The 203,102-nt window shown below is 41.5% G+C and overlaps 1 protein-coding gene and 1 long non-coding RNA gene across 2 annotated transcripts; one reads left to right on the forward strand and one right to left on the reverse strand.

Moving 5' to 3' along the window:
- Window positions 1–8,632: 8,632 nt before the first annotated feature.
- LOC122462409 lies at window positions 8,633–18,466 on the forward strand. The gene is made up of 2 exons (XR_006284937.1): window positions 8,633–10,660; window positions 17,883–18,466. It is a non-coding gene; the product is annotated as an uncharacterized LOC122462409 (long non-coding RNA).
- Window positions 17,960–173,075, reverse strand: TMEM163 (transmembrane protein 163). Its single transcript, XM_007060877.3, has 8 exons — window positions 172,456–173,075; window positions 165,379–165,498; window positions 84,535–84,578; window positions 83,292–83,383; window positions 60,736–60,832; window positions 40,914–41,025; window positions 21,452–21,593; window positions 17,960–19,176 (listed from the first exon to the last, which is right to left on the reverse strand). Exons 1-8 carry the CDS (start codon window positions 172,613–172,615, stop codon window positions 19,116–19,118), a joined length of 828 nt encoding a protein of 275 aa, XP_007060939.2. The 5' UTR covers window positions 172,616–173,075; the 3' UTR covers window positions 17,960–19,115.
- Window positions 173,076–203,102: the final 30,027 nt, after the last annotated feature.

Here is a 203,102-nt window from a genome sequence, read left to right on the forward strand (position 1 = left end):
AAGAAAATTTAAAAACTATAATGAAGTATTTTGAGTTTTGAAGGGCCTAATTCTGTTGTTTTTTCTCTCAGAAAATTTTGAAGTCAGTGGGAGATTTACATGTACACAAGAACTTCAGGGTCAGGCTCACATTATTTGTTTTTGTTTTTAACTATCTCTTGAAATTTAGTTCTTTGCTTTTCTGAATGGTTGTGTTCCACTATATTAGGTTCAAGCGGTTTGATTCACATAGTACAAGTTGCAATGGCTGGTAACATATTGTCAAATTATTGAATTTCATTAGGATGGGATTCTTTAAAAATATGTAAATGTCTGAATGTGTATTTTAATGGCATAGAACTACACTTTGGTTTTGGTGTTGTAGAGAGAACTAGGGAGAACTTTATTTTTCAATAAACTTTTTCTTGTGTGATTTGGATTTGTGATTGTATATGTGCTTAAATGGGAATTCCACCAGCTGCAGTTTTGCAAGGATCACAGCAATGTGATTTGCATTGCAATAGTTAGTGAGCTGCCCATATTTCTGTCATGAAACCCTCTATTCAAAGGTGATTAAACAACAGTAAATAATTCTGTCTAAATGGATCCTGGCAGATAAGACAGCTAGGGAACCAGTTCTTTACATGAGATATTTGTTGGGGTGCGGGGGTATAAAATCTGGTATTTTTAATTTACCAAAATTTAGCAAAACAAGCTAAAAATACAAATTGAAAAGATGAGATTTCATGTGAGGAAAGCACATCAGTAGCTGAATGTCCTCAGATTCTTGAAGGATTTTTATTACACAAATGTGGCAGTGGAGCAGTGTTCCCTCTAATTTTTGACAGGCCATGTGTGCAAAAAATTTCTTCTGTGCAAATTGTTGTGCTTCTGTGCAAATTTTTGTGCGTGCGGTGTTTCGCTGTGTGCATGGGGTTTAGGATCTTTGTGCGCGCACACAGCTTAGAGGGAACAGTGCAGTGGAGTTGCTATGGCTTTAAGAGACTAATATGGCAGGTATTCACTGGCACAATAAACCAAGTAGCTCCAGAAGAAGAGCTATGATCTCTTGGGTCAAATGCCACCTTATTTTAAGGAGACTTTCTATGTATTTACATTTCAGACCTTAAAGAGCTTGTGAGCATTCTACAAATTTTCTTTTGCAACTTTCTCACTCGTACCACTCCACGGAACAAGTGACCAAGCTTGAAACTTTAGGCGACATGCTCAGCTGGTTTAAACTAGCATATCTCCTTTTGATATCAGTGGAGTTAAATCAGTTTACACCAGATGGGGATCTAGCCCCTTCTGTCTAATTGCCTGCATAATGTTATGAGACATCACTAGTAGGCTGCTTGTTGTATGTTTAAAGAGATTTGGAGTGTGAATTTACCACAGATGGTAGGTGCCAGATTGAGCACTCTGGAGACTGAAGTCCTCCATCCAGAAACTGGCACAGCACCAAATCTCTACTGCACAAACTTCTTACGGTACCCTGTCAATGTACCTCAGCTGTTACCCTTCTGCTGAGAGGGTAGTTCACTCTCCATTCCCTTTCATTTCTTGGTGTCCCTGCTGAAGTCAGCAACAAGTTTTCCAATTAGGGTCAATTTCCATGATGGCTTCTGGGGGGTGCAGATGTTTGTCTTTCGGGACTGGAATGAGACTGCCAACTCCATTTCTTCTTAGCTCTTGTTGCATGGTCAAGGCCCTGTACAACTTAGTCTGTCCCTTCTTCTCTGCTCTCTTTTCGCTAGCCCTACTTTGTTCTCTTCACTCTGCCTGCTGAAACTGCACACCTGACCTTATGCTTTGCTTCCCTCTTTCACTCTTGTTCCCAGGCCACTTTCCATGAGGCCACAAGTACCTTCAAATCTGATCTGCCAAGCCTCTGCCTTTAATCTATCAAGGAGTTTATAATTATAGGCAAAATCCAACAACATGCACTGGGGGAGACCAAGAATAACTTTAAGTAGGTTGTAGACATGGGTATGCAGGAAGGTATGTTATCTGAACGTGTAGGCCTCAGAGGAGAGGTAGGTTTTGAGGAGGGATTTAATGTACTTTGGGGAGGCTGCGGGAGGTGCTTTCTAGATCTCTCTGTTGCTGTTCGTCCCTGTACATCTGGTGGAGACAATAGAATTCTCTTTGGGAGTGCTAACCTTTTTGGCAGTGCTAAAATGTGAAAGTAAAAGCTACTTACAAATACAATGAAGACCAGCTGTTTTGTCAATATTATGTTTACTATTGTAAAACTGCCCACATATATGATCAGTACTAATAAATTATAAACAACTGTAATTTGCTTCTTTTCAAGTAATATAAAAAAGAAATCTCTCATTTTATTACCATTAATTTTTATTTTTGAACTTTGATTTTTGTGTGTGTACAAAAATTAACTGGAAATCAAAATATCATAGAATCATAGACTTTAAGTGCCTTGTATAATGGTACTAACACCTCCTTATCTTTACTGGAAATACTTCGCCTGATGCATCCCAAGACCGTATTAGCTTTTTTCACGGCCATATCACATTGGCGGCTCCTAGTCATCCTGTGATCAACCAATACTCCGAGGTCATTCTCCTCCTCTGTTACTTCCAAGTGATGCATCCCCAGCTTATAACAAAAATTCTTGTTATTAATCCCTAAATGCATGACCTTGCACTTTTCACTATTAAATTTCATCCTATTACTATTACTCCAGTTTACAAGATCATCCAGATCTTCTTGTATGATATCCCGGTCCTCCTCTGTATTGGCAATGCCTCCCAGCTTTGTGTCATCTGCAAACTTTATTAGCACATTCCCTCTTTTTGTGCCAAAGTCAGTAATAAAAAGATTAAATAAGATTGGTCCCAAAACCGATCCCTGAGGAACTCCACTAGTAACCTCCTTCCAGCCTGACAGTTCACCTTTCAGTGTGACCCATTGTAGTCTCCCCTTTAACCAGTTCCTCATCCACCTTTCAGTTTTCATATTGATCCCCGTCTTTTCCAATTTAGCTAATCATTCCCCATGTGGAACCATATCAAATGCCTTACTGAAATCAAAGTAAATTAGATCCACTGCGTTCCCTTTGTCAAAAAAATCTGTTACCTTCTCAAAGAAGGAGATGGGGTTGGTTTGACACGATCTTCCTTTTGTAAAACCATGTTGTATTTTGTCCCAATTACCATTGACCTCAATGTCCTTATCTACTTTCTCCTTCAAAATTTTTTCTAAGACCTTGCATACTACAGATGTCAAACTAACAGGCCTGTAGTTACCCGGATCACTTTTTTTCCCTTTTTTTCCCTTTCTTAAAAATAGGAACTATGTTAGCAGTTCTCCAGTCATACAGTACAACCCCTGAGTTTACAGATTCATTAAAAATTTTTGCTAATGGGCTTGCAATTTCATGTGCCAGTTCCTTTAATATTCTTGGATGAAGAGTATCTGGGCCCCCTGATTTAGTCCCATTAAGCTGTTCAAGTTTGGCCTCGGATGTGGTAATATCTACCTCCATATCCTCCTTCCCATTTGTCGTCCTACCATTATCCCTAAGCTCCTCATTAGCCTCATTAAAGACTGAGGCAAAGGATTTGTTTAGATATTGGGCCATGTCTAGATTATCCTTAACCTCCACTCCATCCTCAGTGTTTAGCGGTCCCACTTCTTCTTTCTTTGTTTTCTTCTTATTTATATGTTTACAGAACCTTTTACTGTTGGTTTTAATTCCCTTTGCAAGGTCCAACTCTACATGGCTTTTGGCCTTTCTCATTTTATCCCTACATGTTCTGACCTCAATTAGGTAGCTTTCCTTGCTAATCCCTCTCATCTTCCACTCCTTGTAGGCTTTCTGCTTTTTCTTAATCACCTCTCTGAGATGCTTGCTCATCCAGCTTGGACTTCAACTCCTGCCTATGAATTATTTCCCCTTTCTTGGGATGCAGGCTTCTGATAGTTTCTGCAACTTTGACTTGAAGTAATTCCAGGCCTCCTCTGCCTTTAGATCCACAAGTTCTTCAGTCCAATTCACTTCCCTCACTAATTTCCTTAATTTTTTTAAGTTAGCTCTTTTGAAATCAAAAAGTAGTACAGAAATAAAAGGCAAATATGGATTCTTCTTCGAGTGATAGTCCCTTGATGTATTCAAAACGTGGGTGTGCATGCGCATCATGTGCCGGAGCTGGAAGATTTTAAACAGCAGTGTCCATTGACCCACATGATCATCTTATGTTGCTATGTGTTCCAGGGGAGGTTTTAAGAGGCCATGTGGGACGATGCACCCTCAGTTCCTTATCACATGGTCGGAGTCAGAATGATCTCTTCACGTGCTTGTAGTTTCTATGAAAACAACTGTCTGTTTATATATAGTTAGTTCTGCTTCTTTCAGTTCAGTCCTGTAAATAGAGTAATTAATTAGTGTACCTACTAGCCCCGTACAGGGCTTTCCCAAACCAACTTGGAGGCTTATGCCCCGCATTCTGGGGTTTAAAAACTGCCGCATGCCCTTATTCGTTCTCCATGAGCGACAAGCACACTCGTCTGTACTGCCTGGGCCCGCTGCGATATCTGCAAGATTTTTCCAACAAGGACCCGCAAAGCTCATCTCCTGTGCCTTGACAAGTTCCTCATGGCGGAGGCGCTCCAGCCTTATGCGGAGTCCGATCCTGGACTGTCGGTACTGACGGTGCACTGTCCTTTACCAGCTGTGAGTGCTCTGTCCTCAGCCTCCCGCCCAGATCCACCGGCACTGCTGAGACATGAGAAGGTAAACCAGGAGTGCTGCAAGCGCTCCCACGAACACTGGAGCAGGTCCCTGGGTCAGACTGCTGCAACACACTGCGTTCCCTCCCCGAGCTGGGCCCAGACAAGCAAGACCTTGTGCAATGACCCCGCTGTGCCACCCTCTAAGACAGGGGCCAAGGCTAAGTGGAAGAGACTCCCACCAGCACCACTGGTCCCAGTGATGATGGAGGGTTGAGATAGTGCTCTGGTGTGTGATCTTCAGCCATGGCAGGATTCTCCAGGCTCTGCTCTGCGTACCCATCGGTTTGGCGGGCAACTGGATGTGCCCTGGACACTGGGACAGACAGAACTGCTGGTCTCCCCCACCCACCTAGAACTGCTGTACCCTCCCTCGCCACTTCTCTCTGCTCCATGGCCTCCTACGCCAGTGGATGCATCACTCCTCCTCCCTTTCGACCTGCCTCCATCAGTCACGGTACCACCCGCACCAACAGCTCCACCACTTCCGGAGGCTTCTTCAGACTTGGAGGGTTTCTCGGCAGAAGAGCCATCCTTCTCCCAGGTCTCCCAGTGTAGCTCAGACTCCTGGGCATGCCCATCTCACCAAATGCACTATGCTCTGGTCCCAGCAGAGTGGTACGTATATCCTTGGGACCCAAAGTACCAACAGGACCTGGTCTCGTGGCACCAATGGCTCCTGTGGGACCCTTATCACCAGCTGTACCTGTTGGTGGCCTAACACCATCCCATCCAAGCCCCTCCACTGGGCCTGATTGACTTGGACCTAGAAGAGGACCCAGAACTCGAACCGGTACAGGCCATCATGCAACTCGCACAAACAGTGTGACACACGCGGGCATCCTGTGCCCTTACACCCAAGGGGGTGGTATGCAGGTACTTCGTGCCGGCTAACGGGGCTGACTTTGTTTTCCTGCCCCACCCCACCCTGGCCTCCCTGGCAGTGCATGCAGCCACGGAACAGTCACTCCAGCACTCCTCTACCTCCATTCCTCCGGATAAGGCAGTGAAGCATCTGGACCTCCTGGGCCGCAAACTGTACTCCTGCGCAGCCCTGCAATTCTGCATCTCTAACTACTAGGCTCTGCCGGTGAACTATTATTTTAATAATTAATTATGCCAAGCTGGCAGAGTTCTTGGAGGACATCCCACAGGACAAACAGCAGTTCCTAGCCCTGCTGGCCTGATGCTGTCTGATGGCCAAGGTCAGCCTCCAAGCTGCAGTAGGTGCTGCGGACACAACCTCCTGCGAGAGTGGTGTTGAGGCAGGAAGCATGGCCTCAATCGTCTGGGCTTCCCAGGGAGTCCAATCCACCATCCAGGACCTCCCCTTTGACAAGGACAAGTTATTCTCCACTAAAATGGACGACGTTCTACACTGCCTAGAAGACTTGAGGGCGACCCTCTGGTCCCTCGGGATTTACACTCTGGCCCCCTACCACCAGCAAACTCCTGCACTTGTACCCACCATACAAACCCAATCAACTGTTGGCGCCCCCGATCCCAGCACTCACGACCATCGCCTACCACCACGCCTCGGCACCAACAGAAGGCCCAATTTGACATGTCCCTGGCAAACGTCCCCTGGCACGAGAACTGCTGTGCAGCAACATAGCACTCCGTACACACTTTCACTACGCCATCAACCAGTGGGCAGCCATGGGATGTGCCATCCTGCAGCAGGCCTTACCCGTCACGTCCTTGCATCCACCTCCAAGCTGATCACTGCTCCGTAATCACCCACATTTGGAATACAAATAGGGACCATCACTCGAAGAAGAAGAAGAGGGAGGTTACTTACCTGTAGCTGGAGGTTCTTTGAGATGTATGGTCCCTATTTGTATTCCAGTACTTGCCCACCATCCCCTCTGCTGCAAACTGCCTAGTCAGTGGTAAGAGGCCGACTGAGGACGCGTTGTCCTGCACAGCCTCTTATAACCTGGCCTGGAGCACGTGGCAATGTAAGATGTCAGTGTGTTTCAACAGACACTGCTGCTGAATGCTTCCAGCTCCAGCACATGGCACGCGTGCATAGCCGTGTTTAGAATACAAATGGGGCCATGCATCTCTTAGAACCTCCAGTTACAGGTAAGTAACCTCCTCTTACTTGTACCTAACCCACTTCTCCTGTGTTTTGACGAGTCCTATATAACACTGTAAAAATCCTATAACTACTCATACCCAAGTTGTGATGTCAATTTCTGGGTGTCTGTTTCCCAATGTTTTTACACTGACTAGTAACATCACATTCAAACTTTCCCAAATACGTAGTATTTGTACTTAAAAAACAAATGTAAAGTGGTGAACACAAGAAGAAATTGCATGATGCCTGCCAGTTGTCATCTGGCTTCAGAATCTCAGCTGTATGTTTGATCCCTTAGTTACATTAAATAGTTTAGTTTGTCATGGCTATCTGAACACATGTGGTGATCTTTTTCTGCTGCAGATTCCTGGCCGTGCTCCTCAAAGGCCCTTTATTCCATGCCACAGAACTGTTTCCATTTCAGGGAAGTAAAGCATGTGTGTATTCATGCAGTTACCCCTCTTGTTTGATCTCCTTAGCATGCACCCCATCATTCTGGATTAAAACAGATGCAAAACTAATCTGTGGTCTTATTGCCCACCAATGTATCTAGGTGCCAAAGCACTAAAACGTCTGTTAGCATCAAATTGAATTGTTGTTAGTGTGCTGACAATAGGGCCTTATTTTGCCTGCTTGGGAACCATAAAAAGTAGGTCAAGTTGTTTTCAATAATGATGTTACAAGCAGGTGCAAGAGACCCAGGCAGAGAAATTGAATTAGTCCAAGCACAAAAGTCCTGCTTGATAAGGCTCAAGGACGATGTTGAGGTTGGATTTTATAAATAAGAAAATGTAGGAACAAAGTTACCTATGCTTTTGATACAGTGTCCCATGGTATTCTCGCCAGCAAGTTAAAGAAGTACAGATTGGATGAATGGACTATAAGGTGGATAGAAAGCTGGCTAGATTGTCGGGCTCAGGGGGTAGTGATCAACAGCTCAGTATCTAGTTGGCAACCGGTATCAAGTGGAGTACCCCAGAGGTCGGTCCTGGGGCCGATTTTGTATAACATCTTTATTAATGATCTGGATGATGGGATGGATTGCACCCTCAGCAAGTTCACAGATGACACTAAGCTGCGGGGAAAGGTAGATACACTGGAGGGTAGGGTTAGGATCCAGAGTGACCTAGACAAATTGGAAGATTGGGCCAAAAGAAATCTGATGAGGTTCGACAAGGAAAAGTACAGAGTCCTGCACTTAGGACGAAAGAATCCGTGCACAGCTACAGGCTGGGGACCAACTGGCTAAGCAGCAGTTCTGCAGAAAAGGACCTGGGGATTACAGTGGATGAGAAGCTGGATATGAGTCAACAGTGTGCCTTTGTTGCCAAGAAGGCTAAAGGCATATTGGGCTGCAATTAGTAGGAGCACTGCCAGCAGATCAAGGAAAGTGATTATTCCCCTCTATTCGGCACTGGTGAGGCCACATCTGGAGTATTGCATCCAGTTTTGGGCAACCCTCTACAGAAAGGATATGGACAAATTGGAGAGAGTCCAGAAGAGGGAGTGACAATGATCAGGGGGCTGGGGCACATGACTTACAAGGAGAGGCTGAGGGAACTGGGCTTGTTTAGTCTGCAGAAGAGAAGAGTGAGGGGGGATTTGATAGCAGCCTTCAACAACCTGAAGGGGGTTCCAAGAGGATGGAGCTTGGCTGTTGTCAGTCAGAACAAGGAGCAATGGTCTCAAGTTGCAGTGGGGTGCGGGGAGGTTTAGGTTGGGTATTAGGAACCACTATTTCATTAGGAGGGTGGTGAAGCACTGGTATGGGTTACCTAGGGAGGTGGTGAAATCTCCATCCTTAGAGGTTTTTAAGACCCAACTTAACAAAGCCCTGGCTGAGATGATTTAGATGGGGTTGGTCCTGCTTTGAGCAGGGGGTTGGACTAGATGACGTCCTGAGGTCTCTTCCAACCCTAATCTTCTATGATTCTATGCCCAGGTTGGCCTTACGGAAGTGAGTTTAATTGGTGAACAAAATGAGGAGGAGACAAACTATGCTGCACACTTTCCACCCCAAAGTCCCTTTTGGGGATTCATAAAAGGAGACTTGGGAAAAAAATTCTCATCTCACCTTCCCCGACCCCAGCACAGAAGGAGCAGACCAGACTGAAGGATTTTCTTTCCTCGGGGAAGCCATCTGGCCTTGCTCTTGTTAAAGGACCTTTGCTCTTCACCTGTGAGTCCTGAAAGTTATCATGACTTCCAGTCCTCAGCCATCAGTGGGGATACCTGATGTCAGCGCTGCAGAGGCTCCAGTCAGATGCATGTAAAATCCTGTTCTGTCTCCTTTCCTTTTTTGTGTTACTTTCTGCCTTCTCCCTCCTTTCCGTGTGCTCTCTCTCTCTCTCTCGGTTGTTCACTGGATCCTGAAATCAACTGTATTGCGTGCACCAGCCCAGTGAGATACAGGCCATCCAGTCCTGCCCTGTTTGAGGAAAACAGAGCTAACCAGGTGATATTCTGACCAAAATGTGAGCCAGAGTCCAGAGCAACTGGTAGTGTGACTGACCTGCCAGCCTAAAGCATCCATTCATGATTGACCAGCCGCCCAGTTTTCCAAGAACATCATTAACAAAAGCTGTATTCCCCCCCCCCCTTTTCTATCCTGTCTCTCCTCCACCTTGTGCCTGTGTGTTTGTAAAAAACAGGAAAAGTGAATACCCGTCACACATGAGGACTGGGAGTAAAGTTAATTTAACCCTTTCTTTTTCATCAAAGAAGGGTTGTTGGTAAGATGAGACTGATATTTTGCCTCCAAAAGGAGAGAGGCTTTAATATGTTTTGATTGTTATGCATAATTACTCAATTTCAGCTTTTTCTTGTTTTGATTTCTAGTTCTTTGTTGTGTTTTGATCAATAAACTTCCAACTTTAGAACTCTGGGTGTTTGCCAAGAAACCACACAAACCAGAAAAATCCTGAACCTTTATAATACTGTTTCAGTACTGGATAGTGAAAGGGTTTTATAAAACCGTTCACTCCTTTGGCCCTTGAGAGCAATAGAACAGTGTACACTGCTCATCCCTTGATTTGGCTAGATTGGGGACTGATTTTAACTCTTTCACACCTCATCCCCTAACTGTTCAGCTTTTCACATTATGGGAAGGCTTTTGTGAAATGGTGGGTGGTTTCAAACAGGATGTGATGTCAGTCAGATGGGCAGAGGTGCAACCACATAAGAAAAAATGTAAGGTGTAAGGTGGGACCTGGCGTGGAAAAACACATCTTGCTGCTGTACTGAAAATAATAGAGGGAGCAGAGATAGGACAGATCTCCTTCTCTGCCCCCTCCTGCACCAGTGGTTTCACCTATAGGCCTGGTTTCAGTAAGGTCTCTTCCAGCCAGGTGTAGATCCCCCCACCAAGTCCTCCCTGCCTGCAGCTCCCAAAAGCCTCACCGTGAACTCTGACATGGTTGTCCTTTCTGTGGGTCAGGACTGAAGAGGTGACTCTGAGCTCCATCCGTTCTCCTCCATGGGAGGACATTGCAATTCAGGCTGAGTCGTCCAAGTGCATTAAACCTCTAAGCCCATCATTGTTTTTCCTTATGTCGAATTCCTGAACTTGCTAATTTGGTTAGCCTTTGAGTTAAACAAGTTTTGTATTAAACTCTTGGGGCGGGGTTCAATATGCTACTGAAAATCACGTGCTAATTGCACTGATTTAAACAGGCATAGTTCAGCGGGCAGGCACTGTAGAGGCCTCATACGTATAGGCATGAACTACACCTCCTGTTTGTCCTACAAAGGCCTCCAATCCTGCTGAGCTGTGTGCTGTCTTTCTGCTGTGAAAAACCTGGGACTCGCTCGCTACTGGATACTAATTTGAGGCAGTTGCTGCAACAGGTAAAAATTAAAAATGATGGAGCTGCTGACACAATGTTCTGGAGAAGGGAGAGTTTGCAGCCTCCAGGCTGGGCTAGGAGTTGGTTGCTTCTGATGCTCTGACTGACCATACTGGTGGTGGTCTGCTCCCATCACTGAGATGCTTGGAGAGAGGCACAGTCCAGCTGCAGTCCGCTGCCTGCCATTACTGCATTTCAGCAGACAGTGCGTCTGTGCCAGAGAATCCTCGTGCTAAACAGAAATACACCAATGCAGTAAAAAGGGTCTCTCCAGATCCTGTAGGGAAGGAGTTTCTGTAGACTTCGGGGCTCCTCCGAGTAGCAGCCATTGCTGATTGTGGTATTAACAATTAATACTTCATATCATCAAAGCAATACCAGTACACATGCTCACAGCATCCCCTTGAATCATACCCATTCTACAGAGGGGAGAAACTGAAACATGTGAATTGATAACAGGTCATATACGGTGAAATTTGATTCAACCCCCCGGGAGCAGGGCAGTGCAAATGGCCTGTTTATGTCTTTAGGGGCAGCTGAGACAGAGGCAGGGAGGTCATCTACCAAGACCCTTTCTCGGGATAGTCAGCTTCAATTTCTAGTTTGGGCTCCACAGGAATTCCAATGGCAGAGGCTACCAAGGAGCCCTACTCCTACCCCTTCCTTTGCCAGTCCTGCACAGCCCAGCACGCTTGGAGCTTCCCAGGCTCGCTGAGTTGAGCAGAAGGTGAAGGCTGTTTCTACTTCTGTGTCCACCAAATACACACTCATGATGCTACCGAGACTCATGATATCTGGTATTTTGCAAAAAGCCTCAGTTCCTGGAGTCATGTGACTCTGAGATCCCAGCTTTCATTGTTTTGTTTTGTCTTAAGTGTCCAGTCCTCATGGTTGAGGAGAAAAACTTGGAAATATGAAACCTAAAGGTCTCAACAAGAGGACAAATAAATACCCCCAATTAATTTTTTTTTAAGTCTCATGGTTTTTTGGAGTCTGACTCATGATTTCTGAAGGTGTGGTGGGTTGGCTGAACTGTGGACTTTCTGCCAGTAGGGCTTGCAGCTGGGTTCTGATGACAGAATCAAGTCCAAATCAGTGTTAGCACTGTCTTACCTGGCTGCTAGCCAGGTGCTCACCACACAAGGCTATTGGCTGTCGTCCATAATAGTGTGCTCACTATCTCCCTCCTGACCCACTGTGTAATCCAGTTAAACTCAGGCTTCTGTGTGACACACACATGGCACTGACCCAGTAAATGCAGTTCATGTACTTGCTACCTATTTTGAATTGGCCTGGTGTATCCAGCATCTTGTTGTGGTGAGGCAAAGGGTTAATGACTTTCAATATAGACTTAAAACAATGAGTAGCATCCTTCTGATGTGGGAGACTTTTAATGCTGTAATGCCTGTGCCTTTAAGAAACAAGATCACAAAGCAATGACACTGATTTGGATAGCAGTCTCATTACCCCTGAAAAAGAAGCATTTTCTATTTACTGGCTAAACAGATTTAGAAAAGTGATAGGCCTTCAACAGAGGAATTACTTAAAACCTACCTCCTGGGGGCTCTGTGGACTTAATGTCATTGGTTGGTCTCTCAAGTCAGTTATGCCTGTGTTTGTCCATCACTAACCTGGTGGTGTCCTTGTGCGCCCCACAGTCCGTGGGTTGCCAGCTCTCAGTGAGGGTGCAGTGTTGATCACAGCAAGTGGCAGCATCTTGTGATTGAAGTTCAAGAAATAGCAAGTTTGTTTCCCAATCAATGCACTGTCCTAGGAGACTTGAAAACTGAAAGTGAAAACATTCCTTGGGAGAGGTGCTGGCCTGATAGCCTGGAGAGCGAGCGTCTATGGCAGGCCAAGCTTCCACACTTTGCCCATTGTCTCTCAACTCGTACCAGGAGGTCCATCCTCGTTCATTCCTTGGCCCCTCTGCTGCTACTGCCAACAAGAATAATGCCAAATGTAATAGTGCTTTTTATTCCAGGGGCATTAGGGATTGGACTGGATGATATTAGCTGTAGACCCAGGCTGAAATGCGCATCTGGATCCAGTCTGTTAAGGTTTATATGTGGGGTTTTGCTTCAAACCTGTTTTGAGAACAGAATGTTTTGTAGGGAACATTCTAGACTTATGACTTACAGATAAGCATGATGCTTCCTTTCATGCCATTGTTGAATAGAGGACAATGGGGGGCGGAGATGTGTGCGGGCAAATGAGCACAGGATGTTAGTGCACTTTGCCTAGCTGAAGAGCTGGGTTCAACAATCTGACTTTAGGTAAAAATGGAAGTGAATGTAATTTGTGATTCAGTTGCTCTGTCACTAAAATAGAGGATGGGTGGGCGGTAGTGCTTCCCTACCTCACAGGCCTGTCTAAGGGTATGTTGACAATTAAACACCCGCAGCTGGTCTGGGTCAGATGACTGGAGTTCGGGTTGCAGGGCCATAAAACTTCAGTGTAGACATTTGTGCTTGGGCACAAGCCTGGCTCTGGGACATTGCAAGTGGGAACAGAAAGGCCTACTGATGTAACTCAAGGACTTAAACAAGAAAAGTGTAAAGCACCGGAAATCAATGAACCAAAATTGGTGCGTGAGAAATTAGGCCCAATTCATGAACAAAAATGAGATTTATTCCATGCTGCCCTCCCTTTTGGGGTCCTTAAAGAGACTTTGGAGAGAAAAATTGGATACTAGAGCAAGCTTGAGCTTTACCATTATAGCTGCCACCACCACCATCTCCTGGGACCCCGAACCTACATCCTAATCCTGAGAGATGTCCTGACCAGACCAAAGAGAGAGGGACCCAGATGACACCATCACCTTTACTGGCTGAAATCTGAACACAAGGTGGGATGCTGAAACTCCCCCTCCCCCCCACCATCCAATCACACTTTCTCCTTGCCTAGCTTATTCCTATCCCTCTCCTTTCGCCTTCTGTGTAATGAGAGTCTGGCTTAGCCATATTTTGCAACAGCGCTGTAAGCCTAGAAGCAGCTAAATGCAATGCCCTGAATAGCCCAATGCTGGCGCAAGTTTACCAGGTCTCAGAGTAGCTGGTAAGACCATGTACCATGCCTGTGTTTTTCCAGCAGAGGCTGCAAGTGAAAGTCAACACCAGAGACAGAAGCTGGGTTTTCTATCTTTGTGATTCGTTTCTTGCCCCCTCTTTTCCCCGGCTTGTTTTGTCTTTTAGGAAACAGGATTGAACTTTAACAGCAGCAGCAATGACAGCTCCAGCCCATCTCTACTAACTACTTCTTCTTTCCCCAAAAGGACAGTTGTTACCATCTTGTATGCCATCCAAGAGACTGTCCAACAGGGTTCTCTACCCCCTCCCCTTCCCAAAAAAAACCCCCTGTCTCTGGCTAACGGGAACAAGGGATGTTGAAAGGAAAGCCTTGTTTCGTACTTTACATTTTAAATTATTTAATTGTTTTTCTTCTTGTCTCTGTCTCTAATAAAAGGTTCAAATGATTTTTAAAGGTGTGTTTTCCATGGTAATGAGCAGGCCAGGGTCTCTGTATATCCTACCATGAACCTTGTTTAAAACTGTCTGACTGTGTTATGTTAACACCTTTGATTCTTTGGGCCCTTTATTCCATCTAAATTAATACAATAGTGGGTATCGCATAACTGCTGCCTAGGATGGCATAATTTGCAGTCTCTGTTCAGGAGAATCGTATCATACCCAGAATATCAGCTATTAAGGTGTATTTGCAATCTGCAGTATGGCAGCATTTTTCCAGGGCCAGTCTGCACTTATGACTGGCTATAGCCAATGCTCTGAGATCCTTTTTCACATGAACACCGACCTTTCTCTCTCTGACGCACTTGTGTGCACACACACTTTCCCTAGGATCACCTTGAACTAGGGCCATTTTATATTAGCAACTTACTCCAGCAGCTATGATCAACAAATCATATTTTAAAAAAGAAATCTGGCCAATATCATTAAATTTAAGCATTAAGGGTGAGATTTTTCAAAAGCACTTAAATGACTGAGGAGCATAAGTCCCATGGAAGTCAATGGCACTTGTGCTCCCGAATTACTTAGGCTCTTTCGAAAATCCTGCCTTCTATTAACTTCTCTGGGAACAGGCTCAGGCTCTATGTTGTTTGTTTCCTGGACTCCAACCGAGTGTTTGATACATAATTTTTCTAAGATCCAGATAACAGATGTGTAATGAACAAAACAAAACAAACACTGATGATTTTGCTAGCTGTTTTACTAACATGGGATTCTTTTGTACATTAAATAAGCAATTATCTCTCTCACTACTGCAACATATCATAAAAATTACCCTTTAAGATGAAGTTCAATCTCTCTCAGAAGAATACACACAAACTGCGATAAGTTTAGCTTCACTTCTGAATACTAGAATGTCTCTCCATTGCTACTGTCTTGGCTTTTTCCTCTTAAGGATCAAAATGTCATCACAAGTGTTTCAGAGGGGTTTTTTGTATTTACATGCCAATGAATGTCTGGCTCCTGGATGATCACAGATGATCTTTAAAGCACCTATGACAATTCAAAATCTGCTGGAATTAGTTTAATTTAAACAATGCTAAATAGGAATTAATTCTACTTTCCTGAGGAGTCAGTCACAGCTCATGTTTGTGAACTACATAGCCAAGGACGTAATCCTGTTCGTATCTCCATATATCTTTTTATCAGAAGCATTTCAATTCAGTTCTAATTCAGAGACCTCTCAATTGTTCACCTTTTAACTTCTCTGCTTTCACAACAGCATGTCTCCAGTGCTATGCTCCTGTTTACTCCAAGCACTAGGCAACACTGACAAGCAAAACAACTTTCAAGGTAGTCCTTGACTGAAAGGGTTGATTTTCTTCACTGCATCCAAATGTTAGTGACTTCCATACCAGAGGCAGTCACGTTAGAAGCTAGGAAGTGTCTTGGCTAATCCTTCTCTTGCTCTAGCACCTTCCCCCATTGCTGGAGTCAGGAAATGACTAGATGGACCTCAAGTCTGATCCACTAGGGCCATTCCTATGAAAAGTAGTGAGGCTGAAGAGTGCAGGAGCACTGATGCCACTGAAGAGGCAGAAAAGGACCGTGCTAGCCATGACAAGTTCTCCAGCTGCATTCAGGCTGTGGTTCCACTGAAGAATATTCATGGGTAGGACACTTAAATAACCTGCTCTTCTCAATCAGTGAAAAAGCATCTGCTCCATCAATATCTACAAGGCGCTCCAAGTTACCAAAGAAAAAGGATGATGGAACAATAAGAGGGACTAAGCGAAAGCTTGATGAATGACTTCATTTAGTTTGTGCTTTGGAAAATAGTTTCTGGCACTACCCAAAATTAATGTATTATTAAAGGCTCTGCCTTATGCCAAGTGAGTCTTTCATTCTTGGCATATGTAGAGATCATAAAGGGCAAGACAGTGTTTTGCTGAGGTTTTGCTAAGCTTTTGTTAAAGTAATAAGTAAAAGTAACTATTATAATTATTGCCAGAGTGTTAAAACTAACTGGGTACAGATATCTAAAAATGTTGGACAACAGGGGCAAACTTCATGGGAAAGGAAAACTAGGGTTAATAAAGGAATTTGGAGATTTTCCTGACTATGGTAACAGACTATGGTGTGGGGGGGGTTGTGTATATATACATGTTTAGCAGCAAGTTAATATTTTTGGCACAGAATACGCTGAATCTGCATTCCTGCATTAGATAAATTAAGTAACAAATGCATCCTAACACTGGGGAACAGTACAAATTTGCATTGCTGTTTTAAAAAAAAAAAAAATCCAACCTATGGCAAATGCACTGCAATATGCTACTGTTTTTGTGGAGGTCCATCCATACTTTACCTGGTGCTTACTTTGTTAACGGTTGTGGTCTTGTCTCCCTGTGATGCTGAAAAGTACTGTATGTACTGCTGAATGGCATGTAATGATCTTTAGTATTATCCAGTGGCATTATGGATATTACAACTACTACTTAGCACTGAAAAAAACTTTGTTTACAAAGCACTGTACAAACTTGAACTAACCCAAATTAAATACAAAAGATCCAAATGCAAGAAAATGAAAATCCAGTTCACAGTGAAAGATGCATTTCCTGCCCCATGTTTCCTCCATACAGAACAATTGGGGGAAATAGAAGACTGTAAAGCCACTCCTGTAGTAGCAGAGCAATATTAATTGGGTATAGTAGTCTTCACTTCCTAGTCCTAAAGAACTAGTGGGGTGTTGTGCTGTTTAGCAGCACATGTCCCATCACAGAGGGAAGGGGTGAACTGATTATGTTTTCAGTAGTATGTGTGTACAGATCCGTCTAAATCCTAAGATCTTAATTATGAAAGGGGCAAGAGTGGACATGTCAGGGGCTCTTGCTACTCCCAGTGACTTCTTACAGATTTCCTAGGAAAGCATGGCCAGAGGCTACATTACTTGTCTGTATCTGTTCCCTAAAGAAGGGGACATTTTGGTGGGGGAAAGTAGTGCATCTGCTAAAGATTGCTGGGAGTGGGCAAAGTAACAGAGGGCTGAGAGATGCTGTGAAGGCCTCTGTGGAGATGGCCCTGTGCCCCCTTGCCAGAGATTCCCAAACTCTACATTTGTGGGCCTTCCCCCTCAATATTTTCTGGGGATGAGGGGGCCAGGCGCCACCATCCCTAAAGGAGGAATGCAGAAGAAACCGAGTGGAACTTCAGAAAAGTTTGACAGTGTTTAGGCTGATGGTGCATTGAGACCCACCCTGTCATGCTGACCACCAATTCTGTCTCATTGTTTCCTTGTATTCCTCCATCTGTTGGCTCTTAGATTATAAGCGCTTTGGGGTAGGGACTGTCTTTTTGTTGTGTGTTTGTACATCTCCTAGTACCACAGTATCCTGGTCCATGACTGAGGCTCCTCAACATTACATTAATACAGATCATAACCTTGTTGAGTATTTTGGCCTTTGTGATAATTCTATACCCAGATATAGTGGAACCATCAAGCTGCTGTTTTTACTCGGTTGCAGTTTGCCTGAGTAAGGATATCAGAATTTGGTCAACAGTTTGTAAGTGCTTTATGACTGGGAATCAAAGGTGCTATATAAACATAAAGTATTAAAAAGCAATCTATTATCAATTCCTCGACAATTTGATTGTAGGTCTGCTGTTGTATGGTCTCAACCAAATGAATGTGGATCTCCCTGCTTCTTGATGTATTATTCCGACCTCCATGATAGCATAGCTCCTTTTGTCACCCACAAGGGAACAAATGAAATGCCTCAACACTGATTCATTTCTGCACACTGTGAAGCCAACCTGAAATATACAAAGTATGGAGGAAATTGCAGTGACCAGAGAATCTAGTTTAATGGGTGCTGTACAGGAAGACTTTATTCTACAATACATTCTGGAAACAGCTGTCAAATGTTACGTACAGGTACTGTATAAAATAGAATAAGTTTTATTGTATACATCATGGTTCTTGGATATTATAAGTAGGATATTAAGAAATAGATAGGAATGTGTGATGGAGGGTGAACAGTTTTTTGTTTTTTGTTTTTTTACAGAATAACCTAAATCTAATGAATAGCTTTGTATTTCACTGCAGTTCAAAGCCGTCACTGCTGTACCTTCATCAGGCAACAGAGCAACCATGTAGTCACAAATACTGGCACATCTGTGTATGGTACAATAAAAGAGTGAGAATCATATTTCTCATACTGGTCCTTCTTGTGCTTCATTTTGGCTTTTATCTGTACAGTAATACTCTCTGTGCTTATTTGGTCCATGCAAAGCAGTGTACTGTGTGCGTTACTTGTTAAATAAAAATGAAATTCAAATTAGAAGAACACTTGTATTTTAGATAATTTAGGACTAATAAAATAGTATGAAATTAAACTCTGATCATAGCAATGAGTGGGTCTTGGGCTGTTTTTTCTGTGGAGTCCATCCTCCTAACTTGAGTCAAAAATATTATTTACTTCAGTGCCTTTTAAGCGATGGTTGTTAGCATCCATAATCTACGTACAGTACCTTTGTTGAGTTGTGAGCTGAAGAGGTTGGCAATGGCTGTAATTCAAAGTTACAGCACAAATTTGGAAAGTTTGAGCCAACAAAAAAGTAAAAACAAAAAAACAAAAAAAAGGCTCTGAAACTGGCACCTCTTATCTACAGACGTCTATTATATCAATAAAAACAATTTCACTCTAGAACACAGAACACTGCAGCTGGTTTGGAATGGCAAATTATGCATGTTTTCTACTGTCACTTACAGGATTCAATAGCTTACTTGAAAGGAAAATGCTGCTGTTTTGCTGCGTTGTAAGCAGTGCACATATTTGCCTGTTATACAGAGAGATTTCCCATTAAAATAAACTTTAAAAGAAAATATACCATGGGAAACAAACTGCATATTCAGTGAAATATCAGTGGCACCACTTGCCAAAACGTACGATGCTGCAGTTTCAGTCTATACAGAGGAGAGGGGATCTGTCTTCATTCAAACATTTCGTAATGACGCGTTTGCCTTACACGTGGGACCATATCAATAAGCAACCTGCAAATAAAAGCACAAGTGAGTTTAGGTCGAGCTGTAAGGGGAAAGCATACAGTTAGGGGAGTTGTGTTAGGCACTCTCATGAAGGAAGGTTTATCTCTTCACTGCTGATCAGAGTGAAACCAGGCCCAGAACCAGCCCTGCCCAACCTTTAAGAAGCTGTGGGGAGGCACAAGGTAGGGAGGTGGGTTCTCCCTCGGAAGCATTTGAAATACCAGGTGCGCTTCTCTGTACTTTAGAAGATGTAAACACAAGGGGCTAGGTTATGGCTTAAAGCCACAGCCCAGTGTGGGAGTGGTGGGGGTGAGGAGCAGGATAGTGCTGCAGTGAGAGTCCCCTGGAGGAATTCTGGCTGAATCAGGGTTGGCTCTGCCAGCCTGGGAGAGGATGTATCCCCCTGCTGACACCAAGACTGCTTTGGAAAAAAATGTTATGGTGGAGGAGAATGGCAGAGACTGCACCCTTAGTGCAATCTGCTCATTGGCCAGAACTCACAGCAAGGCTTATCCCTCAGTGGCATGAATTGCCCCAGAAGTGAGAATGACTGCGACCTGGCAAGGCAGTGCTGGCAAGCTGTACAGATGGAATCTGCTTGGAGTGCTGACTGGCCATGGCAGATCCTGGCCATCCAAAGCCGTAGTGTGGAAGTCAAGGGATATACTTGAAAGATTCTGGGTTCTGTCTGTCATGTTTGCATTTTTCCTACTGTAATGTCCCCGTCTCGCCTCTGCTGTAGAATATAGATTTCAATGATTTTACAAGAGCACGGTTCCTTCATTTATAGGAGTGGCATTCCTAATTAAAATGTTAACTTTTCAAAGTTGATTATAAACTAAAAACCATAGGTCTGGGCACTAGGTCTCTGCAAGGGAATCCAATAAAATAGCTTCTATCATTTTTATTATTATTATTTTCCTACGAAGTGGAGGAAAAAAACCTAAAGACATTTATCACCCAGAAGACCTGCAGTGAAATTCTGGCCCCAATGAAGTCAATGGCAAAACTCTCATGGATTTCAATGAGGCAAGGATTTCACCTCCAATTTTAGTGTCACCATTCAAGAATCCCTTATCCCATTCACTTCAAATCTAGTAGAAAAATTATTTGGGTCTAGGCAGACCTATCGGTTTCCAAGCCAATATATGGTGTATTTTGTCGTGTTCGAGAGGGAGGCCAACATCCAGTATATAATTTAAACTCAGATGCAGCATTCGCCATGGAGCAGCTAACCTCTCCCTATACTTCACACAGGAAAAAGAGGGCTTAGAAATGTGCCATAACAATATTTTAGAGGAATTCTGACCCCAAAATTATGCATCTATCCTTCAGAGGTAAATATCCCAAAGCCAAAATGTGGTGTTAAAAAAAAAAAAGAAAGAAAAGTACACACAAAAATAGATTAGATAAAACAAAGCAATACAAAAAGCCCTAAAATTATAATATGTTTTTGGCTTCTCTGTAACATAAACAAGCTTTTGTTTTTTAAATCCCACTGCCACCACACTGCACACTGTGCTAACAGCTACTGTACTAAATGCCAGAGATTTATTACACCAAAGATATATAAGCCTCTGTCAGCTGACACTTATTATATTTGAAACACCAACAATCCTTTTGTTAAAGGTGGTGTACTGGATAGCAAATACCTCTTAACAGAAGAGATGTGTTGAGTGAAATATAATTGTTATATGAATGGGCTCCATTTTGTTATATAACTATTCTGTTTTCATTGCAGGATTAATGGAATATTGTTTTGTTCCGAAAGAAATAACCATTCTAACTTTTTTTTTAAAGGAAATATTTTGAGAACAAATAAACCCTAAACATGCCCAAGGGACTAGACGCTCACGGGTGCAGAGATTTTTTTTTTCACCACAAGGTCACCTTTCAGTGACTAGAAACTTTGTTCTCCCATAGAGTGCTATAGAAACCACACCATGGCCCACCTAGAAATTAGCCTCTCTCCCATCCACTTGAGGAGAGCAGGTTCTCAAACAATTAATAAACAGCATTCTTTTCTTTCAGACACTGTTGCCTTCAATAACTAACAAGCTCTGTGGTAACGTGATATGAGCTGCCATGCTGCAAGGTCCCAGTGCAGGAGCTAGCTGCCAGAAATGTGCAGGTATGCACACGCTTTCCAAATGAAGACTCACATTCTAAATGAGGATTGCTCTTGTTCATTAACGGGCGGGACATTTAACACTGTAGATCATAATGAATCACATGAATGTGGTTGCTAATGCAAATTACAAAAATAAGAAGTTTAACTCACTTGACTCCATAGGCAAGTATTGTAAGTCCCATTAAAATTCCTATACTGCCATCCAGGTACCAGACAGAAGCATTGTGCTTAAAAACTTCTGCACTTAGAAGGATGGAAAATCCCATTACTCCACCTACAAGAGAGTTGAAACCTGGAAGAGAAAAAATAAGCCATACAAATCAAGGGGAAGCACTCAATCTCTTAGTTTCAGCTTAATGGCCTCAATTGTGAAGAGACTCTGTGGGGACAAAAGCCATTATACTGCACCTAATAGCACAGAGGGCAGAGAGTCTCTGCGACTGTAGAGTAGAGGCCATTTAATGCTGTGCTGCACTGAGAAAGAAGGCACAGGTCTCTAGCACGCGCTCAGCCACAGCTTACTATGAGGCTCTCATTTGGGGGGGGCGGAAATCAGAGCTGTAATGTTCAGTATCAGCCCTTTATATCCTAGGACCTGGTGGTGCTTTTCATTTCCAGTATGAATGAGGTAACGTCCATCTCTTGCCATCGTCTCTCTTGTGCAGTCATCAGCCACCACTTTACATTCCCCTTTTAGTTTCCATTCTAAATCCTATTCATTGAGTCTCTTTCCTTGAGCAGCTTCGCCACTTTCAAAATATCTATCAAAGGGTCATTCTTATCTGAAAAGTGATCCTTTCTTTTAAAGGCCCCCTTATGGGTCTATATAGTTATTGTTTGTTTCTCATCAGTGTCCAGATTACTACTGGAAAAATGAACACACACAAAATCTTCTTTCTAACTTCACAACTTGCAAGCTCAATGTTTCAGGCTGGCATCTGTCTTCCTTTCATAATACCATGGATAAAGGTTCTGTAGGCCAAATAATACTCTGACAACTGTCTAGGCCTGTTGCTAAACATAGATGCCCTTAAAAACACATGTACAATCTCAGTGTATTCAATAGGTGTGAGCCCGGGTTAACTGGTAAGACATTAGTAAGTAACTTAATCAATAACATGACTCCACCTCACTCTCCCATAGGGTGTGCTGTACTTCTGCGACTTAAAGGAAGCAGAGTTGTCTGTGAATACACACTTGGAGCAGATCTGATGAGTATGGAAGTTCCATTTTTACATCATAACTTCAGAGAACTGCACTTTAAGATTTGTTTTTCTTTTGATCCATCTATCCTGCTTTAATGTATATTGGCGCTTCGTCTTACAGCTGAATACATAGAGAGTGAGTCTGCTCAGACTATTCCCCATACACATCAAAAGACCTGCATACCTGTTACTCCCAGTCAGCAGCTTTCAGGCTTGATAATGTACTTTTCAATCCAAATTTTTTACTTTTCTTTCTTTTAATGTATCAGGTCAGCCCTTCAAAGACCTTTCCTCTTCTAGGGCATTTACTGTCACTCCTTAACATCCTGCTTTTTAAAAGAAAAAGTCCTTCCTCTTGCTGCATATTTGCAGTCACCTTTTTCCTCCCAGACTCACGCTTCACTGTTTCACCCTTTCACGGTCAGTGGTTTGTTTTCTGCTGAACAGTGGCCTTCCACCACCAGCCCTCAAAGGCCAACTCATCATTCTATAATTTCCCACTGTTAACAAGGATGTAACTGCGCTGGTGGTCAGAGTGTCTGTATAGATCAGATGGTGGCATCTGCCAGCACTTTAGATATCATTTTAGGCCTGCTTGGAGCAAGATTCGAAGATATATTGCTTTAAGTGCTCTAGTATTAGGAACAGTGGGAAACTGTAGAAAAATAATGTAGTTCAAACACAGCCAAAGGCTCTAACTCTCTGCCTGCTGAAGCTCTTAGCCTAGTCTCTACCTGTTTTATATTGCACTAACTGCTATGACATCTGGGTGCCAACAGACCATAGCATCTAATACTTCCTGTCTATGGTACTCATATGGGTCCCATCTGAGTGCCTCTGAATCTTTATTGTATTTATCCTCACAGCACCCCTGAGGAAGGGAAGAATTATTGTCTCTATTTTATAAATGAGGAACTGAAGCACTGGGGTCCTGATTTTCAAAGGTCTTTCGGCCTGAGAGACTAAGGGCATGTCTGCACTGCAATTAAAAAAAAACATAGAACTGAGTCTGAGCCTGCATCATCTGGCTTTGGCTTGGCTGTGGGGCTAAAAATATCAGTGTAAACACTTGGGCTTGGCTGTAGCCTGGGCTCTGAGACCCAAACCATTCATGAGGTCTCAGATCCTGGGCCACAGTCTGAGCCCAAATGTCTACGCTGCTCTTTTATAGCCCCACAGCCTGAACCCTGAGAGCCCTGAGTCAGCCAACCTGGGCCAGCCATATCTGGGCTTTTATTGCCGTATAGACAATACCCTAAGTGACCTGCCCAACATCACACAGGAATTCTCTGGCAGAGCAGTAAAGTCTCAGGCTTGTCCCTAACTGCTGGGGCATCCTTTCTCCCCATAATTTTTTGTTCATTCTCCTTGTTAATTTCCAAGGGCAAAAGGGAGCTCTGATTAAAATTCCATGGCATGAGATAGCCTTCCATTTGGAAATGCTGCTTCCCTCTCAATAGTAAATAAACCCCAGTGCCTTGTATCTATCACTCAAAGGAACCTGAGCAGAGTGGTTGTTAAGTGATGCTCTCTTATTATTAGGAATAATAAATGCTGTACAATGTAAAGGTTTTTTCATCACAGGATCTCTGAGCACTTTCAAACCACTGACTGAAGCCTCACAACACTCCTGTGGCTGAGGTAATTGTTATTATCCCCATTTTACATATGGATAAACTAAAACATAAAGGTACAACTTGCTCAATGGTCACACAACAAGTCTGTGACAGAACCAGGAACAGAACACAGGAGGGGCAAGCCCCATTCTCCAAACACTAGACTATCCTGTTTCTCTTAGTAATGGCCTTGCAATGGAAGACCAATGCTCTCAAAGAGAGGAACTAGGATCTGGGAGTGTTTTAGCTTTTGGACAAAGGGTTTAATTTTTCTTTTGAAGTTATCATTGCAGCCCTTTCCCAAGTAATGCAAGATTGTTCCCTACAAGCCATTTTCTAGTGTTTTGTCCGATCTATCTTTGAGTCCCAAGCAATTCAGCTTTCACTGGTTCCTTCTGGGAGACTGTGCCACAATCTAACACATCTCAGAGCCAGAGAGTTTTCCTTAAACATTCACTCTCTAAATTTCATCCCATCGCTCCGCAGTCTACTATCCTATGTTCCATTCTGTCCTTGTTTACAACCTTCAAGTATGGGCAAACTGTTAGGCTAATAGAAGACTGAAGAGAACATCACTACACATATTTAGCTCTTTAAGCTCTCCTACATCAGTCCTTCCTGCCACATAATCATTTTTGTTCTTTGAGCTTTCTCTTATTTCTCAGTGTCTCTCTGGTAATGTGTGGAGAGGGAGGTGAGATGGAATCAGTTCTGAACTCTAATGTTCCTGAGGTTTGAGTTCTCAGTAGAATACCATTTGGGCTAACTGTTGTTTATTTGTGTTCACACAGATTTCAGCAAGACTATGTGCTAGGTTTAAAAAAAAAATGTCATTTCCTAGTTCTGAATGTTCAGAGGTGGGATTTTCAAAAACACTTAAGTGATTTAGGAGCACATGTCCCACTGACTTTCTCCTTTGTGTCAGGTACTCTGAAGTCACTTAGGCACCTTTGAAAATGCCTCCCATTGTGTTTTTGAGAATATGCTTGATAATGCTGACCAGATCTAGTTTACCAACACTTGGGGTCCGGACAGGAAGAAGCAAGCTGGGAAAAAAATGATTGTTAGAGAACATCAGTGATTGTTCTTCATGACTGTAGCCCGCATTGGCTTAGTAGGATTTACAGTATGAACCTGGAGCTAAGGAACTTTTAGGCCACAATTCTGCCCTGAGATCTGTAAGCCTCCAAATGGAAGTTGTATGGATATTTGAGGGGACAACTGGCTCCTTGGAATGTAATTGCACTTCAGAATTAGTCTGCTCTCTCAACCACAATGGCAAGGACACTGGAAAAAATTCACCTAAATGAAGAGAAATATAATTTGGACAATTCAACCCATGGCTATACCCAGAAAATATTCTGAAACAAGGCGCAGGTCTACACTACAGCCAGGATCGACGCTCTGAGATTGATCCACCGGCAGTCAATTTAGCAGGTCTAGTGAAGACCCACCAAATCGACAGCAGATTGCTCTCCAGTCGACACCTGTACTCTACCTCCAACAAGAAAGTAAGGTAAGTCAATGGGAGAGTTTCTCCCGTCGACCCCCCACGGCAACTCAACCTAAGATACGTTAACTCCAGCTACATTATTCATAGGTCGACTCACCGCGGTAGTGTAGACATAGCCAAGGACACTTTTGCACAGACCTATATTGCCATGAACTCTATAGAGTGTACATGGAGTAAGAATTCTAATCAGAAACTCCCCTCTACTCACATCCTGACAGACTCATCTTACTGCAGAACACTGGTGCTCCTCCGTGTTGAATATACAGCAAACTTCCTATCCCACAGAGAGCTGTGAGGGTGAATACTCCAACCAGCTATGTGCCATTCTGTATGGCACACAATTTGCTCTGGGATGATGATGTTGCTGACTACAGTTCTTGTGTCTGGTGGTTCAAGCTTTGTCATCTAACAGAAATACATGGAGAAGGAACTTGCTTCTCAGCATAAGGGAGAAATAACGATCCAGGGGCAGGATTCAAAGAACTGAAGATGTAAATAATTGAAACCACATAATAGAGAAAGAGTTAGCCCTTCAAGAAAGTGAAGAAAACAAATTAACACAGACAGGGTTTTTTGTTCCCTCCACAGGTAGTAGCCTGAGTTTGAGTCTTATATTACAGACAGTTAAATACCTCTCTGAAGTACATTTAGTATTTAGTGAAGAGACTCTTCTGAGTCTTGAGAAGAACTCTGGAGTGTCCAATGATCAGCTGCCAGATCATGAAGGTTGTATTAAATACTTCCCTTGAAGCACATCACTAGTTCACAGCCTCCTCCTACTAATACCTCAGGCATTTGAAAAGTCAGGCCTTGAGCAAATTGGCTTGTTAAACCTGTTGAGAAATGGATTTTTTTTTCATGTAAAGCCCTTCAACACAAAGTTAGCCATAGGAATGAAATCTCTCTGTGCTCAGAACAAAGGTAGGTACTGTTACAGTTTAATCTGACATCCCTCGCATGGATTCTTTCAAAAAAAAAAAAAAAAGGAGGACTTGTGGCACCTTAGAGACTAACAAATTTATTTAAGCATAAGCTTTCGTGAGCTACAGCTCACTCTTGATAGAAACAGTTGACATGTCCCTCAGATAAATGATCTGCCTAACATTATGAAAGACTGACATGTCCAGCCTGTTCTCGGGGGGGAACCCAGTGTTTCTCGCCAGTGACTGCCATTCACTGTCAAACTCTCCCTTCCTGGGTAAGATTATTGTGTTACTGGTGGCAGAAGCACCAGATCACCACTGACCTCTGAGACAATTCTCAGTCTAGCTTCAGGCCAGGCCATAGCATAGAAACAGTGCCAGTCACACGCCTTACCAGCAGCAAAACAAAAACTGGTGAGGTAGGAGGAGAACCAGAAAGGAACAGACACACACAAGCCAAAGGAGGACAGGATTTTTGAAAATACCTTCTTACTGCCTGGAGTGGGGGGAGGGACTTTGACAGATAGCAGAGTAGGACAGAAGTCCAAAACACGTGTGGCAGGTAGGGGGCTCTTGCCCCTTCCAACTCCCTTTTAGTTCTCTGATTAGCTATTGGCTGGGAAAGGGGGATGGGGCTAGTTGATTGGCTGCTGTCTGCCTCTCCTTGCCTACTTAAGCTGAGCTAGGGCTTTTCAAAAGCCTCTTCGTGGATATTTACACTGCAGTAAAAGACCTGCTGCATGGCTACAGCTGGCCCAAGTCAGCTGACTCAGGCTCATGGGGCTCGGGCTGCAGGGCTAAAATTGCAGTGTAGCTATTTGGGCTTGGGCTGGGGTCCCAGAGTTCAGGCTCCAGCCCAACCCCAAACAGCTACACTGCAGTTTTTAGCCCAGCCCAACTCAGTTGACCCGGGCTCTGAGACTCTATACCAGGGGGTTTTCGTTGCTGTTCGGCCATGCCTGGAGCAAGCATACATGTGGGCAACATTGCAAGAATCATGGGACCAGAGCCAGCACATGGAATCTTTTAGGTCCCAGCTCCAGGATGCCAGGACAAGGAAGACTCGAGGTGGCTTCTACAGCCAGGCGATGCAGCACCCAGAGGAAAGGTAGGCACTGTGGGACCACCCCTTCCTGCTTCTGGGGGCGCACTCTGGTGGAGAGGTCTCTAGCCTGTCATGGGGGTCAGACACTTGGTTCCCTGACCTAGAGGCACAGCCTGCTCAAAGAGTAGGAGCCCTGCAGGGTGGGTGGGTGGGTATTGATTCACCTTGCTTCCAGAGCTGCAGAAAATTCAAAACAGAGGAAGCTGCAGGGGACTCAGCAGTGCACCATTGCCCCTCCCTGCTGCTGGGAGACGGGCAAGGATGTGTGGGGTGGCTGCTGCTGCCATAGGAACATCCTGCTGCCAGGACTGTCCATGGTGCTGCTGCCCTTGTCCTCACCCTGCTCATGGGGGAGGGGATTGGGGCACACGGGAGGCTGCTGATGGTGTGGCAGGGGGCATTTCAAGCACCATTCTAGGAGCCATTCAGCTGGGACCTGGCAAGATGCTAAGTCCCCTCCCACCCTTATCTCATGGGGGAGGGTGTTGAGGTCAGGGGACAGCACTGGGTCCTGCTCTCCACCCCCCACACCCTCCCCCCAAGGGGGGCAGCTCAGGACTGCAGAAATAAGGCATGGGAGGAGGATTGGGGCAGCTACTGCAGGGGGGAGGGGCATGGGAGTGGCCAGAGGCCTTAGAAGGGGTTTCCTCTCCTGTTCCCTTGGGGGTGGGGGCAAGTCCAGCCCTCATGGAGACACTGAATGGCGGCCTCAGAGATGGGCAAAGATTCCTTTCTGCCACTTTGTCAAGCAATCATGGACCTAAGGTCACTGCCCCATGGGGGAGACAGATTGTCAGTCCTGCAGGACTTCAGAGTGGATGGGGACCACTGGCAAGGGAACAGTGGTGAGGAGGGGAGCTGGAGGGGGACACTCTCTAGCCTGGATTGAGGATCAGAGTAGGACAGAGATTTCAGTGGACAGTACCCAGGACCTTGGCTGGGACCATTCACCTTGCAGCTGGCGGACAACAGATTCCAGGATTTTGCCCTGTTTGCCAACAGAGATCCACAGGTGATGCCCAAGCAACTGTGGACCCTTGGCTGCTGACAGTCACAGGAGTAGTCAGAAACGCAGTTGCCCCAACGACGGCCTGTGTGGTGTACCTTACCGAGTTCACAGAATCTAAAACTCAGGAAGGACTCCAGCATCTGTGACCCATCCCTTAGCATCAGGTGGTGAGAGACGCCATGTCCTTGGTGCACTACGGGTTAGCTCCCTCTACTATATCGGGTCAAATAGTAGGACTGTCCTATTGGTGTAAGCTAGGTTTCCCAGGCCCATGCAGAGATTTCCTAGCGTGGAAGCTTTTGGTCCAGAGACCAAGGGCAGAGGAGGGGTGACAGGATCTGCATAGCCACTGATATTCTTTCAGGGTTATTAAATGGTTTGCCCAGGATATGCAGTGCTGTGAGGGAGGCCATTACATTCAAGGCAGCATTTCTTGTGGCTGCCTTTGGTGCTTTCAGGGTAGCAGTGCCGCAGACAACGACAGACAGGTCCAGGTGGGCAGTTTAATTACCAAAGGTACAGTGTCACGTGTGCCGGGTTGCTGCATTTAAGGTTCTCTGAAGTAGATCAGGATGGGAGTGAGGCCTCAGTAGTGATATGGAAATGTGCAGATGAATGCCTGTGCTCTGTAAGGGCACTCAAAGCTTTCCCAGCCAGATGGAACCAAGAGCCAGGCCCACGGTTTATGCACGTGATGGTAGCTTCCTGACAAGACACCAGTTTGCTGCAGTAATAAAAAAAAGCTTTGGCCTGCTGCAGTCTCAATCCAGTTAACTTTAGCTCATATTCTTTCAGGACTGGGGCAGTAGCATCAGCGGGCTTTGACTTTTGTTAGGTTCAGGCTATAGGACGCTACGCTAGAAATCAAATTGTTACAGAACTTTTGTCCACCCCCGGGGAAAGGTTGCTGGGACTGGCATTAAGTGTAACTAACCCTGTCTGTTTCTGAACCGAGGAGATATCCAAAGCATAGTCAATGTTTGAATTTGCAGACACTCTATAGGGCAATGGGCCTGCAAGAAGGTAGCCAGGTCAGCAGATGGATCACTGCTGGGCTTCCAGGCTGAAGCGGTACATATGCAGTGGGTTCAACAGGACAGGCATGCTGTGGGAGCAAGCTACTTTTGGTATGGCAGATGGGACATGAGCTGGTCTTGGCACTCATTGATGCTGCTCGTTGATGATGGGTTGATTAAGCATTTGGGGCTGAATGTTGGCCAGGCAGCAGAGCAGGTGCATCATAATTGCACTGCAAGACTGAAGCCATTGGCCTTTGATGGTATGGCCAACAGGGCATGAGCTGGTCCCATCACTCGTTGATGCAGGTAGCTGATGTTGGATTAAGCAATTGTGGCTGGACATTGGCCAGGTCAGCAAGTGGATTGAAACTAAGCTGCAAGGCTGAAGTCGTTTGCCTTCAGTGGTGTGACAGATCATGAAGCATGAGCTGGTTTCAGCACTCGATAGCCAAGCTACAGCCACCTGATTATTCACCTGGGCAAAAATAGTCCGGGGGACTGCACAGGATTAAATTTAGGGACTAGGATACAGAGGGTTGTGGAGCTCTTCCTACAAGGCACTTAATTTGTCTGGTCAGGGATGCTTTCAAAATGAGTTTGGTGCGGGGTTATTGAGCCAGCTCATGTCAACACAGCAAGAAAAAATGTGAACTATGAGGTAGCTGCGATCATTTTGAGAGTTTGGAGGTGGTGGGGTGCTGTGGGGATAGCACCTAGTGATATCTGATACAATAGACCTGAGCTCTCTAGGAAGGGGATGGAGTTCATCTGTCAGATGCTGGGGCTGACATTTGGCTCCATGACCTCAGGGATTGGGTCAGGCAGGAGATGCGTACCAGGAAGGAATATACGTTCTGAGACACAGACGGGAAGAGGTTATTAGGGATCTTTGATAGAGTGATTTTTGTTGACAAAAGGAAGAATCCAAATTTGATAACATCAGTAGACTTTTATCCTCTACACAGGCAGCTACTCCAAAAAAGAAATGATTGCATAATGGTAATGTTAAGGTTGGCATATCAAACACTCAAGTCAGCAAACTACTCCAAATGCTAAGGTAGCTCTAGCACTGTATATTTCCTATTAATTAATATGATTAAGTATACAAGGTGTGTAAGGTGGATGAGTTAATATTGAGGATGAATCCCAACATTTGCCTTTTGAGTACTTGATCTCACCATGCTGAATTAATACCAGTTCTGCATTTAATAAAACAAATATGCGCAAACATTTTTGTACATGTTCAACTTCAAGGGCTCGGTCTTGCCCTCAGAAATATGAACATGACTCTCACTGTAGTTGATGAGAACTGTGTGTGAGAATTTGATTCAAAAAGTTTGCTTGGAGAGGTTCCTGGAATATCCTACTAGATAGTGTGTTGTGATGGCAGAATGCCCCCGCTGGTGCTACATTTTGCATTATAACGTAGAAAAAAACAATGCGTTCTTGACTGGTGATGCAGCATGATACATATTAAGTCTGAGACTACTGCTTTAGAAAAGTACCATCTATGTACCGTCCCACATGAAATATAGACCTCTGAGTTATTTTCCTGAGCTGGCCACAAGATGTCACCCTTATTCCACAAAAATCCTGTACAACTGCATTCGTTTGGTGGTTGCATATAATATTTACCTGTTGAAGAATGAAATTTGATCTTAAAATGTCTCATTGTTTTCATTCTGTATTTTGCTATGTAATTTATCTCTTAAAAGAAATGAATGAACTGTTTTAAATGTCTGCTGGTGTTTTGTTTGTTCTGTTCTAGTCTTTGGATTTAGGAGTTGTTATGGTGGGAGCATGGGGCTGTTTGTGTGGGCTGGGAAAGAAATGTTTTCAGTACATGTCACTGTTTCTTGGTTCTATGTTTTGTAGTTCAAAATCTTTAATAAATGCTAATGGAGAAAAAATTACAATTTGAGAATGAGTTCCCCTGAGCTCTGTAGTGGAAGTGTTATTTCCAAAGTCTCTGGGATGAAGACTTCACAAACTATATAGCACATACCATGTTTTCTCTATGCATCATTTGTATTCCACTGCATGGTAATAAGACATTCAATCCCCTGTCATTCATCACCACTGAAACATCCTATGACAGTTAGGAGCTGGTGATAATAACTTCCCTCATATTGCCAGTGCTGAAGATGTGGATAATTTGTAATAATACTCCTATCGTGTCTTATGGCATTTCTATCACATCCATCACCATAGGGTCTCTAGATGCTATATTTTTTACACTAATACAATCATGCTTTATATGGTGAGCTGCCCTCCTCTATACCTGTAACATGGGTGTTATCTTTGACCCAGCCCTCTCTGTAGATCATCATATCCAGGCTGTGTCTAAATCTTACAGGTTCTTTCTGCATAGCATCTCTAAAATTTGGGCTTTCCTATCCATCCATGTAGCTAAAACTCTTATCTAGGTCCCTCATCATTTTGCATCTTGGCTACTGCAACGTTTTCTTCTCTCACCTTGACGAATGCAACCTTGAGTCACTTATATCCATTCAAAATCTGCTATAAAGATCATTTTTCTGGCTCCTCATGTTGATCATGTCAACCCTTTCTTTGCATTTTCAGTTGGTTCCCCTTTCTCCACCACCTCAAACATAAGCTACTTGTCTTTACTTACAAGGCCCTTCTCAGCATATCCCCATCCTACCTAGCATCTCTCATACTTGTTCAATTTTCAAACAAGCACGTTAGTGTTTCCTACCATGCTCCCCCTCATGCTCGGGAAGGGCAAAGTTACCTTGCTGTCCTCCTCCAAATCTCTCCTTAAAACTCTCCTGTGCCATGATGCTAACAAAATCTTGATATTGCCTAGCAGGCTAGTATGCTGAGGCAATTGCCTGTCATACTGAGCGATATTGCCTCATTCTTTCCTTGTGCTCCCCCCGTCTGTCACATCCAGCTCTTGTCATGTACGTAGATTGTAAACTTTTGGGGGCAGCATTCATCTTTTTGTTCTGTGTTCATACAGCGCCTAGCACAGTGGGGCCCTGATCCATGCCTAGGGCTCATAGGCATTACTGCTATTCAAATAATAATTATAATATAGAATCATTCACCAGAGGATCCCAAAGCATTTTACAAACAATCATTTATACTCAAAAGAGTGACTCTAGAAATGGCATTGAGGGATTACATGTTTCTCAATGACTCAGTAGCCAATTACTGAGTTTACAATTGTAAAGCTGTCTATCAGCACTGCACACATGTTACTGAGATCTGAAAGTCAAACTTTGTTCTTTCTGGCTCACACATCTGCCTCGGTGATAAAGATTCTGCAATTTGTTAAAAATTCAGATGATATGCAAGCCAGACAAGAACACTCTCCCATCGTTATGCTGGCTAAGCAGTGTCAAGGGGAGTTTAAAAAGGGGGGGTGGGGGTGGGGGGCAGTAAAGAATTTATATTTGTAACTAATTTTAAACAGATGTAACTCTGGAAACAGAAGATCTGTGGATGAAAATGGGGTTATTTTTACCTAGTCACTTTTTTCTCACTATAATTGTTCATTAAGATTCATGGGATCTCTGTATTAAATGCATTTCACAGATAAGAAAACTAAATCACAAGAGGATATGTAACTTGCACACAGCATTTCAGTGGCAGAGCTGAGAATACAAACAAACTTATTGTTTCAGTCTACAAATAAGAGTCAAAGGACCATAGTTAATTACTTGTATGGAGGTAGAATCTGGAGGCCTCCATCTGCATCAGGCCCCCACTGTGCTACTTGCTATACAAATATAGAAGCAGAAATGCAGCTTACTCTGCTAAGCTTACAGTGGAAGAGCCTGTCTTGGCTACATGGGAAAGTTTCACCAGTTACACAGGTATAATTATACTGATATAGTTAAACCTCTATAGTTACATTGGTATAACTCCCCATGTGGGCACTCCTATTCCAGAATAAAAGTGGTTTTTTTCAGTTTAGTTTAAACTCCTTTCATGTGACAAGCTAAACTGAAAGAAACCACTCATACTAAGAGTGTCCACTGGTATACTGGTAAGTAATACTATATCAGTGTAAAGTCACACTTCTGCTTATATTGGTATAACTTCCCATGTAGAAAAGCCCTAATTTGAAACAAGATCCATCAACAGAATGTAAGACACAACAGGATGGAAATGGGTAGGGAGCAATGGGAAGACAGTACCTTGCAGTTAGTAGTTAGATGGTTCCAAATCTGAAAATGTTTAACTAAGTAAATGAAACCCTCTGCCCCTGACTATCATTCAACCAAAGCATCCTTCAGTGCCTGATTTCTACAGGCATCACTGCAGAAGTGGATGTTGCGGGTGAAAATGGTAGTGGCCTTGTATATTAATTCAGAAAGATCATTCCATGCAGCATGAGAGAGCGAGAGAGAGAGCGCCCAATCCTGAGAGGCCACAGGCTAGGATCATCTGGGTGTATATATCACCAAATCAATTCCCTGCCATTGCAGACCCTCAGGCACTGATGGCACCATAGTCCCTGCTGATCACTGCTTGTGGTACTCTACAGTGTAGTCTCTAGAGGGCTGTAGTGCTTTGGTCTAGTTACGATTGTTGGGCTTGTGCAGGGGTGTTTTGTGGCCTGTGATATATGGGAGGTTGGACTAGATGATCTAGTGGTCCCTTCTGGCCTTATACCAGTGGTTCTTAACCTGGGGTGCACGCATCCCTGGGGGTGCGAGATGCCCTTTCTGGGGGGGGTGAGACATGCCAGATTTTTTTAGAAGGTAAATCATCGAAAACACAAATTAAGCACAGGCACGTAAGTACAACTTCATCAGACCTATGTATTTATTAACATTATACATTTTTTAATGATTACTGTAATATACAAACAAAAATATATCTAGGTTTAAAGAACTGACGTACTTCAACAATTTTTGATAAGGGGTGCAAGAACATATTTTGATTTTTGATAAGGGGGGAGAGAACATATTTGAGAACCAAAGGGGTGCAGGCTGCAATCAAGGTTAAGAACCACTGCCTTATACTCTGACTCTATACAGTATCAGGCCACTGGAACTCACACAGAAATCAGCTGGAGCTACAGGTCTGCACTTCGTCTCTGAATTTGGCCCATGGCGTTTAAGCTCTTCAGAAAAGGCATCATGGCACCCAATCTGTTTTTATTCTGCAAAGGGCTTTGCACACCTACAATATTTTGCTGGGTAAATAGTAATCGTTTGTCTTGCTGGCATTGAATGAATTTAGATTTTAAAGAGCTATGATTATCAAATCTTACTGTAAATCAAAAGCTTCTGAACAATTAGCCTTAATAAGGAGCTACACCTCTAAGAGAGATTTTACTGTTCTGAAGAAAAAAAAACCATTTCAGAAAGAAAATGACAGGTTTCCTTTGCTCTAATAAAGATGCTTGTGGTTCTACAGCATGTCATAGCAGGAAGTAAATTAGTAGGAAACAGAAAACTGCTAACAACTGACAAGCAAGGAAAGTGCTAAATCAATGTCTCGACTGATGGCTAGCACTGTCTCCCCCTCATTATTTATAAATTAAAAATAAAGTCATCCTGCTGAAGATGCAATTTTACCATACCTGCAATATCAACCTGCTACATTTTCTAAAATCCCACTAAAAGAGACAGAGACTGGGGAAATTATAGTTTGGTCCCCAATTCTTCTAATCAAAAGGTGAGCAGGCTCCAAATCAGAAGCAATACAACTAACACAAGGATATAATTTGGGGTAAGAGAGACCTCTGTGCCATTTCTGCCACACAAAGGATTCATTCAAGACCAGGCTTCACAACAATTTGTCAGAAAATGACTATTAGTCAAAACCAGAAGTTATTGTGGGAAAGGGTCAGTTTCAATGAATTTCCTATTTTGAAATTTTTTTTAAAAAAAAACAAAAGTTTCCATATTGTCAAGACATCCATTTTCAAACCAAAATGTTCCATTTTTGGTTTGAAACAACTTTTCATCTTAGAAAACTAAGTTAATTTATGCCAAAAAAAATTTTTAAAATGAAGTCAAAATTTAAATGAAATGTTTCTAAATTATTGAAACAAAATGTTTTGATCCAATCCCCTAAATTGGAGGATTTCTGATTCATTAAATTTTTCGAGATTTTGACTGATTCAGAACAGGATATTTTCCCCTAAATCTCAAATTCTCACAGGACAGGAAGACCGATTCTAATGCAACTCTGTTCAGGACTCTAACTGTAAGGATCCAAATTAAAGAGAGAGAAAATGTCACCTTTATATATATGTGCAGGAAGTTCTGAGTTCCTGTAGCTCTGTGACTGATCCCAGAGACCATATGGAATGAATTCCATTGGCTTTAAGGGCTTTGAATATCTCCTTCCGTTTTAAAGTCTGTTCTATATCTGGGTGAGGCAGTTCAGGGAATGTCTACACTGCAAAAAAGAAAACCCGTGACAGTGAATCGATTGCTTTGGGCTTGTGGGCCTTGCACTACAGAGCTAAAAAATAACAGAGTAGATGTTCCCTCTCAGGCTCTGAAACCCACCGAGGGGAGTGGTTAAAAATAACCCTGCACCAAGTCCACACTAATGCTTCCACCATTGCTAGCATTACTGAGCCTCCACAATGCTAGGCCATTGATAGAATATTTTTTATATAGACTTTGTGTCATGGCCAGCTCATGGGCAGTCAAATCCAGTAGTGGGAGTCAAAGTCTGCAGTCATGAGAGAGGAGTCAAGAGTCTGCTGGGTCAGGATGCTGGAGGATCAAAGGCAGGAGACAAACTGGAGATCAGAACCACAAGCTGATAACCAGATTCAGGCCACATCAAGATATCAGGGGGTCAGAGGCAGGAGACAAACTGGAGGTTGGGAACCACAAGTCTGATGCCAGCAGTCAAGCCTGGTTAGAATGCCAAGAAATCAAGCCGTGGGAGAGGGAGCAGGAGCAAATGTAAGGGGGCACAAGGCACACACTCCAGAGCAGAGTGGAACCCAGTTGTTCAGAGAATTTCCTGTTCCTGTTGCCAGTTTAAGTGGGCTCAGCAGGCCAATCAGCTGCTCCAGGACTCTGCCAATTAGACCTAGGGATGGAGCTTCACACTGGAGCTGGGCTATTGCCAGCAGTCTGCCAGGTGGAGGGCTGGAGCATGGCCGCTCCCATGAATCCTGCAGACCCAGGTTTGAGAGCAGTGGGCCATGACACATTGTAGACACGGTTGCACCTGATACACCTTGGTAAACCCAGAGTAACATCATTTACTTCAAACCATTTACCTCCAAGCAACGAGTTTCAGTGGAGTTCCTCTGGGTTTGCACCAGTGTGAATGAGATTAGGATCTGGCCTGTTGAATGGAAAATATTTTTTTAAAAGACAATACAACTCTAAGTCCTCATTTTGAAAGACACGTAGATGTGAACATTCTGGGACAAGAGCCTTTTATCTTATTCATGTAAAACTCCCAGTGATCTGCCATCCATCTTTCATCTCACGTGCTTCCCAATGGGCATTTCGGATGAGTAAAGCAAACAGGATTTGGCCTTTCATGAATGAAAATCTCCTCAACATTAAGACAGATGAGAATTCTATTTGCATACTAAGAATAAGCACTCAGTGGCTGGGGAGCCCATATGCTATAAAATAGACCATTGTCAAGGCGGTAGTTCATACTTTTGTAAGAAATGTAACATGCAAGGGACACGTTGCCTGTCAAGCATACAATATCACTGAAATAACTTAATTTGTTTACTCATTATAGACAGAACAGTATCCAAATCCTGCGTCCCTCTCGTCTTTCAATTGCTTCCTATGCGCCTAAGTGCCTTTGTATGTCACTTAAAATTAAGGGAAAACAGAGACCGTTTGCTTAAGTATACAACCGACTGCATTGTGAAAGTTGTAACCTACGGCAACCCAAATAATTATTTGGTATAGCAGCCTGAAATTCAGATTCTAAAGACTCGTGTAGTAGTAGAAAATGAAATACTTGTTGAATCAACTTTGACCAGAGCCACCATAATGGTATGGTCTGGGGTCAGAAGATGTGGGTTCCATTCCCAGCTCTGACTCTAATTTGTATGATTTGGGGAAAATAACTTACTGGTAACGTGTCTCAGTATCATCACCTGTAAAATGAGGCTAACACACACCCAATCAGAGAGATTAAGGCTTATTTCTTTTTTGTTTATAAAGAGCTCAGAGATCCTCAGTGGAAGGTGCCATAACATTAATACTACAATGTGAAATCTATAAGGAGCAGAGACCTCAACAGATGATGCCTATAAGAACTTGTCTGAATGACGAAGGCACATAATGCTCCCCTCCCACTGACCCAGTAGCTCCTTCAACGCCTCCCAGCGATGTGGTTCCTTTAAGATTTTACATAGGAGAGACAGGTGGCCAGAAGCTGCTGAAAGCCACACCAGGGGGCATGACTTAATAACCTCAGCGGTCCCCATGACTTCATAGTTCTGGATTCAGTGAACAATCCTAAGGGATGTTAGGAGGGAGGTGTCTGTAGCAGGTCTGGGAGGTCAGAGACAGGTGGGAAAGGAAGTAGTTAAGGGGAAAAAACACTCACAAAAGTGAGACATGGGTTAGTTACCAGGGATGAATTGGAGATGGATGGGGAGAGCTAAAACCAGCCTCTAAATGGATAGGGGAGGGTTGTGGGGAAAACACAGAATGGAAATTAGCTGGCGGGAGTGGGATGTGGGGTGGAGGGGCGAGGGAATCCGTAAGACTAAAGTCTCCAGGGACAAGTGAGGCTCAACAGAAAGCTCCCGTACCCATTTAGGCCCACTAGTCTGTCAGTGACATTCAAGGTCAGTTTTTCCTAATATCTAAACTACATCTCCCTTGCTGAAGAGTAAGCCCCCTACTTCTTGTCCTACCTTCAGTGGACATGGAGAACAATTGATCACCACCCTCTTTACGACATCCCTTAGCATATTGGAAGGTTGTTATCAGGTCCTCTCTGTCTTTTTTCAAAACTTAACATGCTCAGTTTTTTTAACCTTTCCTCAGAGGTCAAAAGGAGTACTTGTGGCACCTTAGAGACTAACCAATTTATTTGAGCATAAGCTTTCGTGGGCTACAGCTCACTTCATTGGATGCATACTGTGGAAAGTATAGAAGATCTTTTTATACACACAAAGCATGAAAAAATGGGTGTTTACCACTACAAAAACGTTTTCTCTCCCCCCACCCCACTCTCCTGCTGGTAATAGCTTATCTAAAGTGATCACTCTCCTTACAATGTGTATGATAATCAAGGTGGGCCATTTCCAGCACAAATCCAGGGTTTAACAAGAACGTCTGAGGAGGGGGGGAGGGGTAGGAAAAAACAAGGGGAAATAGGTTACCTTGCATAATGACTTAGCCACTCCCAGTCTCTATTCAAGCCTAAGTTAATTGTATCCAATTTGCAAATGAATTCCAATTCAACAGTCTCTCGCTGGAGTCTGGTTTTGAAGTTTTTTTGTTGTAATATTGCAACTTTCATGTCTGTAATCGCGTGACCAGAGAGACTGAAGTGTTCTCCGACTGGTTTATGAATGTTATAATTCTTGACATCTGATTTGTGTCCATTTATTCTTTTACGTAGAGACTGTCCAGTTTGACCAATGTACATGGCAGAGGGGCATTGCTGGCACATGATGGCATATATCACATTGGTGGATGTGCAGGTGAACGAGCCTCTGATAGTGTGGCTTATGTTATTAGGCCCTGTGATGGTGTCCCCTGAATAGATATGTGGGCACAGTTGGCAACGGGCTTTGTTGCAAGGATAGGTTCCTGGGTTAGTGGTTCTGTTGTGGTCAGGTTTTCTAAACCTTTTATCATTTTTGTTGCTCTCCTCTGGACTCTCTCCAAGTTGTCCACATCTTTTCTAAAGTGTAGCACCCAGAACTCAACACAGTATTCCAATACTCCTCACCAGTGCCAAGTCAATGGAACAATTGCCCACTGTTACTCACATATGATGCTCCTGTTAATTCACCCCAGAATTATATTACAACTGCATGACATGTTGCCTCATATTCAATTTGTGATCCACTATTAACTCCCAGATCTTTTCAGCCTACCCAATCATTTCCTTTTTTGTATTTGTGCATTTGATTATTCTGTTCTAAGTGTAGTACTTTGCACTTGTCTTTATTGAATTTCATCTTGTTTTCAGACCAATTCCCTAATTTGTCAAAGAATTCTGAATTCTAATTCTATTAACCAAAGTGCTTGTAACACTTCCCATCTTCGTGTCAACTACAAATTTTACATGCATATGCTCCAGTTCATTATCCAAGTCATTCATGAAAATATTGAACGGCACTGGACCCAGGACAGACCCCTGCTAGACCCCATGAGATATATCTCACTTTGACAGTGAACCATTGACATTTCACAGAGAACTACTACTTGAGTATGGCGTTTCAACCAGTTTTTCACCCACCTTATAGTAATTTCATCCAGACCACATTTCCCTCATTTGCCTATGAGAATGTCTGTGTCCCCCTATGAGGGACTGTGTCAACTACAGCTTCCCTCCTATCCACCAGGCCAGTAACCCTCTCAAAGAAGGCATTTAGGATGATTTGGCATGATTTGTTCTTAACAAATCCATGCTGGCTATTATCCTCTAGCTCCACACAAATTGATTGTTTAATCATTTATTCCACTATCTTTTCAAGTATTGAAGTTAAACAGACTGGTCTATAATTCCTTGGTCCTCTTTGTTCCCCTCTTTTAATGATAGGTTCTATGTTTTGCCTTTCTCCGGTCCTCTGGGATCTCACCTGTCTTCCAGGAGTTCTTGAAGATAATTGCTAGTGATTCCAAAATTGCTTCAACTAGTTCCTTGAGTACCCTAGGATGATTTTCATCAGGCCTTGTTGACTTGAATATGTCTAACATATCTAAATATTCTTTAACCTGTTCTTTCCCTATTTTGGCTTGTGTTCCTTCACTACAATTGTTAAAATTAATTGTGTTAAGTACCTGGTCCCCATTAACCTTTTTAGCAAGACTGAAGCAAAACAGGCATTAAACACTTTAGCCTTCTTGAAGTCATCTGTTCCATATTGTGTAAGATACTAAATAATACCAGTAAATGGTGTTAGACTTCAGGTACGCCATTAGCCATGTGCTTTCATCTCAATATTTTGCCATGCACAGTTGCCCTTTGTTCCTGAATCTTCAGCCAGTTCTCAATCCACATGATATTATTTGAATGATTTTGTATGAGGAATGAGATATTTTCCTACTCACCATCAGTTACCAGTGCTCTGCTTGTAAGGACCTTTCCCAACATAAATTTGATCACTGCCAAGATAGAGCAAAGGATTCCACTTAGAATGGAGACACTAAACAGAAAGTCATCCTGCAAGAGAAGAGGGTAGATATTAGTATGTCTTCCACACCTAGTTGTCCTGTATATTAAATGCCAAATTCTATTTTGAAATAGCTGACTTATCCAACAACAAAAAAGACTTTCTGAGTTATGATTTCCATTCCACCCTTTGCTCGCTCTGGTGTGCCTAGTCGCTTCATCACACATGGTTAGTGATGGGCCCAAGCACAAACTTTTGGCTCTTGAGCCAAACTACTCAGAGTTAGGGGATATTTTGATCTGGGTTTGACTGGAGGCTACTACTCATGCAATGGTTAGACAAAGAAGCAATCTGTTAACTGAGTTACAAAGTCATACTGGCTTCCTTACTTTGGTTGATTTTGATCTGAATATTATTATTTTAACATCATTTCTGGGTGTACAATTTCCTATTAGTTAAAAAGGAGGGGGGCAGGGTGTACTAAGACCAAACGCTGGTGCCAATGAGGTCGATAGCAGTTTTGCTATCCATTATTGTTTTCTGCAGCTGAAGTCCTAGTCTCACAATCTGCCATTGACTTTGCTTTGGCACTTAGTTTAAGCTATTACGACCTCAATACAAATACATGAGAAACTTCTATTCCACACACAAACAACTGAAATCCTTCCAGTGACGTATGACTCCTGTAGCCCATTGATAACTGCAACACAGTGTTAACAGAACTGTCTTGAATCATGTGAGTCATCTCATCTCTGCAGCTTCTAGTAGTTCAATGTCAATGGGCCCCTGGTATTATGATATAAAATATTCTGGCACAAACCCTTATTGACAGCAACAGGATTTGGCATCAACTTGACGCATCTCACCCATGTTATCAGCAGAGGTAACTACCATGATGCAAGACATAAGGAATGGAAAAAGGGGCTTTGGAAGGTACAATGGGCATTGGGAACAGAGCATAACATCTTTAAATAACTCACTAAGTGTAGTTGGGAATCATATAAATTTCTATTCTATTTAGGGCTCTGAGATCGATCCACCGGCGGTCAATTTAACGGGTCTAGTAAAGACCCACCAAATTGACTGCAGATCGCTCTCCAGTCTACCCCATACTCTACCCCTGACAAGAAGAGTAAGGTAAGTCGATGGGAGATTTTTCTCCCGTCGACCTCCCGCAGTGTAGACCCTGTGGTAACTCAACCTAAGGTACGTCGACTCCAGCTACATTATTCACTGGAATAGACTCATAGACGTTAGTGCTAGAAGGGACCATTGTGATCATCAAGTGTGACCTTCTGCATGTTGCAAGCCACATTACTTCACCCACCCCATTCAGTAATAGACCCCTAACCTCTGGCTGAGTTACTGATGTCCTCAAATCATGATTTAAAACTGAGAATTCACCATTTACTCTAGTTTAAACCAGAAAGTGACCTGTGCCCCATGCCGCAGAGGAAGGTGAAAAACTCCCAGACATGTCTCCTGCTCCACCCCTAAGCTGGCCTGGGTGGCAGTGGTGGCTCCAACTCCCAGGACCACTTGCTGCTTTGTTACTGTAAATAAGGTATGCGTTTAACATCTGTCAAAGTATACACTGGACAGAGACTGGAGTGGAAATAACTGTTTTGTGATTTGTGCTGCACCGGTCAAAAAAGTCACAAGTCACCATTGCCTCCCAATGATTGATGTCAGTGGAAATCCTTGTAGCGCTTATATCATAAAATGGGTGGGGGGAGACTATGTGAGGGTGGTCTGACTATATGACCAGCAGCATATGATCAGCTCTCAAGTAGCACAGCTCCACCAGTGGGAGTGAGAGTGTAGATTGGCCACTGGTATTGTACCCACTAGGCTGACATCTGTCTTTTCTCAAAGTAAGATTACACAGGATGTAAAAATGCCAGCAGGTGTCTGCATGAGAACTCTCACTGTTGCCAGTGGTGGGAAAAGTGTAATGAGGACAAGGCCTGCCAGGGTTTCAGCACTTCTCCCTGGTCAGTATGATACAGGGGTCTTTTCTGTCAGAACTACATACGCTAGAGTCTACAGCATGGTTTGACTGGCATCGCTCTCCAGCTACCATCCCTATCCATGGCAGTCAGGGACGCATGTTTAAATAGTTCTGATCCCCATGTGGGCACAGCCTAATTAGTTCTAAAGGTAAATTTAATCAGAAATGTAATCAAATTAAAAGGGGGCTACCAGTGTGCTTATGGTATGCCTTGGATTTCTTTAGAGATGAAGGAAATTTTCCTTATATATTCCGGGAGGAAAAAAAAACCCTTCAGCTGCTGATCCTAAATATAGATTGATATTTTCACCTCTATATATGTGCATTAATTATCATTCATTCTTTGATGAATTTCATCAAATGTCCTGATGCTCAAGAAGAGAATAAACCAGATCTTATTTCTCCATTAAGGAATCTACATTCTTCAGAGCATGAAATGTGCCCTAGCTTTGTGAAACTTCATCTACAAATGCAAAGAAACAATTCACTAAGCACTCAGTGGAGCAAATGCCTGTCTCTCCTATATCACGCTCACCAAGGTAAGACCTAGGGCTGAGATAACACAAGCTTGCGTAACTGGAATTTTTTGAGGTGGGATTTAAGTTTAGTTGTTTGCTCAAGCCTAGGGCATCAAGGAGTTTTACGAAGCTAAATCAGGTGGGCATGGCTTTGGGATACAAGATAGAACTTTAACGGGTTAAGGAATGGAAGGTCTTTATTTTTCAGGGCTGGGGCTGAGGTATCCAAAGTCCAATAGTCCCACATAGTCATTTTTAAAATCTTCTCATAATTTTAAGAGCTCTTCCTCTGTGTAGCTCTAAAGCGTCTCTTTCTCTCACCACAGAAGTTGGTCCAATAAAAGATTACTTCACCCATCTTGTCTCTCTTATATCCTGGGACATGGCTGACAACAATGGACGATATAATTTTAAGGACAGTTACAACCTTTTCCCCCATAGGTGCATGTTCCACAAGTGATAGATTTACTTGAACTGTCAGGAAAATATTTCAGTTACATTGTGGATTTCATGATCACCAGCTGTGGTCCTTTCAAAGACGATATACTTCCCATTAAAGCTTTATTGTGGAAATTTGCTTCTGTAGGTTTCTGAGGTTTTAGTACGTGATACATTGTTTGCATGTCCTTGCTGCTTTTTCCAGCATTTGGGAGAACAGTGAACTTCAACAGTGCAGATCAACCACTTAGTACTTTATTTACAATTCAAATATATAATGTGTAATAATTTGCCACTGTATAGTCAATGACGTGCTATGGCATAGGGTGCTATATTTATACTGTTTCTGCCTTATTCTGCCAATTAGTGGGGAATATGATAAGAAGACATTTTTCTCACTTCAACCAGAATTCCTTCAATCTGGTAGCCAGATTTATTCAGTTTAGGAGTTTGTAGAAGTTATATCTGTCTATTGAGAAACCTGCATTACATTTATATGTTATCCATGGATTCCAATAAACTGGAATATTACCGTGGTTTGGTAATTTGACTCCAAAGGATTGTGGGATGTGACTGCAAAGAATGGTGGGATTAGGTTCACAATAAACAAGCGTGGCTCCTTTTAAGGATCTCAGGTGGCGAGAATCTGAGAATACTTGGTCCAGGAGATATTCAAGTCTAACTATTCATTCAGAATCTTGAAAAATGTGTGTCTGATTCCTTCTATTATAGTGTTTGTTTTGTTCCTTCTGTGTCAGACCTGTTTTGAGAGAGGCTATGATTTGATGCTATATGTGTTTTGCAACATAAGGATGTGTAGCATAGGTTTGTGTCCTGAATTTAATTTACTTTTTCTATGTTTTGTCATATCCCTGGTGCCTAAAATGTATTTTGCCATTTGTTATGACTGCCCTGTTGTGAGTTACTAATGTGACTGGAATTTGTCTAGCCAATTTATTGGAATCCATGGATAACACATAAGTGTAATGCAGGTTTCTCAGTGGACAGATATAACTTCTACAAACTCCTAAACTGAATACATGAATGTATTATTTCTAGGGGTTTCAGAAAAAATATTTCTACGTACTTTATTTTTGTTATTGAACTATAGTGACAATAGTTCACTATAGTTCAATAACAAACTTAGTTAACTAAGTACGGTTATAATTATTCACATAATGCAACAGGGGATCTGATGACTGAAAAGAATTGGGATGTGGATTGGGTGACCAGATATGTTCTTCCAGCTCTTATTTTTATGGCAGATGTACAAAGTGAAAAATAAAAAACAGAGTTCCTGTTCCAAAGAGCTTAGTTTAAACCCATAAGACACTAGGGACCAGATTTTCAAAAGAGCACAGTTTGCATATCAGTACCTAAATGAAATATGATAGTAGATGAAAGTTTTAAACAATATCCAGAGACTGGCATTAGGTACTGTGGCAACTGAGTACTTTATAGATTAGATAGGTAGACTACAGAGAGAGGGGGCAATTTTAAAAAGTAAAAGGGTTTCCAATTCTAAATCCACTTTCCTTAATCCCTTAAAATGCTCCCTGATTTTCCAGGTGCACAATACCTAGAAATAGGAAGAATGAGGCATCTCTTGGCTCAGAGCTAGCAGGAGCGTTTGGCAGGTGGAAGAGGAGTCCACTCAGGGCACCTATCTTGTAGATAAGACTGAGGAAGAGTTTGGCAGCTAGGATGGGAGATGAGAGTGCCAGTTTTGGGTCAGTAGGTGAGAAGGTAGCATGAGGGGAGTCAGCTCAAGTTGCTTGCTGGGAGATAGGTTGCAGTAACATTCAGAAGCTAAGATAAGGTGGGTTAAGATAGTTGACAGAGGATGGCAGGATGGTTATGCAGCTGCTTTATGGGTCAGGGAGATTGTGGTAAGGTTTGGCAGTTGGGAGAAGTCCAGTATTTGGGGGGGGGGGTTAAAATGTTTGGAGTTATTGCACAAGGAGGGATTCTTGCAGGTCAGTTGCTTTGGGGGTAGGGATATGAAACTGATGCATACTCTAATATGTAGCATCACAGGGACCTAAGAGTTAAATGTGTCACTCTGTGGCTGTGAAATAATTCTCTTGCTAAACTAACCTGTCCTTCTCAGAAATGACTAGAAGAGAGACAATAATGGAGATCTAAATTAATAAAATAAGTCTGACCATCTGGCACCATGTCCCTTGGGACCTTCTCTCATCCCCACCTTCTTTGTACCTCTTGCCTTAGCATCTGAAAATCACAAAGGGGGGTGCGTATCTATGCAGTCTCACTGTTCATTTTCTCTGTGTTATGTTAATTAAAGCAATAGCAGTGAATAGTAACAGATTAAATTTTAGATGCTGAACGTTCTCCATACAATGGAATCTTGTCATCCTGGTAAATAGAAGCTCTTTCCTTTTCCTCTCCCCTTGCTCCTATGTTGCTCTCCATTTTGTGTGTCTGTACCTACATCTCTTATATTTATTTAGAGAGAAAGTGAGTGAGCGCATATCATTTCATATTTAAAATATCAGTGCACACTTAGTCTGGTTCAGTGCTGGACGGCCATTCTCCAAACCACACAGGTGCAAGCCGCACTGAGCACATTATAACAATGAGAATCCTCCTGTACAAAACAACCTTGTGCTGATGTATAATTGGAGTGACCCAGTAGCTGACTTATAGGACATGGTTAGAACACTGATTCAAGGCTGGTTCATAAGGGAGGCTATCTGAGTGCCTTTCTTAGGGTACAGCCACACTGTAGCTGGGACCAAGCTTCCCAACACAGACACTTGCTACCTCTATTCAAGCGAGTGCACTAAAAATGTGGCTGTGCGGCCAGGAGTAATATGGACAGCAGCTCAGGCTAGCCACCAGAGTACATTCCCTAGGAGGCCAACCCAAACTATCATGCTACGCCCCCCTCCGTGGACACTACTATTTTTAGTGTGCTACTTGAGCATACATCTATCTGTCCACCCATGCGTGGGACGCATGATCCCAGCTGCAGTGTAGATGGACTGTAATTTCGGCATTTTAGAATTAATATTTAACTTCTTTTAAAACATTGTGCTCTTTAAGTTGTCAGAAATTATTTCTAGGAAAGGGGAGCACTCAAGTCTTGCCCCTTGATAAAGCCATCCAGCAGCCCCCTATACTTTAACCAAGTGCACTTTGACCACCGGAATAGGTGAGAACAGGATAATGACAGTTGTGTGTCCACGCTGCATTTAGTTAAACTCAAACCACCTTAACAGTGACCATCTGTTAATTAGCTTAGTCCCTGCAATTTAAGCAAGTTTGCCTGTTGGGGGATTAGCAGTATCTTTACTCATATGAGAAGGGAAGAGTCTGAAGGAGGGAATGGATATAGCCTCAAGATTTCATTTCATTGTTGTTTGTCACTACAGGGATTCCTTCCAAATGTTTTCAATGGGTCAGACCAATATGTCACCTCCGATGTTTCACTTCTGAGTAGCCTTTGGATTAGTAGTTGGAAGAAACTCCAATACAACCCCCCCAGCCCTGTTACTAAATTTAAGCTATTATTTATTTGTAATATTTATCTTTTCTGCTTCTCTCTAATTCCAGGTGTGACGAAGTGGGAATGTTCTTAATGTTTTCTCTGAATACTGTGTGGGTGTCTCAATTTCCCTAGGCATTTCTTAATTATCTAGGTGGTGGAATAAGGGGATGTGATTGTGGCAGAGCCCTAGAGGGCCAGTGTGATGCTGTCTGCACAGAGAATGGTCGACACCCTGTCTCCTGGCAACTGATGGCCTGGGCCCCACCTCTGTAAAGGTGCCAACTGAAGGTGTTGGAGAACAAAGAGATCAGGTGGCCTCCTGGCCCGGGAAAGAGACAAAGGCCAGAGGAGGGGCAGGAGAGTTTCAATTTGGAGCTGGCTGGGGAAATGGAGGGAGGCCCAGATGGGGCTCTGGGCTCCCTGCCCCCCAAGATGGACCTGACTGAGGCGTCCTGTTTCCGGTACCTACAAGCTCTGTTTTAGACCGTGTTCCTGTCGTCTAATAAACTTTCTGTTTTACTGGCTGTCTCAAAGTCACGTCTGACTGCGGAATTGGGGTGCAGGGCCCTCTGGCTTCCCCAGCAGCCCCGCCTGTGCGGACTCGCTGTGGGAAGTGCATGGTGTGGAAGGGGATGCTGAATGCTCCAAGGTCAGACTCAGGAAGATCGAATCTGTGTACGCTTCTTGCCCTGGAGACAGTATGCTCACAGAGAGGAGGCTTCCCCAGAGTCCTGACTGGCTGCTCGGTGACTCCGTGACACCAGGCTACAGAATTTCTACCGGTTGCTAGTCGCTCACGTCTGCACAATTGGAGTAAAACAGTGGCTGCCTTGCAGGGCAGAGGTTTCTCTCCCCACTTTACTTTCAGTCCCTCCCACTCATTCCTGTCTTTGGGGTGTGGTGAGGGACTTCCAAGATCCTCATTTCACTCTCTGCTTATTAGTGTTGGGCAAACACACCATTATTTGTATTTGGCTAATATTTATATTGGGGGGAAGGTGTTCCTCTTGTTTGGATGATGTACAGACTGTCTCCCTCTCACCTCCCCAAATAACATTACTGTCTGTATGGTGGAAGAACAGCTTCTTCCCTCTAGCCCCTCCAGCAGTTGGGTGTCTCATCATATAGAAGGGGTTCAGGAGTAGGACAATCTTCCCCAGCCCCCTGGGATGGGTCAGATACACTGGGGCTTGGATCACCTTTTGCCAGTTCCTCCTGCAGTTGGAGTGCCAAGACCAGAATTGTCTTTACTGTCCCTCCCCGCACATGTGTCTATATATACACACACACACACACACCAATGGGGCTATTGCTTCTTTCTCCTTCCCCATGAGGTATGGGTCTCACCTCCTTTCTCCTCCTCATGAGGAGGGAAAAAAGAAAAGATAAGATCGAGAGGCATCCTGGTGGCAGTAGACCAGGCACTAGGAGCACATCAGCTCTGCCAGCTAGGGGAATACAGATGCTGCTCTTGATCTTATTCTTCTGTTTTCTTTTTCCCTCATGAGGAGAGGAAAGGGTGTGAGACCCATCCCGGAACGGGCACTGGGAATACTGCTGGCTGAACTGAACTGAGCCGAATTTGTGGAATTTATTCATTCAAAATTCAGTTTGCCCATCGCCACTGCTTTACACACACACCCCTACTCCACCTGGTTGACCTTCCCTCACCTGAGGGGGGTTGGACATGGCTCCTTCAGGGGCCTGCCAATACAAGACAGCAGGACTGTTACAGATAGAGCAATTTCCTTATATGTTTATATTATTTTCGGCCTGAATGGTACATAAGCTCTCCAGCGGGGAGATGTGATAGATGTGAAACCTGGGAGTTCAAAAGACTGTATTGAAAATGTGCCAAACAAGTATGGACTTCTGGGACAATAAGTGTTAAGTGAATTTCCTGGGGAATTCCTAGGCAGAGATTATTAATGCAGATTTCCCCACCTCTCGTTATGCAAAAACCCAGCCTCTTGAAGCCTAAGGCAAGGGTGATTATCTGTTACAGAAAGCCAAAATCAAAGGACTGACCTGTATAAAGAAACAGCTGATCTACCCACTCTTCTTTCTGGTCTGAGATGGATATGAACTTGTAACCCCGGGGAAACCTGTAAACTTCCAGATGCTTGGTCAGAGTTGGAGTGATCTCTGGTAGCTTTTTAGCATGCATGTAGCTTCTTTTATTGTTTTAATGCTTTCCCCTTAAGAATAAATGTGCTTATTTAGAAGGAGTTATGTGGTAATTTATAACTATGGACAATACACCAGTCATAGCCCTTGGCAAGAAAGCAAATTGCAGGCACTGGCCTTTTTAGGCTGTCTGGTGATATCACAGTATAGATCAGGGAGCGGTGCAGCCTTAAAATCCCCAGTCAAGACAGAGTGAGAGACCAGTTGCTGCCCAGGAAAAGTGATGGCTGGGACCCAGAAGCCTAAAGTACATGCCCTTTGTGGACTATGGTGGGGGAATACAGGTGCAGTTGCACTGAAACTGTGACAAGGGTCACCAAACTGTTCCCCGCCCCATCCTTTCCCTTTGTCCCCATCTCCCTCCAGTTTTCTTTGCTAGCCCTAATCCCCTATTATCTGTAGATCTGACACCACTGCACAACTAATAACCACTCCATATAGAGTACCAAGAAATAAAAACACTACTGCTTCCATTTCAAAGACCTGTGGGTTTTTATGTATAAATAGTCATCAGTTTTCAATGTAAACATAAAACAAACCCCAAATCCCAATCAAATTTTCTCCCAAATAATAAATGGTTTCCACAAGCTTTCACTAATCAGTCTGGAGGGAGCTGCTGAGAATCCAGAGGGTCTGTCTCACAAGCTAACTTCAAAAGGAGAAGGAATTTTAATCACTTTCGTTGTCAGAAAACAATCTGACAGTCCAGTGTCTGATTCAAGGAGGAGATGTGCATTCTCTTCACACAGAGATAGAATAATCTATTATTAGTACAAATATTATCTTGAGGTTGTCTAGACTTGCATATGTACTGTTGAAGTGCTGAGATGGGGCAATTCCATAGAATCAGAATATTCATAAAAAATAATACAAACATAATGTTCTGAATGCTGCTTTCAAGAGATTCTGTGGCCCAAGCCATAAATTTAGGAGCTACAAAGTCCAAGAAAAACATTTTGAGAGTGAATTTAGGACTCATGAAAAGGGCCTGCTTAAAATACCTAGAGAACAAAATCTTCAGTTCATGAGACATGGCACTCCAAGCTTCCCCACTTTGCCAGGGTAACTCACCCATGGTCTATACCTTTTGACTTCAAATGGATATAAAATGCCATTTGAATTAATGTTTGTCTTTATATAAAGGGTCAACTAGTTGTCCAGCTGAAAGTGGATTGAGACCACCAATTCATTTCACACAAGCCACTAAACAGATGCTAACTTTTGTTTGCTATCAGCATGGTCAGATTAGATCTGAAGTGTAAGTCTCCATATGCTATTATCAATCACTTGAGCCATCCAGTAATCAACATCTAGGAGAAATCTAAACCAGTCATGATTATTTATCAATAATGTTCTCAGTGCTTGACAGACATGCAAGAAGTCATGGTCCTTGTCCCTAAGAGCTTAAAATCTACATAAAATACTTTCAGAAAGTTACTTGTGTCACAAAAAGGGGAAATTCAACCTAATAGGCCAGACTTCTCTGTCAATCAAGAAATTCCTTCCCTAGCTTCTATCCCAAACCTGGGGGAGAGAAAAAAAATCTGTGGTACTCTCTCAATGTACGTAGAGCTGTATAAATCTATCTCAATAGGCCTTTTCCTTCCTGGAAATCGGAATCCTTCTTCAACTTGTCTGATGGTCTTTAACCAGCTGGCTATCCCTGCCCATTGATCAAGCTACAATATTGCTGGCCTAGCACTTGTGATCTGTTGTTGAAGGATGCTGAGTCAAAGTAGTATCCCAATTTGTTGGAGTTTACTCTGGAGATGGAGCAATCCACCCATTAAAGCCTCTACCTCACTCCTATCTCTGTTTCCAGCCCTGTTTGAAAAGTTTAACTGCTTAAACGATAAGCCTGATCCTTATCCGTTTCTGTTAATGATTAAACTCTGCCCAGGGGCTCTGCTGCCACCCCATGCAGAGTCCCAGGGATGGGGCTAGAAGCTGGGACCTCCAGGTGCGGGGCCAGCAGTCAGGACCCCACCTAAAACATGGGGGTGCTGCAGCACCCACCGCACCTCTAATTTCCCAGTTAAACATTTAACCGTGTAACCGATAGAATTTTAATCAGTTACATGGTTATTGTTTTTACATGTTATTTACATCCCTAGCTTGAATCAGTTTCTGCACTGGTGACAAACAAGTAATAGGAAAAGGAATTTCTTGCCTCCACATTTTTTTGGTTGCATCTATGCCAATAACCACCCATCTTGCTATTGCTTAAATATGTCAACATCTCAATGTTCAGCACATGTTTAGGTTAATCTGTTATCAGGCTGTAGACACAGTTCATCTTATGGATTTTCTCAAGGAGAAAGTTAACTTGAGAGGGAAGTACTAAATGTTACAGGAGGCCAAAAATCCTCCATGATTATCATTTTCCTGAATGAAAATAGGGCACCAAATCAAGAGGCCACTCTGACGGAAACCAACTCACGGACTGCCTACAAAGAAGGATTTGTCATACGTCAGCTAGATGACTGGATAATTGGATCCTACTTCTTCCCAAGACTGCTTTGGAGTCTCAAAAAACACCCCCAAGATCACCCCATTCCCCCCCCCCCAAAAAAAACAACCAAAAAACCCACAGGTAGTTGATGACTTAAAAATTAACAGGGAACTGATGTGACTCTGTTCCAATGTGAGGATTTTAGTAATGATGTGTGATCCTAGTTATTATATACAAGTGGTCTGGACTTCGTCAGCCAAATAAAATGTATTTGTCAGATGCAAGAGCAGGAGAGGACACATTATTACCCCTTTTCAGAAAGCTACTTTGAGATCTATGGATGAAAAACAATATATAAAGGACAGGCAAACCAGTCCTGAAAAACATAAACCCAACCCTTCTGCTCAGATTGGTTACTATAAAAACCTTCTTCCCACTCCAAACTTAAACCACACACACACTTTCACCTCACCCCTCCAATACCTCTTGAATCTCTTCCACCCATCTCACCCTCCAACAGACTCCACCGTCTTTGCTCTCTCTCCGCTTCTCCATATTTCTGGAAGTGCTGAAATGCCACAAGAAACGCATTTATGTTTATCAGGATGGCAACTTAACTCACTCATTCTCTCTCTATTTAGACACTCTTATGACCAGCACCACAGTAGCTACATGCCTCCCAAACATTAACAACGTTGTCACAACACTCCCAAAGAACTGGGGAAGTATTATCATTGTACCACCTGGGCAACCTTTTGAGGTTCACCAGTCATTATTTTGAGAACTAGTCCCTGGGGACAGGTGTTAGGATTTTAGTTTTGTAACAATATTTGTTAGTTACTGTGATACAAAATATACTTTGAGCCTTTTATCATTTTCAAATGACAATAACAATCCACACTTTTATCTAGTGCAGTGCATTTTCCAAGCACGTTACAAATATTATCTAAGTCACCTTCGTACCAACCGTATGAGGAAGAGTAACTGTACTCTGGATTTTACAAATGGATAAACTTAGAAAGAGAGAATCAAATTCAGCCCTAGCATAAGGAGCTACAACTCTCATTAGCTCAGAAAACATTGCTTCAACTTCTGCAACAGCTGAATTCAACCCAGAGAGATTAAGTGAATTTCCCAAGGCCACACAGCAAATAAGTAGAAGAGTCAGAATTAGAACTCAGGAATTGCAGGTCTTTGGTCTATTACATTATACTACCTCCTGTTCCTCTTTCATTTTTTGTTCAGCGGTATAAAGCATAGTTAGGAGTTAACTACTCCTACAAATGAATATTCAATGAATATTCAAATACTAAAATACAGGGGAGGAAAACAATTCTGATATGACTTACATGCCTTTTGTGTACAAACTGGATTATTTCTCCAATGTGCTATAGCAAATGACAGAAATATGGACTGATAATTGCTTACTCCTGCAAGAAGTTGTCCTTTGCCATACTGATAAGGACATACACTAAACTTCATTGACACTACATGTGTTACACTATTATCTGGGAAAATGCAAACACTGACAAGTAGTAAATGTAAATTGATTCACAACCCCAGGTGAAATTAAAACAGGCTCTTCGCTAGTCCTTTTAGCCTTCTTAACAGACAAGAGTGTGTGGTATCAGGTCAAGTGATAACCCACTATTTTCCTTATTATTGCATTTTATTTAATTATATTATCCAATAGTATCTAATTATTAAAACAGGGTGACCCTCTCCCCCCAAAAAGATACGTAATTTGCATCAGAGAAGCTCCAAGGTTAAGTGCTAACACATTCAGAGACAGTGTTTCACAGCTCAGATCGAGCTGAGTTCTGATGTTTCTCATCTCATATTTTCAGTTCTAGTAGTTCAAGATCAAGAAATTGCTGCAAACTGAATAGGACTCCAGACACCATGACATCAAAAGAATGGAGTGTCAATATTTTTCCAAACACATAAATGAACACAGCTACTGAGTTTCCTTCTATTCTTTGGAGAGAAACATGGGCCACTGTGTAGGATCCTTCCTAAAGCTTTGAGATGTAATCCTCCAATCATTAATGACACACAGATGATCACACTTCTATAGTCGGACACAAAAGCTAAAAACTAAAGAACTAATACCAATAAAAGTTAAATGGGGAGTGAAAATCTTTAGGTCTAAACATACGTATTAATTAAGATGCTGTTGAGAGAGCATTATATTTATATAGATATATAACATGTCAAGGTGATATTCATGTGATAAATTACATAACTCCTCACGTGATATATGTGGAGGTGTTAGCACTGGATAAACTACAAAGCCATATGATAAATTACAGAACTATAATATGTTAGCACCTCCAGCAATGGTCAGATTTCAGTGTCCTAGGATGGATGTCACATGGACCACATTAGCACAGAACAAAATGTAGCGTTTCATATTGCGGTAACTCCAAAAATCAAAATACAGCAGGTCAGGACTAAAACGATGCACCAGTGAGCAGATTAAAAATAAGCAATACCTTTTAATAAGCAGCATAAACATATGTACTCTTGTACATATATATAGGCTTGGAAGGATTACATTTTTATCGGTAAATGTCAATTTCACTGTACTCACAACCCGACTGAAAAAACGTAATCAATTTACTAATAGGCAATGTAATAAAAATGCTGCTTGAGAACTTCAGAGTTTGATTTAAGTATATTTGCTTTGTGTATTTTGACATATGTTGACAATTTGTATTTTATCGGTGATAAAACTTTAACTTTTTAAATCTGTGTCTACTGGCATTTAAATAATCGTCTGACTCCCCCATGTAACTGTGAAAATTTAAACTGATAATCAAAAAAAGCTTAAAAATAAACATCTGTCAAAATTATAAAAAATCAAATTCTGCCAAGCCTCTGCGTGTGTGTATGCATGTGTGTGCGCGCACACGCGCGCACACACACACACACACACACACCAATCTCTAAATCTGCAAAAGTAACTCATGCCTTTTAGTTTGCGCTTACAGCTCTAAGAAGTGTTTTGAAGAGTGGATGAACAATATGTAGTAGGATCTGCTCTGGACAGGTCTCGTCAACTTACTGTGTCCTACAAGCAGGGGGAGAGACCCGAAGCACACTTTCTGCTGCACAGCAAATTTAATTCCCCTAATAGTAACAAAAAGAGCAAATCTCCATTTTGAGGCCATCTGTCACTCACAATTCTACAGTAGTGCTCTATTCATTGTGCCTAGGCCCACCACACACAAAACTTCCATTGACTGTGATGGGAGCTTCAGCTGCAGGTTTCTGTCCATTATTTATACCTCAATAACTGGAAAAAACATTCATTATGCTACTCACTACATATACTCTATAGCACAGTCCTTTCAAATAGCCCTGGAGTACAAGTGCTTATGTTTTCAGCACTTGAGACAAATTCATTTCTGAATCACTTTTAAACAAACTTCTGTTCCCCAGAATAGTAACAACTTATACATTATTAATTTACTACCCCCCTTTCCCAAAGGGCTATGTCATTGTTCAGTGCAGACTTTTTCGTATTATATACAGAACAACATACATTGCCAAGTATCTGAGACACACACACACAAAACCACACTCATTTACCACTTCAAATTCTGCCCTTCAGGCATTTCCTAAGTAATCAGCGCACAGTCCCAGGCGCATTAGGTAAGGGAACAAAAAAACAGAAATATAGCATATACCAAGGCTTTGAAATGTTAAAAGTATTGCAAAAAGCCATGACCTCCATGGAAAGCATTCCACTGCAAGCCACTTCATGGGGTTTGTTGTTGTTTATTTATCAGCTTTTGAAATCTCTAAATTTGCTTAGGAGCCTCAAAATACAAGTATAAAAATGGGGCAGATCATCCTCCACTGTAAATCAATCTAAATTGAGGATGTGGCACTCAGCACCTTACAAGATGGGATCCTGAAACAGTATATTTGCATTAGGTTATAAATCTGTCATTCTCCGAGGACTCATTTAATCTTGGTTGGAATTAGCAAAGAGATAACTGAACTCTACGGCAGAAATCCATCATGTAACATGGCTAAAAAAATCAAGATTACATTTCCATCTAATCCAAAGCAAAATGCCACGCACAAAACATTTCTGCATGCAGCTATGTCAAGCAACTGAGGGATGATTCCTTAGTCATTGATACTTTGAAATCCATTTGTTTTTCTTTTTACTTAAAGCGCACTATTAATTTTTCCCTTTCTGAAATCTATTTCAAGAACAGGTCAATCCTTCGATGAAGGATCTTGCACATTCGTTCTGAGGAAATGCCTTTTATCTTACTGGCACATTAAAAACTGATGAATGAAATGACCCATATTATACATGGCAGGAAATGCAATAAGGTTAGCATGATTATTTCAGAACAATTCAGAGGGGGCTGACTACCCTTTGAGGCATTTAACCAAGACAGCTTATAATTAACAAATTGATACATAATTATTTGATACATTTCTCATTCAAGACTTGTTCATATCTTCAATTATTTGTTCTAAAAATTATGCAAATTAGAGTTGAGCTCAAAGAAATTATATCTGCCCCCTCCACTTTGTATATATAATCCTGACAAAGTCTGTGTAATTTACCGTGTATATCAAAGATGAAAAATGAAGCTTTGTACTTCCGGCAATGGTTCAATCTATCATTTTGTTCCACACAAACAGCCGTGCAAATTGTGCCCAAAAGAAAAGTAGGGCTGCACATTCTGAACCTTCCCTGTCTTAAAACAGACTGACAATGCTAGTTTTGTGCTCAACATTTGAACATGAAGGGTTGCATTTTCCAGTGGCGATATGGGGGTTTTAGCCACCTGATTCCCCTTGAAATCAGAATCATGCTGCTAAAATTTCACACAACGTTTTAAAAAGTTACCCTCTGCTCTGTATGACCTCTGCTCCAGGCAAGGCAGATCTGAGTATAAATTACACACACACAAAAAGCCATGCAATATAGCTCCCCTGTGCAATTTGCATTGGATTATATAGTCTGGATCGAATTTGGACCTCGTTACACTGATGTAATGCCTCTGGTTTTTGTGGGGTTACTGGCCCTGCATGTTCTGCTCTCACATCACCACCGTAACTCCACTGACATCAATGGAACGCCAGTGCAAGATTAGAATCAGCCCCAGAGATTGTATTCACAGTCACCATCTTGACGTGGAATTGGATATTGTGCTGCTGTGCATGAAGGACAGGGGCAGATTATGCTGTACCACTCGATACCTTTGCCACTAGAGCTGAATGAATAATAGAACATTTTGGTGTGATGGCTGAACAGAAAAATCCAAAAAGAATTACATTTCAGGTCAACTCCAATTGGAAATTTTTCAGTTTTTCTTGCTGAAACTTAAAAAGGTAATTTCATTTTGGGTCAAACAAAACATTTAGCTTGAACCAAAATGCAATTATTTTGAAGGGTTTTTTTAGTTTCATTTCATTTTCAGGTGTGTTTTAACCTTCCCCCCACCCTTTGTTTTAAAACAAATTTAGTCATATTTCAAAGTGAAACATCATTTTGAAACAAAAAGTTGAAATATTGCATTTTTTAGAAGAATAAACAAAACATTTTGTCTTTTTAAAATAAGTCAATTTTTGACCGAAACTGTTTGCCAGATTTGACCCTAATTCTCTAATTGTATCAGGGAACCCAAAACGGCCTTTTCCAGCAAATAAATTTTGCCAAAAATTCACCCAGATCTAGTTGCCATGTAGATGCATATATTATAGCTATATGAGGTGATAATATATCCACAAAATATAATAATATTGATACTATAAATCAGTCATATAAACTACACGTTAGCTGGTGCTCCAAGGAAGAGCAAACAAAACCTCCTCCTCAGGCATCACTATAGAGATATCAATATAGAACAATCCTCATCATCAGGACATGCTGGTGGGGATAGTTCATTCCATTTAAGCAGGTTTTCCATTAATGGAAGACACTGTTTCATTGTTTTGTTTTGGGAGCTGCAGAGCTACAAAGAAAACATATTTGTCCCTTGAAAAGGTCCATGCAGTTGGGAGGAGGAACTGTCTGCACAGGGCCTGAGCAGCTAAAGCAGATCTATTAATACGAGCCAATGGACAGAATCAGTATTAGATTCAGGCACAGAAGAACTAAGCACCACTCGATCACCTGAAGGGGTCCCTATTAAAGAGGAGCAATTGCCACTAAATATTTAGAGTCCTGTAGCCTTTAGGCAAATCGCCCCACTGGAGATTATGGGCAGCAATATCTCTAGTGTAATGTTGTTCTCTCAGTCTCCACACTTTCCATTTTAATTCCTGGATTGCCCATATATTCACTTGACTCCTAGTGCCATGCAAATTCTCAGTGAATTGGTTGTACATGGAGAGCTTGAAATATGAAAAGACTTGCAAAGGAGAATTCCTGCCATATATTATAAATGGCCCTGAACAGTAAGAGAAATATCAACAGCATTGTATTTTTGCATTTTAACAGCAACAGCTTTGCAGGTAAAATTCTTTGGTCTCTCACATTCTGAAAACTCCTAAGTGTGTGTGTGTGTGTGGTGCTTGCCATATTATTAGGTGGCTGCACACTCGACCAGCCTAGCTACAGCCTCCCTGTTGTCACTCTTATCTGTGTGTGTATGTGAATGCAGCACTCATGAAAGGCATCAGACTAATATCGCTAAAGACTAGAATTCTTCAGTGAAACAATTTTGTTTTCAGAAAATGCTGATTCACTGAAATAGAGACAGACCATCTGATTCCCCACCGCCAACAGCTGGTGATCTGGGCGCTCGGCCTCAGGCACAGCAGGGACTTGAACCTGGATCTCCCAAATCTTAGGTGAGTGCCCTAACCAGGCTATTGGCTATTCTGGGGTAGGTGTGTGTCTAGTATTTTCACTCCAATGCAAAAAAAAATTCAAAAAATCACATCCCCAAATGTTGGGAGATTCATCCCTTTAGGGCACAAACATTTTACAACCCCACTTTCAAGATTCCTTATTTCTGATGTAAAGAAGTTTCAAAAATAAAAGCGAGGAGACACCAAATTTGTATGAATGTAAGGAACTTTGAGACTAATATAGGTGACATCCCTTGAACTGAGGCCCATTTGAGAGAGATGACCCTAATCTAAAAGCATTACTTCTAGTCTGTGTGATTTACATGCCAGTTCACTCTTTGGGCTCTCTTATCTAATTGGTTTTTATACTGTAGACATTTGCCTACAGAGAAATGTGCTAAACCTTCCAAATTCATTTGCCATAGACCACTATACTGCCATAAGATGGTTATTCTGCCTCTTACAGAAACCTCCCTGCATGGCTTGCTGCTGTTACGTACATCCAGGAGCATATATTTAGATGTGAATATTCTTTCTAATTAAAGGAAATATAATACTTAAGCCCACCAGCGCTTGCTCTACTCTTGATGAGCATGTAACTCCCAATAAAGTATTGCATGTAGACTTTTAATTTAGTGGTTTTTGTCTAACCACAAAGAAGTTTCCATAGAATAAAACCCCATGTAGACCACTTGTGTTTTTAAAAGTGTGGAGAATAGTTTGAGATTGTATTTTGTAGTTTCCAGGCCTGCCTCCATCTCCTAGTTAAAGCAGGTGGCCAGGGTGCTGATCTGATGATGTGGGGGGAGAGGAGAAGTTGGCAAAGAAACACCCCAGGGCAAATTTTTAGAGTAACATTGCACATGTCTATGTGCACACCCGCATTGCATGTGTGCGGGGTTGGAAGCACCCAAATCAGGTGTGTTCAGAGAGCTGTGTGTGCACCCAATCCTGACTTGAGCATGTGCACTGGGCTGCGGGCATGTTCAGCTGTAGATATTTGGGCCAGCAAAGACTAGGAAAGCTCTTGTGCTGATAGAAATGGTGCCCTCCGGCTCTCCCATTGAGCAGCCAGTTTGGACAGACAGGGATGTGGGGGACTGACTCTGAGCGCTGTTGGAAGGGAGGAAGCACTGAGCTGAAAGAGAGGGCTGCTGGCGAAGGTTGCTCTGATAGGCTGGGCGGGCTTCTGTAGCTGCACTGAAAGCAGGGAGGAGGAGAAAAGCCTTTGTGATGCCCATGGTGGGACAGCTAGAAGAGCCAGCTCTTTCTCCCAGCGGAAGCTAAAGCATGCTTCCCTCACCTGTTTCTCTCCTGCCACCTGCACGTGTCTCTGGATGTGGAGGCAGGAGCTGCAAAACAAAAAATGCAATCCCCAAATATTTTTCCACATTAAAAACAATACACCCAAGTTGGTCGGGTCTTGCACTGTGGAAACATTCTCCTCATTAAAAAATGTACCTAGGCTAGAGAGACCTCACTTGAATACCATCATTAAGGTCCAAACCTACTCACTTTACACCAGCTCCTACAGCCCTCAACAGGAGCTTTACATGATCAAAGTGAGCAGGATTTGGCCTGTAATGTTAATGTGGGTCATACTTGCACCTCAGCAGGAGATTATACCTTACAGTATGGAAAAAATATCACGTTAAGACCATGACCCTACAATGGTGTTTACACAGGCAGGCCCCTTCCCCTGCTGGAGCTCCACTAAATATAACAGGAATTCATGAGGGTGCAGGGTCTGCCGTCCTGCAGCCCATTGCAGGACTGGGAACTAGGAGAGCATCGTAAAGAAAAGAATGGTCTTACCACTTCTGGGAGCAACTTCATCGCAAGGTCATGGATGGCTTTGACCACTATACATACAGCTGAAAGAAGAAATATCACACCCAAGATGACACAGGCTCTGAAAAGAAAGAAAAGTTGAGAGCTTATTTGGAGCTTTCAGACCTTCTGATTAACAACACAGTGGACAACATTAATGATCATTGATATGGAGGAGCTAAAGAATGGGGGTTTGGATTAAAGGCTGGAACCAGAAGAGAATCCCAATTCCTTTTCACTTCTTAAATGCTGGACAATAGTTGGAAAAGATTTGGCAAGAATAGCTCTGACTCTGTGTGGACAGGCCTCTCCAGTCTAAATCCCCTTTCTTACTAGAGGATGATGGGAAGATATTTGGAGGATCTAGATGGTAACATCACAGGAACCTGACACCTGAGCTGCAATTGTCTCTTCCCCAACTTGAAGGAAGAGAAGATTACGAATCCCAACTGGTAACCAGAAGAGCTACGTTTCAGGTTTTATTATCTTACAGGATGTCCATGGATCTAGTAATGCCTAGAAGCCCCAAACAGGGATCAGAGCCCTATTGTGCTAGGTGATGCACAAAGTACAACGGCAGTCCCTACCCAAAAAAGATACAATCTTGTTGTATGCCAAAACGAAAGAGGTGAAGAAGGCAAACAAAGGGAGCTAGAGGGATGAAGAGAGAATGAGGCCACAGTGAAACAAGCACGTTTTGAACAGGAAGTAGTCGTAGTTCAGACTTACAATGCACACAATGGCCACTCCCAATTTCAAAGCAAGAGCAGAGACAAAACTCCTATTTCTGATCCAAAAACACAGGGCCCCACCTCTTTGAATTGGAAGAGACCCGCCTTCTGCAGTTAGTCGTATAGGGCATGGACACACAGCTGATTCCTTCCAGTAGAGGAAAGTGGTGCACCCAAATACTAATCCATCCATTACAGTATCAATACATTTATAGCAATACTCAGTTTGATTCTCTTGGTAAATCTACTTTATTAAAAGTATTCTGTAGTCGGTACCTAAGAAGTATATAAAATACAGCAACAGCAAATTTAAAACAGTACAATATTTAAAACGCTAAATATTTGTAGAAATCGGATTGCTACAAATATATTTTTCTTTAAACTTTGCTAAAAGAAAGTAGCAATTTTCTTTGTCCGGTATTCAGTGTCTTGGCACCTATCTGTTAGAACAATCTGAGGATGCTATAATTAGAACAGCACTGTGCTACTATTTTTAACAATTTAGACATCAGCCCATCTGGCAGTTTGGCAAAACATGTTACATTCACATCAAGCTCGGTTTAGGGACTGCAATGTGATTGCATTGCTCTGCTAAGGTCAAGAAATGCAGGTGCAGCAATGGGGTAGATGCAGCATTCCAGCACTTTGTTCACTAACGGAAGCAGAGGGCCAGATCCTGAAGTGCACTGAGGCCACTTTCCACCACCCCCTTGACAATCTCTGGCCACTGAAACTTTGAGTAAAGGATGCAGTGAGGATCATCTTTATGCCAGGATGCTCCTGCAGTGGTCCAGCGCCAACAAAGAGGCTCGTATGTCACGCATCCTTCTTGCTGATGGGGTAACAGGGACTTGGTTACTGGAAAGGAGGACACAACTTTGCTACACTAGTCCTGGAGTAGGTATTCGGCTTTTTGAGATGTTTGCAGCCTGGGGTAAGTTGAGCAGGCCCTCTTAGTGTGCTCTACCACAGTACATGGTGGAAAGTGTGCAACTGGGCGCTTTACCCCACCCTTGCACACCACTCCCAGACGTCTGCTTTGTGCATTTTAAGAGTACCCAAGATCTGCCAGTAACCTTTAGGTAGAGGAATAAGCAAGTAGAATGGATTCTATGCAGATCTGGAGCACTAGGTCATCATCAGCCTGCATGGTTTTACACTGACAAGTCTGATTTCCAGAGGAGATGTAATAATGAAAGCAAAGTAGATCATTTCCGAAGGGGAGTGAAGACTTGCAAAGGAGAAAATAGAGGGACAGTGAGACATCTCATCACGGGTTTTCTAAAAGCTCTTGGTTCAATAGTTGATTAACTCTCCTAGATTGATAATTTCACTTCATCAGAATGAATCAGTGAAAAGGAATATAATCAGGACCTTCTACACTCAGTATGAGGTGGAAAAGTTTTTTATTTTCAATATCACCTTCATGTGTAGTTTTAGGTATTTTATTTCATAATTTAGCATTGATATAGGGTGTCTCACATTAAATAAATCCAGGAGGTAGGTACCATAAGTGTGATTGTTCCCATTTCATGGATGAGGAAGCTGAGACCAGGGGCCAAATTCTACTCACATAGGTGTAAAGAAAGAGTTGTGTCATTTCTTGAGAGCAGATTTGGCCCACAGAGATTGAGCAACTTGCCTAAGGCCACCCACTGAGTCAGTGGCAGAGCCAGGATGGCACATCTTTATTTCATGCAGGACCATGCTGCTGACTTTTTATTTAAAACAAAAGTTAGGGGGAAACTTTTATTGTTATTCCTGACTGGTTAAACCCAGCCAATATAAATGCATGTGCTGGAATCAATTTGCCCCTGCTAGTCTAGACTGTAAATTACACTTCCCTGTATCAATAGGCACTGCTCCACCCCAAGGGGATTCTCCCTCAGGGAAGTGGATATATTGTTTCTACCATGCCTTCCCTTAGTAGTTCTGGGGAAGGCACTTTTAACTGACACCAAGGGCTCCACAGCACAGAGACTGCCTAGCGGGCTCACTGAATCAGTGCATACCTTGGCCACATTAGCTGCATCTTTTTCTTGGCCAGTGTTGCCCAGTTTGGGGTTGTTCTGACCACTGCAAGTACTCTCATCCCAACCCAGCAAACCCAACTCCCAGTGCCTTGTACCATTGGTTATACCAGGAGAAGCAAACACAATATAATCTATCCTTGAGCTGTTTGTCTTGCTCCCTGGAAAACCTGTGACCACTGGTAAGTGGTGCATGACTTGGGATCTTAACCAAACTGTTTTGAACACATATAAAGGTTCAATTGAAACTGTGTCTAAAGATTTGGGTTGGTTATGATTGTGTCATAAAAGATCCCCCTGCTTCTACTTAAATTGAAACAGTAAAAAAGAAAAGGAATACAAGGGAGAATAGTGGGACAAAATGGGTAAGAGATGTTAATGACATAATAATTAAAATGTCAGTAGCAGGGAGAAACGTAGTTATGTCTGTTGGTTTGAGTCAGCATTCAGTCATCTTATTTTGCAAAGATAGTATATCGGCTGTGAGACTCTGCAGCCATACAAAATTCATGAGTATCTTTACGTGTATAGTGCAATACTTAATGGCTAAAGTACACCTCTCTCTTCTTCCTGAGTACATTAATTTATCTGCAACAAAGCTATATCATCTTCTTTGAACTACCCATTTGCCAGGAAACAAAATCTTGTCTAGACTAGAAATCATACAAAATTCCACTTAAAGAAAAAAATGTGCAAAATGAAGAAGCCTTGAAAAATTAACACAAATTTTTAACTGTAATACAAAATAAAAGTACTGTAATTTTACTCGTTTACTTGCTTTATATCTATTTTCAAACCATCCAAACTATAAAAACTATAGTACAAGTATGTTAACTCCCATCTGCTAACAATTACTTGACTACTTTGCAACTAAATAAAATGTTTCCAGATACTAGTGCAGTCTGCTAGTACTAAGGTGCTAGGCAAATGCAATTTCATTGGTTCTCTATTATGAGTCTGGATGAGCCAGCTCACATTACTAAATAATTGCAAGCCAGATGGGAAGTTGTCCACAGAATTACATATAAAAAGGTACGTCTACGTGGCATTCTCTTCTTGGTGGTGTGCAGAGTACATATATGGCTAGCCCCACTAGCATGGATATAACTAGCAGTGTAGATGGTGATGTACCGCTTGGGTGAGTAAAGACACTGCTGAACCCTCTGGGTGTATGTACCCTACAGGATTCTCTACTCGCATAAGTACTGCCTGCCGCAACTACACTGATACGTTTAGCAGTGTAGTGGCACACTGCCTCCCCACTGCTGGAGTCTTTCCCCACCACAGGGAAAGACTCCAGCAGCTGGGAAAGACGCCATCACCAGGGAGACAGCAGGGAAGGACAGGCAGTGAACCTTTCCCTGCCACAGTGAAAGACTCTGTCAGAGGGGAAAGGTTCCAGAAGCTCCCTGCAGTGGGGAAAGTTACACACCACCCTGTGGACGAAGTCTGCATTTCACTGAAGCATGTAATTATCCACACCCTACACACTGCCGCAAGAGGCATGCAGTGTAGACATAGCCAAAATGTACAAAGGAAGATCACTGCAGTTCTGAGACTTGATTCAAAACCTACTGAAGACTTTTCATGGGAGTTTTTCCACTGACTACAATGGGAATTGGACTGGGCCCACAGCAAATAGTAGCGCTCTCTCTTTCTCTCTATGTGAATGCTCACAGAAATTAGTATACAGCGTAGTGATATTGCCCAATGAATCTCATCCATAGCTAGTGTACATATTCCCCAGCAAAACAACTTTACGAGTGGGCAGAAGTTCTGAAGAATTGTTGGTTACTTCAGAGAATCACCTCATTTAGAATGCTGAATTTAAAAAAAACCTTTTCAACTATTTGAAAGGCAGGAAACTCGGAATTAAAGTTCAAATAAAAAAAAATGTTGGAAAGTCAGAGCATTCAAGATCACCACCACACTGTGTGGCTGACATGGCTTTATCTGTATTACATCTGATTTTTGAATCTTTGAATTGTCTCCCCTTCTTCATGTGTGTTGAGCGAAATGCTTAACCATTCTCCGTGATATATAGGAACCATTTTCCACAGAACTGATCAGTGTAGTCACCTCTGGGGAAGGAGTGCAGCCCACACGTCACACCACTTGATGGAAGTGCAATGAACAAGCATACCATATCTAGCTGAATTGCCAGGAGAGTTGAAGAATTGAGGGTAATGAATTAGCCGTGCTGAAATTCTGCCCTGTTACTGGGATTAATGCTGCTACCTTTCTTGCTGACATTAATGCTGCTACTCTTCTCAAGAGTGTCATGGCATTTTTAAGGACCTTAGTTTTTTCTCTCTTCTGTAATAAACTACCAGCAGCATAGTGCCCTGCTCCCACACTCAGGCATTAGTTCTGAACAGTAGACACTCAGAGGAAAGAGTTCAATTTACTGAATTGCTAACATTACTTCTTGCAGCACCTATTTTCCCTCAGAAATCTTCCATCCAAATATTAACCAAACATGAATCTGCTTAGCTTGAGGTCTGACAAAAGGATTTTTAGAACATTGACATTTTTTAAAAGTAGCAAAAAAACATTGCTCTAACATTCTTCCACCTATCTACTACTCAAACCAATAGCTCTGTAGTGGGAAATGACTTGAGTGTAACAATGGCAGCAGCCTATTATGATATTTAAATATATCAGATGTGAATAGTGATTGAAAAGCATCTTCTTTCTTGTAAAAAGTCCTTTACCATATATTGATGAGTGAGATTCATGGAAGTCTAAGGAAACCATGAGGGTCATTTGAATCAATAAGATGCATTTTACAAATTCTTTAAGTATTTAGATTAAAAGTCAATGACGTATGGTTTTATTTGTTCCTTTTAAACAAATACGTAACAGAAATTCACACAAGGCAAATTAAGTTTAAAAATACATTCAACGCCAAAAAAAGCAGGGTGACTATTGTAAACTGTATCCATTAAAATATGGACACAAGCCATTTGTCTGTGCATGTTACACGGTGTGAAATATGTCACTGGCCCCACAAATGGGTACTTATGTTTACAATTCCCAGTTTAGGAACTGATCCTGCACGTTTTTTCTTGAGCAGAATTCCTATTGATGTCAACAGAGGACCAGTCCTTTCATAGGTGTTGCACAAGCATGGCTGCATTTTAAGAGGTCAGGTCTGATAACTGGACCCTAGAAGTCCTACTTAGCCGGATAAAAGTCTGGACATTCAAAGGTAAGTCTGGGAATTCTGTTTTTAATGTGCTGCATTATCCTTAAGTATTGCAGTTGTCTACAAACAAGAAGTGATGCTCATTACCATATGCAGGAGTTAGAATTCCAGGATATAATGGAATATATTAAGGATGGAATTTCATCCTTAACTCCTGATTGTATTTGGTGTTCTTAATTTGTTTCATAGAATCATAGAATATCAGGGTTGGAAGGTACCTCAGGAGATCATCTAGTCCAACCGCCTGCTCAAAGCAGGACCAATCCCCAACTAAATCATCCCAGCAAGGGCTTTGTCAAGCCTGACCTTAAAAACCTCTAAGGAAGGAGATTCCACCATTCCAGTGTTTCACCACCCTCCTAGTGACAAAGTTTTTCCTAATATCCAACCTAAACCTCCCCCACTGCAACTTAAGACCATAACTCCTTGTTCTGTCATCAGCTACCATTGAGAACAGTCTAGATCCATCCTCTTTGGAACCCCCTTTCAGGTAGTTGAAAGCAGCTATCAAATCCCCCCTCATTCTTCTCTTCCACAGACTAAATAATCCAAGTTCCCTCAGCCTCTCCTCATAAGTCATGTGTTCTAGTCCCCTAATCATTTTTGTTGCCCTCCGCTGGACTCTTTCCAATTTTTTCACATCCTTCTTGTAGTGTGGGGCCCAAAACTGGACACAGTACTCCAGATGAGGCCTCACCAATGTCGAATAGAGGGGAACGTTCATGTCCCTCGATCTGCTGGCAATGCCCCTACATATACATCCCAAAATGCCATTGGCCTTCTTGGCAACAAGGGCACACTGTTGACTTATATCCAGCTTCTCGCCACTGTAACCCCGAGGTCCTTTTCTGCAGAACTGCTGCCGAGCCATTCTGTCCCTAGTCTGTAGTGGTGCAAAGGATTCTTCCATCCTAAGTGCAGGACTCTGCACTTGTCCTTGTTGAACCTCATCAGATTTCTTTTGGCCCAATCCTCTAATTTGTCTAGGGCCCTCTGTATCCTATCCCTACCCTCCAGTGTATCTACCTCTCCTCCCAGTTTAGTGTCATCTGCAAACTTGCTGAGGGTGCAATCCACACCATCCTCCAGATCATTTATGAAGATATTGAACAAAACCGGCCCGAGGACTGACCCTTGGGGCACTCCACTTGATACCTGCTGCCAACTAGACATGGAGCCATTGATCACTACCCGTTGAGCCCGACAATCTAGCCAACTTTCTATCCACCTTATAGTCCATTCATCCAGCCCATACTTCTTTAACTTGCTGGCAAGAATACTGTGGGAGACCGTGTCAAAAGCTTTGCTAAAGTCAAGGAACAACATGTCCACTGCTTTCCCCTCATCCACAGAGCCAGTTATCTTGTCATAGAAGGCAATTATATTAGTCAGGCATGACTTGCCCTTGGTGAATCCATGCTGACTCTTCCTGATCACTTTCCTCTCCTCTAAGTGCTTCAGAATTGATTCCTTGAGGACCTGCTCCATGATTTTTCCAGGGACTGAGGTGAGGCTGACTGGCCTGTAGTTCCCATGAGCCTCCTTTTTCACTTTTTTAAAGATGGGCACTCCATTAGCCTTTCTCCAGTCGTCCGGGACTTCCCCCGATCACCATGAGTTTTCAAAGATAATGGCCAATGGCTCTGCAATCACATCCGCCAACTCCTTTAGCACTCTCGGATGCAGCGCATCCGGCCCCATGGACTTGTGCTCATCCAGCTTTTCTAAATCATCCCGAATCACTTCTTTCTCCACAGAGGGCTGGTCACCTCCTCCCCATGCTGTGCTGCCCAGTGGAGTAGTCTGGGAGCTGACCTTGTTCGTGAAGACAGAGGCAAGAAAAGCATTGCGTACATTAGCTTTTTCCACATCTTCTGTCACTAGGGTGCCTCCCTCATTCAGTAAGGGGTCCACACTTTCCTTGACTTTCTTCTTGTTGCTAACATACCTGAAGAAACCCTTCTTGTTACTCTTAACATCTCTTGCTAGCTGCAACTCCAGGTGTTGGCCTTCCTGATTTAGCCTTCCTGATTTCCCTCCTGCATACCTGAGCAATATTTTTATACTCCTCCCTGGTCATTTGTCCAATCTTCCACTTCTTGTAAGCTTCTTTTTTTTGTTTAAGATCAGGAAGGATTTCACTGTTAAGCCAAGCTGGTCGCCTGCCATATTTACTATTCTTTCTACACATCGGGATGGTTTGTCCCTGTAACCTCAATAAGGATTCTTTAAAATACAGCCAGCTCTCCTGGACTCCTTTCCCCCTCATGTTATTCTCCCAGGGGATCCTGCCCATCAGTTCCCTGAGGGAGTCAAAGTCTGCTTTTCTGAAGTCCAGGGTCCGTATTCTGCTGCTCTCCTTTCTTCCCTGCGTCAGGATCCTGAACTTGACCATCTCATGCTCACTGCCTCCCAGGTTCCCATCCACTTTAGCTTCCCCTACTAATTCTTCCCCGTTTGTGAGCAGCAGGTCAAGAAGAGCTCTGCCCCTAGTTGGTTCCTCCAGCACTTGCACCAGGAAAGTCATACTATTTGATGTAGGCTGGCAAAGTTACAATATTGCTCTATAATAACTGGATATATTTGCTCAGAAAGGCTGGAGTGCTAAATATTTCTCTTTCCCCTTATTTTTAAGTCTCTCGAAAAGAAATTAAAATCTAAATGCACCATATTAAATGGTGGAAAAAACAAACAAAAGTGCATTTCTTGTAAAGTATGGGAGTAAATCGTATTTCTTATTTGGTATGTTAAAATTTAAACTCTTCACTTCGTTTTACCCAAAAATAAAGGTGCTATCCCTTTGACACAGCCTAAGTAGAGAGACTGTGCTGTGTTTATTCTGCAGCCCCTTGTGTGAAAGTTAATATATGAGCAGCTCACTGAGCAGTCAACAAATCATTATAAGCCCAGGATAATTTATCACTGCAGCTGTGTCAGGTAACGGCAAAGATCTAATGAAAAACCCATGAAGCTGAGTTAGCTTCATGTGGTCTCTATGGCCTATAGAATGTAGAATTCTGAAAGGCTTGGATATGTTCTAAATTGGGGACACAGAGTGCAGGGACACAAAGAAACAGTTTAAAAGAAAATGCACATTCATAGTTTGCCAGGCTGGTTTGCTAAAATGACAGAAAGACAAGTTTGTTGGAGTCTTTTAGGAAACAAAACAGTTTACAAAATAATATAGTTCAGAAAGGACGAGCCAAGAACTACTCTCTGAAACGCCAATTTATGGTCAGCTTTTCTGCCAATTACAGCTCAAGAGAGGTTGAAGTTAGGGCTGTCAAGCGATTAAAAAAATTAATCGCAATTAATCGCACTGTTAAACAATAATAGAATACCATTTATTTAAATATTTAATTTAAATAAATGTAAATATTTAATTAAATATTTAAATTTAATTTAAATAAATATTTAAATAATCATTTAATCTTCAAGATAATATAGCAATTTTCCCTTCTAAAGTACCTCGTTATATTGTTGATCACTTACTCAAATGAGTAGTCTCATTAGAGCCAATGGGATTACTCACTCACATTAATAGTGTTCAGTGAGACCTGCAATGATTTGCTACAATTTTGTAAAGACTTGTACATACCCCCACAAGGAAACAGGCAAATCCTGCTATAAATTACACCAGAGTAAATTTGGAGTAACTATTCCAGTGTAAGTGAGAGCACAATTTATCTGATATAGTCTGACTGCTGTGAAACACCCATTGCAAGACTTTTCCCTACCTAAATATCATCCCACTGGCTTTTTGGCAAATTGAATGCACTGACACAGTGCCTAACAGGGTATATAATGAAGCCCTGGGTAATTACTATTCACAAAACATTTGCTTTGATAGCAGCAGAGGTGGTGCAACACAATTAAGGTTTCAGAAAAAACGTAGCGATGCATATGAATGCAATCTGTATAAATGTTTTACTTTAAACTCGCCAGTTTATGGATACTGTTTTGGTTTTTTTTCTCCTCATGTACTGAGTAAGATGTCTTTCATATACTGGAATCAATTTTATCAGCATTCTTCAGGTTCATTAGAATAGTCACTGAACCGCGATGACACCATGTGGAATAAAACAAGACTGTCAATATCAGTCAAATTACTCTCTGGCTTAGTTAAAATACAAAGTGCCTAAAATGCGATTTTAAAATCTGTCAGAAATACACAATTTTTTTCTACATTTATCAACTGTGTATATGTAAGAGTTACTGCTATAAACGGAAATGTAGTTCATACAAAACACAATAACTAAAATGCTCACAGGGATTTGTTCTGTTCTCTACCAGTTTCAGATATTTGTATTGTATCCTGAGCATTAAGGTAATTCACAGCCTTAAAGACATATCCTAGACAGTTCTGTAGAGCTTAATCCCGGAAATGCAATTTGTTGTGCTTATTACCAGGCTAAGTCTCATTGAAATTACTCCTGATAGTAAATAATGCTCGGTATTTTCTTTATTTCACACACAAAACCATAAAGGCTGCACATTCATCATATATAAGAAAGCAGTTGTGAAGACATAGCCACACTGGATGCATAACCTTGGCAATATCTGATCAATGTGATCACTACATGTTGACTGGTACTGTAGATGGTAAGTCTGCTTCTGCTCTGTACTGGGCACATTTGGAGTTCTGGTGTGATTTACCCTTAATTTTCCTGTCCTACAAGATCCAAAACTTGCTTGCCTTACTCAAGTAAGCAGTTCTATTAACTTCAATAGTACTACTCAAGTGGATATGACAAGCAGAATTTGACTCAAAGTAACTATGAACCACTAACGTTTCAGATAGTATTCTTTTTATATTGCAAGCCCCTCAGGATAGAGACTTTATCTGACATGTTTGCATGGTGCCTGGCACAATGGAGTCCAGTTCCCAGTTTAGGGCCTCCCCAATGACTGCTGTAATACAAACAAGAGAGAATCGTCTTAATTCCACAAGTGCTCGTTTTATTTTATTTTTTTTTTAACTTTCACCAGACTGATTTATTCTTACTTATTTTTAATTCTGTCTTTTAATTCTGTCTCTTGTTTGTAAGGATGTTCACATTTTGTACTTTCCAGAGAAAAAGTTGTATTTCTAAAACATTTTTCTTGCTTTTGCTCCTGCAGCACAGCCTCGCTATCTCTCCAGGTCACATCAAGAAGATCTTTCAGTAGTAAAGGTTCATAGCCCAAAGAAAGAAAACTGTTATGATCCTTGGGGTGCTGTTTGCATTGCTGGCAGTAAGGATATTGTGTTAAAACTATTACTTTGCAGGGAACTGAAACTCAGCAGTAAAAATGTGCTCCAAGCCAAAGCGGGGAATGGGAGGTCTATGCCCAAGAGAAATATGGGCTTTTTTTCAGCAAAGCTGACCAGATCATTTTTATGTTGAAGGAGTGCAAAAAGGTAAGATGTAGGATTTTAGCTCTCTTATAACCCATTAAAAGAGGCCATGGGTAGTAAGAAGAGGAAAAAATGAGAGTTAAATGATGGAACTAATTAATTTGGAAAACAACTAGTATGTATGTATGCTAACTCCCATTTCCATAAACGTTGCAAGGACTTCCATTTTATTTTTCAGATTGACTGAGGGAACATGTGCGTAAGCTACACTAACACAGCAGACTGCTGAAAAGTCGTCGCCAAAACAGATTTTCATTGGGTCGGTCATTATGAAGACCTTTCTTTTTTGTGTGTCTTCATTTCTGTACTCATTTCTCTTTCCAGTTCTGTATCTTTGTCTCTTTTTCTCATTTGTCTTTCATGGCTACCCTTTCTGCAGGAAAAGCAATCTGAACCTCAGGTATTCTGGCAGTGGGAAGTGTGTCAGGTTAAAATAACTCTGGTGACAGTGGGCCAAATTCTCTGCTGGCACAACTCCAAAGATGTCATTGGAATAAAGCCAGCAAGGTATTTGGTCCAATGTTGTCTCTATATCAGCTGCAACTAAGCCTGCAACACTGGGCAACTGATCTGAAGTGTTAGTAGACATCCGGGCTGGCTGTCAATTACCCACATGGAGCTGGAATAATATCTAGCCCCAGCTCAAACACCTTCCCAGCTACATGTGTTTTTCCTCTTCTCTCTTATCATTCCTACTAGATGATACATTGCAGCTCTTCACAGACCTTTTTTTAGCCCTTATGTTCATAAAGACTTTATTGTGCAAGAAGCTGAATTATCATTTGCAAGGTGTTAAGCTGCTTCAGCTTCCAATGAAGGCAATGGAAGTTGAGGATGCTCAAAATCTCAAAGCATCAGGCCCTATGTTTGTATCAGCTGCTCCATTGTTGGCCACTGTGTCCATTTGAACTATTACTGAATACTGTGTCTGTTTCTCCTTAATGTGCCATTGGTAGGTGCTGTTAATAAGATGAATCATTGTACCCAGCAAAAGACCAGTGAATTCAAGCAGCATATGTGTAGCATCAAATGTGAAGGTGCTTATAGATGAGTATTGTATATTGCCAGTTTGTAACACACACAGTGAAATTAAAAATGAATTATGTGAGAGGCAGCCAGCCAGTTTAAAAGACAATGAACCAGTCCTGCAGTTATTATTTAATATTAATATTACAATAGTGCCTAGAAGCTTCAGAAAAGATAGTAAGGTATGTAGTCCCTGCCATGAAGAACATGTATCAGGCTTTTGTAAACTGGTTATAGAACCACATGTGATTTTGCGAATTATTTTTTTAAAATAGACATGAAAACATGATGCAGCTGTTAATTAATAATCAGTCTTAGCTACTAGTTCTGTAATACTGCACATTGTCTCTATGCAGAGATGATCTATTGCTAGCTATACTCTCTTAGTATGGCTTTTGCAACTGTGAAGGCTGTGGAGTCAGTCTTTTAAGCCCAGCAACTCTACTAAAGACTAAATTACTGTGTAATGTTACACATTATGGCTGTGTGTGCACAAGATGATGAAATGTTTGCCTGACTCTGAGTTTCCCTGCTTTTTTCTAATTGTGTCAGTAAACCTTTATGTCCTTAACATGTTTTTGTCTGTTTAACTATACAAATACACTGCTTGGTTATGTCTGTGATTTATATTACATTACTGGATTTAGTTACCAATGATGGTTTGAAAACCAGCCTACGCAGAACCACAGCTGTTCAGAATTTTTGCACCTGCACAGGGAAGTGTTATTAGGGAATAATGTCATTTTAATGTGCATAGGAAATATGTGGGCTTACTGTTCATGGTATACGTTCCAGCGTCTAGCTCCAACTGTCAGCATCTGGATCAGCAGTGCTTCCAGTCATCACCACCACTCATTGAAAAATCAAAGTCATGAATCAACATGGACCCGCTTAAGTAATTTGAGAATTAATATTGAAAACATAGAGCTGAAGAGTGTCTTTTTAAAAAACACACCTTCCTTGATATAAAACAGACCGTCTAACTCGTATTATAAAATGGAGTCAGTATAATCTATGGTGCTGACAAAATGCTTTTACAGCATCCTTTAGAATGTGGAGAGGGGAATGGTATTAATATCTGGGGAATCCAATTTAGAGATTGGCCATGTTGGAAATGTTATAGGCTGTGTGTACTTGATTTTTTTATTGGCTCTGTGTTTCTAAATTCCTCATGAAAATGGAGATGAAATAGGGCCATCAGGGACCATAAATTATTAGACTTTTCAGCTATTTACTATCTGCTGATAAAAGCAGAGAAACATTTCTATAACTTAATAAATTTTGAAAAAATCTGTACCATATTTGCTCATGCCAGATTTGTACTCTGTATTGTTCTATCTATGGCTAGTCTGCCTTGCAATCAGCTGCGAGGCGTATGAACATCTGCTCATTGTGCCTAACCTTACTGCAGCTAAAAGGGGTAATAAAGGGTTCCTTACAGATCCAGTAAATTGAATATGAGCCTCATCAGAATTTTTGTAAGATTCTTTTTCACTGAAGGTTATCAAGGCCACACATATATATGAGAGAGCAAAGAAATAACAATAAAACAAATGCAGCAGACCCTGATCCAAACCCTGGTGAACTCAAAGGAAAGACTTCAGTGGGCTTTGGATCAGCTCCCAGTAAATTCCTAGCCAAGTCTACAAGATTTCTAATGCTTCACTTTTTTAAAAATAGAGTCTTACGATATATAAAATATTTAATGTGTGTTTGGACTTTGTAGCTGTATGTACAGGTGTGTGTGTGTATGTATGTATGTATTATATATGTATCTCTGTATATGAGAGTAATCACATGATGGCTTACAGGTTTTTATTGGCATGAGTAGGAAATAATAGATTAATGCATGAGTGATAAAACAGGTGATCCACAGAAATGCCAATAAAACCTGTGTATACTATTGTGCAGCATCATGTATTTTTATGGCACCTATTTAACAGAAAAGATAGACACTGTGAATAAGTTTTTAAAAAATTATATTGCTTAAGCTAGGTTGAATCCAACTGTCCAGGCTGAAGAGAAAGGAAAAAGTTATAACTAATATTGTTAAATATATCTTCTGTGAATCAAAGCTCGGTGATTGTAAAGCTCAATATGTTGCACCCCACTAGTGTTAATAATAGGTGCTCAGTATAGATAAAAAGCTCCCCAATTGAATAAGATGAGTCTCTAGTCCAACTATGCTGGGAAATATCCTGCTCTTAAGCTAACTATGACATTTGTCGAGAAACAAAAAAGGGAATAATGAAGAGTGGGTAGGTAGGAACTTCTGATTTTGTATTTGTGGGCTCTGATTCTTCAGTCTTTGGATATAAATTGGTCTGCATTACCAGGGCATGCCACCATGAGAAGCCCATTAACATCAACTGGTCTGTTCACAGTGGTAAGCACTATTCAGTGCTACTGTTTGCAGTTGTGGGTCATTAGATCTTAAGTCAAAGCCCCATTCATGGCAATTAAGAACTAGGCAAGAACTGAGGAGTCTAGCTGTCTCTTGTTAGCTATTCTGTTTTGTAGAAAATCTTCATAAATTTGATACTTTTCCAGGTGATCATTCAGCCAGTGTATTAGCTCATTACAAGGTGTTACTCTTCTACACACAGAGATGTGCCCTTAATCGTGGCTGGGTGTGGATTTTGCCATCTGTGCATCACTTGTTTGTCACATGCACAGCATAGCTAAAGTAACCCATATTTTCTGAGGATGAGACAGATATTGTAAATGTTATGATTGAATTTAAATGATTCCTTTCATACAATAATATACAAACATAACTGTTCATTTGTTAAGACTGAAATATGTATGATAGACCCAACTTGCAGCTCAAATATTACACACATTGCAGGATCACTGGAAACTTTAAAATATAGAGCTGGGCATTTTTTATCTCCTCCTAAGCAGAATATGATCCAAAAATTCTGAATGTGTCCCAACCTCTCCGATGTTTTGGGATATTTATTATTTGTGATTTGTTTCATCACATTATTTTAACCAGTTTTCAGTTCCCTGAACATTAAACTGAAAATATAATTAGATCATTTTTAACAACTTGTCTCCAATTATGTACTTGTCACAAACCTCTCCTTTACCTCATATAAAGTCCTAGTAGGCTGTCAGAATGATATCCACTTTTCTTCCTGGCACAATAAGCAGGAAGCCAATGGAAAGAAAAATCAGAGAAACAGAGAGCTATTTCTTTGCATATAGGTTGTAGCAGAGCGGGGCCATTGGGGAAAAGGTTCTCTCAAGATCAACCAGCGGTGGGCCCCAGGGATACTAGATTCTCATTGGTGACTGCAAATAGTAGACAGCTCTTTTGTGCAGCACAAAAAAAGCATAACAAAATCCAATGGTTGGAAGTTGAAGTTAGATAAAGTCAGACTAGAAATAAGGTGCAGATTTTTAACAGTGAGGGTAATTAATTATTGGAACAGCTTACCTAGGGATCCAGTGAATTCTCCATCTCTTGCAGTCTTAAAATCAAGACTGGACATCTTTCTAAACAATGTGCTATCACCCAAACAGAAGTTATGGGCTTGATTCAGAAATTACTGGGAGAGGATTTTTTGCCCTGTGTTATGTAGGAGATCAAAATAGATGAACATTAGTGGTTCCTTCTGGCCATAAAAACGATGACCCTACTTGTTCTCTAAAGAAAATCCCTGGGGTAAAGATTTGTTCCAGTGCTTAACTACCCTGAGAGTTAGGAAGTGTTTCCTAATGTCCAACCTAAATCTCCCTCACTGCAATTTAAGTCCATTGCTTCTTGTCCTGTCCTCAGTGATTAAAGAAAACAATTTATCACCCTCCTTTTTATAACAACTTTTCACATATTTGAAGACTATTATCATGTCCCCCCCTCACTCTTCTCCAGAGTAAACAAACCCAATTTTTTCACTCTCCTCACAGGTCATGTTTTCTAGACCTCTGATCATTTTTGTCACTCTCCTCTGGACTTTCTCCAAATTGTCCACATCCTTCCTGAAAGTTGCGCCCAGAACTGGACATAGTATGCCTGTTGGGATCTTATCAGTGCTGAGTAGAGTGGAAGAATTACTTCTTGTGGCTTGTTTACAGCAATCCTGCTAATATAGGACTTTATTATGTTTACTTACCCAAAAACACAACCATAAAAACTTTATAACGTGACAATGTCGTGACAATGCCAGGGAGTCATAGATTTTTACAACCGCAATGGATGATTATGCTCATCTAAGCTTACATCCTACATAACACGGGCCATAGAATGTTACCAAATGATTCCTGTATCAAGCCTATAACTTCTGGTTGAGCTACAGAATATATTTTAGAAAGATAGTCTTCTCCAGTCTTCCTTAAAGACTTCAAGTGACAGCAAAGCCACCACACATCCCTTGGAAAGGGTTTCCAGTGTTTAATTAACCTCACTTGACAAGAGATCTAGATCACTCTGTGGAACTGACATGTCATTATTTACCACTCCACCAATTTTTGTGTCCTCTGCAAATTTTACCACCAATGATTTTACATTTTCTTCCAGATCAGTGTTCGGGATATTATATAACAGAGAAAATGACTCCATTTGTTGACGGTTCCCCATTTACAATAACTTTTTTGAGATCTATCACTTAACCATCTTTTAATCTATTTAATATGAGCTACACTGATTTTGTATAGAACTGAATGCTAGGTGGTACAAAGGCAAATACCTTATATAAGTCTAATATGTATAAGTATATTATGGCAACACATTTAGCTTTTCCTATCTCTATCTGAAAAGATATGTCATTCAGTGTGACCTCAGTTGTTACAATCTGTCTCAAGAAAGAGGTTTTCATTTTGGGAAATAAGCTGGTATCATGCTCACAAATCTGAACCTGCCAAATTATTCTATCATCCACTCAGGTCTTATATACTGAGTGATCAGCATGCCAAGTAGTTGTATATATGCCTCTGAAACTATTTAGGAAATGAGATATTAAAGATCATTCAAATCGTGTTTTCTTTGTTTCATTGTCTCCTGAATCGCTCTGTCTCCTAGCTTTCCACTTTAAATATCCTCCTTTACATCCTGTGATCTCAAGCGCATTTCCATGTGGGAGCTGCTAACACCTTCTCTTGGCCTAACACTAAATAGCTTTTTTTAGCTTAGATCACGCTATATGGGAAACATTTTTGTTTTATGAAACTAAAGGGATTTTTCTGCCTGATCTTTCACAGCATCTCAGTCCGAGTCACTGAGGGTACTCCATTTCTCTGGACATTTATAGGAGTAGAGGGTGCTCAGCATTTCCCAGGATCAAGCCCATTATCCTGAGGTTAATTAATATGAATTGTTGAAGAAGTGGGACATATGTTGTATGAAAGGCATCATTTAGAGTGCTCCACGGGGAATACAAATAGGAGTGATGGACTGAAATTAAGAAAAGGGGAATTTAGAAAACTAAGAAAGGAAAAGGCTTCCCTTGTGGTGAGATCAAGACAGTAAAATGGTCTTGAGAGGAAATGGTGGAAGCTTCATCACCTGAATCATTTAAAGTTAGTACAGACACAACACTGGAAAATACATTGTACAAAGCAATCATAAACGGCCAGAGGATAGAGTAGATGACTTCTGGGTCTGTTCTCTCTCTTACATCTACAGTCCTTCAAAGGTTAATAACTGGGGATTGGTATGTTCTAAGTGACGGTCTATTCCCCTTCCTTTCCCTTTTTCCCTTCATGAGGAAAATGCAAGGAATTGCAAAGACCCTTCTTTATCAGTACTTTTAGTCTTCTTGTTTCTTTAGATTACCAATCTTTTCCCACTTAACCTAGTTATTTCAATCCTCTTTTTTTCTGTCTTTGACTTCCTGATCATTTGCTTTCTTGATGACTTTTTCAGCAGCTCTAATTTTCCTTGTACGTTTATATGCAGCCCAGCAGGTCATGCTAAGCAAATCAAGAGCTAATGAATCATATACTCAGAATAATTCTAAGACACTCTTCCCAGCTGTCTAGCCTTTCCTAGTGCTTGTATCTCTTCAAGATCTATCACTTCTTCAATTAAAGCCTATAAGGCTAGAGCCTAATTAACAAGCTATTTTATCTGACTGACAAACTGGAAAAATGATAAAATGATTAAACAGCAAAAATGTACCAATCGTGGACCTATCAGCTATGCATTTTTTCTCAGTGGTGTGCTGGACAGACTAAAACTCAGTGGCTGATATGGCTTAGAAGCTCATAAATTTAAATCTTTTTGGAAAGACCCAGTTTCTGAGGATACCCACCATATTTGCAAGGTCCCCTGATAGAATTAGAAAATAATTGTAATTTTTTCATTATAATTTACCAGACATACAATGTACCCATCCACCCTTTCCCATGATGATGAAAAAACAAAATAAACAAAGAAAAAAACACTAATGATATTTTATTAGAGGAGAATTTTGTGATGTTGATTACATGCTTCAATTTATCACGCCATCTCTATCACAGCATCTTTAGAAAAAGTAGAATCCAACAGGTAAGTTATACTGCAATAAGCAGCAACTCCACATGAATGATTGCAAAGATGTGCAGTATCCATTTCTGTTCACCTGTATACCTAATCATTGTTGCAAGAGGTTTTTCTTGTCTTCAGAGAGGAAGTGAACACTGTAGTGGAAAGTGTGAAATCTTCTGAACTAAACTCTGTAGGCCAAATTTTAACATCCGTTATAAAACTACAACCCCATTGAAATCAACAGGATTGCCTAAGTTTAACACAAAGCAGAGTTTGGCTCACTAAACAGAAGAAAAATGATAGCCTGCTATTGTTTTTGTTTTGTGCTCTGCTATGGAACGCTTTAAAATTTCAGTAGGCATTGCTTTTCATCTGTCTGTATTTCTGGATTCTTCGATTACACAGTTCTTTCATGTTTAATTGTTTTAGTACATTTATTGAATTCCTTCTGAATTATGGCTGGAAGCTGAAGACAGATAAATTCAAATCAGGCAAAAAAAAATTTTAACAGTGAGAGTGACTAACTTCTGGAACAAACTATCCAGGTAAGTGGTAGATTCTCCATCTCTTGATGTCTTCAGATAAAGACTGGAGGCCTTTCTAGAAGGCTTTAACGAAGTTACTGGACTCAGTACAGGAGTAACTGGATGAAATTTAATGGCCTGGGATATATATAGGCAGTCAGAATAGACAATTTAATGGTTCCTTATGGCTTCATAATCGATGAATCTATAAATATGTGCAGGGCTCTTTCCCTCACTATTTTTTTCTTATGCTTTTTAATCCTTTGTGTCTTTAATTTGTCTCTCACTAAACAAAAAGTCAGCAAGTTTGGACAGTTGGGACTGGATCTGCCAAACACTGACCACTTGGGTTTGATCCAATGCCTGTTGAAGTCAATGGGCTGATTTCAGTGGACCTTGGCTCAGCCAATTGGTACAAGGCTCAAAAACAGTATTTAGACCACATAGAACTGTTTGCTAGCTGCTGCTAAGAAATTCAAGTGAGTGAAGAAGAATCTTCGAAGAGGTCAATACACACACACACACATTCACCAATGTGTATTTAATTCAATTACTTACAAGAGTAGGCAGAGCTACAAATGGAGGCATGCCAATAAAGGGCTGAATCCTTCTCACTTTACTCAGGAAAATAGCTCAATTCCTTCAAAATATATGCATGAGTAAGGTGGTCAGAAATAGTGCAAAAAGAGTCAAAGAAGTTCTCTGTAGGCAAGTGCCACCCTGGTGAGACACACCTGTGGTTAAGCATACTTGAACATGAATAATACGCCATATAACTTGAGCGCTCACATGAGTTTCCAACTTTCCTCAGAGGGCGGGGGCATCAACTAGCAGAAGGACATACCTTACAAAACTCAGGAGTCAAATTTCCCTATTGGCACACGGACACACAGAAAAACAATTGCTACTGCTTTTCAGGATGGTAAAAGAACAAGAGCCATTATGAGCGTATGAGGCAAGGGCTATTTACAACAGCAATAAATAACCTGCAGGGCCCCCTTTCTCCCCAGCGTGGAGGAAAAATCATTTCATACATAATCTTTCAAGATTAAATACAACAGGAAATTAGAGATGTTCCTAGCAGGAAAACCTGACACCCGAGGAGTTGTCTTTGTAATATACAGCTGCAATTGACCCTCCTGCATGACTATAATATGATGATTCTCTGCCAGTTCTAGGAGCTACAGAGGGAAATCACAGAGATAACCAGATCACCCATCCAACAATAAAAATGTTAAAGCTATGGTAATGTTCTTTTGCTTAATATTGATGCCATCATGTAACATTAAATGTCTTGCTTTAGAAGGCATGACCAATAATCCCATCCCATTAGTTTGGTTTTAGTTAAAGCATGGGAGTTACCCAAAGGCAAATTAAAAATAAGTATTAAAAAAAGCAAAATATATTTGCCATTTTGCCTGTATACATCTCTAGCTTGAGGACATGTTGATTGTTGTTTCATATTGAGGCTTATTTATTTTACAAAGCATTTTATAAGGCATACTACACTCATACTAAAAAAGCCCAGCAGATGGGAATTTCTTAGATATGTGAACTAAATACTGAAGGGAATCTCTGAGGATTCCATAAAACCAAGGCATGCCGGAAATGTCTGGGCAATAAGTCCAGATGTATGCAGGAAGATTAATTTTAGTCACCTGTTTCTGAAGGTAACACCTCAAGAAAAAAAATTTATAAGGCTTTTCAACTGAAGAGCTCTGTTTAGATCTAGAGTCCTATGCTGTGCTGGGCTAAGGAGCTTCTGAGGCCCTTAAAAGCCCTCCAAAGAGGATAACTGAGATTTCTTTCTAAGGCCCACTGAAGCTGGGTTTAAATTTTCATTGCTTTTTACAGGCTGAGGCTTTTCCGAAAAGGGGAAGAAGAACCAAAATATACAAACACAAAAAATGCTCTGGCAAAAAAACCCAATAATTTTCTCCCATTTTCAAATCGTCATCTTTCTCTCTCCAGAATATTGTGTGTGAATAATGTTTTGTGTCGCTCTGTTGACACTAAGCAAAGTTCAATCCTGGTTTAAGTGGGTGTTGATTTTTATGAATAAGTACTGCAGCCCTTTGTGGCCTTTAGTTGCAAAAAGGGAATGCTGCCAGTGTAGACTTTACAGCTTCTTTTTGCTCTGGTAGCCTGTCACATAAACTAGAGTTTGTGTATTTAAAGAACACTGGTCAATACTTATTTAGATGCCAAAGTATGGAGTTAGGAGCCTAACTTTAGGCACCCATTTTTGAAAGAAATGTGCACTATAACTAGTCCATAGGGTGAAATTCTCGCTGATGTGCTGTGTCAAACCATAATTACTTTGTTAATCTTTACTGAATCTTCTGCAATTGTCACATGCATTGACAATGGGAACTCCACATTGTCAGCCAGTGCAGAAGACACAGTGGGAATCATCACTGTGACTGGGTACACTGCAGATTGGAAAAAGGAACTTTGTCCATACTGTTCATGCCAGAACCATTACATATACACACTTCAAATCCTTACAACTAGCTACTGCAAATATGCAGGTGCTAATTTTTTGTTAAAATTACATGTAGATGATGAAAAACGCTTAGCCGTCACATCAACAGTAGATGCTGCTAAAAACAATTTGCATGTGTGTTTGCATAGGGTACAGTAGTTAGATTACATAGTTATCCACCTATCATTTGGCTAACCCAGGCCCAATCTCATCAGGGGTTATGCAACCTCAACTCCTAATGATGTTAATGAGAGTTGAGGGTGCTCAACTCCTGAAAGATCAGACCCCAGTTTTGTTATGGTGAAAAACAAGTATAACACAAGCATCAAATACTAGAAACTCATCCTAGTGTGAATAATGAGTTGAGTGGGAAACAAAAGATTTGCAAATTCAATGCTGGTTGCAATTACAGATCATCTCACGTGATCCTTCAAAGAGAAACAAATAGAGCCCTTAGCATCTTAAATGAAATGATGACGTGGAACCATTTTCATGGTGGGAGGTTGGTTTGAGTTCGGGCTGCAAGTTTGTGACCATAAACTGAATAAAAATAAAATGAAAATTTATTGGCATCTTGAATTTTTGTCCTTTTCACTGCTATAACATCATGGCTTCATCGCAAAGGCTCTGCAGTCTTCTGTCAGAGTGAAAAACAGGTAAGTTTACTTACATGTATTCCCTGTGTGCAGAATGTACAGCAGCTGCATTGTTGTAACGCCAGAGAACTATCACCGACGACAAAACGTCCAGGATAGCATCAAACTGAAAAGGATACAGAGTCAATTGCTTTTGTGTGTTATTAAGGTGTACTTTAGTTAAAGCAATGCATCTGTAATCATGCTGCAAGGCACAAAGCAGCTCCAACTAAATCATTTTAATGAAAGCAGGATTTACATTCATTTAAATGATCTTTAGTCTTTTTACTGTGTATCATTACACAACAGTGTATATCAGACTTCACCCAGTCAATCAAGGAAAGAGCTTTGTCACCAGCATGCAGAGTTACTTGGATAAAAAAATAATTCTTGCAATAATGTGGTCACCACAATATTTACAATACTAATATATTTCTTGTATGAAGTCTAAAACAAAAAGGGCACCTGTCTTTCAGTGACTTTGCACAGGAATTTCATCTAATTTCACTGTACGCCACATCTTTAGCAAAATCTTCACATTTGCAACACTTAAAAACATGAATTTTTTTTACAGGTTTTTGATACAGTGCTATCTCAGCTCAATACTGGCCCATTAAGCATTTCCTTACTCTCTGATTTGAGTTAATTTATCTTTCTTCTCTATGCCCAGAATAATTCACACACCCAACTCAAATTTTTCGCAGAAACAGTCCCACTTTCAAGTTCACAAAAAAAAATATAAAATGTTTGACTTTCAAGTTGTTTTTCATTTAATTAAGAATGTTTTCTCTGCAGATAATCTCTATTGAGAATATATTAGTGTTCAACTGCAAATTGAAAAATAGTAGATCACATCCTGGCCCCAGTGATGTCAATGGGAGTTTTGACATTGACTTCGATAGGGACAGGATTTCACAATTGAAGTTGGGACCTCAGATCTACACCTGCATGGGGGATAAATATGCTGCAGGACCTTGAAATGGAAAATTGGTTCTGGTTTGTAATACCTCTCCCTCTTAGCTTTTTCTATAACGTCCATCAGCATAAGATTTTAGCATTGATATGGATGCCTTCATCTGCTGAGATTGAAAGCAGACCACCCCAACACTTTTACCTATTACTTCAGGTTTAAACAATGATCTTTCCGGTGAGTCACGGATTTTCTTTTACTACACCTTGATGCACTCCTTGGCTAAGAAAAATTACAGTGAGAGTTCAGGTATTGCATGCAACGTAACATCTCACTGTGAAACATATTTAAATTGTAAGATTACTTACAGCAAATCCAAATGATGATGCACTGTACCTCATTATGGAGACAGCTAAAAGAAAGAAAATATTATTTAGCATAATTTAAAACGTCTTTTGGGTATTTTCTTTCATCTAAGAGGAGAGTTGCACTTTGAAAAGAAGAAAAATGCACATGTACATAGAAAACAAGTTACAGCATTAATTACCTGCAAAACCAGCTTGCAGGAATGGGCCGTGCTTCTTTCAATTCACATACAAAGACACAGGGGAGGCCTACGGCGAAGGCACAACATGCTATAGGGAACGGTGTGGTGAGCCAGTAAGTGGTCCTCTTTCTTCCAAGATGGTACTGGGCCAATGCCCAAGTATGACATTCAGGGGCGCTGTGCTGCTGTAAGTGCTGCCCTTCAGATGAGGTTGTGACCAAAGCTGTGCAGGAACCAGAATTTCTGTCCCATAAAAACTTTTGCATTTGCATTTTTTTTAGTCCCAAATCAGAGTGAAAAGCCCCAAATGCACAAATTTTGGCAATAAATCTATTTTAGAAGAACCAAAATAGAATTTTTCCAAAATTTCTGGGCTGGCGGGTAAGCTAGCTTCCCAGCTGGCTGCTGGACCAGCTTGTTGGCAGAAAAACCATGAAGCCAGCCAACCTAGCAGGGCACCCAAGGAGCCAGGGAGCTGGCCAAGTGGGAAACTAGTTGCCCTGCTCCCTGGACAGTCTGAGGAGTCCAGGAGTCCCCAGCCACCCAGCTCCTGGGTACCTAGGGACCTCAGAAAGCTGGGCAACCCATCCACCAGCTTGCTGGTTGGTGGGGAGACTAGTAGAAAAACCACGCAGGCAAGTTTCCATCAAAAGTTGGTGGGTCCCTGTGAAAAGTGTTGATTCCATTGAATCAGCATTTTCCTGTGGAAAACTTTTTTTGGAAAATTTTACCCCAGTTCTAGTTCTGACCACCTATAGCCTTTAAAGATCACATCATGCTTGTTTCAAGCACAGGCATGTCTGTTAACTCTTGTATCCTGGCCACATTGCAATTTAGGTATTTATATTCTGCCTGACTCCATTCAGTCTGCAGTGGCGTTTCCTCACTTTCTGATGTAGAAACTGTTGGGTACTGACAGTAGGGTTGCCAACTTTCTAATTGCAGAAAACCGAACACCCTTGCCTCCCCCTTTCGCCCGCCCCTTCTCCAAGGCCCCGCCTCTGCTCACACCATCCCCCCTCCCTCAATCGCTCACTCTCCTGCACCCTCGTTCACTTGCTCATTTTCACCAGGCTGTGGCAGGGGATTGGGGTACAGGAGCAGGTGAGGGCTCCGGGTGGGGATGCGGGCTCTGCGGTGAGACTGGGGATGAGCGGTTTAGAGAGCAGGAGGGGGCTCTGGGCTGTGACCGAGGTGTTCAGAGTGTGAGAGGGGGCTTAGGGCTGGGGCAGGAGGTTGGGGTGTGGAAGAGGGTTCTGAGCTGGGGTTGGGGTGTGGGAGAGGGTTCTGAGCTGGAACAGGAGGTTGGGGTGTGGGAGCGGGTTCTGGGCTGGGGGTTGGGGTGTGGGAGAGGGTTCTGAGCTGGGGCAGGAGGTTGGGGCATGGGAGCGGGTTCAGGGTGAGGGCTCCAGGCGGCGCTGACCTCATGCAGCTCCTGGGAAGCTGCGACATGTCTCTCCATCTCCTATGCGGAGGGGTGGCCAGGGGACTCCATGTGCTGCCCCACCCGCTGGCACGACCCCTGCAGCTCCCATTGGCCACGGTTCCTGGCCACTTCCCGGGAGCCACGCAGAGCTGGGCACGGAGTCTGCCTGCCCCCCTGGCACTGTGGTCAACCAGACTTTTAGTGGCCCAGACAGCTGTGCTGACCGGAGCCACCACGGTCCCTTTTTGACTGAGCATTTCGAAAACTGGATGCCTGACAACCTTAACTGACAAAAAAGTATCTGCTGCATTTCAGTGTTAAGTGATCCCTCTACTCTGTAGTTTATAAAATGTTTCTGGGATCTTTCCGGATGAAATGGAGTACACAAATATGAAGTACTGTATCATTATTTATTCATTATACTCTATAAGTAAACTCTATATAGTACTTCCTACGGACCAGTATGCTTATTTCTATGGGCCTGATTCTTCCATGCTTACTCCCACTGAAGAGCATCATTGATTCCTATTTGCAGAGTAGATCAATACAAATTAACAGGAGAAAAGGCAGCAGTATGGGTCCTATGTTAAAAGAAAGTTCCTTTATTCTTTCTAGTTAATATTAACAATAAAGGTAAACAGTGGGACAAATTTACTATTTTTTCTAAACTCCAGTCAGAAATAGAATATATCCCCAGAACCATGGGCAGGAATTTACATTCATAATTACCATTAACTCTAATGGGTCGTCTTATCTTGCTGCATGAATATCCAGTGTAATTGACAATACTTGTATAAGAAGTGTGGGATTAATAGACTGAGCACAGGCCTTAGAGCCAGAAGCTCCCATGTTCTAACCCCAGCACTGACTATGACTTCCCCTCAGCCTGGAGAAAATCACTTGACTTTTCTGCCTCAGCTTTCATACCTGTAATATAGTGTTTTTATTTAGGCTTTTATTGCAAGTCTCACCATATCTGGCATTTGTCTGGCATGTTGTTTGTGAGGTTAGAGGTGGCAATACTGTAATACTTATTGATCTCCCAGAGGGGTCTCAAGGCAAGTTAGTTTGTGCAATATTTTGAAGATTTTAAATTATAACTATTAACAGTGTTAGGAGTGTTAATGAAATTTAAATGATAATACATTTCATAGAAATACTATGCATAATAGTTTTAACAAAGTAGGGGCACTAGGTGGTTGATTTTAGCTGCATTTGTAAATTACCAAGGTAACGGTCACAAAAATGGACATCAACCATAGAAAAGAAACTTTAAAGATTTGGAATGTTAACATTTTTGCACCAAACATGATGTATGTTTTCTGACCACCAGGAGTTTTAGCAAGGTTATGAATCACTCTACTGATACTTTACACTGAACCTCACCCCACTTGAAATGTACCTTGGCTTAAAAATTCAGTGAACTTGTTGTGAGCTATGCTTGCGAATGTTCAGCAGTCATAGACTGTCGTCATTTTCACAGCTTAGAAGAGGGCAAACCTCTCCCCCAGATGACTGGCTTGCCTCATTCCTAGACTAGGCCCTGGGTACAACATCATGGTGTATCTAAGGTAAGAAGGGAATTGTCCTGAGGCTTGCTGGAGGTAGGAAAAGAATAAACAGAGGGTTTGGCCTGCTGTAGAGGGTGGAAAGTTGATTGAGGAAGAAGTGGACAGCTGTGGAGGGTTCCCACTATAGCTCTGAGCTCATCAAAGGCGAACCTGCAAGGGGCCCTGCAAGCTAATTTGCAGCATCCAGCTGATGAACCAAATCCTGCTGCATTTTTATAGTCCTCGTTTTCTTCTGCCGTGATCTCTTTTAAACAAGTGTCTGTAGCATGAAAAGGTAGCTAATTGCCCCGTGCTATCTGGTCAACCATCAGGAAAGCGTTCTAATTTGTCCAACAGTTCTGAATGGAGTGAAACAAGCTTAAAATGTGTTTATTTAGAAACTGACTAAGCTAATTTCCTTTAGGGGGAAGGAAAACTTCTCAGGATTGTTTGGGAATAAAATGACTCTGAAGAGGTGTAAGCCCAGCCTTATCAATGACATTTTCACTCTGTGACTTGACACAAAAGCAATACCTAATTTTCAGTATGTCATTAAAACAAGCACTCATTAGTGCAGCACCTGGAAGAGCACAGATACTTTTAACTATTCCTCCCACTAAATATGCACTGTAATTCGGTGGGTGGGGGGAGGTGTTATTTGTAAACACCAATTTGGGTGACTTTTAAAATGATTAAATAGCCACTATTTTTAGATCATGATTTCTCCCTCTACATACTCCACTTCACTTCCTAGTTGAAAACAGGGGCTACATCTCTCCATTATGACTGCTGAGACAGAACCAGACCAGAGAAGCAAGGCTGACATGTAGTGGGACACAGTACTGGCAACAAATACCCTCTTCATTTAATGGTTTTTCCTGCCTGTGGATATAATCTGTATAACGCCAATGCTTAGGTTACATGAACAAAATATGGGCACACACACACACACACACAGAGTTTTGTAGATGGGTATGTTTATATTATACAGCCCCAAGCCACATTCATTTCTTTTCTCTGTGCAGTTTTTTTTAACACTGCTCTATGCCTGCAATGATCTTCCCATCCCAGCTGACCAAGCAGGCAATCTTCTTATTCTAAATCAGATTTAAAACTAATTCATTCCATGATGCTCCCAAAAAATGATTTTAGGAATTCTACCTCCTATTATCCCCACCTCTGGGACGTTCTATGGGTCCCTTCTTGTAATCTAGACACAAAGGAGATCTCCAGGACAAGAATTGTGTTTCTTTTTGTTTAGTGTACAGAAATGAGCACATCATGACGACCACAAAATGTATTAGTGTGTGCCTACGCTTTTTCTATTGATTTCAGTTTTCTCCAGTTACACCAAGCTCTAGGCACATAACAAAGACATAGTATGGAATAAAATAGCTAGCACTTAAGAAAAACCCTTAATAAAATAATTTGGATCTTATAAAAATATTAAAAGTAGACCTCCTGACAACCCTCCTTGACCCAAAATAGCCTCTATTCCATTTATTCCCTGATGTCCTCCCCACCCATACAGGAAAACCCTTGGAGAACACGTAAGTCTTGTAGTGTGTTTTGAAGGAGATCAGATCCAGGCTCTCATGGCAGAAGAAGAGAATTATTTCCAGAGGCAAGAGGTCCTCACCAAGAATGCCCCTCTGTCTTCATCTTCAGGTTAAAGCAGGGAGCTGTCAATTCAAGACCAAATGATCCTAACTGCAGTGTGGTCTTGTACACAGAGAGGTGTGGTTGGAAGTGGCAAGAGGTGGCAAGTGGCTGAAACCTGAAGAGAGCGAGTGAGCGTGGGTAGGTGTGCGCCTGCCCACCTGTGCATGCATGCTTGCAGACACATTTCCATCAAACTTCAGAAATACACGTCACTTTAGAAACATGAAACCATAAGCAAATGAAAACAAACATTAACTCAGGGATGACAGTGTTAAAAGCTCCCCTTGCTTTTCTGCTGGAGACAGAAATTGATATACTTCCAGATCTTGGCAGAGCCTGAGGTGCTAAAATGCAACTGCAGGGTGGAATGCTAGAATAATAAAAGTAGCAATCAACATTTTAAACAGCTGAAAAATATTTTTTATTTTCTTTAATTACTTATTGGTTTTCTAATAGCAATAAAGGCCCATTTGTCATTTTTTCCAATCCAAACAATCGATTAGAGCTAAAGCACTCACAGCTTTGCCTCAGGCCTATTAATACCTCCAGCTGATAAGTAATGTGACCAATAAAGCTCAGCTAATAAATCACCATTGCTTAGTTAAAATGCATGTCAGAGAGTTTAGTGGCTATGGCAGGAATGATAACTTTTGCATTTCCATGTTGTAGATCCAGCAGCAAAGGTAGCCATAGGACTCCCATTCCATAAAATGGAAAAGATCAGATGATGGGTCCTGTTCTGTGCAATGAGGAGGAAAATCATAAATAAATATCTAGTGAAGTGCTTGTCAGCTGTGTATTGCAATGGACTGCTGGCTGGGTCATCTCTGTCCCCTTGCTACCAGAGCACAGAGCACAATTGCATCTTTCATGCCCCAGGAGCATGCTTACAGAATTGTAGGTTTGGATGTAGTGCGATCCAGCTTCCCTTACCCCCCGACTCGCCTCCTCTGCAACGCATGTCTAACCACCTGCCCAACTAGTCTAGGGCAGCCCATTAATGGGGAACCACAACTCTACTGATTTTCACCAGGAGATGAGCACTAAGAAAATAACAGGTCAGATATGTTAAAAACCCTGCAGAATCATTCAGAGCGCCCACTATCTCAAGATGGGGAGAGCCTGAATTTAGCATCTATATGAGCTAGTCCTTCATCAGCACCACATCTTAATGCGTTTGCCTGATGCTTGTTTACTGAATGTGCAAGCAGTCAGAAAGTAAAAATAGAGACAGTGCAGAAAGCCACAAATCTGTCATTACTGCCACCAAAGAACCTGTACAGCACAATCTATTCAGTTTGCCAAGCTATGGACTCGATTTTGCCCTCCCACCGCCCTCCCGCTCTAAAGGGGTACTGAGCAAAGAAGTCTGGAGTTTTCTACAAACTCTACCATGAGCAGAGCAAGGTTCTTTCCCCTCCCAACCCCATTTATCCTGGAAGAAAACAGTTCAGCTCCCCAGCCCCACAGATCACACAGGATCCACTGGAGACACAAGGCCATTCTCATAGAGGTTTTGTGCATCCATATTGATTCTGGTCCGCTTTAACCTCTTTTTCCCTGGCAACACAGCTCTTATTGAACTGCATAGCCAGAGAATCCATCACCAGTAGGTGCCCCCTCCCCTCTTCTTTGAGGTTCCCTCACAAGGAAGAGCTTCACACAAAATCAGTCAGGGCTGTTATTTTTAGCACAAATATCCCAGGACGCTAGGAGTGGGACAATGAAAGTATCATGCACCCAGCCTTCCTGGACAGACTTCCATGAGATCTGGGGACATAGGAAGATGGTGTCAGAGAGGTGGCTGACTTTCTCCTGGCACACAGGATGGGGGAGATCTGCCTACAGCAATTTCCCCTTCATGTGTGGATTCTGGCAGGACAATCCCCCCACTATGATTTCTTTAGAATTAGCCTTCCTGGGAGAAGCAAGTAGGTGTCAGGTAAGAGAGGTCCAAAATATAGGTTCTTGGAAAAAGGTTTCTCTACACCTAATGTTCATAGAAATGGGGAGCGTGGCTCTAGCAAGACTGTTGCAGGTAACCTCTGCCCAAGGAAGGTGGGGAACTACTTCAGTAAACTCTGTGGGCTTCTTCACCCTACTCAAGTCTGCCCTGTAGCTTGTCTTGGACCTTGAAGAGCATGGTCACACTTGTCTATATAGATTATAAATTCTTCAGAGCAAGCACCAACTCTCACTATGTATTTGTACACTGCCTAGCATGATGGGGCCCTGAACATGGTTGGAACTCCTAGACACTACTGTAATGCAAACAACAAACAAGATCAAGCATCCAAAAAAACAAACAAAAAATTGGTGTGTAAATTCATTTAGAAAAGCGTTCTTGTTCTTGACATATTTTTGGGACTCTATCTAGTATTTAATAGTAAATTCAAATCTCTTTTCCAGGGCAAACAAGTAAAGAGCCAGTATATCCTCAAGAGCTTTGCAGACTCAAGCTGCGTATGAGGAATAAGTGAGCTTTAGTGAGTGCTGTTAAGTTTCTCAGGACCATCTTTCATTCCGGACTTTTGAACTGTTAATAGAAATCTGAAAAAATATTAAAAATATAAATTGAATGGGGCAAATCATCAGCTGATATAAATTGTCATAGCCTCTGAAGTCAAAGGAACTATAACAATTGAGAGTTTGACATCAGCTGAAAATCTGTCCCATCTTCATTACCCAAGCAGTGAATCAGGAATTGGTGCAAAGCTTTTCTCTGAGTCTAATCCAAATAATTCTTTTCAATTCCCTCACATATTAACAAAAAGGGCTAATTATTATTCACTCCAGGATTTTAACTCCTAAATCCTTCATCTGTGTTCCTATTGCACATTTTTATGCCTCTATTTTTCTTGTTTCTTATAGTTGAACATAAATCCTCACCTAATCCAGTTTGAGCAGTATTTTTGCAAGTTTTCAATTTGTTAAATTTGTAGCTGCTGCAGTGAATGATGGTGAAGTGATAGCCCTAGGGATTGAAGTCTAGTTGTCCACAGAATGGTTATCACACAGGTAGCAACAGTGCATTGACTCTCACCACTATAATTTGGTGCTGACCTGAAGTGGCCACCTTAAAGACTGGCAGGTTAGATAGTTCAGTCTGCATATGCCTAGTTAGGTTTTGGTCTCTCTCCTGAGTCTGCTACAAAGAGTACCAATTGGGATGGAGATTTTTGTGATGTTGACGACTGAAATGAAGTCACCCACCAAAACTCTTGCTGTTCTTACGTGTTATTTATAGAGCATCAGTTCAGTGGTAGGCACTCTAATCCACTTCCTCTTGATGCAGATAGGTTTAGAATCTTTATGCTAAAAGATGAAATGTTAAGTATGTCTTCTGAATTTTGTTTTTGCATTAACTCTACTTTTGTTTTCATGATAGCAATGGAGACCAACAGCACTGATTAAGGGCAGGCATAGCTCTGACAGGTGCAATCTTCCATCACCTAGCTCTGCTACTAGATCTTAATCTTTGCTAATCTAATCCTGCTCTTCTTTCAGACAGAGTGTGCAAGGCATCACATAACATACTGGCTTTGTGATGTGGACTGTTCGACTGAAACCAAAAAACTAATTTAATTTGTGATCTAAATATGGACCAATATTCAGAGGCAAAAGGCTAATGATTTAGCCCATTGTTCCATCTAATAACTGGAATGCTAATGTATTTAACCATGACAACAACAACTTCTTTAAATAACAGGGGGGATGTTATTGAAATTGTTACCAATCTTGGGGAAAGTGGCTAAGATAAGTATCTGCACATCACTAGGTAGCTGTCTCTCACAAGAGACGAACAACAAAGGTCACTGAAATGTTACTATTTATCACGGTAACCGAAAAAGGTCAAGTATTTCCTCTTAACCGTAGACTTTATTTTGCAAAGAAACTAAAGGCTGTCTTCTAAGTATATAATCAATCCCATTATTATGACATGTTCATTTCTCAATGAATTAAATAACCTAAGCAAAATACCCAAGAGATACTCTTCACACCTAGAGGCAAGTTCTGCCCTAATCAGACACCTACAATGACCCTAACCCAATTAAATACAGATGCCTTCATAAAATGTAATAATTAGATCTGATCAGATGGTTAAAAAAAAATCAATCCTGATTTGTGAATAAATATGGATTTAGGTGCTTAATTTCTGGCACTCCAGTTGAGAAATTTTGGCCTAGGTCTTCTGATTTCCATTCCTATTCCTTAACCACGAGATCATCCTCCCTCTTTCTAAAGTGAATGTAGAGTTCTTTGTTAAAATTTAAGGGCTGTTAAAAGAATATGATTTACTCCACAAATGTATCTTATTTTATTTGAGAGCTACCTGCTTATGATGCACTTTTCTCCACCTGCTTATTTAAAATGTTCGAGTCAGAGATTCCTTGCCTCTCCTTGTCTTTCAAGCTGCTATATTTCCATGAGAGAATTTTTGCAAACGTGCACAATACATTACTATATTTTGGTTTTGTATTTAACAGTTTGAACAACATATTTTCAATTTTCAGGTATTTCGAAGGCTCTAAGCTAGATTCATCCCTGGTGTAATTCACTAGGTACAATATAGCTCTATAAATGAATTTAGCCCCTCATCTCAGCCTGCCCTTAGCTGGCAGACATATGCTGTTAAACATTTTTAAATGACCATTGATTTAATGGACATTCAAACCGTCAAGGGGGGTGGGGGAGAAACACAGCAATGGGATAAACCTTCAGCCCAGTCAAGCAAGAGACAAGCAAACATCACGTACAGTACAAAGCAGCGAAGCATGCAGAACCAGTCATAAAAGCATCTAAAAATGCTGAGGTCCTCAGGGCCAACTGTAACTAAAAGATGTCCATCCTTGCTTCTAGCAGGGCTCCTTTCAGAAACTTGTTGAGTTGGGAACAGCTCTTGCAAATACTAAAAATAGCGAATTAGTGAGTGGCTAAATATAATGGGACAAAGCCATTGTACAGGCCTTTAACTCTCCTGGTAACCAACCCCTACTCATTCTAAAGAAATAGCATTGCTTAGAGGCAGGAATAATAAATCAATAGTAAGCTTTTTATTTTAAGATTTATATTAACAACCAATTGCTGAATTTTGTGCCTCTAAGATTTATTCTTTCTTCTTTTTCTTTTCCCTCCATTCTACTTTTTCCTCTCCTTTCTATCTTGGTGTGGTTCTTTCATTCTTGTTTTCCCTTTCTCTTTCGCTCCTTCAACTCTCATTCTGTCTTAGGTCTACCTCCTACCTCCATCATACACAATCAGCCATTCCTTCCTCCCCAACCAATCTTTTTGCCTATACTTAAGAACATAAGAACGGCCATACTGGGTAAGACCAAAGGTCCATCTAACCCAGTATCCTGTCTTCTGACAGTGGCCAATGCCAGGTGCCCCAGAGGAAATGAATAGAACAGGTAATCATCAAGTGATCCATCCCCATTCCCAGCTTCTAGCAAACAGAAGCTAAGGACACCATCCCTGCCCATCCTGGCTAATAGCCATTAATGGACTTGTCCTCCATGAACTTATCTAGTTCTTTTTTGAACCCTGTTATAGTCTTGGCCTTCACAATATCCTCTGGCAAGGAGTTCCACAGGTTGACTGTGCATTGTGTGAAAAAATACTTCCTTTTGTTTGTTTTAAACCTCCTGCTCATTAATTTCATTTGGTGACTGCTAGTTCTTGTGTTACTTTTCTCCTCATCCTCCCTTTTACCTGGATCTCTCTCTCCTCTTTCTTTCTCTTCACACCCCAAAAGAGAATGATGTATGTGCAACATAAAGGCCTGATCTATACTGCTGCTTAAGTCGATGTAAGTTATGTCACTCCGGGGTGTGAAAAAATCATTGACCTAACGCAGTATCTACAGATGTTCTCTCGCTGACTTAGGTTCTGCCTCTTAGGGAGGTGGAGTACTGAAGTCGACAGGAGAGCACTCTGCCGTCGACTTATGTCTTATGTTGATCGCAGCAGTGCCAATTTAATGTGCCAGTGTAGACAAGCCCAAAGATTGTATCTGGTGATGGGGGTTGTCTTGGGAAAGGAGGCTTACTGCGAGCTGGTCAGGAGTTTTTTGATGAACTGTGTTTTTCACCGAAAAATGCTGATTTGTTGAAATCAAAACTGTTAGCAAAACAGGGTCAGTTCCAATTAATCTCCAACTCAAACATTGCCTGTAAATTTCAAACCAGAAAGTTTGTTTTTCGAGTCACACAGACTTTTCATTTTGAAATGTTAGAGAATTTAACCTAAAAAAGACTAAAGAAAAACAAGTCTAAATTGAAACAGAGTATTTCAAAATTATTGAAACAACATTTTGATTGAGATGAATTAAAAATAATGGATTTTGGTTTGCAAAATTTTTTGAGATTTTGACTTTTTTACCCAATTCAGGATGGGGGACTTTTTGATATCTCAAACATTTTCAGATGGGAAAATTACTCCTTACCCAGATCTAGCATCCTGGAAAATGGGAGGCTGCCAAAGGAAGCAAAGCTGGGTAGAAGTGGAGCTGTTTTAGTTACTCCTCATCTTCTATTGCACTGCCCTAGCGGTCCCGTCCCTGCATCGGCACGTCCCACAGGGGAACAAAACAGATGTGGCAGCAGAGTGGGATGGTGCATCCAAGGTGCAAATCCCTGTATAAGTCAATATCTAGCAATGTAAAAACAAGTTAGTGGATGTGTGCCTGGAAGGTAAATCAATGGCCTGATACAGAAAATATAATGTCAGAGTTCCCATCAATCTGCATGCCAGAACTCCCTCCATATACAAAAAACCTCTTCTGAGACACTTCAGTGGATGCAACATTGAGAAATATGAAGTTGAGTACAGGAGAACAGTAAAGCCTGCATATCAGTCTCTCCAGCACAGCTAGTCTCATCTACATGAAAAGCCACATGTCTAAGGGCAGCCTATTTGAAATGGGACAAGCACAAGGTAGACAGCCCCAAGGCAGCTGTGTCAATAGCAATTTCCAGGGCCACTCAAGAGTTCATAGTTGATGGAGCCAGAGCTGAAACTATTATAGTATGTACAGGTACAGTGAGTGCAATGTATAGGTGATTCTGAGGAAGAGGATGAGCACCTCCTGCTTAATATTCTGCTGTATTTTTCCTCACAAAATGCTGCTCTTCCAGTCTCATAAACCATTCTTCTGTCTTCAAGTGATGGCTGCTGGGAAGGGGAGGGAAGAGAGGTTCAGAGGAAAGACAAGAAGATGGAGCATGTATGCCCTTCAGAAAAGGGCAACAAAAATGAACAGGGGAATGGAACAGCTTCCATATGAGGAGAGATTAATAAGACTGGGACTTTTCAGCTTGGAAAAGAGACAACTAAGAGGGGATATGATAAAGGTCTATAAAATCATGACTGGTGTGGAGAAAGTAAATAAGGAAGTGCTATTTACTACTTCTCATAACACAAGAACTAGGGGTCACCAAATGAAATTAATAGGCAGGAGGTTTAAAACAAACAAAAGGAAGGGTTTTCTTTTTCCACACAACGCACAGTCAACCTGTGGAACTCCTTGCCAGAGCATGTTGTGAAGGCCAAGACTATAGCAGGGTTCAAAAAAGAGCTAGATATGTTCATGGAGGATAAGTCCATCAATGGCTATTAGCCAGGATGGGCAGGGATGGTGTCCCTAGCCTCTGTTTGCCAGAAACTGGGACTGGGTGACAGGGGATGGATCACTTGATGATTACCTGTTCTGTTCTTTCCCTCTGGGGCACCTGGCACTGGCCGCTGTCAGAAAATAGGATACTGGGCTAGATGGACCTTTGGTCTGACCCAGTATGGCCATTCTTTTGTTCTTATGAATGGCTCAGTCTTCTCATTCCTCGGTTGAATGTCATCAGGATACTGAAAGCATGACTGCCTCCCTCCCTGTCCTGTTGGTCCGTGAGACTGGTCTCTGGAGAACTACATGAAGGATATATATTGCTAAATGGATCTACTGGAGCCATCTCATCCTCAACCCTCAGAAAGTAGAAGCCTTAGTGCTGGGTGGAGAACTATCCCTATGAGAAGCCTCTCACTGCCCCTTGGTATCTTTGTTCACTGAGGAGTTGCTCTAGAAGTAGCAAATCAGGTTCAGAACTCTGGCATCACTTCTGATGAGGCCTTGCCCCATTAAAAGCCCGATGTGTTTGGACATGGAACAAAAGTGCTTTATTTTAATTACTCAATTTGCACCAGCTGCAGTTTCATTTCATCCAGTGACATGTGCCTAAAGACCGTCAGGCTTGATTCATTCTCTCTTCTCAGGGCTGCCTTATCACTTGCAGCTTGTTGACAATACAGAATCATACAAGTATAGGACTGGAAGGGACCTCCAGAGGTCATCTAGTCCAGTCCCCTGCACTCATGGCAGGACTAAGTATTATCTAAACCATTCCTGACAGGTTTTTTTTCTAATCTGCTCTTAAAAATCTCCAATAATGGAGCTTCCACAACCTTCCTAGACAATTTATTCCAGTGCTTCACCACCCTGACAGTTAGGACATTTTTTCTAATGTCCAACCTAAACCTCCCTTGCTGCAATTTAAACCCACTGCTTCTTGTCCTGTCCTCAGAGGTTAAGGAGAACAATTTTTCACCCTCCTCCTTATAACAACTTTTATGTACTTGAAAACTGTTCTCATGTCCTCTCTGTCTTCTTGCCTCCAGACTAAACAAACCCATTTTTTTCAATCTTCTCTTATAGTTCATGTTGTCTAGACCTTTAATCATTTTTGTTGCTCTTCTCTGGACTTTCTCCAATTTGTCCACATCTTTCTGAAATGTAGCACCCAGAACTGGACACAATATTCCAGTTGAGGCCTTATCAGCATCTGCTCACTGGTTCAAGCTATCATGGTCACATTATGAAGCATTTAATATGGACTGACTTTAAATCAACACAGCTGGTTTTTAAACCCTGATGGGTTTGAATGCTACGTGCATTCAAGGTTCACTCCTTGATTTTCCTCCTGATGGTTATGTGCACTTATCCACTAGTTGCTTTTTAAGATCCCTCCACTGCGTTTGAAGTCAGCCGGCAATCATAGTTTGCTACAGTGTGCACAATGATGTAAAATGTCTCTCCTTCTTGTACTCTCATTTTGTTCTTCATTACTTTTAAAATAAAATCTTAAAGCATTTTTACCCCCAAAGGTGTTTCCAGAAAAACCACAGTTGGACTTGCATTTATTACCTTCCTTTTCAATATCTTTCTTTCCAATTTTGACATTGGACCCCCATCACTTCTTTTTATGTTTGTGTTTTAGGAGAGACGTACTCTACTACAGCCTCTGTTGTTCAGCACACCAGCTTCGTGGTGGTGGGGTGCTCTATAAATAACATTATTACTATTATTTTCCATCTGTCCTTTTTTTTTTCTTTCTTTTCATGATACAGGAACACATGGACAGAAGTTGACTCTCTACAAGATAACAGACCTGGGCCCAGAGTAATGGAGTTTGTATATTAGGAATGTGCAACAATCTGAGTGAGAGAATGAATAGTGCTAATAACTTGTACAGGGATGAACGTGGTCTGCATCTGAGAGCCAGTATTTCTTGAATGAGCTGGCCAATAAAACTAATGAAACAGCTGAATCTGCTTAATATGACATTTATACTGTGCTTATGTACATACTAATCAGAAATGCAAGAAATTAGTGACAAAGCTGCTGTGTAACTTGTCTCCTTAAAGGCAGGATAGCTGGGTTTTCCCCCTACTAGAGAAAGGCTCTCTAAATCTTTTTATGACACTTAGACCCTGATCATGCATTTAGAACAGATGACCAGTTAAGTTAACTACATGTGCATCCATTTTGAAGAGTAAAACCTACAAAGGCATATAACAGACAGTCCATCTCTCCTCTCAGTTACACTGGGACAACCTCAATGATTTTGAATGCACAGGTATAAATAACAGCAGGTGTACTCAGGAGATAGGGTCCCTCGACTTAGCCAGGGCAATGACATTTCAGCCCAGCATGCTATTAAAGAAAGTTTTCTTTTGCTCCTAATGGGATTGTGCACTGAAACTCTAGCTCCAGATGCAGCTGTGGCAGAATCCCAGCAGCACTGAAAGTGCCTATGACTTAAATTATTTAGGGCAGGCTCTGTAGTCTGTACCAATGATGAATCATTTATCCAATGTGTGAACTAAATCCTCCTTTCACATACTACAGTGGCAGGCTCTTGTGTCACAGAGGGGAATATATGGTATTTTGCTTTTTATTATCCTTAAATAGAGCAGGTTCAGAAAACATTGTTCTATGATGACAAATCTAGGTTGAGAAGATTTTTGATGCAACAGAAACATCGTACATATCGGATCAGTGCCATTACCTACAGGTATTTTCATCTAGGCTTTGAGTTCCAGACTTCTTGATTCAGAGTTCATTTTTTCACTTTGTCCTAACTTCTAATTATGGTTTTAAATGTGCCTTATTTGTTAATTATTATTTATATGCAGCACTATAGACACAAAGAATTTAAATAAGGTATCCGCTGTTCTGTTAAAAGGACTAAATACTTTTAAAAAATTATAATAATTTTCTAGTGTTCTAAAATCTAATTATCAAATTGTCTACATAATACTGGATATCTCAATGATATAAAAAAGAGAGACAGACTTCTGAAGTGCCAGTAATGAGCCTGTCATTGCTTGATTCTTCAGCTACAGAGTCTCTCAAACTCATGCAAGTGTAACAATGCTGTTTTTCTACAAGTGTATATACAGGGAGCCAAGTCTGCCATGACTTATATCCTATGTAGCTTGATTGACTAAACGGAGTGTACAGGGTGTAAATCAAGACAGGATATATTCAACCTTGTCATTTACCACATATGTCTGAGTATAATAAAAACCTGCCTTTTGTAGCATGCACTTTGTTTTGATTCTGGAAAGCTAGTGAAGAATACACAGACATATTAATAGAAATTTTTGTCATTTTTAGAAAGCATCTGATGTCCAACCTACCCAACTAGCATGCTTTCAGTCTGTACAACTACTCCCATCACTGAAATCTGTAGGTTCCAGGTTTCATTATGCTAATATTTTGACAATGTTGTACCCCAGATACAGTTCTTTAAATAACGTGAGGCCAAATTTAGCTCTGGGGTAAGTCTACTGAGGCTGGATGTCTCCTAGAGTTATTTAAAGTTATCATAATTGGTGGGTTTCTATCATGTGTAAGAATTTAGATACAGATTCAACAAAACCCTAAAACACATGCTTAAGTCTCATTGATGTCAACATTAAACATGCGCTTAAGTGCCTTACTGAATTAGGCTCTTGAATGTAAAATCCATAATTTCCCAGTATGAATGGTTACAATCCATATACATCATTCCACTGAGCCCATGGTTATACAGACACCTTTGTAATTAAAAACAAATATGAACATGCCAAGTATTGTGATGCCTTTTATTCGACAAGCATATGAGCTTTAATATATAAACTTGTGATCAAAAGAGTCTCTGTCTTACTATGAAAAGGAGTACTTGTGGCACCTTAGAGACTAACCAGTTTATTTGAGCATGAGCTTTCGTGAGCTACAGCTCACTTCATCGGATGCATTAGTCTCTAAGGTGCCACAAGTACTCCTTTTCTTTTTACGAATACAGACTAACACGGCTGTTACTCTGAAACCTGTCTTACTATGACCAGTGTGACAATAATAAACATTTTCAAAGGGAAAGGGCAGGGAGTGCACCTATAAAACCCTATAGTAAATGGCTCAGGACTTGGCTACATGAAAGAGATACTCCCCAGTGTTACTGTGGCAATATGGCTCAGTGGATCACTCAAGCTAACATCCCCTCTGGTTTAAAGATAGGATACTGTGGCATGGCGTTCTCTCTGAAGAGTCCTCAGAACTGGACTCAGACCCTTTGTTCTGACAAAGCTTGGTCGTGATGACCTTCAGGTGACAAGGCCACTTCTATTTTGCTGTCTTTTTTAGATAGAGCAGTGTAAGAGATATGGAATCGTCTGAAGCTAGATGTTATATTTATGAAGGGCTTGACTCAATGGGGATTGTACATTTGGAGGGATGTGATTCACTTTGAGGAGTATCAGCTAGTCTTTTTTTTAATTGATATTTATTCTTTAGTTGTGTATATTTCAATGTTTGCCAAGAATTTTGGTAGGTGCTTCAAAAATAAATCTTAATTATAACTATGCTCCTCATTTTACAGATGAGGAAATTGAGGAACAGAGAGGTTGAGAGATGTGGCAAGGCCATTGCCCATACCATAATTAAGAAATAGTAACAAGTTTCCTGACTCCTAATGCCATGCATTAAGCCACTTGCACATGCTGCCTCGGAAGAGAGACTGCAATATAGCAATTAGAAAAGGGGATTAGGAGTCAGGACAGTTGTGTTCCATTCCCACTTATTATATTGACTCCCTGTATAACCTTTGACAACTCCTTTAATATTTCTTTGACTCCATTTCCCCCATATATAAAGTTTCTTGAGACCCGTAGGTTCTATATTAGTGGGAAATATTTTTTACCATAAACAAACTAGTATATCTCAAAAGGTGGTCATAGCGCACTGAACGATGGTAGGTATAAATAAAATCCTGCCATTTCTGCACTGTTTGCTTTTACTGCAGTATTCCTTATATTTAAAATAGATACCAAATACCTTGGCAAGTTTAACAATAATTTGCACTTTTATGATGTTTTGCATGTTCAAAGCACTTTTTTTTAACATTTATTAATTAATACAAACTTTAGCTACTGTGAATGGTACATGTCAACATTTTAAACGGTACCCAGTTATAAACCTTAGTGAAATACCGTTCATATCTCAAATAAGAGCAGTTTCCTGGAAGTGTAAATTAGGAATGTTCTGCATATTCTTTAAGGCATTCCCACAGCCTAGCAGCTGTTAAGTGTCATGTCTTCAATCCTGGAGCATTTCAAAATTTTCTGAAAATCAAAACACGTTCTCCCTTTGATGATGAAATTCACCACTACTTGCATATTTCACTAAGTGCTGAAATAGATCATAAATGCTAAAAATTTATCCTGTTTTGCAGTTTAATTTATAATGTTTGTATAATCACAAAACTAAGTGATTGGGCAACAATATGGCAAATGAAATTTAATGTGGATAAATGTAAAGTAATGCACATTGGAAAAAATAACCCCAACTATACATACAATATGATGGGGGCTAATTTAGCTATAACTAATCAGGAGAAAGATCTTGGAGTCATCATGGATAGTTCTCTGAAGACGTCCACGCAGTGTGCAGCGGCAGTCAAAAAAGCAAACGGGATGTTAGGAATCATTAAAAAGGGGATAGAGAATAAGATGGAGAATATCTTATTGCCCTTATATAAATCCATGGTACGCCCACATCTTGAATACTGCATACAGACGTGGTCCCCTCATCTCAAAAAAGATATACTGGCATTAGAAAAGGTTCAGAAAAGGGCAACTAAACTTATTAGGGCTTTGGAACGGGTCCCATATGCGGAGAGATTAAAGAGGCTAGAACTTTTCAGCTTGGAAAAGAGGAGACTAAGGGGGGATATGATAGAGATATATAAAATCATGAGTGGTGTGGAGAGAGTGAATAAGGAAAAGTTATTTACTGGTTCCCATAATATAAGAACTAGGGGCCACCAAATGAAATTAATGGGTAGCAGGTTTAAAACAAATAAAAGGAAGTTCTTCTTCACTCAGCACACAGTCAACCTGTGGAACTCCTTGCCTGAGGAGATGGTGAAGGCTAGGACTATAACAGGGTTTAAAAGAGAACTGGATAAATTCATGGAGGTTAAGTCCATTAATGGCTATTAGCCAGGATGGGCAAGGAATGGTGTCCCTAGCCTCTGTCTGTCAGAGGGTGGAGATGGATGGCAGGAAAGAGATCACTAGATCATTACCTATTAGGTTCACTCCCTCTGGGGCACCTGGCATTGGCCACTGTTGGTAGACAGGATACTGGGCTGGATGGACCTTTGGTCAGACCCAGTATGGCCGTTCTTATGTAACGTGTAAGGTTATATTATTGAAAATGATTGGTCTTAATATTTCATGTGGCTAATGCAAATCTACTACTGCTCTTCTCACCAGCATGTTCTAAGTTCTTTGCCAAAGCTCATTTTCAGATTGCTGAGCCCATTGTTACCTCTTCAGACCAATTGTAGTGGGAGTGATATGTGCATTGGTCAACACTGTTAAAGCTGACTAGTGATTTTATTTTGGGTGCCTCACTTTTTGCACACCCAACTTGGGATACCTGAAAGGGTCTGATTTTCAGAAAGCGCTGAACACCTGCACCCTGCTGTTTTATGGTGTCTCAGTTGGGGTATACAAAAGTTAACACACAGAATAACTGCAAAAAAGATCTATTACAGACCCACTACCAGCATCATAAAAGTGCAGACTCATGATATGGCCCTCAATAGAGGATATGTCATAGACAGACTGATACTGCACTTAATATTCCAGTTGGATTCTTATCTGATGAGCTCTTTCCTCCCTCAATTTTATCCAAAAATCCCACTGGCGCCAACTGGAAATCTGTCAGGAGAATTTAAGGTAGACTAAAGTGTGAGATGCTTTTGCCCAATACCTCTCCTTGAATAACAGGTATTTGTGACTTGGAAATCCAAGTTCACTACCTAGCTTTGAGCCCAACTGTGACTGGTCTCTGCATAGATGTGCAAGGTGGATCAGAGAGCACAAGAAGCTCCAGTGAAAGGGACAGCCACAATAGCTGTTCCTCCTAGAGCCCATAAGCAGTGCAGCATGATCCACCACTTCTCTGCACCTGCCAGCAGAAGCAGCCAGGTACCATCCATTGGGATTATACAGCAGGCATGCTCCCCCATTTGCCTTGGAGCTCTGGGAATGACTGGTTTCTCTCCACCCCTGGGGTGGTGCAGTTCCTCACCACCTCTTGCACTAGCTAGTGGCTAATGCCACAATTGAGTCCTTTGCTGTTGATAGAATTAATGTAACAGTGGTCCTTACTAACACAAAGGCTGTTGGCTGTTTGGACATTGTGATGAAAAATGCGCTGAGTTAAATTTACATTTCTCCACAATGCTTTGAGGAACACACAAAGAGTGAAACACAACTTACTAAGAAAGGACCAGAGGAAATTCACTTTCATGACATTTAGCTTCATATTACATGTTAGTGATTATCGGAAAGAAAATATCTCAAGCTTCCACTCTTGCCCTAAATGTCAGTGTCTCTTTTTTCACCTAATCACAAGCTCCCTTCCCGCTTTAAATGGCAAACGAGGAATGCACCCCTGCATTCACACACTACATGCTATTGTAATAATCTTTGTACAGAATATGCCTTATAAGGTATCTTTGAAAACTAATAACGTGCTGGTCAATAATATCATGGTGAAATATGGCAACAGTATATGTAAGGTTATGAACATAACCTGAAATCATGACTCAACTGTGTTTACCAGACAAGTCTGGGGAGTGGGTAAACATGTTTCTCAAAGATAAGGACAAGTTAACACCTCTAACCAGGTGCCATAAAAGCTGATGGGGCATCAGCTATCAAGTGGCCATTCTTTGGCATGGAAGGGGATCAGGAACAAACAGATCTGCATCTTAGCACACAACAGCATGAAATCTCTTTCACCACCAACCTCCTTGTCTCTGTCCTCACAGTGGGAATGAACTTTAAAGAGGAGTAAGCCTCAGAAACATGCATTTCAAAGAGTGACTTAACTATAAAAACGAGGGGCAAACCCACCCCAAGTTCTCTCTCCCTACCCATATGTCTCCTAGGAAGACAAAGGAAACAGCTATTGGATTTGGGAGCAGATCCTGACCTGAGAGTTTGGTCAGCAATGTTACTGGAAACATGTGGTGAGGGACTTCACCTTAAACCAAGTCTAGTTTAAGTTTAGAAAGCAGTTTATTTTTCTTGTAACCATTTCTGACTGTAATGCCTCATCACTTGTACTCACTTAAAATCTCTCTCTTTGTAGGTAAATTAACTTGTTATATTCTTTAATCCAGTGTGGTGAATTGTTTGGGTAACTCCATTTAAGGTAGAAGACTGTTGTATGTTGATACCCTTGGAGGGGCAATGGACCTAATATACCTGGATTGTCTAGCAGAGAGCTGGACAGGGCAGAACATATGTTTTGGGGGCAAAATCCAGGACTGAATGTGTGTTGGGGTCACCCTGCAAGTAGTAACCAAGGCTGCTGCAAGCCAGAAGGTGGCCAGTGTTTGCCAACAGGCTCCTGGACTCAGAGCTGCCGGAACAGGGCTGGGGCTATACACAGACACTCAGGGTATGACCTGCATGCTACTTGGCTGTTTGTGAGCAGCATAGGTTTGGAGCTACAGCAGAAATGCACTGAGAGTTACCCCAGGTTGCAGGACAATTGGTGACACAGCTCCTGGCTGGTCTCAATTGCGCCCCGGAATGTCCTACAAGTTAATCCTTTTATTTTTTTTCCAAAATAGAGATTTTCTTTGTTAAATATTAAGTATTTTTTAGCTATTGAAAGTGTTTCCACAATCATAAAGAATTTTAAAACAGGATTTTCTTCATATAATAACCCTCAAACAGAACAAGACAGAGACTTTACAACTAGCCTTGAGGTACGGGCGCCCCACAAGGAAGAAACTGTCATGTTTAAAGAGCTCAGACATTCAAGAATCTGGTCCAGGGACTTTAGTGTTCAAGAGATTGTCTGTGGTCTTGGTAAATCACTGGGTTCTCAGTTTCCTCATCTATGAAATAAGTATATTACTACCATAATAGATAACAAAAAGAAAAGGAGTACTTGTGGCACCTTAGAGACTAACCAATTTATTTGAGCATAAGCTTTCGTGAGCTACAGCTCACTTCATCGGATGCATACTGTGGAAAGTATACAAGATCTTTTTATACACACAAAGCATGAAAAAATGGGTGTTTACCACTACAAAAGGTTTTCTCTCCCCCCACCTCACTCTCCTGCTGGTAATAGCTTCTCTAAAGTGATCACTCTCCTTACAATGTGTATGATAATCAAGTTGGGCCATTTCCAGCACAAATCCAGGTTTTCTCCCCCCCCACACACACACAAACTCACTCTCCTGTTGGTAATAGCTTATCTAAAGTGATCACTCTCCTTACAATGTGTATGCTAATCAAGGTGGGCCATTTCCAGCACAAATCCAGGGTTTAACAAGAACATCTGAGGGGGGGGGGGTAGAAAAAACAAGGGGAAATAGGTTACCTTGCATAATGACTTAGCCATTCCCAGTCTCTCTTCAAGCCTAAGTTAATTGTATCCAATTTGCAAATGAATTCCAATTCAACAGTCTCTCGCTGGAGTCTGGTTTTGAAGTTTTTTTGTTGTAATATCGCAACTTTCATGTCTGTAATCGCATGACCAGAGAGATTGATGTGTTCTCTGACTGTTTTATGAATGTTATAATTCTTGACATCTGATTTGTGTCCATTTATTCTTTTACGTAGAGATTGTCCAGTTTGACCGATGTACATGGCAGAGGGGCATTGCTGGCACATGATGGCATATATCACATTGGTGGATGTGCAGGTGAACGAGCCTCTGATGGCTGATGTTATTAGGCCCTGTGATGGTGTCCCCTGAATAGATATGTGGGCACAGTTGGCAACGGGCTTTGTTGCAAGGATAGGTTCCTGGGTTAGTGGTTCTGTTGTGTGGTATGTGGTTGCTGGTGAGTATTTGCTTCAGGTTGGGGGGCTGTCTGTAGGCAAGGACTGGCCTATCTCCCAAGATTTGTGAGAGTGTTGGGTCATCCTTCAGGATAGGCTGTAGAGCCTTAATAATGTGTTGGAGGGGTTTTGATCTTGATAGAGATCTTGTAGGTGTTTGTCTCTGTCTGAGGGGTTGGAGCAAATGCGGTTGTATCGCAGAGCTTGGCTGTAGACAATGGATCATGTGGTGTGGTCAGGGTGAAAGCTGGAGGCATGTAGGTAGGAACAGCGGTCAGTAGGTTTCCGGTATAGGGTGGTGTTTATGTGACCATCATTTATTAGCACTGTAGTGTCCAGGAAGTGGATCTCTTGTGTGGACTGGACCAGGCTGAGGTTGATGGTGGGATGGAAATTGTGGAAATCATGGTGGAATTCCTCAAGGGCTTCTTTTCCATGGGTCCAGATGATGAAGATGTCATCAATATAGCACAAGTAGAGTAGCACTGCTATGGGTACCAGCATGGCCCCACAGTATGCCAACATTTTTATGGCTGACTTAGAAAAACGCTTCCTCAGCTCTCGTCCCCTAACGCCCCTACTCTACTCAGCTTTCACCCTGACCACACCACACGATCCATTGTCTACAGCCAAGCTCTGCGATACAACCGCATTTGCTCCAACCCCTCAGACAGAGACAAACATCTACAAGATCTCTATCAAGCATTCTTACAACTACAATACCCACCAACGGAAGTGAAGAAACAGATTGACAGAGCCAGAAGAGCTCCCAGAAGTCACCTACTACAGGACAGGCCTAACAAAGAAAATAACAGAACGCCACTAGCCGTCACCTTCAGCCCCAACTAAAACCCCTCCAACGCATTATTAAGGCTCTACAGCCTATCCTGAATGATAAGTCATTATGCAAGGTAACCTATTTCCCCTTGTTTTTCCTACCCCCTCCCCCCCAGACGTTCTTGTTAAACCCTGGATTTGTGCTGGAAATGGCCCAACTTGATTATCATACACATTGTAAGGAGAGTGATCACTTTAGAGAAGCTATTACCAGCAGGAGAGTGAGGTGGGGGGAGAGAAAACCTTTTGTAGTGGTAAACACCCATTTTTTCATGCTTTGTGTGTATAAAAAGATCTTGTATACTTTCCACAGTATGCATCCGATGAAGTGAGCTGTAGCTCACGAAAGCTTATGCTCAAATAAATTGGTTAGTCTCTAAGGTGCCACAAGTACTCCTTTTCTTTTTGCGAACACAGACTAACACGGCTGTTACTCTGAAACCTGTCATAATAGATAACCAACTTTTAAAAATGGGACAAGAGAGTTCCCTCCCTCTAAGGATCAGTGTCTTAGCACAACCCAGATCAATTGCAATTCATTTATTAAAATACTTTATTGGCCTCTGTATTAACAGGCTTGACTACACGATGAAGTTGAATAGCAGTGCTACAGTGGTATACAGGCAGTCCTCAGACTTATGACACAATTGATTCCTTACAATTGCATCAGAAGTCAGAACGTTGTAACTCGGAACCACAATCTACTCCATTGCAGGATCGAGCGTCATAAACTCGAAACCTATGGTCGTAAGTCAAATCAGGGTGTCAATGCAGAAGTATCATAAGTGCCGTTCATCATAACTCGAACATCGTAAAGTCGATTACTGCCTGTAATTCCAAAGCAGAAACAATTTTATTCCAAAATAAAGTGTCCACCTGGGGAGTTATTCCAGCACAGATTTAGCAGTATAATTATACCACTACAGTTCTGCCAGTCAACTTCTCCATGTAGAGAAGCCCAGAGAAAAATGATATACTATTGTTCTAAGTCAGTTGGTAATTTTATATTTCCATACTATTTCTATGCTAGCTGACCAACAATTTCTAATATTTATGGCATTGCAGAAGCATAGTTCCTTGTCCAGTAGGTCACATTTGACCTGCAGTTCAGGGATCGAATACATTCTTGGAATTACTTTAAATTGTCATCATTTCACTTTGGACTCAAGTGGCGTATCTCGTAGTCCAGTCCAAGATATTTACTATTATCTTTTATCAAAGCATACATTTAATTTACATTTCTATTTAAGAAATTAAAATGTACTAATAAGATTAGATAGTCCAAGTAATAGCATGTAAAATGTACAGACAAATGTAAAGGAAGATTCAAGTTTAAATATGTAGGCTTCAGTCCTGCAATTTACATGTGAGCAGGTTACTAAACCTGCACATAGGCCACAGCAGTCCACTCATGTGTTGTAAATTGTAGGATTGGAGCATTTACAGCTGTATGAAATATTTGTTGCTGATCGCTTCCCAGATGGAACTCATTTTGTAAGGATGCAAAGATAGCTGGTAAACTCTTCCGATATAAATCTCCAAGAGGAGCAATCCTTGACAGTTCCCACTCCTCAGACAAAGCAACCTACCCTTCATTTTTATTATAGTATTGTTCCTGATGGAAGAAGTGTGGGATAATTCTTGTAAAGCAGTTACCACTTTTTGTTCCCTACTATACTAAAAAGGTGTCTGCAAAAGATTTTTAATCTACTGGACTTGTTCCCTCTTTTATGTCTTTATTATTTGTCTTTAAAATATCTAAAAGATGGGGGTTTTGTTTGTTTGGTTTGGTATTATTTTAGCCTGTGTTTTACCTTAAAAATATCAAGAATGTCAGCTCTGGCTTCCTTATTTTTTAGCACAGCTGCTATAATGCAGGAAACAAGCATTTCCAGTTTGCACAAGGTTAATAATGCATTTGTAGACATTATTCATTTAACTAATCCTGGCCACCTTCTATGGAGATAATTAAACAGACAATTACTATTCCTAGACATTTCTGCTAAATTAGTCAAAAGGAATGAGAAGGGGAAAAAAAGAAATTGCCTGCATAGCCATTTTTATCCATAAACAATGAAATATAACTTAAGCTGTCAGGAAAACAGAAATAATCTATCTGGTAGTTGTCAGTTAAATACAATTGCCAGAAGCAATTGCAAGCCCTTCAGGGATAGCTCTCTCTCTAACAGTGTTCTAATCTCAGCAATTTATTGGTAAGGGCTGAAATATAGCAACCTGTCATCAATCCTATCTTATATATTATAATGCAGAGATACTCCGCTAACCAGGATCACATTGAGGAAACAGGCACATGTAAAAAGATCACAATGCAGCTAGACATAGCTTACAACATTAGAACCAAGGTAGCACAATGAGTTAGCCTAGGGCACTAGTCCATTATGAGAAATTTAGGACAAAATGGAAACCTTCACTCTGAATTTAGTTTGTTCTGTGGCTTTAAATTAGACTCTGGCCAGATTTTCAAAAGCATCCTCTAATTTTCAATCTGAGTCTCTTTGAATAAATTTCAGAGTAACAGCCGTGTTAGTCTGTATTCGTAAAAAGAAAAGGAGTACTTGTGGCACCTTAGAGACTAACCAGTTTATTTGAGCATGAGCTTTCGTGAGCTACAGCTCACTTCATCGGATGCATAGCATATCGTGGAAACTGCAGAAGACATTATATACACACAGAGACCATGAAACAAAACTTCCTCCCACCCCACTCCCCCGCTGGCAACAGCTTATCTAAAGTGATCATCAAGTAGAGCCATTTCCAGCACAAATCCAGGTTTTCTCACCCTTCCCCCCCCCCCCCACACACACACATACAAACTCACTCTCCTGAGTTTGTATGTGTGTGGGGGGGGGGGGGGGAAAGGGTGAGAAAACCTGGATTTGTGCTGGAAATGGCTCCACTTGATGATCACTTTAGATAAGCTGTTGCCAGCGGGGGAGTGGGGTGGGAGGAAGTTTTGTTTCATGGTCTCTGTGTGTATATAATGTCTTCTGCAGTTTCCACGATATGCTATGCATCCGATGAAGTGAGCTGTAGCTCACGAAAGCTCATGCTCAAATAAACTGGTTAGTCTCTAAGGTGCCACAAGTACTCCTTTTCTTTGAATAAAATCATCTACAAATCAGAAAAACCAAGTATCTAATCTACTAGGTTAAAGCAAGCAAATGCAAGTTTTGTGCACACATATTGAGAGGCTGGATGCAAATGTATTGCTTAAGATTTTTGTATGTGTTAATAGTTTTGTAATAGCACAGTAATAATTAAAAAATGGAAGACCTCCGTGGAAAAGTGTAAGACTTGCCTGTGATCTAAGAATCATTTATGCACTGTAATGGCTGTCTTGCAGCTACTCAGTCATGACAATGTCTATTAGTAGGGATCCTTAATCTGCAGATCACAAGACACTATATTGCCATAACTGCTTCAGTTAATTAATTACATTTTCCCTAACTAAAAGATAAGCCAAATGAACCACATATCAAAATATACTGTATACTCTAGCTGTCCAATTTAAGCATGCATTCTAAAACAAGCTGTACTTGGCTGTATGTGCTCCATAGCAACTTTGAAAACAAAAGTTAGTTAGGGACCTCATTTATTGTGTTGGAAATTCTCTCACAGGAGGAGTTCCTTTACGTGAAGCATCACCATTTTTCAGACTATGCCGAGATTTCTTTGCTAACCTGTTATTAGCACAAAAGTGGATGAAGATAAAAATATCCTTCTAAATTGCAGGCCACTGGGAATTTTAAGATTAACTCAGAATCAGAACTAAAATGAACCAGAGTTGTAATTAAACCAATCTTGTAGTGGGGTAGCGCATCTACCGTTAACACTAATGGAAAATACATCACTGCTCTCTCCAAAATATCCTGCTTTAATTTTTAAGATGAATTTGGGTGCCCAACTTGAAACACCTTCAAGGTGGCTGATCTTCAAAAAGTTTTGAGCACCCATCCTCTGAAAATCTGGTCCCTTTAGGTGTCTTAAGTTGGGCACCCAAAATCACAAGCCACTTTTGAAAAAGTAGGCCACTGACGACCAACTTGAAAAAGACTTTTGCCAAATAATTAATTCTAAAGTCAGATGGACACTTTTAGTAGTCCTTCGCTGCACACACAAACCTGAACAGAACTTCAGAATTTTGTTGTCAATCATGTATTTTTAAAAATCATACTATTTTCTCTGATATTAATAACACTTTAGATTGTTAAAAGTGAAAAAAAATCTAATTTTACTTTCCCCTATTTGATTTTAAATCACTTTCCCTGTTTATTTGCCCTCTGCATTTCTCTCTCCTTGCCAATGTGGATCGTTTCTAGTCAGTGTCTAGTCACTCCCTGGTTCCAGGCATTAAGGCAATGCTGCAATGCTTCATTTGCAAACACTTCATGGAGATGTTTCCTGATTTATTTTTAAAAAAGAAACAATGTATAATGGAATTTTTTGAATCTGTATTGGAAAAGTTTTATAAAAGCTTGTTTTTACAAAACCTAATTTGGGGGCCTGACAGTGTCCCCTTAAAATAATTACAGTCTAGAAGTGCGATACTGTCATAGTTTTTTTATATTAACCAAAGATGTATTGCTTGCTATTCCCGCTGTGCCAGGTTCACTGCTTTCCTTTCTCGGTGATGAAAGGCTTTGAACTCGCTCAGTCTGTTGCACCAATGAGGCTTCAGCCCAAATCCCTCAATGACGTAAGCACTACCACCTCTAGTGATTTCAGCTGCCTGCTGCTTGATGAAGAAGAGATGGGGTTGTTTATTTGCAAATCCTTCTGTGTCAAAAGAGGTATTTCATATTCAATTACAGCTCTAATTACATTTATTTATTCACTGTTCGGTGACTGCTCCCCAGGTAAGCAGCTCTTAATTGTTAACAAGTTATTATCTGTTTTCCCTTTCTTGTTGCTAAGACATCATTTTCTTTCAGTTGCATGATATCCTGAGCCCTGGGACTTCTACAGCACTTAAAGAGCAGTTTTTCAGCAAAGGAAAGAGAATATTGAAGCAAATTCAGTGAGCCTGATTCTCCTCACACATGCACCAGAGAAAATCAGGAATAACTCCACTGAATTCACTAGTGTAAAACCAATGTGAGTGACTGGATGATAAGGTCCATCAATAATTCTTCACAGGGTCATGGAATTTAACCCTTTCAATTTACACTTCGCTATCTGGATCCAGATCCTCAGTCTTGCTCGTGCAAAATCTCTACTGAATTCACCCCAAAATGCCCAAGAAGGGAAAAACACCATGCAGTACACTTTTCTATGATGCCATCAAATGGTACTTGTTCTGGAGTTCACGCAGCAGTTTCAAAGGTCTTTAAAACAAAGTTTTAGACACAGGACATAGGATTTTTTTCAGGTGCCAAAAACTCTCCATTCAAGGACATTACCCAGTCTATCATGAACTACCATAATATTACACAGCCTACTATCCTAAACCAAGGACCAGATCTGCAGTCCTTATGCACACAAAACTCCCCTTGGTTTCAGTGGGAATTTTTTGCTCCAAAGAGTTACAGGATCAGGCTCTGAGAAAGTGCAGTGGGGAGATGGTATTTTCAGAGGCTTCTTAAAATCATTAATAAAATAAAGAGTATCACTGCCATATTGTTCAGACACCCTTGCTATAAAGGTAGACACAGATAGCTTCCACCCCACAAGTTCACTTCTCACTGCACAATGGACATTGCGGCTAACACACATGCACACATAAAGTGTGAGAGTGTAGCTGCATCATTTTAAAAGAATTTCAAGAACAGTGTCTCAGGAAAAACTTCCTAACTGTAAGAACAGTAGGACAATAGAACAGACTGCCTAGGGTGGTTGTGGAAGCTCCTTCACTGGAGGTTTTCAAAAAGAGGCCGGATATCCATCTGTCTTGGATAGTGTTTAGACAACAAATCCTGTATCTTGGCAAGGGGTTAGACTAGATGACCCTTGTGGGCCCTTCTATCCTGATGATTCTATGATTTATAACAAATAACATACAAGGTAAGAGGCCAGAATCTCAGCTGCTATAAATCAGCGTAGCTCTCTTTACTCCTGGGGGGATTCTGCATCCCTGCGCGTGTGCAGAAATTATGTCCCTGCAGATTTCTTTGTGTCCCTGCAGAAAAATGACTTTCTGACAGGGAAGCAAAGGGAAGCAACAAGAGCGGTCATGCGACCCTCCCCAGCAGTATGTTTCGGGTGCCCAGGGCAGCCGGCAGAGAGGTAAATCACTGTGAGGGAGGAGGTGAGGTGCGACTGGGGAAGATCTGGTGGTGGTTCCTACCCTGTGCCTGGCTCAGCTGCTAGCTTCCTCTTCCCCTGCACGGCATCTGAGGCCGGGTCAGACCCACCCCCAGATTTCTCCCCCAGCTGCAGGAAGCTCTGCAAAACCCGCCCCCTATGCCCTGGTTTCCTGCACCCATCGCTTCTCAGCTGGTAGTGTTTCTTTGTACATGTGAGAAGGTGGGCAGTGGTATCAATGCAAATGGAATGTGGGGAGCTGGGACTAATGGAGACTAAATAGAGAAAGGATCTGCAAAAGCTAAGACAAGATAAAAATCACACCTGTGACTGAAAGCCCTTAAAATAAAGAAGGAAAGTGTCATACTAAATATAAAATACATAAACTAGGATTTTCAAAAGAACCTAAGTGAATCTTCATCCTTTTCCCATCCCTTATGCTCCTTACAATATTGCAGACTTAGTTTATTTTTGCAGCGCAGACAAAAAAGAGAACTGTCTGTGTCTTCCAAGTCTGTATCACTACTCAGAGCCAATCACCGAGTGGACTAGAATGTACGCTCTTCCTCATAGCCATGCATTTTTCCTTTGTAGTAATCTACTGCACTATCTAGCAAGCCATCAGGTTGGCTAGCACAAAGTCTAGGAAAGGAATATGGGCAGGAGAAACCCACATGGCAACAAATCTCTCATCTGTGCTATTCAGAATTCTGGTCCACAAGCAATATTGCTTCTAGTTCAGATAACTGAGATGATGGTAGATTGACTACAGAAACCCCACTCTGACAGCAGGCTCACAATAAAGTTCTGCAAATGACCTCAGCTGCTACTGAGCAAATTGGTTCAAAATGTCTAAGAACCTGAATTTTAAAAAAATGTAAGGACCCCTTTTATAATAAGGATTTTTATTTGTTGTTTGTTTCATATACACTACTTTACCCAAAAAAGTAAATTCTCTTCTCCTGCTGTGACAGGGTCAGGCCAGGTGGCTACAGAAGAGTGATAGAAGGCAGATATATTATCCCCAGGTTAAGTAGGTCCCTTTCCCCTGGGTAAGGTAACAGAGAAGGTTCCAGAACTATCAGGAACTTTCTGCAAACAATTAAGGCAGATGGGCTGATTAGAACACCTGCAGCCAATCAAGAAGCTGCTAGAATCAATTAAGACAGGCAGGCTAATCAGGGCACCTGGGTTTAAAAAGGAGCTCACTTCAGTTTGTGGTGTGTATGCGAGGAGCTGGAGCAAGAGGGGCAAGAAGTTGAGAGTGAGAAGGCATACTACTGGGAGACTGAGAAGTACAAGCATTATCAGACATCAGGAGGAAGGTCCTGTGGTGAGAATAAAGAAGGTGTTGGGAGGAGGCCATGGGGAAGTAGCCCAGGGAGCTGTAGCTGTCACAGGAGCCACTGTAGACAGCTGCAATCCACAGGGCCCTGGGCTAGAACCCAGAGTAGAGCGTGGGCCCAGGTTCCCCACATCCCTCCAACTCTCTACTTGATACTGGAGGAGTTGAACTGGACTGTGGGTTCCACCAGAGGGGAAGATGGATCAGCAGACACTGCAGGGAATTGTTCTTCTTCCCTTTCCCCATGCTGGCCAGTGATGAGGCTGACCAAGTGAACGGCAGATTTGAGCCACGAAAGTGGCCAAACTGAGGGCTGCCGTGAACCTCTGAGGCGAGCAAATCCATCAATAAGCGCAGGACCCACCAAGGCAGAGGAGGAACTTTTTCACACTGTGAATAAGTGACCATGCATTTGGATTTTTTTTAAACCATATTCAATAACAGAAAGAGAATAACAGCTCATGACCTAGCTTGCTATGAAGTATAAGTAATAATGACACTGCTTCCTCTTCACCATAAGGACTTGTTCTGGTATAAATGGCCAGCCGGTTCCAAATCTTACAGCTCGAACCATGGTAAGCTTGCTCACTCAGATGATTCTTGCTAAGGAAACTAAACTGTACATATAAAATGATGGGGTCTAAATTAGCTGTTACCACTCAAGAAAGAGATCTTGGAGTCATTGTGGATAGTTCTCTGAAAACATGCACTCAATGTGCAGCGGCTGTCAAAAAAGCAAACAGAATGTTGGGAATCTTTAAGAAAGGGATAAATAATAAGACAGAAAATATCATATTGTCTCTATCTAAATCCATGGTACGCCCACATCTTGAATACTGCGTGCAGATGTGGCCACTCCATTTCAAAAAAATATATACTGGAATTGGAAAAGGTACAGAAATGGGCAACAAAAATTATTAGGCGTATGGAATGGCTTCCAAATGAGGAGAGATTAATAAGACTGGGACTTTTCAGCTTGGAAAAGAGTCGACTAAGGGGGGACATGATTGATGTCTATAAAATCATGACTGGTATGGAGAAAGTAAATAAGGAAGTGTTATTTACTCCTTCTCATAATATAAGAACTAGGGGTCACCAAATGAAATTAATAGGTAGCAGGTTTAAAACAAACAAAAGGAAGTATTTCTTCACAAAATGCGCAGTCAACCTGTGGAACTCTTTGCCAGAGGATGTTGTGAAAGCCAAGACTATATCAGGGTTCCAAAAAGAACTAGATAAATTCATGGAGGATAGGTCCATCAATGGCTGTTAGCCAGGATGGGCAGGGATGGTATCCCTAGCCTGTGTTTGCCAGAAGCTGGGAATGAGTGACAGGGAATGGATCACTTGATTACCTGTTCTGTTCTCTGGGACACCTGGCATTGGCCACCGTTGGAAGACAGGATACAGATAGATGGACCTTTGGTCTGACCCAGTATGGCCACTCTTATGAAACCCCCCCCCCCACTTTCTGTCCTTTGTGCTATGTTATGTTTCACTCATTTTAGGTCACATTTCTGCAAACAAGTCCATGTGGTTAGACCCTAACTTTCATAGCATTCAGCACACAGACCTAATTGCATAGATCTAATTGTAGGATTGCAGCCTTAGTGTTTATTCGAAGTCTACAGTTTGTTTTCTTTCTAAAAACAAGGTGACTTATGAAGGATTCTTTAAGAGATATATAACCATGCAATGTAAAAGAGCTACTTGCCCTTTTTTCAAGAATCCACACAGGGTTTCAAGAAAATCTCAGTCAAGAGAAATCAGTAGCTCCCCAGTTATAAAGTCATCTCAAGAATCCATCTTACAATTTGTCAAATCAGCTGGGAAGTCAATGTTCAGTATTGGACTGTTTTGTATACTTTGTATTTCTCCAAATTTTATGTTGACATTCCCATTTCATAATCTGGTTTTGCCCCAATCCTTTCATGAAGAAAGAAAAAGAAAGAAAGAATGCAGATTGCCAAGAATATTCAGGAGAAAATTAATTTTATTTTAATCAAGATTGCTTATTATTCTTTGTACTGTAGTGTCATGATTCAGGGTTAGTTGCCCCTTTGACCCCTTTTTTGGTGTGTCATGGGGTGTGAATACAACTGACTATCTAGCGAGCTCACATCCTGGAGCCATGAAAACTGCAGGCTGTACAAGCCTACCTGGAACCCTGGGTTATTACTCACGGAGCTAGCCCATACTGCAGCATATGCTGCCATGGATTCACTGCCTCGTACGTGAGCAAGCTAGATTAAAACTAGCTCAGTTATGTGTAGCTGAGCTGCAATCATACCCTATGACTGCAGTACAGACACCTTCTGAGTCCACGTTCCTCAGGTCTCAGGCTTCATATCATTACCTCTCCAAGAGTGGAACCTTGTGATTCTTCCATATCAAACCAGGTTCTGGATTACAGTATCCTGTGCAGTGACTGTGCTTACCCAGCAAGTCCAACTGGGCTTGTCACCTGTGGTTCTTCCCTTTGGAAGCTGTAACCAGCAGTGAACACAGTGACCCAAAACAGTCTTCTTAACACAGAATTATTCATAGATACACAGCATCCAAGCCTCAAAAGGGACCACTGTGTTCATCTAGTCTGACCCTCTCTAATACAGGCCACAGAACTTCCCAAAGTATTTCCTAAAGTATTGTTTAATCTTAAAGCATAACAAAAGAAAAAAGGATTTTTAAAACAACAAAAGGTCTACATAGATGTTTGTTTTACCTAAAGGCTTGCCATCCCTTGGCAGAGACTCGAGGCAGGTCTATCATCCCAGACACCCCAACCTCTGGGATCTCGATTCATTTTAGTTCTCTCTCATTCCCATCTTCACCCCTATCCTTGACGGAACTTCCTTTTTAATACAGTAGAACCTCAGATTTACAAACACCTTGGGAATGGAGGTTGTTCATAACTCTGAAATATTCGTAACTCTGAACAAAACGTTATGGTTGTTCTTTCAAAAGTTTACAACTGAACCTTGACTTAATATATTTTTGAAACTTTACTAAGCAGAAGAAAAATGCTGCTTTTAACCATCTTCATTTAAATGAAACAAGCACAGAAAGAGTTTCGCTACCTTGCCAAATCTCTTTTTTAAACTCCCCCCGCCCTTTTTTTTAGTAGTTTACATTTAACACAGTACTGTAGTGTATTTGCTTTTTGTTTTTGTTTTTTTGTCTCAGCTGCAGCCTGATTGCATACTTCTGGTTCCAAATGAGGTGTGTGGGTGACTGGTCAGTTCATAACTCTGGAGGTTGTAACCTGTAACTCTGAGGTTCTACTATACAGACAAATTTCAGCACGGTAGCTCTGTTAGTCTGTATCAGCAAAAACAACGAGGAGTACTTATGGCACCTTAGAGACTAAAAAATATATTTGGACGTAAGCTTTCGTGGGCTAAAACCACGTGGGCTAAAATCAGATGCATGGAGTGGAAAAAAAAACAGTAGGCAAGCATGTGCATGTGTGGTGTGTGTGTGTGTGTGTAAAGTACATGGAAAGATGGGAGTTGCCTTACCAAGTAGGGGGGTCAGTGCTAATGAGACAATTCAATTAAAGTGAAAGTGGGCTGTTCTCAACAGAAGAATACCAAGGGAGAAAAAATCACTTTTGTAGTGGTAATGAGGCCAATGTAAACAGGGTGGCCTATTTTAAACAATTGACAAGAAGGTGTGAGTAACAGCAGGGGGAAATTAGTATGGGAAAATTAGTTTTTGTAGTGACCCATCCACTCCCAGTCTTTATTCAGGTCTAATTTGATGGTGTCCAGTTTGCAAATTAATTCCAGTTCTGCAGTTTCTCGCTGGAGTCTGTTTTTGAAGTTTTTTTGTTGAAGAATTGCCACTTTTAAGTCTGTTATTGAGTGTCCAGGGAGACTGAAGTGTTCTCCAACTGGTTTTTGAATGTTAAAATTCTTGACATCTGATTTGTGTCCATTTATTCTTTTGTGTAGAGACTGTCTAGTTTGGCCAATGGACAGGGCAGAGGGGCATTGCTAGCACACATCACATTGGTAGATGTGCAGGTGAACGAGCCCCTGATGGTGTGGCTGATGTGGTTAGGTCCTATGATGGTGTCCCTTGAATAGATATGCGGTCAGAGTTGGCAGTGGGGTTTGTTGTAGGGATAGGTTCCTGGGTTAGTGTTTTTGGCATCACAGACAGCTGCAAATGCACCACTTGCCTAGAAGCCCCAGTCATGGACTACTTGGACCACATTGTGCTAGACCCTGACTTCATTCTATCTAACCAACCAACCAACCCTTTACTATGGGATGGATACTACAGAATCTTATGTGCTTCCTGGGAAGAGAATAGTTGAGAATGACTTGCTTCAACCTATTGTTTCATATTAAATGCCAACCATGTTTTTGTTTTACTACTATCAGCCTAAAGATAACTTGGACTCTACCCAATCCTTACTCAGGCAAATCTCTCACTGAAGTAAAATTTCGGAGGGATTAAACTATTGCCTGAGTAATCACAAAGGGCCCAACTCCATAACCAGTACCCCTGATGCTCACAAATTAGGGTATTTCTCAATATGAATAAAGGCAGAAGAAAGAATGAACATGGGTGATAGTTACCTATGTTCAAAATTACCCACTTTAGTAACAGTTTCATAATGATTTTTGGCACATTATTCCTTTTGTTAATAAATTTAATTTTGTGATGGCAAAATACCATGTTAAAAGAAAAATGCACTTTAAAATGTTATCCCTAGTAATACAAGCTGAACAGCATGCTAAAGTTCAAAGAAAGTTATGAATGATGTTTGGTGGAAATGCTATACAGCAATCAATGGAAATGATTTTCACTTCTTTATGTTATCATTAGTCTTTGTCATGAAACAACATGCTGCAGTAATTATTTGACCGATAGCTTTTCTTTTCTTTAATAAATTCTGCATTAAGTATTGTCAGCTTTATGCTGACACAAAGGAATGAGATGAATTCTTAGGTTTTTCTTTGAGAGAAATTGTAAAAACAGGTGTTGACATTTGCGAGCTATAATACTGAATATAAACCAGATGATTAATTTCAGAGCTAACTGTCTCCTCAGCTGCGATATAATACAATCCCAAACATAACATTTCATTAAGACAGATCGAAGGCTAGGAAAATATATGTATGAAACAAATAAAAATAACTTCATTGATGTTCACCAAAACTAAACATGTGCAATTAACACAAATTAAACTTCACTCTAACCATGTATTCCAATCCAGCTTCCAGAAACTTCCTCATCCCAGTCTACCCTACAAGGATTATTGCCTTTATATGTCCAATATAAGCTGCAGACATCTGCTCAGTCAGGCCCTTGAAGAAACACAGCACTACAAATTTCAAATTCTACAACAGGTAATTAATAGTACAACTGTTTTGTTTGTTGCGATTCTAGTGTCTGACATCAGACAACTTACAACAATTAGGCATCTAACTGCCACATCAAGATACACTATAGGAATCATTCAGATATATGCACAGATCTCAGAAATGTCATTTCAGTGTGGTTGCAATTTTTAAAAGTTCTCTCTTGCAGCCACTCTGCAGTGGGCATCAGTTAGGTTTTATTTATCAAAGCTGTGTTCACATCCAACAACATTCACACAATTCAGAAAAAATATACCTTATGTTTTAAAAAAACTCAGTGGAAAAAATTTAGACTTTAAAATTACTGGGGTTATTTTTACAGTCAAGATATGGGGGTGGGAAGGAACCTTGTATAATCAAGTGTATAATTAGTAAGACTGGTCTGTTGGGATTTCTTTATAAAATATTACCCAGTCACCACCACCTTCTCTAGGTCACTAGCAGAGCAAGCCATGTTAACAATGACAGTGAAAGATCAGTCACCCTATGCTGCATCATGATATTTGTGTCATGAAGTTGCATCAGTATGTAATCATGTTGAGTTGCAGTGACTCAGTGTCCTACCTTATGGTTGCAATAACTTGATCAGAACATAATAATGTAATATTAAGGCATGGCACTGCCATTATTTTGTGACTCTGCTCTTCCATCCAGTGACAAAGTGGCTCTCTTCAAGGTTGAATATCACCTCTCTAGCTTATTATACCTGGTAATGCAGTGCACTTTGTGAGCACATTCTGAGCCTTATCCAATACACATTTAAATCAATGTGACTATTTCCATTCACTTCAGTGGGCATTGGACCAGACACACAGCATATACCAGAAGCTTTTTTTTAAATTTTCAAATGTACTCTCCAGGTCTGACTTGATTCTATATGTTTTTCAAAAATGTATTAAAACCCTTGCACAGTGAACTAACGGTTTAATTCACAGCTGAAGGCAATTCACTTTGAAGCCCAGGGCTTAAAGGTCTTTAGTTGAAGAGTCATAATTAATGTTATGGAATTCCATAAGAATGTGGAAGCACTTGCACTCTTTCAGTATTACCCAATCTCTGTGTCTGGATGAAATAAATGTTTTAGTTATTTACCACAATCAGAAAATTCACAACTGGACAGAACTTCTGTTTTTTTAATAATAAAATAATAAATAAATAATAATTTATAAAATGACACCCAATAAGGCAGTTGGAGTGCTGTACAATATAGAGATTGTAAAAACTTTACAAAACAATAAGACAGAGAAATGTGGGTAGAAAGGTCTTACTTAGAGGAAAGGCAAGCACATTTTCCAAAGACTTTTCAGGATTAATAATATGCCTATTATGTCATGCCAAATATGAAGGTCTCTTTTGCGGGGGGGGGGGCATTCTTTAGTGTAAATTAAACCTATGCAGATGCAACTATGTAATTAAAGATATATTAAGACTGAGGCTGCCTGCAGAGTCTGTCACAGTATGTGCGTCATCTCCAAAGCCATTCGGTAAAGCCAGACCAGCCAAGTTCTTTCAGTCACATCAGGGCAAATCCCACTGTCCCAATGGCTTTACTAGGAATATAAATTGTCTTAAGGAAATACAACAACATGAACTTCACACCAAATTGTAACAAGGTCAGGTTAATCCTTTGTGTGAATCTCTCAAGAAAAACCCAGTTTAGAGAGAGAGAGAGAGAGAGAGAGAAAGTGAGTGAATTGTGTTAGCAGCAGGTGGAAAGAACAAAACTAAAGAGAAGTTTATATTTGTTCAAGGACACATCTTCTCATTTTTTAAGAGACATCTCTGCAATGTCCTACATGAGACAGCATATACAATAAAAAAGGGCTAATCCTGCCGTGGATTGTATGGTGCACTAGAAGAACCAAAGGAGTGGACCCATAACAGCCGATGTGAAGGAAGACAGTGCAGGGTCAGACTTGTCAATTTTCAAAATTCTGCATGCTCCTTTTTTACCATCCTTCATTTCCCAGGTCTGAGCCTTGTGCCCTTAGGAGGAGGGTGCTAGTTGTGGGCAGAAAGCAGATGTGGCTCTGGACAGGCCTCATTGCACCTAAACATAGTCCTCAAACTCTATCACACAACAGCCGTCTTGGGCACAAGCAGTACTACCTGGCCAGCTGTTAGAAAAACATAAGCTGGGCACCAGACCCAACTAGTAACAAGCAGGATGGGGAATAAGACTGTCAGCTGCTTGGATGAGTCTCCTTTGCCTCCACATGCATATTTCCTCCTGTTTTTTAATGTCTCTCTAAATGAAGACGTGACTAGGAGAATAAGACACTCCTAGCTCTGACTCACTGAAAAACATGACAAAATAATACAGTAGATGTCAGCTCAAGCTTGGGCAGACCTAAGACTTCCGCTCCGTCCATTTATTACAGATCTCCAAGAGTTGCCATGACTACACTGCATTAAATGACGTTTGAGCACATTCTGAACTGCTCTTAGTTTAAATATGTATAAATCTTTTATATTCTTCATGCAGCTATTGTTTGTGTTTTGGGTCCAGGGTTCCTGTCACAAATGTTCTATCAGACAAATACTATAAGATTCAGCCATGCTGTATTAATAGAAAAAATTAAAGATTTCAACAGCCATGCTCAGTTTAATGTCAATGTTTTTAGGAATAGTAGAAATGGCCAGAATTGATATACAGTGTGATATTGAGTCAGGGAAGAGAAATCATGACAGGTTCAAGTTCAAGCTTGAGTTACGGAGGGCACATTGTTGAGTTGAGAAAGTGAGCTGACAGCTTGAGAAAAACATTGCTGGAGATAAGTGGCTCCTGCACTGAAGGAAAATGTGTCATCAGCTCATGTAGAGCACTTTGCACTGCTGAGAAGGCCAAAGGAGGCATTACCACGAGAAGTGGAGCGGTAGTGACTCAGAAGAATAAGAACAATAAACAGGATGACTGGTCTTGTGCCCTTCATTTCACAAAACTTATTGGGCTACATTTTTAACTCCATTATGCTCATGTTGGCCTTGGTTTGCACTAGTGGTGGTGAGACCAGAAGCTGCTCCTCTAGTTAATAGTTTTCTCTTGCACTTACTACCGGCTGAGCTTTTAGTAAAATTAAAACTTCACAGAAGTAGGAAAAAAAATCTGACTCTTCAACAGTTGCAAAAAGAGCAACTTACAATTCGATACTATTGAAATTCTACTTGCTGTATCACAGGCTCATTTGGAACAGTACTGTAAACAGCTCAGAAGCAAGGCAGAACTTATACTCATTTCCACTCCTTGGAAAGCAGTTTGGCTGCTCAGATATCCCTTTCTCTGCAGGAGCTGGTGTGTACAGTAGTAGGTTAGTTCCAAAACTTCTTTGACCAAATACTGTTAAAAAAAAAAAATTAAAAATCAGATCTCTTTATAGTGAGATCTCAAATGCCATTTGTAATGAAGAAGTGAAATCAGTGAAGTTACTCCAGATTTACACTGGTGTAAATAAGATCAGAATCTGTATCATAGTTCTCAAAGTTTCTACAGATTCTCAAAACATGAACTGTCAAGAGAACAGCATGTCTTCCCATATTGCTTTTTAAACTGCAACCTGCTGTATAATCAGATTTCCTTTGAAATAAAGATATTGTGTACTGGGAAGATGCTTGGCAAATTCTGACCTCAGCTACACCCAGGCAACCCCAATGACTTCAATGAAGATACACAGCAAAACTGAGGACAGAATTGGGCTCATTGTTGGTACAGAACCATCAGAGATCATCTCATCCCCAACAGTCTTCTATACTAATATGGCACTGGATTTAACAAGTGATCCTAAAGAGTCCATTTGATTTACTTTTGTGTTTTCATAATCTGAGTCCAAAGTTAATCATGAAATTTCTCGTCAGCGTGAAGGAGATTGTAGGGATCTACATGACAGAGAACCCCCACAACATTCTTTGGGGTGGGTAAGGGGCACTTGCTCCTGACACCATAGGGCACAGGCCCTGCTTGCAAACTTGGCAGATCCCTGGGGATCCATGAATGGATTCATCCACGAAGAAACTGTCTCCATACAGTCTTGTAGTGGCTCCCCCAGCTCCCTGGTACCTCCCTAGCCCACCTACTCCCCAAACCTTTCACCAATACAGACCCCAGACCGGCAGGACACTTTTTGTAGACTTCAGATGGACTTCCCTTTCTGTGGTGGAAGAGTGAGACCACACATGGAGGGTCCTGTCTACTCACACTTCGGGGGGAGGGGAGGCAATGTAGGCAAGTAATATTTGACACTAACATAACACATGATATCTGACAACTCAATGTCTTTTAAAACATTATGGGCCAAATCCTGCAAGGTGCCCCCCACTCCCATTGAAAGGAATGGGAGTTTAGGGTAGAGCTGGGAGAATGACAAGATTTATTTATTAGTTAGTAACTCCAAAAATAAAAAATTAAAAGTTAATTTCAGGTCAAATTGAAACTGATTATTTTCTAAATTTTAGTGAATCAAAAAGATTAAAAAATAATTTTTTGGGGTTGAACACAATGTTTTCTTTAACCCACAGTTAAAAATCAAAACAATTATTCATGTTCATCTCTTAAAATAAAATGAAAGGAAATGTCAAAACAAAAAGCTAATCTGAATAGAAAAATAGAAGCATTTAGTTTAAAAACTGTCAAAGCAAAGTATTTCAATTTTTTCAGACTTTTTTAAACCAAAACAATTTGGCAAAATTGACACAAATTGCAAAATGTCTCAGAGTTGCTGAATTTGCATTTTTTCCAAAAAACTGTTGAAAAATTTAACTCCGCTCTAGTCTAGAGTTCTTAGCATCTTGCAGGAAATTCTTCACACCTTGCAGAGAACCTGGACCTATTTAATTAATTAAGCCCCGCAACACCCAGAAGATTGAAGAATTTTATTGCTTTTCTTTCAGGAAATTATTCACTCCACAAACCAAACAATGAGCTGAAAGTTGTGATGGGAGAGAAACATTTCCTGACCATATTCTGTTTGATCTTTGCCTGCACAGCAGTAAGATATATTGATGTCCTTGGCAGTTTTCAGCATATTTGCACTTTCTGGCAATCAACTAAAGAAAGCTGGGGATTCATTTAGATGCTATGTATGATACTGAACTATGCAATTTGTAGTATGGTGAATGCTCTGGGGAATATCCTCATCACACCAAATAGGATTTATTCTTGTTGGTATCAACAAAAGAATACGCAGGGAGACTGGAGAGAAGTATGAATTAGGTGGGATGTGGGAAGAATACCCATGCAAAAGGACTAGCCAAAAAGCACACCAGAGGTTCACTCCTCTCTTTGTTATAGAGCTGGTCACATTGATGAGCTGGAAGGGGGCTGCCCAATCCCACTGTTAGCAGATCCAGGCTTTGGAGAAAGACAGCCTCTAGCCCTTTTGCCTGCAGATATAACCTTGGAAACATAATGCAATACAAACCAACTGTAGACTGAAAGGAATATGAAATTAGGCTACACTTCCACACACACACACACACACACACACGTATTAGAACATAAAACCAGCCTCTTGTTAGTGTTGTCAGCACAACATGTCACTGACTGTGTGCACCAGCTCTGATCAGCTATAGCAATTCCAAATTTAGTATAAAAAAGAAAGGTAAATGCAGAATGTATACTTGGAGCTGAAGTCCCAAGAAACAAAAAGTTTTACTTCTAGTCAGCCTTTTCTTGTCATTTCCAAAACAAATAAGGATTCAGATAGCTGATCAGTCTGCTCATAGGAGGGTTATGCCTGAAAAGGCAAGGTTGGTGTATGGAACTCTATGTGAACTCAGATACTGATAGCGGTGACAGCAAGTTATTATCAAAAACAGTTCTCTAAGCTGTACGGCAACCGGACATGAATGAGTTTTGAGTTAGTATGATCTTTTCTTCACCTCAGTAGAAAATGATAAAGTATAATATTAGACCCCTATGTATATTTAGGTACATACTCATGTCCATTGGGTTAATATATTGATCCTCTGATCTGACTTTGTGCTTCAAATTTTCCTTAAATTATTTCATGGTTCTTAAATTTTAGAAATGACTGTAACTGATAAAAAAGTGATTAAACACTGATGTGGGGTTTCCACTGACTTTGCTTATACTTCTCCAGATATAATTCTTGGATTTAATTCAAGATATTATTCAACAAATGCATTGTTTGGGTAAACATTTTCTCTCAGGCATGTGGAATTTGCATTGAAATGAATCGGGGTAACCTGGGGCTTGTGGTATGTGAACAACACTATACTGCCATGTTAGAATAAGGCCCAAATCACGGTCACTACACCAAGGTCAAGGAAAACTAAGAATAAGAGGACTTGCAGCTGTAAGAGGGTAATGGAATGGAATCCTCCCTTCACGGCTTGGAAGGGCAAGCCTGAAGAATGCAGTAGCCTCTATCAGAGTTTCTCCCACAAGGTGGGGTTAGCTGGTGGATCTATGAAGCTATAGATACACTGGTGACAGCCACAAATTTCCAGTGTGTGCCAGTGAGGAAAGAGGATGGTTTCATAGTGCACGGAGCATGTGGACCTCCAGTGTGGACTCCCAGTGCCATGGCCTTTTCCTCCCGCATAGAGCAGAACTGCATCAGCGGTCTCTCAGGTGGTGATTGTCTGCAGACAGCGGGACCAGGCTATGCTCCCAAATGCATTATATTTAATTATGTCTCATACTGAATACGTGCATCTTCTGCTACATGATCCAGAGTAAAAGGCAGTGTAGGATGATGAGTTTTTAGCTAGCAAATATAAAGTAATGCTTGCTGTAAAACTGCAAAAAAAGTACATCAGGTAAGATTATGCTCATGTTTAATTCTTCCCTGTGTTTTTTTATTCTGTTTTCCCTCCAAACGTGCTTTCGATGGCTGCTGTAGCATTTTAAGTAGACACAATCAATTCCCTCCAGAGCAAAGGCAAGTACTATAAACAGCACTGCATGGCTCAAGGGATGTTCAGCAAATGTGTTCAATCAACACTTGCGCCTCCTGGAATATAGAGGATGTGTCTTTACATCACATTCACATTTACATCACACACAGAGGGGAATTTAATGTGGTACAGGTAACTATAAGAGCAATGGGATGAAATTTAAAAAAGGGTAAATCTGTGTGTCTAGTGTTTGAGCAGCATGGCAGGCTCTTGCTATGCTATGAGGTGGTTTGGGGGTAGGGGTAAGGGGCAGACACATTTTAAACCATATTCTGATATCCATTTTTCCTACTACTTAGTTTACACCAGAAAACTTACAGCTACTTTAAATGTTCAAGTTACAGAGAATGATTGTGTGAAACTGGACATGATTGTGGGTAGGCAACTTTAATTTCCTGTGCCAGAGCTCTTAATTCTATAAAATTATGTAAATTACTCTCAATGGCATAAAGTTTTCACTGATTAAATGAATACATTTTTCTGTTTCATAACATGGATCTCTTCTTCCTGTGGATGAATAAAATATCAAACTTAATTTAATTATAATTGAAAATACCAAGCTGCTTATATGCATAAAATAAATTAGTACAGGGACTCACACACTGCTTAAAAGGTAATGTATCAGCATAGTGCTGGACAACTATTCTAGTTCCAAATATGCATTAAAGATTAGGATCCTTGCGAATGTGGCCAAAAAATATATTTGAGCTATGGTCCCAATCCTGCAAACCTTCATGTATTAGTAATTTTATTCATGTGAATAGTTCCATAGACTTCAGTGAGACTACTGGAGTGTGTGTTTGTACGATTGAGCTTTTAAATTGTAAAAGTAAATACCCACTTCAGTAATGAGGCTGACAAAAAAAAGAAAGATGAGAAAGGCAGTGGTTTATTGTCTGTATTGTGTTAATAATTGAATTATTTGGGTAAATATGGATCAGTTGTAATAAACTGATAAATGAGCCCAAAACTAAACCTCAGATCTAAATACCCTTTACATTTGCATAAATTTGAAATCTAAATCAGAATTTACAAATGTTAGAGGAAATATAATAGTACCCAAATCAGCTAGTCTAGATGATCTGCATCCTACAGAATTAAGGGAATTAGCTAGTGAATTTACTGTACCACTGACAAAGATTTCTGAAATAGGTAACATTTAGCTATCATAATGACAAATGCCTTAGATTAGTAAAACAGATACGAAAAATTGGGGAGATATCAAAAGACTGAAGAAAACCAAATGTAATGCTTATTACCAATTTAAAAAGAAAATGCATACTTGGACGTATACTTGGAGTAATTAATACCTAGCTCTTATATAGGATTTTCAGCCATAGATCTCAAAGCACTTTACAAAACAGGTCAGTATCATTATCCCCACTGATTTTAGAGATGAGGAAACTGAGGCACAGAGAGTTGAAATTACTTGTCGAAGGTCACCCTGAGGCCAGCAATACTCATCTAATGCTAACATTGCAATGTTCAAAATAATGAAACAAACATATTAAGAATAGGAAAAAACCCCACTAAACCTCAGAGGGTAACTGAACCAGGAGCAGATATATAAGGAGGACAGAAATTCTGTTTCACAAGGATTTTTGAGTTTTGAAATTTGGCTTTATTCCAAATCTGAACAAAAAGCTAAAATTTCAAAATTCTCTGAAAGAAAATTTAAAAAAAAATTCATTTCAGATCTATCAAAACATTTTGTTTAAAATTTCATCATTTAAAAACAAAACATTGAAAGCTTGCATTCCGAAAATGTCAAAACAGGACATTTTGATATTGCTGTAACTTTTCACTTCCCCACCCTAACTTTTTTCCTGAAACAAAATTCTAGCAAAATCAAGTCAATTTCACAAAGCATTCTGATTCCTGGAATATGGCTTCCATTGAATTTTCTTTGACCAATTCTAACCACGAGCAATAAACTGTAAAGGTTACAATGAATATACCTGGTGAATCAAACCTGTCTGCTTTTTTTTTTTTTTTTTTTTTTTTTTTAAACATAATTAGTGGGTGACAGGAATACAGACATCATATGTTTGCATTTTAATATAGTATTAAACTATTTTGATAGTTTGTGTTCCAAAATCATACTTGAAAAATGTATCTATGTTAGTTTGGATAGGAATGCTACTGCATGGATTGAAAACTAGCTAAAAGAAGGGAATCTTGAGTAAGGGGAAGAGAATCTTATTTTACCTTTATTTGGCACTTGTGTGACTGCTACTACAATACTGTGTCCAGATCTGGTGTCCACAATTCAAGAGAGATGTTGATAAACTGAAGAGGGTTCAGAGAAGAGTTGTGAGAATGGTAAAAGTATTAGAAAATATGCTGTATAGTGAGACACTCCAGGAGCTCCATCTATTTAGCTTAACAAAAAGAAGGTGAAAGGATGTCTTGATCACAGTTTATAAGTACATGCCTAGGGAACAAAAGTGTGATAATCATCTCTTCAATCTAGCAGACAAAGATATAACAAATTCCAGAGACTGGAAGTTGAAACTAGGCTGTCTTGGGGCATATAGACCCCATTCAACCACAGCCACTAAAGCGTTAACAGGTAGACTAGCTATCTCCTCAGCTGTGGTTAATTGCTGGACCAAACAACAGTGGGAGGATAAGAACCTGCAGATCAGAGAACAGAGATGGCTGCTAGAGAGACTACTGAGAGAAAACTCCCTCAGCAGCAGACCGGAAAAAAGCTGACCAGGAAATCAGACTTCCAGAGAGGAAGAATCAGGGAATGCAAGTCTGGAGAAGATCCTCAAGAGAGGTGAGGTAGGGAGCAGCAAAGGATTGTGAGAGAACAGTTCCAGCTGCTTAATGCAGGGTCCCGGGGCTGGAACCCAGATGAGTAGTAGGTCTGGGTTCCCCAACCATCTCTAGTAAAGTGGATAGTAAAATGCCTTAGAACAAAGGGGTCAAGACCACAGGGGCCTGGCATTATTTAGCCTTTGCTAGGGTCACAGGACTCCTGACCTATCAGACCCTTTATTGCCCCAGAAGGGGAGAGACTATAAATGACATAGCTGGAGGGCTGGGGTCATAGAAAAAGCCACCCAGCACAGAGCCAAAATGACTGTTGATGGAAACTGAGGCAGAGTCACGATGAAAACACACAGTTACAAGAGGGCATTGCCTGGCAAAGACTGGATTTTAGGCATGCATTTTTAACAGTGAAGGTAATTGACATATTGAGTTGCAGGAGATTCTTAGTGAGGTATTAAAATTATGTCCAGTCTTATCTGACATCTTTATTAATAACTTTGAAGGTCAACTGGCAGATGATAAACTGGGAGGAGTTACAGCCTCCACTGAGAACAAAGAAACAATACAGAGGGGCTGGAGAGATTAGAGACATGGGCAGAAAATAACGAAATGAGATTTGATTTGGAAAATTTAAGACAAACACATATGAGAAAAAGTAATCTGCAATTCAGATACTCAATAGGAAAAAGGAACTTGGGGAGCAGCAACACTGAAAGGGACCTAGGGAGATACTAGAAAGTAACTTAGACACAAGTTTTCAGTGTGACGTGGCTGACAAAAAGCCAGTGTAATTTTAGGCAGCATAGGCGAAGACATCATGTCAGGAAGCAGAGATAATAGTCCCTCTACAGCTCTTCTGCGAGTGCAACTGGAATATTGTGAACAGTTCTGGGCATCACATTTCCTGCGAGATCAAATCATTGGAGAGAGTTCAGAGAACAGCAACAAAAATGAACTGGAGGGAGTGACCTATAAGGAACTAAATATTTACTGCTTCGCTAAACTGCAACTATGGAGGATTCATTATAAAAGTCTACAAATAACTGAAGGGCGTTACCATCAAGGACAGAGGAGAATCTAATGTGGTACAGGTAACTATAAGAGCAATGGGATGAAATTTAAAAAAGGGTAAATCTGTGTGACGTTGCACTCCATATGCTTTATGAAACTATGCTTATGAATATGACACAACTGGAATATGCTTTACGCTAAATACCCCTTGAATGGTGTCATTAGAAAGCTTGTAATCTACTAAGTGTGTTCATCCTATTTGTTTGCATGTATTATTTCTATATCTGGAATTAGGAGAATAAGATATAAACTCGTATCACTAATGTAAACCTATTAAGCGGAGGCCATTAAGGGTGCTCCAGAAACAGTCAATTGTAAATGGCCTTAGTTACTTGAAAGCCTTCCTGTGTACATGTGGGCCAGCCCATGGGGAATGGAGACTAGGGGTCTACAGTGACATGTGACCATGCCACCTGATAAGGAAATCCATCTTAAATCTGGTACTTTTCTATTTAGGAGGAGGGGTGGGGACCCAGAGAGACAAAAGATTCCCGCCTTGTGCCAAAGCTATAAAAGGGGCTGGAGCAGGACAAAAGGAGCTGCCAGTCATGAGAAAACCCCTGCTTACCACCTGAAATGTCTGCTGGATCTAACAAAGACTGTACCAGGGGAAAGGATTGGACCCAGACTAGAAAGGAGTCTAGTCTGTGAAAGAAGCTTATTGGAACATCTTTAAGGGTGAGATATTACCTGTAATCAGTTTCTTAATGTATTAGGCTTAGCCTGGCGTGTTTTGTTTTATTTTGCTTTGTGACTTACTTTGTTCTGGCTGTTATTACTTGAAACCACTTAAATCCTACTTTTTAATACTTAATAAAATCACCTTTGTTTAATAAAACCAGAGTAAGTGATTAATATCTGGGGGAGCAAACAGCTGTGCATTTCTCTCTATTAGTGATATAGAGGGCAAACAATTTACATATTTACCCTGTATAAGCTTTATACAGAGTAAAACAGATTTATCTGGGGTTTGGATCCCATGGGGAGCTGGAGACAGACAACCTGTTGAGCTGTTTTTAGTTAAAGTCAGCAGCTTTGGGGGCATGCCCCAGATCCTGGATCTGTGTTACAGCAGGCTAGCGAATCTGGCTCAACAAGGGAGGGTTCTGGAGTCCCAAGCTGGCAGGGAAAACTGGCTCAGAGGTAATTTCAGCACATTATGTGACAGTCCCAAGGGGATCTCTGTGACCAAACCCGTCACAATCTGGACTTATAATCAAGAAAATCTTCCTGACAATTAGATACATTAGGTTATAGGATAGTCTCCTTATAGAAGTAGTTAAAGACTGATCACACAAGATTCCAAAGAAATTAATAGGTTTCCCACTCCCCCAATCTTCAGCTTCTGTTTCTATTGCTGATATGGGACTCCATTCTACATATACCATCATTAACTAGCCAACAACTATTTTTTTTTAAATCTAAATAAAGTCTCCACTATAAGGAGATATGACAAAATAGTTTATTTTATTAACCAGCGTTACTTCCCTTTAAACTGGCAACAGCTTCTTGCCAAAATGCTACCTGTATTCCCTAATACCATCCCAACACAAAAACAAAACGGATAGGTCATTTTTCTTCATTCATCTTGTATTTGTTCAACTACCTTTCTCTGTCTCATTATTTTAGTGGATTAGGGATTAATTATCACAGGATCTGAGCCCTGTTGACCTATCACTTTACATCCCTGAAATCCATTAAGGATATTTGGCACAGGGCCATTCTTACACCCAGGTACTTATGCTGCTTTTATTTCTCAGAGCCGAGTCTCATTTATGTCTCAAATTTCTCTGGTAACCTTCCACATTTGCAGAAGATATTTGTTGCTAATCCCCAGCAGTATTTCAGTAAAAGAGAGTAGTACATGACAAAACCAGTAGACTACATAGTACTACTCTTTTGGTCGTCTCTCCACACACGCCAGGTGTCTGGCAATACCAATGCATAGAGATTTCTCATTTCCTCAGTAGCAATAATTCAGCTACTTAACCAGATAGATACAGAGAGAGATGTGAACACAACATACACTTATCCACATGATGCAGAGTAACTCTTCTGCTAAAATCTAAGGCATGCTTACTTTGATTCGTTTGCTAGAAATGAAGTAGTATCTCTTCTATTGATAAATGTAACAATTTGTGAACTTATTAAGCTTGATATATAAAGATACAAAAGCTTGTCTTTGATGGATGTACAGCAGACTTCTCTAATATGTTTTTACATGGTGTGGTACATAGGACATTAGATCTGAGCAACTAAAACTGAAGTCATAGACATTGAAGTCAATGGCAGTTGCAGGTGCTCTTCCCCTTTCATAATCAGACCAGTAGGGCCTCATTGAAAACTCATTGAGGTCAATGAAAAGACTCCCACTGACTTCAACGGGCTTTGAATCAAGCCTGGGGAAACATACTGCAGTCCTGAAAAGGGGGTAGCTTACTTCGTTCTGTGCATTCAACCAGCTGCACTGGCCAGTACACCAGGGAAGGGGAAGCCATGGCTTTGCCTGGTCCAGATACTAGACTGATCCATATTGCCCATTTCCTCACATGAGTAGTCCCACTGGAGTCAACGAACCACTCATAGTATGTAATGTTAAGCTTGTGCTTAAGTCTGTGGACAGCTGGGGCCAAAGATTTCACTGACTTCAATGGGAAATTGTGTTTTAAGGATATGTGAGGAATTTGAAAAAACAAATTCTGTATATTCATCTGGAAGGAGAAATGTTTAGCTGGGAGGAAGGGAGGCTGACTCTAAAAGGGGGGAAATATCCCTACAAATAATAGATTCATAAGATTCTGGTAAAAAGTGTTGATCTATTACAAAGATTGTAACATATCTCAGATATTTTGTTATTAAAATCTTAATGGTTGCAAAGACACAGTAAATGCAACTACTCTACTAAAGTATCATTGAGTCAACATGCATTTTTTTAAAAAAACTGCATTAATCAAAATTATTCTCATTTACACAGACATCTCAGAATTTACATCAGAAAAAAAACTAATCACTCTTTGGTTAATATTAAGGGCTGACATTTCAAAGTCACTTCCAAAATTGTGCCTGCAAAATTTTGCAAGTGTACCCTGTTGTGCATGCCATGACACGCTGCACAAAATTTGTCTGTGCAAAGACTCCTATTTACATGCATCAAGCAGATGGTGAGGTACATAACTATGCTATTTAAGCATGGAAACAGATTCACTAATGAGTTTGCTGGGTGCATTTTTAGGGGGCCACTTAAAAATCGGATACTGTGGGTCTTATCTACACTTAAATATGACAGATATATATTCTTAACTCTCCATGGTCCAAATGCAGAACACAATTGTAGAATGCTGACCCAAAGTGGCAGATCCTACCTGCTTTACACAAGCAAGTAACCACACTGGCTTCAGCAAGTTACTGAAAGCACGATTTGTGCAAAAATGGAGAAAATGAAAAAAAAATAATCAGTACAGGAAGCTTAAAATGATGTTGGTTTCATTTCTTGAGAATTATTTTTTTCAATTGCCACTGTTTCATTACTCAATATTTCAGATGTAAATAATGACAAACAGGAGAGAACTCTACATTTGCAGGGACAGAGATCGAGGTAAATTTCAATCTAAATTGCAGGGAGTCACTTTAATAAGTGACATTTGAAAAGTATGTACCTGGACAATTTGTTATATGCAACAGGTATATGTAAGGCCCCAGTTCTACAAAGACTTCCACAAATGCTTAACTTTTTGCACCGGGAGTAATATTGCAACAGCAGTGCATACATTTGACAATGCATAAACTACAGTGTGTGTGTAAGTCTTTGTGGTATCGGAGCCTTTCTAATTATTATCTCTTATTATGTTATTCAGCCAGACTCCACAACCCACATAATAACAACTGGCACCTTACTCTGCAAGTACTTCCACTGAATGGGACCATGTTCAGAGTAAGGTACTTCTCATTGTGAGCAAAGGCAGCAGATTGGCTCCTCCCTTACATTTCTACATTACATTTGGTCTACACTTAAAAATTAGATCAACCTAGGTACACTGCTCAGAGCTATGAAAAATTTTTCACTTTGTGCAGCATAGTTAGGTCAATCTAACCATGATGTAAATGCAGCTAGGTCAACAGAAAAAAATTCTTCCGTTGTCCGACATACCATCTCCTGAAGAAGTGGCTTAACTACATCAACTGAAAAGCCCCTTCTATGATGTACGAAGCATCTACGCTGCCACACTACAGCGGCACAGCTGCAGTATCATAGCTCTCCTGATCTCATGTAGATGTACGCTAGGAGTCTGCTCTTTGCAGAAGCAGGTGCCATTTTATGAAGCAGAGCTGATGCAACATGTTACAGGAAAAATGCACACTTTGTTCTCTCTAAGAAACTTTTCTTTGTCCTTTTTCAACTGGTTGTTTTTCCTTCATCTGATATAAAATCCATTCAGACAGAATATATGTTGTTCATTTTTACATGGGAAAATGTAACGGGACTAATGTGTAAATTAAACATAGACTTTCAATCTAAACTTTCCATATCTTGGTTTTGTCTTGAAGCAGACACAGAATTTATTGTAGCTGTAAATTCTCAGTTTCAGAAAAGCAACAACAAAAAAAGTGCAATAGTTCTAAAAATGTTAAAGTGAATTATTTATATTATAATGGATCTTTTAGAAAAGTTGTAGCTTATTATGCAAATATATATTTACATAATGTTCAAAAGCGTATATTATTTATATGGTAGACTATAATGACTTATTTGGAGCCATTAAAGTGCACTCTCTAGACCAGATCCTGCCTCAAATACCACAGCCCTACAATTTCCACCATTAGCATTGATATTTGTGTACACATAGCCAAGAGCAGAATCTGGCCACTTGAGTTTTTACCCAACAAAGGACCGCGGCTCCTTCAGAGCCATTCATTGTACACACATGAAACATTGTAACCATTTTTTCATTCCAATGTCTTAATAGATCAAACACATTTCTGTAATTTTTATATTATATATATTTTTCAGACCACACAGTCACCTGGAGCAAATGATAAACCATGGAAGAGAGGAGTTTAAAAATGGAAATGCAGCACTAAGGCTTATATAGTGCACATATGGGAACACAAAGTTGAATGGGGGAGGAGGGTTACAATAAATTAAACACGAGGCTTGGGGCTTGTCTATGCGGGGACACTTAAGGTACATCTACACAGGGATAAAAAACCCACAAACACAGCCACTGCAGGCGTGGGTCAGCTAACGCTCGCTCACAGGGCTTGGGCTGCGGAGCTAAAAATCACTTTGTAGACATTTGGGCTCTAGTTGTCTACACAGCGATTTTTTTCAGCCTCTGAGCAGAGTTCCTTGAGCCTGAGTCAGCTGACCCAAACCAGCAGTGGGTTTTTGAATCATGTGTAGACATAGCCTTAGGAAACTTAATCCAAATTAATTAAAGGTGTGCATTTAAAGTTGATTAGTTAAACTGCTTTAAACCTGTGTGGACACTCTCATTCAGAATTAAAGTGGCCTTAATTAAATTTAGCTACATGTGCATTAAGCAAAACTTTAAGACACTTTAATTCTGAATGACAGTGTCCACACAAGGGTTCAGTGTAGTTTAGTTAATTTGGATTAATTTTCCTAAATCCCCATGTAGACAAGCCTGTTGTCCTTTGCAGTGAACAGAAGTAAATCTCGAGAGTGTCGAGATTTACTTCTGTTGTACCTGTAAAACTTGTACTTTAAAACTTGAGTACAAGTTTTAAAAGTTGGGATGGGGAGAGAGAATGGGTATATCAAAAAAAAGGTCAGGAGTAAGCACAATACATATTATGCTATTAACTGTTTTGTCAGGTATTTTCTTCTTGCATCTTAATCCCACTGCTGAGTAGCTATAACTGGGTAGCTGCTCCACAGCATGCTTATTAATACAGGACACCATAAAGCTTAAGTGTATTGACCAAAGGGATGCCTGCTTTTAAATAAGCTTTTCCCTAATTGCTTGGATTTGCTTTGGGAATGCTGTAAATACACCAATGTACTGCCCATATTCATTACAGCCACACAACATGCTCACATTTATTCACCATCTGTAATATCCACAAGATCATGAAGGGCAACATTAAGTTATAAAAAAAATCTAGTGCCAAGAAGGTGCAGAGCCTAATCCACTCTTACCTAGCACCCTATCTTGTGCAAACATGCAGCAAAGTGCAAACTCACTCTCATACATCCATTTTGCTGATGTGAAGGAATTGCTTTGAAAGAGAGATTTCCTCTCTCCCCCAGATGTAAAAGATGAGCCCCAAAAAGCCAAGAGGGGGGGAAGGGTGGTAGACATCATGTGGATTTGCTGATCAATATCCTACTCTTCCTTTGACTTTTATAAATGTTTCTTTTGTGGGTCTCCTAAAGTGATATTGCCAAGGACTGATGGTAATCATCCTGAACATCATCTCCACACTCAAAGTGAACATCACTAGACTGACTCCTGAACAGATTTAGTTGAGCCCTAGATGTCACAGAAAATAAATTCATTGTCACAAATAGTTACAAATGGTTTTGTAAGTTCAGTATCTATGGTGCCAGGGAGTTACTTGTCAGTATTCTACATTTCACAGAACCAGTGCAGGGGTTTCTGAACACGGTGTCGGGACCAGTAGTGAGAGCACTGAGTCACACATTCCAGCCATCAGCCATAAAAGCTCTAGAGCCTATTGCTGATTCAGGGGACAAAACCGTCCCCTCAAGTCCATAGTATGTCATTAGTGCTCCTCTATTCTAGTCTCCTAATTTCCTGGACAGGCCCTTAGGATTCAATATGTTTGATGACCACAGCCACTAGTAATAAGAGAGAGATTCCATTAAACATGGAACAGTACAGGAGGTGGCTTCTCCAAAGATAATATGAGGCTAGACTGTGGCCAAACAACCACATGGGAACCTTAAGGGACTTTCAACATCAAAAACTTGGAAGGTGGAGGAAAAAACTAGGGATCATAAATCTTAAACATGGGACCCTAGCTGGCCAAAACAAAAGACTTCCTATTTTACTGCAGTAGTTGAGCATGGACACAACTGTGGTCTTAAAAACCGAGTGTGACATCCCTACCCCACTTAAGTCAATGGAAAACTCCCATTGACTTCAATGGGGCCAGAGTACTTGCCTACATTTGAGCAGTTCTTGGTCCTCCTGGCAAAGCCTTTGAAATGTTGGTTGAGTGAGAGGAATGAATTAAAAAGACATTTTCATGAGTTTCCATGTCTGGCCATCTCTCCATAACATATGTCAACAGAGCTCAGATAAAAGCCCTTCTGCAGACCATCCCAGTTTTTCTGGATGAATAATTAAGTCTTTTTGCTAAGCCAAGGTCTATAGCACTCAATGTTCTCAGCAGTGCTTAAGGCAGAAACTCTTATGGAGGTGAACATAACCCTCAATGTGGAAAAAATAAAGCTTAGAGGGAACACTTGCCTTTCTATAATCATATTTGCATCTTTTGTATATACTGCCAAACCTCAAACTATTGCAAACAACAGATAGAGAGGTTTGGGTTGTTTTACACAAACAATGCATCAGGCTGTGCAATGAATATAACACAAATTATTTTCTAAATATAAATGGTTGTCAGCCCTTCATAGTTTTTGCTTCAGTATAAATTAAAACAGACTGATGGGGGGAAATATTCTGTAGCGAGATAGTAAAGGATTCTGTGTTTATTGGTTGGACTGGTGGCTAGAGGTCAGGACTCTTAGGTTCTATTGCCAGCCCTTCCACTGACTCACTGAGAGACTTTGGGTATTATCGATATAAAATGTAAACCTTAAAGGGTCCCTACAAATCTTAAGTAAGGCTAAGGGATGGCCCCCTTCTTACATGACATCACAAGGGAGGGATGAGGAGTAAGGAATATCCTCCTCCCCCCTAGAATGCTTATGTAAAAGGGGGACCAAAATTGTAGCCACTACATTTAGGGGAGTGCAGGAGCTATTATCAAGTTGCTTCCCACAAAAGCAACTTGGTGAAAAGAGGGAAGGTGGAGTGGAAAATATGCAAAGCTGGCCTGCTATATGTGTGCAGTGGGGAGGGGAGTATATATTGTAAGCCTTCAACTGTTGCATATTTCACTCACTGCAGTGCAGATGGGGAGTTTCAGGAGACACTGTAGGCTCAGTGCTACCCTAGAGCAGTGCAGCTCCCCACACACACGCACAGATTTGTCAATAAATGCCACAATTTAGTCCAATGATTATAAAGTACTTGGAGGTCTCTACAATTGCTGGTGCATTGCATTTTTTTCCATTGTTGTACAGTAATAGAGTTATTTTGGGAGATTGTGTGTATTTATACAAAGTGTGTGCGCACATGCATACACACACAGAGGCTTGGCAAGATTTATAAACTGGAACTACTGATGTTTATTTTTAAACATTTTTTCAATTTTAATCAATTTAAATTTTCATACTTGTGCAAAATTATGCAGGGAGGATCAGACAATTATTTAATGACTGTAGACATTCAGATGCAAAAATTAAAGCTTCATAATCATTAATAAATTGTCAGCATCCAATGTCAAAAAAAAGTAAATATACTTAAATCAAACTAATAAGCAAAGGAAGAAAAATGCTGTTTGATATTATTGATGGCAATATTTTTGTTAATTTATGTGTGTATAGTGAAATCAACATTTACCCAATATTTACTGATAAAAAAAATTAATTCTTCCAAACTTATAAGTACAGCAGTGGCCATTCTGTCTGATGTCTACTGAAATACATTTAAGTGGATTTGGAACTTATTTCTGAGATTTTTTTAAGTTAAAAATAATAAAATGAACAGTGAAATGAAATAATGCAGTGGAGACATGACGAGAATAAAATCAAGACGTTTGAGATGTAATCCTTTCCAACAGGTCAGATCACTTTAGCTGTTCCATGTCCTTTATTAGCAGAGCAGTTTTCAATTTCACTGGTTTACTAATTGCTAGTCTCACTGCAAGATGCTGACAAACTAAAACCTAGAAATAACAGTAAGATAGCACTAGTGTCTCAGGAGACCAATAATGTGTGTTGATGCATGATTCCAACATGAATAATTCAGAATCTTCCTGTCTGAAAACACTTTTTCTTTTTTTTAAGATAACTAAGAACGAAGGAAGATTGTATTAACAAAACAGGATTAATAAGGACAACTGTAAATTCTGGGGTTTGTTATCCTGGTTAGAACATGAATTCTTTCTAGCTAAGGAAGGATGGCCATGTACTTAAAGGAAAGGGTTGGAATATCTGGGTTTGGTTACCAGTTGTGCAAGTGAGGATTAAATAAAGCAATTAGGAAAACAAACAGCAACTCAACAGACTAAAAAGGCAATTTGTTGTAAGTGGGATTCTAAACTATCCGCTAGACCGTCCAGTGTGGTGCTCCATTTTGTGCCACTCCACTGGTGAACGTGGCCATAAAACTGGTATATCTGGCTCTGGGAGAATGGCCCCAAAAGAAAATGAATGAGGAGCCAGGGCAGGAGCTCTTACAATAGCTGGTACACATTAGTGCTGCCCTGAGGCCTCTTTGACTTGTTCCAGAGGAGTGACCCTGCTCATACTAGCCCCAGAGTCATGGGATTGCAAAAGAGAGCTTTACACCACCTTTACCACACACCTTTCTCTGCCTGCAGTTCTACTAGACCCCACATTCTGCCCCCATACTATTTACAGTCAGCTGAGTGTTATTGCTGGGTGTTGGAAGATTGCTGTTTTTCCTCTTTAAATAGTTTTGTTTAGAACTGAAGGCACTTCAGAACTTCCAGAGAATGACCTCATCTATGGAAACTACATTAATGGCAGTCAAAGCACTTTAAACTGGAAAAGAAATATCCTATAGCCTTTTGTAAGTGATTTCTTTAATGTTATCATGAGACTAAATCAGCCTTACTAAAATGATTGCTGTGCCTTGGCGGCTCTTTTTCCTATGAGTTATTTGTTGTTTAATCACTGTTTAATGGTCATATAAACCAGTGTAAGAGACCTCAAAGGAACTTACTGTGATTCTTGTTGTTTCAACAACACACACACACACACACACACACACCCCTCATCCAGTTGACATGCGAGGTATGAAATCTGCCTATGTAGAATTCTGCAGTGGTAGCAATATTATGCAAAGCACCTTTTGGTGCTGACACAAGCAAAGCATTACCCAAGATAATTTGTTTGTTGCTGCAGCTCATAGCTATACTTAAAAAGCCTGGTGTTTGAGATGGCATAAACTTAATTCAGGGTGAAGTGTGAAAGAATGTCTGATTTCCTAGTTAGGTTGTTTCAAAGCAGGTCTATACATATTTGTAATATTACTCCTGAATTAGTGAAAAATACTTCTTTTAAATTATTCTGCGATTGTATTTTTCTTATTTCTTTTTTTAGAAGTGATTCAGGGAGAGGACTAATATTTAGTGAACTCAATTACAATTTCTTATTGGAGGGGCCCATGAGGGCTATCATCAACTTCTAGGTCTCTCTCTTTTTTTTTCAATATAAATTACTGTTTCATTACACTCGTTAATCAAACAAATGTGCGCGTAAGTCAGAGTGCAAAGGAGACATTGTGCATAAATATAATATTTCTGTAATGGATTCACCCTCTTTTTCAGCTGCACAACCAGCTTCTTATCTTATACTATAACAGGAGGTGCTAAATATAATACTTAGATCTTCTCTAGCACACTTCATCCAAGGACATAAAAGCGTTTTACAAATATTTGTTAAATAAGCTCCTGATCTTGCACATAGCATTTGCTAGAATTCATACCAAAGTTCTACATGTGGAACACTTACAGGCTGAGCTGTAAGTCTCACAGCACACCTGTGGAAAAGATATGCACCATGACACACATTTACTCAGTATTCCCAATACCAAATATTCAAAAAATCATAAGACTGGCTTAAAAATCGTGAGATTTTTAACACAAAAAAAAGTTGGGTTCTTTTTACATGTCTTCTGGCTTTAGTTTTTAGGATTCATGCTTTTCTCCACGACTATTAGGGAAAGAAGGAAAGATTTGCTTCTTACATAATCACGTGACTCCAGCAGATGAAGCTTTAAGGAACACACCAAATATTGTGAGAATCATGATAAAACTCATGAGTTGGCTTGAGGCACAGAGAGAGATAGAGGGTTTCTTAACCACAAATTGGTGGCAGAACCATGACTAGGTCTCAAGAATCGTTATTCCCAATATATTTTCTTTAATTACACCCTTCCTAGTGGCACTGAATAGTGCATATAATCTGAGTCTCAAAGGAACTCACTCACTCACTATACAACAAATGAAAACATAAAGGACAGAGAAGACATAATACAGACTTGAGACCTGGTTCTGTAACCTCTGCATGCACGTTCCTGTCCCTGGGGAGCTCCCCAAATGAAGCAGGTGCAGAGTCAGCTGCCAAAGGAACAAAAACGAAGTGATTAATTTGCCATTAAATGGAGATCATCAGTGCTCAGCCTCCGGTACGCACATGTACTATTCCATTGACGTCAATGGGAGTTGTGTATATATATTAGAGGGCAGGATTTGACTCTAAGGATGGTGAAAGTAGAATAAAATGTACTATAGAGACTACTGTTAAAAATTCGTATAGGAGTTTGCCCTAAGCATTTGAATAAGGCAAAGACTTGAAAAAGGGAAATTGCAAGTCTGAGACAATGTAAATACTTTGTGTAGGAAAATAAGAGATGGTAGGAAATACCATACCAGGCAAGTATGAAAGGAGAGACAGAAAGAGAGGCAATACAGGGTTTTGTGGTTTGGGCTTGTTTTTGTTTTGTTTTGCTTCTAAAATAGTGTCCTGAATGATTACTCTAAAAGGATATTCCTTCCCAAGGGAAAAATCTTTTCATAAACAGAGAAAAAGATTTAGGCCCCAAGCAAAGAGGCACTAGGTATGTCTATACAGCAACTGGGAGAGTGATTTTCAGCACGGGTACACAGACACATGCTAGTGCACTAACAATAGCAATGTGGCCATGATGGCCCAGGCTGCCTGAAAACATACCAGAGGGCATTGATGGGATTGAACTCAGGAAGCTAGCCTGAGCCGCTACCCATCCTGCCACAGCTACAGTACTAAAATAGCTCAAGCAGAAATATGGTGCGTGGCTGGCTACCTGCACTGAGAAATGCTCTCCCAGCTGCAGTGCAGACATACCCATAGTGTCTCTGTGCCTCAGTTCCCCATCTGTAAAAAGGAGGATAACACCACTTTCCTAGTTCACAAGGTGGAGGGAGCATACGTGCCGAGTTTCTAATGTGCCAGGGAGGAGGGAATGGTGCTCCCGCGAGCCCTGCCACAGACCCCGCCCCCACTCCAACCCTTTCCCCAAGGCACCACCCCCACCTTGCCTCTTCCCACCCCATCCCATAACTGCGCCCAGCCCTCGCTCCTCCCCCCAGCGTCTCCTGCGCACCATGGAACAGCTGATCTGCAGCAGGCCGGAGGCATTGGGGGGAGGCGAGGGAGAGGCACTGACCAGCGGGGCTGCCAGCAGGAGGGAGGCACTGATAGGGGGGCTGCCAATGGGTGCTAAGCACCCACCATTTTTCCCCCCATGGTTGCTCCAGCCCTGGAGCACCCACGGAGTCAGCGCCTATGCAACGGGGTAGCGTTAGGATAAATATAATAAAGAGTGTGAAATCCTCAGATACTACAGTCAACAAGCATTCTTCTCATTAAATTCACTGTTAGAGATAAGACTTTGATATGTGGATGAAAGGAGTTAACCAGATTTGGGAAGTCTTTTGTTAATAGGCAAGGATACAAGGACCTCAATATTAGTGTTATAGTATTTTTGGTTATCCTGTGCGTTTACTGGTTTCATTTCATTTTGTAATGTCTATGCAACAGTAAACTGGAAGATATAGCCTGACCAAATATGTTTTTTATAATTGGTTATATAGCGTGTGGATTTTTTTCAAGCCTAACACTATAAGCAAAATAAAATCTTCCCGGTCATTGATCTATCCTGCGAGCAAGGAATTCCTATTGATTTCAGTGAGGATTTTGCATGCTGGGCAAATACCAGCTTGAATCCTTGATCAACATCTCCTGCAGAACCAGTACATTGACCTTGCCTATCTTGATTTTTTTTTTCATTGTCTTAAGACTTATACTGTAGGATTGGACATGAATGTCAATAAATATCAAAGCCAAGCACTGAGAATAAAGCCCAGTTCCAACTTAAGGAACACCAGTGTAAATCAGGAGTAACACCACTCAAGTCAAGCATTTCCACCATGCTGAGATCAGAATCAGACCTAAAGACCATGAATAGAATACATTTTATTAATCTACTCTAGAATTTGGCTGCATCTTGCAAAAAAATTTAACTATGTTCAATCTGAACAAGCCAAAAATTAAAATAATTCTGTATTAAAGTTTACAGATGCAGGAAGTAAGTTAGAGAATAAGTACTAATTGTGTTCTTTCATAAACAAATCTCATAGAAGCAGATATTCAGGCTAAAGACCAAGCTTCTGCTGCTTCTTTAAAATAAAGATGCAGTGTGACTGTGACAACCTGTTTGTACGCACAGGTGCCAATATTGCTTTTTAAATTACATTTAACTGTGAAATGTATCGGTTGGGTAACAGTTAAATAGATTCATTACAAGCAAGGGTCAGATCTTTATGTATCCTACACAGCATGATGAATAACCTATTTATACTTGCATGAGAAATTCTAGAATAGGACAAAGCTGAACAAAATCAAAAGCAACTGGAAATGCAGTACTTTGCCCTTCTACAGGGCCTTTTCTCTGAAGATCTCAGAGCACAGTTCAAATGTTAATAATGCTTGGAACATATTGCACATTACAGAATAGATTCTGTCCTACATTAGGGTAGCTTTGTGCCTCTCCACTGGCCCTCAAGCTCCCTTATCCAGTCATGGAGTTGAGGAATCCTTAGGTGGAGTAGAGCCACTGCAGCTGCTCCAACCCACCCCTGCCCCAGCAGCTATTGTCCCAGGGGGAAAAAAGAGGCCAGGGCACTCCCCGATCGTCTCTCACATTGTGCAGGAGTGCAAAGCCCCTTTTGTACCCCTCTTCCCTGAGCTGCCTAACCACTCCTAGCTGCAATTCAGGATCTAGTCCTATACCTCCAAATATTAACTACTGTAAATTAATCCTCACACCACCCATATGGGGCAGTTAAATATTATTATCCTGATTTTACAAATGGAGAACAGACTTAGAGTGGTAAAGTGACTTTCCCAAGGCTACAGAGAAATACAGTGACACAAACAGGATTAGAACTCTCAAGTTCTTGGAGCAAATCCACAGGCGGCAGGTGGCAAGGGCTAGAGAGGGGGGTCATCGGACCCAGCTAATCTCAGCCATCCTGCCACCCATGCGCACAGCCCAGCTCCGCAGGTGATGCCCTGCCCCCGGCAGTGCCAGGGCCATCTTGGCACCAAGCTGCCTGGCTGTCCAGCAGCAGGACACGCAGGAGTGCCCCGGCAGCAGGCAGCGGTGGCACAAGTCCACAGGGCCCCAGCATGGTGCTGTGGGCAGAGTCTGTCCCAAGTGTGGCCCCACTCCCAGCCCCATTTCTAGTGCAGTGGCAGCAAGCAGGGCTGGGGCATAGGGACTGTGGAGAGAGAGAGAGCGCAAGACACAGGGAGGGGAGATGAGGGCTGTGGAGGAAGGAGCTATACCCAGCCACAGCCAACTCTGGCCATCAGCACCGCCACACAGCTCCCTGTGCTTTTCTCCCTCCCACCCCGCAAATAACCCCCAATCCTCTGCTACCCCCACAGCCCCCCACCCATCTGATCTCCCCACCACACCAACTCCCTTCTCCTCAAACAAATCCATCCCCTATCACAAAAACCCCAGGAAACATCACCCTACTTAAACCCTCCCTCTACTTGCCAAACCCCCACTATTACCACCCCAAATCCTCCCCCATCACTGCTCACCATTCCCCCCAAGTCTCCTCCTCCCCCCCCCCAAAAATAATAAATCCACATCTTAAAACCTCCCCTACTCTCCCATCCCCACCGTCCTCAAACCACTTTCCTCCCCCTAGCCTCCCTCTCCTCCCCTGCCCACCCCACTGCTTGGCCATCCCTCCTCCCTGCAGGGCCCTTCTGCTGCCCCTGACACCCAAGTCCATCTACCCTACAGATCAGTTCAAAAGCCCCCAACTCCTGGCTGCACCAACTCCCCTTTCCCTTCTTCCATTGCTCCAGTCTCCTAGGGCTCACCTAGGAACCCCTCGCCCCTTTAGCCCTGATGTCAGCATCCCATCTTCATTCTGAAGTATTATGTGGGGCTGATGACCTTTTTTCCTCTTCTCCTCCTCCTCATCTTCTTGGAGCGGTCAGCTGGCTAAAACCCACAACCCCATGGGGAGGAGCTCCAAACAGCATCTGCGAGCAGTGAGAATCGATTAGCCGGAGCAGAGAGCCAGGCTCAGCCCTCCTGTGGGGTGAGTGTAGGGCAGACTTGCCCTCCAATCTCCCCTCCCCTCCTTGCACCAAGCTACCCCTCCACACTGGGCCAGGATAGAGACAGCAACCCACATACACACACCAGAGAGTGGGGCCTGTCCATATTACTCAGCCCCCTCTTCCTGAATATTTTCACCACTTGCCTATGGGTCTCAGTGAGTCTAGGTGGAATATGAGTTGATACAACTTACATTTTCTTTCCATCCCTTTAAGATGTATGTTCAAGCAGTTTAGACTCCCTCTACTGGCTTAGACGCAGACCTCTGAACAAATGAAAAAGGGGAGAGCAGCAAGAAACACAGCTAAAAAAAAAAAAGCATGTAAAGAAGGGTATGCTAAAGTAGACTATATCTTTTAAAACTTACCTTTTTTCATCATCACCTGGCTCCCCTGCATGTTAAATGACACTGACTAATTCTCACAGGGGTAGCTTCACAGTAGTCAGTGGACCTATGCAAATTTGAAGACCTGGCCCACACTTGAGGTGTAAGAAGATCTAAGGGAGTCTTAGCCTAAAAGGGTCTACAACATGTTATACATCACTTCTGAATTTGACCCTTAACTCTAAGACTTTCACTAGACCACACCACCTCTCTTTAGGCAAATATGGACTAGATAATCCAATGCACAGCTCTTTATTAGAGACAGGCAACAAAGTTACAGTTGTGTGCAGTCTTCTCCAGTGTTCCTTGGGACTCCCAAACCACACAAATCAGATTATTCTGCTGTTAGCATCTGCAACTACTGAGATCTTCATTCAAATAGAGAATCCTTTCATGTACTCAGAGAGAGAATGACAGCATTCATACATTCAGGAGCCCGTATGGTAGTGAGCATTTAACAAATTTCATTACAACTAGGGCTGTCAATTAATCAGTTAACTCACGCAATTAACTCAAAAAAAAAAAAAATCGCACTTATAACAATAGAATGTCAATTGAAATTTATTAGATATTTTGGATGTTTTTCTACATTTTCAACATTGATTTCAGTTACAACACCGAACATAAAGTGCACTGTGCTTACTTTATTATTTTTATTAAAAATATAAGCACTGTAAAAACAATAAAAAAATATTTTTCAATTCACCTCATACAAGTACTGTAGTGCAATCTCTTTATCGTGAAAGTGTAGCTTACAAATGCAGATTTTTTTTGGTTACATAACTGCACTCCGTTATGTAACCAAAACAGTGTAAAACCTTAGAGCCTACAAGTCTACTCAGTCCTACTTCTTATTCTGCCAATTGCTAAGACAAACAAGTTTGTTTACATTGACGGGAGATACTGCTGCCTGCTTCTTATTTACAATATCACCTGAAAGTAAGAACAGGCATTCACATGGCACTTTTGTAGCCAGCGTTGCAAGGTATTTACACACCAGATATGCTAAACATTCGTATGCCCCTTCATGCTTCAGCCACCATTCCAGAAGACATGCTTCCATGCTGATGATGCTAAAAAAAAAATAATGCATCAATTAAATTTCTGACTGTACTCCTTGGGGGGAGAATTGTGTGTCTCCTGCTCTGTTTTACCCGTATTCTGCATATATTTCATGTTATAGCAGTCTCGGATGATGACCCAGCACATGTTCATTTTAAGAACACTTTCACTGCAGATTTGACAGAGTGCAAAGAAGGTACCAACATGAAATTTCTAAAAATAGTTACAGCACTCAACCCAAGGTTTAAGAATCTGAAGTGCTGTCCAAAAATCTAAGAAGGACGAGGTGTGGAGCATGCTTTTAGAAGTCTTAAAAGAGCAACGCTCTGATGCGGAAACTACAGAGCCCAAACTACCAAAAAACAAAATCAACCTTCTGCTGGTGGCATCTGACTTAGATGATGAAAATGAACATGTGTCAGTCCGCTCTGCTTTGGATTGTTATCAAGCAGAACCCATCCTCAGCATGTCCTCTGGAATGATGGTTGAAGCATAAAGGGACATCTGAATCTTTACTGCATTTGGCATGTAAATATCTTGCAAAGCCAGCTACAACAGTGCCATGCGAATTCCTGTTCTCACTTTCAGGTGACGTGAGAAACAAGAAGCAGGCAGCATTATCTCCTGCAAATTGTAACCAACTTTGTTTGTCTGAGTGACTGGCTGACCAAGAAGTAGGACTTATAGGCTCTGAAGTTTCACATTTTTTTATTTTTGAATGCAGGGGTTTTTTTATACATAATTCTACATTTGTAAGTTCAACTTTCAGGAAAAAGAGATTGCACTACAGTATTTGTATGAGGTGAATTGAAAAATACATTTTTTGTTTTTACAGTGCAAATATTTGTAATAAAAAATATAAAGTGAGCACTGTACACTTTGTATTCTGTGTTGTAATTGAAATTAATATATTTGAAAGTGTAGTAAACATCCAAAATATTTAAAATAAATGGTATTCTATTGTTGTTTAATAGGGACTAATTTTTTTAAAATCGCTTGATAGCCCTAATTACAACCATTACCTATGGTGTTAATGTTTAGCTTGTTGGCCTGTTTCTTGATTTTGGGGATTTTTTGATCATTTCTCTTTCTTGTTATATTTTCTTGGAAATATCAAGTCGTTAAGTAAAAAGATATTGAGAGTTTATTATTCATATCTAATGTCCCACACAGAAAAGCAAACAAATATGATCCTTTGTGTACTATTAGTTCCACATAGTTGAACATCATAGTCTGATAAATGCTGGCTGCTGCAGCAAGTCATGGTACAGTGAGGCCTATCAAGTCAGGAGGTAGACGTTAATCCTCTGAGTATAAACAGCCCTCATTCATTATCTACTTATGAAACAACAATGGTAGGACTGGAACCTTTCATCCGCTCCACCCTTCCCCACACAGGCACAGACTAATTGATTACTTATGAAACAGTACTGGTAAAGGTTTCAGAGTAACAGCCGTGTTAGTCTGTATTTGCAAAAAGAAAAGGAGTACTTGTGGCACCTTAGCAACTAACCAATTTATTTGAGCATAAGCTTTCGTGAGGTACAGCTGGATTTCTTATTCCCTAATGTACCGCTTAGTGGCTTTCTCCTAACCATTCTGTCAATGGGAGTTGTGTCATTGACTTCAGTGGAGCTAGACTGGATCCTCAATTGTGGTTAAAAGGTAGGCGTACCTTACTCTGAATCATAGTGTCCACCTCTAAAGAGGAGATAGTCTTCAGAGCTTGGAAAAACTATGTTCCTATGATTAACCCAACTCTCTCTTGAATGTGAACAGTAGCAACACTCAAAAAGCATAGCCCTGCTACTAAAAACCCCAAACCATTGGTTGCTTTGGAAAGGCAATGTTAATCTACTGGATCAGAAATAATTCTTCTGGCCAAAACATAGTACATTCTAAATATACAATTTAAAAAAATTCCAGACAGGCACTTCCCTTTCTAATACCAGACTTTAGCATTTATAACTGCATTTTAACAAAGCTTTTTATAGGCCCTGTACAATGGTAAAACATGCAAATACTTATGATTTCCCCAGCTGCATTTCCTAGCTGACACTGGAAGCTGCATTTGCATTCTATTAAATCTCCCACAGACTGACAATAAATCTCTTTTCCCTAAAACTTGCAAAAATAAATATTTTTCCAGGCATTTTGATTCTTCATCCACAAGATGTTTAATGGAAACTTGTGAGGCCCCCAAAAAGAAAACCAAATAGAATGAGGAGATTGAAGGTAGGTCCACATTTTCTTCACCTTGCTATATTAAGAGAGACATTAGACTCAATAATTCACTGATGCACAAACCTTAATATCTGGAGGAGAGATTCTTTGTTTAGAAAATGGAAAGGGTTTTTGTTCTGCAATAGCTTTTCTCGGTACTTGTGGCCTCAGTGTAGTTTTCTGCATTTGAAGCAGCCAATATAATCTTTCCAAAAAGATAAATACTGTGCATGCTGCAATCCGCAAAAGCGACTTATAGGAACACTGAGCCTTCTGCAGTTGTAACTGACAAAAGCATTGCTCTTTGACTGGCCATTTGGTAGACTAAACCCCTCCAATAGCCTCAGTCTATCCAATCAAAAGGATAACTGGCTTACTCCAGTCACCGGTTACATAGTTCACCCTTTTCAGGCTGAGGGCTGCTTGGTCTGCTTCTCAACATTGTGGAAGTAACTAGTTATTCCCTTTCTTCTCTGCTTCTAGAGGAGAGAGAAAAGGAAGGGGGCTCTCCTGGGAAGGCAGAGGAGGAGAAAGGTGGCCCTTGTTCTTTTCACTGGGAAGGCCTTGCAAGTGAAAGTGAAAATAAAGGATTAATAAAAGTTCTCATCTTTTCAAATCAAGAGATTGCTTCAAATTTTGGTCAATGGTTTATGATTGTTCTGATCTTATACAAATCCATTTGCCCCGTCTTATTGGCCCAGCAGTGTGAGAGCCTGAGATCATGCTACCTTTTATAGTAAAAGGCTGCCTCCGTAGTTATTTCATGAGTAAATGGGAATTTTGAGTCTATAATGAGGATCACACCCTTAGAAGCTTATACTGGGTACCATCACCCCAGAATGAAAAGTTAGTACTTTTGTCTATTTTATTATAATGATCTTACACTTATGTAATATATTTCATCCGGATGAGTTCCATGTTTTATAAATATTTAGTCACTGATTGCATAATCTATATATACAGATTACTGCACACCCCAAAGAAACATGCCTACCACTAGGGTGGAATGCAGATGTTCACCGGTATATAACACTGTATAAGAGTTTAGTATGTGTAATGATGAAGACTAACTTATTCAACTGAAATAATCAAGGGTGAATTTACACAGATGGATTATAACTTGCCAAACTGTACTCTGCCACAAGACCACTATTAACATGCCGGCTCTTCCAAAGAGTGCCATAATATGTAATGAGTACAAGCGGCCAGGACATTAGTTTTGTGTTTCTATGTAGAGAGAGCACCTCCGGAAGCACAGTGACCTTGGATAGCATGTCAGGACATTAGACTCAGAAGGAAGAGTGCCACCTACTGAACCAGCACCACCCCTTGCTACAGCATCTAGATTTTCCTCTACAATTACTGCTGTAGCATTGGTGCAGCTTCATTGGTGTTGGCAACAGTGGAAGCACAGGTGTAGACCAACCACCAGTATTTTTACCATGGTCATCTAAATCTGCTTGAACCACATGACATTTTAAAGAGGCATATAATATTTTCCTGAATCCTTGCTTGGGAAATTCCTCTGCTATTCATTTGTAGCCCACATACAAAAAACCTGTTTAACTTGCAAGTGAAATACTGTGCAGGGTGAGTATTAAAGTCCATTTGGCCAGAACTTCAACTGAAAGAGAAGTTAATTCAGTACTGGAATTGAAGAAATTACACACTAAAAAAAAAAAAAAATTCACCAGTGTCAAATTATATAATGAATGTTCTCAACAGACTGTTATGCAAAACAGCTACAATATTATTATTAAATTCAAATGAGGTAATAGTCTTTACATCTGAGGGTCTAATAAGTTCAGCTAAATCAAATAATATTTTAAAGTTCCTGGTATATTTTAAGGAATGTAAAACTGAAAGACAGCCATGACTTTCATTTCCATCATTTTTAACGCTTCACTTTTGAAAAGTTTCAGTTTTAATTATGTAGCAACTTACAGTCTCACACACAACCAATACACTCTGAATAAAACATTAATTTTGCAATGAATATTAAACTTTCATTTTCTTTCCTATTCCTGACATGTCTTTTGTTCCAGACAGAGAATTACAAGTTCATCTCTGATAGTAAACAGAAGTTATAACTTTATGGCATATAGCAGGAAAATGTATAAGGAAATCAAGTCTGATTGACATATCATGAATTCATAAGGAAATCTACTTCACATGGTAGTTTGGCCTGATGTAGTAGAGTTATTAATTTGTACTGTCAATATCATGTTGATTGTTTGATTTTTCTACCATCTTTAGTACAAAATTGGAACCAATTACACTTCTAATACAGGTGTGGTTTGCTGTTCTTGCTTTTTATTGGATATTGTGGGCGAGTAGTTCTGCATTTGCCCTTTGAAGAAAAGTAATTTCAAATGCCTAGTTATTTTAAATTAGGAAAGTCATTACTGCAATAAGCATGTTTATGAATTTTCCTAAAGATCTGTATGTAGTATTTTAGTCAAAAATGCACATTTTGCCCCCCAATAGCATAGTTTAACTGTGTAACAGATATGAAAAAGATGTATTATTGTACAGGTGCAGGAATTTATACCAGTCCAATTACTGAATTATCTGACATTTGATAGTTATGTATCTTACTGCATAAAACTCCAACCCTGTACCTGGACAAGCACGGTTGGACCCTTTAGCCCACACAGGACCCCATTGTCTTCACTGGGGCGCCACTATCAGAGGCCTAAATTTGTGGAGCCCATAAAACTGCACATAAATATATACGGTTATTAATTAACTGCATTACAGTAGTCTGCTAGCATAGGTGCTGGAACTAGAGGTGCTGGGGGTGCTGTCGCACCCGCTGGCTTCAAGTGGTTTCCATCATATACAGGGTGTACACTTTGGTTCAATGGCTCTCAGCACCGCCCTTTATACAAAGTGTTTCAGCACCCATTTGTTAGGCACCTTACAGACATACAATAAGGGATAGTTCCCCAAACAGCTTACAATCTACATAGATAAGATAGACAAAGGGTGGAAGAAGGTATTATTGGTCATCTTCTGGACAGCACATGACAGCTGTTCTCCAGGATGTACACTGGTTTTAACCTAAACAATCAAATGGACTCGGACCAATTACCTGAGCTTCGTTCCTTATGATATGGAGTTGTGACCAGCAAAAGTGCTGATGTTAGATCTCCCTCAATATTGGACGCCCATCTTAGCTGCAAAATTCCTTGGGACAAATTCTTGTCATCAGTGGAGTTTTAAGGGCTGTAATATTATTGCAGAATTTGGCCCAGAGAATGACTGACCTTCCATTTTCTATGTAAAGACACATGGGGGACTTATGTTTTAAAGGCTGGCATCTGAACCTGAAATGTTTGTTTGTTTTAATAAGCTCCTGCCACGACCATAAACTTTCAACTTAATTTTTGTTTTCATTTTAAGAACATAAAATCACAGGCATCATGATGTGGCCTTTTTTCTATTTCACAGACTAGATTACTGGACTACCTGATACCAACTAGCTATATTTTATTGGACAACTTCAAGAAGGTTGTCTGATGTGTTACACAAGCACAATTTGGCCCCATGTTTCTATTTAGCTCCTACCATTGTGTGCCTGCAACATTTACACATTTTTCTTCTCCAACTAAAGTCACATAGAGTTTTGTATGCATAAGGGCAATGGGCCCCTTACTGGCCTTTCATTTTATTTTCACATGACTGAAAACCATATTTTGCTGTTACTATAAAGAGCCTCACTACACTGTAAGGCCATCTTTTGCTGCTGCTGTACATGTAATTCATTTGTCCTTTAAACCCTTCATATAATATGGTTGGGGCCAAATTACATTCAGTTACACCAATGCAATCACATTGAGGCCAGCGGGGTTGCATAGGTATCACTGGCAATAGAATTTAGCCCTTGGAGTTTAATTTTGCTATTTCATTGACACTTTTGTGTTCCTGTGCCCTCTGTCTTTTTATCATAGATGTAATTAAATGTCCTGTGCAATATGTAAAATCAGATGTTTAAACACTCACAAGGGATATCTGTTCACTTTTTAACTTTTACATGGTTGGGAAGGATCCTGAATATTAAATGTCAGTATGCGTCAAATGGCTCTTTGCCAATATAAATCCAGGCCCTTAACAATGGGAAAGGCCAAGTGATTTGGTATAGCACCTGGAAAAGAAAATATGAAGGCCAACATTTTCAACAATGACTAATGAATGTGGACGGCCTCCATTTTTGGGTACCCACGTTGAGACATCTTAAAGGGCCTGATTTTCAGAAAGTGCTGAGCATCCACCTCTGAAAATAAAAAGAAAAGGAGTACTTGTGGCACCTTAGAGACTAACAAATTTATTAGAGCATAAGCTTTCGTGAGCTACAGCTCACTTCATCGGATGCATTCAGTGGAAAATACAGTGGGGAGATTTATATACACAGGGAACGTGAAACAATGGGTGTTACCATTCACACTGTAACAAGAGTGATCAGGTAAGGTGAGATATATATATTCACTCTTGTTACAGTGTGAATGGTAACACCCATTGTTTCACGTTCCCTGTGTATATAAATCTCCCCACTGTATTTTCCACTGAATGCATCCGATGAAGTGAGCTGTAGCTCACGAAAGCTTATGCTCTAATAAATTTGTTAGTCTCTAAGGTGCCACAAGTACTCCTTTTCTTTTTGCGGATTCAGACTAACACGGCTGCTACTCTGAAACCTCTGAAAATAAGTCTCTTTTAAAAGGCTCTTGAGTTGGGCATCCAAAAACGGAGGCACCAACAATCATTGGTCACTTCTGAAAAATCGTGGCCTACATTTTTATTATTATAATTAATTTCCACTGTTGCTGCCTTGTGCAAGGAACCATGCAAACATAAGAAAAAGCACTGACCGTCACTATGTGCGATATTTAAAAATTTCCCTTTTTGAAGCAACACCTAAAAACATATCACTGGGAAAGAGACGTAATTCATTAATAGAAATCCACTAACTCAGTTGTTTGTGTTGTTTGCCTTTAAATGGTAACTAGTGAAAAGTTATATCAACACATCAGTGTAAATACTTATAGATCCTGATTTTCCTTTCATTTACACCACCGTAAATCAGGAGTAACTCCATTCAAGTCAATGCAGTTACAATGGAGTAAAAATAACGTAAGAGGAGAATTAGGTCCACATTTCCTGTCATTAGTCAGAAATGAAATTCTGTCACTTGCTTTCTAGTCATTCTGACCAACAGACTGGATATGAATCCAGACCTCTCATAGTTTGCAGGTGTTTAGGTGTGGGAGTTTGGAACAAACCATTATAGAGACAGAGGCTGGTCTAATATGAAGTTCTGACTCAGCACTGAGCCATCCCGAAATTAGAGAGTATTTAGAATGAGGGGTTTAGTTTGGGCCCGTCTCTAATCCAAACATATGAAACCTCACATTGTCTATGTCACTTTCACTATTTAATGTGGAAACAGAATAATTTGATATGGTAATATATGCATGTCAGTTTCTTTCATATTTACATACTGGAGCTAATCTATGAAATCCTATATCAACAGCCTAGTTTGATAAAAATCCTACCAGCTGCAGAATTACCTCTATTAAGGTCATATGCAAAGAACTTCTCAAATAGAATTTGACTTCTCAGAATAGCAGCACATTTCACAAACTGGATTGGATGATTACCAGTGAAGGACCTCAGAGGATGTGTTATCAGTTCTACTTTATTTTAATAGCTGTTTCTACAATGCCAAATCCCTAAATCCTTATTCAGTCCTTGTCTGCAAAGGGAGCTTCAACTTCAGAATTTTGACTATATGCTACATTTATGTATTAATATCTCTGCTCTGTTTATTGTAACAGTCTAGGCTAATCTAATCAGGAAGAAAATTAACAGACTTTACATTCTTTGAATCATAAGACTAAATTAGACAAACGCACGCCTGCTAAAATGAGAGTTTTGTTTTCTGGCTTTGATGATATTCTAAGAGATCTTGGTCTGCTTGGGAGGAATTAAGCTATTACCACAAAAATCGGTATTTGTGCATTTTTAGGAATGAGATTTTAATAGCACAAAAGGAAAAGAAAAAAAGCTATCGTTTTCCACAGCCACAGTCCCACTACAGATGTAGTATTTCCTGTTCCTATATACTAAGGTCCCTGGCTTAGTGTGCACCTACAATGGGGCAACTACCTTAGTGAATAATATCAGCTGAGTTACATCAGGGATGAAATTCACCCAAGATAGTCAAGTTGCAGTTGCTGTTATGAAATAACTTTGATTTCCTTGTTGTTTGTGCAATCAAAATCTCACCAGTAAGTCAAAAACACTATGTCAATTCAATGCAATGGTATTTGTTTCTTGCCTTTTAAATAATAAAAAAGGCAATTATGAGTAAAATTTTTAAAATTCAGATTCTATAAGTATTTTGGAAAAAAACTGATCCTAATTGTACTTATTTATTTGTACTGTGCCCAGGATCAATTGCTGGGAATATATTACAAAAATTAAAACCAGCTCTTGATTGAACCCACTCCCATCCAAATTAAAAAATGAAGAGAAAGGCAGAATGAATACATTCATCTGGCATTGCTTGGTGTCCAACGGAAGCAAGAGCATTCCAGAAAAACAAATGCCACAATGGGCATGAGTAGTCTTGAGATTGTCTGGAGACCAGACACTAAGAGCCTTGTAGATTTGAACCTTAAGGCTTCATTGATATCAAGGGTTTTATAAATTAAACATAGGGTGACCATATTTCCCAAAAAGAAAACGGGACATCTCCAGGCACTCGCCCAAGCCCACCGCCCTCCCCCCGACAAGGCTGTTGCCCATTGCTGGAACCCTGCCATCCCCTCCCGGTGAGGCTATTGCCCATTGCTGGAACCCTGTCAACACCCCCACCCCAGACACACACACACACACACCCACCCCCACACCTCCCTCGTGATGCTGTTGCCCATCAATGGAACCCTGCATGGCCCCTGGCTCCACATGGAGGGTTCCACTGATGCGCAACGGGGGAGGGGGGGGCCACAGCATCTCCACTCACACACACCCCGCATGTTCCTCTGCACCACACCCCACTTTTTTGACAAAAGTGGGCATTTGTCATGTTTGCTCTTACCAACTGATCAAGTCGGCAACAGCAAATGGGACAAATGCCTCCTTTCGGGAAAAAAAAGTCAGGACGGCCAGGAGAGGGCTTTAAATAGGGACTGTCCTGGCCAAAACGGGATGTATGATCACCCTAATTAAAGTCTATAATGGCTTTATGGGCACTCAAGGCTTTTATAGCTCTACTCTTAGAACCAACACCTTCAACTGCACTCAGAAGCCAACTGGACTGCAGTGGCCTGCGCAGAGCTCAGAGGCAGGAAGCTGCATTCTGCAGTAGCAAGCTTCTGAACAATCGTCAAGAGTAGGACATCTTTGCATCTGACATCAGTGGAACTACTCTTTGAGCTAAAGGAAAAAGCTGCTTCTATTGTCATTCCTATTTTTCAACAGTCTGGTACACAAAAGAGAAGCATATTCAACCAATTCATTTTTCCCTAGGAAGACTTCCACCCAAGGACCAGGCTTTTCTAACCAGATGAAAAGAAAAACTCAGACAGATGCAGCTTCCCTCTTTCAACCATCCAGCTGAACTTTCAGTAGCAACTTACTGCGACTTCTACAATTCATCCATCGCAAGGTACCTATGCTACACTATTACACACCTTTTATGCCATTACTAGAGTTTATTATACCTATATATAGAGAGTTTATATATATTTAAAATATTATAAATCCCTGTGCGTTAATTCACCATTCACAGCCTAAGAACCCTGTCAGAGGGATCAAATTAATACAGACAACATCAGGATCCAATAGCAACATGGCAAATGAGCAAGACATGATGCTGAGGAGTGGAAGCATGGTATTGTGGAGATGTACAAAGATTCTTCCTTCATGCCAATGGTCCATAGGATTTCCAATGTCTTTTCCCACAGCACTACAATCTATATGTGAATTTTGGCTATTCCCACTGCCCCTTTCAACAATAGCCTGGCACGAAGATAGCTTAGCATGATGCAGCCCAGCTTCTAAGCCCCAGCTGCCAGTCATCCTTCCCTAAAAGTACCTTCTTTGCACATGCTTATCACCATTAGTGTCAGATTTATCAACCTCCTTTAAGAATACCATCATATCAAAGACTATGCAAATTCTGCAGGGACAAGCTCAGCCCACTGGAAAAGAATGTCTCATCACACAGTGACCATTCCAGCTGATTAAGGAGCAGCAAAATTAGTTCTGAATGCAGCTCTAGCTAATCTTGGATGGAAGGATGGGGACTGCATTGCAGCACCAAAAAAATGGGGATTGTAAAACAAAATTAGAGATTATTTCAGTTGCAACCACTGTCAGCATGCAGGCAACAAATCTCAACTTCCATCACCCTGCCTCCAAACACACACACACCCCCCTCCCACAATTTTACCATCCTTCTCATGTCTCTACTTTTACAGATGCAGGTCTCATGCAGTCTCACTGCAGGTCCCCCTCTCTATCAGGTTTTTTATGTGCTACTGCAGTAGCGGTGCGATAAGAACGTACAGGACTCCCTGGGGAGAAAATATTATGAAGACTGAAAGAGAAGTGTACAGGGAGAACTTAATGACAAATCAAAAGGAAGCAGTAGGAAGGCAGGTTTCAGAGTAGCAGCCGTGTTAGTCTGTATCTGCAAAAAGAACAGGAGCACTTGTGGCACCTTAGAGACTAACAAATTTATTAGAGCATAAGCTTTCGTGGGCTACAGCCCCCTTCATCGGATGCATAGAATGGAACATATAGTAAGAAGATGTGTGTGTGTGTATATACACACACACACACACAGAGAACATGAAAAAGTGGAGTAAGAGGCTAATTAATTAAGATAAGCTATTATCAGCAGGAGAAAAAAAAACAAAACTTTTGAAGTGATAATCAAGATGGCCCATTTAGACAGTTGACAAGAAGGTGTGAGGATACTTAACATAGGGAAATAGACTCAATATGTGTAATGACCCAGCGACTCCCAGTCTCTATTCAAACCCAAGTTAATGGTATCTAGTTTGCATATTAATTCAAGCTCAGCACTTGCTTGTTGGAGTCTGTTTTTGAAGCTTTTCTGTTGCAAAATTGCCACCCTTAAAAGTCTTCTACTCAGTGGCCAGAGAGGTTGAAGTGTTCTCCTACCGGTTTTTGAATGTTATGATTCCCGATGTCAGATTTGTGTCCATTTATTCTTTTGCGTAGAGACTGTCCGGTTTGGCCAATGTACATGACAGGGGCATTGCTGGCACATGATGGCATATATCACATTGGTAGATGTGCGGGTGAACGAGCCCCTGATGGCGTGGCTAATGTGTTTAGGTCCTATGATGGTGTCACTTGAATAAATATGGACAGAATTGGCATCGGGCTTTGTTGCAAGGATAGGTTCCTGGGTTAGTGTTTTTGTTGTGTGGCGTGTGGTTGCTGGAGAGTATTTGTTTCAGGTTGGGGGGCTGGTCTGTCTCCCAAGATCTGTGAGAGTGAGGGATCATTTTTCAGGATAGATTGTAGATCTTTGATGATGCACTGGAGAGGTTTTAGTTGGGGGCTGAAGGTGACAGCTGGTGGCATTCTGTTATTTTCTTTGTTGGGCCTGTCCTGTAGTAGGTGACTTCTGGGTACTCTTCTGGCTCTGTCAATCTGTTTTTTCACTTCAGCAGATAAGTATTATAGTTTTAAGAATGCTTGATAGGGATCTTGTAGGCATTTGTCTCTGTCTGAGGGATTGGAGTAAATGTGGTTGTATCTTAGAGCTTGGCTGTAGACAATGGATTGTGTGGTGTGTCCTGGATGGAAGCTGGAGGCATGTAGGCAAGTATAGCGGTCAGTAGGTTTCCGGTATAGGGAGGTGTTTATGTGACCATCGCTTATTAGCACAGTAGTGGAATTCCTCAAGGGCTTCTTTTCCATGGGTCCAGATGACGAAGATGTCATCAATGTAGCACAAGTAGAGTAGGGGCATTAGGGGATGAGAGCTGAGGAAGCGTTGTTCTAAGTCAGCCATAAAAATGTTGGCATACTGTGGGGCCATGTGGGTATCCATAGCAGTGCCGCTGACTTGAAGGTATATATTCTCACCCACAACTATTTCACATTTGGGGACGACAAAGTCACAAAGGTCAGCCACCATGTTTGCCGTGACATTATCGAGAATACTGTTCCTGATAGCTTGTTGTTCATCTTTGTGTGGAATGTTGCTGTAGGGGGCTTCTACATCCATAGTGGCCAGGATGGTGTTTTCTGGAAGATCACCGACGGATTGTAGTTTCCTCAGGAAGTCAGTGGTGTCTCAAAGATAGCTGGGAGTGCTGGTAGCGTAGGGCCTGAGGAGAGAGTCCACATAGCCAGACAATCCTGCTGTTAGGGTGCCAATGCCTGAGATGATGGGGCGTCCAGGATTTCCAGGTTTATGGATCTTGGGTAGCAAATAGAATACTCCTGGTCAGGGTTCTAGGAATGTATTTGCACAGATCTGTTTCTGTGCTTTTTCAGGAAGTTTCTTGAGCAGATAGAGTAGTTTCTTTCGCTAATCCTCAGTGGGATCAGAGGACAATGGCATGTAGAATGTGGAGTTCAAGAGGCTGCTAGGCAGCTCTCTTTCATATTCCAACTTATTCATTATGACGACAGCACCTCCTTTGTCAGCCTTTTTGATTATGATGTCAAAGCAGTTGTTCCTGAGGCTGTTGATGGCGTTGTGTTCAGCACGGCTGAGGTTATGGGGCAAATGATGATGCTTTTCCACAATTTCAGCCCATGCACGTCGATGGAAGCAATCTGTGTAGAAGTCCAGTCTGTTGTTTCGACCTTCAGAAGGAGTCCATGCAGAATCCTTCTGTTTGTAACGTTGATAGGAAGGATTCTTTGGGTTAGTATGTTGTTCAGAGGTGTGTTGGAAATATTCTTTGAGTTGGAGATGTAGAAAGTAGGATTCTAGGTCACCGCAGAACTGTATCATGTTCATGGACCTGGAGGGACGAAAGGAGAGGCCCCGAGATAGGACAGACTTTTCTGCCGGGCTAAGAGTATAGCTGGAAAGATTAACCATATTGATGGGTGTGTTAAGGGAACTACTGTTGTGGCTCCTTATGGCATGTAGCAGTTTAGATACTTTAGTAGGAAGGCAGGCAATGTAGTCTGACAGCTATCAAACATCTAGCAGAGCAGGCTCACAAGATGGTAGGTACAGTGGAAAGATCGTTCCTCACTGAAACTGAAGATCAGGTCTGTATAGCCAAGACTTTGCCTTTATAAACAAGTAGTAAAAAAAATAGTTTGAATGGGTAGTGAGGAAATAGGGAGGAGGAAATAGCAGGTGTTTGCGAAGGACTGTCAGAGTCAGATGACTAAACTGACAACCGGTCATTTATATCAAACAGGCAGCGACCTTTTGATCACCTGGCATGCCTCCTAACTCAGGGATTGGCTAGAGCAGTGGTTCTCAAACTGTGGGTTGGGACCGCAAAGTGGGTCGCATCCCTGTTTTAATGGGGTGGAAAATACACTGCATACATCTGATGAAGTGGGTTTTAGCTCACGAAAGCGTATGCCCAAATAAATGGGTTAGTCTATAAGGTGCCACAAGTACTCCTTGTTTTGTTTTATTTTTTTAATGAGATTGTCAACTGCTGAAACTGCAGAGGACCATATGGAACAGCCAATACTCAGAGTTCAAAAGGCCTTAAAAAGAATATAAAAGACTCTAGTAATACATTTGTTATATGTTAATTATACAACAATTGATCATTTAAACATGCACAAAGATTTAATGTCAAGATTTGTACTGCATCTGCTTTTAATTCTTAACAAATTTGGCATCTAGATACTATGATGAAAGATGTATTCCAAACACCTAAAATAGGTTGGACATAATCAATATATTTGTAATTATTAACTATTAATTGAGCATAAATACAATCACCATCCTGTTAAGACCAAGTTCTGTACAGAATTGATTGTATTTATAATATGTGGGGGCAAATTCTGCTCTCCCTATTCTTGTCATTTGTCCCAATGAATCCAAGTGAAGGGGCAAGGAGGTGGTCCTTAATTAACATGTTAACAATGTATTACACAAAAAGTGACCCATTGTTCATTCATTGTAGGGTAGCCAACTTCACTATGAAGATGAATGGTGTATTCATTTGGTACCGTCTATAAAAATTATGCCATTACAATTTTAAGTCTTTTCCTGAGATTACGTGTGTGCTGAATATTTACCATAGCTTCTTATATATATATATATATATATCTTTAAAAAAAAAAAAAAAGATTACTCTTACATGTACGTTCCTAAAGACAGCTGCTCAGGGACTATGTGAAATGAATGCCCTGAAAAACTTACACTCTAAGACCCCAATCCTGTAAACATTTACTCACCTGCTCACATGAGATGTTAAGCAGGTGCCTATTTGCAGGATCAGGGCCTCATTTATGCATTACTAAATACTTTCCAAAGTAAACAAAGGAGATGACTGGTTAAACAAGTAATTAGATGAGAGTTCGTCTTTTACGGTAAACTTTGTTTTCGTGTTATGTCATCACCTCAATCCCCCACATTGAACCCGATTTGTTTTTGTCCAACTGATGTGTCCTATCTGACAACTAGGGCCAATTCCTCAGCTGGTATAAATAGGCATAGCTCCAGTGACTTCAATGGATCGATGCTTTTTTATGCCAGCTGAAGAACTGTCTCCTCAGTTGTAAGCTAGGTCTTTTTTGTTACTTTCCCATACAGTGCCTAGCATAATGAGGCCCTGATACCCAATTGGGGTTCCTAGGTGCTACCATAATCATCAACTTCTCATCCGAAAGCATGGCTCTAGGTCTGACTGACCTTAGTTTGCATTATTTTCTCTGGCATCCTATCATCTGCTTGTCTTCTACAGCGTCCCCACCATCATAATCATACCCACTTTCACATCCTACTCCACCATAATACAAAGAATAAATTATAACCCCCACCACCAGGTAAGATTTTCAAATAATCTAATTATTCGGACTAACTTTAAAAATCATTATATTTCACAGAAAAATTGATATTTATAGTCATCTGTTTTTGCACTTATGAATGTCTTACAACTTTCATAAATGAAAGCTGTTTTCAGTGAAACACAACAACTTCTTGGTATTTCCTAAAATTAAATCAAATCTCTGAAAACAAGTGACTAAAAATAATATTAGCTTTATTAGCTATATTATAAGTAAGTCTGAATAACCAAAATTATATAATCACCTGATCTATGATCTTTATAAAACTTTCATAAACAAAACTCTTTGGAAGGGACAATAATCAACCTTGTTCTTCCAGTGCCAGTATGAAAAAAATTACATTTTGTTCTGCTTCCTGAAAATTCAGTAAACTCAGCTGTCCTACTTTCTCATAAAATGTTTATATTCTATAATGCATTAGATGCTGCTTTAAAAAAAAACATTTAAGTCAACTATTGTACTTGTTTTTCATATAAATAGCTTCAAGTAATATATGCTGAATTTTGCAGAGAACATTTGGTCAGATTCTAATAATCCCTCTTGGGAGCTGATACCAACTTCCAGCAGCAGGTCCAACATTGCAGATTGGAATAATAAAAAACATATGCTGCTGCAGCTCCCAGAAAATACAAGTCTATCTTTTCCAAAATGAAGGATGACATTCTGAGGATCTCAGAAGCCTCTTGTCTCCTAGCTAGAAGCATGGAGCTTTTCCTTTTTAATGAGCAGGAAACATTCTGGGGTCTAACCAAACAAACAAAGGGAACTACATTTTGTTTTGTTTTTTATTCACTGCAACATTCAGGTCCCATGATGGGTCTTGTTTTACCCATCAAATTAAATAAAGATCACTGTATTATTACGATAAAAAACTGGTAATAAATGTGTTCTTTTAAAACAAAAAAAGTGCTGTTTAGTGCATTTAAATAAAGACACTTTTACTCAGCAAAAAATTAAAAAAATAAAAGAAACCTATAACCCAGTTTTTCACATGATGAAAATGTTGAATTATTTTTAATTCTCCATATGAAAATGATTACCAGACAGATGTAATTAAATTTGCCTCCCAGAACATAGTCTTATTAAAAAGATTGGGATTTCACTCCCAAAAATTAGCTTTGTGTTAGGGTATTTGACAGCCTAAGAGAAATTATACATCTCCCAACTACATTTCATCTTCTATCTTCAGAGCATTCCAAATACAAGCCTCAGGTAGGTCTAGACTTCTCGTGTTTGACCTCCTTGGCTGAAAGCAATCCACTGTATAATGATTTTTTTAATGCTAGTCTGAAAAAATGAACAGATTTCCACATGCACAAATGCTAACGGGAATCAAAATATCCTATATCTTCCTCTGACCTTCAGCAACCCTTGCCGCTGAAGAAAAAGCTATTTTACTAATTTATAAGCACCATGCAGACCCAAGCGGTCTACAAAGAAGTCACTCTACCAGTAATACAGATATAAAAGCACAAAGCATCCTGTATGATTTTGAGAAATTCTGATAGCCAAGAAAAAGGCTTAAAGAGTTTAAAATATTCCCAATACTCACTGAAGGCAGCCACTGCAAGAGCCAGTGTAACAACGATGGAGACCCATGAAACCCACAACGCCTTCTTTCTGTAGCTCTGAGCTTCATGAGGTTTTAGCCTTGTACTGCTTTCTAGTAAACCTGATAAAGGCAATACACAAAGCGGTGTGAACATTACATTACACCTTTTAAAAAAAAAAAAAAACCACACGTGTGTCAATTCAGGACCAAACAAATCATTTTATATGTTGTATATGGTACATTATCAGCCAAATTCTACTCACCTCACTGAATTCAGGTGAATGAAGCTAATAGGAATGCTTGAGTGAGCAAGGAGAACATGTTTTGGCTCTAATGTTTGCATTTCACCTGACAGAGTATTAATTGCACTCATCACCCCAGAAGAGCACTGCAATCTTCAGGTAACTAAAGGAAGGTTCATAGTAATTTCACTGGGTATGTCTACATGGGGATAAAAGCCCCACAAGCACGGCCATAGCTGGCCCGGGCCAGTTGAATCGAGCTTGTGGCGCTTCAGCTGCAGGGCTAAAAATTGCTGTGTAAATAGTCAGGTTAGGGCTGGAGCCTGAGCTCTGGGATCCTCCACCCTCACAGAGTCCTAGAGCTCAGGCTCCAGCTCAAGCCCACAGCAATTTTTCAGCCACAGTGCCTGTGCCAGCTAACCTGAGCCAGCTGTGGGTTTTTTTATCCCCATGGTGCTCACCAATACAAGTACACATGAGGGACTTGATCCTGCACCTATTTAGGTCAATGATAAAACTTTAACGGACTTCAATGGTTGAGGATTTGGCCTTAGTTCCAGAAGAGAGCTATAAGAACACAGGAAAACTTGTTTTGGAGCGTCAAGTTCACCAGGTTCACACACCTGAGAAGTTAACTTGCTGATCCATTAAAATACAGTGCTCGAATGGAGTATCAAAGCAGGAGCATATATATTTTAGGATCACACCACTTAGAGCTGAAAAAGACCTATTAGACCTGAAGAAGAGATCTATGTAGCTCAAAAGCTCTTCTCTCTCTCATCAACAGAATTTAGTCCAATAAAAGATATTACCTCACCCACCTTGTCTCTCTTTTAGAGCATAACGTCTATCCTCCTGCAAAGGCATACAATCCCCACACAGAGGGACATGAGAGGAATTTAGGGCCTGATCCTGCTCTTACTGAAACCAATGCAGTGGGTGCAGAATTGGGTCCTAGATCTTAACCAATTTTTAAAACTGTTTTTGTCTTTCACTGTGCTTTCATAAGAACGGCCATACTGGGTCAGACCAAAGGTCCAGAAAGCCCAGTATCCTGTCCTCTGACAGTGGCCAATGGCAAGTGCCCCAAAGGGAATGGACAGATAATTTCCAATGTATTTATTTATCATCATCAAGTGATCCATGCCCTGTCACCCAATTCCAGCTTCTGGCAAACAGAGGCTAGGGACACCATTCCTGCCCATCTTGGCTAATAGCCATTGATGGACATATCTTCCATGAATCTATCTAGCTCCCTTTTGAACCCCATTGTAGTACTGGCCTTCACAACACCTTCTGGCAAGGAGTTCCAGAGGTTGACAGTGTGTTGCATGAAAAAATACTTTCTTGTGTTTGTTTTAAACCTGCTACCTATTAATTTCATTTGGTGGCCCCTTGTTCTTGAATTATGAGAAGGAGTAAATAAAACTTCCTTGTTTACTTTCTCTATACCACTCATGATTTTATAGACCTCTATCATATCCCCCCTTAGTGGCCTCTTTTCCAAGCTGAAAAGTCCAAGTCTTATTAATCTCTCCTCATATGGAAGCCGTTCTATACACCTAATCATTTGTTGCCCTTTTCTAAACCTTTTCCAATTCTAATTTATCTTTTTTGAGATGGGGCAACCACATCTGCATGTAGTATTCAAGGTGTGGGTGCACCATGGATTTATATAGAGGCAATATGATATTTTCTGTGTTATTATCTATCCCTTTCTTGATGATTCCCAACATTCTGTTCGCTTTTTTGACTGCCGCTGCACCTTGAGGGGATGATTTCAGAGAACTATCCACAATGACTCCAAGATCTTTCTTGAGTGGTAACAGCTCATTTAGACCCCATCATTGTATATGTATAGTTAGGATTATGTTTTCCAATGTGCATTACTTTGCATTTATCAACATTAAATTTCATCTGCCATTTTGTTGCTCAGTCACCCAGTTTTGTGAGATCCTTTTATAGCTCTTTGCAGTCTGCCTGGGATTTAACTATCTTGAGTAGTTTTGTATCATCTGCAAATTTTGCCACCTCACTGTTTATCCCTTTTTCCAGATTGTTTATGAATATGTTAAATAGGACTGGGCCCAATACAAATCCCTGGGGGACACCACAATTTACCTCTCTCCATTCTGAAAACTGTGGAACGCTCCTGTCTCCCCCATCCTAATCCCCAGCTAACAATTCAATTTAAGTATCAGAAAAATAGTGATAGTCTTCTACTCCCCCTCTCCCCTGCTTTAAAAAGTTATTTTAATTTAAAATAAAAAACACCTTCTTCCCCCCCCACCCCCCCAATCTTCTTTTAGCCCTAATTATGATATTCATTTAATTAAGGGCTGTTGTTTTTTTAACTATATTCCCTTTCACCAGAAACCGTAAAATCTGATCCAGCTCTGTTCCACCCATGATCTCTGGAATATTTTGTTTAACAAATGTAAAAGCCAGTCAGTCTTCTCCAGTGCTTCTTCCAGGATGTCTGTCACTTTTTCAGAAAACACACATGTTTGAAAAGGGAAACTACTGCAGGGCTCTGAATTTGTAAAACTAGTGTAAATAAACATGAGAAGCAGCATAATTTAATGTCTTGGAAATGGGATTGGGCATTAGATTTAGGATTAGAACTAGGAATTCCTATCACTAACTCACTTTGTGCTCTTGGGAAAATCACTTAACCTCACTGCCTCAATTTCCCCATTGGTAAACAGGGATAATATTTGCCTAGGATACCTCTCAAGGGTGTTGTAAGGATTAATTACTTAACGTTTGTACAGTTTTTTCACACATAATTATTAAATTCTTTATGTGCCAAATTTTGCCCTCAGTTTCATACATTCAACTCTAATTGTCTTCAAGAGGAGCTGTACACTTATAGGTAAGAGAAGAATTTGGTCCTATAATAAGAGATCCTATTTCTTAATTTTTATGTTTAAATTGCATTTATTTTCAACACACATTTAATGCTTTTCAAATTACCAGACTGATAGCCCTCAAGGCTTTGAATCCTCTGAATACTCACAAACAGGTCTGGAATGGGTAACAACAATACAAATTTCCCACTTAGTCTGCCTAGAAGGACCACTGCACGCAGATCAGAGGGTAATTCCTCCTCCATATCCATTCAGTACTAGTCCTGCCTGCTGCCACTGCCAACAATTTCAATGGTGGCTTTTCTGGGGCTAACACCTAAAAACAGGTCTAGAAATAAAGATAAGATTTCATTATTCTAATTGTATAACCACAGAGAGAACATCTCTCCTTGTTTTTTGGCGTTCTTTTTTCTAGAAGCGTTTAATGGTTCTACTTTAATGTCCAAATTCTGTCCAGATGTAAAGCTTTTGGCTGATTTTGGCTCTGAGGTGAAACAAACATGAGGTAGAATGACACATTCTTTAAATACATCATCCAATTCCCAGGTAACAGACAGCTGCAGCCATGAAGACCAAGGCATACAATAGATGTTTATGAATCATATAGAATCTTAGCTAAATAAAAGGAAAAACATTCACAGCCAGCTCCTTTTTATCGCTAATTGTAATTCAAGTGCCAAGAGCGCTCCCCACAGCATAAGATTCAGCTCCTTAATTTCATAAAATGAAAGCACCCCTGCTATGAGAGCTACACTGTAACGTGTATGTTAAAAATGATTGGAATATTCTTGGTTAGCAGAATGTAACTTTTTTTCTCCTCCCTAAAATAAGTCACCTAATTTTATTTATTACAATTTCTCTCCCCCCCCTACCCCCGCCAGAAGCACCATCTCATTTTAATGAGTCCTAGGGGACTACATGCATACGTACACACATATTCATGCAGCTACCAAACACACAGCATGAAAATCCTTTTACAAAAAATATTAGCTCATTAATTTACATACAGCAAACGGATTCACGAAAGAGAGCTTTTGATCTTTTCACTGCATGTTACAAAACAATGTTTAATTTTAACTGACCACAGCACATTTTGGACCACCTTTAAATATGACCTGCATTGCTACAAAATGACAAGCTTGCATCTATTGACAAGATTTCTCCACCCTGAAACTGAGGTGCTGAATAATTTTGCTGCAAACAATAACTTGATTTAGCATCTAAATATCCCTAAAGTAAAGATGATGAATTTGTTAAATGCATTGAATTTGGTAAATTTTATATTATGTTTTACCACCTAAACATACATAGTTCACAAAAAATTATTACGTTAAATAATAATTCCAGAACACAAGATGTTTATGAAGTGATACCACATGCTGATTTAACAGAAGTTTTGTTGTTGTTTTTTTGACTAAATAGCATTTTGAAATGTCACGTTTGAATTTCTACGGTGTTGGGATTTTTAATTAAAAAAAATAAAACCCTACTGTATGATTACAATGTTAAATCAAAGACCTGATCCAAAGTCAATTAGAGTCCATGGAAAGACTTTCATTAACTAAGGAAAGCCCTTAAAGAACCATTTCCCCCAAATACTTCAGTGACTTTTTTTGACTTAACAAAATGCAAAAGGATCCTTATAAGTACTTGAAAAATTACTGAAGCCAACTGCATTAGAGAGTCATACCTATATGACTATGTCTACATTTATGATTCATTGGAAAGAGCCACTGTAAAAAGTGCAATATTTCAACAATACTATAAACAAACTGCAAAAATCATACTGAAACTTTTCCTGGAAATACTGGGGACAGTGAGACAGCTTACTTGAGTCTTTCCCCTTTAATCCTACTACAGGCCAGTTTGGCTGGGGAGTCTCTTCTCAAAATCTCCCTTGATTTTAAAGGTGCCAGCTCTGACCATTTTATCACAAACCTCATGACAGAGGGTGGGGGGGTGCAAATTTTAAGTTTCTCTAGATCTCCAAATTCCTGCCAAACTTTTGAATGTTGACAATAGTCAAAATGGTTGATGTTTCCCATTACTTCCAATGGAACTAAAGCCACATGCTGCCCTCTGTCAAGATGTCTACCATTTTCACATATTATTAGTAGTATTTTATTATGTATTTGTATTATCGTAGCACCTAGGAGCTCCAGTCATGGATCAGCCTTTGGCCCTCAAAGCAAGGCACTCCCTAGTAAAGATGGGCACCAATTCCCATATTTTCCCCCAATATGACTGAAGCCCAGATCGACCTCAAGGAAGATGGTCATGCCCTTATACTCTATGGCTAAGGAACTGGAAAGGAACAGTGAAGAAAAAGGAATATGGGGGGGAAGGGGCCTGAGGAGGACTAAGGAGATGGAGGGAAATGTGGGGTACAGGATGGGAACTGAGGAGGTGCAGGGGAATGTGGGGTGCAGACAGTAAAAGGAGGACAGTAAAGGAGGGAGAATGAGAGGAAAATATAGGGGGAAGATGAGGGGCAATACACTGTGTGGGAGCATAGCGAGTGAATGCAAGCGAGTTGGGACATGGAGGGAGACAGTATAGTGGTGCAGGAGGAGAATAGAGAGGGATAAAATGGCAGCTTCCTACAACCAGAAGATAGGATAGAGTAAGCAGAGTGCAGTGAAGCCTGCATTTGTGCATGTGCATTTAAGGTTGAATTTTGAATCTGTAAAGATCACACACAGTTTAGAGGTTGGCAGCGTCTCCCAGAGATTCTAATAACAGGGCAGGTAAAAAAAAAACAAAAAACACTATTTTTTAAATTTAATGATTTGGGGGGAGATCTGACTCATGATTTTTGAATGGTTTATTGTTGGCAATGGTGGGATTTGCACATTTGGGGGCACTATAGATTTAAGCACGGCCTCATGGCCCACTAAAGCCCCCTAGAGAGCCTCCCCTGATGGCTCTTGGCAGCTGCTGCATCAGCAAACAGCAGCCTTTCTGTAGGAAGTAGGTTAGCAGAGACTCCAGCACTGACTGTCCCTCCTTGGAGTCCCCTCATTGACCCCCTCCCTTTTTAACACTGATTTACTTCCTTGAGGTGCTTCCCCCCCTCTCCCATTCATCTAGGGTGCAGCCTCTGGGACACCTCATCTCTGATTCCCTAGGCCTGACTGCATCCTTGGGGATTCTCCCACACACCGCACTCTGTGATGGAAAGCTGTTAGACTGGCTATATATCTGAGCATCTCCATGACCTGCTTAGGCTGTCTGCCTCTCATCTGGAAAAGAAGTGCTGTTCTGAGGCTGTGGTGGTGGCATGGGGGAAGGCATAGGAACAGAGTATATAGGGTGGGTCTTAGGAAGCTTCTGGGGACAGGCGGTTGGGGTAGTTATTAGAGGGGCTTAGGAGAAGGATTAAAGAGAGGGTTGCAGATACCAACGTTAAGCGAGTTGTAAAGCAAGGGACAGGTGCAGGGGGCATAGGGTGTGTCCTAGAAGGGCTTGCAGGGGTGATGAAGGCAAAAGAGTTGTGGGTGTGTTGAGGGGTGGGCAGGGATTATTAAAGAACGGTATGTGGTTTGGGGTCCGTTATGGGTGGTTCAGGGTCGGTGGTGGGTGTTAGGAGGCAATTATGATAATGGAGTGTCTTGTCGGAGGGAACGCTAGGAGGCTGCAGAGGGGATATGGTGAAGGAACATGTGTTAGAAGGGCTGCAGGGAGTGACTGAGGGAGGGGTAAACATTAGGGAGACAGGTAGGGAGTGATGGGGCACTGAAAAGGGGATCATGGGGGACAGCAGAGGTGCCCGCGGGGGTGACTGAGAAGAAAGTTGGATTTGGGAAAGGTTGCAGTGCGGTGATTTAGGACGGGAAAGATTATTATGGGGCTACGAGGAGTGACTGAGGGGAGGGATGCAGGGTGTGATGGGGGGGGGGCCTGCCGGGGGTGATTTAGGGGAGGATATGGGGTGAGGGAGGCCAGGCCGTAGGGACGGGGCTCACCTCTGTCCTCCAGCCCTTCGCTGAACTGTCCGCTCTCCCCGATCCGGAGCTGTTCCTCCTGCTGGTCCCGGGAGGGATAGGGCGGGGCGGTCCTGGGGGGCTGCACGATGGTGAGGTCCGGGGGGCTGGCTGGGTCGCCCCCGGCTGCGGCCGGCTCCATGTCTCGCGGCGTGGGAGAAGGCGGCGGGAGAGCGTGGCAGGGCAGCGAGGAGTGAGCGGAGCATCCAGCACAGGGGGAGGAGGAGACTGGGCTCAGAGCATCAGGGGGATGGGGACACACGGCAAACAAACTCCCGCGGCGGCTCCCTCCAGCGGCTCATAGCCAGGTGAGGAACCAGAACAGCCGCCGGCTCTTCAGATGGGGCGGGGGGGAGGCTGCAATCAGCCCCCACCCCCCAGCAGCTGCGGGGAGGGCTGGAATTAGAGGCCCCGCCCAGCCCCAGAGAGGAGCTCAAGGGAGCTGCAGTGGGTGACCCCTCCTAGCGGGGGGGGGGAAAGGGTGCTGTAATCAGAGTGCCCCCCCCCCCCGCAGGTCCCGGGCTGCATGGCGAGCGGACACCCGAGGGGAGGGGGTTACTGCAGGCCATGCACAGCAGCCTGCTGAGGGGGCGTCCCACGCGCGGCTGGGACTCGACACCTCTCTGTGCCGGTGGGGCGCCGGAAAGGGGAGGTATGGGGTGGGTTGAAATCTCTTCCCAGCCCCTCTCGGGGCTGTTCTAAGGCTGTAACGCCCGGCCTGCAGGAGTGGGGTGAGAGAGCTGGGCTTCCCGTCGTTATTCCCGAACTCAAGCACCTGGAGTCGAAGCTGATACAAGACTTTGCTCCGGGGCTCTTGGTTCTGTTTCCTTGTGGTGATTTGGTTTGGGGGGAGGGGGGTTTAGGAGCTGCCATTCTTTGGGGGGTCAAACTCAACAGCATTTAGGTGACTTTGCCAGCGAAATAAGGACCCACTGTTGAGGATTTCACGGCAACTGCTGCTGGCCAAGGAGGAAATTATCTGTACAACCGGCCTTCCAAACTTACCTAGACCCTACCCATCCTCACCCCACATGCTCCCCTCCCCTAAATCATCCCTACAGCTCTCCATGCCCTCCCACAAAACCACCACAAACTTCAGCTTCCTTTTAGCCCTGTGAAGTTTCCTTAACATGTATTTCAGGATTAGAATTATTCAATAACTGTTAGAAACCGCAGTCTTTTTCTTATCAAGGGCAGAAGCTAACACTCCTTACATTTTCAAAGCACTGTACACATTAACTATTCCTCATAGCATAGTGAAGAAGGGAAGTGTTACTATCCCCATTGTACAGATAGGGGGAAAAGAGGCACAGAGAGCTTAGTGCCCACATTTTCAAAAATCTCCACTGCTTTTGGGTACCTCACTTTTTAGGGTCTAATGGGAGCTAGCTGGGGCAGGAGCCCAAAAATCAAATCAACCATTCATGAATGGGAGGGGATGGTATGCATGTATATAAACGTTGCCCTGAAAGGCTTCCCCAAATGCACGTGGCAAGTCAGAGAAGAATTCATTAGAATTTAACGCTTTCTGGTCCCCAAGCCTGTGTTCAGTCCACTAGTCAGACACATCCAAGGCTGCAGAGGAACACAAGAAATACTGCCTTTTAAAAACCTCCAAGGCATATGGGGGGGAACAAACACTTTGCCAAAAACCAATAACTTGGTCATAGCTATTCTGTTTTACTTTTTTGGTTATTAGCAATGACTAAATAGAGATTTGTACCCAAACAGCATTTTCCTTCATCAGTGCTGGTAATAAACAAATGTTGTGAATATGGAAAGGCAAGTAAGAGTTAAATGAGAGTTGGCACAAACACACACAGGTTATATTTTAAGCTGCCAGAATCTAAGGGAGGTGCTTCTTGCTTGCTGTAGTCAGCACTTTCATTAGAAAGAGAAGTTCTTTCTAATGGTTTAATAGGACCTGTTTGGGAATGTTTACTGAAATATAAATATCCAAATGGCCTAAATCTATATTATATCTCTTAATCCTGGATGCTAATCCTCAAGATGTATTCAACTGTACTTTAAAACATAAATTAATTAAATAGGAAAAATACATTTCAATAAACATTAAGGGTTGTGATGCAAGCTGATATTTTTAAACTTTCATAGAAGCCTATGAAATTCTATTATTTAGCTGAGTTACTTAATTGGTGCTTTTGCAGTATTGTGGGGTATGGTTTTATATTAGGGGGCTGTGGAGAGGGCTTGGTGTTCTTGGTTGTCTGAGCATGTTGTTCCCTTGCTCCTGCATCTATTCCAAGCAAGGTCCTGAGGTCCTGCATCCCTTCACCTTAATCTCCTTTTCATCCTTACTCCCTTGCAGTGCTCTTGCTCCAGTTGTGAGATCTGCATTAATATGCAAGACTGCAAGGCCCTATGTATGTTATTTTTCTCATCAAATGGGTATTTAACATAAAATAGTAACATTTTAATTATTTGGGTTAAAAGATATTCTTATACATATAAAATAGTCTGAGAGATTTTTCTAAACAAATTCAAACAACTTGATACAATGAAAGTAGGTGATTTTTAGAGGCTACGTATGCATACTTCTTAACACTGGAACCTGCTAATGTGAGACACAAACCATCGACACGTACAACGAATGACCAAAATTTAGAATACCTAAATTTTGTAACATCACACCATAAGCAATAGATTGTAATGTTTGTTTTTCATTAAAATCTGTTGTTAAGGTTTCTCAGTTCTGCAATGTGCTGATGGTGAGCTGCAGAGGGTTGGGGGAGACACCCTGCCCAGGCTGCTTAGGCCTTTGCCAGGTGGAGAGAGGATCCCAATATGGGCTTCTTGTTGGTCATCAGGAAAGGGAGATTTGAGGAAGGAGTGGTGGTCCTGGCTCAGCTGCCCCCAGTTCAATTCATGCCCCTACAATTCAAATAATGCTCAGCAGTACAACTTCTGCAGCTCCCTCTATCCGCCCCGCCCCGCCCCAGGACAATTATTTCAGGATCCCCTCCCTACTTCCCTAGTAAAATTAATATAGGCTTTCCCTATCTGTTTGGCTCCACCACCACGGCTCCTTCTCCATCAGCAGCTCTGGGTCCTCTGCTCCTCTCTTCCTATCCAAGGAGCAGTGACCTGCAAAGGGAAGGGCACAGCTGCCTGAGAGAGGTGCATGATGGTGTTTGGTTGGGGGATGACAGGCCAGCAGCCTAAGACACCATGTTTGCAAGGAAGGGAGCAGAGTTAGCTAGAGCTGCTGGGCCTTTTCTGTTCTTTCCCCTACTGTAGTCTATAGGATGGTTTAGGTTAAGAAATAAATAGAAGTTAGGTTTTGGTCCTAAGTTAGCCTAAGTGGAGAGGAGTCTGGGAAATGGAAGTTGCTAGTGTGAGAAAAGTCAAAGATACGTTGGAGACAAAGTTTTATGGGAAAGTAAGAGTTAGCAAGGACACCTCCCAGGGTTATGTTACTGTTATATTTTGGTGTTTACTAGTTTAAGCAAGGTTTGTAATAAATATTTTTTGAGAATTATGAATGTTTTAGTAAAATGTCTATTGAAGGACATTGGTGCAGAAGTTAATTTAAATAATGTGTAATGTAAAGAGCCAATAAGAAGGTGGTAGAAACATAATTATGGTAAAGGGTAGTTTGATATTAATTTGTATTATAATGGAATATAACAGGAATTGTTTTGCTAAATTGTGGGAGAGCTCCAATTAACATCCAAAGGGTACCATTAGGTTCCAGGATTACAAAGCTGCACAGGCAGTCCTCGGACTTATGACACAATTGGTTCCTGAAAATTGTGGAAGTCAAAACGTCGTAACTCAGAACCGCAATCCACTCCATTGTGGGACCAAACGTCTTAAAGTTGAAACCATTTGTCATAAGTTGAATCAGGGTGTCAATTCAGAAGCGCCATAAGTGCCATTCGTCGGAAGTAGAACATTGTAAAGTCGAGGACTGCCTGTACTTAACACTGTTGTCACTGGACTGATCACCCATTGATCCACCAATTCATCTTGAGAGTGAGTGTAACAGTAGCATTTGTGTAAGTAGTAATTGCTTGCCTGTTTGCTTAGCTACTCATTTTTTTTAAATAAAGTTTGGTTGTATCATCAAAGTATAACCTAGTGGTCCTCTACTAAATATATTTTCTAGAGGCTCGAGCCTAAAAACTAAGTTGGGGAGGGTTTTTTTGCACCTTTACCTACATAATATTGACTGGGAACATTCCAACATAAAGGTTACACTGCCCATTGTGAAAGATGGTGTTGGCTCGGACTTTCTTCCTCTTTCTAGCCTCCCCTATCCACAATCTACCAGTAGCTCCTCTTTTCTTCACTGGCTTCTATGCTCCTGGGAGAATGGGGCAGGGTGCCCTGAGCTAGCCAAGGAGGGTGTCCTCCTCCTTCTCTGACCCTGGCCAGTGCTGCCTGAGAGCACATAAATGAGCTCCAGTGTAAGGTGTACTGTTCAATGCAGTATGTCTGAGAGCTCTGTGTATATAATATTTCTTCCATTCTTAGCCTTGCAGGTGCCTGTTTAACTTCCATCTTTTTGCCAGGGCTATAAATGTCCTTACAGTTCCTCCATCTCTCCTTATCCCCTCCATAAACCAAGTAGTTTGTCAGTTTTGTCAGTTTTGTTTTGTACTGGGTTGGGGGGGTGAGATTCGGTCGGAAGCAGTTTCCTAAACTCCAGACTGAAGGATTTTTAGTATAAACAGAGAGACAAATAAGACTATAAGCCACTACAGCCTCTCCCTACAGGTCCTTTTCCCAAGATGCAATATTGCTTTGACATCTACAAGAAATCAGACAAATAGTGATGGAGAAGTACTTAGGGACACCCATCTAATGTAAAAAAAAAACAACAACACTTTGCAGATGATTTGGACCCTTCAAGAACCATGAACTGTACAACAGCTGCCTACTGTAACCAGTATCTTCAGTATCCTCATCCTCCTTCCCTACTTCCCTTCTTTTGCTAGTAGCCCTCAATTGCCGTTGCTTGTTTCACATTAAGCTGTAAGTTCTTCAGGGCAGGGGCTTTGTCTGCCTGTGTTTGTACAGCACAATGGGTCTCTGATCTTAGGGGTGGGCTGTAGGACAGGAAGCTGACGATGGGATGAAAATTTTATTTTAATTGGCTCTCTTGCCTTGATATTTTGCCACTGCACTTCCTACCCTGGGCTCAATGAAGGGAGAGGCGTTGTGATCTATTTTGTATTTACCAAAGCAAAATCCAACACATAAAGCTTCACAGTTAAGTTCCTCTTCTCAAACAAGGCATCTCATTTAAATCATTGTGTATCCAAGCTAGCCATTAGGAAACAGAGCCTGACTTATCACTGTGATTGGGAGCTATTTCCCAAACCATCAGAACCCCTTATTTCTGTTGGCACTTCAAGGGCATCATCTCCTCTGGTCCATGGAGGCAGTGTGTTTCAGTGAACAGGGCTTAGATCAGGGGGCTTATGACACCTGGGTTCTGTTCTCAGGTTGGCTGTCAACAGCTATTTGACTTCTGTGAGACCCCATATACAGGGACTGCAAGTTCTTCAGCAAAGGGAAAAGGCTTAACAATCAAGGGAAGGTTTTTTTCCCTACTAGCTGTATTATTTAAAGGGCTTGTGTCTTGGTCCTCAAATATTCTTGATATTTCCCCCCATCTTTGCTGGCCATGAAGCAGGAGAATCCAAAACCAATCACAGTAAATGAACCAGAAGCAGCCTCCATACATACGTGCCAGATAGACTTTGGGATGGCTTCTCTCTGTGATTGCTGGGAGATTCAAACCCACTGTGACTAGAATGCAGACTGTTTCTTAATAGAACCTTTGTTCACAGCTGGTCTTGCCTATGATCTAATGGTATTTTGGTGTCCACAATCAGGTGATCTCAAACAGTGAAAGGTCACTTAGGTCCTAGCACAATAGCAACAGTAGCTGAAGATAAATTCTCTTTTTTTATTTAGTTGGATTGTTTGTTGTCTGCATGGGTCCAGATTTTCTGAGGTTCTTTTTGGAGTGCTGCTTTCTTTCTTTTTATCCACCCCTTGATTTCATTGAAAGGACAAAAAAGTCTAACTCTTTTTCACTTGGGGCCCAATCCAACTCCCGCTGAAGTCAATGGGAAGAGTCTCATTGATTTTGATGGAAATTGGATCAGGCTCATCATTCCTATTCTTCCTAGAAGCAGACATTTTCCCTAAAAGTGTGAGTAATCTCTTGGCTGTAGAGTGGCCTATATCTCTGAGTTACAGTCTCTCTGTTTCAGTTAGTGTGTGTTCCCATAACACCAAGAGGAATTATAATGTGATGATAAATTGTGCCTGGTTCAGAAGGAGAAGAAAGAGTGGAAGCACTTGAGCACTCCTGGTCTTTAATGTAAATGGTTACACGTAGAACCAAGGGTGTGAATAGCAAAACATGTGCTGGTCGGTCTTTCTGACAATGATCACTACAGAAGTACAGAATATTTATTATTCTACTTCACTTTAAATGCAGTTGAACTATATCCATCTTAACTGTAAACAAGCCCCAGAGTAGCATTATATATTACGCTTGTTCAGGGTTAAATAATTGCATCTGTTCTAGATTTACAGTAATTCCTTTTCTTTTTAACACAAGTGATTGAACACCTCTGTAGGAATTAGCAGAGCATAATGCTGCATTCAGAGACTCCTGAATGAAGGGGAGTGTGAAGTTTGTTTGGCTTTTACTAGTGTTACCTAATAAATGCTCCACACTGCTCTATATCCTGAGTGCAGCATGGGACCACACTTAGGAAAAGTTAAGTGTACTCCACTAAGAAAGTGGATGGACTGGTTCAGCAGTAACAATTTAATTGTGTTTTAAGAGGTAGCAGCAAAGGCAGTATTGTTATCATTCAGCCATGTCCGTGTGCAAGGCCATGTCTCATGCATCTCCTAAATTAAGAAAAACTGCTTCTTTCTGGTAACCATGCATCCTATTTCTCTAAGGCATTGTTTTGCAGTATCAGGAATGCAAGTACAAGCTCTGTTGCTTTATTCCTTTGCTTCTGTCAAATGGCTCCAGCCTGACAGTCAAAGGAGAGTGTTCACTTGTTATTTACATAAATATGTCTCTGTCATCGGTCTACAACAGCAAGTAATGGTAGCATAGCCCATTCAATCCTGGAAGATATGTCTGAAGCAAAAACTAAGTATCAGTCCAGTTCCCAATAGACAGGAAGGCAACCATGCTGTAAAAATCACCACCACCACCACAACTGGCACTAATTGCTACTCCTGTTGGCATGCTCAGTAAACAGGCCAAGGATTGAATGGGCCATAATGACTGATTTATCCTGTTACTCCTAGGAGTAGCCCCTTTGGGCCAAGATTGGGAACAGCATGAGGAAGTTTGCACTGTTGATGCTTATGCTGTTCCTGTTCTGTGGATAAGTAGAAGAGACTGAGGCTGAGATTTTCAAAGCTGTCTTGGGCAGTTACCTATACCTTTTCTATTAAAATTAATGGAAGAAATGTGTCTAAATCCCTTTGCCTGATTCAGTCTCCTAGGCCTGTCAGTCTGGCATTTAAATGTCACCAAATTTAAAAATAAAATAAAATTAAAAGAATATTACAACACAGCTATTAATCCCAGAAGCTGCAAAACAGATTCTTTAAATTACCCATTAAGGTTTCTGTGTCTAGATTAAGTTACTTGTTTCCTCCTGTATTGGTGTTGGCTTCAATATACTTAAGGCCTAAAAATTCTCTTTTCTTTGGCATTTTTTTAATCTTTGCAAATAAATACAAAACAAGGATGTGTATTAAAGGAATAATTGTGGACTAAAAAGGAACAAGTGTTTTTTCCTTCAGGATATGAAATGTTACCTATAACATGCACATCTTGAACTAGTGACCTTAGTGGCATGTAGCACACAGTGACCTCTGTGTAAAATTGATGACAACTAATATCAGCTACCCGCTCATTCTCCCTCTGTATGATATTGATGCTGCCTCATGCAAACAAAAAACACCTATCAAGTGTGAGCCCCAAATACTGATAAATGCTACTGTACTAATGAAGGAAGAATGAAAACGCAAAGTGCCATCATAAAAAGAGCAGAGATCTAATGAATATGGGGAAGTGGCTGTTATGTTTGTGCTGTTTTGGGGGGTTTTTGAGTTTGGGTGTTTAGAAAGTTTATTTAGGAAGCTTTAACGGGTTTACAAATCATTGCCATGTAATGTTCAAAAATAAAATATTAATCATTACAAGACTGAGTTTATTAAACATTTTGTTTAAAGAAACATTATGTGGTAATATGGTAATCAAATCTCTCTCTAGCAGGAAGTTACCATATTACAGAGTGAACCTCTTTCCACCACCAGGATTTGTTGCTTCTTATGATTTTATGAAGTTGAGTGAAACTACTGGCTCCACTCGTATTTATCAAACCAGGTGTGTCTATAAAACGTTAATATTAAAAAAAATTGACAGGTATGCTGGGTTTTTTTGCAGGCAAATGTACTTTGAGTATTGGATAAATAGTAACCAAATATCTAAGTATCTATTTGTCCTCTGTCTGTTTTGCTGGGTATGTAACTGATGCATTGATTTTTCCATTACAATAGCCCATATTTTTTTTGAACCATTTCTCTAGTTTTGGATTTGTTTTTTTCTTCAGTGAGAGGCTATCAGTACTCTAGCAGTCTTAGCAGATGAGAGCTTAGATTCATTCTTCATTGCTCTGTGTGTGAACATTTCCACTAGGAAGCCCCAGAATGATCATTTGGTAATAAATATCCAATAGTTTGTAGTATCTGGTTACAAATCACACCCCAATACTCAAGAATGATAAGACATGTCCACCATATATGTATAAAATCTCCTCTTTCACCACAATCTCTCCAAAATTTCTCCCCATTCATCTCCCTGTGTTTTTTAACCTGATTGGTATGAGGCACCGTTGAAACAATGTCTTACAGAAATTTCCTTTTATTGTGGTATCAACTGATGTTGCAGGTCCTCTTTTTCAGTTCAAAGCCCTTCCCCCTAGGGTAATTTGTCTATCCAAATTTTTTTCCACTGTATCTCACTTCGACATTTCCTTCATAGGAACAACATTGATTTATATTAAATAGTTGCAATTTTTTCGTTTCCTAACCAACCAGAAACTGTACCATTGGGAGAGTGAGCAAGTTAGTTAGTTTTGAATTCTAAATAAGTTAGAAAAGTTTCTTTGGAGAACAGCTGGCCAACTGTATGTATTCCATGCCCCTCCTAATCTTTAAAATACCTTTTTGTGATTTGGGTTAAAAAATCTGGATTATTTGAAATGAGTGTCACTGGCAAATGAAAAGGATTTATATCCATTCTATCCCAAACCCATAGAGTGCAGAAGAACTAAGAAAAAAGAACGAGGAGTACTTGTGGCACCTTAAAGACTAACAAATTTATTAGGGCATAAGCTTTCGTGGGCTAAAACCCACTTCATCGGATGCATCCGATGCTTATGCCCTAATAAATTTTGTTAGTCTCTAAGGTGCCACAGGTACTCTTCATTCTTTTTGCTGATACAGACTAACACAGCTACCACTCTGAAAGAATAACTAAGGGTCACCAAATGAAATTAATAGGCAGCAGGTTTAAAACAAACAAAAGGAAGTATTTTTTCACACAACACACAGTCAATCTGTGGAACTCTTTGTCAGAGGATGTTATGAAGACCAAGAGTGTAACAGAATTCAGAAAAGAGCTTGATAAATTCATGGGGAATAGGTCCATCAATGGCTAGTAGCCAGGATGGGCAGGGATGGTGTCCCAGCCTCTGTTTGCCAGAAGCTGGGAATGGATGACAGGGGATCAATCACTTTATGATTACCTGTTCTGTTCATTCCCTGTGGGGCACCTGGCACTGTCCACTGTCGGAAGACAGAATACTGGCCTATATGAACCTTTGAACCGACCCAGTATGGCCGTTCTTATGTTGTTATGAGTAGGCTTTTCTAAAGGATGTGTATACATTTCTGGAAAGTGTGGCTTTTTGTTAATCTGTAGTACCCTAGTAAAATTTGCACTGCCACAATTTTCTTGTTCAATAAAGACACAGTGTTTATCTGGATGAGAACACCCCCAAGCAGCTGTTGCTTTGAACTATCTGTCTTGATAGCATTTGAAACCATATACTGTAATATTTGAACTGTGTAATATTTGAAACCACTAGTACCCCCTGTTTAATGGGTCTGTGTAAAGTATCTGCACTCATTCTCAGTGTTTTCTTATTCCATATAAATTCTCTCTATTTCTGCTAAAGTTATATCTGGGATTGTAGGGAGCCAGGGTGGCTCCCCTCCGAACCAGAGGGTAAAGAGCCACCCTCTCAGCCTGAGTGGGCGGGGCCAGGCCAAACTTCCGCCAATCCCCGGAAGGGGAGGGATGGGACAGGAAGTACAAAGGGCGGGAGACAGACGCAGGCTGCTGGCTGCTCCCTCGCGATCCTGCGGCTGACCCAGGTGAGGCCCTGGGCAAGGAGGAACCGGACCGGGAGGAAGGACTGTGGCAACCAGGACTGCCAGCCGCTGAATACCCGGAGGACCTGGAGGGGCCCGGCTGCAGCCCGGGCCAGCGTGAGTCCGACACAGAGGGGGAGCTGGAGCTGCCAGCAGCAGAATACCCGGACGAGCTGGAGGGACCGGAGAGACCCACCGGAGAGACCAGGTAGGAAGTAGCCCAGGGGCAGAACTGCACCGTGGGGTGGGTGTGTTTGGTCAGCAGGCGCGGACGGCCCCGCTGACCCAGCGGCAGGACCTTCGCCTCCCGCCACTGACCGGGCCCAGGGGCTGGAACGCAGTGGAGTCGGGTGGGCCTGAGTTCCCCTACCCCGGCGCTCCCCTGCCCGGGGGGGGGCACGCTGCAGATTCGTGCCGGTGCTCCCCTGCCCGGGGGAGGGGCGCGCTGCAGACTCGTGCCGGTGCTCCCCTGCCCAGGGGGGGGGCACGCTGCAGACTCGTGCCGGCGCTCCCCTGCCTGGGGGGGGGGGGGGAGCGCCGGGAGGGGGGGCACGCTGCAGACTCGTGCCGGCACACCTTCCCCGCCAGTGGGATCATAGCTCTCCATCGCCCCTAGGGGCTCGGAGGACCGACTGAAACCTGTCACAGGGATGATTATAGAAAGATTTTGAAACAAAAAAATTGCCCTTGGCAGAATATTCATTTTGAGTGTGACTGTTCTTCCGAATCAAGAAATTGCATACATCCCCCCCGTGCTCCAAATCTTTTTTTCATTTGCTGAAGTTGTGGTTTGATATTTGAATCATACAGCTCTTCTAGGTTGTTTTGAGATTTGAATTCCCAGGTATCTTACAGAACCTGTTGCCCATTTGTACCCAAATGTTTTCTAGGGGGTAACTTCTCAGAGTCTGGCATATTTAGAGGTAGCAGTTCAGATTTGGAATAATTTACTTTAAAGCTAGTTGCTTTCCCAAAGTAATGGATTCTGTAGATACTGATTTTAGGGAATTGTTAGGGTTAGATAAAAATAATATTACAAGAGTAATGACAAAAATCAATTTATATCTCTCACAGGTGGCTAAAATACAGGCAGATTTACCTCAGAGCAGATGCCAGTGCCCTTCAGATTAATCAACTGGCAGGAGATAATTTGACAGGTGAAGCAGGCAACTTCTTTTCTTCCATCTAGACTACATATTCATCATCACAGTACACCGATATTTCAGAAGCCTGCAAACTGCGAGTTCTGTACCTTCTCTCAATCCACAGGAATCCACTTTGTTTTCACATAATTATTTTAGAGAATATGCATTTTGAGAGATTTTTGGCGTATTTACAAAAAAGCAACACCGTTCGATTTATTGTAATTAATTTTTACAGCCTGACACTCAGACCAGGGAGTCTTATTTTCAGATGTCTGGCTCTTTCCACATTAATTATATCAGTATGTAAATGGGTATTTTGGGGTGCATGGTTACAACCCTCATTGTAATATAACTTGTCAGGTTGCATCAACTTCGAACCATGGTGGGAGCAGAGGGATACGATTTTTATGGCAGTAAGAAAATAGTTTCTTTACAAAAGCTTCTACATTCAGAAAAGGTCAAATTCAGGAGGAAAGAAAAATCATTTCTAAGCAGGGAGACCTAGATTTCTTTATCATTTCATTTTCCAGGACATCTCAGTTTTACTCTAGCAAATTTTTAAGCTGTAAATGTACCATTTCTCTTGAGATACAGCACATTATATAAAAGCAAATGTTTAGTTCCTCTCTTGTTGTTTGTATTAAGTCCATCAGCTTGGTACTGTTATCTTGTTAATTATGATTTTCTCCTCATTTATCTGGATTAACTCTCCATGCCTTTCCCTGCCTTCTCATGATTCAAGGGCCTGATCCTGCTTCCATAAAAGTCAGTGAGGGACACATTTTCAAAGTATCTTATATGCACACTTATGTAGCGTGTAAGCTCTTCAGGGCAGGGACCATCTCTTTGTTACTTGCCTGTATAGTGCCTAGCACAATGGAGCTGCGGCCTCTAATGCCATACTACAATACAACAATAAAGTACAAACACTGGATTGTGTACACTGGATGGTGGCAATACACAAAGATGAATTTGAACTAAGCATGCTGAAAATTTTGCTATAACTATGTGCAGCTGAAGTCAGGGCAGCCACACAGATTTTCATTAGATGTACAATGCTGGGATTTTGAAATAGAGCTTCTGTGAGCCACTCATTCCTCCACCACTTTCTGAGACAGCTGCAGTTCAGGTCGCACTGCTTCTTCTCCTTCTTTTTCTTAATGGCTCCAGTAACGTATACCTGTAATTGGGTCCAGATAGCTCATCACCTGAGCATAAGTGGAAGAAACTAAGGGGAAGAGGTGTTGGAAAGAGCTTTGCAGCATCTGGATGCTCAAGAACTAGGAAAACATAAATACTGGAACATGCAGGAGATAAATGGTTTGGCTGAGCCAGTCTCATTAAAATGCACTTTCTTCCTGAATTTTTCTTCCTGAATTACAGCATTTCCCCATGGAGGCCCTCCTATTTTGGCTAAAAAAAAGGGGGGATTGGGATGAGGCATGCTTTGCCATAGACTATCCTTTATTCCAGGCAAGCTCCAAACAATAACACAACTGTGCTGTGTCGTCCATCCTCTGCACACGTGCTGCTCTGTAACATGGACAGAGGCACCTAAATGAGCTTGGACTGGAACTTTTCAAACATGTGCTGACACCCTGGAGCTGTTGGTGAGGTTGCCATGAGGGACAGAAGTGACCATAGCAAACTTGGTTTTCCCAGGAACTTCATGGCTAAACTAAGGGAGTGGACTGTAGATTTTTACCATCCTACAATACCAGATGAGGGAGAGAAGATCCTAACTTCTGTGCCTGTGGCAACCAAAGTGCTTCCAAGAAGCAACATGCAGCAGTGGCCACTGGTGCCTGAAGCATAACTGTCACTTAGCAATAGATAAATCCAGGAATGTTTTTTTGCATTGGCTAAAAAGCCTGCTTGGCTCTTATTTTAAATTTTTCTAGCTTTACTGTGGATGTGTGCCATTTTGGCCCATTCGCTTGGGGTTTTCACAGGGATTGCAGATTTGGACCCCTGCACAGCATACAGTCATTTAATGTGTCGTGCATTAAAATATGCTTTTACCAGACTTATTGCACTGTATTCTGTTTGTCTTGCTCTGTTGATATTGTTCTGAAGATATTTCTTTAGGAACTCTAAACTGGCATCCTTTTTAAAATCTGAAAAGAATAGCAAGTAACATCATAAGTGCTGATAACACATGAGAGTGTGATTTATGCACACAACACTCACCCACTGAATCTAATTTGTTATGGCTTAATTTGCACTTAATTTTAATTTAATTAAATGTGAAAACAACATGAGGTATGTACCTGTGAGGATTTCTTTTAATTAATGAACTTCTAAAAATCAAAACAAGCTGACATCAGCCATGCAGAGGTTTATATCCAAAGCTAAATCAGGGCTTAGAAAAGGTTAGTAAAAATGTAATCTCTGCCTTACACTGATGATGCTGATAACTTACTCGTGATGGATAGCAGCTTTCTCTGTGGATTTGAACAAGCCTATTAATGGAGTAAGTAACTATTCAGTATGAATATAAGAATCTGGCCCCATATATGTATCAACAATACATCACAAACCTATGTCATTTGACTTTATGTGTTTGACTCTAAAGATGAAGGCCATTCACTCTTAGATGCCTCAGGAGAGTTACAGCGTGTTCTAGTTGGCAAGTCATATCAGGAAATTTCTCTTGCATTCTTTCTTACGTGTGCTTGAAGATGCTTCTACTTCCAAAAAAAAATAAAAATAATTACTAAATAAATTAAATCCGATAAAAAACAGCTAGATTCTCTAGGGTCCATTTCACATTTTGCATTTGTAATTAATACAAGTTCACTGAGATGAAAGAAAAGGAGTACTTGTGGCACCTTAGAGACTAACCAATTTATTTGAGCATAAGCTTTCGTGAGCTACAGCTCACTTCATCGGATGCATACTGTGGAAATTGCAGAATATCATTATTATATACACAGACACCATGAAACAATACCTCCTCCCACCCCACTCTCCTGCTGGTAATAGCTTATCTAAAGTGATCATCAAGAAGGGCCATTTCCAGCACAAATCCAGGTTTTCTCACCCTCCGCCCCCCGACAGACAAACTCACTCTCTTGCTGTTAATAGCCCATCCAAACCTGGATTTGTGCTGGAAATGGCCCTTCTTGATGATCACTTTAGATAAGCTATTACCAGCAGGAGAGTGGGGTGGGAGGAGGTATTGTTTCATGGTGTCTGTGTATATAATAATGATATTCTGCAATTTCCACAGTATGCATCCGATGAAGTGAGCTGTAGCTCACGAAAGCTTATGCTCAAATAAATTGGTTAGTCTCTAAGGTGCCACAAGTACTCCTTTTCTTTTTGCGAATACAGACTAACACGGCTGTTACTCTGAAAACTGAGATGAAAGTTTATATCTGTTTTTGAGAACAAAATGTCCCTGAAATAGACATGCTTTTTGAAGATTTTTTGGAGAAGTTAGAGAAAGAGCACTGATGTTCATTTTTAAGTATAATTCCATATTAAAACAGTCAGCTGTCTAGAAGACTAATTAGATCATCAAACCCAGCCTGGACAGCTACATGGATTCCTTATATCTTTGCTTGTTGGTTTGCCACTAGATGGCATTATCTATTAACTGCAAGGTGACCTATACTTTTTGCCATAGCCTTAACATCTACAGATTAATAAAGTAAAACAAGGTCCCTGTGTTTGTTTCCTGATAAATGCAGAACTGAAAGCACTATAGCTCAGAAGTCATTTGACATAGTTATGCATCACTGTAACTCAGTCAAGCCTTAACACGTCCGATATGGATTTACTCCAAGCAATGAGAGGAAGTCAACTGTGGTAATCCCAGATGACCCCATATGTAATGCACATTTCCTAATAAATCCCTTCTATCCTCATTATTGCATTTAAGTTTTGGAAAAGAGCATGTTTGATTTCCAGTGCCAAAAGTTTTTACAGACAATAGCTCCCTTGTTATATGACTGCATTTTAAGCATTAGGAAGCGTTGCGTTGTTTCACATTGAAGTCTAGGTAAAGATTCAGTGTTGAAGATTATCTTTAAATAAATAGCACCAGATATGAGCAGGTATTTCATATTCTCTATAGCTTTGACTTAGGAGGCAATGAATGAGTTATCACGGGTATTGTAAATGTAGATGAGAGATTTGTTAGTGGGCAGTTATGTACCTTAACTTTGGTGGGATTGAACCAATGTTAGGGCAAGATTCCCATCCAGCCACAAACCCAACTGCACACTCAGCAGTGCCTACTGTACAGTGCTTCCTTCCCCAGCAAAGGAGGCTGCAAGCTTTATCAGCTGCTGCTTTCTCCAGACAGGAGAACAAGGATACAGGGATCCCCTACTGCATGCAGTTGTTCTTTCCTGCCCAGGGTGGGTGCTCTAGGGCAGTGGTTCCCAAACTTGTTCCGCCGCTTGTGCAGGAAAAGCTCCTGCCAGGCCGGGCTGGTTTGTTTACCTGCCACATCCGCAGGTTCGGCGGATCGCCACTACCAGTGGCCGCGGTTCACTGCTCCAGTCCAATGGGAGCTGCTGGAAGCAGTGGGGGCTGAGGGACGTACTGGCCACCTTCCTTGCATGCATATTTGTGAATATTGCATAACTTAATTAAAGCATTATTTTGCAAAATGCCCTTTGAAACTATGTCCCAACAGCTCTTCTCTAGTAACCTCCTCTCCACACCTTCTGTGGTCTTTTTTTATTTGTACCTGCCTCCCACTTCAGCTCATTACACTGCAGCCATTAACCCTCTCCATTAGAAGTAATGGCCTCCAAGTTCTGTTAACAATGCAAAATGAAGGTAGCTTACTGGGGAAAGGCAGGGATTTTCCTTTAAAAGCCATTTAAATGATGATGCTGTATTTGGCAAGAATAGTAATAAATAGCCTTTTGAAAAGAAAACTTATATCAGTGGGTCATATTCTGCCGACCTGTACAACTCACTGAAGTCAATAGGCTTGAAGGGATGTAACTGAGAATGTTTTGACCCAGTAAGCTAAATTCACACATGGTGGAAGTTAATGAATCTGAAGTCAGGGATGAATCTAGCTCTTTAAATATTTACAGTGAAATCAGCTTTCATTGTAGAGCAACCAAGCATTGCAAGAAAGCTGGCACTGGCAATTACGGTACCATTTCTAGCGGTGCTAATTATAAAGTTAGATACCTTTAAGGTGTGATTAATGTAGCATTATATACTGCCTGATGCAGCTAGTTGCATTAAATGGTCCAAGAGATCTTTCTCTGGACATTAGCTATGACTATCATTCTGTGAAGTAATTGACAATATTAACTGTGTATGTTTTCATAAATAATCTTAATTACCCATTATGTAAACATCTAACTTCATATTTCTAAATTTATCATCAGTTAAGAGCAGAATGAATAGAAATGCTTAATCAGCTTACACACACACACGTGCACACACACACACACAAATGGAGCACTGAGCACCTTAACCTAAGTGTAGAGAAATGAATAGGAAGGAAAATTACCACCGGATTAGCTTTCAGGTTAGCACTTATTAAAGAAATTGCTAGAAACCCAGTTCTACTTTGTAATAGAGTTTATGCTTCCTTTGTTGTATTGAACAGCACCTTATTAAGTTATCTTAATACAATGAAATGCTAATAGGATATGCTGAAATCCTTCACTGAATCTCAATTTCAAGTTTTTGCAGCAGCAGTGTTCAATCTGTGACCTCATCTACACTATAGAAAGTTGGCATGATCCAACTTGAACATCTCTAACACACCTTATGTCCACTCACCAGTGCTCCCGATAGCGCACAAATCAACATTTGGATTAGACTTGCTTTGAGCAAGGCTTACTACCATGTGGTCCTCTATGGTGCCATTCTGCAGCAGGATAGGGTACCCCCTTCAGATAGGGGCTAGGAGAGCTCCCTTTTCCTCCTATATGGCATGCAGGGGACCAAGGAGATGGTGCCATAGACAGTCCAGCAGAGGCAGCAGTGATGGCAAGAGGTCTAGAGACATGGAGGCTGGAGTGGAAAAGGCTGCTTATTTGGGAGAGATGGGGGAAGCTAGAGACTGACCTGGAGCAACAGAAGTTTGCTGACCAGGACAAATGCTACTGGCTCAAACAGGAGAAGACAGTTTGTAAAGTCACACCCATGGAACCCAAGAGGAAGGATATAAGGATGTACATACTCAGGAGCTGGTAGGCAAACAGATGAACCCCAGTGCTCTGCTTGTGGCCAGAGTCAATACAGGACACCAAAGAAGGTCCTGGGACTCCGACTATGGGAATATGGCAGGAATGCTGGAAATAAAACTGGGGTTTTAAAACCATATTCAGGCTTTTATCCAGGAAAGGCAGAGAGGGTGAATCAAACTCCTTCAGCTGATTCCCAACATGTAGAGGGAGCAGTGAGCCAGAATGCAAATGGGGTAGCTGATAGTAAGAAGTGGGGGTAGGATCCTCCCGGCAGGTAACAAAGTAACCAATTGCTTAGACAGCCAAGAAGGAAAGGGAATTTCTTCCCCCAATCTGACTGCTTGATGGTCTGTAAAAATGTAAGAGTCTGAGACTGGTGGGGAAGGAAATGCTGCTTGCTATGACTTCGATGCCGTGTGTCAGGAACAAAAGGCCAACACTCTGAGAGTGTGGTTGTGTGTGGGTATAGGTGTAGTGGGGGTTCAGTAATCTTCCTCCTCCCCCCACCCCAGTAGCTGAGGTCATGCCACAGGGATTCCCAGTCCCTGACCTCCAGAGAGGTGGGATGGAGAGAGGATTTGGGCTATGGGGAAGAAAGTTTATTATATGAATTGTAATTTGAAATTATAAAAGGTATTGACTGTCATGCCAGCCAGGGAATGAACCTGTAGGTTCCTCTAGGATGATGATCAAGCACCCTAGTGACATTCACTTCTGTATGGAGGGAGATGTGACCAATACTGTAATCGCATTCATGACCTTTGGTGACTATATTCTATTAAATCTATGAATGGTTTTGTATGATTGTGTTCTACTCCATGGGGGATGCTTACCACAGCTCCAAGAGGAACTAAAAACAGTGGAGGTGATGAAGGTGAATCACTGAGACTAAACAAAGGGGTATCACCCCCTGGAGTGATTTCCATATACTGGTTCAAGCTCAGTTTTCCAGATACAAGGAGACAGACAGGGCTTTTAGTATAAAAAGATGTGCTTGAACTGACACAAGGTCTTTCTTTTGAACCAGAAAATGGATGGGATCTTCTGTCCAAGATGAGCTTCCATTTGTGGAAGGGTTGGAAAGACTTGGCCTACTAGGGCCCCATGAGACCAATGTGTGACTCCTGGGGATGACAGCTGCAGTATTAAATCTTGAAAATTCAAATTTATAAATATATCTTTAAAAATCCGCATAGTTGGGAAGCTCTCTGCTCTGCCTGGTGCCCAGGGCTGTCTTTCTTCAGACATCAGTATCCCCATTTTTTCAGAAGTCCAACCCATGAGTCACCACTCCACATTCAGAGCTAACAACTTGCAAAATAAATACCGTGAGCCAAAGTTTCGACTGACAGGGTCCCTGGCAAATGCTCTCCTGGTGAGTTGGAGTCACAGATGCATAGAGAGCCTGGAACATGTGGCCTTGCTCTCAAGGAGACCTTGATGATCAAGGAAGAATTGGAGCCTCATCAGCACTGCCCTAGGAGAATTCATGAAATGTACACATTCTTTTGCACTGTCCTAGAGGCTGTTCTGGAATTTTTCTTTCTGCAACAGCAACAGCTCAAGTGCAGTATGCTTCCACTGGTCCTTGGTCTGCAATTGCACACTACCTTCCTTTGAGGCAGGTTAAATCTACAGACCTGAACTTAATTAATGCTCTGGGCATCATTAATTTACAAGAGCTTTTCCACCAGAAAATGTGTAGGTTTCACAGGGTATGTCTATGCTGCAAAGTAACCCCAGGGTTTTTGGGACTCGAGTTAGCTGACCCTGGTTTACAGAACTCTGGGCTTGAGCATCTACACTGATTGTCAACCCTATATCAAGAATTTTCTAACCCAGGCTCAAATCTAGGGCTCTGGCATTCACACTTCAGCACACAGACCCGAGTCAGACCAGCCATTTCCCAAACTCCCTAGCAGACTCCCAAAATGAGGCCACTGTAGCTTTCTGACATGGTGCATTGTGAAGAACTTGGCAGTGCATCCTGCACATAACAGGAAGTTTGAACAGCCCAGCTCCACTCCCAGTTGCCAGAACCAGCAACATGGAGGAAAAGTTTTCAAGAACTTCTCTTGCTTGCGCTTTCACTCCTGTGTCCGGAAACAGGCAGCATTTCCATGGGACACTCGTGGTCATTTTGGTGTAATTTTTTGACCCATCAAAGGCACCTGACAGAACTCATGATGGATCAGGAGGAGGAGGCAGCAGAGGAGGAGGAGTACCCGGGCAAGGCAGACTCAAACTGGCTGAGTCTGCTCATGACACTCAGTATAGCTGCTGATGCCCCCTGAATAGACTGGCATTTGTGACGCAGGGCCACAAGCACCGACTGGTGGGATCACATAATCATGCAGACCTGGGATGACCAGCAGTGAGTCCAGAACTTTCACATGAAAAAAGCTACATTTCTGGAGCTTTACGAGCAGCTTCCTCCAACACTTCAGCGTAAACTAGGTGCACACATGAGGGCACCCTTGCTGGTCCAGAAACGGGTTGCTGTAGCCATCTGGAAGCTCAGTAGGTGTAGAATCGTTGTTAAATGTGTTTTTGGCAGATTGAAATCCCATTGGAGAGGTCTACAGACACATTTGGATGCCAATCTCATCAGTGCTGTCTGCACTACCATGGCTTGCTGTGCTCTTCACAATCTTTGTGAAGCCAGAGGTGCACCATTTCCCTCTGAATGGACCTATGACAGTGAGGGGCTGCTGAATTGGTACACTCAGCCAGAAAGTCCACCTACCACAGCTGGAGTTGGATGTATCCGGGCAACAGAACTCAGGGATGCTTTGTGTGCCCGCAATATGGACTTGCATGGCTCAAGGGAAGAGGGGGAATAATACCTTTATGAATGTGCTTCTGGAGGGGAGAGGATGGAGCTCATTGACTGGCGGGGAGGGACTCAGTGCTTGAGGAGGGATGGGGGCTTGATTGTCATGCAGTGTACTTATGGATGACTGGCCACTTATGAAATGGGGATGGGGGATGATTCACAGTATGGATTCATATAAGGAAGTGATTGAAGTGAATTGATGTACCTAACCATATAGAGGAATAGTGTTAACTTACTAATTCCTAATTGTCCTTTTTCATGTGTTTACCTTTATTATTTTAAATACATATTATTTTAAATATGATGTGATGCAGTGATAGCAACAAACTTTGTTGGTGACATAAAAAGCTTTGTTTATAATATGTATTAGAAAAGTACAACATTGACCCATTGTTAATGGCAGCTGGCCTGCCTACCACACCAAAATACTAGTAACAACCAGGGACACTGGAACTGGGGGGCCATGGCCCCCTGGCCTCCCACTTTTTACCAGACGTAAGGGTGAGTGATGGGGGGAGGGGACGGAGAGGAGTGAGGAGGAGGCAAAGTCGAGGGATGAAGGGGCGGCGCAGGGGCTTGAGGAGAAGGGGCGGCGTGGGAGCGGAGGTTTGGGGGAAGGGGCAGCATGAGGGTAGAGCCTCAGGGGGGAAGGTGTAGTGCAGGGGGAGGTGTGGTGGTTCTGTCTCCTGTGGGCCCCCCCCATTTTTAGGGCGCTTCCGCTTCTCCTGGTAACAACAGAATCTTTCCCCCCAAAAAAGTGCATGAACAAGTGCAAACAGTGAAACTGTGTACAAGACAGAAACCCCCATGTGTCGTGGCCTTGATTCTCCTTTCCCTGTCACCCAATCTCCTAGTACTGAAGAAGGGAGGTGGAGGCATCCATAGGGGAGAGAGTCAAAGATGGAGGACTGCATGGGGCTAAGTTGGCTTGCCCAGCCACTCATGGGGCCTGACTTATGTCCACCCAGCCAAGCTGTTTCTGGACTGCATCTGATGGTACCATGCCGGGCACTCAGGCTGGGATGTGGGTGCAGCAGAAGCTAGTACTCTCGCAGCCATTAGTGATATCAGCCACTCAAACAGTTCTCTCTGCTGAGCTCTGTCCTCCTCCCTTAGCCACCGTTCCTGTTTCAGGAACTGCAAAGGAAGTGCCTGCTCCCATGCTGAAACCCTGTCCTCAAGCTATGCAGCCAGCCTCAGGCTGTCCTCTTGTTTCTCGCCGTGCCTTTTCTCTAGCTGTAAGTCCTTCTGGTTTTGGTTCTGGACCTGTTTGTTGGTCCTGTCCAGAACTTCAACCATAAGTTTATCACAGAAATGCTTCCTCTTGGAACGGTCAGTGAAGCTACATTGGCCCAGGCTTGTACTGCAGTGTGGGTGAGCTGTGGTAGGTACTGCAGCCAGTAGAGATCACGGGGCCTGGAACAGGACAAGACACAGAGCATTACTGTCTCAAACAGCTCAGTGCAGAAACACAGAAAAAATCCTTATGGAATTTCAAGGATATAAAATGTTACTTTTCCAAGCTGAAATTCAATACATTGTGAGAGGAATGTTTTAGTCCACAGAAGCTCCCAGAACACAGTCTGGTTAATCACAATGAAAGAAGTGCAGAGACAATGGTATGTTAAATATTCAGAGCTGTTTCTTGATTTCTAAAAATTGCAGATCTTCTTGGGTTGGGAGGGACAACTGTCAGCGGCCTTGCTACAAAAGATTTTTCCAGGGCTTCCACATTTTGGAAGACATAATAGTTCTTGTGGTGCTCGATTGGAAAAAGGAGGTGTTATTCCAAGCTGCTGGTGAGAAACCGGCAGCATATGCAGCCAAAGTATTCAAATGTATAGTGACTGAATAGCCCATCTATGAGTGCACTTGCCTGCCTGGTCAGCTACCAAGATGGCCCTGGAAAATACACCCTTCTCCAAAATGTGTTTCTGCTTCCAGAAAAGTTTGCATCTCTCAGTACCCGGGATTGAGTCAGAATTCATCAGAGAATCAACAGGATGCAGCATTAGCTTCCACATTAGCCAGTTGTGATTGCATGCAGACACACACAACTCCACAGCCATCCCCTTACACAACCGCCCGCCCCAGCACATTTCTGGATACATTTTCAAACCCTCGTCAAATTTAGGACAAATGCTTCTGTCACCTATGGACTGCATAGATTACATGTACCTGAAAGGGACTAGATTTTTGCATGGAACACATTTCCATCTCCCACCCCACAGTTCACAGTTTCCAGGAGGCTTGTTACACCGATGAGTGGTTACGGAGCAGCGTACTTACAGGAATGGCAATGTAAGGTTATTATTTTTTAAGAAACAGGAATGCCCTAACAAAAATCTGTGCCCTTCCAGTAAAAATTCACTTTCAAGGCATTTTTACTGTCTGCATTTCCTGGTTTCCATTTTTAACTCCACGTGGTGGGGGGCAGGGAGCCATGCTGGTGGCATACAATCTGCCATTCGTGGATGCACGCTGCTACCTGGGGCTTCTAATAACTTTTGCATTGGTTCTTAGAATGGAAATCCCTTCCATTACTGTATTGATAAACATTATAATGGAGCCAGAAACTTACTAGTCTCCAGGTGGCTTCTGTTCTGACTGTGTTTGCTGCAGGCTCCACAGTGGGCTGTTCGTCAGGGGAGCATCAAACAGCTCCTCCAAGTACAGCCCCAGGATGTGCTGCTGCTGCTCCTGCTCCTTTGAAACCAGTTTCAGTAACAGAGTCACTTCGCTGAACTCACTTGGTGCCTGCTGCTGGCTCCCATCTCGCCCTACGCTGGATCCTGGAGCCAGCAGGGTACCATTCCAGATGATCAGGTCATGATGCAGCACCATTGGTTCCATGTTCCGCAGCGCCCAGCACTCAGTTAAACTCCTCATAAAACAGGCAGGATGTTGGCAAGTTGCCGAAGGGCCAGTTCTGGTCCCTGGCTTTCTTGTACTCACTCATGACACTTAATCTGGTCCCTGCACTGGTCACTGGTCTGGTAAATTTGCAGCAGTGCCAATTGTTATTTGTTGGTATGCGTAATCATTCCTGGTATTCTTACTGAAGTCCACTGTTTTGCTGGCCTCGCACCTGAGATTTACCAAAATCTGGCTGTGCTCCAGTTACCAGGAAGCAGCATGCTTTGAAAAGGGCTTGTTCTAGTCAGTCTCCATTGCCAAGGCAGAAGGCTCTCTGATGGTGTGTTTGCAGTTTAGTGGTCAGAAGACAACGAAAGAGTTAACACTGATTCACTGAGCTGCTGCAGCACACCAAAGGAGGTTGCTTCTGTTTTCACTCTAGTTGATTTGAGATTCTGGGGATAAAGAGGACAAAGGAAGCAGGCCCTTGGGATTGTGGGATATTTTTGGCAGACTCCCGTAAGTCGAAGGGGCTGTGTCTAGACTGCAAAACAATAGAGCTTGAACCCTGGGTCCTGGCTTGATATGCACTCGGACCCTTCACCCCCACAGGGCCCTAGGACTGAGCCTGAGTCTGAGAGATTTGTGTGTAGATGGAAGGGGGGGTTGGGTTCAAGCTCGAGTCTGAGCCCAGGCTTACACTGCAGTGTACACGTATCCACAGGTTTCTTCACCTCGCTACCACTGGTTGAATCTATCCTGGATCAGTGGTGACTACAGAATTGCCAACCTAGGAGATCAAAAATCATGAGATTAGCCAAAAAAAAGTTTCTTTTTAAACACTATATTTTCTTTTTTCAGTCTGTCTTGATTTTTTACCTCTCCCTGCCCTGCGTGTGTGAGAGAGAGCGAGAGACAACTGGTATTGCCCACTCTCCCAAATGTATTGGAGAAGGTGATTTTGGCCTGCTGAAGGAGCTCTCACCTTCACTCAGCCTGTCCCCTCTCCAGTAATTATGTTCCCCCCTCAGTTCCGCCCACAAGCTCAAGCCAAGATCAATTGACACAGTGCCACCAAGAGGATATGCACACCATCATTGCCAGGAAGCGGTGGAGATGGATTGGCCATGTGCTTCAGATGGAAACTGATTCCATCACCAGAAAAGCAATAAGATGGATACCTGAAGGCAAGCGAAAAAGAGGCTTCCCGAAAACAACATGGCGAAGAGCTGTGGAAGCCGAGCTGAAAAACCTGGGGCACAGCTGGGGAACCATTGAAAGACTTTCCAGAAACAGACAGGAGTGGAGGAGCTTCATTGCTGCCCTAAACACCAGAGGCATAATGGGAACATCATGATGATCAGTTCCGCCCCTGACAACCTCCCCTGCGCACCTCACCTCTGCTCCTCGTGCTGTTCCTCATCCCCCTCCAGGCTCAAGGGGACAGATCCCGGTGCCCTTCACCCCTCTCTGCTGCTCCCCAGGCCGGGTACTGCAGGGATGCAGAGAGGTGGGGGGAGGACAGGCGGAGCCACCCTGAGCTGCTGGGCTTTTCAGCTCCCACGTGTGAGAATGGTTCAGATTGTTGAGGTGAGGGGGAGGGGGAGCTCCTGTAGCAGCTCTGGTTGGTTGCTAGGCCCCAGGAGGCAGTCAAGTGGGGTAGGCAGCCACTCCGCGGGCTCAAATGCACTAGTGGTCTGGAGCTTCTAGTGTCTTCATGAGCCTGGCTCCAGCCCCAATTGTGTCACTTGTCAGAAAATCGTAAGAGTTAACAGCACTGCAACCAAATAGCAGCTGTGTCCTGTCTGAGAGGAGTGGTGCTCTTAGCCCAGTTCTTGGTGAATACGTGTCCAGGTCACAGACAGCACTGTCACCATCAGCACCCAGGGACACCTCTGATGGCAACTGCAACAGAGAGGCTCCAACAAGGCTGCAACAAGGCTGTTGGCTGCAACAAGGCTCCAATGGAAATGACACCTCAGTTACTGACACTCTCAGAGACAGTCCCCCAGGGCTGTGTCTACACTAGGAGCATTCTGCCAGGATAGGTACAGGCTCCAGCTGGTAGCACCAGAAGCTGCCAAAGCAGAGACTGCTGTCCAAGGAGGGGGTGGGGGTAAAATGGGACCCAGCCCTCTCCTCAGCACACCCTTGTATCCAAACTGTGCACAGGAGACATGCCACACACACATACACTCTGGGGACATTAGGACCTAGGCAGTAGCTCTCTTCCTCACTCTCCCCACCCCCGACCACTATGTGGCCTTGGGGGAAAACTGCAGAGAGCTGCCAGCCAGAGACTCCAGCTGATAGGAGCAGAAGCAGTCAAAGCAGGGACCTCTGGACATTCCTGTCAAAACTGACTTTCTCTACCCCATGTCATTTGGCTATTTGCTCCATGTCTCCCCTCCCTCCTCATTGTGTTTTCACCTCTGCTTCACTCCAGACCTGCCCGCATTACCCTCTTCTCCCCTCCCCTGTCCTGCCCTCCTCCTTATCCACTTTCCTTCCCTTTTCTTTCCATTTAGCTGATCCCCTACAAACTAAATCCACTCCCCCTAAAATTGTGGCATTAACATGACATTTGCTACCATCACATTGATCACTCTGGTGGCATGTTACACCCCTTCCCTCATCTGGTGTCTGTCTTCTCTATTTAAACAATATTGTCTCATTGTTTCCTTGTAGTCCCCTGGCCATCTATCTATATCCATCTCTTGGCCTTGTCTTATACTTAGATTGTAAGTTATTTGGGGCAGATAGTCATTTTGTTTTGTGTTTGTACAGCACCTAACGCAACGGGGTCCTAGTTGCTACATTAATACAAATAAATAATAAGTATGGGTGTAGGCAGTGTTGTTGTAGCCATGTCAGTCACAGGATATTAGAAAGACAAGGCGGGGGAGGTAATACCTTTTATTGGACCAACTTCTGTAGGTGAGAGAGAAAGAGAGTGAGAGAGAGAAGATTTCACAGAGCTCTTCTTGCTTCAGCTCGTCTCTCTCACCAGTGAAAGTTATTTCAATAAAAGGTGTTACCTTACCCACCCTGTCTTTCTAAAAACTACTGGTTATACTTATTTCACATTTTCAGTGTTTTCTCCACTTAATGATGTTTAATGAATGCTCAAATTTTGGAGCACAAATTGGCACACTCAAAATAGAGCAATGAGTCTCCAACCCAGTGTGACCTGGCCCAATTCTAGCCCTTCACATGAATACAAGTGTCAGACAAAGAAGTGTTGACAAGAGACTGATCTTTATTCCCTGGTCTCAATCACATAACGTGGGTCAGTGTTACAAAAGGTTATACCCACAGGGAAGAGGTTGGTACCCACTGAGTCCAATAGCTGCTGCTAGGCTCTGAGAGCTATTTCCACACTCCCTTTGAGACAACCTCTCTGGAACTTGGCTCCAGGCCATCTAGTGGTCCTTGGTGACAGTGTGGCCTAATGAATCAGAGCATTGGCCTAGGACTCACCTGGTGTGTGTGGGTGTGTGTGTGACCTTGGGCAAATCACTTCACTGGTGTGCCTTGGTTTCCCCATCTCTAAAATGGGGATTAAAATACTGACCTTTGTAAAGTATTCTGAGCACTATTTAACAGCTAATTGTTAATGGGCTCTACACTTCCAAGCTTCTCATTGCAGGGGGTACCCTAGAATTCTACCAGATTCTGAGTCTTCTGCAGGCATGGAAGAAGATTTGGCCCTATTAGCAGTAAGCTAACTTCATGGGGAAGGTTTGTCTATTTGATATTGTGCAAAAAATAAAATTCCAGACTCTTGCATTATTTTTAAAGGTGACATTTACAAAATGGACTCACCTCACAGCCTCAGGGACTATGTGGTCTTTGATGACAGTCTCAAAGGACCGATGCAGTCACCGGGAAAGCCAAGAAACAATGTGTTGCTAAGCAACTGCTACCAGCAAGCTATTCCATACTTATTCATTTAATTTCTAAAAGGACAAATTTTCTAAGTAGCCTCAGCTTAGCCACCAACAGTGCACACACTCTTAACCAGTTGCAATGGTCTCCATGTGTGTAAGATAGCTGATTTATACACACAAACCAGGTAGCTAGACATCTAGGTACTAAATTTTCAGGTGCCAGTAAAGAGCATGCAAAATTGAGGGTTCATTTTTAGAAGCTGGTTTGCAAATTTGGCACAGAGGTCTTTGACAAAGGCCATCCTGTATTTGTGTCTTTTCTTTCAATTTCACTTTTACTGAAAGTGACCAATCTTGATACTTCAGATGAGTGGCAACACTTTCTCAGCAGTTTGATTATGCATGTTGATGTTCCTGATGCATGAAGATCTTTTGTGTCATTATTCCCTACACATATGCCAACAAACTTCCTTAGGTAATGAAACAAACGCAAAATGGGGATCTTCAAATGCCACATGGAGGATATTGAATCTCAGATCCGAGCACTCCTTCAAAACCCTGACTAAACTGCTTTTTGAAAAGAGATTAAGCGCAGTAAATCTAATTCTGCTGTCAGGTACAATGATTGTCACTGAAATCAGTGGGATTACTCCAGATTTTTCACCAGTGTAACTGAAATCAGCCCTGGCCCCTAACCGTTGTTATCTGGCAAAGTTATCCTGAAGAAGACTTTTTACCTCAAAGAAGTCATGAATAGAAAAGAAGATTATGCAAAAAGAACATATGGAAGCTTCCGCATTAATCAGGGGGTGCAGTTTGTTTTTAAAGACTTTATGATGCCTCACAGAAACTTTGAGAAATATTTAGAAACAATTCTGCTTGGACAGTCTGCATTTTGAGTGTTTCTCTTTTCCAGTTTTTTCTTGTTTGCACAAAAATGCAGTCTTTATTCTGTAAGGGTGAAATGCACTCAAGTTCAGAGCCCTTACCCACCCCCGAGTGTTATGCAATAACACTTGTTGAGAGTTACTGACCTTGATGAAGTGGAACTTCATGCTCACGTTGGCCCATAATATAACCCTTATGTGGTGCATCTTTCCTCTGCACTGGGATGAATTTCACCCGAGAAACTTGGCATGGTACTGGGGAATCAAGCCCACTGTTTCTCAAAGTTTCCCCTGAGGACTTAGCTGCTTTTTAATGCACACTGCAAACCAGAAGTTGTTCAACAGCAGTTCACCTGTACACAAATTTGACTCCTATAACGTTGCCAAGGTCTCTGAGACCTTTGGCACAGTGCTGTGCTGAGTAGAGCAAATAAAAGGATTCACCATTAAGATACATATAGTAGTCCCAAAGATATGTCGTACTATCATGCAGAAGAGACGCTTAAATATTTAATAGCTATGAAATAAATAACAAGCAGCTCTGAATTACAGGATCATTTTCCTTTTGGGAAGTTCTGGTGATGTCAAACCACATGGAGGTTCTGAATTCCAGTCCCAAGCTCCCTGGGTTAGCAGAACCTCTCTGCCCCAAGGCCTTATCTTATTCTCTGACCAGCACTTGGAGGTTGTCAAGATCAGCCCTCTATGATGAACCATGATATGGTGCCTGAGGTAAGCAAGAAAGAAGTTCCTTGGCACTCCTCTAAAAATGAATGAATATATTACATGCTTTTTATTAACACAAATGTAAGAAGCTGTACCCCAGCATGGAATTCTAATTCTACAGCAACTTGCATTACATGACACAGAAAGACAGTTGTGATCTAGTAGTTATACATAGCTGTTGAAAAAGCACCATAATTTATGATCTTGAGGTAAGTGGGGAAGTGGGATACCGGGAGGAAGCATGAGCAGGAGCACCCGAGAGAGCAGGGCTCCTGCCTCATACTGAGAAAGAGGGACGATCAGCGAGTTATCTTAAGTGCCTATACACAAATGCGAGAAGCCTGGGAAACAAAGCAGGGAGAACTGGAAGTCCTGGCACAGTCAAGGAATTACGATGTGATTGGAGTAACAGAGTCTTGGTGGGATAACTCACATGACTGGAGTACTGTCATGGATGGATAGAAACTGTTCAGGAAGGACAGGCAGGGCAGAAAAGGTGGGGGAGTTGCACTATATGTAAGGGAGCAGTATGACTGCTCAGAGCTCAAGTATGAAACTGCAGAAAAACCTGAGTGTCTCTGGATTAAGTTTAGAAGTGTGAGCAACAAGGGTGATGTCGTGGTGGGAGTGTGCTATAGACCACCGGACCGGGGGATGAGGTGGACGAGGCTTTCTTCCGGCAACTCACGGAAGTTACTAGATCACAGGCCCTGGTTCTCATGGGAGACTTCCATCACCCTGATATCTGCTGGGAGAGCAATACAGCGGTGCACAGACAATCCAGGAAGTTTTTGGAAAGGGTAGGGGACCATTTCCTGGTGCAAGTGCTGGAGGAACCAACTAGGGGCAGAGCTCTTCTTGACCTGCTGCTCACAAACCAGGAAGAATTAGTAGGGGAAGCTAAAGTGGATGGGAACCTGGGAGGCAGTGACCATGAGATGGTCGAGTTCAGGATCCTGACACAGGGAAGAAAGGAGAGCAGCAGAATACAGACCTTGGACTTCAGAAAAGCAGACTTTGACTCCCTCAGGGAACTGATGGGCAGGATCCCCTGGGAGAATAACATGAGGGGGAAAGGAGTCCAGGAGAGCTGGCTGTATTTTAAAGAATCGTTATTGAGGTTACAGGGACAAACCATCCCGATGTGTAGAAAGAATAGTAAATATGGCAGGCGACCAGCTTGGCTTAACAGTGAAATCCTTGCTGATCTTAAACAAAAAAAAGAAGCTTACAAGAAGTGGAAGATTGGACAAATGACCAGGGGAAGAGTATAAAAATATTGCTCAGGCATGCAGGAGTGAAATCAGGAAGGCCAAATCACACCTGGAGTTGCAGCTAGCAAGAGATATTAAGAGTAACAAGAAGGGTTTCTTCAGGTATGTTAGCAACAAGAAGAAAGTCAAGGAAAGTGTGGGCCCCTTACTGAATGAGGGAGGCAACCTAGTGACAGAGGATGTGGAAAAAGCTAATGTACTCAATGCTTTTTTTGCCTCTGTCTTCACGAACAAGATCAGCTCCCAGACTACTGCACTGGGCACCACAGCATGGGGAGGAGGTGACCAGCCCTCTGTGGAGAAAGAAGTGGTTCAGGACTATTTAGAAAAGCTGGACGAGCACAAGTCCATGGGGCCGTATGCACTGCATCCGAGAGTGCTAAAGGA

This window comes from Chelonia mydas, chromosome 11 (genome assembly GCF_015237465.2).
Source record: "Chelonia mydas isolate rCheMyd1 chromosome 11, rCheMyd1.pri.v2, whole genome shotgun sequence".
Lineage (NCBI taxonomy): Eukaryota > Metazoa > Chordata > Testudines > Cheloniidae > Chelonia > Chelonia mydas.

Excerpts from the sequence above, each read along its gene's own strand:
- TMEM163 (XM_007060877.3), bottom strand. The coding sequence starts at position 172,615 with ATGGAGCCGGCCGCAGCCGGGGGCGACCCAGCCAGCCCCCCGGACCTC. Across the intron at positions 84,579-165,378 it reads TCTTGCAGTGGCTGCCTTCA|CTGTCTCCATAATGAGGTAC; the intron begins GTGAGTATTGGG and ends TCTTTCTTTTAG. Across the intron at positions 19,177-21,451 it reads ATACTTGCCTATGGAGTCAA|GTTGCTTATTGATATGGTCC; the intron begins GTGAGTTAAACT and ends TTTTATTTGCAG.